Source organism: Natator depressus, chromosome 3, assembly GCF_965152275.1.
Source record: "Natator depressus isolate rNatDep1 chromosome 3, rNatDep2.hap1, whole genome shotgun sequence".
Taxonomy (NCBI): Eukaryota; Metazoa; Chordata; order Testudines; family Cheloniidae; genus Natator; species Natator depressus.
In genome coordinates this window covers 35,206,173-35,494,530 of record NC_134236.1, presented here as the reverse complement: position 1 = coordinate 35,494,530, position 288,358 = coordinate 35,206,173, and the positions used below count along the sequence as shown (strand labels likewise).

The following is a 288,358-nucleotide window of genomic DNA, read 5'->3' as shown; positions in this document are numbered from 1 at the left end:
CGCAACCTGGTTGTTAAATTTAGAAGCCGGTTTAGAACTGGTTGTTAAAGGGTGGGCAGACTCCAGCCCGCGGTCCACATCTGGCCCGCAGGACCATCCTGTCCTGCCCGCCTGGGCTCCCGGCTGTGGAGGCTCCCCTTGAGAATCCCTTTTTACTCACCCGGCGGCGCTCCAGATCTTCGGCGGCACTTGGGCTGCGGGTCCTTCACTCGCTCCTGGTCTTCAGCGGCACTTCGGCCGCAGGTCCCTCAGTGCCGCCGAAGACCCGGAGTGAATGAGGGACATGCCGCCAAAGACCCACAGCAACTGAAGGAACCGGTTCTTCAGATTTTGGCAGCTCATCACTGGGTAGACCAAAGAAGAGAACAGACCTTCAATCCTCAGCTCCTGAGAAAAGGGCTGAGGGAAGGTAGGATCTTTCCAACAACCACTGCCGAAGACCCTGCTCTGAGGAAGAGAGGGTCTGATTCCCATATGCCCTGAGAAGGAGGTTTTCTCCCCCCACCCCCCATTTAAGGACAATCCCAGAAAGGGAGAGATTTTGCAGTTACTTGGCTGGAGGGCCAAGTTACAGGAAGAGGCAGGTTATTGCAGAGGCAGAGCTGCCAGGGCTGCAGACCCCAGGTGGGAAGAGAGCTGTCATGCCATCCCTGGCCTGAGGAGTTGCCAAGTGATGAGTTGACCCTTTGCAGTCCTACAGATACATGCTCTTTCCTCAAGTCTCAATCTCTCCTCATGAGCTCTTGTCACAAATTAATCCCTGCTGTTTCTTTTCAGTCTGTCACAAAAGAGTTGTTGTGCATGGTGCAAATGGAGTATGTTTTAGAAGGATAGGTACAACTGGAACTGTAAACTCATTCAGGGTAAAAAACCCAAGAGGAGAATTTAATTAAATGTTATGTTTTAAAACATCAAAATTAAAAAAAACCTAACCCATTATTGTAGGTAAAAAAAAGTGAGAGTGAGGATAAACAAATATTATTTACAGATTAAAGGCAGTCTTTACAAAAAATGGGGAAAACAGGAAAAAATGAGCTGAAGGATTTTATGGCAAAATCCATTCTGGCCCCATTGAACAGCCACTGATTTCAGTTGAGCTGAGATTCCATGCTTTGAACTGTATTAGGCCTCATTTACAATGGGATTTCAGTCAGCAGCACAGTTGCTCCACTGCATAAAATTTACCTTTCTTATTTGGGAGCATTTTACTTCAAACTAGCGTACCCGAGGGCAGCGCAACAGAAAAATTAGGCCCTGGTACAGATAGAGTGCACAATGCAACACGTTTTCCACCACTGGAGTGTACACTGGTTCATTTGCAGTGGTGCATCTTACTCCACAGTTTCAAACCAGAGTAAATTGTACTCTTCCAAACCTCACTGCACCAGTACAATCTATTTCCGCTGGGGGTTTGCACTGGAGCAGGTACACTGGCACAGTTATACTGAAATCCTACTGTAGACAAGGCCCCAGTATAATGGATCACTGTCAGAAAGTTTCAGAACTATTTTCTGTTTGATTTGATGTGCCTGGTGATACTAAAAATACTAAGTGCTTGTCAGTATAATTATTTCAGTTTACACAGTGAAGAACCTTGGTACCAGCTTCTGCAATTTTAACTCCAGGATATCAGTTTATATAGTGTAGGGCTTAAATCCAGGATTCCACTTTGTGCAGCATATATTTTAACTCCAGGATATCAGTTTATACAGTGGGGAGGTTAGCTACAGGGTAGAGGTAAATTTTAGAGTTGAAATTGACTGTTTTGATATTGTTCAATTTGATAGTGGTTTTATTTACCTTTTAAAAATTATTATTTTAGCCTGTTTTGGTTCTTGTTTCTTCTTTAGGCAACTTGCAAAATGTATTCTACTTTTGTTCTCTAAAGGTGACATGAAGGGATAAAAGTTTCACGTTTATGATCTTTTTGGCTTTCTTATAAAGGAGACTTCCACCTGCCCCAGCCCTCCGAAGTATTTTTTCTGCTTGCTTTATCTATTTGAAACTGGAGAAGTTCTATCAATAATAGCACTGCTGAAATTGTGAAATAGCAAACTACTTCTGTTGAAAAGTGACTATGAAGGAGGCCTTCACATCAGAAATATTGGTTCATTGGGGTTTCACCTGACTTATCCCAGTTTTACAGACGCAAGAGGTTTTGATGTTTGGGATAAGAACAGGACCGGCTCTAGGTGCCAGCAAAGCAAGCACATGCTTGGGGCGGCACAATTCCAGGGGCGGCATTCCGGTCACCCTTTTTCTTTTTTCTTTTTTTGGCTTGGGTAGTTGCGCTCTTGGAGCTTGGGGCGGCAAATTTTTTGCTTGGGGCAGCAAAAAACCTATAGCCAGCCCTGGATAAGAAATGTGCATTATGCCTCCTCGTACCCAGCCCCTGAATGATCCAGTCCTATTGGAACCACTTTTTATTTCAGAATTTTTTCATTTCTTTGTCCCTGTTTAAATATTGCCCAAGACCGCCAATGTCACAGCTGTGCTGTGAGCAGTCGGACCTAGTAGACAGCACCAGAGTCCATAGTCATGAGACAGGAGTCAAGATTTGGCTGGGTAAAGATACCAGGAGATCAGAACCATGAGTCAGGCTGGGTCATGATACCAGGGGTCAGAGGCAGGAGAGAAACTGGAGATCTGAACCACAAGTCAGATGCCAGGAGTCACACCAAGTCAGGATGCCAGGAAATCAAGCCAGAACAAACAGGAGCCCAGTTGTTCAGACAGCTTCCTGTTCCTGCTGCTGGCTTAACTAGGACCATAAGGCAAATCAGGGGCTCTGGGATTCTGCCAGTTGGACCTTGGGGCAGAGCATCACATTGGGGCTGGGCTTCAGGGGTCCCACGTAAGCAGCTGTCAGCAGGCTGCCAGCTGGAGAGGTGGTGCATGGCCACTCCCATGAACCCGGCAGAGCTGGGTTTGAGACCTGTATGTCATGACATCAAATCTGGTAGCTGTTCTGTACCATACCATGAGAAATAAGTTTCAGCCCAGCAAGTAGCTTTCTGTATCACAGAAACTCAACCATCAATGATATCCGTTAGCACCTTGGTTGGAAATCTCAGCAGAGAGGCCAAGGACTGAGCATGACAACTGAACTGCCCTCTCCACCCTGAAGGTGCTCCCTAGTGGAGCAGGCAACAAAGTCATTTGCAACACAATAACACTAACCACATAATTTGAAACTCGATGGAGAATTTCAGCCATTGATGCTTCCAGTTTGATATTTTTATGAGCACTAAATACTCTTAGAAACTACAGAACAGGAGAAGTAAAAGCATGATTATTCCACCAGGATTTCAAAAAAATTCAGAGTTAAACTAAAATCTCATCACTACTCTGACAGTAGGTCACTGGCAGAGAGTAGTGGAATAGCGGGGAAAGCAAGACTAGTAGACAACACATCCGCGAGCTGTGAACTGATTTAGGCAGTAACTGTAGTTACATCAGTGATGGCTTTGGCCTTCTACAATGGCTCTTGTTCATACTAAAGTAATGATGTGTTAAGATTCTACAGGATACTGGGGGTGTTTTTTACATTCACTATTCCTCCTGTAAACCTCTTTATATATAGGGAGATCAGTCGAGTTTTCAGGACTCATCCTTGCTAGCTGTCTGTGACTCATACAATTTGCTACCAGGTAAAACTCCTGTCTGATGGGATTATAAATTAGCTCCTTCCTTTGCAGGAAGATGGCTAGAAAGCAGTACTGGAAAATACAACTGCATTTCTAGACTAGTGTCTTGTATAGAGGTTTCAGACATGTTAAACATCCATTGTTTGGTAAATGTGCTAGTCCTAATCCCTCAGATGTTCCTAAACCCCCAGATGCTATTTTGACTGACAGATCACATGACTCACATTCAGACAGACATGGAAAGAATAAACTGAGTGTTTGTCAGATGTTATCCACTCCTACTGGATCAATGGTAGCAAATTTATAAATTCAAATCTGTACAAAGTTCTTTTAAAAAAAAGAAAATATTTTTAATCTAAATGAAAATTCTGGGTTTTTTCTTTAAATATCAATTCTGTATTCTGCTTGGAGAAAGGTATAGGGGCAACTCAAAAAGGCTGGCCTAAGACTTTCAAAAATACCTATTAATTATGCAGGCCTTCATTTTAGAGTGACACTTAGGGCCTGGTTTTCAGAGGCTGAGCACCTCCAATTCCCATTGTTTCACCTAGGAAAATCAGAGCCAATGTATCTCTTAAGGACGACTGCTGAGAAAGGCATCTTTAGCAAATCTAGAGTCCTTAGATAATTTTGTTCCCTGGCAATCTGGTTTTAGGGCAGGGTGTGGCACAGAGCTGCAGTAGTCTTGTTGGATGACAGTGTTCTCCAGCAATGGATGAAAATCAAGTGGCCACGCTGATTTTTCCCGCCCAACCATCTATCAGTAATCTCTTACTGGGGCTCAGTGCAGATCCTAAAGGGGAGAGCTGGAACTGCTCTTTGGCGACTCCTTTTGTTTAAGGGAGGAAGCACACAGCAGCTTTAGGCAACTTTTTATCAGCCCTGAGGGCTCCCTTGTGTGCCGTAAAGTCCTATTTGGTCATCCCTACTCATTCAGCATGTATGCGAGGGTGACTACAGCAATATGGCTGAAGCTCAGTCGGGATAAGACTGAGTTTATGCTATCAGGATGGGGGAAACAAATGGAGGAAAACACATCTACTCCTTCAACTGATGGAAGAATTCTGCCTCTTGTTAGTCAGGTGTGTAACCCGGGGGCTGATTAGATCTTCGCTTGCTCTGGAATGCCCCAGTAACAAAGCGCCTTGTACCATCTATCTGTGCTTTGCAAGAAGGTTGTATGCTTTTTCCTTTAGTTATGGACTTCCCCACAGTGATCTGTGCCTCTGGTGCCTCCAGATCTGATTACTGCAGTGTACGCTACACAAAGCTACATTTGAAGGCCATGTGGAAACTGTAGAACTTCAGAATGTAGATGTTTGCTTGCCTAATGGTGTTGCTTGAAGGCAGGGTGACCAGATGTCTCAATTTTATAGGGACAGTCCTGATATTTGGGGCTTTGTCTTATATAGGCTCCTATTACCCACCACCCCCGTCCCGATTTTTCACACTCACTATCTGGTCACCCTATTTGAAGGGACAAAATGGCACCTATGCTCCATGGTCTGCCCTGATTTCTAATATCAGGGGTCGGCAACCTTCAGCACGCGGCCCATCAGGTAATCTGCTGGCGGGCCGTGAGACATTTTGTTTACTTTGACCATCCACAGGCACACTCCCCAGCAGCTTCAGTGGCCACAGTTTGCCGTTCCTGGCCAATGGGAGCTGCAGGAAGCAGTGCGGGCTGCAAGGACGTACTGGCCGCAGCTTCCCGCAGCTCCTATTGGCTGGGAATGGCAAACTGCGGCCATTGGGAGCTGCAAGGTGCCGTGCTTGCAGACTGTCAACATAAACAAAATGTCTCACAGCCTGCCAACGGATTACCCTGATGGGCTGCATGTCAAAGGTTGCTGACCCCTGTCTAATATGTTTACCTGCTTTATTTAAGATTTTGATTTTACTCATAAAGGTAGAGGCTGCCTCTCTGTTTATGCCATTCTGAGCAGCTGAGGTCAGCACAGGATTTTGACCTAGCAGCCCCCTGCTTTACATGGAAGGGGTCTGGGAACAGCGTATTTTCAATGAGGAGCATTTGACTTGGATATTCAGTACTCTGACGGAGCTCGAAGCTGCTGTCTTTCTGGGCCAGTTGCAAGGATTGCCCCTCTAGCCCAGGCTTTTGAAGGGTGGATGGAGTAAAAGGGGTAATAGCCGGGGGTAGGGGTGGGGATATATTAGCCTGGATGAATTCAGAGGCTGTAGGGGTTTTTGATCTGGCTGGTGCAGTGTGTAATATCGGGTATATGTTTTTCCTGTAACTGTTTTTACATGTGCCAAGAGGTTGTTAAGCATGTTTTTATAAATATAAATAAATGCCTGATTCCTGCACATCCTACTGCTGCCACTGTCTGACTCTCACCCCTCTGGCTGCTGGTGCCACTGTGAGAATCTTAGGCCCAAACTGGAGCCTCGCATTCTCTGCCGATGGGCAAAGGCGTTTTCTAGTTAATAAACTCAACGTAGCGCTGATTCTCAAAACACTTCAATTCCAACTAAGTCCATCCACCTCCACTGCTAAACTGAATCTCTGCTTCCCAGTTGCTGAAGTTCCTGCCATGGCTTGACTGTTGTATGGCTTTAAACAGTCCCTTGCCCTATTTTCTAATGTTGCTCTTAGGGTGCAGTCCTGTGTGTATACAAGGTTAACTCCTCTGCATGGGAGGTACTGGACTTTGGTCTAACCTCAAATCATAGTGGTTAGTTTGCTCAATTGGAGCCAGACAATAGTTGAATACAAATATTTACTGACCAGCAGATGGCCTCAATGTGTTTTTCTTGCCATGTCCACTTTTCCAGCAGAGTACGGCTATAACTGATATAATGTTAGATCTTTAGCCCAGCTGTAAATTGGTCGTGTGGTGATTTTTCCTTTTAGTTTCTGAATGACCTTTCAAATTCTAATCTGCCCCACTTTGAGACTCATCAAATTAAAAAATAATGTCTCTATTGCTGGGCTCCTGTCCCATGGCAAAGAGCTGGCTGCTGCTGTTGCTTCCTGAGCTTTTTCCCGCTGAAAGTCTCCAACCATGTCTTTGCTATGGGGAGTATAGAGGCATAGCTTCGGCACTGTAGCTATGCCATCAGCATAACCCTGTTGTGTGTAGACAGCCCACATCAATGGAAGAGTTTTTTCCATTGTTGTAGGAACACTGCCTCCCTTAGCAACGGTAGCTAGGTTGATGGTAGCATTCTTCCATTGACCTAGCTGTGTGTACACCAGGGTTAGGTCAATATCGCTACAGGGCTCAGGGGTCTGGATTTTTCACAACCCTGAGTTCCATAGCTTCACTGATGTAAATTTTAAGTGTAGACCGGGGCCCTGTTTTGTGTCTCAGGGCTTCCTATTTCCAGGGAAGGAGTAGATTTTTCAAACAGATTGCTCTTTCTCTCAGTTCGCTAAGCTTCAGTTTGTCCACCCATTTGGCCTTCTAAATTGACCCAGTACCTAAATGCTTCTACTAAAATGGTCACCAGTGAAATAGTTAGCACTGGAGATTATATATCATCATCAACATTGTGCTTCAGAGTCAACAGTGCGTTGAAATGAATGGGGACACTTCGCATCTCCTTTAGGTGCTAATCCCCCTGAACAGATCCTGATTTAAAGACCCAGGGACAGGCGGCACAAAGCTAGCATGGAAGTTTTAAGAATGCTTTTTACAGCTCAGACATACAAGTTCTAGGATGCTCAGGGTATATAAGCTTAATAGACTAATGTGAGAGAGTGGCTGATGGGCAGTTTACATTAAAATTGGCAGAAGAAATATGCACAACAATGGCATGTCAAAAGTGCAAGAAATTAGTCTGTTTTCCAACATGATTGAGACACAAATTCCGTCTAAAATTCTTTCTCTTTCAAGGATGATCTGGTAGCAACTACTATCTGTTTCTTTATATGACTGCATTCTTTTGAAGTGACGATTTTATATTAAAATAAACTACTATAGGCCAGATCCCCACTGGATGTAAATCAGTATAGTGTCATTGTTTTCAGTGGAACTACACTAACTTACACCAGATCTGGCCAAAATACAAATTTAAATAACCTTTGAGAAAACATTCCTCCTTTTCTTCTCACTAGCAGCTTTCTTTACAAGCTTAAGTCTTTATTTCTGGATCTATATTTGTAAAGGACTAAGATTTATAAGTCATTCAAAAGTAGAATCAACCTATTTTTAAATCCACAAAATTATCACAGCAAAATGCCTCATGAAAATAAATTGAGAAATGTGGGCACAGTAGCAGTCAGAAGTTTGTCAAATGGCGGAAAAGGAAGATGAGTGGGAGGCTTGAAGGGGACTGTGTTATTCTTATTGCTTCAGTCCTCTTTCTGTAGAGCGATGGAAACATATTCAGTTTTTATTCAGTCTTAGAGTCTGATCCTGCAACAGTCAGAAACATGAGCAAAACTTATGTATGTGAACAGTCCCACTGACTTCACTGGAACTACTCATACGAAGCCTGCAGAAATGAGTCCTAATAACTTAGTTCTGGGTGAATTCAGTACAAATTTTATATTTTATTAATTTATGGGATTCCATTATCACAGCATTGAAGTGCCATTCATAATTGTGAAGTAAGGAGGTATTATTATCCTCTTTTAACACATCATGAAACTAGTGTACTGAGAAATTAGGGGTCAGGTTTTTGATAGAACTTAGCACCCAATGCACTAAGCTCCATTAAAAATATGGCTATAAGTGCCACAATGGGAACTGCTAGGTGCTGGCACTTCTCAAAAACTGGCCCTTATTTAGGTACTTAAGTGGGAGCTGAGCTCTTTAGACACGCTCCCTTCAACTGTGGGTGCTGAACACTAGAGAATCAGGCCCCATGTGACTTCCCCCAGGTTAGACAAGAATTCAGTGTCACAGACAGGGATAGAATTCAGCTCTCCTGAGCCCAAGTCCAGTGCCATAATCACAAGACCGACCAGTGGTGGAGCCAGGTTTTGCAACTGAGCCTTTCATTGGAGATGGGATGGGAAGTGAGCCTGCCTGACACTCACCTGGCAGCACGGCTCCTGTCCCAGGGGGCTGGGCCTGGCTTCCCCCTCCAGGTGTTGCAATCTGATGCACAGGGTGGCAGCGCCATTCAGGTTTGGCCCGGGCATCCCTCTGTCATGACAGAGTATCAGCTGGGCCAAATTTGAGTGTGTGGCACTGCAAAATAGTGCACAAGATGACAACCCCACATGCCAGGTGAGTGCAGGACAGGCTTGCTCTTTAGCCCTGTGTGAAAATTCATGTCATACCCTTCCTTTTGTCAATTGCATAGTATGCTAGAAAAAGGTGCCATACATACACCTAAATGGCTGCTGGGGTGGGGACAGTTGCCTCTGCCACCTTTCTATTAGCTTTGTTGCTGAGAACACTCTTCCTCTCTATTAGTATATAAACTTGTTAGATTATTAATTAATCTTTATCCCATTAGCACATTAACAGTGGCATTCCGAGTTGTTTTTCTCTAGCGCACTGAGTGCAGATCAGTTAACAAGATCAGGGCTGTGCAATCCACACCAGCCTTCGGTGGTGTGCTTTGGTCATTTCCATTTGTATCACGGTGTAAATACATTAAAGAGGAGAAATACATTTTATTCATTGTTATTTCAACTGCTGTCTTTATCTTTCCCTGCATGCTCAGCTTTTCTCTCTCTCTCTCTCTCTCTCCATCACATACACGCTTTTGGATGTCTTATCCTTTTCGCTACGTCCCATCTATAATATGTATTCCTAAGTTTTGTATATTTGTTAGGGGGAGGTGGTCTTTTAATGCAACATTTTTGTGTGTGATGACTTGTTGCATGATATTATTATGAAATAAAAATTATAACGCTCCCTACCTCCAGTCTTTGATCGCATATAGGTAATGTATTCTATCCAAACAGGGATTGCTGAATGGTAGTTTTGAACACTGGATAGCCAAAGGGATACATCTTCCTTTGAAAGATTCCCATATTAAAAAATGAAGAGTTCTCAGAGATCTGCTCTGACAAAATCTGCCATATTTTTAATATCAGTTGGATGAGATATCTGTTGTAACTGGGTCTGGTGCCATGTAATTTGCAACATAATTTCACTATCTGTTTATCTAGCCATCCATCCGTCCATCCATTCATATGTATATAAAGCAGTCAGAAAATCTGGTGACTGTTGATAGATCATAAATCAGCATCTGCTCTCAACAACATGTGAATACAAATGTGATTAAATTTGACACTCTGCCCATTTTTCAGTTATCAGATTTCAGAATACTGTTTCTTTCCACCCAGCTTTCATAAATAGTACCTTAACTCCCTGTGTACCTAAAAACCCAGTGTCACTTATCAAAAATAAATAAAGTTGTGAAATTACTTTAGAAATGATTCCACAAACAGGTTATCAACCAACCAATAATTCTATAGAAAAATCTTTGAAAGAGTTCATGATACTTGGGAAATTTCATTCAGAATTCATTCATTCAGAATAATGTCTCCCACACACACCACAGAATGTAGCTAAAGCCAGAATCCACATACATTACTGTCCTGGTATCGTGGAATTGCCTGTGGAACTTCTGACTGAGGGTTAGGGAAATCGGATATTTATACTCAGCTTTGATCCCATTGAGAGTGTACAGATACTATAGTATATAGATTCTATCCATAATATTACATAAAAGAATATTAACGTTGCACAGTGAAGCACATAGTCAGGAAATACTAATGTGAAGTTTATCTCTGCAGCTGTAACTCTGCCCCATTGTGTGTCATGATTTAAATACATATTAACTGTTTTCCCCTGCAGAACCCTTGCCTCCCTTGGGAAGCAAGTTGGATAGTGCATAATGAATGAGTCATTTGATCAAGATTTATCTTAATCCCAGCTATTCAATCTGTGGCTCCTCCAGCTCATTCACTATTCACCATCTAACAATGGGGCGTTGTTAAGGTTGCGCAGGCAACCCTGACTTTACCTTTCCTGACTTTTGAATACTTGTTTCTTTGTGTAACCATAACATATTTGTCAAGTATGTTTTTTAATGGAATTTCCAAAGGTTTGTAAATGAAAAATATAAAACAAAGTTATTCCATCACATGGACTGTTTGCTAGACAACAGGAGAAAGAGCTCCTCATTAAGTACATGATTTTGAACACTGATTGACACCTGGGCTACATTTTCAAAGGGTGTAGCCTCCCGGTTTGTGGCTGCTATTTGCACCTGGAAATATGAACTGTAGAAACAATCAGAGTATTTGCAATTCTGACTTACTGATTTATATCTGCGGTTAGGTTTCTGCCTGTGTAGATGCCTATAAGGTCTTCATTACTGTTGTACCTGAGTGCCTCACAATCATGTAATGGATTTTATCTTCACAGCACCTCCCTATGAAGTAAGGAGGCATTCTCTCCATTTTACAGTTGGGAAACTGACACACAGGAAAGTTGTGGCTCAGGTAGGAATTCAGTCCACATTTCCTGAGACCCAATCAGTGGTGCCAAAACTGGGGGGGACCAGAGGGCCATGCCCGCCACTTTTTAAAATGGATGTAGTTTGGGGGGCCAGAGCTACACATTTGTGTAGAGCTAATAGAACTCTGAGAGGTCATATACTGAATGTGAATTTCCCTCAACTTATATATGCACAATGGTAACAGAATATTGGAAGACTGTGAGTAAAAAGCAATTGTTGCATGAGAGAAACCAATGCACATGTGCAAACCAGATATTTTTTAAACTCTTAAAACCTGGCCAAATCAGCAAAATTTTTCATTAGATGACTGGAAAGCACACTTATAACTAGAGACTATGGCCTCAGTTCAGCAGTAAACCTTTCTTCAGCAAAGCACATGCTTAACTCTAAACATATGCTTAAGACCAGTTGATTTGGTGCTTAAATGCTTTACTGAATTGGAGCCTGTGTCCCTTCCAGATTTTAAGTTTCTACCTAAATCTAAGGCAGTAGAGTTGTTAAACAATAAAGTAAAAAAGTATAATGGTAAAAGTGAATGTTTAGTTCTCTTCCTACTTGAAAAAGGCTGAACCATTTTGCTCAAACTTTCCACAATCTTTTACTATCAATCTAAGATCAGACACTCAAAAATTCCACTGGAAAGGTGAATGATTGAGCAAGTTATAAGCCACTGACCGTGACTCTGTAGAATGCAATCTTAACCATCACTCTCTCTATGCACTCCGACTGTAATACAAGCACAGGGTTGTATGCATTCCTTTGGCTGGCAGTCTGGAGAATACCACTCTTCTAATGTTTAACTGCGTCTGAAAAGGATTTTTTTTTTTACATTGCACATCCCAAGACATTCAGGGAGTTAACAGCATGACTCAGTTACTATCACCTAAAGAAAAACCATGATTATCTAAACAGAAATGTCCATTCTCAGCCAATCCCTACACACTAAAGACCTTTGAAAATGTGGAAGAAGGAGACATCGCCCTGCATTTAAATATTAAATTTAGAGTAAAAGCATCTTTTTAAAATGTAAGGCCTTTTTCTCAAGAAGACAGCACTTGCGGGTAAGGATTTGGCTTTGCTCTGGCATCTCAAGTGTGAGAACATTTATGTGCTAAGGAAAACAGACAAAGCCACAAATTAGTTGCCTGGTCACTCACATAGACTTTAAAATGTACGCTTACATGCATTAACAACCTATACTTTTCTGCTCACTGAACATTGGCTCAAAGAAGCCTGCATCCATATGTCACAGTTATCGGTTTACTTTTAAGCTCCAGATGATCTGTTAAATTGCAGAAGAAGTGTGGGAGGACAGATGGTGGGCTAACACTTCTTGTTGTTCTATATCTTTTATTCTGTATAAATCTATGCTTTCATTTGTAATGGTTAACTCAGAAAACCACTACCAGCTCCCCAAAACTATTGTAAAATTCCATATAGCCATATTTCCGATGAATTGTAAATTGCTTATTAATAGAATATGCTAGCCACAATAAGGAGGATCAGGCTTTGTATGTTGCCCTTTGCCCTGTTTTCAGGAGGGGAGATTCGCATACACACCTTTCTAAACAGCTGTAGTTACTATTTGGTCTTGAAAATCTTATTCCAAAGGCAATGGGGGGAGGATTGCCAATCTTTGCAATAGCTTCATTTATTTAGTGAAAAGTGAGATTTTGCAGGTGATAAGGCATTGAGGTAGTATAGTGAGAAACCCAAGTTCTAGTACTGGTTCTGACATAGATTTCATATTAACCCTACGTATATTACTTATAGAACTGTTAGCTGAACTTCAGTCTGCTCCACTATTTTTTATGAACCAGACCTTTTACATTTATTGATTTTGTGTGTGTGTGTGTGTGTGTGTGTGTGTGTGTGCGCGCGCGCGTGTGTGTTTGAGGCTCCCTTTAATGAACTGCCTGGACACAAGGCCTGGGCATCAGAGGAAAAATACAGAGGAGAGATGATTGTACATATTGTGCCTCCGAATAACTTTTGTTTTAAACCTGTACAGTTACTAACATCTACAATGAACTGCATTAAGTTTTCCCTTTGCTTAATGAGCCTTGTTTATTTCATATGAAGTGTGTTTGCTCGCTACACAGGATTTCCCAAGTGTTCACCGCTGTATATTTTTTTAAATTGTGCACTGTACTGTAATGTATAGGAAACATAGCACCGTATAGTGTAACAGTAGAGTTCTAAATTTCAAGCCAGGTACATAAATCTGGTATGATTCCTTACATACGGGGTTTGAAGACAGGTGAGAGAATCACCTTTGAAAGGATCTGTTCATCCCTTGATCTGTTTTATGCTTAAACTGCAGATGGGCATTGTGAGAAGACTAGGCTGATAGCTGAGAAGGGATCTCTGCTTAACTTAGTAGTTTTTGCAACTAATACAAGACTTCAGTTTTAATACCTGTACAATATGAGAACACTCATAATGGCTATTAATGTGTTGCATGTACCACAAGATTAAGGGCAAAGGAAAATGGACCCAACTAGAAGAAAGAACAAAAATGTATTTAGTTTATAGTCTCTAAGGTGCCACAAGCACTCCTTTTCTTTTTGCGGATACAGACTAACACGGCTGCTACTCTGAAACCTCTTAGTTTATATGGTGAATCTTGGTATTACATATTAAACTACCAAAAGTAGCAAAGTGTGGAAGCTCAGTGCAGTAATCTATATGTTCATCTGGGGCAGGTCTGGACCCTCCTCGAGCAGCATAAGCAATACTTGGCATTGCGAGCTAGGGAGTAGCTCCATTCTCAGCTGGCGCACAGTTCCAGCTCCCAGCACAGTCAAACGCCATCCCCTCATAATCCCCAGTCATAACACCTGCAGCTTTCCTCCTGTGTAGGGTGACCAGATGTCCCGATTTTATAGGGACAGTCCCAATATTTCGGGCTCTTTCTTATATAGGTTCCTATTATCCCCCACCCCCGTCCCAGTTTTTCACACTTGCTGTCTGGTCACCCTACTCCTGTGTCAGCCCACCAATCACCTGAATGAACAAGTTTGCTTCCCTCTCATACCACAGTGTGCCACAATGAGACAAGCTGACCCCTTTTTATTTCTTCAGTACTTCTGCTAACTCTGTGAGGAAGCCACAGCCACCATCTCCTGTGACTGCCACAGCCTTGTGGGAAGGTTCTTGCTGCCCACTGCTCTCACCTCCATCTTCATTGCACTTACTGGGAAGCCAAAGATGTTGTTTCTCTCTCCGCACTGCCACCTAATGGGATGGCTATGATTTCCTGTTCCTCTTTTCTGCAGGCAGTGTGGGTTCTGGCGAAGGCCACCTGTCTCCAGCTCCACGCCAGCAGATTGCTCCCCTTTCTGTCAGTGGGAATAATTCTCACTTACACTTATGGTCTTTTTTACCCCTAATGGTACCAGGAGCTCAGCTAGTAGTGAGCAGCTGTAGTTTATTGCTGATGATCCATAGCAGCCCTATTGGCTGGTTGTAGAGGCCACGCCCCTTTCCCCACCAGATCCCACCCATTTTCTGGAATGTGCTTTCCAGATCATGCCCTGTGACAGAGTTGATGCTGCAGGTAGCTTGTTCCACTGCCCAGTTCATCATTGGGTGGGTTTTCTGTTACAGCAGCCCTGGGAACAGTGACTCAAGCCCTGCAAAATGTACTGCAGGTGGACGAGGGGGAAATTCTGCATTTTAGCCACAGTGTTCCAGTCATAATTATATTATTATGTCTTCCTGTTGTGCAAAAAAAGCTTACAAATTTAAATAATTGGGAAAGGAGAGAAGGCACGGGAGACCAAAACGAAGGCCACAGAGTAGGCCTGGGGTCACGAGGATTCAATTAAAATGGAACTAATCTAATTAAAGAGATCTGTAAACCTCTGATTCCCTCTCTGCCTCCTCCTTTAATGTAAAAGCTGAGAGACACAATAGGAGCTAAGTATAAGGCACTTGGTCTCACAGACCAGGATTCTCAGTTCATTCATTTTATTTGGAGTCAGTCCAATACGAAGGATCACCTGTACCTTCTTGTTCTCTTGCTTGTTTCCTTGTATTGGCTGAGAGAGGATACAAAAGTTCTTTCCTTCCATCTCTCTCTCTTTCCTTCCTCCCGTCTTTCCTCCCACAAATTTCTGGGGCTCTGAATTAAAGCAGATACCTTGTGAGTATCTCAGGCCAGGTTTGAATAAAGTGGTAAAAAGTAACTGTCATAATAAAGAATTTTTTTTGAATGGCATTTCCGTTACAAACCTATTCTCATGGTCACTGATTAAACAGAGCTGCTGTCTGGCCCCCATGCAACGTCATGCCAACAGTAGGCAGCTGACCACCAGAATTCCTGTGCCAGGGCTCAGACTGGCTATGCTCATCAAAGCTATGAGCACCATGTAAAAGCTGTGCTGAATGAATGGTATATAATACATAACATTGTAATTAAGCAACTCATAACAGTGTAACTTTCCCTGGGTTTTATAGCATGATTTTTTAAAATCACAGCTAATAGGAAAACCAGCCACATCAGTAATACACTGATGCACATTATGCCACTACTGTACAACGATCAAAGTGGGGAGGCATAGGTAGACAATGTGTGCCACATGTCCTGACCACAATTCTCACCACTGCCAGTGAAAAATATAGGGGAGAAAAGATAGAAAAAGGGAGGGAAAGATGAGAAATAGTTAGAGCACACTATGATTTCCCACCCTCTCCTCTTCAGCTTCAGCGATATCAACAGAACATGTACGTAGCCATGCTTCAGGGAAGGATGTAGTAAGAAAGATACCGCCCTACTAGAACAGTGGAAGGAATTCAGAGAAGTGCAACAAAAAATGAGTAAGGCATAAATCCTCATCTTACTACCGAGCTATTTGCATAACACTGGAGACCTCTGGAGAAGAAAGAAAAGCTTCACTTCACCAGACCATGTCAGGGATTTCCCACCACTCTTCCCTTAGCTCAGCTCTGTTCCACCTAGGGTGACCAAATGTCCCAATTTTATAGGGACAGTCCCAATTTTGAGGGCTTTTTTGGTTCCAGGCACCTATTACCCCCCACCCACATCCCGATTTTTTACACTTGCTATTTGGTCACTGTAGTTCCACCCCCAGACCTTCTCTACACTCCCACACACAGGGAGCCCCCACACACTGGGCTCCATGAAGGGCTGTGCACCCCCGCCCACCCCAATCTCTTCTGCTGTTGCACAGCAGAATGGTCACATTGCTGCCGTCAGAAAGTCTTCTTCCCATCCTTGCTAAATAGGGGCTAGGACTAGTTCCTAAAGGGCTGCAGAGATAGAATGAGGAAAGATTAAATTTAAGATTAAAATAGTTAAATACATATCACTTGGCTAAGCAATGACTAGAGAACACCAAGGAGGGCGAGGAATCTAGCATGGTAGAACAGAGTCTGAGTAGGAGTAACAGGATGACTTTTTTGTTTGTTTGTTCAAACTAGAAAAATATGGATATGTACCACATGCATGCCCTGAATGGGCTAATGTGGTCTGAAAGGCCAATTAACATATCAGGCTGCACCTGGAGGGGAGAGCCAGGCTTAACTCATCCTGCAGCTAGTTAATATAAAGTAAGGACATTTGTAATAGGCTCTGTGCCACAAAAAAGAAAGAAAGGAAGGGATGGATGGATGGAGGGAGGGAGTGCCTGCAGGCAGGGAGAGAGTCTGCAGTTACTCTCTGGAGATGGAGATATAGTGAGGAGAAAAGCCCTGGGATCCTAACCAGACTAGGAAAAGGTTATGAAGAAAAACTGGACTTCTGGGGAAAGGAGAACCCCTGGGCAGGAGTCCATAAGAGAAGAATAGGACTAGGGTAGGGCTTTGAAAAGGGAATTAAGCCCAGAAAGAGGGGCAAGACTAGGAAAGCTGGGCTATGGAAGAAGGCTTGGACTAAAGGGGAATGGAATAAAAGAGTGGCTTGTAGGAAGGAGCTTGTACCCTGAGACTGTCCCTGACGGGAAAGGGCAGCTGGGAAGAAGTAGGCTCCTAATGGAGCCTCCAGGAAGAAGCCCTGAATGTCAGTGGCTCAGGAGCCAGTCCCAGGGAGAAGTCCTGTGACATGGTGAGGAGGTACTCTGCAGAGCCCAGGAGTGGGGCAGATAGCACTGAGGATTCAGTCTGGGAAGGATGGGAGAGTTTTTGTTCCTTTCAGTTGGAACATTATCCTCCAGGAAAGGGTGGACAAAATCGTGACCTGGCCAGTGGACTAAGTTGTGGGAAGAGAGACCATGGGAGCAACCATCAGCAGAGGGCGCCAGGTGGGGTTAGAGTCACCATGGCTGGCTAGGAGGAGGTGCTCCTGTGGTAAGTGAACTCTTTCACAGTAGGATAAATATTAAGAAGAATGTTTTGTAACTGGGGCAATGGGGGAACGGGAGGAAGAAGTTCCTTCCCTAGAGACAGTGAAAGTGAGTCTGGACACACAGTACTATGCACTGTTTTTTTAAAAAATCCTTGTATGTTATGGAATAGAGGACACATCTATATTCATATTGTGAGCTCTCTGCTGGCATTAGCTCTATGTGTCTGCATAGCACCTACCATATGCTGGTCTTGATCTCAGGTACTACGGTTTACAAAGAATAATGATTTCTATGATCCACTGAAGTGATCCCATGAAGTTGAATCTACATTGTGTTTTAGATACTCCACCTCACGGTCTCAGAAATCTTTAAACACCAAAGCCACATCCTGATACCCTTAGTCCTATTGAGCAGCACCTTACTCTACAAAGTGTCCCATTGACTTAAGTGGGAATACTTGTTCCTCCACTTTGAGCATCACCATTCCCTTTGTTTGATCTTGTCCAATCGTTAAATTCCAGGCACTCTAGAATTACTCATTTGCTAAAGATCCATTTCCCCATTTGGAAACCTGGCCTAATAAACTAATTCCTGCAGATGCCAGACTTCTGGCCAGCCATCTGATACTTGTATCTTGCAATACGGTTAGCCCATATGTAACCACGATAATAGCAATAAAAATAAAGATGAATGCAAAAAGTAGAACAGATAGCTGAGCTGTTTGGCACTAAGGTAGTTCTGCTTTCTCTTCAAAGGCAAGTGAAATAGAGAGTTATATACTTCCCATGCAAATCACACAGAAAAACATAAACAAATGTTCAGTTAAAAAATTGAACATGTCATCGAGTCTTTAATGACTCCTTCTATGAAACTCTGGTAAAGTTTTGTCCACTCAAATGGACATTTACAAGAAATAAAGCCAAAGGGTGAAATTCTCTCCATTGAAGTCTTCAGGAATCTGGCCCAAAGTGTTAAAGCTTTCAGAGCAGCTGTAAAAACTTTCAGTGACTGATGCTTACATAGTTCTCTAATCCTCTCTCCCTCCTAACCATTCCAAAAAATGGACTGTGGGTTGTTTATAATCACTCTGCCTCCCACTTCCTCTAAGGAACAGGGTTGCAATGAGACTTGAGTCCGCCTTGGAAGTGGCACAGGCTTGCCCAGCGCCTGACAGCATTCACTGCCCTTCTAGCAGCAGACAGTTAGCAGAGTGCAACATGAGCTATAACATGCAGCCTCTGCTGTCCAGTCAGAGAAGGGTGTAATAAGGATCTGACCCGTAAGAAACTGGACTTGATTTCCTAGCCCCAGCCAGGTTGACATAGGTCAATACCCTGGCCACTTTAGTGGCTACTGTTACAGGAAGGCTGATGTTATCTGCCCGAGGGGCACTAGCAGGAAGTATCCAATACACTAAGGAGACACAGTGCAGGAGAGGGAAGGCTTTTTCTACTCTCCTTGCACAAAGATCAGGCACTAGCTTTCCCCTAATTTGCTGACACAGAGACTGTGTTATAGTAAAGTTCCATATCGTTTCTATCAATTGCAATGTGCAAATTGCAATTGCAGTTATAATAAACTTTTTATAGGGCCGTGGTTTGCAGCTTGTATTTGTAGTTCATCTATCTATCTATCTATCTATCTATCTGTCTATGTAAACACTATAGACAAGCCCATGTTTTAAGGGTTCTCTCAGCATGGAGTTTGTTAGGTTTTGAATTCAGGTATGGGAATGTAAATGTTGATTGGATTTCTTGAGTTTTCCGTTTATAATGTAGCAAAATAGTTTGGAAAGGAAAAACAATATAACACATGCTGATCACTCTGGAATTAGCTATACACTTTCCATTTACATATAAAATGCTTTATGCAAATATATTACTAACAGTAAATTGCCTCAAATAAATAATTTTGCTAACACTAAATGACTAACAGTGAATTAGTTTTGTATTCCCCATATAGCTGCATTTTCATGTTGACTAGAGAGAGATTATGAGCTAAATGCCAACTATTTATGGTTAGGGCTGCTTCTATATTTAAGTGATGCACACTATAAAATTCATGGGATTTAAAATGCTATCAGTGTTCTGTCTCATGTAGGGGTGACGGACACCCTTAATTTGTAAGCATTAGCAAAATGAGATGCAGTTGCAGAACATGTAATTGGATCATCTTTGTATTTTATGTCAGCATGTCTAAGTACTGTTAAAGTATGCACAGTGCACACAACACAACCTGACAGCAATATAGTAGCTGGTTGTAGGCATGACAAATAATAGCAGACTTCACTTCTCATTGTATTTTTTTTTCTTTCCTAGGCACTATTCATTAAATAAGAAAGCTCTAAGGCTGCCTAGAAGTTTAATGGCTTAAAAATCTTTGTTACATTAATATGTTTCATAATCACAATTCCATTAGAAAAACACAGAAGACTGCCTTTGCTGTAAACCAGGGGAACCATACATCAACGGTCCCATCTTTTCTTATTGTCTTGTACTTTTTGTAACTTACAGTATGACAAAATGGAAAAGACTGAGCTAGGCAGTTCATATTATTGAGGCAATAAATAAGCTACCAATGGCAAAAACATGTTATGTATTATTATTATTATTATTATTATGCATTTCTAAGGAACCCATCAGCATAGTGTCTAGGCACCATTGCATACTTTAAAAACTAAATCATCCATTCTTCAGGGGACAGAACATTCTCCTCCCCTTCCACATACATGTAAGCTGCTTATCTATATGAAGTTGCATCTAGGCAACCTATTTCAGGAGCATCTTGAAGGGCCATTCTGCCAGCTTCCCTGTTAGGGAATTGTGAATGAAGAGATGAGTATGATTGGTAACGGCTCGAACTGTAGTAGTGAATTCCACAGACAAAAGTGCTCCACAGAAGAACACTGTGCTGCTTGTAAGTTTGGGTTCCATCAGCCATGTTGTTTCCATGGAATGTGGCTGCCTGGAAAAAGGGTGGAAGAAAACTTTGAGATTGTTTGAGCCTAGATTATTCAGGATTTGTTATGTAGAGGTGGTAGCCTCTCCATAACTCCAGTGGCCATCAGGTTCCATGGTAACTCCATCTTTTTAGCACCTCCACAAAAAAATCAAGCTATTTCTCTTACTTTCTGGGCCAGAAGAAAGAGACTGATTGTTATTGTTGTCCCCTCAAGTATGTAACAAGAAACACACATAGTATCCTGATGGGGATCCTAGCAGTGGCTGCATGCTAGATATTCCTAGCAGCAATAATAGGTGTTTTGGAGGCAGTTTCAAGAAGAGCTTATCTCATGTTAAGGCTACCAGTCTCAGGGAGCTATTCCAATCCATCATCTGGAGTACAGCTATATAAAAATGGTATTTTCCGTGATCTATAATTTTAAATTAACTATTTTTGTTTTGTTGAAAATCATCCATAGGATTTTAACTGGGTTTTATTTTTGGGACTCCCTACCCCTCCATTCTTTCCACTGGAGAAAGAGGGGGTGGGAGAAGTAGAAAAGGAAGAAAATAGGGTACTAGAAAGCCGAAACCTGACAATTTTGTGCCACAATGGGCAAAAGAGAACTCTTTAGCATAAAGCTGGCAAATGCAGCTCCTGCACCAGCCATTTCTGATCCCCCAGAGATGGAGGCATGGCAGAACTCTGCTCTGACTTGCCTATTTTCCACTAGCTGAGGATTCATTAAGGACCCTACACCAGTGGCATAAATTAAGAGTACCTCAGCTGTTTTAACTCTTGCTGCCCCTCAGCTATTGCACCAAATGGAGCTAAAGCACAGGTAAGAATCTGGCCCTCCAAGTGTTTCCCTTTCTTTGTCCTTTTTTTAAAAATCTTGGCTTCTCTTGTGTTCTTTTCTCCCTTTCTCTATCTTTGGACTCATCTTTTCTTGTCTCCTCTGAGTTTTTCCCCTGTTGCTCTTATGCATACTCATTAGAGATGGAAATGATCCATTCAGTCATCCAGACCACTGCCCTGCCAATGCAGGATTGTTCCCCTACAATATGTTCTCTGTTCAAGTTTTAAGATCCACTATGTGAATTATTTAAGGGAAGTAGTAGACTTTCAAGAGAAGGACAAGATAATGTAGCAGGTCCTATGGGACTCCTTTAATGAAATATTAAAGGAGGCTAATTAATGGCAATTAGGATGGGGTTATGCAAAATAGATCCTGTCAAACTAACTTGATATTCTTTTTTGAGGAGATTATAAATTTGGTTGATAAAGGTAATAGTGTTGATGTAGTGTATTTACTTTTCTGTAAATAGTTTTGTTTGATGTGGTACCTCATGATGCTTTGATTAAAAATAACTAGAATGATATACAATGAATATGGCACACATTAACTGGATTAAAAGATGGCTAACTGATAGGTTTCAAAATGCAGTGGTAAATGGGGAATCATTATCAAGCAGGTGTGTTTCTAGTGGAGTCATGCAGGGATTGGTTCTTAGCCCTACATTGTTTAAGATTTTTATCAATGACCTGGAAGAAAACATAAAATCATCACTGATAAAGTCTGCAGATGAGACAAAAATTGGGAGAGTGGTAAATAATGAGGATGGGTCACTGATACAGCGTGGTCTGGATGGCTTGCTGTTGATATGGCTAAATGTATACATCTAGGAACAAAGAATGTAGGCTATGGTTACAGCAGTGGTTTTCAACCCACGGCCCAGTCAGCACATAGCTATGGCCCATATGACATCCTCAGGTCCATACTGGGCCATATTATGTAGATGCAGTTCACATAACACATAGAGAGCTACATATGTGGCCCACAGTGGTAAATAGGTTGAGAACAGCTGGCTGATAGGATAGGGGACTCAATCTTGGGAAGCAGTGACTGAAAAAGATTTGGGGCTTGTGGCTGATAATCGGCTGAACACGAGCTCCCAGTGTGACACCGTGACCGAAAGGGCAAATGTAATCTTTGCATGCATAAACGGGGAAATCTTGAGCTGGAATAGAGAAGTTTTTACGTCTGTATTTGGCACTGGTGTGACCGCTGCTGAAATACTGTGTGTCCATTTGTGGAACTCGTAATTCAAGAAGAATGTTGATAAATTGGAGAGGGTTCAGAGAAAAGCCACAAGAATGATTAAAGAATTAGAAGACATGCCTTATAGACTCAATGAATTCAATCTATTAAGGTTAAGAAGTGACTTGGTTGCAGTCTATAGGTATCTACATGGGGAACAAATATATAATAATGGGATCTTCAATCTAGCAGAAAAAAGTATAACAGGATTCAATGGCTGGAAGTTGAATCTAGGCAAATTCAGACTGGATATAACAGTGAGGGTAATTAACCATTCGAACAATTTGCCAAGGGTCACGGTAGATTCTCCATTACAGGTAAGTTTTAAATCAAGATTGTATCTTTAAAATAAGATCTGCTCTAGGAATTATTTTGGGGAAGTTCAATGGCCTGTGTTACAGAGGAGGTCAGACTAGATGATCACAATGGTCCTTTTCTGGCCTTGGCATCTATGAATCATTTCATAGTCTAATAATATTGAGCACTGGCGACATGGTCTAGAATATAGGGTACTGGATTGGCACTCAGACCAGTGGGTCTGTCACTAACCTGCTTTTTGTCCTTAGGCAAATCACTTTGCCTATTCCCCTCCCAACTTGCATCTGTTTAGTTACTTTAGATTGTAAACTCTCTGGAGCAGGGATTGTCTCTCACTATGAAGTGCATATGCAAAGTCTGTCGCAACGAATCCCTGATCGAGGCTGAGGGCCCCTTGGAGAGATGCTTCATGGGAAATACCAGAAGAACCACTCTTTCTCCTGGCTTATTAATAGGTAGCATACAAATTCTGTTCACCCCTACCATTCAATAAAATAAATGCACGTATCAAAGCAGTGTGATGCATTTTAGATGTCCAAAGGACAGGATACATGTCCAGAGGGCACAGTTGTGGTGCAATGGACAAGATATAGAAAATAATCCAAGAAATTGGATGCTCAAATCGGATCTTATTTATGAGCATCATAGGTTATGAGAGGGCCCATAGCAGTTTGTCAGCAGAATCTCTTTTAAGAAGCTACAGGAAATTACACTAACTGAAATATACATTTTGTTATAACTCAAAATAGATTTTCTAAGGGAAAGCGGGAGAGGTATAGTAGAACATAGCCAGTATTTTATGGCATATTTTAAGAGCACACAATGCCTGTAGTTAACACATTTAAGTGCTTTTAAGTGCTTAAGTTAACACATTTGGGTGCTTGTCAGATAATTTCAAGACTTCCACAGGTCAGTCAGTGGTTATAAGCCTTGTCATAGAAGGAAGCTCCAGAAACACTGGGCATCTGGGGTTTTATTTATTTATTTATTTTTATTTCAGATGCCCCCAAAACACATTACATTCTGCTGATATATAATTAAATATTTATAAATATATAAAATATTTATAAAGCACAGCAGAAAGTTGTCAGCCAGACTATTATATTCTATACAGCTACAGTATACGACCCCCCCAAACCAGGCTACTTAACACTATTAGAGAATTCATTAGAATCCTTTACGTTGATCTCTTTCTGCCTGTTGAGTCTCTCCTATGGTTGCTGTCTATGGTGGCTATCTTTTTTTGTATCCATCACCACAGAATCTAAGAGTTATTTTCTCCCAGCTACAGTACATACACATTGCAAGAAATACTTTTACTACTCACAAAAAGATCGAAACTCAGCAGAGACACTTTTTTAAAACAAATTATGTAATAATAACAAATACATTGATGAAAAATCACAGAAGCTGAGAAGCTCTCCCCATAGAGCAGTGGTTCTCAACCTGCATCCCATGGGCCGCTTCCAGTCAGCACAGAGCTGTGGCCCATGTGAGATTCTCAGGACCACACTGGTAGTATTGGATACAACCCACATAACACATTGTGGGCTGCATATGCAGCCCACAATGGTAAATAGTTTGAGAACCACTGCCATAGAGTAGCTGATATTGTCCCCATAGTAAATAGCAGTCTTGGGTTAAAATAAACTTAAAACACTTTTAACAAAATGGCTTTTTGACCAGTAAGCCAGGATTTTTGCCAATATACCTCCTAAAAGCTCAAAGGCCCTATAAAATAGCAATCTATACAATGTCTACATCAATGGTAGACAAACACTAAAAACTAGAGCTAGCTGGTAATTGGAATTACCATTCTATGGGAACTCTGAAATTTCCAAAAGTCTAAATGAGATTTTTGTCTTGACCTTTTCAAAATGTTTCTGAGGTTCCCTGAGCTGCCTGCAACCCAGTGGGGAGCTGCACAGCACGGGGAACCAGCAAGCTTGGGGTGCTGGGTCTCTCAGGGCTTCTGGAGGCAGGAGAATGGGAGCCATAGGATTTCCCAACTCTGGCACAGTATCAGGGATCCTGTGAGCCCCAGCTGTGGGGCAGTCCACCTAGCAAGCAGTCCTGGAGCAGAGAAGCCTCGGAGCCCCAACTCCAAGGTGAGCCCCCATGGTGAGCTGCCAAGGAGCCTGGAAGTGTAGGATGAACTGCAATCCTTGCAGGTGGGACTGCCAAGGAGCTGCATGGCTGGAAGCTTGAGAGCCAGAGCTTCCAGGCTCCTGGCTCGCCATCAGCCAGATGGGCAAACTGGCAAGGAACCTTGCCTGGTTTCCATCAGGATTTTGATTCAATCAACATGGGCCTGTGGAACATTTTGACTTTTAACAAATTAGCATTTTCTGAAGGGAAAACATTCCGTCAGAAAGATTCTGCCAGAGTTATTAAAAATACTTTTAAAGAAATACCTAGAACATGGAGAGTGGCCAATTCATAAACATTCACAATTCAGCTTTCTTTATTATTTGTATTGCGGCAATGCCTACTGGCTACAATCAGTGTCAGGTCCCTGATGTGCTAGGCACTGAAAACACACATAATTAAAAAAGACAATCCCTACCCGAAAGGAATTACAGTTTGTAGACCTGAGAGACAACCAGTAGAGCTGTATACAAACAAATGGAGTGGGGAAAGGGAGTAGGACAAGGGAACAGTGAAACCACTATATTTGGCATAGCAAACAGCTGTATAGTGTCTTGTAAGCATCACAGCAGAGTTGAGGTTTAAGAATGTATTTGAGGAGGACAATATCTTATCTCTGCAGACTTTTAGTGGGAGCTTTTCTCATGCATAGAGAAGAAAATGTAGAGACATTAGTAACTCAGTGAAATGTCCAAATTCCAGTTACGGATGCACTTACTGGCATTTAGGCATGTGGAAGCCCATTTTACACTCCTAAATCCTGATATGAATGTCCAAATATGGGATTTGAAGACTTTAATATAGAATCTGCATTTGGATCCCCAGATCTGTATCTGGGAGGCCGAGAGGGAAGGCTGAGGAGAAGGTGGGGACAGATACAGGCATCATGGATCATTTCCTCCAGCAGCTAACAGCAAATCCATCCATATGTTAATGCAGTTTGAATTTTATGCAGATTAAGTCTGTATTAACCCTTCATAGAATCTCCTCTCTGCTAAAGACCCTTCCCCTCTGCCAGCCTGAAGGCATTCAAGAAGCAGCAGTGAATGGGGGGAAAACCTAGGAACATAATTCCATAGAAATCACAGAGCTGGGAGTGAGTTAGAGCAGCATAGGACTTTCAAACAGACAACAGTATTCCTCCAGGAGTTCGGGGTCAAACCTCCTGCTGGTTCCATATATGGACATACCCTACCCCTCCTCTGATAGAACAATCTGGAGAAAAGTCTGCAAGGTTTTACAAAGACTTCCTCCACTGGCATTTTTTTTCCTGCAGTAAAGATGCCTCTGTGAAGGAGGGAAAAAAGATCCCCGCTTCCCCATCTTTTGGTGTGTATTTTAATACTACTGTCCATCAACAACAAAATTAAGTCATTTAATGCCTCATTCTAATCTCTTAGCTACAATCCTCTCTCTCTCTCTCTCTCACTCCCCCCTCTCCTCCCCCCTCCCCCCGCCCCCCAGGGTACAGCACTGGTAGAGTGGGGTCACTTTCTTTAGTTCACCTGGGTACTGAGATGACAAAGAAATGAGGAGAGGTGCCCTAGGCATGTGTTACCGTATGGGAAAGGAAAGGTACGTGTTTGGAGGGTGTGAGGAGAAAAAGGAGAGTTTGGGTATTTTTTCTGTTTGCAGCTGCTAACAGTTTATAGCACTAAGGGTACATCTACACTAGCGACCGTACATGTCTGTGTGTGGTTGTGCCATAATCCCCTCATTGTCCACACCTAAACCCCAGGAGCATGTGTCTGAAGGCAAGTAGAGGGCGAGCAAGCTAGCTAACCTGAGGGGTGCGGGTACATGCTTCGGGCTGTGGCCTGGCCCTGTACCCATGCCAGTGTGCAGTGTGGATGGGGGTAAGGGGCATGCACCAGGTCTTAAGTTACAATAGTCCTCCAGCCCCATTCCCACAATACCTCTTCTGCCTGACCCTTACCCAATCTATAAAGGTCCCACTATGTGCCATCCCAAAATGGTCCCCAAACACCACACAGCTAGAAAGCAATAATTTTATTGATGAGCCACTATTATGCATTTGGCTAAAGTGGTGTCTTAAAAACAGATTAACAAAAAAATCACTGCACCCTGTGACTGTGAATTTCTTGGCCAGCAGTCAAGCAGTAATGGTTCTGGGGACATGTGGACTGGGGATGGGACAGTTGTGTGTAGTTTATATATATATACACACACACACACACACACACATATGTATGCACATGCACACACATATATATATATATAGAGAGAGAGAGTTTCTTTTGTCCCTTGGAAGACTACACCGTTTCAGTGATTTTCCTGACCCCCTGATCTTACCGTCCACTTACAAACAAAAGCTGTGTAGGACTTGGGGAAAGGAAAGCGGTTTGAGGCAGGAGGTAGGATTCGTTTCAGGAAGGGAAAGGGAACACTTTAGTTGTCTGTGGAGAAGTTAGTCCCAGCAGATCTCTCTCCCTTAGAACCAGGGCCGGCTCCAGGCACCAGCGTCCCAAGCAGGTACTTGGGGCAGCACTGTGAAAGGGGCGGCAGTCCGCGTGCCGTCAGGGTGGCACTTGTCTGTCCACGGTGACGGCAATTCGGCGGCAGCTTTACTCTGTAGGCTGTGCCACGGTGGAAAATCAATGGCAGCCCTACTCTGCAGGCTGCCACGGCGGCAATTCGGCGGCAGCTTCTGTCTTCAGACGTCCTCCTTGGGGCGACAAAAACGGTAGAGCCAGCCCTGCTTAGAAAGTTACAAAATTTGTACCATCCCTGTTCCCGATGTCCAGCCTCTCCCTGCACTGAGCCATGTGGTAACAAACTGGGGGAAATGAGAGTGGGAGAAGGATCAGGTCTTATGGTTGGATAGAAAAGGTGCAGTGTCCCTTTGCTGCAGAGAGAATTGAAAACTTCAGGGAACCAAATAAAGTTCTGCTATGTCATTCTTTCTCTGTCCATTTCACTGTTGTTAGGCAGGCATGGGCAGGATTTTCTGGTTGTGGTATGTCATTCTTTCTCTGTCCATTTCACTGTTGTTAGGCAGGCATGGGCAGGATCTGGGGGGCGAGGGGAGGTAGAGGTAGTATTTGTGGTTTGCCTCTCCCTTTGCACATGCTAGCTGTGAATACAGTAAATTTCCAGTTGAATTCCTCCCCCCTCCCCCCAGCCCTGGGAGCATATTTAAGCAAACTTCTGGGGTAAGAGAAACTTCAGCTGGATCTTGGAAAAGCAAATCTGCTTGGTCCATTCATAACTGACCAAACCCCTCCATTCATCAATATGTAGAGGGGTGACCATTAACAGACACACATCTCTGGCACAGATTGCCAGCTCTCCTCCACGGGACTGGAAAGCCTCTTTACTATTCTGGTACTTTGAAAACCACTATGTTCGCCTTTAAAGAAGAAATTGCAAATTGGTAACAGCTCCTGGAAGAAACTGCCAGGACTCTGTCCCTTGAAATACGATGAAATATCCATGCTCAGAAATATCTAAAGTCCCAAAGACACATGGGAGGGATGGAGAAAGTGCAGCTAGTGTTATGTGCTTACAGAAAGCACTACGAGTTTTCAGTACAGCAGAATTCCACAGCACAGAGAAGGGGTAGATGAACATTTTTCGGCCTTTGTTCATGTGCAGAAAATCAAAACACAATTCCAGTAACCATAAAGGCAATGATAGAGTCTGCCATTACCTTTCCGAGTGGTAGCCGTGTAAGTCCGTATCAGCAAAAAAAAAAAAACGAGGAGTACTTGTGGCACCTTAGAGACTAACAAATTTATTTGGGCATAAGCTTTCATGGGCTAAAACCCACTTCATCAGATGCATCCAGTGGAAAATACAGTAGGAAGATTTATATACACAGAGAACATGAAAAAATGGGTGTTGCCATACCAACTGTAACGAGACCAATCAATTAAAGTGGGCTATTATCATCAGAAGGAAAAAAAACCCTTTTGTAGTGATAATCAGGATGGCCCATTTCAAACAGTTGACGAGAAGGTGTGAGTAAGAGTAGGGGGAAAATTAGCATGGGGAAATAGTTTTACTTTGTGTAATGACCCATCCACTCCCAGTCTTTGTTCAAGCCTAATTTAATGGTGTCCAGTTTGCAAATTAATTCCTTAATTTGCAAACTGGACACCATTAAATTAGGCTTGAATCACTACAAAAGGTTTTTTTTTCTCCTGCTGATAATAGCCCACCTTAATTAATTGGTCTCATTACAGTTGGTATGGCAACACCCATTTTTTCATGTTCTCTGTGTATATAGATCTTCCTATTGTATCTTCCACTGCATGCATCCGATGATGTGGGTTTTAGCCAACGAAAGCTTATGCCCAAATAAATTTGTTAGTCTCTAAGGTGCCACAAGTACTCCTTTTTTTTGCCATTACCTTGTGATTAAATGGTCCCGTTCCTCCCCCGCTCCTGCAGAAACTTTAACCAGTTTCACCCTAGTAGGGATTAATGTTCCATAACAGCCACTCATTGCACTTAGGACTGCTACCAATTAATCATTTAAGAAAAAGAATGGCTGCATATCCTTCTTCACCCTGCCTTCCAAAAAAGCAAATGTTGATAAGGTAGTTAAGAGAGACTGAGTGCTCCTGATAACAGAGGTTAGTAAACAAGGAGGAATAGTGAAGACAAAAGCATTGCACAATGACCACATTACAGCTTGGCCACCAACCTCTGCAGCACAAACCCAACCCTAAGGTGATAACCCAGTGCAGGTGGCCTGTTATAAATATTTGTGTGTGCAATGTCACAGGAACAAATGCCTAATGACCTTTGGCTATTGGAGAACAAAACCCTCACAAAGCTATGAAGCCCTACCCGTCCGTGTCAGTGTTTTGTCATGTGCTTTTCCAGCAGGTGCATAGGATGTGAAGGTGTCCCTTGGCCCAGACAGATGTCATCCTCTGCCTCCCTGCTGTTCCAAGATGTGCATACATTTGGCATCCCTGACTTCTGTTGCTCACTGGGAACTAGGATCAGTGTGCCCATGGGTGCAATCCAGTTGCCAATACAAAGATTGTAAACCGCACTTGTCCTGCTCCCATCCCGAAACAGAAGCAGTCCCCTTTTCCCTCACAACCATTATGGAATGTGCACCAGGTGTGATTATACCACATTTGCCACATTGGTATCCAGTTATGTGCATAGGCAGTGCCAATGAGATTTCAGTCTACCAAACGTTCAGTCCATGACTATTTTGCAGCGACTGAGCTTGTAACTTAATTCTCTTTTTTGTGGTAATTGATATTGGGGTACATTTAATGAGCCAAGTTCAAAGTGGGGTGTGCAGGGTCCTCAAAAACAACAGTTGGCCCAGACACACTGTACAGAACAATTTTGTTTCTGCCGAATAAAGTCATTTCTTCCAGGTTCAAGTAAAATCCTGCTCTCCTCATTACCCATTACCATACACCCATTGTTTCATGTTCTCTATGTATATAAATCTCCCCACTGTATTTTCCACTGAATGCATCCGATGAAGTGAGCTGTAGCTCACGAAAGCTTATGCTCAAATAAATTGGTTAGTCCCTAAGGTGCCACAAGTACTCCTTTTCTTTTTGCGAAGACAGACTAACATGGCTGCTACTCTGAAATCTTTCCCCTTATAGTGGCCGAAGTATTATGATATGGGTGTCATTGAGTGCCTCCCTCCCGCCCCCCACACACTGTTCAGAAACCTCATCCTCTGAAAACCAGCTATTATTTCCAGGACTTTTCTTATGGCAACCATCTATGGGAAGACCAGTGTTAATGGCCTCATAAACCTGCACAACTATGATCCTGACAGTGGCCTGTCTAACCCCAAAGTGGTTGCAATGGACCTATAGCTGTCTGGTGTTGCCAGCTTCCACAGGACAACAATTACCCACTCCTGCACCAGTATGGCTTCCCTGAATCAAGAGGTCAGGTGCTGGATGATTGGTGCAAGAACCTCATATAGCTCCATGAAGGTCTGTTTCCTCACTGAGACATTTGGAAGCCACTACTGATCAGCCACTCCTGATCATCTTGATCATGTGATACCACCAAACTATGCTTGTCCTCTTGCATCAGAAGTGACGTTCCACCCAAGGACATACAATGGCAATAGTAGCATTCACCATACCTGTATCATGTGAACTGAATGAATTGTTATTGACCCTCAAGGTCAGCCATCTTCAATGGGTTACAAAGTTATGTCCAGATTCAATCCAGCATCTCTCTGACCACCTACTCCACTGCATACCCATTGGTCCTGCAACAGGGAGCAGAAGCAGAACAAGATAATCTTCCCATTGCTCCATGTGTTCCACCCAGTTTGGCAGGGAATAACAGCAAGGGGCAACATGATCAGGAATTTCCATCGGCAGATGTTGTGAAGGCAGGAAACAGTACCAACAACACACAGCAAAGTGGTTCTTAAAATGTCTTCATGACACAGACGACCTAGGGATCCTGCCCCTGAAATGATAGCACTAACCTCATGTACCAGCAGTGTCAGTGTGGATGCAGGTATACATGTGTACACAGTGTTATACCTGTGTTCTGCACAGCATAATGTGAACACTCAGTGTGGGGAGCATGCACAAACATGTACATGGTGCAGTGCCCAGGCATGCAAGCCTGTATAGACATAGCCTTAGAAGTGGGGGAGAAGTTATTTTTAATTTAATTTGGAAATAGTGAGGAGTGAGACTTCCAACTCTATTATAAGTAATGATTTCTTTGGCTGTTTTCTATGAGCAGTTTGAGCCTTGAAAGTCCAGTGAACCTTGAGATTTGGAGCCTTTTGCTTCTGGATCACCCGAGACTGACACAAGGTTTCTTATACTGCAAATACAGCTTGAGCTATTCTACTGAGGAAGCCTTACTGCCAGCTAAGGGATTTTGGTCTCAGTGATCAGAATTGGATTGGATCACAAATGAAAAAGATACTGTAGGAACAGAGAGAGCCATGAAACTGCCTAAACATATACACTGGGGATTATATGAAAAGCTAACATCTCTTTTGGCTAGTAATATGACAGTTTTAACTCTGATGCTTAAACCTGATGTTTTTATGGGTTGCATATGAAAAATACTCATTGAAGCGGTTGGCTATGGGGGTTTTCTGTTCTGGAAATTTACTTCCATTGCAGTGTTTTTGGCTGTATCTCAAAGACATCATAAAAATGCCTGATCCACTGAGGTGCTAAATAACTCCTGATTTCTGTGGGAGTGAAGAGAACTCAGCACTGCACAGAACTGAGTCCTCCAAACCCCCAATACTGACTATTCCCAAATGTGGAGATTTTCAAAATATGGATCTGGATCCAAATGTAAGTGGTTTGAACCCATTTGTGATTAAGCATGGGCATGCTAATAATACAGAAGTCAGGGAAATCAAAGGTACAGCATTTGCAGACCCATTTCCTTCTGCATACGCAGTATAGTATTCCCTAGCCTTCTATAGTATATGGAGTGAGGTTTAATAGTGCATGTGATATGGCCAATTTACAGTTGCAGTTACAGTCAGAACTGGTTTAGCATTTGGGGTGGTTAAAATGTCATGTTTCATGGGAGGTAGCAAATGGGGGAATTTTGTGAGGGAGCTCTCCAGGTGAAGGTGGAGTGAGTATGTGACCCTTAGAGTGAGTTTGTTTGTTGTGTGCCTGCTTGACTGAAGTTTATAGTGTGGTCTCTTCTGAGGATTGTGTGCATGGGGCCAAGCAGCCTGCTAGGCAAGGCTGAAAGTTCCTGAAAAGCCTCTAGCCATGGGCGGCAAGTGAATCTTCCCCTTGGGGAGGCTAGCCCCTGCCCCACCTCTTCCAGCCGAGGCCCTGCTCCCAACCGAGCTATCACCCCCCCCTGCCCCGCCAAAACCCTGTGGCATCAGCTGATTATTAGAAATATAGATAGTTGGGTTTGTGATGATCAGGAGAACTGCATGGTAAGTTGCCTGATGGGTGAGATGATTGCGGACCTCTCGAGACATTTAGATAGGCTTATGCACAGTGCTGGGGAGAAGTAAGTAATCATGGTACATGTAGGTACCAGTGACATAGGGAAAGGTAGAAGAGAGGGCCTGGAGGCCAAATTTAGGGGCTAGGTAAGAGATTAAATTCCAGGACCACCATGTTAGCATTCCCTGAAATGCTTCCATTTCCACCTGCAGGGCCAGACAAGCAGAACTCAAGGTCTCAATATGTGGATGAGATGATAGTGTTAGGAGGATACATTCAGGTTTATTAGGAACTGGGCAACCTTTTGGGAAAGGAGGAGCCTACACAGAAAGGATAGGCTCTACCTAAACCAAAATGGAACCGGATTGCTGGCATGTAAAATTAAAAAGCTCATAGAGAAGTTTTTAAACTAGGGGTTGTGGGAAAGCTGACAGGTGCAAAGGAGCACATGGTTTGGAAAGAGAGAATCCTGTGTGAAAGATTTATTAAATGAATACTCTATATCCTAGTAAGGAGGACAGGATAGAAGCTGATAAAGTACAGGTCAGAACTGAAAAGAAACAAATGAAAAAGAATCCAATTCAGTGACATCACATGAAGGCAGACAACTAAATATTGACACATTTTATAAGTGCATGTATACAAATGCAACAAGTCTAAATACTTAGATGGGTTAACTTGAGTGCCTGAAAAAGAGGATATTGATACAATAGGCATCACAGAAACTTGGTGGAACAATGATAATTGATTGGATACAATAATACCAGGATACAAAATATATAGAAATGACAGAATAGGTCATGCTGGTGGGGGAGTGGCATTATGTGTGAAAGAAAATCTGGTCAAATATAGTAAAAACCTTAAAGGAATCAAGTTATATCATAGAATCTCTATGGATAGAAATTCCATGCTTGAATAATAAGAGTAAAGCACTAGCAATAAACTACCTGACTGGGATGGTGATGGTGACTGTGAAGAGCTCTGGGAGAATAGGCTACAAAACCAGAAAACCCAATAATAATGGAGGATTTCAGTTATCCCCATATTGACTGGGAATATGTCACCTCAGGGTGGGATGCAAAGATAAAATTTTTTAGACCCCTCTAATGACTGCTTCTTAAAGCAGCTAGTCCTGGAACCCAGCGGGGAGAGGCGATTCTTGAGTTAGTCCTAGGTGGAGCACAGGGTCTGGTCCCAGAAATGAATGTAGCTGAACCGCTCGGGAACAGCAACCATAATATGTAAAATTTACTAGCTTTGTAGGGGGAGAGGGGAAATACCAAAGTAGCTCAGCACATTAGCATTTAACTTCTAAAAGGAGAACTGCTCAAAAATGAGGAAGCTAGTTAAATGGAAATTAAAAGGAAAAGTCACAAGTGTGAAATGCCTGCAAGGAAACTATTTAAAAACACCATTTTAGAGACTCAAACTAAATGTATACTCCAAATACAAAAGAAAAAAAAACAGTATGAGGACCATAAAGTATGAATTTTAAAAGGGGTGGGGTTAGTGGCCCAAGATGGCTGACATGTTGCAAGCTTGCTCTCGCCTCTCCAAACTCCATTGACACTGTTAATTGGATTTTCAGACCAGTGAACATGTATGACACATACTGTGGTTCTATTGGAAAAAGACCTTTATGCCCCTGTCCTCCTAATAAAAATGGGGAGATTTTCCAAAGTATCTAAGGGATTTAGGAGTACAAGTCCCATTTGGTTTCCCCTAGACCTCAGTGGGTGTTCGCTTAGGCCCTTGTTGACCTTTAGAACACCAGGACATATTGCAAGACATGCCTGTTTTCCCTGTTTTTTCCTGGATGAGAGAACAGGTGACAGATGGAGGAGATGAATGGTGGTGTTTGGGAGTGAAGATGGAGACTGGGTTAAGCACTTTTAGGAAAAGGTAACAGGATGTCTTTTCTTCTTTTTAAAGCTATGAGTTACCATGTGTGGGTGCCCTGTTTTATTTTTATTAAAAAGTATATTTTATTTTAAAAGTTGACTGAAATGCACTTTGAGTTCTGAGCATACATTTAAATTAAAAGTAATAACTTTCTTAACTCACCTTCCGTTGAAAATCATTTTTCTAGAACTGAGAAAGGACTGTAAACTAAATATTGTTATTTGGATATTATGCAATATTCAGTGAATGTAAATAGTTAAAAGTTCAACATAATGTCAATTAAATAAACTCCAATTTGTAGAGATGTGAGTACCCAAAGTTTCCATTGACTTCCCTAGGAATTGCAGGTTCTTAGTGCCTCTATAAAAAAAGGCCAAACTATTTAATTACCATAGTGTGGACTAAAATCCTGGCTAGACAGGCAGACTTGTTTAGGCAGCTAAATATACCTAACTTTAGGCAGGCACACTTGCAAAGTTTGGCCCAATTATTTTACACTTAACAGACAGTGAACAGTTAGCCATAGGCCATATGCTTAGATGAAAGTCATATTAAATAAAGTCAGAATAATCATATTAAATAAAGCCAGAATAGAGCAAGATAAAGAAAGAAAAGGAGTACTTGTGGCACCTTAGAGACTAACCAATTTATTTGAACATAAGCTTTCGTGAGCTACAGCTCACTTCATCGGATGCATACTGTGGAATACTTTCCACAGTATGCATCCGATGAAGTGAGCTGTAGCTCACGAAAGCTTATGCTCAAATAAATTGGTTAGTCTCTAAGGTGCCACAAGTACTCCTTTTCTTTTTGCGAATACAGACTAACACGGCTGTTACTCTGAAACCTGTCAAGATAAAGAAGTAAAGAAACAATTGAAAAAAAAGATGAAGGCACCATCAGTTTCTTTCATTTTATTGTTCAACAACCTCACACCAATAATACATTTTCCCCATCTGTTTCCAGCTACTGTTTGTGCAAAAAATCATATTTAAAGAAGGTATAAAGAACTAAAAATTAAGTTTTAAAAGTGAAATAGCACCTTAACATAACAATAGTAACAATAATGAGACTTTCTGATATTTGCATATATCTCAGAATCTCAAGGAGAGTAAAATTGATAGCTTGCTAGTTTATAATATAAGATTAGGGAATGAGTATATGAGAGAGCTGTATACCCACCAGTTAATTCTGTTAGATACTGATTCCTTCTCAAAGCCTGCTGGGGCTTTCCTAAGATATAACCTTACTAGTCAAGTATGCTATAACGTGATTTGGCCTTCCTCCAGCCTGAAACAAAGACACCATAGTTTTACTTTGACCCGTAGGTTAATCTGACTTCACTTTGCCCCATGAAATTTATTCTAAAAACATAAGAAATGAATTTTCTGATCAGTTGTGCAAATATGATTAATAAAAGACATCTTTTTCTGTTTAAACATCACAGGGCCTTAAGTATCTTTTAGTAGCTTGGAGTCACACTTTTGGCAATGGAGTGTATTGTACATCTGAGTGGTTCTGAATCATTGCAGAGACCAACCCATATGTGCACAATTCTGAGTTCACAGGGAAAACTGTTTAACGTTATCTGTTGGTCTCCTGATCTTCACAATCAGTGCATCAGGAAGGGAAACCGGCATCACAGCCCTGACACTCTAAGAAAGGAGTCTGAGGAAGACACAGCTATTCAGTGGCAAAAGGGTGCTATAGAAAATGGGAATTGGATTTCATTGAATGCCTGGATCTTATTAGAACTGCCTATAGCATGATTTTTTCCTTCCATGTAATGTCTGTGCACACACACAAAAAATGTGTAGCACTGCAGGAGGTCATTGCAACAAGTTATATTATGTGATGCCAGCCAGTAAAATGTCTAGTCCTGGAGAATAGACTTCAGATACTTAGACGTATACCAGGTATTACATGTCATGCCATAAGAGCTCTCATAAAAGCTTTTTGTCCAGGCCCATTAATTAAAGGGCCAGCTCAACTTGTGTCTGTCTGTGTGTGTGTAAGTAAAAATGAATTTGGTCACATTTTGTGCAATCTTTGGGGTAAGATTTTCTGAAGCATTCAGTGTTGGTCTAACTCCGCTCCCATTGCAGTAAAAGGCAAAACTCCCATTTGTTACAGTGGAAGTAGTGGTAAACCAATGCTGAGCGCTCTTAACAAACCCACCCCTGGTATGTGTTGTAAAATAAAGGCATACAGCAGTAGCATGGCTGCGAGGAAGGAAAATAATAGAGACCAGAAACAGGGCGTCTCCTAGAGTGGACACTCAATAATCATTAAGAGGGTGGAGGGGAATCAACTCCCAGCCTACTCAGGTTTCAAGGTTAAATAAATGTGATGTCATCTTTGTGGCAAGAGAGAGAGAGGGAGAGAGAGAGGCAGGCATCTTCACAGCAAAGAAGATGAATGAGTGGGGGAAGCTGTGTGTAACAGAGCGGGTCAGAAATGTCCTGGAGGGGGCATCCTTTCAAGGTTTCGGCAGAGAGCAGCTCTGAAGGCATATCCTGTATGTAAGGAATTATTGTTACTTTCCTTTGGTGTAAAATCTCAGTGTTGGCAGTTTTTCACCCTGGATGATCTAATCTCTTTCCAGGCCAGGTTTTTCTGCCCTTAGCTCATTTGTCATACACTTTTAAATATGACACATACTGATACAGTTGAAGCACAGAGAGCCCCTGAAAGGCCTCACGTCATTCCTCATAATGGGCTCATCATACTTCTCAGGAGGAAATTGTTTAAGACCTTGTTAACTTATGTACTGCAGTATGTGTGTAGCTGATATTTTGGTTTGCATGTCCTTTTTACCTGCGAGGAGTTACTAAAGCACTTTACAAAGTATTCAGGAATCACCTCCTCCTGCACTGAAATGCAGCCACCCCTAAGGTGAAATATGTCAACTGGTTAAGGCCCAACTTGCAATGGCAACTGTGTGAGCAGCTCCCTGCTCTCTCCTCCTCCCCCTCCTTCTTCCCCCTCCCAGCCTTGAGGTGAATATGTGCAGGGTTCTCCCTCTGAAGTTTGGTTTGCACATTTCATGCCACAGCAACATTACACAATAATTTATGTAGCTACTGGGCTCTTAGGTAGTTATAAGGACCCTTACTCCTTGTGATCTAAGCAATGAACTGAATGCTGAGAGGCATGTGGATGTATATGTACATAGATGTAGTTATTTATTTATGGGTGTTGTTGCTGGGGGTAAGCTTTACAGGAAAGGCATGTTTTACAGCTTTATCCGAACCCCTTGGTCTCAGTCTGATCTCATCTGTCAAGGAATCCTAAAGCTGGAGTCCTACCACTGAGAATGCAGTGTCCCCAAAGCTTGATAGTCTAAACCGGAGTCTACAGAATGAAATCTACTCAAATTTTAATGGTGGCTGCCAGGAAATGTACCGTGTCTCTGGAAAGAGAGTCCTGCAATTAAGATGTGTCTAGACAAAAGACAAGAAATGGGAGAGGAAGTAAGGTGATCTCTGAGCTAGCTAGCTCCATATCCACTAAGAATGGGATTTACTTAATGCACCCAGCATTGCCTTGGCTCTGCTCCTGTTAAAGGCATTGGGAGTTTTACTACTGACTGCAGTGGGAGCAGAGGGAGGCCAATACTGAGCCCTTTAGTGTAGAATTTCAATAGCTTGGCAGATTAGGACCAAGACGTTGGATTCTGCCCCGAAATGAACGGGAAGCCAGTGTATTTTACATAGTACCAGAGGGATGAATTGGCTCCTGCTTATGATATCTGTAGTTCACCAGCTAACAATTGCATGTAGGTCTCTGTGGAGACTGAGTTGCAGTAGTCTCACAGGAGAAGAAGAAAATGTGGCTAGGATCTTGTCTAAGAGCAAAAGGTCTGGTTTCCTGGACAGTCAACTATTGAAGTAGGATATTCCTCACTACACTGGTAATCTAAGTGTCCTGTCCTGTATAAGTCCAGCTTGAGCCAGAACTTTGCACCACTTTGACAGTCTATGCCCTTGAGGTCAGATGTCCCCAGTTCTTCTGCTGGCATAGCCACGCCACCTCCCTGAAGGACACTGTCTACACCAACAGAATCACCTCTCTGCCAACTTGTGTACTTGTATATATACTGCGGGTTTGGTCCCCATAGTTGTGTTAGCTAGGAGGTGTGATTTTTACTCTCCTACCGGACATAGCTATGCCAGCATAATTTAGTGTAGATCAGGCCTCAGAGTCAGAGGAAGAGGGCTATAAGTGGTACAACCTGGCTTTCCTAAATCAGAGGTGAGGAATAAACCAGACCTGTCTGAGCTGTGGATGGAGATGTTAAGCATAGGTAAGGCATGTGTGTGCAGGTCTCTTTGTTGTTTTAAACCCATTTGTCTAGCCCTGCATACCATTTTGGCAAAGCAAATCATGCTTTGTTTGAAGCTGTTTCTGTCTCACTGCAAATGTATACTGTTACAGGCTCCTGAAGAGAAACCATTGCAGGGTCCAACCCCAGTTCAACCTGCTGAATTAGCCTCGCTTTGTCCCCAGGGGGTTGTAACCCAGGTCCTGATGTGAGAGTGGGCCATCCCAGGAGAATTAAAGGCCTGAGGCCTGACACGTGTGCAGGGGGATGGGGAGTGCACTTGGAAAGACCCCGAGAAGGGACAGCGGTGCAACTTGTTGGGTAAACATGGTGACTGCTTAAAGACTTTAATGCAGTGTAACAACTTAAATCACTTTAAAAACCAAAAACTGGTTTATATCCTTAAAGCAGCTTAACACTGCATCTTAAAGTGGTTAAAACTCTTCAGCCACTAGGGCTGTTCCAGCACCATGGTTCAGATCCACAGAACATTTGCTGACCTGCGCAGATGTGCAAGGTTACAAAAGAACCCCAAGCTCAGCCTGATTTGGGGTGGTTTTAAGGTTCCATTCAGGCATGTTGTTGAAGACTGAAGGCAACCACCATCTCCTTGCAGCAACACCGGGCAACACAAGCCTGCCTTCTCTGCTAGGCCCCTTGCCATCTAGCCCACCCTGTTACTGAGAATCCCTGCTGTCGGGGACACTCAGTGGGCTATATTCCAAACCGTCCCTATGGTTTTCCTCCTTCAGGCAAGAGTTCCCCCAGCTCACTTCTAGGAGCTGGGGTTGTGGTTCAGGCAGTTAGTAACTCCCTCTTTCCAACCTGAGTTCCCCTAGCACTCCGCCCAGAGCTGGGGGTTGTGGTTTATGCCAGCTGCAAGGCGTTAGCCAGGTGCATCTTCTGCTTGGCCCTTTTTCCCAATTACTCCTCCAGCTTAGAGCGTTCAGTAGGCAGTGTCTCGCTGGTGTCTTGTTTCTATGAGGGAGGAGGCTGCATATATGCTGATCCCTTTCCCAAAGCTCATCCCAGTTGGCTAATAGAGAGGGGAACCTTGCCCCACCCACTCCTAGTCCCAGACCCCTTAAGAAACAGTAATGGGCTTTCCTCTCAAATGCTACTTTATACCCGGGACTGTTTCCTCTCTCCTAGTTTTGCCTAGGTCCTTGTTTGTCGCACCTGCCAAAATCTTAAAGGATCATGCTCTATAACAGTGGCGGGCTGACCCCTACTCACTGCTAGCTTTAAGGGGCAAATCACCCCATCACAAGCCCTTTTTCAAATTCCCTGTTTGTTTCATCCAGCAAACCCATTCAATAGTGAATGTCTTCTGAAGCGTTAGCATTTGTAATCTTTGACTCCTGCATTTTGAACTTGAATTTGATATAAGGATTGTACAACATTTTCGTAAATTAGAGCTGTGAATGCATCTTATGTTTGGGTAATTCTATCACTGGTCAAGCTTTTCATCCCAATGATTTTTCCCTGCAATGTGGCTTTTTGGCTAAATGGAAATATTGACCAAAATTTTTCCTTTTGTCGAGTTTTCAGGTTTTGTTGAAAACAGCAAAACTGAAACTTTTTCAGTCTTTGGCAACCAATAACCAAACTTTTAGGTTAGTTGTTTTTTCAGTGAAAACTTGAAATATTTTGAAGGAATTTTTAATTGAATTGTAATTGAAAATTTGTCAATTACTCCAGTTAATACTTTGTGTTTGGTGACTAAAGTGGCATTATAAGAGAACCCATGTTCAAGGTTTAGAGCTTCTCATTTTCATTCATTTGGGCCAGATCCAACTCCCAGTGAAATCAGTGTGAGTCTTTTCATTGACTTGAATGAGAATTAGACAACCCCCTTTATGCCCTATTACATTGGAAGAGTTTTCTAATGTTTTAAAATGTTTGTACTCATATTGATCTCTTTGTATGTAGGGTTGGTTTTGTTTTTTTTTTTTTGAAGAGGGGTGCCTAATGGATTGCATAGGCCTCTTTTGATGAGGTCCTTTGGAGAAGAGGGTAAGAGGGCTACAAAAGCAAAGAGGTTAGAAGGTGAATTTGAAGGATGGGGAAACACAAATTTCCTCTCACAGTTCTTCCAGTACATCTAACTGGTGACTTGCAACACCTGCAAATCGCAGTCCTACATCTCATCCGAACAGATAATCCAGAATTATGTCAAATGTTATAATAAACTGTGTTTGGTTTTTTGCAGTTGATTGATAGCCTCTATGAATTAAGATACTGACACAGTTCACATCACCCTTAACAATAAGTGGATGAGAATCTAGCACCCATAAACTGAAAGGTTTATGCATAGAAGCTGAGATTTCAACAAAGTTTAAGAGAGTAAGGCACCTAGAGATTATGGAAATTCAATGGGAGCTGGGTGCCTCATTCCCTTAGTCTCTTTTTAAAATCCTAGACTAAACCACTATGACTTTCAGGCCTCAACAGCATTATTAAATACATGTGAACTAAAAAGGGAAAATAACTCATCTGCAACCAATGAACCAGACCCCTCCTCTTTCTTATTGTTGCCTACCTTTCCGTGCTTAGCAGAAGCCTTCTCTCCTACCAAGATATCAAGTTCCTCTTCCCTTCTTATAGAATTGCCTCCAACTCTAGTTTACTCCAAGTTCTTGCCTCCTATTTGTGACCTCCTGAGCCTATTTATTTTCTTGGCCTGCCTGCAATGGCTCCGATACAGCCCTGAAATCTTTTGAGTGCTTCCCCTGCTATAGTTGACAGGAGCGAAGTCTTCTGGAGTGCAATAGCTATGCAGCAGGCAGGCAGTAGATAAAAAAAATAATGCGTTCAGGAGCTCTGGGAACATTAGTGGTGCTGCACATAAGGAGACAATGGAAAATAAATACAGCTCAATGAAGGAAAAGATATTTACTTCAGATCTTCTAAGCTTTGCATTCAGGCAGAAACTCAAGTGGAGCTGGGGCAAGGGTGGAACCCCGGTCAGCAAATGGTGCCCCTAGAGCCGCGTATGCTACAGAGCTGAGTCTGAGTATGATTTGGCTCCTACATTTAAGTACCTTAGTCCAATAAAACATTTTTATTACAATATGCAAAGCCGAGTTGCCAACCATCTCTAAATTTACTGAAGGCTATTAATTTCTTTCTTAAATACAATGCATCCCTCCCCAAAAAACTTCACTCAACATAAATTTTAAGTTTAGAGAGAGTGTAGTTACAGAAGAACATTTAAAAATAATGCCCACTATTATTCCCTATTTTGGCACCATTTCATACAGCATTTCAACGTATGTATTTTAAAAATGTTTAAATAAAGCTACAGTATTGGTTTAGAAATCCTTTTGTTTTAGCCAGATGACTTTTCCTAAAGATTATTAAAAGTCAGTGTTAGGAAAAAATTGGACCACATCAGTAAAATTTTTGCCTGGTTTTAGTAAATTAATTAAAGGAGGGTTGTTTATTCTGCTATAAAGTGCCAGGTTATGAAAGTCAGTAGATTTCTTACATTCAAGGATGTCAAAATACTACTCCAAAGGGGACTGGACTCAATGAACCAGGAGTTCACTTCCAGTTCCATATCTTATGGTCCTAATGGTGACCATAGAATGGTAGAAGCTTTAGAAAAGTTCAATCAAAATCCCAAGTCCCAAGAAGTTGAAACCAAACAGCCATGTTTAAAAAGAAACAACCAAGCTAGCTTTTGCATGGCTTTCTTGAAATTCAGTTACTATCAATATAATTGAAACCAGAGATTCTACATAATAAGTTATCAATTGCCTCGCAAATAACTCCTAATAGAGCTGTTGATATTCTGCAAAGTAGGTACCATCATAATAAACAGTCACAGATTTCAAGGCCAGAAGGGACTACCAGATCATCTAGTCTTCCCTCCTGTATATCATGGGTCACCAACACTGCACAGTGCCTGCACACTAAACGCAGCAACCAAAATTAGAACAAAGTGTTATAGGCCACAAGAGACTAGACTATTATGTGCCACAGACAGAGAATAGGAGGCTCCAAGGTGTACCAGTGCTTGAGGGCTCTTCCATGGCAGGGAAATGATTAAGTGAGATATACCCAGATAATCCTAGCAAGTGACTTCCACCCACATGTTGGAGAGAAAGGTGAAAAAAACCCCAATCTGACCTCTGGGAAAATCCCTTCGCAACCACACATACGATGATCAATTAAACCCTGAACATGTAAGCAACAACCAGCCAGTCATGCACCTGAGAGAGACAGAATTCTTCATGCAACCTCAGAGCCCTTGACCTCCTCCTATTTCCCATCTCCAGCCGTGGACATCCCTGATGCTTCAGAGAAAGAAGATAAATAACATACTAATAACAAAGAGAACTCTGCATTGCTATTGAGCCATGTCAGAATTTCAGCTCTGACTATTATCTGAAACTATTCTATATATTTCTGCTTGTCCCTATGTTTATTTCCATTATGTGGCTGCTAATTGCTCCAGAACATGAGAACAGCCATATTGGGTCAGACCACTGGTCCATCTAGCCCAGTATCCTGTCTTCCGACAGTGGACAATGCCAGGTGCTTCAGAGGGAATGAACAGAAAAGGCAATCATCAAGTGATCCAGCCCTTGTTGTCCAGTCCCAGCTTCTGCAATCCAGGAAAATCCAGGACCCAGGAAAGAAAAGTGTCTCCCCTCCATCAGTCATTTATACCAACCACTGCAAGAATTGCTTGGTGTATTAATGGTGTTTTCCACAGAGCCAGTCAAAAATTGTTTGACTGAAAAAAATCAGGCAAAAATGTGTTTTCAATGACAACAGAATTTTTTGTGAAAAAATTTCACTTCTGTGGAATTTTTGATTTTTTTGCTGAAATTTCAAAACAAAAACATTTCAGATGTTTTTAAATCTTGTGTTTTGAAATTGTGAAAAAAAATCCCCCTCTCTCACGCCTTTTAAAACCATTTTCCAGATGGAAAGCTAGGGAAAAGTTGACAAAAAGAGAGAGAGAGAGAGCGAGCAAGGAAGTGGAAATGGTGGGGGGATTAAAATAAAAAAAGAGTAGTAATTTTCCCACCAACACAAAATGAAATTGAACAAAACAAATAATCTTTAGTTTACAATAAATGAAAATTAGCAAAACCTAGTTATCTTTTAAAGACCCACTCTGGTTTTCAGTTTGCTTGCAAACATCAAGTATGAGCCATCACCCGATATAATAGTATAATGGTCCTATTTGATGTGGCAAATCCTACGTCCCCAGATAAGCAGGCACAGACTGTCTCTTACCCACCACCAGAGCCACAAACATTGACTCAGAGGACCACTGAGCTAGTCTTACTGGCTTTGCAAATCTTTAATCTACTTATGTGGATTGCCACATTCCTTTTTTACAATCCTAATCCAATGCATGGTAACAGCTGCATGTGTAGCTAGAGCTGGTTCTTTCATGGAGGCAAAACAAGTGATCGCCTATGACATTACAATATTAGGAGCAATTAAGGTGTTTAGTAACTGTTAGTAGTCTAAGGGCCCTACCATCAACAAAACCCTAATCCCGCCCCTTGACCCCTTAAACCCTGCCCCTTGATGCCTTAAACCCTGCCCTCCTGTCACTGGAAGTCCCGCCCCATGGGGGTATTACTTCCGGGGTCAAGGCGGCCACACGGTGTGTGTGGAAGCAAGGTATGTCATGTGACCCCTCTAACAACTCCTCCCGCTCCCCTCTACCAATCAGGATGGGCTCCCTCCCAACAGGACCGCCCCGAGAGGAGATTTGACTAATCAGGGCGAATTCCAGGGCGGAGTGACCTGTCCGGAAGTGGGTTGTATGACCCCTCTAAGAACTCTTCCCACCACCCTCTACCAATCAGGAGGGGTTTCAGCCACTGGGGACCATCCTGAGAGGAGATTTGACCAATCAGGGTGAGTTCTGGGGTGGGGTGACATGACCGGATTCAAGGTGTGTCCTGTGACCCCTCTAAGAACTCCTCCCACTGCTCTCTACCAATCAGGAAGGGTTTTGCCCCCGTAGGACCACCCCGAGAGGAGATTTGACCAATCGGGGAGTTCCACTGCAGGGTGACCTGTCCGGAAGTGATTCGTGTGACCCCTCTAAGAACTCCTCCCACTTCCCTCTACCAATTAGGAGGGGTTTCAGCCTCATAGGACCACTCAGAGAGCAGATTTTACCAAAATAGGGCAGGTTCTGGGACGGGGTGAACCACCCAGAAGAGGGTCGTGTGACCCCTTTGCCAATCAGAGCACAGCACCATCACTCCATAAGTCCCAGCACTGGGCAGAAGAGGCCATCTTTTACCATGAATGCGTATTTTAGAAATCATGGAAACATGGACTCCTTCACCACCCCCGTGAGAACTTCGGACTTTGTTTTAGCACCGAGGGTCTTTGACAATCCACAGAGAAAGTGGTACGCCAGTGACAGTTCTGAGGAGGAGGAGGGAGCGACTGAGGGGAGCCATTTGGCCCAGCCGTTGATGGATACGCCGGAACCCGAACCTGAAACCCAGCTGCTTGTGAGACACCCCAATGAGCATGGTGGCCTCTTGTTGTACACCCCCCTGGAGGAGAAAGGTGAACGCAGCTCGGGGGAGTCACCAGTTGACAAGGTGAACGGAAAAGACATCCCTCAGGTAAATGAATGATTAAGAAGCGACGGTCGAGGGTGGAGGGTGTAATGGGGCTAGGAACCAGGGATTGTGTAAATTAAAAACAAGCAGTGGGAACTTACACTTGTTTCTTGTCTGAAAATCTCTCGACAGCGCGACGATGCCTTTCTAGAGGACCCGGAGGCCCTGGACAGCGTTGCATCAAGCAGCAAAGATGAACCGGGCCCACATTGTTTTTGCTCAACACTGATACAAATTGTTGAAGAGGACTCCGGGGATGATGACTATGAGGAGTTTACGAGAAGGCTTGGCATGGAACTAACTGAGTCAGTGCCACGTCGTGAGCGTAAAAAAGTTATGCGGACTATTGTACCTGTTGCTGTTTATGCTGTCCTTAACCACTGTTTTAGGGAAAAGCTTTTTGAAGATTGTGAGGGCTGTGTCATAGATGCGCCAGCCTGCCCCATGACTGTGTGACCTGGACTTCAGTGAATATAAACTGCAAGCTCTGGGGCCTGTGTGCTGAGCTGTGTTTGGAAAGCTTATTAAACACTATTATTGCCATAGGTTATGCTATGCAATGTCTGTGCCTAACCCAAGAACATTTAGCGCAAGGGGTGACCTTGATAAATGCTGTGCAATTCAATGGAGACCCTGACCGTGTTTTAAAGAAAATGACCAAACCGGAAGGAGCCTGCTTAGAGCGATATATTGACCGTCTGGTCCGCACAAAAAGTTACAGAACCCTGTTTAAGAAAAAGGCTATTTGTAAGAAATCTAAAAGGATTAAGTTAGAAAATGGTGAGGGGGCCAAACATGCGATATAATACTTGGTAGCTGTAAATTTAAAAAGAAATCTATTGAAAAGGGCTTTGTGACTATCTGTATTTCTGTTAGAAGGTCTCTGGCCCTTAAGTGAGCTAAAAGTTTTTTAATGGAGCATCTTGGTTTGTTTTCAAGGAGCTGTATGTCTTTTAAATAAAAAATAAATTGTTTGTGAGAGCCTAGCTCTTGTGTCTTTTGTGTAAGAGAGACCCATTGACAGCAAAAAGCTGAATTGTATGTTGTGGGAGGGAAAAAATATCCTAAAAATGTGTTTACAATAAAACAAACAGGGATGGTTCAGACATGTGGTTGAGTACAATAGAGCTGACTTATTCTGTTGAACTGAATGGGTTTAACCACACCCGCCCCTCACTGAATAGCCAGGGTGACTGTGATTACTCACCCTTGTTGCCATAGGGTTAAATTTGATGGGGGTGCACCCATAGTAAGGGAGCTGGGTGGGTGAGTATGGTGAGTTCTGATTAATATGAAATGAAATAAAAACTCAGGAGTTTACAGATGCTATTGGACAGTTTAAATATAACCACTGGAGTTGGCAGAACTCTATTGGACAGTTTAAATATGACGCCAGGAGTTGGTTGAAGGCTATGAGTCACTTTTTCTAGAAATCACCCCCACCCCAAACTTTAAGCATGAAAGAAACATGTTTAAAAAAAAACACAAAAAGCAAGCCCCAAGCTATTCACTGATATCTGCAAAGGACCCCCACTTTCAATGGGTACTGTAAGAAGGCCCTACAGAAGAATGTATTTGAAATAAAAGTGAAAAAAAAGAAGCCCAGCTGTGCAGACCCCAGATCACAAAAGGGAATGCTAGGGAGGGGTGATCCAATCAACCTGCTAACTATTTTGAAACAAAGAGTTAGGATGGTATAAAAACCTCAGGTAGCTTGGAGACTCTCTCTTTCAAGAGAAACTCTCTTGGATGGCTGCTGGACTGCAGGAGGAGGTATGCTCCCTGTTTTTAACTCTGAAAATATATATTATATAATGCCATTCTTTGGCCATGCTGTCCGAGTGAATAATGATGCCTATCTTTATTGCAGTGTGATCTGTTTAGCATGGAACCAGTAACTTTTAAGCTGCATTTCACTGCCAGGAAGAGGTAAAAAAACATTTTAACTGTAGTTGTGCTTAATACTGTTAAATTTAAAAAAAACAAACCTTCAGGTATTACACAGGTTGTATAGGGATTTGGGGGTAATACTAGCTAACATTTTTGCTTGTTCTTTAACCCAAAGGCCCAAACATACAACCTCTCTGGCCACTCAGTAAAAGATTTAAGGGTGGCAATTTTGCAACAGAAAAGCTTCAAAAACAGACTCCAACGAGAAACTTCTGAGCTTGAATTAATATGCAAACTAGATACCATTAACTTGGGTTTGAATAGAGACTGGGAGTGGCTGGGTCATGACATATTGAATCTATTTCCTTAAATTAAGTATCCTCACACCTTCTTGTGAACTGTCTAAATGGGCCATCTTCATTATCACTACAAAAGTTTTTTTCTCCTGCTGATAATAGCGCATCTTAACTAATTAGCCTCTCATAGTTTGTATGGTAACTTCCAACTTATCTGTATGTATAAATATATCTTACTATATGTTCCATTCTATGCATCCGATGAAGTGGGCTGTAGCCCACGAAAGCTTATGCTCTAATAAATTTGTTAGTCTCTGAGGTGCCACAAGTACTCCTGTTCTTTTTGTAAAAAAAAGGGTTTCACTTAAAAGAAAGAAGCATCTGGTGAAGCGGTCTGGAGGGTTTATCGGACCTCTGTTAAGTTTTGCTATCCCTCTGACAACTGGGCTTTTAGCTAATCGATAATGGAGTATGCAGAAAAAATGTACCTGGTGCCCAGCGGCTAGTTGGAGCAATTAAGGGCTCCCCCTCCGTCAGAGGAAAATATCAGAACGACCAGAACTCGCTTATGGGATGCTGAAGTGAAGTCTGCTCTTCAAAGAACTGACTTAGCTGAATACGAAAAGGCTAAACTTTACAGCACCGTGCTTCAAAGGTACCTAACGTACGTGAAGCAGAGCGAGGTGGATAAAGGAAAAATAAGTCTGTTTCTACCAGAATAGGAACAGAATGTGATTGCCAAACCCTCAGAAACACCAAAGACCTCAGACTCTGTTGCTCAGGAGGGGTTGGATAACGTGAATAAGCGTTATAAGAAAAATGCATTAGTATTGCTAAATAAGCTGGGCCAGGATAAAAATATCTCTTCACGGAATGATAAAGGGGCTTTTGCGTACAAAGGCTCTGTGGTTAATGGTTCTAACATGCTCGACTTAGTCAGGACCATCACCCAGACGCGCTCTGTTCCTAGCAGATGTGTACCTAAAGGATGGGATGTGTTTATGAATGCCATGGCGGAACTGAACATACCATCTTCCGTCATGGGCAATGCGGCCAACAGAGATCTTTTGGAACACCTCAAGGCCTCGACCGCCGACACCGGGGTGGATCGAGAAACCGTGACCCCTCTTTTGCCATCTAAAAAATGAAAATTGGCTAAAAGAGCCGAATGGCTCAGTGTGTGATCTTTTTCACGTTCTAAATTGTTTTTTAAAAAACTGGTAATGTTTTGCTTTAAATAAAACATTTCTATATTTTTTTCTGAATTGGTCATTGTGTTTTTAAAAACCCACCAAACATCAATTGCCTTTAAACCCCTCCCCTGGGGTGCTTTATTGGGTAACATGACTGTGAAAATTGTTGCAAGATACACATGTCTGGGCTTGTTGAAACATGTTTTGAGCAAGGCTAGGCATGCCCAAGAATTTTAATTTATTTTTTACAAAATTCATCACCATCCGGTCATTTTGCACTAAGTCATTAGAATACAATTTTAAAATCTGGTCAAAAGATAAACCCTTGCTATGATGATGTAAGAAGAACACACAGTGATAGCCGCAGGAGACGCAGCTGGCGTCTTGTAATTGTCTGTTGTGAAACACAATGTCTGTGGCATTTTTTTTTTAATTTCATAATGCTTTTAGGAAACAACACACTGTTTGGGGGGTGCCCATACGAGTCAAAAAACTCTCCACGGTTACGCTCCACCAGATACAAGGTGAGCCAGTGTTCACCTGGTTGGTTGTGTGGATGCGTGTTGACCACCAAACCTAGGGGTCTCTGAGACAACTTGCCACCAGGGAAACACGTCTAAGAAATTCTTTTTCGTGTAAGGGTCCGTTGATAAGACACGTGAGAGCTGCATGGTGTCCATCTTCACATGTAGTCAAACAGAACATTTCTCCTCGGATTTATCTCTATGACGTTGTCAAAAACTCCATACATGATCATATTGACGGTAACGGTTAAAGCCTTCCCAAAACATATTTCTGCTCTCAGGTTCCTGTTTTTAATCAGGGAATAGTGATCGGCGCATTCCTGGTCGGGAGACAAGTCAAAGGCAAACAAGGTGTAACCCTGTTTAAACTCCTCACGGTCGATTAACAGAGAACGATCTTTCATGTGTTTACCAGCTGTCTGTACCAGATTCATGTATTCTCTCATGCAGCGTCCTGCCTTGAAGTGTGGTTGCAGAGGCTTGGTTGGTATCTGTTCACCATCCAAATACAAGGCCACAAAATTAATATTGTAATGCTTAAAATGAAAGGGATTTTTAGCGTAACTTCCACTAAAGGCATCATTATCCACAAAGCCTAGGACAAGCATTTTGGGTAACTGTCCCAAAAACAGCTTCTCCTGGTTACTGACCTTGCTACCCGCAGAGATGCTAAACGCTTTCATTCCCACACGGTCCACGGGGTATTTAGCATTAGCAGTAAGCGGTGCCTCAGCGTGCCCCAGTCGAACGCTCGGAGCCACCCGTACTTTCTTCACAAAAAGGGATGCTGATAGAATGGGCAGTTTAAAGCCTTCGGCTGCGCTGCCCATTAAACAGAAAGCATCTTTACTGCGTGTCAGTTTAATTTTCACATCCACTTTGTTCAACAATAGTTTTTCTTGAAAAAACAGCTCGCTGTGTAGATGACCCAGCAGCTGTACCATCATGCTTTGGGCCGTCAGCTTTGCACACCTCACAAACCCTAAATTCCCGCCATCCAACTCCGTTTCTTCGTGTTGTCTGGCAGTGTCTTTGTAAAACAGGCCCGTGGAAAATTGCATGGCGAGGGTGTCGTTGCTGTAATTGAGCACCGATTCTATAAAGGCCCTGTAAGGGTAACAGTTGTTGTTTTGGCTTACAAGGCAGTCTCCCAGCGTGACATCCAACTGACTAAAAATAGAGGCCACGGGGTAATTCACCAGGCCCACCTCGGCATCCGTGACGAGTTCAGTTCCGTCTCCTTTTACAATCTTGCAACACAGGTACAGCAGCGTGTTGTTTAAATCCATATAATCTATGCCATTCCCTGCTATGAAAAAGTCAATGGGGGCAGACTCCGTAACAGCCGATAGAGGCGGCACGTCGATGCAGATGCTTTTCTCAATCCTGGTCTGCGTAGGGGCTATTTGGAACAAGTCTAGTTCAGATTTGGTGCACTCCTCAGACCCGCAGTGAACAAAAGCCATGTTAATTAAAATATATCTCTTTTACCAGGTGGAGAGCGTCCCCTCTTTCGCCCACGCTTCCTCGTGGACTTTTGCTTATGTCTGGCACTGCGCGTCAAAGCCCTTCTTTTAAAGGGTTTTGGGGGACTTGTGCGTCTTGGGTATGACACATGTCTCTTTCTCCTTCCTTTTAATGTACATCAGCCCCGATCCTTCCTGTGAAGCTGTATTCTCCACCTTCTCCAGAACAGCGCGGGAGACATGGCCTACCACGTCTTTAGCTATGTTCTGAGCGGCAATTTTTACATGGGGTTTAATAATCTCTAGCCCCCTCCTCAAAAGTGGTACGGCTTTTTGAAAGAGGCTACGGAATATTCCACCCACGCCCACTTCGTACATCATGGGGGCCCCATGATATCCAGGAAGGGCGTATCCTGCCTGGGCTTTGTAATAGTTCCTGTAGATGGTGGGGTCGCCGTAATTTTTTAGGATCGCCATAATAGTGTTTTGCTTTTTAGAAACCTCGCTCTATCCGGGGACGCAGGCATAGCTTGATGATCACCTTGCCAAAGCGAAATGAGACGCTTCTGTTCTGATCTGTCTTTATTTCAATGGTAATGGTGTCGATGTGGTGTTTACCGACAGGGACGTAATGATGCTTATCGTAGGTGCTGGTGACAAACTTGTTGTTCCTTCCTCGGATGGGGACACAGCGTAACAGGAGAACAGAAAAGTCCCCCACAAACTGGTGTTCTACGATATCCGTGTACAGATACAAGGAATTAAAACCCCCTGTAATGTCTGCCAAGAAGGGGAATTTTTGGACGCTGCGTTTGGGGCCCAAGTCCAGAATGTTAACTAGCTCCCCGCTGGTAGAAAACATATAAGTAAAATCGACGGATTTAAGTCTAATTTTTCTACCCACAGGGTCCTAGTTCATGACCACCTCAGGCGGTCTGGGATGATGAGCCACGGTACTGTTCATATGATCCAGTAATTCGGGTATCAAAGAGTAATAACCTCGTTGTAGGATGAAACTCCACGCCGTATCTCCAAAGGTGACTTCAAAAGGGGTGTCTTCGTTGATAGTGTTCCAGCTGTGCGGGTATTGTATTTCCACTAACCCCACCTCCCAGGCACCCGGGAGATCCAAGGGCTTAATTAGACGTATTGTAAAGTTCGAGCTGGTGTTTTGGGGAAAAACTGCAGAGCTGGCATTGCTGGGCAAAGTAATGTAAAACCCGCCATCACTCATTTCTTTCTCTCTCTCGCTCTCTCTGTCTTTGCAGGAGGAATATCTTTTTTTTTCTTTTTTTTTTTAATATCTGAATGTCACAGAGTTGAGAAACTTCCACCCAGCTGTTAAACTTATCAGGCCACCCCAACCATTTCACCAGTAGTTGTTTTTTTCTCCCTTTTCCTTTCTCCGCTAGAACTTTTTCAATCCTGTAAATCCTGTCTCGTTTGGGGTTTACTTTTTGTAATTCTTCAGGGTAAAAAGATCCAGTAACTGTCTCACCCTCATAATCTTTTAATCGGTATACAGGTCTCTGGCCCTGGTTAAGGCTTCATCCACTATGAATATCTCATCAGGAAATGTCTGTTCATAACCTTTTTCAAAAGCTCCTTTGGTTTTAGATAGTCTCACGTGGTCGCCTTTTCTAAAAGGGGCAACAACCGGTTTTATTTTAAAACCATCTCCATAAACCGTTTTCCATACCTTCAGAGAATCTGAAGGGTTAAAATGAGCGGGTCTGGTATGTATAGTTCTGTGAAAGCTCTTTATAAAGTCAGGTAACACGTCGATTAGCAAAAGGTGTTATGGGCTGTAAAATATCTCCACATCCTAGTTTTTAAAGTTCTGTTAAGTCACTCCACTGCCCCTGCTTTGACTTCATTATTAGTAACAAAATGGTGAATGCCGTGCTGCTTTAGCAATCTGCTTAAAGGTTTGTTTAAAAATTCTTTCCCCCGTTGGGTTTGTAATTTTTGAGGCACGCGCCCTTCGCTAAAAATAGCTTTAAGGGCTTTGGATACCTCACCACTTGTCTTGTCTCTTAGGCCTAAGGCCCAGGTATATTTGGATAGAATGTCTATCACTGTTAAGATGTACTTAAAACCGCTGTTGTGTTTGGAGAACCGGTGCATATCCATCAAATCTGCCTGCCATTGCACATCCACATAAGAAACAATGGTCTTGTTTCTTTTAAAACGTATTCAAGCTGGTTTGTGTAAAGTGTAAGCATCCTGGTCTGAAAGCCAAGCTGTTATCTGTCTTCTATTTAAAGTTTTACTACGCTTTTTGTCCACTTGAAAAAGAGGGTTCACCCCGCCGAAGCTCCCAACTTCCCTGGGGGTGTAATATATTTTTTTAACAGAGCAGTCTGTGGAGACATGACTGTTACTGGTACCGTCTTTTACTAACACAAGTATGGAGGGGGACACATTCATATTAACACATTTAAATAAGTTTTATTAATCACCTGGTTTAACACAACCTTTTACAGCCACCTGTAAAAATGGACACCATGACTCCTAACATGAGGTAGCCTGAGATGGTTCATTCTTCCATTTTGTCCTTTTCTGGATTTTCCTCTTGAGATCTGTGTCTCAGACATGAGCAAAAACAGCTGATGCACAATACATTTACTCCCACAGGGCTACCGATGTGTAAGTTCTCAAAGGCCTCCAGAAAGGCATCTTCGAGCTGTTGAGACACTTTCAGAAAAGAAACAGTGTAAGCATTCCACTGCTTGTTTTTTGATTGACACAATCCCAGGTCAGTTCCTAACCCCATTACACCCCCATCCCTGACCGTCACTTCTTAATCATTTATTTACCTGAGCAATGTCTTTTCCATTCCCCTTGTCGGCTGGTGACTCCCCCGAGCCATGATCGCCTTCCTCCTCCAGGGGGGTGGACAAGAAGAGGCCATCACTGTCAGAGGGGTGCCTCATGAGGGTTTGGGATCCGGGGTCGGTTTCCGACGTGTCCATCAACAGTTGAGTCAAAGGGTCCTCCTCTGAACTGTCGCTGATGTAGTGCTTTCTCCACACAAGTCCAAGGGTGCTCAGAGCTAAAACAAAGTCCGAAGTTGTCATGGGGGTGGTGAAGGAGTCCATGTTTCCACGATTTCTAAAACACATGTTCTTGGTAAAAGATGGCCTCTTCTACCTGGCACTGGGACTTATGGGGTGATGGTACTGTGCTCTGATTGGCAGAGGGGTCACATGACCCTCTTCTGGGCGGTTCATCCTGTCCCAGAACCTGCCCAATATTGGTCAAATCTGCTCTCAGGGCGGTCCTATGTGGCTGAAACCCCTCCTGATTGGTAGAGGGATATGGGAGGAGTTTTTAGAGGGGTCACACGAATCATGTCCAGACATGGGACGCCGCCCCAGAACTCCTCCCAGTTGGTCAAATCTCCTCTCAGGGCAGTCCTACGGGGGCAAAACCCTTCCTGATTGGTAGAGGGCAGTGGGAGGAGTTCTTAGAGGGGTCACATGACACACCTAGCTTCCGGTCATGTCACCCCACCCCGGAACTCACCCTTATTGGTCAAATCTCCTCTTGGGGTGGTCCCCAGTGGCTGAAACCCCTCCTTATAGGTAGAGGGTGGTGAGAGGAGTTCTTAGAGGGCTCACACAACCCACGTCCGGACAGGTCACCCTGTCCCAGAACTCGCCCTGATTAGTCAAATCTCCTCCCGGGACGGTCCTGTTGGGAGGAAACCCATCCTCATTGGTAGAGGGAAGCAGGAGGAGTTGTTAGAGGGGTCACATGACACACCTTGCTTCCACACACACTGTGTGGCCGCCTTGACCCAGAAGTAATACCCCTGTGGGGCGGGGCTTCCGGTGACAGGTGCGCGGGTCTTAAGGGGTCAAGGGGAGGGATTAGAGTTTGATTGACAGTAGATCCCTTATACTACTACTGTTTATGGTGTGGATGTGAAAACATGGTAGAGTTTGACTTTTTGCAAATGGCTCGAACTATTGTGGGGGCAGAACTCATAAAAGTATGTGGACCTTTTTTTTCTGTAGTTTAGCTCCATGTTTCTCCCCCACCTTTTTCCCCTTCTCCCTGTGCCCCCCGAGTATAGTTCAATTAAAAATAAAGGCATGTTTTCCTACTTGCTAAAGGGAAGCAGGTGTTATGTATTAGAAGGTTGGCTAGCACAAATGGGTGCCCTGTATACAGCATATTAGTTCATCCTGCATTTCGATTTTCCATTAGAATCTCTCTGTCTCCCACTCTGATCTCTTTTCCTCCCTATTTATGGGACTATTTTCTCTAGTCCTCTTCCCATGGTTACCTCTATATGTAACATGAACTCAACAACAATAAACTCAAACCCTCAGTGTTCGAGTGAGTTCAAAATTAAACAAAATGAGGCCATTCACCTCAAGTTTATTCACTGAGAAGTGAATGTAGGCTGTCAGAGCTATCCATGCATTTCCCATTTGGCCCAAGGCACCTCCGGAATAACTGCAGAAACAAACACCACTGCTTCTATCTGATAACAGCCAGCCTATCTCCTGATTTCCTCAGCAGCTGCCACTGGGGCTACTTAGACCAGGTCTACGCTCAAAAGCAGGGGTTCTCAAACTGGGGGTCGGGATCCCTCAGGGGGTCATGAGGTTATTACATGGGGGGTCGCGAGCTGTCAGCCTCCACCCCAAACCCTGGTTTGCATCTAGCATTTATAATGGTGTTAAATATATTAAAAAGTATTTTTAATTTATAAGGGGGGTCACACTCAGAGGCTTACTATGTGAAAGGGGTCACTAGTACAAAAGTTTGAGAACTCCTGCTCAAAAGGGAAGTCTACACAGCTATATCACTCAGAGGTGTGAAAAATCCCCCCCTCAGCCCCCCCCCCCCCCCCCGGACATAGTTAAGTCAACCTAACCCCCGTGCTAAGTTGCCAGAAGAATTTTTCTGTACACCTAGCTACTGCCTTTTGGGGGTGTGGCTTAACTACGCTGATGGGAGAATCTCTCTTTTCGCTGCAGCGAGTGTCTATCCTGTACTGAAGCAATCCAGTGGCACAGTTATAACACTTCAAGTGTAGACAAGCCTTTAGTTCAGCAGTCCCTAAACTTTACCTTGTGCCCCTCCCCCCCGTACCCCTGTCTGCATCCCCTCCTCCCCCCGAGCCATGGCTCCAGGAGTTGGGGGTGCAGACACGGCTAAGGGGGCTGAGGCTGGGGCCATATCTGGGGGTGCAGGGTGGGGCTGGGAGTGGAGCTGGGGCCAGGAGCAGAGCCGGCAACCAGGGCCCCAGGTGCAGGGCCAGGAGCCCAGGGTGTAGGGCCGGCAGTCAGGGCCGGGGCCAGGAGTGGAGCTGGGTGTCACTCCCTCCCCATCCTCTGTGGGGCTGGCCCAGGCCCCAGCCACGCCCCTCCGAATATTCCTCCACACAGTTGGGGGACCTTTCCTTTAGTTAGTGTAGTGTTGAGATTCAGGCTACATGCTTTGCCCTGCATTCGGTGATTCTCAAATCTGGTGTTCTCCCCTCTGCTGTTGGAAGTGCATAGCCATTGGGAAGCCTATGTTTTTATTGGAAATAAAAACCCACATCTCTTAATTCAGTTTATTTAACTTAGAACCCCGTCTCACAGGTAGAGCTGGCAGGAAAGAGGGTTTCATTGGAAAATGCCAATTTGTTGAACCCAAAATGTTTTGCTGATACATATCAGGTTTGATGAACTTTTGATGATCCATAGGCAGGGTTCTGACAGAATATCTGCCTAGTTTCCTCCCAGCTCACCTGGCAAGCTGCTGAAGACCTCAGGGCTTCCAGGGTTCCTGCTGTAGAGCCAGGAGCCTGGAAGCCTGAGAGCCTCAGCTCTAACCAGGGCTTGGATCCCAGCTCTTCAGCAGGGAGCCTGAAAGCCCTGAGAAGCTCAGATTGAGTCAGGGCTTCCAGGCTCCCTGCCATGGAGCTGGTTGCCTGGAAGCCCTGGCTCTGCTGGGAGCCTGGAAGTTCTAGAGCAGAGGTTCCAGAACTTTTCTTGTTGCATACCCCCTTCCAGATCTACCAGCTGCCCACAAATCCCCTTCCAGATCTACCAGCTGCCCGCATACCCCTCCCCTTCTTATCACTGATACTTTGTGTGTTCTTTCTTAACGCTACCTGTCTTTAACCGTCTGTCCATATTTCACTGTTATGTGCAGATATAGTTACAGTGCGACATATACAACCAAAAATAAACCCCCTAAGTTCTGAGCTCAGTTAGACTGGAGAGTTGCTGGGCAACTGAACCCATGCTGTACAGTGATTGGAGGTGAGGGCTCTGTATGTCAGCATCTCTGTGTTCTCACTGGTACATCTTGAAGTAAATTAAATGCTGTATTTCATATAACAAACTCTCACAGAGTTTTTAAGCTTTGTCTGAGTAGCCTATTATGAAAATGCAATAAATAAAATAATTAAGAAATAAAATCCACCATTGCACAATTTCTCTTCTCTTGCATACCCCCAGAGGTACACACACCACAGTTTGGGAACCCCTTCCCTAGAGTTTGAGAGTCCTGGTTTGACATGGAGCTTCTGGTGCTGGCAGGCTCCCAGCTCTATGGCAGAAAACCTAGAAGCTCTGAGAGCCCCAGCTCAAGCTCCAGGGTTTCCAGATTTCCTGCCACAGACCTGGGGGCCTGAAATCCTGGAATGGTCTTCCAGGGTCTGTGGCTTCAGGGGTAACCCTGTCTTGAGGACTGCCCTGGGCCAGACACCCCAAGGCTTCCAGATTCTTGAGCCAGCTAACTCTCTGGGCTGCCCAACTCCTGCAGCCTGCTTTGCCAGTTGCCGCAAGCAGCCTGCTGGCCCAGGAGTCTGGAAGCTCTGGAATCACAGCTGACATTCAGTGGTGGTCAACAGTGAACCTGACAGTCATGTCAATTTCACTCAGCAGCTGATGGTTCCAGGGAGCAGTTCTCATTTCTGAGTCATCATGTATCAGTTTTGCCAAAACAATGCCTTTTTAATTTCTAGTTTCCAAGAAACTGAAAAATTGAAATTTCCCACAAACCAGAAATTCCAAGTTTCAGCCAGCTCGACTCACAGGTAGTCTTTGTACACATACACACAACTGGCTAGACTCTAAAATTCGCAGGCTGATGATGAACATAAGAAACGCAAGAACTGCCATTATCCTGATCAGATCATATCCTCCAATTGACGGAGATATAAAGTTTCTCCATTATAGGGCAAGCAGAAGTCATCACCAAAGCATTGCCTTGGAAAAATATTAAAAATTTTAGCAATCTGAAACTTGCTAAGGCTTGGTCTACACTGAAAAGTCACATCAACATAGCTACATTGGCCAGGGTGAAAAAACTACACCCCTGACCAACATAACTGCCGCCATAACCTTCAGTATAGATGCAACTATGCTGATGGAAGCAAGTTTCCGTCAACATAGCTACCATAGTTCAGGGAAGTGATGTTCCTTCGCTGATAGAAAAAAACCTTCTGTCTGTGTAGGCTGCATCTATACTACGGGCTGCACTGGGATAACTATGTCTGTTTAGTCTCTGTAGTGTAGATATACCCTAATACAAAACTCTACCTATCTTAGATGTAAAGGAATCAATAAAACACTAACCGCTCCCTGAAGACAGCTTATAGAAAGTCCAACACCTGCAGGTTCCCTCCCACCTTACTGCCCACACAGATCATCGTGATTTTCAGATAACCTGTATAGGAACAACAGGGGAGAAGTAAATTTGTGCATTGGTGGTGGTAACCCAAGACAGACTCACTCACAAATAGAGCTGGTTGAAACTTTCTGAAGTTCAAATAATTGAACATTCAATTTTTGACTAAACCTCCTAAAAATATTCAACAAAAACTTCTGGTATTTTTGACCTGCTCTAGAGATAGTCACATTTTTCAAATCTCCCTATGATATTGACCCTAATTACCTGAGAAATCTCTTCTCCCTCCATGACCATGACCTCCGATGGTGGCTATGTTCCACCAGAGCAATGAAATTGTCAGCCAACAGGTGGAAGCTTGTGAGTGGAGGAGAAAGAAATTTCACAGCAGGTGGACCTAAACTGTGCAGCTCACTTTCAGAAGAGAAAAGAATGGTAACAAACATCAGTGTTCTGAACTAAAAACTCATTTCTGCCTTCTAGCTTTCTCACAATATGTTACACACACACACACACACACACACACACAAAATAAACTAATCAAGCTATTTTTCTTTCAAGTCAAGAATGAATAAAGAGAGTGTGTGTGTTGTTTTGATTTCTATTTTTAAGACATTGAGAGGCACTCAGATGCTACTTTGTGAAGGATCAGATAAGTAGGTAGGTCGATCTCAAACTCTGAGGATGTCCCAAAGTTGTGGATCTGAGGTGCAGCCCCATCTCTACAGGAAACTGTTGACCAGAATAGGCGACTAGAAAATCTTTAAATTGTGTTCTTCCTGTGTCATGTTTATATCAAAATAACAGTAATTTGTTTCTCATCTCATAAAGATAGCAGAATGGTCTCCTGGTTAGGGCATTTGACTGAGAATCAAGAGGCATTGAGTCAATCCCCAGCTCTGTTACAAAATGCATGAGTGACCTTGGGCAAGTCACTTAATTTCTCTGAGCCTCAGGTCCTCATCTATGAAACAGGGATAACAGTACTTCCCTCCTGCACAGAGGGGTTTTGCAGGTAGATCCATACCTACTTGGGAGGCATTCAGCTGCTGAAGTGATGGAGACCATAGAACTAGAAAGAAATTTGTATTTAGCTCTTAATCTGCATGTGTTATTTCCACTGTTCCCTTAACAAACACATGCAGTTGAAGAGTACTGTTTTCTCTACACTATTTCTCTAAAATAAAAATGTAATTCCTTCACATTTTCCTGTCTTGAAGGCATAGTATTTTAGTAGAAACAATACAAAATAAATTAAAGGCTGGGATGATTTAGTTGGGGCTGGTCCTGCTTTGAGCAGGGGGTTGGACTAGATGACCTCCTGAGGTCTCTTCCTACCCTAATCTTCTATGATTCTATGAAAGCACAACTGAATTACAATACTATAATTTTAGTCTGAACCAAATTAGTTTTTCTGGTCAATGCACAAAGATGTTTCAGGCATACAGTAGGTATCCTTTCCAAAGATGACTTTGAGTCTCAGAACAGGGGGTGACCGGTGATAAACTGAGAATCTTACAAAGAATGGATAAACAAAGGTATTTCAGGAAGTTTAGGAAAAATTGGGAGGAAATAGACACACAAGATATCAGCTGCTCTAAATAATTGAAAATATCAGGTACAGTATTGTAAGTTAACAATGAAACAGCACAGAAACTGATATACATATGAGAAGTACTGATATTCCCTAGTCAGGTACATTATTTCATGCAATGAGTGAAGACATTGACTCTGTGTTAGTCACTTCATATTCAAATGTTTGAACTGAAAAGGGAATAGCAAATATAATTCAACTGCATAGATATTATGAATCCTAACCCAGCAGGTTACTGGAATTTCTATAAGTCATGATTGACTGATTAAGCTTTTTGCTGCATATCAAAGACAACAATGCAGTTCTCATCCACTGCCTGGCATGTCTGTTCCACTGGGAGATTTCACATGCATCCATTGTTGTGCATTGGCCTCTGACTTTTTGCTTTCATAGAATTTCAAACCATGACAATAAAGCGCAAGAGCTGAAATGTGTCTGTTTTATAGCATTTCTAAAATGGACATCCTAGTTCAATGAGTTCTACTTCATTTTAAAACAGTGAGATTTCATTAATGATAGGAGCTAAAGAGATTGTTGCAGTGATTAAGATCTCATGAGGTAGAACTGATGCTCTGAACAATCCTTTGACAGTGATTATAAGAACCTATTTAGAGCAGTAGCATTACATCACATGTATATAGATCAGAAGAACAAGGTAAGGAATTATCTGAGAAGGATCTAAACAGGCTTGCAATATCCTGTGAAGTGATTCTTGTTGCCTTGAATTCTTTCTATAATATTTTCTTATAGCACACTAAAGGGAGATTGAAAGTGGAATGTGATACAATACATTGTTTTCTAAAGCTTTTGCTGCTGCAAATCTCTACCAAGAGTTATTATTTGATCAGCACAAAGTAGATGCATATTTACTGTAACGTAAGCTGCTCTGATACAAGAAAATCTATTTTGTTTTTTCATTTCAACCAAATCCTACAACGGTAAAAACAAGGTAGCTGAAATTAATTGTAAATAATGTGTGTGATATTAAAAGCCTACGTAAGGCTGTCTCTTGCAACTTCCCCACCTCCCTGAAAACCCTCCCCCTTCAACTTAATATATTTACACTATCTTGTAATTTATAAAGAAATGCAATTCATATGTTGCCCCTATGGCTCGAGAGATTAGCCAAAATTCAAGGCCCCTGTTAGGATGAGAAATTGGTGATATGATACAGATATATTCTTGGTGTAAACTTGTTTAGTTACACAAAAAATACACAAAGTCCTGTTTCCCTGAACACAGAAGAAACAAACAACAGGCAGTTTCCTTGTTCAGAAATCCCCAGCGTATCACTATAGCAAGCACCATGCCCAAGGAACCCTTTCTCTCTGCTTTCATTCAAAGTCACACTCACATGCCATCCCCTGGCTTTCTGCCGCCAACACACATATAGCTTGTACTAGTACCCTAGCCCTTGCATTTGCAACCAGGGCAACCCCTGTTAATCTACCTGGGTTAGCTCTTGCCTGTCTGTTGCCTTGGGCAGTTACCGCCATTGTCTACAGCTGTTTTTGCTACATACGGCACTTGATTTCTCCTTCTGTAGAGCCTGAAAGAGTGCTTGGCACACCCATTGGCATCAGCAAGGTTTGTAATTGTCTTTGGATCTAAGACCCACCTGCTGGCAGCCACTAGCACCTTTCAGAATAACAATATTTTCACCTCCTATTTTTATAGCTATCATGATGCTTATATTTTGTAATGAATGTTTTAGTAGCATGGAGACCTGAGACTGAGAGATGCAAAACACAAGAGAAAATCCCAAAAGTGTATTTGAGTTGTGCAGCAAAATCAGATCACAATTACATTAATTCAGCTACATGTGAAGATCCCAAAGCTGACCCAAACCACCATATTCATGCCTTCCTTTATAGTGGACCAATTACTTTATCCCCAATATATTCAATGAGGTTCTGGGCCAGATTTTCAGCTGGTGTAAATCAGCATAGCTCAGTTGATTTGAATCGAACTATGCTGATTTGAACCAGCAAAGGAGCTGCTCCGGAGTCTCTGGCTATGGCTACACTGGAGAGCTTACAACAGCGCAGCTGCACCGCTGTAATCTTTCTGTAGCCATGCTAAATTGACAGGCAAGAGCTCTCCCGTTGGCTTAATTACTCCAGCCCCCGCAAGCAGCAATAGCTATGTCTCCTGACGACCTAGTGCTGTCCACGCCGGTGCTTACGTCAGCATAAATTATGTCATGGGGGGGGCGTATTTACACCCCTGAGTGACATAATTTATGTTGATTTAAGCTGTAGTTTAGCCATTCCCTATCTCCAGCCAGTATGTTCACTGATGGCTGCCACCATCCTCCCACTTTCTCCATTCCTACTTCTCTTATGCACTGAAACAGAGGCTATGGCTACACTACTGAGCTCACAACAGCCCACTGTATCACTGCTAGTGCAGACATGCTAAGCTGACAGGAAAGAGCTCTCTTCCCTTGATTTAATTACTCCAGCCCCCCTGAGTGGTGGTAGCCATGTCAGTGGGAGAAGCTCTCCTGCCAACAAAGCACTGTCCACACCGGTGCTTAGGTTGGTGTAACTGACGTCGCTCGAGGGGTGGCTAATTCTCACCCCGTAAGTGATATAACTTATGTCGACTTAAGCCGTAGTGTGTACATAGCCTACAGCTTTTCTCAGTCACTATGGAAGCATTGCTTTTGGATGTGCTAAGTTAATTCAATGGGACAGACAGATCTATGGCACCTGGCAGCAGATAAAGGAGAGGCTGAAGGTAACAATGTTATTCATGATGAGGATAATTACAGAGTTTTAAAATTCAACTACTAAGTTTACAGTGTGGCAGTGCAACTTGCTGCACCAGTCCAAGCCAGCAGTAAAGAAGCAGTATAGTCCAGAAGAGGCGTATTGAAGATTCTTACTCAATAGGCTCCAAAGACTGACTTACGTGGAGCATATATTCACTGTGCTGGTTGGCAAGTACAAGCTGCCAGATACACATTGCACTCCTCTCCTGGGGCCAATTAATGACAGAGGCATAAATCGTAGCAAAGACAAATTACCTGTGCTCTGGTTGGGGGTAAGTTCCCATTGAAACACTAGCCATCTACATGTAGATATCACAGAGCTGAAGGGAAATAAGGTGTAAAGAAGGAGGAAAAAAGACTGTGACATAAGCAAGACCCTTTATTCCGTGGTGATCTATCTCAGGCACTGCTTAATTTGTGCCAAGCCTTGCTGGAGCTGAGCGCCAGCACCTCTAGGCTTGGCCGTTGATAGCCCCAGCACCTCAGGGCTTGCAGCATCAGTTATGAAAGTAAAAAAAATTGTTTGAGCCCAGCACCTAATTGCTTGAGCCCTGGCACCTCTTTCAGTACAAATTAAGCACTGAGCTCAGGGGACTAATGGGTAAAGACATGCTACTTGTTGAATAGTTTCAGTAGACATTTGGTTGTTGGCAATACTGCACTGCTAGTCGACCTATATAAATTACTATTATTTTCACTCTTGCTGTTTGAACTAATTCCCAAAAGTTTCAGGTAAATTTGTTTGGTAGGAAAGTGTTTGTGACCAGTGGAAACGTCACATCTTTTTTTAAAGTGTTGGCATGAGATGTTAAGTAGAGCTGACTGAACATTGGAGTTTCCATCCCAGGAGAATTGGATATCTCAACATGTGTTTTCATCCCAAATTGGGACAAAGTTGAAATATCAAATTTTTTCATGGAATGAAAATAAAAAGATTCCATAATGCTCAAAGATTTTGTTTCAGGTTGGTTTGACATTAAACTGTAGCCACCTGAGCCACCATGGTGTCTCCATTGGTTTCCTTTTATGTTTTCTCAAAGGTATGCTGCATTGTGATGTTTAGCTTTGGACCAGTCATTTCGTAACTTAAACTTATGCAACTTAATTAATATTTGGGATGATTAGGAATTGTTCTTAGACATTTCTTTTTGGATGAAAATTGTGGTCTCTATACAATGGATGTTTTCTGCAGGCACATCTCCCAAGAAACCCTTCATTCTCAAAGCCCAGGAATGGCTTCAGGAAACATCCACATCTCCAGACTTTATCTATCCAGGGTAGAGTGTAAGAAGATTGTGGGTGATCAAAGATTGGTTTGGAGGGCTGCAATTGTGTCTGTCTTCTTCCATCTTCTTCTCCCTGCCTCCCATGCGCCATCAGAGTAGTCATATACAATCTGGCCCCATGTGAGGAGAGAAATCATAGCCCCATTTCCATGTGGAGAAGGAGCAGTTGCAAAGTACATTGGAATGGCTGGGTCATTTGCACTAACCTTTTCAGGGGCATCATTTGCTGTTTGGCTAATCCAGTAGCAATTTAACCCTTTCTGAAACAACATTGCTGTTTGTTTTTCAATAGTAGCTCTGTTGGAGGGCTGGCAACTACAAACACAGATTTGTTATAAATTTACCATTATATTTTAACAGAGCAAAAGCTGATTTCAACTGTGACACATTTATTGGCCCAGGGTTCTCTACTATTGCATCTAACTTGTCTACAGGAGAATGATTACCGTCTGCACCTACACAGTAATACAAATACATTACCTGACTGCAAAAAAAGTTACATTTAGAGCTCCATAACCTCAGGCCATTTTTTTGGCAGGCATTCTAATAATGCAGGTGCTCTTGGTCAGTTTTCCCACTGATTAAAATGTCATCTAAGGTGACAAATGACATTTCTAGACCTCACATGATTTGATCCATTATTCTCCGATTTAATGCAATGGAAGAAACCATACCATAAAGGGGCCAGATGGAATGCAGCTTATTGTGTATTAATTAATGGTCACATATGATTTTGAATGATGAACTAACATAATCTGTTGGTGAATTTGTGTTTTTAAATAAAAATTGCAAATAGACCTAAAATAAATCTGAGAATTTAGTATTAAGCCACATCTAAACATGGATCATTGGTTGCGTTATAATAGCTACACATCATTGGAAGGATCCACACAAAATAAGATGGATCCACTTGCTGTAATCTTTGGAGAGACAGAGTGGAATTGTGACTTGTAAATCCATACCGGGAAAATATCCCCTGTCTTGGTGGTAATGGGTTGACAGCCACTTCTTAAGCCGTGTCATTCCCTATATCATATTCCATGGCAGGTGCACAGAATCAGAGTCCAAGGTTGTGCATGTTGTACGCACTTAACCAGCCCCCTGGGTAGTCTGCTCATGTGGATCCTGCTGATGGTGAGTCAGCCAGGGATCTGGGAGAGTCAGGAGGAAGGCAGCCTGGCAGCACAAAATCTCAATGTTGGATGAGCCTGGCCCTCCAGGAGACCCCTATGGACTGTGGGAGATCCCCGGGGCTTGTGGCCTGAACATATTGCCCACTCACTGGAGTAGCAAATGCTCCCCCTGACCCAGACAGAATGATCTGGAGAAAACTCAGTGATGGAAATTTGAAGTGTGCTGCTCCTCCTTAGCCTGCCCAGTAGAACTTTCTGTAGGTTGAGTTGGCCTGGTTCATAATTCCCACAGACTCTAGGCCTGTGTTCTCAAAGGTGCCTGTGGGAGTTAGGTGCCTAACACCTCTAGGCTCCTTTGAAAATCTCAGTCCTAGTTTCTACACTTGCTAGTCTGCACCTTATTTTTATCATTTAGTACATGAAATACCAGCTTGGTTACAATTTCAACAACTTTTAATTTAAATTATGTCTTTAATTAACCTGAGTTTATTCATTTCTGAACATTCCCTTCAGGATCAAGCACATTGCAAATGAGAGACCAATTCAACCTCATTTTCTCAACTCATTTTCTGCTTACGTAGCAGAGACAGTCAATTGTCCTTTATAGCCAACTGTTGTAGGCTTGAGGGTTTACTTTTAAAAGCCACTTTCACGACAGCTTTATCCAACAATTCCAAAGTGATTGTGAACTGGCTTTATGCACCAATCTTTAACCCAAGTTAATGGATTTTTAACAGTGGGACCATTTCCCTAAACAGCCAGGCACATACATACTTCTTTGTTCTGCTATAAGACATTGGCTGAGCTTCCTACTCCTTTCAATAACAAGGTCAAGTACAGTTTTACAGCGTTTGCCAAGTGTGCAACTACCTCAGGCGCTGTGCATTGTCAGCACCACCCAAACCTCATAGCTCACTATGACCTACCCCACTTGAAGAACCCTCTCCTCAAAATCCTCCAGGTCCCTTTTCTGAAGTCACCAGTACTGACAAGTGACCCACCCTTCTCTCAACTGCTAATTCTTCTCTGAAACGATCTAGCTGGTCTTCGTGTCTGAGTGCAGAGTACCTAGCAGACTGCTGGTGCTATGCGTGTAACGAAACTCCATTATATCCGTTAGTGATGAGCATCCTTGACATCCCTGGTTTCCAGACATTCCCATCCCAGAAATATTTTGTGGATTATGAAAACTTGTTGGATTTTGCACAGAACCCCACAAAAGCGAGGACAGGTTCTCATTTCAGGGGAATGTTTGTGTATTTAAAAAAAAATAAACTATTTCTACTGGAGTTAAATTTAAACAAGAAACTCCTGGAAACATTTTTGTTGTTCTTAGGTTTAATACAAGTGGATCTTTACTGGGCTTACATTTGGAACCAGATTGGACCTGATTATAAAGTTCTTATTCATTTCTCAGTAACACAAGCCCTCTTTCAGTCTGAGATATGTTGCACAGCATTGTATTGATTCCCTATGGGCTATTACTAAGACGAAACCATCTTAGAGTCCTTTTATCTTGCAACTTATCATACTACATTATAGGGAGCCTTCTGCTCCAATGTATGTCTTTCCTCAAGAAACCGGTTCTCTGTTGAAACAGGAGGATCATTAGCTTTCAAGTAGTTATCATGGGGTTTCAAGAGGGAGCTAAAAATAGTCTATTCTGATAACAGCTTCATTTGACAAATGTCAGGCTTTTCTAATGCGCCCCTTTGTAAGTCACAGGGCAAGCCAACCAACATTTTCACAGTTGTCAAGGAACACTCTAAGCTGAAACACACTCGAACAAAACCTGACAGTGAACCACTGCTGCATCTGTGTGCTGGTTATATAAGGTAACATCAGAAAATGAGTGTTTTTCAGATTAACTTTAATGTCAAGCCTGGTAGTATGAATATAATTATGGCTGATATTTTTATGCTGCAGATTGACAGACAGTTAGCAATAAATACGTCGTCTCCTGCAGAAAATGAGCAGTCTTTCAGTAACCGAAAGAAGAAGAGCTTTTCCTGTGTCAAGTATTTGTGCAACTTTCACTCTTTCAGTTTTCATTATTGCTGCCTTGGAAACCCTCCAGATCACTTTGTAGACTCTCGGTCTCTTCACCTCGCGTTTATGGAGAGACTGTTGACTGTAGAGCTGCTTTCCATTATCTGGCAATGCTTATGGCATCCATCCTCCAGCTTAGAAAGCAAGGCTTATGGTCTCCAGGGCAAATGGAGTCAATGAATCATTAAACAGGAAGGGTGATTAAAGTGTTGCAGCTACTCCCCATTCAGTGGAACAGTGTAGTCAGGGGGGTTACACTGAAGATTTGGCCCCATCTAATTAACTCCACAATACACTTAATGCAGAGTGTGGTTCTTCATCCACTTTCTGTGCAGGCCAGAGGAGTGCACCATGCCAGTAGGAGTTCATGGAAGCAGACACAGTGGCCCAGATCCTCAGGAATTAGCCACTCAGTACCATTGAGGTTTCGAGCCAGTGTCTCTGAGAGTGCAGGGAAAGCATTGCCACTGGTGCTGTCTCTGAAAGAGCATAGTATGGTCTCTCTGCCCATCCAGACAAGTGGGCAGAGGCCTTAGAGCCTGCATGTATGGGCAGATGGGGCCTTGATGACCTTGCCCCTTCCCTGCCTACTCTAGGGACTGTAGCACCATCTTGTGTGGTCTTTGCATTCTTTCAGAGTGCAGGAGAAATCTCCTTCCTCACACTCTAGTCTTCTCCCCTTTGCCTACCAATCCAGCAAAGGATATAATGGAGGCCCTAGTCGTCTCCATTGTAATATGAGAGTTTGAGTGGTATTCACACTGGCATCAGTCTTTAACAGTGAAAATAATTAACCATTGGAACAACTCACCAAAGGTGATGGTGGAGTCTCCATCACTGACTATTTTTAAATCAAGATTGGATGTTTTTCTAAAAGCTATGGAAGTATTTTGGTAACATTCTATGGTTTATGCTATTCAGGAGGTCATATTAGGTGACTGCAGTGATCCCTTCTGGCCTTGGAACCTACAAATCTATGAATCAAACTGAAAGAAACCACTAAGAGGCAATAAAACAGGTGAGTCCTACCCTGCTTCTCCTTCTCCTGTCCCTCTCCTCACCCTTCCCTCTCTTTTAATTTAGTTTATTACAGATTTGTTACATTGACTGACATATTCATTCCTTGAAGAAACTGAATCTGTGTTTCGGAGGCACTACCTCCTGGTGGTCAGACCTAAGACATTAGATTCAGGTTGCTGTTTTAGGGCTGCAAACCTACTACAGAGGTAGGATAGAAGTCTTCCGTCCCAAATTTCCTGATCTTCACCTGGTCTTTTTAATAAGTCCTTCTCACGGGAAAGCAGCACCTTCATTAGCAGAGGTATTGCCTCCCCACGTTTTGCCTTGGTGATCATGGAACCCTTCATTCCTCCAGGGCTTTTCTGGGGAAGAGACCTTTGATGCCATAATACTAGTGCCACTAAAAAGAATTCTCTGGCTGTTCCTTCCTTCAGGTTGGCTAGTAATATTGTATTTTAATATTTAACAATGAGATTGCTGTGCATTCAGGGGTGCTGGAACAATTTATATAGTAGGGGTGCTGAGAGCCATTGAACCAAACTGTAAACCCTGTGTATGATGGAAACCACTGCAAGCCAGGGGGTGCGGCAGCACCCGTAGCACCCTTAGTTCCAACAGCTGTGGGTGGGCAAGTACACTGTAACTCCCAAAGAATTCATTGGCCATACTTTCACAGAGACATTCCTCTAGCTAACATAAATTGCAGTGCTTTTCAGGTCGACCTGGACAACTAATTAAAAAATAATTAGTGTAGTTCATAAGCACATTTGTATGTAATTAATCTAAGTAAATGCATGCTAGCTCCTAAGGATTATTAAATATTTTTGTTACAACATGCGATAAAACAGTCATGCCACGTGCTCATTAAAGCTTCAAAATTGCTGACACTACCTTGCAGGCACTCGATGTTTAAAATGCAGCGAGCAGTGATAGTCACTTCTATATGAATAGAGGCTTAGAAATGAGGAATAAGAGGATATCCCTGTGGGTTTGTAGCACCAGCGATTACTGCAAGTTGGGAGAACTACTAAAGCATGTTAAGAGCCTAGTTTATACTGCCCTCTTCTGTGCTTTATTGCAGCACAGATATGGATTTCTTTTTCTGCCTTTATACATACTGTTTACGGGGGAGTTCAGATTCCATGAATAATGAAACTGAATTTGGTTCTTCACAGACTACACATTTAAATCCCTATGCTGTAAGTAGGAATGAGTACTTTACACCTTTCAAATTTAATTGACAAATTTCTGCTAGGAAAGTCATGGTGAATACTTTTCCTTCTCCTCTAACTTACATAAGAATGGCCATATTGGGTAAGAACAAAGGTCCATCTAGCCCAGTATCCCGTCTTCTGACAGTGGCCAATGCCAGATGCCCCTGAGGGAATGAACAGAACAGGTAATCATCAAATGATCCATCCTCTGTCACCCATTCCCAGCTTCTGCCAAACAGAGGGTAGGGACACCTTGGGAAGATGCTCTGGCTCAGTATACTCTCATTAAAGTCCATAGTTATTTTGCCCCTGGCTTCACTGGGAGCAGACACACTAGTTAGGAAGGTGCTTATGTCCCACCTTTTGCACTCAACCCACTAATTGGCCCCATCATGCACAGTGCTGAGTATCCTCAACTTAGACTATAGGCAGTGGGAGTTGTGGATGCTCAATATTCTGTAGGAGGCACTTAGCACCTAGCAGGATCAGGCCCTATATATATGACTTGTCTGTTAGATACTGTTGGCTAACATGGTAATACTGCATCTCAAATATCCTTCCAAAAGTATGGCCAAGGCACTTTTCTCAAATTTCTACCAATAAAAATATGAATGTATGTAAGCCCTATGGCCTGAAGCCTCTGAAAGAAGGGAGGTGATTGAATGAGTTCTCTGATGGCATCTGCTGGAGAGCAAGGGGAGTCGACTGGGCAAGGCAGCACCTCATCTGCATATTAACTGCAGGTAGTTTGGGGATGTTATGGCATAATTTGACTAAGTTTTGTACTTGGGGCCAATATTTTTTGAGATTACCCTGTTGGGAACCCAGCCGGGCAAAGCCTGGATAATGACTGGGTATGAGGTCACCCTGATGAAAACTGAGGTTTGCTGAGGTGGGCTAAGAGGCCCTGGAGCATGCTAAAGGGTATAGGGAAAGGAACTGTACTTTTTTGTCTTTTGGTTAGGAATCACTTTCTAGGTGGGGGGACTTGGGTTTCTAAAGCTGCTGATCTCCTTGTATCAGAAGGAGTTGAGCTAAGAGCTGTAATTGCCTTATGTGGGCAGAGCTGATAAGAAATTCTAGTTGTCTACTCAGTAGTAAGTAAGAAGTCAGAACCCAGCAGCTGTTCTATTCACCAGAGCAGCAGGCAGAGCAAGGCACAGTTGGGGACCCAGTCACAGCTCCTAGCAGGCAGAGCAAAGTGGCAATTGAATTCACCTGCAGGACACAGCTTCTAGCAGGATTGCTGCAGAATGAGCAGCAGAGTGAGACCAGCTGCATGCCCTATAGTGGGAGTAGAGGAATTCACAGTAACCATCTATGTCAGCCTAGCAATGCTGGTGAGGCCTCCCTGTCCTAACTACTGAAATCACTATAGCAGGACAGTTGGCAGAGCCCCAGAGCTTCCTACAAACCAGGCACCCTGATTTTCCTGGACTCCTGGAACCACAAACTGTAAGTGAGGAAGTTGGGGATCCATGAACAGAGATGGGAGGCTGGGAGGCAGAAAAAAACTGCATCAGCCATTCAGTGTCCAGTTGCTTGGAACTGTGATTTATGCACACTGAGGTAAAATGGTGGTGGAAGGTGTTAAATTGTAAATATTTGCCCCATTTCAGCCTGGTCTTTCCCTTTTCTCCCCCTCACTCCCTGACCCCAGTAAAGTTCATTTGTTTAAACCTCTGTGTTTGCAAGTGGGTGCAGATTTGGCTGGCGAAGGCACTCCGAGTGATAATAGTTTCCCAGATTACCAGGTGGGGGCTCAAGACGAAATGGAAGATAATCCCCTAAATAATGACCCATCCCTTGTTGCTGCTGGCGTGTTGGCAGAAGGGTTCCATGTATTTTTACCTGAAATATGCTGTGTAAAGTACTGAGGTGTTACAAAGACCACAGTCAAGTACATGGCAGACTTCTTACACGAATAAGAACAGCTTTATATTGGGACAGAGCTAAGTGTTCAGAAATCAAACAGTAGATTTCAGGATGGCATAGCTGGAAGTCAACCTGTGGAATTCTTTGTCAGAGGACGTTGTGAAGGTCAAGACTATAACAGGGTTCAAAAAAGAACTAGGTAAGTTCATGGAGTAGAAGTCCATCAATGGCTATTAGCCAGGATGGGCAGGAATGGTGTCTCTAGTCTCTGTTTGCCAGAAGCTGGGAATAGGCAACAGGGGTTGGATCACTTGATGATTACCTGTTCTGTTCATTCCCTGTTGGGCACCTGGCATTGTCCACTGTCAGAAGACAGGAAACTGGGCTAGATGGACCTTTGGTCTGACCCAGTATGGCGGTTCTTATGTACTTATGTCCTGTGTTTTGAGGCCGAGGGACTTGGTGAGTGGTGCATCTGGTCCATCTGTTTGTTCTCTGTAAGGAATGTGTGGCTGGGCTGTGGGCCTCTGAACAGACCAGATGAGACAGGTTTCTGGGCTGTATGGCTGGGACCCTTGCATCTTTGAGCAGACAGTGTTCAACATCTGTGTTGCTAATCCCTCCCTGAGAGTAAGGAAGTAGAGCTGAGCAGCAAGGTTTAATGTCAGTTACCAGGCAAACCTCTGAGCAAGTGAACAGGAGTGACAAATGGATGTTTCGGAGGGTGTTTAGAGAGGGAGTGTAGTTCCTTCTGTTTTAGGTATGGCTCTACATCGGGTAGCAGTTAAGGATCAATATCTGCTGTATCCTTCCTTGGATGTGCTATGTTTTCATTTCTGCTGGAAGACAAAAGAGATTTCTGATACATGAAATGCAATCTGGTTGCCATTCCGGAGGTCATCTGGAAGCACAAGTTTCAGCTCTGCACAGCATCCAAGAAAACAGAGACTTCTTGGATAACCACATTAAGAAATCATCACCACAGACACCACAAGGGGAAGGACCAGAAACAAAGGAACTGAAGAAGCAGACTGGCAATTTGTGACCAGGAGAAGAAAGAGACCTAGGTAGGAAGCAGTCAACCCCATTAGAAATACTGAATCATTTTCAAGTACTTAGTGAGTCAGTTACAAAGGAACCTGTCTCTGGAGGAACACAACAGAAGGCTACAGGGTGCATACCTGATGGGCATGCCTTGGGTATGAAGCAAACAGCGACCAATAGAGGTTCTTCAACCATCTTAGGAAGGGAAGCAACAGTCATTGATAACTCCATATTAAGAACAGCGAACACTGCAAGGAACACAAGGCTGTCTTCCCAGAGTGAAAAATATGAGATGTAACCATAAGATTGGATGGGATTACGAAGTCATTTGTCAAATCTCCCCTGGTGATGATACACATTGGAACCAATAACTCTGTAACACTTTGAACTATACCAATTATAGAAAATGTGTGGGATCCTGGAAGGGAGCTGAATAAGATGAAATTCTAAGTGATGGTCTCAGAGATACTTCTGTCCCACAAACCAGAGAAGGGAGAGAATACCAGAGGTGAACCACTGGCTGCATCATTAGTGTGAATCTGAACCTATTGGTTTTGTGGACCATTGGGCCACATTCCAGAGGGAGAGGAAGTATGAATAAGATGGCCAGCATCTCAGGGAGGCTTATCTTGGTTGGAAACAAGCTAGAGAAGCAAAGAGGGGATTAAACTGAAACCAGTGGGAGAGTACTAAGAAGGCAAATGCAGTACAAACTAAATTTCAGCATATTGTGAACAACTTGAACGATGTGACAAAGAACATGAAGAGAGGAAATGTTTCATTTACTTTATATACCAATGCTTGGAGTGTGGGTAACAAGCAAGAAGAATTTGAAATTATCATTGATGAGAAGAAAATGGCATTGCTAAAAACTGGTGGGACACTTTGGATGACTGGAATGTTAAAATCACTGGCCACAACCTCTTTAGAGTGGGTAAAAGAGGTGTGTGTGGTGGGGGGGATGGCATTCTACATTAAAGACACCATTATTGGTTTCACTGATAACTCAGATCCACACTATCTTGAATGCATTTGGGCCAATGTGTTAGTTAACAAAGTCCAGGAGGAGCGGCTACTGGTGTGGTTCTGTTACAGACCACTAAATCAAATCAGAGAACAGGATGAGTTTTTCCTTAAGTACCTGTCTATAATGTGCGGAAAGAAACATTGTGTTGTTCAGCATATGTCTCCCAAACTGTAGTCCCCCAGAAGGTCTCATGCAGCCAGTAGCCAATGTTTAGAGTTTCTAAAATGTATAGATAGTAATATTCTAATACAAAAGGTATTGCACCCAACACAAGGTAACTGTATTTTTGACCTCACTGTGACAGATAAAGATGAATCAATCACTGGACTGGAAGTTGGTGGTTGCCTAGGGTCCTTATCTTCAAGGTGCTCCCTGGCCTGGGCTTAGGAGAGCTAAAACACTGCCTACAGCTCCAGGATGAAGACTGTGTTCAACAACTTCACTCCTCTAGCACAGTGGAGCTTCCTACAGTAAGAGTAAAGCTCCTCTGCGCTGGAGACAAAACTTTCTTGGGGGCCAGTTCAAGACTATGGAATGAACTCACACAGAAACTAAGGACCATTGCACTCTTCACCATCTTCAACTCCAAGGTCAAGATGCATTTCTTTGACCTTGTCTTCTCTAATATGAATGAGTAGCATATATATTTTAATAGCAAACACAAAACAAAAAACGTGCCACAACAACACCACAAAAAACAACACACACACACACCCCTGGAAAGGAAACACGTGACTACACAAAACACTCTAATTCATGCACTTTTTCTCTCCCTGGGGAGAGAATGAGAGAGCAACCAATGTGTGACTGATGTTGGTCATGTTGTTCAATGCACTGCTGAAAAGTGCTCAGATATTATGGTGATGAGTACTGTATAAGAACCTATATAGAATGGGAGGACTTGTGGCACCTTAGGGACTAACAAATTTATTTGAGCATAAGCTTTCGTGAGCTACAGCTCACTTCATCAGATGCATTCAGTGGAAAATACAGACTAACATGGCTGCTACTCTGAAACCTATATAGAATAGAATTCTTGCTATCTACCATTTCTATTCAGCAGCTGAATGAGCTACCATAACTCTATCCCATAAACATAGGTGCTAAACTCTGCCTCTGGGCTTCTTGACAGGTAGAAAGAGTTCCTTGAACTTCTGCTTCAATCCATCTATATGGCTGTCTCATTTCAGCCACCACTGCATTTGCAATTAATGATTTTTGTTTCAAGGAATGTGATCCCAATTACAATACAAATCTCACCAACAAAGAACTAGATTTTGGGGTCTGTTTTACACCGTTCCTAAATAAAGATTGACTACTAGTAACCTGTATTTCTTTCTTTTCTAATGCAGCACTGAAGCACTATTGCATTTCCTTTCATTTCCAAATCATAACAAAACATAATGTTGTGGTCCATGTTGGCCTAAGCTTGATCTGGGACCAGTGTCATAGAGTATTCAATTTTAAGGTTGGAAGGCACCATTAAAATCATCTTGTCTGACCTCCTGCATAATGCAGGTCGTAGAACCTCATCCAGTAATTTCTACATCAGGCTCAGTAATATAGCTGGGGAATCACTTTTTTTTTAATTTACTGGCAATGTCAAAAAGTGGGGGAAAATCATTTTGGGTCAGACTGAAAACAAAAATGTTTGGAGAACCAAAAAGGCAAAAAAAAATCATATCAGATTTAATGAAACCTATTTGACTCAAAAAACCATGCTTCTTTATTATTTCAAGTATTATTTAAACATTTTTAATTAAAAAAAATAAAATTAAAGGATATTTTAAAACAAAAAGTTGTTCCAAATCAAAACATTTCATTTTGAAAATGTCAAAACAAACCATTCTGATTTTGTTCAGATTTACTTTCTAAATGAACACTTCAGTAAAGGCAACATTAATTCTTGCCATGTTTCAATGTCACTGAATCTGCATTTTTTTTTTTTTTTGGACAAAAAATTGTTATTTGAAAGATATCAAACCTTCATTTCAAAACCTTAAAAGATGGAAAATCTGCACATCCCTTGGGAATCAGTTCTAATGGTTAATTACAATCTCTCTTGTAAATATAGACCTTATTTTCAGTCTAAAAGTGTCCAGCTTTAACTTTCAGCCATTGGAACTTAGTTGTGATATTGTTATCAGATTGTTTAAGGAGCTCTCTGGTAACAGATGTCCTCTCCTCATGTAAGAACTTGTCGTTTGTGATGAAATTGCCACTTAACCTTCTCTTCAGTAAGCTAAATGCTTGAGATCTTTAAGTCTCTCACTGTGAGGCAGGCGTTCCAGTACTCAAACAACTGTTGTGTCTCTTTTCCGAAACCTCTCCAATTTTTCTAACCCTTTTTAAAAATATGAACCCCCAAACAGGATATATTATGGCAGTGCTTGTCTTTCCAATGCCTATACAGAGTTAATATCACCTCCCAACCCCTTCTCAGTCCTCCTCAGTTTATACATCCAAGGAGCATGTTTGCGCTTGGATATAAGCCAAACACTGTCAAGTCTCAGTGTTCTCGGCAAGCTCCAGAGCTCTCCCAGCACACAGCAGAATGAGAGTGCTTCCTCATCCCTTTGAATGGGGCAGCATACTTTCCCTTGTGCGCTCCGGCAGCTCTTCTGGTGAGTGTGGGAGTGACCATGGCCTGATGTCCTCCCTGTATGGTGTTTTTCACCCCTTGGGGCAATAGGAAAAGAGAACTCGAGAACTGACTGTGATTGTCTCTAGCACTTGGGCAGGGGTCATGTAAGTGATGGATAGGAGAGGAAAGCTATTTTTGTGTTCCTCACCACTGCACACCTAGGCAAGAACCAAGGGCAGTCTAGCCCTATAGATTTTTGTAACAGTGCATATCAGTCATCATCTGTTAAGGCAGTCATGGAGTTAAATAGTTACTGAATCATACATGAAAGGAATTACTGATATATGAGTCTAATCCAATGCCTATTGACAGAGAAAGTCTTTCCATTGACTTCAATGAGCATAGGACTGTGCCCTAAAACAGTAGATTTTTTATTGTATTTTAACAAATTGAATTTTAATTCATTCAGAAGGAGATCAATAATGAACAGTTCCAGTAATGATTACCAGGACTCTCTAGAAAATTTCATCAATTGTGTTGTGAGCTATATACAGCATGTGCTAGTTTTCTATAAACAAAGAAATTCACGCACTGTTCTCTAACAATAAGCATGTGTGGTGATTATCACTAGAACTACAAATTATTCATTACAATTTGAAAATCTACCCATTTATGCCTCTGCTAAAATTGTCCCTATCTTGCGATATCATAAACAGGCTGCAAGCTACTTATTCAATGGAGATACTCTCTCTGGCAAAGAAACCTCTCTAACCTCACGAGTTCCCTTGCTATTCCAAGGTGAAAACGTTGCCATTCCCTGCTGCCAATAAAAGCAAGACTAAAACCCAGCTATAATTTTCACTACCTACCACCAGTAAATTCAGACTACTCCAAGACAGCACTGTTGCCAGTTCTTGCAACGTAGGTTTTCGGAGAGCCCCAAGTCCTGGAGTCAAGTGATTACCTAGGATTCTCAGCTTTCATTACAAAAGTACGTTTCTAGTCTCCATAGTTGTGGAAAAGAACTTGAAAATGTGACCTGAGCACATGCCGAAGGCTCGAAACCAGAAGGTAAATTGAAAGAACCCAAATTGTATTTTTGTTCCAAAAAAAAAAAGCCCTCATTATTCGTAAGCTTATCTCATGATTTTATGAGGCCTGATGTAGGATTTTTGAATGCTTGGGGCTTGCAATACTGACACTGGACCACTGAAAGTGAAACCATAAGATAAAGAGCTATGTGAGATCTGACAGAGTTGTAATGCTGTTCTGAATGTGATTTACGTTCCCCTGTGTGAATGTGCACCAGAGCCTGGGTATATTAGAGATACTGGTGACAGATCACAGGACAGAAGTGAAGGAAAGGGATTTTCAGAAAGATGTTTCTATGCTGTTCATGTAAACCATCAATTTTGTGCCTACTGGGACATGCAATTTCACTTGGACACAGTGTAAAATTTTCAGCAGGTAATATGAAGGAGCGAGACACTTTTCCTAAAGAAGAGCACTTCAGCTACAAGTATATGGGGCGGGGGGGAGGGGTATACACCTGCATTTTTAAAAATGGATACACCGAAATTTTGTTTTCAGTGTGTTCTAATATAAAACATATAATTGACATTTCTGAGTCTACAGCTGGTGGCAGTTGACTTGATTCATTGCATTAAAAATAAGGCTTAAATAATGTATATTATGACCAACATGTGTGTCCCTTAAAGTCAAACCACTTTTATTTTGGTGTCTAAATTTGACTTCCACCATCTTGGCCAACACACCAAGGATTCAACTGTGGAAGCACCAGAGCTGAAAAGCATGAGTCTTTACAGCTTGAGCTAGAGAGCCAGTGTTTTAAGCTGAGAGCCATAACTGAGATCACTTGGAGATCAGGCACAGAGGGAAAACCGTAACACACACTGACCAGAGTGGGTCATATAAAACATGGATTTAAATGCTTAACTTTGGGCACCAAAGTTTGGAAAATTTAGCCTCGGGATATCAACTCATGATTTACTCTACTAAACTATTAGTAATATGGTTGAAGAACAAGATTTCAAAGCTGGATGCCGACAGTTAGGCTCCTAAATCCATTTTTAGGTACCTTAATTGGAGTGGCTTGATTTTTCAGAGGTATTAAGCGATTCCACTTTCAGCTGAAACTGCCTACACCCTTAAGGGGGGAAAACTATAAGTATACACTGTGCTCTCTTCCTCCTTCACCTCCCCCCACAACCTGTTTTGGGTAGCTAGTAAAGGATAGCCATCCCCTGTGTTAGTGGATGTGTCAGAAATGCCTTACCCCGTCTTCTCCCTTGTGCACCGGTGCAGGGGCTGACCACAATCTGTCTTTTTCTGAGTAACTCTAAGATTACCTCATTTTAATTCCTCCCTTGCAACTGTTTTAACCAGAACCCTGAGAGATATCACAGTGTGTATGCGTTCGGTGAACTAGTTTTAAAATCTTGGTTAATGCACTTACCCAGCTTTTCTTCCGAGACCACATGTGAATGAATCCAAAGCATGAGTTTATGCTGTATCCTCAAAGGACATTATAAAAAGCTCCTTATCACTATTTCTTCATATCCTTCTACTGGAGGATTTGAACCTGTTACCTTCTATACCCATGTCAACTCTGGTCCTCCATCCACTTGAAGCTTTGATAAAAATACAAAAGAGTTTGGCCAAATTCCAGTGGGGTACAAGTGGATAGAAGGCTGATTTAGATCCCATATTACTTACCTACCAGAAGAACCTTACTGAGGGCTGTGAATAAGAAATAAACCCATTGATACTGGAGACAAAGCTAATGAATTATTTCAGATGAGGCTTTTCATACCTGACGTGTTCAAACACACTGCCTTTCTTAGATCAATCGAAATCTTACCCATATGCAAATTTCATGGAAATTAGATTTATTGCACTCCATCTGGCTCATTAAAAAAGAGGAGGCATATACACAGACTTTTCTCCCCACAAGCTATAACACCTCCAGTGAAAGGTGCGATAGCTACTATTTGTGATCCTTCCTTAATCCTTTTCCAGCTTGTCTCTATAGAAATGCTATTAAAGGGATATTACCACATTTTAGGATACCTATGTAGTTTCCCACTCCCCCCAAAAAAACCCAGCCCTACTTGTTGTTGTCTTTTTGCTTTGAATACTGCTTCACATAGTTTTCTTTCCTCCCAGGCATTTTTAACATTCTTCATTATTGTTTGATTTTAAATGGGGAGCATCCCTGTGGTTCAGGAACTGTGTGTGTAAAAGTGTATAAATATCATTGCACTGCATGAACTCTTTAGGCAATAAGCCACAGGTAATGATCCCCACCCTGTGAGGAAAGGGGCTGGGAAGAAATGGGTTTTCCTCCCTCATGTGGAAGTGGTGGAAAATGGTGATTTATAACAATCAAATCAAATGTGCAGAGCCTACTGAGGGCTGTTGCACCATCCAGAGTGACCCTGGTTGATGACATTGCACCAGGCATCACAGAGTGAAGTTCCCAGATCTGGCTCAATCCAGTGAATCCATAAATCTCTAAGCCTTGAATTATTTTGTATGCTTTTATCATCTCCTCTCTTGTTCATTTCCTAACTAGTGTAAACTATCCCTTTTTTTCCGTCTCTCGTCATATGAGATTTTTTCTATGGCCCTGATCATTCCCTTTGTCCACCTTTGAACCCACTCTATTTCTGCCACTAACTTTCTGAGATGTGTGACCAGCACTTCACACAGTATTCCAGATGAGCCTGTATGACTGACGTTTATAATGGTATAATAATATTTCCTGTATTATTCTCCCTCCCACTCCTTAAGCATCCTAACATTTTGTTCACTGATTGACTGAAGTCGTACTCTCTTCACTGAACTGTACACAGTGATACCCAGGTGTGTTTTTTTCCTGAGCTGATCAAATTAATTTAGAACCCCATAAGGTGCATGTGTAGTTCAAATTATTCCCTCTAATTAACATTACTGTGCATTTGGCAACATTAAATTTAATCTGCCATCACATTGCCCATTCACTTCCACTGACTTCATTGGGGATTCAATCAGGAGGACTTAAGTGAGTATATATTAGGCACTAGTACATTGACTGGGGATTCATCCCCAGTAAAGAGGAGTCAGTGTTTTAATCTTAGATCTCCTTCATGTTTTCCAGTAGGTACGGACAGCTTTAAAACCCATCATGAGCTCTTTAAGCATCCACCAGTGGAGGCTGCAAGGGCATGCTTAGAAATTTTAGACAGCAAATGTAAAGTGGTGTGCGTGAGCGTTTGCGCACACAATGGCAGACTGTACATGGGATAGGACTTTGCTCACTATATCAGGAGCAAAGCGTTCCCCAAAACCATGACCAGTGTCTGGGCATACTGGCAGGTAAATGAGCCATATGAGGATCTGACCACATGCTTTGCAGCTAGGACCAACCATGCACATGAAATTACTTTGTGTCAGTGACTGTAGTGGTGACGGTAAATCACATAAGAGTAAATACAATGGACATATATATTTTACATGAGATGTAACACTGCTGAATACAGCATAAGGCAGGCTCCCCAGAACCTCTTGCCAGAGCCCTATCCTCTTGTTGAAAATCTTATTTAGCCTTTATGATTCACATAAGAGCCCAAAGCTTTAAAATTTGATGTATATAAATTTGGGTAGCTTTGGCGATTGACAGATTTCCACGTTCCTTTTGAAGCATACAAGCAACAACATGTAACACTATATATCTGTAGGTGGCTTGTCAGAAGCAGGGATGGACCCTGGAACCACTGGTTCAAGAAGCCTGAGCTGCTACTACCACAGCTTGACGCCACACCTCTTGGCTGGTCATGGCTATAGCAGGCTCATCAGCGTCTCTCTGTGTCTCAGCCAGGCTGATCATACAGAGAATGGGGACATTTCAAACGTGATGATTACTGTATATTTGTGGTGTTATGTATGTTATGTCCTCAGGTTGCTACCATGAAGAGTATTGTAAAAATATTAGTTGTTCCTACTGCTAACAACTAATGCCGGAGTTTTCAGCTGCACAAATGGCTAGTACGCTGATGAATGGTACTGCATGAAATGGTAACCATGAAAAGCAAATTCACAATGAATCACACATAAGAGCATTGCAAAGCTGATTTGTGGGCTGATGTTCTATTTGATGTGGTTTCCATCAAACTGTTCATAAAATTCATGGCTGCAGCTATCGTCCATTACTGTGCCCGTTGTATCTTCTTCTTGAAAATAACTTGTTCATTAAATTGCAGGAGTGCAAAAAAATACTATCCGATCTAAAGGAAACCGAGGGGTATTGTGTATAGATGACAGCAAATTCTCAACCAGTGGCCAAATGGTGCATTACACGTCTGGATTACAACTCCTTATTTGCCTAGGTACCCATTACAATTAAGGGTGACACACACGTTCAGGATTCTGTATGGCATATGTCTCTGAGACCTGGCTGGATGATGCTGAGGGCTAGAGTACATATGGCTCTTTTCAGCTGGAACAGGACAGCTGTGAAAATTCCATGTGGTGTTCAGTGCACAAAGTGATTGGTGGCTGGAGTGAGATTTATCTAAGCATCTGGAAATTTCCAATACCTTTAACAAAGGACCAAATTTATGTCCCTGCTGCTGAAAAGGCCAACAGGTTCTATAGGAGAGGGTAGCATTCATGGCTAAATTCTCTGAACAAGTGTCAACGCTGCTGCTGAAATCCTTATAGAATATTCTTCTCAGGAATGTCAGCTTCACACAGACATTGGCACAAGCTGGTTGGCATGTGTCTACCTGTTAGTAATGAACTTACTGAGGTCTTGCCCTAAAAGTGAAGAACTTTCCTCTGCAGGACTGGCCATATGCCTGACCTTCTCTTTATTGTTTTGATTTGGATATTCTGTCACCCTTTTGAGTAGTCTGACCATCATCATTAGACTGATATTTTCAGTGCGGGCTACAGGTGTTGTGTTCTCAGTTTCCTTTTCAAGTTGGACGTCTCACATCCTTTGGCCCCTTTGCAAATCCCAGCCATAAAATCAGGGAACAGTCCACATCTGTACCAGCACCAGAACCAATCCATTATATTTGGGCAGATGGGTTATGTTTTGTCAGCTCTCTTGGTCAGCTTGGTGATGAATGTTTATTGTCTCCAGTACCTTTATGTGCCTTACATTCAAAAGATGAGAAAACCTTAATGTCTTGTCTGTATAAAATATGACACTATAATATCATAGAAGATTAGGGTTGGAAGAGACCTCGGGAGGTCATCTAGTCCAACCCCCTGCTCAAAGCAGGACCAACCCCAAATAAATCATGCCAGCCAGGGCTTTGTCCAGCTGGGCCTTAAAAACCTCTAAGGAGGGAGATTCCACCACCTCCGTAGGTAACCCATTCGAGTGCTTCACCACCCTCCCAGTGAAATAGTTTTTCCTAATATCCAACCTAGACCTCCCCGACTGCAACCTGAGACCATTGCTCCTTGTTCTGTCATCTGCCACCAGTGAGAACAGCCTAGCTCCAACTACCTGAAGGGGAGTTCCAAAGATGATGAAGGCTGATATCAAATTCCCCCTCACTCTTCTCTTCTGCAGACTAAATAAGCCCAGTTCCCTCAGCATCTCCTCATAAGTCATGTGCCCCAACCCCCGAATCATTTTTGCTGCACTCCACTGGACTTTCTCCAATTTGTCCACACCCTTTCTGTAGTGGGGGGCCCAAAACTGGACACAATACTCCACAATACTCCAGATGTGGCCTCACCAGTGCTGAATCTTCTGAATAATCACTTCCCTTGATCTGCTGCCAACGCTTCTACTAATGCAGCCCAATATGCCGTTAGCCTTCTTGGCAACAAGGGCACACAATTGACTCATACCCAGCTTCTCGTCCACTGTAATCCCCAGGTCCTTTTCTGCAGAACTTCCACTTAGCCAGTCGGTCCCCAGCCTGTAGCGGTGCATGGGATCCTCCCATCCTAAGTGCAGGGCTCTGCACTTGTCCTTCCTGAACCTCATCAGATTTCTTTTAGCCCAATCCTCCAATTTGTCTAGGTCACTCTGGACCCTATCCCTACCATCCAGCATATCTACCTCCCCCTCCAGCTTAGTGTCATCTGCAAACTTGCTGAGGGTGCAATCCATCCCATCATCCAGATCATTAATAAAGATGTTGAACAAAACTGGCCCCAGGACTGATCCATGGGGCACTCTGCTTGATACCGGCTGCCAACTAGACATTGAGCTGTTGATCATTACACGCTGAGCCCAACGATCTAGCCAGCTTTCTATCCACCTTATAGTCCATTCATCCAATCCATACTTCTTTAACTTGCTGGCAAGAACACTGTGGGAGACCGTATCAAAAGCTTTGCTAAAGTCAAGGAATAACACGTCCACTGCTTTCCCCTCATCCACAGAACAAGTTATCTAATCATAGAAGGCAATCAGGTTGGTCAGGCATGACTTGCCCTTGGTGAATCCACATTGACTGTTCCTGATCACCTTCCTCTCCTCCAAGTGCTTCAAAATGTATTCCTTGAGGACTTGCTCCATGATTTTTCCAGTGACTAAGGTGAGGCTGACCTGTCTGTAGTTCCCTGGATTCTCCTTCTTCCCTTTTTTAAAGATGGGCACTATATTTGCCTTTTTCCAATCATCCAGGACCTCCCCCAATTGCCACGAGTTTTCAAAGATAATGGCCAATGGCTCTGCAATCACATCAGCCAACTCCCTCAGCACCCTTGGATGCATTAGATCTGGCCCCATGAACTCGTGCATGTCCAGCTTTTCTAAATAGTCCTTAACCTGTTCTTTCACCACTGAGGGCTGCTCACCTTCTCCCAGTACTGTGCTGCACAGTGCAGCAGTCTGGGAGCTGACCTTGTCTGTGAAGACCGTGGCAAAAAAAGCATTGAGTACTTCGGCTTTTCTACATCATCTGTCGCTAGGTTGCCTCCCCCATTCAGTAAGAGTCCCACACTTTCCCTGACCACCTTCTTGTTGCTAACATAACTGTAGAAACCCTTCTTGTTACCCTTCATATCCTTTGCTAGCTGCAACTCCAGATGTGCTTTGGCCTTCCTGATTACACCCCTGCATGCTCAAGCAATATTTTTATACTCCTCCCTAGTCATCTGTCCAAGTTTCCACTTTTTGTAAGCTTCCTTTTTGTGTTTAAGCTCACCGAAGATTTCTCTGTTAAGCCAAGCTGGTTGCCTGCCATATTTGCTATTTTTTTCTGCACATCAGGATGGTTTGTTCCTGAGCCCTTAATAAGGCTTCTTTAAAATACAGCCAACTCTCGTGGACTGCTTTTGTCCTCATATTAGCCTCCCATGGGATCCTGCCCATCAGTTCCCTGAGGGAGTCAAAGTCTGCTTTTCTGACGTCCAGGGTCCGTATACTGGAGTCCTCAGAGGAAACCTTGGTATTGCTGTTTACAGTAATTCCTTTCTTCGTGCTAAAGTTATTTACTTTGGAGCATGTATAATTTATATATAAAATATTGCTTTTTATTCTGGGGAAAAAAGAAATATAAAATATATTTTTAAAACTCACTGATAGCAAAGCTAGAGCACAATTGTTTTCAAGTGCCAGAATCAGAGGCATGTTCAGAAACCATACTGGTGTTTTGAATGTTTTGTGCTGTTCCTTACCCACGTTTCAAGAGCAGAATTGACCTCATAAACTTACTCTATGAAGAAGAAGAACATTTAACAGCCCAGGGACAATTTAACTCTTCCTCTATGATTTTCAGAGAAGGATCTTAAATCCCCATTCCCACAGTCTGATCAGGTACCAAGAATCATATGAAGGAGAATCAGACCTTAAAGGGGAATATAATTTCAGTGGAGCGGAAAAACCCTGGAAAGAAAGATTCAGTGTCTTCTCTGACATCTTCACCTATAGACTTTAAGGGTAATGGAGTTTTGCCAGAGACTCGACAGATTCTGCAGCTCTAAAGTATGAAGAAGGAATCTGTGGGAGTATCCAATAGGCAATCAGGCTGCTGAAAACTGATCTCCATGCCATTGACCCACATCTGGTTAAAAAAAAAAAAAAAAATGAAGGATTGAACTAGATTCTTTGGAAACTGATATAGAAATGGTAAGTGTTGATAATGGCTCTGAAATTACCCATGATGGGCATACATACCCCACACAAAGTCAGGCAGAAAAGTGGTTAATGGTCTGCAAAGAAAACCAAGCAGAGGGCTTGCCCTGCCCCAGCTAAGCTGCTCAGCCTGTCAGCTGGAAAAAGAGGAGGCAAAGGTCAGGATTTTCCCAATAAAGCAGAGAATTTGGGTGTCCCAATTTTTGGTGCCCAATTTCAGATACCTTAAAGGGGCCTGAATTTCAAAAAGTACTGAGGAGCTATCTTCTGAAAATCAGGCCTCTTGAAGGTGCCTCAAGCTGAATACCCAAAATCGCTCGTCATTTTTTAAATCATAGTGGTGTATTTTATTTCAATTGCATTAAAAACATTAAGAGGAACTGTGATGGGGTGTCCGCTCCACATAAGACTTGAAGGGGTTAAGGTGGCCAGATGGGCCAATTAACTCCCCAGGTTGCACCAGTCAGGGAGCAGGGATCGATTAAATGAGGCTCAGTTGGGCAGGAACAGGAGTGGCCTGTACAAAGCCCAGGAGCTGAGAGCGAAAGGGGGCTGCAGGGAAGTAGTCTGCAGTGACTTTCTGGGAGAAGGGAGTTTGGGTTGGTAAACCCAGATAAGTGGGAGAGCCAGAAAGGTAGGAAAGGCTCAGGGGAAAAGCAGCAAGGGATAAGATAGGACAGTCTTTGGCTGCTGATGAGAGGGTCTCTGAGTTGGAACCTGGAATACAGAGGAAGCCTGGGTTGCCCTATCAGCCACTGGGAAAGTCACAGAGGCCACAGGCTGGAGAGTGGACTGGCTTGGACAGTTTTGCCCTGAAAGGCTTTGATACCCCGGGAGGGGAGGGGCATAGTGACCAGGCTGAAGGGGCCAAGTCATAAGGAGGAAGCTGCACCTACTGGAGGGAGAGGGCCCCAGTACAAGACAACCCCCTGCCCCAGCCTTGAGTCTCCTCCCACACGCTGGACCCCTTGGCCCCAGCCAAGAGCTCCCTCCTGCACCCCAAACTCCTCATACCCAACCCAAGAGCCTGTACCCCCAGCTGGAGCCTTCACCCCCCACCCCAAACCCATTGTTTTTTCTCCATTCATCCCTCAGTGAATAAATATTTCCCTTTCCTATATTTATTGTACTATTCTGGTGGGTGTGTGTTCACTCTGGGGGATTTGGAACAGATGCCCCTGGGGTGGAAGGGACTTTCCCTGTTGCGTTCCTGCATGCACCTTTTCTTGGCCGGAGCTGCTTGCAGAACACACTCCATCTTGGCCACAAGGGTGCTAAAGTTACACCTATTGTAGATGAGACTGTAAACAATAGCTGCTACTATACAAAATCCTCACTCAGAGCCAGAACTACAATAGCTAATTGGATTAAGAAATGGATTATGACTCCCAAAATAATTTTAATTGATTAATTGGATTAAAATAGATTGAATTGGCCATTTGGATTAAGGGATAATCAAACTTCTCCTCTGACAAAGCATTTGAGTAACAAGTTAAAGGAAAAAAGATAAGGGACAAGAAATGCTTGTCAAAAGGGGCCTGGACTAGAACCCCTTTTCCCAGTCCTATTTAATGAAGCACACATTATCTCTTTCCTACTAGCTGAAATAACATTGTATAGTGGAAATGAACTCAGCAACAGCTCCGTAGTCATTATAAAAGATAAAAATCCCTAGAAATCTGTTTAAATGTTAATAAATTGGAGAGAAAAAAGCCACAATAAAAGAAGTAGCTAAACATTAAACACCTTACCAGCTATGCAAAACTACCTTGTCTGTACTCCCTCCCATACGCGTTATTGATTTTTAAATTACATTGTCTTTTTATTACTTTTCTCTAAATCTGTCACTGTAAGGACTGACACAAAATCTAATCAAACTGTAAGGAAACCATCCATTTTATCTAGTTATTCAGATGGTTGGTGAATCACATCACAGCCCCTGGTTCTATTATAAGTAATGAAATCAAGCAGCGGCTTGTTCTTTCTGATTTTAAAGGTTTTGCTATGGAAGCATTACATATCTAAAGATAACACCTGTTTAGGGATCTGTTAAACAACTGTGTGGGAGAGAAACAAAACAGTACATCAAAAGCAGAGTAATTTTTCATTGAAGCACATCTGTAAATCCAAGGCAAAGAACAGCATTAACTGTCTGATTTTTAAAACCAGCTTCCTGTTTTTGCAATTGCAATTGCATATGCATTCGATGAAGTGAGCTGTAGCTCACGAAAGCTCATGCTCAAATAAATTGGTTAGTCTCTAAGGTGCCACAAGTACTCCTTTTCTTTTTGCGAATACAGACTAACATGACTGTTACTCTGAAACCTGTCATTTCACAAAACCAGTTGGGCTTTAGTCAGGATGGGGCATCATTTGACCGCTCAAAAGACAAAAATGCAAGTGTCACTAAAAGTGGTGATAGGGTCACTTGAAGGAGCCTCTCTCCACACCCAGATAGATGATACTTGTACCTTCATAGTTGTGGAAGACTTGAAAGCCCAGAGCTGGATTAACTGGCATACAAGCTGAAGACTACTTGGGTAATTTTTCTATATAATTTGCCCAAGAAAATGCTTCATTCAGCAGAAATGTGGTGCAAGTTAATTTTGTGTGAAAACCTAAAAAAAACCCCATTGTATACTTTTATGGAACACATCAACAAAATTAACAGATAAAGGGGAAGAAAAAGCTACCATAAATCACATACACTAGTCATAAATCAATGAATATTGTGTTCATCAACTATTGTCTTTAAATTAGGTTGTTACTCTTTTCTGGGAGTTTTTTCCCCTCTTTTTTCTTTACCGAAAATGAAATTTATAGGACCATTAAAATTAGAATGGGAAAATAATCAGATATTCATTAATATAGGAGCAAAAACAGCAACAGAATGAGCAAATTCTGGTATATAAACATTTCTTACACATTTCAGAATAATACTAATATTTTATGACAGATTGTGTTTATTAACACTTGAGATTATTACAAGAAAGAGATATTTCAGTTTCAGTTTAAAAAATAACAGTAATTTGTAGTAAAGTTTTCTGAATCAAGGTTGAAAGTTTTGGTTCTCTTTACCAGACTGTATGGGTAGAGCACTATATATCTGGAGCAATCTTGCATTTTTGAAAATTAGAAGAATTCAAAACATTTCTTTGAATCACATTTTCTACACACTTTCCCCTTCTTGACATTATTTTTAGCAGCCAGCCCATCTCTGCCATAATAATGCTATACCTTGCATTTGAAATCATATAAGAGAATAATTCCTATTTTTAGAGAATTTTTCAAGGTTCTGAACTCCCAGCATCCAGGGGAGTTGAAGGGTTCCCTGTATCTCGCAGGATCAGATCCTTAGTCCCCAATCTAGCAAAACACTTTAGCACATGCTTAATTTAAGCATGGGAGTAGTCTTACTGAAGTTAATGGTGTTACTTACATACTGGCATGTATTAAAGTGCTTTCCTGTTTCAGGGGCTACATAAATTGGCCAGAGAGAAACGTACTCCAACATTCTGGGCCTATTTTTCCTTGCTGCATAAGTCTCTCTGGGTACATCGCCAAATATAGCTTACCCTTACCTTAGCCAGACAAGGAGAGGGAAAGAATCATCCAGCATCAGCATAATTATCAGGCCAGAACCATTCATAAAGTGATATTGACTTTGACCTACCCTCTCTCCTACCAGCCCCCCTCTTCCCACATACAGTGAATCTGCCCATCAATCTGCTGCCTCAAGGTGTCAGAAATAAGCTTCTTCATGCTGAAGTAACCAATTAAGTTTTATTGCTTTATTGATGCTGAAGATATAAAGTGTCTATGTACAGCATCTGTCATAAAATACTTGCTTAAAGCTCCCCTTGTTGGAGACATCAGTGCTCCAATAGAAAGATAAAAGAGAGATTTAAAACTTATGATGTTGATATGTTTTAGAAGCTAATTACATGCAGTGGGAACAAATACAAGCATCGTTTGCCATCAGCTGTGCATTGGATCTAAGATGTAGTTATTATCAGTGCTAAAATGTTTTTATAAAACAATCTTATGTGCTGTAGAATTAGTCATTTTTGCATCACGAATTGTTCCTTTTCATTTATTCCTTTTCAAATGAAGTTCCATATTAGGTTGAATTCTTATATCCCATGCAGTTGAATTATTATATAGATAATTCATCAGAGCCCACAAAATATTAAATGCTGCCGCTGACTGGGAAAGTCTATTGTCGGAAGCCATCTCTGATTATAATAATGGTATTAATTTATAGAAATATAAACAATAAACTAGACATGAGGAATCTATGACTGTTATAAACCTGCCACAGATCAGTACAAGTAAACACCATTAAATAGAACTGGACTGTAAATATATTCACGGAACAGCTTGTGACAGAAAAAGTTTACAAAGAAAAAGGGATTGCAATAAAAATAGAAGGGTATCTTTAGCTGATATCTTGAGATATAGCCCACTTCTGCATTTTTCACATAAGAGCTTAAGATGTATTGAATTCTTCAAAGAAAAGAAAGGAAAAGAAAAGAAAAGGAATACGTGTTGCATATCTGATACCTGGTATCTGTGCAGGCTGCTTGACTATATCTAGATTATGAAATCTTTTATATTTAGGCAGCATTGCCACTTGTATTGGCCTTTGTGCACCATACTGGCATATCGCCTTCATTTTGGATTTATAAATAACCTTTAGCATTGAAACAAAACAGTACATCTATTGTTGCTCCAGAATAATAAACTCAGATTCATGGAAGGTTCCGTTCAAATGGGAGGTGTGCATGGATCATGTTAACAGGGACTTTATCAATTCTGAATGATTTTCAAGATGCAGGCTTGCTTTGCTGCTAACATTGTAGAGTGCTGCAAATCGAGTGTGCCCTTAAGAAAGGTCAGAGTAAAGATATTTTAAATATCATGGGATTTTTTTTTCTCTTAATACAAAAGCCAAGCATTATTGAAAAGATTAGGAAAACTGCAATTGTAAATTCCACAAAACATAACTGGTTTTAATGGTACTGAAATGGATGGTATGTTATTTCCTTCATCTGTAAATACGAAAGTGCTGAAAATGTGTTATATAAGTGAACATTAAAACACATTCTTTTTCAGAGAGCCAAGCATTTGCATCATAAATTCATCCTCCTACTTTTGAAAAGCAGGGAGCTGGAACTAAATATTAAACCGACCAAATCTATCCAGCCATATATTCATCGATATAATCTATTCCCCATCCTTTTTGCCTCTCCTCTCCCCATTTTCTGGATCTATCTGTCTTTCCAATGTCAGAAAGTATCATTTGGGCTAGAGTGGGGGAAAGCCTTCTGTATTCTTTTGTGCTGTTTTCTTCATTTATATAGAGACGGTGAGAGATGGGTGAGTAAAGCTTCAGAACTACTTTATTCAGTAAGAATTGCAAAATTCTTATATATTTGCCATCTTTCATGGCCTGATCCAAATCCCATTGCAACCCTTACAAGCACTTCAAGGGATTGAGCCCTAAGATAGGCAAATGATGGGGAGTGGGGAGAGGATTGTTTTATTTTTTTTTAAATCCTGAAAATCATTGAATATATTATTTTACTATTTTATTTGACCATCTCTCATTATGGCCCCAAATTTCAGATATGTGTGTACAATTTGAATCTAATGTACACGTGGCATTACAGTAATTGCTTGTACACATCATATAATTTGCCATTTCAGGCCCCAATCTTGGAATTTGGTCCATGCAGGCTCATGCACCCATGTAGAGTCCCTGTGATTCCAGGACCTACCATTAAGGTCCACCCACATGAAACAGATTGCTTGCAAGATGCATAACTTGCCACTTGTGTGTGCAAATACCTAACTATACATGCAGTCACTTCAGCAGTATACCACAAATTAAGGACACAATTTGAAAAGCAGGCCTTCTATTCATTTTATACTGGAAGGTAATGACTGAACTATCTAAGGGTAGGACACTGTTATGAGGAGCAGGACACGCATCATATCTTGATGCATGGATGAAGTTAAACCATGTCCTCTACCCTTTTATAGGGCCTGATCCAAAGGCTATTGAAATCAATTGAAAGACTTCTATTGACACAGTGGGCTTTGAATCAGGTCCGTAGTGTGTACGAGTACACAGAATTGAAACTCTGAATTCAGAAAGAATTTTTCTTTAGACTGCAAGAGAAGCGAATGTGCATACTAAATATCTGCAGCTGGTGTGATACCTTCTTTCTGTCAAATAAGACCTTGTCTGGCCTTAGATTTAAGGGGCTAGCCAGTAGGATCCATGCAACACAGAGCATTTATAAGTGTAAATGTCTTGATCTGCCCATGCTATTGGAGATGGATAATGTGAAATAACAGTTCTTATGTTTATATGAATGGTGCACTTCATAGTGTCCAGCAGGAAAATCTAAGATGAAAGCATCTCTCTCACACTCTCTGTTCCTCTCTCTTTCCCTCCAGGCATAAATTAACATATCAGATACCTATCTATTTAAACTGTCTCAGTGATTACTTACACTTGGAGTATAGAACCTATAATTTAAACACCTGCTTGAATACCGTTTTGTGTGGAATAACTTCCAGGACAATCTGGTGCTTAAGCAAGTGGCAGTTATTTTTGTATTTGTAGTTGCAATAATATAACCATTTTATATTTGCAATATTATTTTAAAATTATTATAAATGGAAGATATATAGATCTTATTGCACTGCTGCTTTGCACTCTGAAGATCACTAGTGCCTTGCATGCTAGAGATTATAACATTAAAGTCACTGGATAGCTTCCAAATCCAATGCACTGTTGCTATTTAGATATTGTTTTTAAAAAGTTCCAAAGAATACACAGGAATCATTGGGTCAGTAATTCAAATGTATTGAAATGACAGAAACTGGTACACAATTGTAGTTCATCAGACTACTAGACTGAAGCAAGTTTGAAGTGATCTGCTTTTCCATCAGGTTATCAACACATAGGAAAGGTAGGGCTAGTTACACAGCATAGTCTTGTGCTTCGAGCACTGAAGTATGATCCAGATATAACATTTAAATCCCACCCCAGCCACAGATTCCTGGGTGACTTAGTCACTTAATCTACCCTCTGCCTTAGTTCTCCATCTGTAAAAAAGTAATAATTCTGTACCAGAAAGGTGTTATGAGAATGAAACCATAAATAACTATGAGGTGCTCAGGTACTATAATGATGAGGGCCTCAGAAGTATTGCAGCGTGTTTTAATATTTTCCTTATTCCATCCCAGCTTCCTTTCCTCTAGTCCTCAGCTCCAACTTCCTCTTGGAACTCTTGTAGCTGCTAACTAGGGTTGCCAGGCATCCGGTTTTTGACCAGAACGCCTGATCAAAAAGGGACCCTGGCGGCTTCGGTCAGCACTGCTGACCAGGTTGTTAAAAATCCGGTTGGGGCTGGGGCACAGGATGGGGGTTGGGTGTAGGCTCTGGATGGCGCTTACCTCAGGTGGCTCCCGGAAGCGGCAACATGTCCCTCTGGCTCCTAGGCACCGGGGTGGCCCCTAAGCGCCGGCTCCACAGCTCCCATTGTCAGGGAACGCCAATGAAGAAGAAGGGACAGACACGAAGGACTGTCTGAGGCACACCATAAATGACCCAGCAGTGCCCCCGCAAGAATGAGCAGTCTGAAAAGAACTGTGGAATTCACCTCAGGACCACTAGGCCAGCTAGCTGTTGGACTGCCCCACTACACAGTGTAATATTGTTTAGTTAGAGTCAAGCTGTGTAGATTATTTCTTGTAAAATTAAAGAGTAGCAAATATTTCTACTGATGAAAGGGTTGGTTTTAGTGTAAAGAAAGGGTTGAATTTTTAACTTTCCAATATCCAGTTCTGCTGTATCTGAGGTCTCGAGCACTAAGAATTGTGTAATGTATTGGTAGCTACTAGTCTGATATTACAAAAACACCATTATGTTCCTTGAGTGACTGGGAGTCTCTGCACAGGAGATGCCCATGGATGAGTTGAATTAAATTTCCCCTTAACCCTTCTGAGGGCTTTCAAGATCAGAATTGAGGTCATTAAGAGGACAGTGTGGGAAAACTCACATGGCAGATATCTACAGTGTTTGCAGCTTGTGGATATACAGTAAACTTCACTCTAAAATGTCTCAGTCCATTGATCGTCACAAATACAAATAGTTATAACCCACTAAGAGTGTATTAACCCTATACATAGTGGCTGCTATTGTCTGCCCAAGTGACATTCTCTGTTCAGTTTATTAGCTAGCTTAATAAAGGCCCTGAATGTGAGGTATGTGAAGTCTGCTTTGCATCCTCCCCCTCACACACACACACACACACAACGAATCACACATGGTGCCTCTTGCCCATTGAGTATTCCCATTGTGTTAAGGGTGGCATAGAGGGGTCGTAGACTCCAATGCTATTCCTGCTCATAAATGCCAACTCTTGGCATAGCCAGGGGAAAAGGAATAGCTAGGGTGTGTTTACAACCCATGAACTCCAGTTTCTGGAATGGCTTCTGTGGAGGTGTGGCATTTAAAGCTACCTTGCCACCCCTCTTCTGAGCTACACCAAGCACTTGTCAGACCCAGCATAGGAGCTGGAGAAGAATATTTACAGTATAGACTTGCACCTTTTGGTATTTTGAAATATTTTCATTTGGCCAAGATATGCTTAATTCTACTCTCTTACTGTGGATGTGCATCAGTATAGCTACAAGGAGTTCAGTGGCACCTTAAAGACTAACAAATTTATAAGCTTATGCCCAAATAAATCTGTTAGTCTTTAAGGTGCCACCGAACTCCTTGTTGTTTTTGTGGATACAGACTAACACGGCTACACCCTGATACTTGACATCAGTATAGCTCTGCATTTATACCAGTGTAACTGACATCAGAATTTAGTCCACTATGTTTACGTTTCAAAAATGGCTACTGCACATGTACAGGGCCTACTTTTCATAAATTGGAGCAGTAATGATACTGATAAGCTGTCGCGGTTGCAGAGCTGATGCATTATGATGTCAGGTGGATTGAATGGAGCCACTGTCAATAATGAACTGTCCAAAAAAAATACACGTGGCACTGTCACTTTCTAGGCAATTAGTTTCACCATTGAAAATTACCACATCTGCGGTAACATTATGGCAGTGACACAAGCACATCAAGAAAAGACAATACTCTGACAACTACACATCATGGTAATTGCTTGCATGGCAACAGCAGAAGCAACAGAAGGCAGGAGGGAAATGAAAAACCTGGCTAGTGATGGGTCCTTAAGGGAAATGACTTAGCTATATTCTGTGTATGGTATATGTAGCTTTTATAGATGCTTGCTTGTTATTTTGCATACTAGCTCCCACATTATGAACTAATACCTAGCTCTTGTATAGCACTTTTCATAAGTAGATTTCAAAGCACTTTATAAAGGAGGTATCATTATCCCCATTTTACAGATGGGGAAACTACTAATGATAGATCATAGAATCATAGAATATCAGGGTTGGAAGGGACCTCAGGAGGTCATCTAGTCCAACCCCCTGCTCAAAGCAGGACCAATCCCCAACTAAATCATCCCAGCCAGGGCTTTGTCAAGCCTGACCTTAAAAACTATCAAGGAAGGAGATTCCACCACCTGCCTAGGTAACACATTCCAGTGTTTCACCACCCGCCTAGTGAAAAAGTTTTTCCTAATATCCAACCTAAACCTCCCCCACTGTAACTTGAGACCATTACTCCTCATTCTGTCATCTGCTACCACTGAGAACAGTCTAGATCCATCCTCTCTGGAACCCCCTTTCAGGTTGTTGAAAGCAGCTATCAAATCCCCCCTCAGTCTTCTCTTCCGCAGACTAAACAATCCCGGTTCCCTCAGCCTCTCCTCATAACTCATGTGTTCCAGTCCCCTAATCATTTTTGTTGCCCTTCGCTGGACGCTTTCCAATTTTTCCACATCCTTCTTGTAGTCTGGGGCCCAAAACTGGACACAGTACTCCAGATGAGGCCTCACCAATGTCAAATAGAGGGGAATGCTCACGTCCCTCGATCTGCTGGCAATGCCCCTACTTATACATCCCAAAATGCCATTGGCCTTCTTGGCAACAAAGGCACACTGTTGACTCATATCCAGCTTCTCGTCCACTGTAACCCCTAGGTCCTTTTCTGCAGAACTGCTGCCGAGCCATTCGGTCCCTAGTCTGTAGCGGTGCATGGGATTCTTCCGTCTTAAGTGCAGGACTCTGCACTTGTCCTTGTTGAACCTCATCAGATTTCTTTTGGCCCAATCCTCCAATTTGTCTAGGTCCCTCTGTATCGTATCCCTACCTTCCAGTGTATCTACCTCTCCTCCCAGTTTAGTGTCATCTGCAAACTTGCTGAGGGTGCAATCCACACCATCCTCCAGATCATTTAAGAAGATATTGAACAAAACCGCCCCCTTGGGGCACTCACTTGATACCGGCAGCCAACTAGACATGGAGCCATGGATCACTACCCGTTGAGCCCGACAATCTAGCCAACTTTCTATCCACCTTATAGTCCATTCATCCAGCCCATACTTCTTTAACTTACTGGCAAGAATACTGTGGGAGATCATGTCAAAAGCTTTGCTAAAGTCAAGGAACAACACGTCCACTGCTTTCCCCTCATCCACAGAGCCAGTTATCTCATCATAGAAGGCAAGTAGATTAGTCAGGCATGACTTGCCCTTGGTGAGTCCATGCTGACTGTTCCTGATCACTTTCCTCTCCTCTAAGTGCTTCAGAATTGATTCCTTGAGGACCTGCTCCATGATTTTTCCAGGGACTGAGGTGAGGCTGACTGGCCTGTAGTTCCCAGGATCCTCCTTCTTCCCTTTTTTAAATGAACTGTAAATTTTTCTTCTTACACTAGAACCCAAACACAAGAACAGTAAAGGCTGAAAGTGGGAAACACCTTCTACTTACTTGCTAAAGAAAACAGTATATCTGCAAGACCTACCTCAACTTTTGTTACATACTGTCATTAGCACAGTGCAACAGCACTATACAGCTTATGTCTGCATTATTGCAGGACCTGCTGATCAACAAGAATTGTCCTCCAAACAGTCACATTAACTAAAGAGAATATGTGTACTCTAGCACCATCTAGAAAAATCACAAGATAACTCACATCCCTATGTTTCCAGAGATCAGACTCTCTCACTGATATGAAATACCTGAGCTGGAAGAGAGTTCTGTCTATTCATAAACAACTGAGCACACCAAGTATCCTATTTTGCTTGGAAGGCAAGGGTGTGCTCAGGCTCTGTTTGTAATATCCACATGATCCTTACACTTGTACTCTGACTGTAGGAGCAGGAGCTAGCTCATCTTTTATTGTATCCTGTGGCTTTGTTCCATGTTTGGCTCAAATGAGATGGAAAATATTATCTCATAAAAAGGATTTGTGTCCAAGGGTTTCAAACGTAAACTATTGTTAAATGTACATTTGTCTTACCTTTATCTGAAATGATTGATATAAGGAAGGAACTACTCCTACTTCTCTGAACATAATGGTGGGAGCCAGAAACAACTGAGTCCTAATTCTGGGTCTGACTTTCTCTGTGGCTTTAGTCAAGTCACTTAAATTCTCACTTTTGATTTTCCCCATGTGTAAAATGGGAAAATAATACCTACCTTACAGGGATGTTGTGAGAATTAATTCTCTCATGCTGAAGACTGGTTTCTATGCCCAGCTCTGCCACTGGCCTGCTGGATGACCTTGAGCAAGTCACTTTGCCTCTCTGTGCTTAGTTTCCCCACGTATAAAAAGGGATAATGATACTGACCTCTTTTTATAGAGTGCTTTGAGAGCTCCTGATGTAAAATACTATATAGGAGCTAGGTATGCTTATTATTATCTATTATTATTTTTTTTATTTAAAATAATATTTGAGCTCAGAACATGTAAATTGTACTATCTCTGGTTTATGATATGGATCTAGTATTTTATTTGCAATTAATGTCTATCTACAAACGTGATGACTAGCTCTTTTTTATGTTTCTCTTTGCACTTTATATTTAAATAAATATATGTCAGAGTGTTAAGGTTTCATAGTTAAGCACTCAAATATACCAGGAAATACCCAAGTTAAGGTTACATGTGCAACCTTAACTCTTCCCTCTCCATTGCAGAGTGACTGAGAATGTTTATTACATTTTTACATATTGTCACAGGGTGAGCTGAGCTTTTAAGGGGAGCTCAAGTCCTCCCCTCCTCCCCAACCTATGCTGGGTTTTCTCCCACATCATGGGAATTTTAGCCATGTGAATGTCACGTGACTGTAAGCTGGAAGCAGGGCATGCTAGGGGACGGGAGGCTATAGAAGAGCTGCCTGAGAATACCATTGAGTAGAGACCAAGCCTGGATAATTTCAGCAAGAAAACTAAAACTTTTAGAAGTTATGAGCAGTCAAAATCAGGGGATCAGAACAGAAATCATTGTACAGTACTAAACACAAAGGTCACTGCTACTTGATTTCAAAACCATAGTCGGTCAGATCCTTAGCTGGCGTGGATCAACATAGCTCCACTAACTTCATTCGAGACTATGCTGATTTACACAAGCTTAGGACCTGGGTCATATTTTCTGGAGAACACAGGCTTTGGAAATCCTTTGGTTTGAAGAAATCTTACTTTCTACAGTCTTTAATTTTGAGATACACAATTATATTGACAAGTTTAGTTCACTAAATAGCAGATGCCCATCAACATCATGAATATGTCACAAAGCATTGCAAACCAACACTTCAGAAAAAGTTAAGCACATTTAGCCTGAGGACAGGTCTACACTTAAAAAGCTGCAGGTCTTCTCCTATTGGCATAGTTAATCCATCTCCCTGATAGGCTATGTCGATGGGAGAATTCGCCCATCAATTTAACGCTGTGTACACCAGGAGTTAGGTCAGTTTAACTGTGTTGCTCAGGGGTGTGGACTTTTCACACCCCTGAGTGATGTCGTTATACCAACCTAATTTCCCAGAGTAGACCTGACCTGAGCTTGTCACTTCTACTGCCTTGGGCCCATGTTTTAAATTTGTCCAGGCCCAAATAACTTGCTCCAGGAATATTTCCTTTTCTTTCATTTTTCTAGTATCATGTTTAGTTGTAAAAGACAATATTTGTTTTAGATGATCTTCAAAGTGCTAGTATTTCATAGCTACTCATTATGTACCATATTTCAAAATGCTGTTAAACTGGGCAAATTTGGGGAGAAGCGTCTTCATAAGAGAACTTATTTTTCACACAATATGTTGCTACAACTCTTACAGTGCAGATAACGTAAGGCTGGAAATTTTAAAGCACTTTAATTTTTGTGTGCAGGAAGGAGAGGGTCTCAGAAACTCAGAAAACTTGAATAAGTCACTAACCAAAATGCCTAATTATTTGTGACTGTGAAGCTTCTTTTGTAAGCCTCTTATTGTTCCAGCCATACACTTTTTTGTGTCTCTACTGCTTTAGTCTCAAAGACTTTTGGTGCAGGGACAGGAGAAATTCTGTTTGGGGCTCAATCTGTCCTCTCATATATCTTCTATTCCTGTTTCATTGCATCAGTTGTTCTTTGAAAATCCATAACACTTAAAAGTGCTGTTTTGGGACTTCAATGTATTTACACAGATGCATTTACATTGATAAATGCAACAGTAGTAAGTCACCAGGACTAGTGGTATTCACTCAGGAGTTCTGAAGGAACTCAAATATGAAACTTCAGAATGACTAACTGTGAAATGTATACTATTGTTTAAATCAGCCTCTGTACCAGAAGACTGGAGAATGGGTTAATGTAAAACTGGTTTTTTTTTTAAGTCTCCAGAGGCAAGCCTGGCAATTACAGGGCAGTAAGACTGACTTCAGTACCAGGCAAATTGGTTGAAACTATAGTAAAGAACAGAATTATCAGACACATAGCTGAACATGATTTGTTGGGGGAAAGAGTCAACATGGCTTTTTTAAAAAGAAATCATGCCTCTCCACTCTATTAGAATTATTTGAGGGTGTCCACAAATATGTGGATAAGGGTGATCCAGTGAATATAGTGTACTTGGACTTTCAAAAAGCTTTTGACAAGGTCCCTCACCAAAAGCTCATAAGCAAAGTAAGGAGTCATGGAATAAAAGGAAAGATCCTCTGATGGATCAGTAACTGATGAAAAGGTAGAAACAAAAGGTAGGAATAAACAATTTCCATGGTTCAGAGAGGTAAATAGCAGGGTCCCCAAGGATCTGTACTGGGATAGTACTGTTCAACATATTCATAAATGATCTGGAAAAGGGGGTGAACAGTGAGTTGGCAAAGTCTGCAGACAATACAAAATTACTCAAGATAGTTAAGTTCAAAGCTAACTGTGAAGAGATATAAAGGACCCTCACAAAACTGGGCAACTGGACAAGCAAATTGTCAGATGAAATTAATTGTTGATAAATGTAAAGAAATGCACATTGGAAAACATAATCCCAACTATACATACAAAATGATGGGGTCTAAATTAGCGGTTAGCACTCAAGAAAGAGACCTTGGAGTCATTGTAGATAGTTCTCTGAAAACATCTGTTCAATGGGCAGCAGCAGTAAAAAAAGCAAACAATGTTAGGAACCATTAGGAAAGGAATAGATAATAAGTCAGAAAATATCATAATGCTACTATACAAATCCATAGTAAACCCACACCATAAATACTGCGTGCAATTCTGATCACCCTATCTCAAAAAGACATGTTAGAATTGGAAAAAGTACAGAGAAGGGCATCAAAAATTATTAGGGGTCTGGAACGACTTCCTTATATGGAGAGATTAAAAAAGAATGGGACTGTTCAGCCTGGAAAAGAGATGACTGAGGGGGGATATAATGGAGGTCAATTAAATTATGACTGGTGTGGAGAAAGTGAGTAAACCCCTTCACATAACACAAGAAGCAGAGGTCACCCAATGAAATTATAGGCAGCGGGCTTAAAACAAACAAAAAGGAAATACTTTTTACCCAGTGCACAGTCAACCTGTAAAACTTATTGCCAGGAGATGTTGCGAACGCCAAAAGTATAACTGGGTTGAAAAAAGACTTAGATAACTTCATGGAGGGTAAGTCCATCCATGGCTATTAGCCAAGATGGTCAAGGATGTAACCCTGTGCTCTGGGTGTCCCTAAGCCTCTGACTGCCAGAAGATGGACTGGACAACAGGGGATGGCAATTTCCCTGTTCTGTTCCTTCCCTCTGAAGCATCTGGCACCAGCCACTGTCAGAAGTCCGGATGCTGGGTAGATGGACCATTGATCTGATCTAATACGGCCATTCATATGTTCTACACTAATTCTTCCCTGGTAATGGAACTGATGCAGCTCTCCTACACAAGTCGAGCGGGAAGAAGAAACTGGATGTTGGGCCATACAGAGAGTGCTGCAGAGGACTGATTGTGAGATGCATCCCCTAATTTTCACCTTGCCCCCTGGGATACATTGGAGCTACAGGGGGCTTCTTCTTCCATTTGGTGGAAGTAACCTTCGTGGTGTGGTTCTGCAATCACTCGGTAGATTAGTGGGAGGATTACTTTCCAAGCCTAGGAACCACACTCAGGTTGGGCGTGGATCCATGGTTTTGGCCCAAAATACATTAAAAATTGCTTTAAATTAAAAAATGCAAGTATTGTGTTCTAAGTGGCATTTGAGGACCTCCATTGGCACTTACAATAAGCTGAATTTGTGCTGGTTGTGTGGGCACAAGTTGTAAAAACATTTGTGAATTGAAGTATGAGGGGAGTTACTTGAAGTTGGTTATTCTCTTATACCATATTATACATAACCGAAGCAAAGGTTGTAGCTTCAGGGTAAACCAATGGAAGCATGTCTCAACTCCTCACTTTATTGACACATCATGCCAATGGTATAGAGGTGTTGCCAAACATAGACTCAAAAAATCATAGAAAATTAAGGTTGGAAGAGACCTCAGGAGGTCATCTAGTCCAACCCCCTGCTCAAAGCAGGACCAACACCAACTAAATCATCCCAGCCAGGGCTTTCTCAAGCGAGGCCTTAAAACTTCTAAGGATGGAGATTCCACCACCTCCCTAAGTAACCCATTCCAGTGCTTCACCACCCTCCTGTGAAATAGTTTTTCCTAATATCCAACCTAGACCTCCTCCACTGCAACTTGAGACCATTGCTCCTTGTTCGGTCATCTGCCACCACTGAGAACAGCCTAGCCCAGCCTCTTTGGAACCCCCCTTCAGGTAGTTGAAGGCTGCTATCAAATTCCCCCTCACTCTTCTCTTCTGCTGACTAAATAAGCCCAGTTCCCTCAGTCTCTCCTCATAAGTCATGTGTCCCAACCCCCAGATCATTTTCGTTGCCCTCCGCTGGACTCTCTCCAATTTGTCCACATCCTTTCTGTAGTGGGGGGCCCAAAACTGGACACAATACACATCCAATATCTATATAGCACATGTTTCATAGTGGTAATAATAAGGTAGATTTTTTTTGTACAACTGGCAAAATTCAGCTGTGAAAAAGGACCCTAGAAAATCACCTCTGAAAATCAGGCAACTTCTCTTTAGGTGTATAAATAGGGATTTCGGTATTTAACTCGAAAGCATCAAATTAGAAAATATTGGTCTTCATGCTTTTAGGGATTGTTGGGGGAGTGAAGGTTGTCTCCTGTCCTAAGACCAGTGAAACTCATTGCAGCTGTGTCTTCTCCAAGCTGTCAGACTCACATTAACTGATACTTCATCAATTTGGCCTGAGCTGCATTTGCAACTGAGCCCCACGGGGAAAAGCAAATGCATTAAATACAGTACATTAGTCTACTAGAAGTCATATTTCCTTCAGTACTAAAGGAGCCTTCCCCAGTCCAGCTACATAAACCACAGGCACCAAGACGGCATACAGTAACTCTTATTATTCCTCTTGAATTTTTCATGAATGTGTCTGCCTATGCATCTCAAAGTCCAGCCTTTACTCCCCTTTACTTATCCTTATTCCTATGACAAGGGGTGAAAAACAAGAATGATCTGGTTCTGCTGCCCATTTGACTACAGGTGTCTGACATTAGGATGTAAGTGCGTCCGATTTTAGTTTAAAAGGAAGGTGTCATTAGGGAATAGTCTTTGGGGGTGGAGGTGAGAATCAGTCAAAATGGACAGATGTTAGTTTGCGACTCCATAGCCCAATGTCTGCAGAATCATGCAGTGCCAGAGGTAGACAGTTTGTAGTTGCACAGATGGTCATGGATGATAAGATTTGCCTCAGGCTGGAGAGCTGTTCTTGCTTACTCTACCGAAATGCAGCCTTAGATATCTGTAGCTAAATTGCTTTGATTTTTTTCTTTAAATGTAAACTCTTCAAGTTAAAAGGGTAAAGCTCAATTTACCAACAATATGTCAAAAGTCAAAGTATAAAAAGCAAGCTTTCCCCAGCCCACTTAAATGCTAATTTCAGAAACAATTTAATTTGAAATACATTTAACTCGAAGCTTACCAATCTCATCTTTTCCCATACAGTTCAAATCAAGGCTCAGCAGAACTTTTTCATTAATGCATCAAAAAATGCAGATGTCCTTTTTTTGCCCCCTTTGATGTGACATATGCTTCAATTTATTTTTAATCTTCTAAGTGATGCTGTAAGTAAAGCCGCCCTGTGTGACATATGAAGTTACTATTTCTTCATTGCTCTGGATCTGGAGAACCCTGCCAGCAGTGGCTAAACCCAGATTGAATCAGGCTGCTTAACCTAAACACTATAGAAAGAAAACAGGCATTTAATTGTGAAGACATTTACAAAGGTAAACACAATGTATTTGTCCCTTGCATTAAGACATAGAGTATACTAAACCCTTGAAAATCCCACATTTGCACTTTTCTCTACAAGTCACATTTCCACTGCAAGATAGTCTTTCAGCTGTAGCTGTGTGGCGCAATAGTGTCATCCAGTGGTTAGTTGGTTAACCACATACTTTTATTATCTCTAGGTTTCCCTGGGCATACATCCCATGCTTGCTGTGCTTCTTGAGAGATGACAGCCTGAAAATGAGTTGGCATGAATGACTTGCCCTGTTTGTCACATCGTTAAGTAATATTTCACACCAGAGAACTTTCTTCTACGGATGCAAAGCAACCCAAACATTTTGTCTGGCCGGGGACTGGAAAAGAAAGGAAAGGATTCCACTGAAAGCTTCTTGGTGGTTTGCTTTCGGGGGCGTGGGAGGGTGGGCGATAATTATTGGTCTTGCATTGTACAAATATAGCAAACTTTCAGCACTTGTAAACTTGTTTCCTTGGGTGTTTGGAAGTTCTGTGCTTTGTGAATAGATTTTTTTTAGGATTTGAGCCCAAAAACACTGTAGGCCAGTTTGTAAGAGGCCCTTGTGTGAGCAGACATGGACAGAGGCATGCTAGAAGCCTCTCCCACATAATACGGCTGCACAAAAGCCTCTCACAATAGTAGTCTCTGCACTCTGGGGAGCACAGAGAACTGTACCTCCTCCTGCTTCCCACAGGGGATGGAGATGAGTCAGTAGGGTTGGGGACATTGAGGTTATATCTACACTGCAGCAGGGATCAAACTCCCCACCCAGGTCAACAGAATCATGCTAGTAGGGCTCAGGTTAGGGCCCTAAAAATAGCAGGAGGTCTGTGCCGGTTCAGGCTGGAGCTCGGGCGGCTGGGTGGGATTCAGCCTGAGCTGCAACACAGTGCTCTCTGCATATTGTATTAAATGGGTGTCTACGATCTCTTTGGAGAACGGGTATTCATTCCAAGACTTCCAGTGAGTCTGCAAGAAGATGCTGCCAGGGGAAGAGAAGGCCTGAAGAACAGGGCTTTGGGAAAGCCCAGGCCATAAGACTAAAGCTTATCTTCCTATGAATTCCCAGGTTCACGCTATATCCTCTGTCCCATCCTAGTGCTTCAAATCCCTTTCCCTGGAGTGAAACTTTCAAAGGAAACTCAAGATTGTGATTCTCAGGGAGTCCTCTTTCACCCTATCCTTGATACAGGTGAATTTTGTGGACAGAGAGGGAGATTTTTCAAAAGCACCTAAGGGTGTTAGGAGCACATGGCCTAAATATCTTAGGCCACAGCTACACTGCATGCTTCTTTTGGCAGCCTGCAGGGTTTGCACGCAGGTAGCCCTCCTACCATGGATTTAAGCTTAGGTGTAGATGGTGAGGCGTGGCTTAAGCGAGTACAGTACAGACATACCTGATGGGCGTACATGCCCTATTTGCTCAAGATGTGTCTTCCATTGACACTGCTATTTTTAGCCTCCTCGGGTTGCCAGGCGTCCAGAACAACCAGTCAAAAAGGGACCCTGGTGACTCCGGTCAGCACAGCTGACGGGGCCACCAGAAGCCTGGTTGGCCACAGCGGCCGGCTCCATGGGGCTCCCAGAAGTGGACGGCATGTCTCTCCGGCTCCTAGGTGCAGGGGTGGGCAGGGGAGCTCTGTGCACTGCCCCTGCCCGTGGCACAGGCGTCACCCTGAGCTCCCGCTCTGCAGCTTCCATTGACCAGGCGCTTGCAAATGGGGTCAGTGCACGGAGCCCCTGGGCTGCCCCTGCACCTAGGAGCCAGAGGGACATGGCGCCACTTCCCAGGAGCCACCAGAGGTCAGGGCCACCCAGAGCCCGCACCCTGAAACCCCCCCCCACACCCTAGCCCCCTGCCCCAGCCCTGAGCCCCTTCCTGCACCCCAAACCCCTTCATCCCTGGCCCATGTCCCAGCCTGGAGCCCCTCCCACACTCTGAGCCCTTCAGCCCAAACCTGGAGCCCCCTCCTGCACTCCAAACCCCTCATCCCCAGCCCCATCCCAGAATCCACACCCCCAGCCAGAGCCCTCACCCCTACCCCAGCCCTGAGCCCCCTCCTGCACCCCAAACCCCTCATCCCTGGCCCCACCCCAGAGCCCATGTCCCCAGCCGGAGCCCCCACCCCAACCCCCTCCATCAGCCTGGTGAAAATGAACAAGTGAGTGAGGGTGGGGGGAAACCAAGCAACGGAGGGAGGGGGAAATGGAGTGAGCAGTGGCAGGGCCTTGGAGAAGGGGTGGGGGCGGGGAAAGGGTGTTTGGTTTTCTGCAATCAAAAAGTTGGCAACCCTACTCCCCACTACTGGTGCCCTTCACCGACAGAGGGCAAGGCTCCACCAGCTGCTGTGGAGCCCTTCGCTTCCACAGGGAGAGGCTGTCAGCTCTCCATTGCTGGAGCTCTCCTCCACAGTAGGGAAAGGCTCTGGCAGGGGGGAGACAGTGCGGACAAGGCTCGCTCTGAGCCCACTGCCTCCCCTCTGCCACAGCCTTTCACTGACACACCTGTAGCTCCAGGCCACAGTGTGGACACAGAGTGCTTTTCACTGCAGCCTGTAGCCACCCATACCCTACGCGCTCCTGAAAGTGGTGTGTAGTGTAGAATTAGGCTTAAATGCTTTTAAAATCTCCCCCCGAAAGTTCTGACCATGTATATGCATGGAAAACAGTGGCCTGCTGGATTTAGCAGGACGGCTAGTGTGAATTAGCCTGAAGCATGTGTTTGATAAACTCAGAAGAAATTGAGATGTTTTATTTTAGCATATAGGCAGTTTTTGCTGCTGCTTGCAAGGCTGGAAACAAACAAAACAAGAGAGGAGATAAGGAGGACAAAGACTAAACAATCTTTTTCTTAAGAACTCTCCATAAGTGCAGCAAAATGTCAAGACGAGCAGGATGGTGTAACCCCAGTAGGAACAATACATCTTTGAGAAAGCCTGAATGTTCCTTGACTAGATTGCTTCTTCCACAACAAAGCTCATGAAATCATCATACTAAGCAATCACAGATAAAACGATGGGGGTAATTGTGAAGGTTTTAGCCATAATACTTGAGATTGGCAAAAAAGCAAGATAAAAGCCATCTGTTCATTACTGATATTAGGTTTCAGTTTGTGCTGAAAATCTATGATATTTTAAGGGGCCTTGAAGCATAACTCAGCTGGAAGGATAATTTCTGTAAGAGCATACAATGAAACAAAAGAGGGCATGTGTGATAGAATCTCTACCAGTCCATCTGGAACTGAGCGCTGGGGTTTGAGGAGCGGGACGAGGAGGTAATATAATGCTCCTCAAAAGGTAACCTTAGCAGGAAAGTTCCCGTGAGTGTTTTGTGGTATGTATATTGAGACTCTAGCTGAAGAAAAGATGGAAGGTTTTATATTTAGCAATATGTAAACAGAGCTTTATCGCTGACTTACATATTCAGGAGCAATAGTTGGCTGTCCTGCTCAAGGGCTGTTGCCCACATGTCTTGCAACTGAAACTAGCCTGGCCCTACTGTTGCTTTTCAAACACATTTAAAAACAAAGGGCCAGCACAGGTGCTGCGTTGCTGCAACCAGCACAGAGCAAAGGATTTCTTTTTTATTAAGATATAGTCTGATTTTAACCTGAAAGCCCTCTCCCACCTTGCATGGAACATGACAGATTGGGAGGAGTTATGGTGGCACACTGCAGCGGTGTTAATAGTCAGCTGGTTGCTGGTGCACCAATGACATAGTGCTGGTGTAGGGAGAGAGCTGATCCGCAGGGGAGAGAGTCTGAGACAGGCAGAATGTAGCAGCTGAAGCTGTAACACCTTGTCGGAGGGTGAGGGGGGGCTGCTTGTTTCAGGAGGTGGTGTGTGGATGCATGTAAATATATCCCTAATAGTAATGTGCCTGCCTAGAAAGGGTTAAACATCCATGGCAACCCAACAGCAAGGCAATAAATTTCTCACACCTAAATAAAGGGCCTCTGTGTGTTATTCCTTTTGCAGCTCTGGGATGCCTGTCCCATACAGACATTTCCCTAAGGCAGCAAAATACTAAGGCAGTAAAACTGCAGGCTGATGGGGTGAATACTGGCTGGTTTGCCTAGGCCTGTAAAACCCTTAGATCCAGCTCTGTTGAAGCTTATGGGTAGCAAGAATATCCTCCCCCCACTCTCTGCCTGTAGCACTGTAGAGCAATTTAATCGAGTGACATCTAGCTCCAGTGAGCAGCAGAGAACAGGCAGAATGGTAATTTTCTTATGATATAGTCTAACAAATGAAATACTCCAGACCACCACAGTGGAGGCTGTAATTCCATTGAGGGTTTCTGGTGATGTTAGCCAACCTCTTACGCTTTTCTCTTGGTAGAATTACAGCCCTGATATGTTCAATTGGATAGACATTACTGTTTATGTTATTATCATCAGCTCCTGGCTCTGCCTGAAAAGACTGAAGCTTTGTGAGGCAGCTTCTAAAGCTGAGAGATATTTAGAATAATATTTTAACTGGAAATACAAAGAATAGAAGTAACATGGTTAACCCATAGTTCTCAGGATCACCTAGAGGTGATAAGTAGCTATAAAAAACCATACTGTGGAATGTACTTTATTGTTTATTTCATCTGTAACCATGAAGCTAAATTGTAGACTCTCTTAGCATCTGTGTGCCTGATTCTGATCTTGCTTACATCAGGGTAAATCAAAATAATGTCACTGAAGTCAGTGGAGTTATATTTGTATAAATCCATCTGAAGTGCCAGCAGAATCAGTGCCCTAAATGTGAAATGTAATAGTAATTCAAGGACAACTACTGACTGGTGATGAAAACCACCACTGAATTAGGTTATTTCTAGTTTAAAAGTTCTGTTTAGACACCACTGAGTGGTGCAGAAGGCTGCAGAACTGGTTTCTGCACTTGTCAATTTTAGTAGCCTAAAAATTTGCTGACAATAAAAGCTTGTTTTTGACAGTTGTGTAGAGGCCTCCAGTGGAGAGATAAATGGCAGGTGGAGGCTCTTGATCCTCCTTCCCTCCCCCACTCAACATCTCCCTTCACCCAATTCAGCTGAGCCAAAAATACGTTCAAAGGCAGAAGTTTTCTTTTGTTTTTGAAAGTTAATCTCCTCCAGAACTGGATTGCCCCTGGCTAATCCCTTTAACCACGGGCGCATACATTTGTAATGGATAACTTGCTTGGCATCCTGCCCTCAGCATACACGCTTGAGGTACATACGTGGTCTTTTGGCTGCCCACACTGATGCCCATCTATTAGAAAAAAATTGTGCCTGCTACATCATTTCCTGCCTCCCATTTTATAACAAAGGTTTTTCACTCCATCCTTTCTGGTGTATGGGGCCTTTTACTGCACTGTCATATACTGCAGTCAACATTATAATAGCACCTTTCTATTCCACTGCTTCTGTTCTTCGTTCCGCTTTACACTAGCAACCTTTTGCTTCACTGTTTATGACCCTACAGATTGCCAGAAGGACCTTTTACTGCATCATTTATATACAGAGTTCCACATTATAACAGGAGCATTCAACTCAACCCTTTAAATGCTAGGTTGCTGTTTGTTATACCAGCCTGCTGCCCCACGATCTATATACTGCATTTCATATTGTGTTGGAGGTTTTTCTACATAATATTTCTACAATACACCATACTATTTTGTTTATTCACATTTACAAAGCACCTGTCCACTTCTGTAGGTGTTGTGCAAAAATCGCTCACAACTCAGCACCTGATGTGCTGAATACTTTCAACTCCTATTGGTCACCTCCTGTGACACTTTCTCAGTGTGTCCAGGGCTGTGAGTCACCATGTTAGACTTCCTCTTGCTGGATAGAAGGAGGGTCTCTTATGGCAGCTGGATGCCAACTCCCTGACACTGCCAGCCCTTCAGCCACTCAAGCATTATCCTCCGGGCTCTGCCACCCATACTTTGCCTTCCAGGTTAATACTTGGGCTTTGCCTACACTGGAATATCATCAGCAAAACTTTTGGAGTTCAAGGGTGTTAAAAAAAAAAACCAAAACACACAGCACAAATGCCAAAAGTTTTACTGGTGAAAAGCATTGGTGTGAACAGCGCTTTTCGTTGGGGGTGGAAGTTTTTTGTCAGCAGGTGATTTCTCTCTCCTGATGACAAACAGTGGGTACACTGAGCTCCTTATAGTGGCATGGCTGTAGCAGCACAGCTATGTCACTAAAAGGTGTGTAGTGTGGACAAAACCATGGTGTACCCCAGTCCCTAAACTCCTCAGAAGCATCCCCCTGTAGTACTGAGCCCCTGTCACTGGATATGAACAGAAATAACCAGGTAAGGTGTTTCTGAAGAGATGGAATTCACACAGACTTGTTTGATTCAGCTGAGATCAGCTCCAACATAACACAATCTTGGAATCTACTTATAGCAAAAGCAAATATGTTCATTTGCAAAGATTAAGATTTAAGAGATAGTGGCAAAGATAATAATAGGTTACATGTAAAACAAAAGGTACAACACTTCTTGGAGTCTACACTTAACTCTAACGGGCTAAAATCTTTGTCTAAAGCAATTTCTCACCTAAAGCACCCTCTGAGCATCACTAGCCCACCCATGTGACCAGGATCAAGCTTTCACTTGGTCACTGAATAAACGACTGAGAAATCGAGAGAAACATATCAATATGATGTCGTTATAGGGGACAAACCTTGTAATTACAGAGAAGTTACGATACAGAGATTTTTATTAGGAAATGACTGTTGTATACAGAATCCCTGCAGTACCAGTTACTAGTCAATTGATGTGATTTTGGGATACCTTTGGTACAAAAGGCATCACTGTATATAAAATCAAATTCTATTCTATCTAAAATCATTGAAAGTTTAGATCAAAGGCATATTTTTCTGACACTTATACTGACCAACTTGGACTTAATCAATTAGGAATATTTGCTAGATTCCTGACTTCATGCTAAACGGAAAATGCAGAAGTGACGATCCTGCCAGTATGTCATATTATATCAATTCTGTCTCCTAGGCTATAACAGAGAAACAATTTATCACTGCAGTGTACCCAACATGTCCCCATCTATCAGCCATATCCTTTATCATATGCTTGTGCCTCAATTTCAACAGCAGGTACCAAACATCATGCTTTTATTTACTAGTGTTTGGCTTTGCTGAGACAGAATCCTAGGGCCCAACAGAGGCCCAGAGATGTTGGTACATGTGGTGATTCCCTTGAAATGCTGTAAGGACCATGAGGCTATCTGAGCCATGGAGGTGCAGATACATGAATGGTGAATCCCTTAAATCCTGTCAAACTGAGGAGAAATATTTTCCATAGGTTGAAGTTTCATTCATGATGCTGTAATAGCTTATGGTAATGGTGCAGTTTGGACCAGCGGGTGGAACCTAACTGGAGTAAAGAGAAAAAAATATATTAAATTTATTAAGGGTGCAGACTTATAACATTCTTAACTTCTTTTCAGGTAACCCTTATAGGAAGTCCTATAGATTAATAGGAATGAAACCAATAAGATTCTATAGAAAGAATAATAAACAGGATTCTAAATAACTCAATAGAAAATGAGATCATTGCAATAGGTTTTTTGAACAAAGCATGGTAGGTAGGAAGGATAGTCTAATGAACATGAAACTTTACTGAGGTGCAAGAGAACTAGGATTGACTACTACCTCTACCACAGGTCTCTTGTAGGTCCTTCAGCAAGTTATGTAGTCTGTCTTATGCATCAATTTCCCATCTGTAAAATGGGGCTGACACTTCCCTACTTCACAGGTAAACATCCATTAATGACTCTGAGGTGCTGTGATGGGGTGCAACTCACCACACTAGCACCTTCTGCTAGTCATCTTGCGGATCAGCTCCACAGGTCGGTACACCAACTCTCAGTGGTGTCTCACCCAGCGTCACTTCTGCTCCTGGACCCATGTCGCACCAAGGACCGCGGCATCCTCTTCAGGACACAGCCCTCTGGCTGTGCCACATTCTGTGTTCCCCCCTTCTGGGGGAACAGTACTGCAGTCCAACAGTCCAGCCACTTCCTCAGTGGTGAGTGGGGATGGGAGAGATCTGGGCCCGCCCACTACTCTGGGTCCCAGACCAGGGAACTTGTAGATGGCATCCACGTGTTGCGTCCTCTCCAACCTCTCAGTCTATTTCTCTGGGACCCTCAGTCTATTTCCACCTCCCCGCAGCCCCAGCAGCTTCTTCACCCTTGCCTCAGGGCCTCAGTCTGCAAGTCCCAGCCACAAGCTCTTTCCTAGCTACCCTGGTCCCTGCTAGCAGCACGCTCTGTCCCGGGTGCTGACTTTCTTCTGCCTACAAGGCAGCTAGTCCTCTCTCCTTGAGCTCTAAGGAGCAACTGAACCTGCTCTGCCTGCAGCTCTTCTTATGTGGGCCTGCCTGGCCCTGATTGGCTGCTCCTCACAGCCCCTCTCCTATTGGCTGCTTTCTGCGCAGCCTCTCTAGTGCTCCATTAACCCCTTACAGGCCTGTGTGGGGCAGATGCCCCATCACAGGTTCTCAGATACTATGATGATGAGAGCTACATAAGTAGCTAGCTAGAATCTATAGAATTCTATAGCAGGGATAGAATTATCCATTACATTCTGTATAATAACTTTTCTACAGGTTTTTGAGCTTTTTTATTTTTTGTTAAACTCTATAGGACCCTTCCATAAGGGAAGGTCCCTGAAAAAGAATTTAGATTTACAAATTTGAGTCTTAAGATTCATTTGGAATATTAAACATCTTGGGATAAATGAAAGTACTTTATTTAGGGTGGCAACAATTGGAGAATTGGTATTTTAAGCACTTAGGAATTTCTGTGTTTATTAGCACTTTAGTGGTAAATCAGATTGACTAAAAAACATTTTGGTGGCCCAAATTAGAAGATTTTGACTGTTGAAGATAAGATAAATTCTGCAGGACCACTCCTTAAGTAACAAAACTTGGCTCAAAGCAGTAGTACTAGAAAATTAGCCTTGTTCAGTTACACTCATGTCCATATGTTGTTTTCATGATGGGAAACGGGAAAGAATGTAATTGGGAAGGGTTAATTCCTTTTTTAAACCTCGTATTCTGAGACTCCAAACATTCATCCTGGGAATACATTCAGAGGTGCAGGTTTCAGAGGTACAAACATGGCCAACTATGTTAGAATGAAACAGTTACAAATTATGTTCTCTTAGCTATAAAGTCGTAAAGTAACACAATTGCTTTGTGATGTGCTTGTACATTTTTCTACCCCAAGACTGCCAACACACATACACACTGGAGAGCCGTAGAACAATTCATGACAAATAATTTGTTTGGCAAATCTAACTTTGTTTTTCTGTTTGAATTGTTTACAAAGTTTTAAAATTCTCAAATGTATTCATCATTCAAAATGTGCAAATTTCTTTAGGGCCAAATAGTGTTCTGACTTACTCAGCCATATAGGAAAATAAGGGGGCTCAGGTACCTCAAAAAGAGATCATACCGTGGGTAGAGAAAGTAGCCTCTGTGAGGTTGTCGAATCTGCATCTGACTCCCTCGGCAGTGCAACAACATGCTTTACTTGGGGCTCATAATAAATCCGTAATTTAGCTTTTAATGAATAATTCTTGGTCTATAGATCACACCTGAACTGTGAATAGTCACACAGTGATACAGAAGGTACATAAGTCGCATTGTATTGGTGACTTATATAACTGTCAAACACACCCAAGTAAGAATTCTGAATATCACAAACATATCACTTAAAATTCCATCGGCCAAATCTCAGCTAGTGTAAACTGGTGTTACTCCATGGACTTCACATTGCCCACATTATCTGTTAGTTATGTCATTCTATGAAGCAACAGAAACAAAACCATAAGACTTACATAACTAACCAACACAGTGAATTTTGAATGGCCAGTTGTGAATTTTAAAAGCAAATACACATTTCAAAATTCACTTTTTTATAAACACTGATCCCTTGAGCATAGCATTTGCTTTTCCTGAGCATTTGTGTCAGTAAAGCTTCAATACAAACGTGCATAGAAAGTGAATGCAAAAAAAAGGTCATTAACATGTTCAGATTGAAATTCGGTTTTCAATTCAAATAAATATTTGTAGACATAGTCCACTATTTGTTCACTGCTTTCTCTCTAAACCAGTGTCCTGGCACACACACATTCCTCCAAAGAGATTACAATAACCCTCAGTTATAATTTTACTTAAGCCTTTATGATGTTTTTAATTAAAAAGGTTTTAGTGCTTTTGCAGTATGACATTTGATTGCACTCTAGATAATGCACCCTTGTGAACTCTGGCAAGCAATAAGCATATAGAAAATATATGAAATATTTCTATAAGGAATTTTCTCTTCAGAGGAAGCAACACATTCAGATCAAATTTATTCTTTTGAATAAATAACATATGCCAAAGCAAGATAGCTGAAGAATGATTTGCTGTCCAAATCATTGTACATACTCAACTGATTACATTTTCATTCCTTCTTCTCTAGATTCAGTCTTAACTGCTCACTTTACCAAGCTACTGAAATTTACCTGCACTAGTTTAAAACATTGATTGAAATGAAATCAGCAGCAAGTTGCTCATTGCCTATTTGAAAAACCTTTGGCCTGATGCTTCCTTCATTTACACTGTTTTAATTCCTTTGACTCACCAGTGGGAGAAAAGAATCAAACTTATTTGTGTTTTCTCTTGAAGAAATTGTTGGATATGACTTTTTAAAACAATTTCCTATGTCTTATTCTCATGCACTCTTTCTTTATCCAGTTTGGTTGGCAATACTTGCAGTTTACTCAGAGATGCTACCTTGCTCACTTTTTACACTGAGCTCTCCTGTTGTGTTCTTTCCTGGAATTATGTAAATCAGAAAGCACCAATTCCTTTTATTACAGATTACAAACCCTCTACCATCATGGTTACGTTTAGAAGTTCAGTTAGTAAAATCTTGGCCCCTTTGAAGACAATTGGAGTTTTGTCATTTACTTCAATGGAGCCATGTTTTCACCCAAAATCTTGTAACTTGAACTATGCAGGAACTAAAGTTTCCATTTATTAGGAAATTCCGACATTTTGAAATTTCCCAAAAAGCAAAATTTGGGGGGAAAAAATCATTTTGGGTCACTGGAAATGTTCCATTTTCATAAAATCAAAATGCTTCATTTCTATTCCAATTTTTTTAATTTATATTAGATTCTAACTTACAATACTAAATCTAAATGAAAACTCATTTTGAAACAAAAAATCCAAATGTTCTGTTCAGAAAATGTCAAAATGCTTCACTTTGAGTTTCTGTTTCAAAATGGAATTTCCTCAAAATTGAAACGTTCCCACAGAAAGTTTCCATTTCAATAAAATGGCATTTTCTGATGGAAAAACATTCCATCAAATGTTTTGATGAGCTCTACTTTTTAAAACAGGCAATTAGGGCCAGATCCCTCAGTCTTTATTCTGGAAAAAATTCCAATAGATTCTCTGATATTTTTCCCCAATAAAGATTAATAGATCATGTCCATGGTATGTCAGATGCAAGGTCCAAGATGGAGAACTTAGGTGATATTTGGTAGGCATGTTCTGGCTGGGGGAAGGGGGGATGGGGAAGTGATAATGGAAGGAGAGGGAGGGCCTGAGTTGAGATTTCACATGTGGAGTTTAGTCAGAAAAAGCAGCAGCAGTAAGTTACCCAGCTGAGAGACCAAAGGGGAGATTTTATTTATTTGAGGGGGCCGGGGAGGGGGGGGAGAATTCAGTTGCATCTCAGACAACAATACCAACATGTCAAAAAGGCATCAGAGAACAAACCTCCTAGAACACTTTTCTAACCCCACTCCACTCCTTCATATCCTCCACACCCTCAATCAACCATCCTCCCAGAAAAAAAGCACGTCCTGAAGGCCATCAGCTCCAGGATCTGGAAAACCAAGGCAGGAAGTGAATTTCAAAGCCAAGAACCCCTCCCTGCGAATGCCTGTTGTATTAATTTAGATGGAATATGGGCCAAAGATGCTAACATAATTCAGTTACTGTCTAATATCAAACAGTGTTAAATGAAGTCTGGAGTTTGGTATACAGAGATCTTGGCCTGCTTAGGACTATGGCAAACACATCATTAAAAATCCTTTTTCACCTTGTATTAAAAATACAGAAAGGATGGAAAAACAGTTAAAGCGTTTGAAATGTAAACTATTAAGTAAGGCTTCCATTTTAACAACATCCTGTGTTTCCTTTCCCTTTCCCTGGAGAGAGTTTTAGAAGGAACCCCACCTTGTTTGACAGTCTCTTCGAAGCTGTCCTTTTGAATAAAAGAGAACAAGTTGGTGTGAGCTGGAGCTGTTGCTGCTGCTGTTAGTCCAATCCTATTTCATTTCAGGTGGTGTTAGGGATTCAGCTGGAGCTGGTGAGGGTGGCAATGTCATTGGGGTACTTCTCTCTGGCCCCAGATGGTCAGGACAGCCCTCAGGATTAAGACAATAAAGCTCTAGGGTCCCAGGAGATGGTGGGGGTGGCAGCCATGATGGTGAAGCATGCTACACTAACCTCTGTCTGTTCTTTTCTGTTTTCCTCCTGAAGTCTATTTCTTTAAGAACCCACAAAGGGCATGGTGGGTGGGAGAGCCCAGTGCTTAATTTGTGCCAGGGCAGTGCCCTAGAACCTTTAGGCTTGAGGTTCACAGCCCTGGCACCTCTTGGCTTGCCATGTCAGTTATGAAAGTAAAAAAATTGCTTGAGCCCCAGCACCTCGTTGCAGAGGCCCTGGCCCCTCTTTCATTACAGATTAAGCACTGGTATAGGCCATCTCCTGATTATTTTGTCCAGTTCTCCAGGATGGCATTTAACTCTCTTAACAATAAGACCATTCTTCCTTTTCCTGCAACCCTCTGGCCCTCAACCCCTTGTTGGTACTTTCCAACTTTTACATCAAACGAGGCAGGGGTCCTTCATTACAGACCCCTGACTCATTCCCGAAGTACCATATATCCTGTGCACTGCAAAAGGCAGGGGTCCAGTGGGAAAACACAGTATGTGATCTTGTAAGTTGAGACTGTATCAATACATAAGCATAAAGGGGCTGAACTAAGGTTGCTCAGGAAATTTTAATACTGGCATTTTCTAACTTTTGAGTTTTTGACTTCACATTCTTTAATATTCTTTTGATATATTTCTTTTTGTTTGTTTTATTGCAACTTCCTAGGTTTTTAAAAAAGCAAACTGAAAAATTAGAAATTCCATCATTTGGAACGTTATTGATTCCCACACGGTTCATCATTAGATTTAAAACCTTTAATCTGCTGCACAGATCTCTGCCACTTGAGCTAACAGAGTAACTGATAGCAGTAGTAGGCTATAATCTTCTATGTAGGCCAGTCACTAGAGGGAGATGAGGCACAAAATTTGCCAGTGGGTTTCACAGATTTGCTGTTAGAAAATGAATGTTGAGTCTCAAATCCTGGGTTATATTCCATGTTCTGAGGAGAGTGTTGTCTAATGGTTACAGACCTTTCTGACTCTGGCTTCTCTGCCCAGTCCCAATCTCCCCTTTTTGGCTCTTGGTTCCTCTTTACCTCTCTGCATTTGAGTCAGGAGCTTCCTACTCCTCCTTGCTGCCTGAGTAGCAGTCAGGGAATCATTATGAGCATAGGACAGAGTCTCCCTGCTCTCAGTATCAGAGCCCCACACCACAATGGTCCCTCAGCAACTGGAAAAATCAATTGCAGGGAAAGTGCAGCTCAGACCTGGGCTGGAGCATGTTCAAGCATTGTGTGGGATGGCCCCTGTGCAGTCCAAGTTGAATGTAGGTTGGAGCAATGAGAGCGTGGAGCATGCTCAGTGAAGACAGAATCTTTAGAGAATTTTAACAACTCTCTGCTGAGCATGTGCAAACTGAGATTTTTTCCAGAGAATTATAACTTGGCCAGATTTGGGCAATTTTTCTGTGGTGAAAGCCAAAAGCACATTTGTGACACTATGACAACCCCTCATTGCCCTGACAATTTTCAAATCTCTGCTCCAAATCATGGAGGTGCTAGAGCTTCCCAATGAAACAGTTGTTAGAATTTTTTAACATGGACAAAACAGCTCATATTTTTCCTAATCTCATTTTGAGAAACAGCTGAACTATTTTTGCTGTTTCCAAAAACAGTCTGCCGGGGACAGACACCCACTATGGAAAACTTCAACCACAAGAGTTATGTGTGGCAAAGTCAGAAGCAACTGAAAACAGGGTCTTATAATGAGACATGTCTGGCAACCTCGACTATGGGTGTCAAGAGAGTGTATGTAAAACCCAACTCAATATTAATAGTGGAGCCCTGACCAACACCTCCATAATGAGCTTTTACTACTGCTAAAAGGGCAAATCTCAATGCAGTCTTAACTATGGAGCCACAAGGTTGCTTCCATAACAAAATTTTGTAATATCTTTAACAGAATTAATTCATGTGACTCCTGCGATTATTTGCACCCTGAAAGAAATGCGGGAGGGATGAATTCCTACAGACTTGAAAGATTTTTACGGCTAACATAGTATCAAATGCCATCCCCTTCTTTTCCTTAATGATCCCATTCGGTTGAAAGACTGCTTTAAAGCATTCAGAAATGCTTTAAAAGCAGCAGGTTTTCAAGTACATATGCCCAGTTGCAGCCAAGAGTGAAATTTTATATCCCATTGAAAAAATAAGATCTGATTATGGAAAATCTGACATGCCCTTAATTATAGCAGCCGGAATGAACCCATTAAAATAAAGCACACTGATAAAACTTTGGTGGCACAAAAAGCATTTCTGTAATATGATGTCAGAGCAATGCCGTTTGTACACTGTTTCAGAATTCCAGCAATCCTCGATTTTTAAGTCCCAATAATGGGATTATAACATTGGTAGCATTGGTTCAGAATGATGACAGGACACTGCGCATCAGCTCAGGCTGCATTTGAATAACGAGAATATAAGTGCCATTAAAAATCAGAGAGACTAGGTGGGTGAGGTAATATGTTTTAGTGGGCCAACTTCTGTTGGTGAGAGAGACAAAATTTGGACCTTCAAAGCTTGTCTCTCACCCACAGAAGTTGGTCCACTCAAATATATTACCTCACCTCCGCACCGTGTGTCTCTAATATCCTGGGACTAGCACGTCTACAGCAATACTGCTTTTTTTTTTTTAATCGAACTGTCCTAAACTCTGGCCTTACTATCTAAGATAGTTATCCCCCATTACCATACCACGCAGTGCTTATCCTCACAACACCCCTGTGAGATTGGAAAGCACTAATACCTGCATTTACAGATGGGGAATGGAGGCACAGAGGTTAAGTGACTTGCCCAAGGTAGCACACGAAGGCTGCAGCAGAGCTGGGAATTGAACCCAGGTTCGACAGGAGTGTTGTGAGGATCCATACATTAAAGATTGTGCTCAGGTGCTATGATAATTAAGGCCATGTAGGTATCTAAAATAGATAAAACATGCCCTTCTCCAACAGTGGCAGCAGTGAGGGTGGCGTTGGAGCTAACATCCATAAAGCCGTCTCATTATCCACCTTCAAAACTCTCCTCAACAAAAATCTTAACAATGGCTAGCCTGCGGGTGTTTTCAGACCACTGCCCATCATGCTGACCTGTCTCATTGTTTCCTCGCATTCCCCTGTCTGTTTGTCTGTCTCCACTTGTTGCCTCTTGTCTTATACTTAGATGGTAAGTTCTTAGGAGCAGGGACGGGAACGGGAATTTGTTCCTTTTTTGTACAGCACCTAGCACATTGGGGGTTCTGGTCCATGACTAGGGCTCCTAGACACTATGCTAATACAAATAATAATAATAAATAATAAAAATTATAGCTCTACAGCTCCTGAAGACTCCTCCAACAGGGATCTTGCAGGAGGTTTCCACTTCCTTTATGCTACCCAGGGGCTGAGAGAAGGATCCAGCATTTTTATCAAAAGAAATCAACTGTTTTTAAAAATATCTGTCCCTTCAATCGAAATGGCTTGTAACCTGTCCTTTTGATTTCCATGTTCTAACATAAGCATCTAACTTCTCATTTTAAACCCACTGCTACTCCAACACTTTTTACTTTTATGGTGTATCACTCTAAAGCTGAATGTGATTATCTTAACAGAAAAACCACCCTTCTTAAATTTGAAATTGTCATAGCGGTCTTACTCCCCCTAGTGGTTTAATTTATTTCCAGAGAATCTATAGAAACGTAAAAGAAAAAAAATCATAATCAAATATTGTTGAAAGCTTTGGCCCTAATATAACCTGCTGCAGATTTGCTTTTACACATGAGTGTGTTTATAATTTGATTAATAAAAATATTTAAGACGTAAAAGGTTCTGACATTGAAGCAGATTTAAGCCCATACACAGAATGAAACATGTGGATCTGAAACCACCATCAAATGGGCAACATTTCTGTGTGTTTGATGGAATTTATGGCAACAAGCAGCTTGAATTCTGATTACTCATGTAAATTGTGTCCAATCATTTCCCTATGTGGAAAAAATTGTGTAAGAGACAGGAAATTCTATAAGCTTCCCCGAACAGTCTCCACCAGATTGTTTAGTCAAACGGAGATGGTGCTGGCCATCCTGCAGATAGGACCCCATAGCACACAAAGTTCTTCAGATCCACATCAAGCTTGTGGGATCCGTCAGAGACCCCTGTGCTGCATCCCCACCCTCTGCAGTTCTCAGCATGGCTTCAGTGGGTTCAGTATTCTGACTTTCTCTTTTGGCCCAGAACTCCCCTAAAGAGGAGGCTCCACAGCACAGCGGGTCAGAATTAGCATCACAGCAGGAAAATACTCTCACTACCAAGAGGCAGCCCTCCCCTCCTTCGCCAGTCTCCACAGACATCACTGGGGATAATCAAGTTATGTTTGCCTACAGATGCCACCACTAGGCTAAGGCAGTGCAATTCAAGACCCTTGCTGCTTATGTAGAGAAGGCAAATAGCCTCCAAAAAGGGAAGAGTCTGATTTAAAAATAGGAGGAATGTGTCAGAGGGAAGTGCTGCTGCTACCCTATGCTAGTATCCAATAATGTCATTTACCCTGGCAGTGTTCTCTTTAAAATGTTTCAAATATTTCACACAGATTTAAGTTGCCCTAAGAATGTTATTCCTCCTATTGAAATACAGGAGGAGAATTATACTTTAAATTTTTTTCCCACTTAGGGTAAAATTTCCTTCTCAGATCTGAGCAGTGAATAGGTTCAGAAAGTCTGTTGACTCAACATCTGCACAATTCCTATTAACGCCGAAGAGAGTAGTGGCGATACACAGACACCAGAATAATAGATTCCACATCCACTTTGGGGATCCCCTGAACTCTGCAGTGGAATTAAATATCAAAGCCCAAAGTGACCATCAGTAATTAGCACAAACCAAAATCCCAGATCCAAACACCCACAAACTTTGAAGACATTCAGATCCAGATTCAAACTTTGACTCATACCATCTCTAGAGATTATGCATGTAGCATTAATATCATTTGGATGCCAGGAGACAGCAGAAAACCACAAACATTGTTGATGCCCCAGCTCTGTGGGATCTAATCAAATTGGATTTTGATCTTTCCCTCTCACATTCAGCCATAACACGAACCTGATGAGGGAGCTTAAGTTGGGAAGCAATTTGCATTTTTTCCACAATGTAGAGAGAGTCTTAATAACTGTGAACTCCCCCTTTCTGTAGCAAGGGGGAAAAAGCCAAATCCAAGCAAATTTCTCCCTTCCCCCAAACAACTGTTTCTTTCTAGGATAGGCCTAGAGATAGGCACATAGGATTTTACTGTCGACTCCCTGTGGCTAATCTGCTACATTTATGCCTGGAGGAATTCTGTGCCAAAAAACTTTAAAATTCTGCAAATTTCTGCTTATTTATTTGTCAAAATAATGCAATATAATCACACCAGTTTCACTTATTTTTGTAATTTATTTAAACTACTACACAGAAAAAAATAAAAATAGCTGTTCAGCATTTCCTAAACATATGAAAGTTAAGTTACAAATACTTGGTAACCAATTCCCTGCATTCCAGTTATAATCCTGGGTTATCATTTAAATTACCTTACAGAACACCAAACACCAAAATAAAATTACATTCTACTTTACTTTTCAATTGCTCAGACTTTCATATATGAAAGTCATACAGTTTCACTAATCATTGTCCTGCATTTTTTAAAATGGGTAAGTAAAATACATCCTGAGCTGAGATCCCCATTGTGCCACTCTGACACAGGAAAAAAAAAACAAGAAAGCACATAGATCTTCCTCGCTTTCTTGTTTTTTTCCTGCTTTCCTTTACGTTGCCAGCAAGAGAATGACTTCATAGCCTGGTTGTTAGGTCACGTACCTGGGAGGTGGACTACTCAGCATCCAGTCCCCCTCCTCCCATGACTCTTTGATTGAACCCAGCTCTCCTACATACCAGGTGAGTATTCTCACCACTAAGCTAAAAGGTATAAGGTGGGCATCAGTAGCACCACCTCTTCTATTTTGTATAGAATGAAGCAGGTGCTTAACTCATTAGGTGCCTAAGCCTCCTGACCAGGGGAGGGTTCCTGGCTGTGGATTGCGAGCAGAGAAAGGCACCTACCTGCAGCCCTATCTCTGAGGGAGGGGCAGGGCTGAGGACACAATCCTCTTGTCAGTAGCTCTGATGGGCTGGCTTAAATGGCCTCCTGCCTAGCCTGCTGGCTTTTGTGGATCACAGTCTAAGGTGCCTATCTCTCCCCATTCAACCTGGGTTTTGTCAATCACAGTGTCGTTCCTGTGATTTTCTAGGTGTCTCAGGGTTAGGTGTTACAATGCTCAGCATCACAGCACCTCAGTCCCTTTGTGGATCTGGGCCATAGTTCCTTGCTCCTGGTATGACATTCCTATTAAGATTTCACTCTGTGTTTGTAGCGCCTAATGTGCATCTTATTACAGAGAGCATGGTGATGAATGGGTGATGTGGTTTTAATTATGTAACCCTTCTGCCAGTCAGAGTTGGCAGCAACAAGGGCTGGTTCAGTATCGAGGGGTTCCTTTTTAACAATAAAATACAAAACTGGCTCGAGCCCCCACCCAGTGACCTGAGGCAATAGTTCCCCTCTCACAAGCACAGAGTCTGAGTGTATCATAAAAACTTTTATTAAAAGGATGGAAGTAACTCAGCGTTAATTTGGGAAAACATCACAAATAGGGTTCATAAACATAGACCATAAGCAAAAGACTCACCCCCAAGTAAGTTGGGCAGTGTCTTTTCCCCCTCAGGTTCTTAAGTCCAGCAACCCAAAAGTCCCTTTAATGTGCCCATCCCACCTCTGCATCCCACTCACAGTTGCTGTCTTTTATCAGTGCAGACCCAGAGTTCAGAGGTGCATCTGAAGGGTTCACCTCCCACCCTGGGTGGAGAGGTAAGGAGGCACCTTACACACTCTGCTGCTCAGGCATTCACTCACCACTCCTCTCTGCCAGCTGCCCTGCCAACCAATCACCTTGCCTCTCTGCAGGGCTGTGCTCTGGCCTTCTCCACCAGACACCTTGACGATCACCACGCCTCTCCACCCGCCAGCCACTCGTCACTCCTCTCCACCAGCTACCCTGTGCCTCTCCGCTAGCCACCCTGCCAGCCGCTTGCTCACCATTTAACACAGCTCTCAGTGATTTCAGGGAGCCTTACTGCTGCTGCACACTAAAGCAGGCCTAATACTTAGACCTAGGTATCAGTGATTTCAGTTCTACACTGTGTAATAAGATTCTCAGTTGAGTCTAAATTAGCTTTTTTATTATAAACTAAAAAGAGAACAGCTCAAAAAGTGTTTGCTACCCTTAAGCAATGCCCACACTACCTAGATACAAATACCCTCTGTCTAATCACTGGGCTTTGGAACTCATGTCCCCTCCTCAGCGAGTGCCATTTAGTTGAGGGTGAGTCCCTCCATAGGGCTAGGCCAAGTACTATTCTGCTGCCCTCAATTCACACAACAAGGATAACAATCCTTTATTATTCCTGTCCCAGAAACAAGGAGACTGGGAATCCAACACCAGCCAAAAGTGACCATTCGGGCAAGCAATCCCATCATGCTGAGCACCTACACAGGGTGGGTGTGCCCATGCAAACGAGATCAGCTCCTGAAGTCCTCTTCCACAGCTCATCACTAGATGTCAGCGGAGAGCTCATTCAAACTCTGCTTACAATTAAAATAGCCATGCAGAGCTGGTTCAATTCAACTTTTCATTTCAAACAAAAGGATATTTGCCTGAAATTTTTGATTTTTTCATCAGAAAAGCAGGCACTTTCTGCATTTTTATTTCATCAAAAACACAATTCTCCATCACAAAAAAGATTTGATGGAATTGTTTTTCAACCAGCCCTCTAGCTATATTTTGTATCTGTTTCTCTTACATGGCATTGAGCTTTTTTTTCTGTTTCTAAGCTAAGCCCTATGCCAATCGAAGTAGGGCTCTCTGCAGGAGCCAAAGAGATGGTCTCTGACTCCCTAACAGCTGCAGGGGGCCAGAAGCAGCAGAGCGAACAATGGCAGTGGCAGAGTGAATATCGGTCAATGTGAGCCAGTTGCAGCAGTGGCTGCAGCCACAGAGGTAGTGCTCCATGGGGTGGGAAGTGAATTCATGTGAATGCACCTCTGAACTCGAGGTCGTCGCTGACCAAGGACAGCAACTGTGAGTCGGGTGCAGTGGAGGGAGAGGGGAGTGGTGTGTCAAAGGAACATTTGTTTACTGGACTTTCACACCACAAGGTGAGAAATTAGGCAAAGGACACTGCCTGATGTACTCCGGGATGGGTATTTATTTTGCTCATTGGCACATGCTTTAGAATCGTGGTTGTGGTGTTTTCCCAAAGTAATGCAGGGTTCCTGGTCTCTTTTTATTAAAAGTGTTCTTTGCTATGCACAGACTCAGCGCTTGTGAGCTGGGAAGTATCGCCTCTTAGAAGCATCCTGGGGTGCTACTTAATTTTCCCAGATTCTGGGTGGGGGTTTGAGATGATTCTGTTTTGTATTAAGAGGAACCCTTAGATATTGAACCTGGCACTTGTTGCTGCCAACTCCACCAGGCAGAAGGGTTACACAGTTGCTAGCTAAAGGCAGAAATATAAGTGACCTTCCTCCCCTTAAATAGCCAGTTTTCCACTTACTTACTGTTACATGGACAATAAAACAAACCTCTTAAAACATAGCATTACATACATGACACATACATTATATTATTGGGGAATACTCATCTATGGGACAGTTATGTGCTTGAGTCCAGTAAAAAAAAAAATCAAAAACAATCAAGAGTGAGAAAGCTCAAATGGTCACAGAGACATTTTTCTAGCTTGATTCATAGTCAGAGGACCTCAATTATGCAATTCTGGTCTCCCATGTTTAAGAGAAATTAATTCAAATTAATTTGCTACTAAGATGAACGGAGGAATGGAAAACCTACCTTACGAAGGAGACTCAAAGAGTTTGGCTTGTTTAGCCTAACCAAAAGATGGCTGAGGGAAGATATGATTGCTCTCTATAAATACATCGGCGGGATAAATACCAGGAAGGGAGAGGAGTTATTTAAGTTAAACACCAATGTGGACACAAGAACAATTGGCTATAAACTGGCCATCAACAAGTTTAGGCTCAAAATTAGGTGAAGGTTTCTAACCATCAGAGGAGTGAAGTTCTGGAACAGCCTTCCAAGGGGAGCAATGGAGACAAAAAACATATCTGGCTTCAAGACTGAGCATAATAAGTTTATGGAGGAGACAGTATGATGAGACTGCCTACAATGGCATGTGGCCCATCAGTGACTGCCAGAAGCAAAAATCCCCAACTGTTGGAGACGGGACACTACATGGGGAGCCCTCTGAGTTACTACAGAGAATTCTTTCCCAGGTGTCAGTCTGCGGGGTCATGCCCAAATGCTCAGGGTCTAACTGATCATATTTGGGTCCGGAAAGAATTTTCCCCTGGTCAGATTGGCAGAGACCCTGGGGATTTTTTACCTTCCTCTGCAGCATGGGGCATGGTTCACTTGCAGCTTTATACTAGTGTAAATGGTGGATTCTCTGTAACTTGAAGCCTTTAAACCATGATTTGAAGACTCAAGTAACTCAGCCAGAGGTTAGGGGTCTGTTTCAGGAGTGGGTGAGATTTTGTGTCCTGCTATGTCCAGGAGCATATAGGCGATACATAGAGCCTGTGGGGTAAAGTGCCCCTGCAAGATTTCTGCTTGGCCTGGTGGGGTTTGGGGGGAAGGAGACCTCTCTCATTCTCCCACTGTGCCTGCTCCCTGGCACACTTGGCCCCTGTCCTTGGCAGTCGGGCCCAGGAAGGGAGCAGGACCAGCCACTTCTCACACCTGCCACTCCAAGTCGCTGTGCAGCGCAGCAGCTGCCTGAGATTGTCCAGCTGGGGAAGGGCCCAGGCCCAGCTGCTGGGGACAGGGGCAGAGCGAGATGAAGTTCCCTCTCCTCCCCCGGGTATGTTTCTGGCTCGCTTGGCCTCTATCCCCGCCAGCTGGGCCAGGAGAGTGCATCAGCCACTTTGTTAGAGGCTCCTGAAATGTGTTGTATTTCAAAATCAAAGTCTTGAAGAGCTAAACTCCACCGAAGGTTTTTGTTAGTCTCTTTGACTAAGGACAGTGTCTTCTCAGGATGGGTGGCTGTTCACCTGCCAATGTGGCAGTGATGAGACCAAAGAAACATATTTTCTGATTTGTCTCGTAGCAGCAGAAGGCAAAAATACCTCATGGTACACTGGGCTAAGGGAGAATCCTTCCCAGGCTCAGAAAACCTGCCATGGGGCCACCTAGGCTCAAAGGAAACCCTTCCATTCTGTTTGGCCTGTCCAGAAGCTGTTTTTCTTGAGAGTGGGAAAAGCTTGGACACAATAAAATAAACTTGTAACCCCTCTTTTGCTTGCTGCAGCGCTGTGGTGGCATTCCTTCTCGTAAATAACTGGCACAGCAGGGTTCAGTAAGGATCAATAGTTGAATAGCTCCTACTGCAAGACACACTGATAATTGGTCAGTCGGAGCTGGATTCATTGACTTAATGGGACTACTCACATGCTTAAAGTTAAGCATGTACTTAAGCACTTTACTGGCTCAGCACCTGGCAAGATCAAGCCATAACTGGCGCTCTTGCTGTATCTGTATGGGACTATTGCCTGAGCCTAGGGTTACATAAGTGATTAAATCAAATCCTGGCCTCTTGCGGTATGTCTATAGTGCAGTAAAACACCTGCAGCTGATCCCTGTCAACTGACTTGGGCTGCAGGACTACAATTGCTGTGTAGATGTCAGAGCTTGGGCTCTGAGGCCCCCACAGGTCATTAACTTCCCCTGTAAGATGGGGTGGCTGAGCCCTGCGACCTGGTCAAATTCCAAGGTAAACATGTACTACCTACCTAACCCGCAGCCACACCTGGATATTATATTCTTCACTTCCTGTTCTAAATTGTTGTGTAGTCCTACTGCTTCCATACCTGAAGTAGCTGCATTTCAGTGGCTGCTAAAGAGACATCCTTATACTTGTCTCGCCCACCTTATAGGGAGGTTTGTAAAATATAATTAATATTTGTAAAGTGCTTTGGGATCTTTGTAAGAAGAAATTACAGAAATCATCAATAGTCATCAACAATTATCAAGTATCTGTATCATTATCTTTAGCATTCTGGATGGGCCATGTGCAATACTGCATACAGAACTTTAATTCTATCAAAGTGAAGAGAAAAGAAAGGAACACATTAGCTTGAACAGTCTTGTTTTATTGTACTGCCTGCTATATATCATAAGTATATTAGCTCCAAGGAATGTGAATAGTCCATAAGGGCAAATAAGCTTGTGTGTGTAACTCAGATCTCATTAGCTCCATTACCCTCCTCATCAATACATTCAGGAAAGGCAGAAAGACAGACAGCCTGGCTTTACTGGAGCTCTGCCTGACCAAGGAGTACTTGCATTCCATGGGCAGACCATTCACTAGGGTTGGAAGAGGTAAGACTCTGAAAGCTACAGGACAAGTAAACCCCAGTTATCCAACCTGTGATTATCCACATTTGGTTATGCTCTCCACATCTGAAATTCCTTTATCCAAAACTGATTATCTGAACACTTCAGATGTCTCCTAAGACAAATGTACAGTATAATCATAATTGTGAGTTCCTATTCTAGGCGTGTGTAGAGGGCCACCAGGCACTAGTGCGATACAAGTAATTAATAATAAGTAAACCAAATAAAATGTAAATTAACTAAATAAAAATGTGTTTGGATGGTTTTCTTCCTATTACACTTTTCTCCCTTGCATACACACGCTTTGCTGTGATGGAGGGTAATGCCATGTTCAGTCATGCTCATGTACACGTTTTTAGAACATTTATTTACAAGAGATATTTATAGAGCAATTATGCTTATTTAATAAAGGAAATTAAATATAAACAAGATTAGAAATAAAATGCCATATAATGTAGGTTTCCATCTTGAATTTCAGTTAAGCCCTGACCCTGCAAAGACTTACACACATGTTCAGCTTTATGCCTGGTGAGTAGCCCCAATCTGGGTACCCATGTGTATAAAGTTGAGCCTATGCATAAGTCTTTGCAGGGTAGAGATCGTGTCCAGCTGCCTCTGCATAAAACATATGAATAGAAACCTCAGTACAGATGAAGTGCTGAAAAAACTGACTAAAATGAACGTTGCAAGTAGATTCTCCTTGTCTTTCTGCTTTACATTAATTCCATCAGAAGGCCAGCAAATAACATTGAGAGAGAACATTAATGCATTAAAAATAGGTTGGGGGAAAAATCTATGTAGAAAAATATTCTGTTTATTATTTACAAAATGTTTTATATGTTGATTTCCTCTCAGGTCCCCATTTCTAATGTGCCAGTATGCAGACTCTGCTCTCCTTCCACCTGCCTCTCTTTCAAATGGTTTGACCTGCAGTTCAGATCTTTCCTTTTTTTGTATTGACTTGTTTGTATTTATTTACTCAGGGCCTGATTTTTCAGAGCCTATTACTGATGCATGAGCACTCATAGCTTCCACTGACTTCAACAGGAGTTATTGGTACCCAGCACTTGGGAAAATCAGGCCCTCATTTATTTCACACTTCTGCAAGATGCCCGTCACGCTGATATCCAAATGCCAATGTTAGTAACAACACTGGGGCTGTGGTTTCCAGGTTTCTGAATGTTGGATCATTTAATAGCTTTACTGCTGGACTATGTTTCAGATTCTCCTCCTGATTCTGCGTTCCTTGCACACCCAAAACTCACACTGAAGTCAGTTGGAGTTTGGGTATGCAAGGAATGCAGGTTCAGGTTTTCTGTGCAGTGATAGAATAAAATAACGTTGTTAGAAATGCCAGCACATTCCTATCACTGTCTCATATACCTGGTACGTCCCTAATGATTTGTTGGTGGCTGCACCAGGGATGGTGGACAGCATGTGAGTTGTATTTTGCCCTATATACAAAGTACATTAGGCAGCAATGAAAGAGTTAGTATAAAAACACTGTTTAGATTGGGTAGAGGAAAGGGGAGACTCTTCTGCCTGAGAATTCTGGAGCAGCTTATTTGGATGGAAAAGAGCTGAGTGCAGTGCATTTCCAGGGAGGAAAAACAGAGGAAACAAGCAACTCACTGTAAATGCTGCCACACAAAAGCAGCTATAATGAACCACAGTGTTTTTTAATTAGGTGCAAAACAGTCCTCAGAACCTCTTCTCTGGAGGGGCTGGCATCAACTTCTTGGCATCCAGGGTTCTCCATCCTTTTGTATGACTCTTCAACTCTATTTTAAAAAACAATATATAAAAATAAAACAAGTGATACATTCTATAACTACAAACGGCCATGAAATGAAAAGGTATATCTGACTGAAAATGCCCTGGCTGCAGAAAAATTCTAGAATGAAGCCAAAAATTAAATATACTGCAGTGTGCCACAAGGCACAACAACAAAATATGAACAGTTATTTATGAAGATGGGATTGACAATATGCACACTCACCGCCAAACCAAGTTCCTGAGACAAAACAGGGTGCTCATTGCAGGGAATGCTCCTCTCCCCAGGTCTGTTTGTTTTGCAACGGAGGGATCCCATAACCCCAGCACAGGTTCCTTTTATTCTGATCTGATTTCAGCTAGGAGCTGCTTGTTCCCACGAGACAACTTTCTCTCGCCCTCCATTTATCTTTCTCCCTGCTGCATATGCAAACAGTACTAGGAAAACCTTGCTGCTTGGATGGCAAGCAAGCAATTCTTATAAAACATGGCTCTTCCACAACTAGCCTCTGAGGCGTGTATGAGCAATGAAGGTTGTTTTCTCTACTCCTACAAAACGGATCATTTCAAACCCACTCAGGCTTCTACCTGAATGACCAACAGAGCAAGATTCTGAAGTCACTCCCAAATCCAGGTGGACTGTATCTAATGAACAGCAATAGCTAAGGGCCATATCTAAAGCAATATTTTGTACAGCTAAGGGCATAATAGAGGGAAAGCCAAACGGCATCATACCACCCTCTCCCCTCCCCCACTCTTTCCCAGATCCTACTGCATGAATTGTGTGGGGCTGGGGCTCTGCATGTGCAGAGGAATGTGGCTGGGTGTGGTTTAGGTCAAAATTGGGAGGATGGTTATTCTACCTGGCATTATACACCTCCAGATATGTGGAAGCTCTTGAGGATGTTCCCATGGAAGCTACTGTGGAGTACTGCAGTATTAAGCTCCTCCTCATTTCCCAGCTCTGCAACTTCTATGCCACCAAACCTCCAGGGAAGATGAGTGCTCCAAAAAGCTCCTGGCAGACCAGCTGAAAAGGAAGCTGTGCTGCCAGTGTAAAGAGGGTCCTGGGGAGTAACACAGCTCCATGTAGATACCCAGAGATTTGAACAGATTTCTGGATATCTAATATCTAAGTAATATTTAAGGTGATGCCCCCTTTCCACTCCACTATCGTGAAAACCTCTGGAATAATGCCTACAGAACTCTGTTTTGTGAGTAACTTATTTCTTCTCCCAGGAGAAAAAATTAGCTCAACCCAAACCAATAGGCTAGTCTTTGGCACAGATAATTAAGGTATGCAAGATAGTTAACCAGAAAGGAAGTCTAATTAGCTCTCTCATGCTAGGATGAAAAAATGCTTCTGCCACTGCTATACTTTTCCCTGTAGTGTTTGGATTCTCCTTCCAGAGTTTTTTTTAGTTCATGATCATATGTAATTAATGGAGCATAAAACATCATTTTTACAATTTGGCAAAAACAGTGAGACTTGTGCAGTCTCTTAATACATCCTTGTCAAGGTCAATTTTAGGTTTATAAAATCTAGCTTAGCCCCCAAAATCAGATAATTAAATTCTGAGAAGTTCTGTAACTTTTTTATGAAAATGGTCAACATTGCACACTCATAGAATTTTCCAAAAAAAGAGCTTAAGCTAAATTCTGTAATGAATAATGAGTTTTCAACCTTATGAAATACTTCTGCACATTCACACTTATTCTAATACAACAGAGCATGGTGATGTTGAAAATGCAGTCTTTCACGTGAGATCTAAAACCAAGGTTCTGGCTTCTTGTAGCCATCAAAAATGGGAGTAATTACTAGAGATGGGCCACAACTCTACCTTCACTATGAATTTCTTTGAACTTGGGAGAATAAGGAAGTTATTCACTTCAGGCCCATCAGCACATCCAGTCATTCAAACTGGCAGGATATACCCTTGTCGGTCAGTATTACTTGAGTAACAGGACAGTCTAGGCATATGGAAATCCTGGCCCCATTGGAGTAAATGGGAGTTTTGCTATTGATTTTAATTGGGTGAGGATTCCATCTCTGGTCTTATTCATTATTAAGACATACTTTTGGCGAAACAAACTGTTAGCTTCTAGCTCGGTTTCCTCCTCTGTTTTCTCCAGACCTCGTCCCTGCAGTCTCCGGATCCGCTCCTCAGGACTAACTGTCAACAGCAAGACAAGATCAGGCTTGAGCAGGTCCTCAGGCCACTGGTACACCTCATGTTGAGTTGGAGGAAGATTTTGCACTTTTCCACTTATTTCAGTGGCAATTGCATAGGCAGCTGTGCTGTGCCAATATCTGTCAGGAAAAGATACAGGAATGGGATGCATACATGACCATTTGAATAAATACATTAACATGATAAAACCTCCTAATAGAAGGAACCACTTACGTAAAAGAAATCAGTACCCTTTAATAATGCTAGCCTAATACACAGTCACAATGCATGGGGGACCATTAAGATTTTGTACCCATAAATAATTGATCAAAGTAATAAAACAAAAGTCTAATTATTATTTGTTACTGTTAAGGAAAACATTAGAAAGAGGCTATGTATCATCCTGCTTAATGCTTAGGTGATGCAACAAATTTGGTAGGGAATGTGCAGTCCAGTCCTTAACCACATGTAAAAGCATGTGAACAGAAAGGGAGCTTTATTAAAGGTTATTAATTTATTTTATATAAGTGTTTCTCTCCATCAGGGAAACACTTATATAAGTGTTGGGTAGAAAGGTGGATAGAAAGCTGGCTAGATCGTTGGGCTCAGCGGGTAGTGATCAACGGCTCAATGTCTAGTTGGCAGCCGGTATCAAGAGGAGTACCCCAGGGGTCAGTCCTGGGGCCAGTTTTGTTCAACATCTTTATCAATGATCTGGATGATGGGATGGATTGCACCCTCAGCAAGTTCGCAGATAACGCTAAGCTGGGGGAAGAGGTAGATTCGCTGGAGGGTAGGGATAGGATCCAGAGTGACCTAGACAAATTGGAGGATTGGGCCAAAAGAAATCTGATGAGGTTCAACAAGGACAAGTGCAGAGTCCTGCACTTAGGACGGAAGAATCCCATGCACCGCTACGGACTGGGGACTGACTGGCTAGGCAGCAGTTCTGCAGAAAAGGACCTGGGGATTACAGTGGATGAGAAGCTGGATATGAGTCAGCAGTGTGCCCTTGTTGCCAAGAAGGTTAATGGCATATTTGGCTGCATTAGTAAGAGCATTGCGAGCAGATCTAGGGAAGTGATTATTCCCTTCTATTCGGCACTGGTGAGGACACAGCTGGAGTACTGCATCCAGTTTTGGGCTCCCCGCTACAGAAAGGATGTGGACAAATTGGAGAGAGTGCAGCGGAGAGCAACGAAAATGATTAGGGGGCTGGAGCACATGACTTATGACGAGAGGCTGAGGGAACTGGGCTTGTTTAGTCTGCAGTTTTAGAGCATTAGCCTGGTGACTCTATGACAGACTATTGATTATCCACTTCTTAGGGACTAAGATTACAGAAATCTTAAATTTAGATTTGTTGTGTATATATACACTATGATTACAATCATTTTATACATTTAGGAACATTGTGATGTTCTTGTGTTGGCTTGGTTACATTAACCCATGTTTATCCTTCCATATATTACATATTGTCCCCATATGAGGTATGGCATTTTAACGCACATTTATGTTAGGGTACTTTTCTTTGGACACTTTAAATACAGATTTATTACCATACCCCAGTAAACATGTGTTCTGTGTGCACCAATTACATCTTCATTGACACATTTCCATATTTTCAGTGATATTACACAATTTTACAGTTGATCCTATATTTATGACTGGAATTTTAGTTTCATTTTTAAACCAAGCCCCTTGAATGATATATTCTTGGGGTACTTTTTCCCGATGGTGTTGGTGCGTCTGAGAAGTTTCTTTCTGTCGTGTATGTGGGTCCCACAATTCCCCAGTTTTGGTATTAGTTGCTTGCGATATGTTGGCCCCTACTGTGTATGCACCATTTGTTACACTTGAGCTCCCTACACACTTTTGTTAGATTATATTCCCTCTTAACTACAAAAGCGTGTTTTCCTGAAGTTTCTTGCCACTCTTTTGTTAATATCTTGGATGTTAATCCCAGTACCCACACAGAAATACATGCCTTATTTGGTACATGGAATGTCCACATTCCCTGAGTGTTTTTTATAGTCTCAAATGGAATGACAGATTCTGTTACCATAGGGTGCCTTATTTCCCCATCTTCCACATTCTTTCTTCCTATCATCCTCTTTACCGAGTTTAGCAACTTGATATTCCTTTAATGAGTTGTGGAGAGTTTTTGTACTGGAAAATCAGTTACCTGGATAGAAATTTGTTTTATTCCCTTTCACTTTGCTTTCTTTTAGCCTTTTTTCTCCCTTTGATCCTAGTGAAATAAATGCTGCTAGAGTAAACATGATCAGGGAAACAACTCTAACATGACTTTGTACAGGACTTTTTTTTTTTTTTTTTGCAGAGGTTGGCTTCAAGTTGTTGCCCACAGTAAGTTTACTCTGGCTAGGACTTTGATTAAATCTATACTGTTATCTATCACAATACGGGAATGTAGACTTTCCAAAAGCTTTTTTAAAACGTTCCCCCCCTCAGAGAATTAAGCCTGGAGGCTGCTTTCAGATTTTGAGATTTTCCTATACTGGTAGTATATCAAAAGCAGGAAACCTACTACACAACCAGTGAGGCCACTGGGTGATTAAGGTCTCCGTATCACCTTGGAACACCCAAGAAGAATAAAGCCAATATAAACAACAAGGAGTCCGGTGGCACCTTAAAGACTAACAGATTTATTTGGGCATAAGCTTTATTTTGCCCAAATAAATCTGTTAGTCTTTAAGGTGCCACCAGACTCGTTGTTGTTTTTGTGGATACAGATTAACACGGCTACCCTGTGATACTTAAAGCCAATATAGAAGAACTAAAGAAATTTGCATTCATGTTTATAGTAATTCATTAATTATAGTAAAGATTAGTTTACTAGAATTCTTTGAGAGGATTAACAAGGATATAGCCATGGTGATTTAGTGAATATAGTGTACTCAGATCTTCAGAAAGTCTTTGAATCCTTACTGAAGGTTTTTAGGCAAGGTGAACTGTTATGGAACCAGAGAGAAAGTCTTTTATGGATCAATAACTGGTTAAAAGATAAGAAACAAAAGGCAAGAATAACTAGTTAGTTTTTAGAATGGAGAGAGGTAAACAGTAGCATTTCCAGGGATCTGTACTGGGAAAAGGCAGAACTGTTAAATGATCTGTATATTAAAAAGGCAAACGATGAAGTGACAAAAATTTGCAGATGATACAGAACTTCAAGATAGTCAAGTCCAAAACAGACTTTAAAGAGTTGCAAAGGGATTTTACAAAACTGGGTGACTAAGCAGATGAAATTCAATGCTGACAAATGCAAAGTAATGCACGTTGGAAAAACATAATTCCAACTATAAATATAAAAGAATGGGGTCTAAATTAGCTGCTACCACCCCCCAAAAAAAGAGGTTCTGGAATCACTGTGTATAGATCCCTAAAAACATATGTGCAACAACCATAGCTGAAAAAAACCAGCACAGAAAAAAAAGCAACAAAAATAATCAGGGGTCTGGAACAACTTTATATAAGAAAAGATTAAGACTGGGACTTTCCAACTTGGAAAAAAGATAACTAAAGGGAGAATACAACAGAGGTCTATGAAATCCTGACTGTTGTTGAGAAAGTAAATAAGAAAGTGTTATTTACTACTACTTTTATATATATATATATATATATACATATATATAAACACAAGAACTAGGGGTTACCAATTAAGATTGCTAAGCAGCAGGTTTAAAATAAACAAAAGGAAATAAATTCATAGAGGTTAATAACATAACAAAGAAATAACTAACAAATAACAAATTCAGTACAGAGAACCATTTAGCCCTGGCCACTGCTCTGGTCATTATAGTTGGGAGGTTGGCTACAACAGAGGTAGATTTACAATTATATTTTTATAATATAATCATGAATGTCATCTGCCATCCAGTTTCTGTACAAGCCAGATTGGGGAGCGGCAGGGGCTTTGACACTTTACTACTACCGTTTGTGCTTTTAGATCCTGCAACAGGTTTTTTGTTGTTTTTTTTTAATGTGGGGAACAGCTTCTGCTGGATAGGAATACTAAGGAGCTGGCTTTACAATTTTTTCCCCCCACTATCTTTACCACTGCCTTTTCTTTCTAGCCCAAACCATGAGAAATTCTCTTATCCACTTTTTGTCTGGCAGTGCCACAGCTGCCATAGCTTTACAGTTTACTTTCTTAATCCTTCTGAAATAACCTGGTTATTTACAGTCTCTTTCTTCACAACCAGCCTTTCTGCCAAATTACCGGTAATCATTCACTTTTCCTATTGTACCATACCTACTTTTAATATAGTGTTTTCAGTTAGGCTGTTACAAACCACTGGATTTATTTAAAATTTAGCTTGATCTACTACCCAGGGCAGGTGTTTTAATACTTAAAGTTGCCTTTGCTCCTGTATTAATTAATGCCACCAATCATTATATGTTTCCTTCTGCCCCTCTTCCATGTAAGATTTACCAATTACGCAAGGCTGTAATTTGGCTACTAACATTTACCTTTAGGGACAGGGGTTGCTAAGGGTAAGGCATTTTTACTGAAATGTGGAGCCACCCTGACACAGAGCTGCCAATTTCATCTGAGCCAATTCCGGGGATAACAAGCCATAAGAACTCGCTGGCAGATCTTCTGTACCTGTTCCCACGGTCTCAACAGCCTTAACTCCTGGTTGCAGCATTGACTGTGATCTAGTCCTTGCCATCAAATCACTTAAAGCAGCTAGCAAAGTCTTCAGAGGTTGCCCATCCAAACGGGTCATATCTGCCCCTCTTTCCTGAGGTTGAGCCCATACCTGAGCTCGCAATGATCCCCCACTAGACACTCCACATCTCCTACCATGCCTTGTCCTATTTCATTGCAACTACCACATCTCATATCCGTGTGCGTGGAGCCATTATAGCCTGCTTGACTGCTGTAGGAAACATCACTAACCACTTTCCAAGAAGAACTACCTGCTCCACTTACTACCCTTTCTGCCTCCCGAGCTGATTTAATCAATTCAACCGATCTCAATCCATCCAGGATCCTATGAACACCTTAATAGGTTTCCTTAAACCATCAAAGATCAAATCTGTCAGCTGTTTTTCCTCGATTTCAACCAGAGAGCATACCAACAACAACCTAGTACAATAAGCCAGAACAGATTCTCCTTCCTTCTGATGTATCAACAAAGCTGTCTTTCTCAATTCAGAGGGGGTCAGAAAGTATCGGGCTACCTTCTGGATAACACTGTCTCTGTCACCTTTGTTTAACTTTGCCTCAATTTCTGCCAACAAAGCCGTTCCTTCCATAGGGCCAGCACAAGTTATTATCAGTTCTTTTTAATCTTCAATATGTAAATGTTTTCTAACCATGTATTCCAACAGCCAAGGCAAACATGTTTTCTTAGTCAAAGAGTCCATTTGTTCAGCCAGCGCCGATTTTTTAGTTTCAGTCAGAGGACGATTTACTTCCTCTTGTATTTGCCATGAAGGCTGACACATTTTTGCTATCACTAATGGCTGGGCTGCTGGAGACCCTGGAAGGGGCTCCTCTTCCACCTGTATATTTATTCTTTCTGGCATGTATGGGTTAAAGCTGTTATCTGCTGAGCCTTGGTTACATTTTTTGCTACAGCAGTTTGCAAGTCACGTGTCAGGCTTTCATTCTGCAATTTTAGTTTTTCCAATTCTTGTTCCAAACTTTCTTGCACAACATCTCGCTGATGTTCCAAAACATCTCGCTCCTTTACAAGCTAATCTACAACACAGTACATAGCACCGATGACATGTGCTGCTGTTTGGGCTTTCTCGGGAGTGTAACCCTTTGGATACACCAACATCAAGTTGTCTAAAACTTTCTCATGCAGTGCGGGGACTGCATCAGCCAGACATGGATCAGACCCCAGGCTTTTAAACACCTGTCTTAACAAACACTCATCAACCACACCTGGAGGCTTCGGGGCGTCCCCCTTGTCCTCCGGTTCGATGACCCTTCCCTGTCTGCATTTGCGAAACATCATTGACTCTGAGAATGGCCAGTATAACCCCGCTCACCGGTATACTTCCCTCTCTTTGTACTGTAACTAAATCTGGCCCCTGAGCTAGAATTAATATAAGTCAGAACTGATTCAGAACAATATTTAAATTAGTCGGTTAACACCAATGATTCAGTATACCAAGCTCTTAACAGGCAACCACTTCAGAAACAGTTTGATTCAGTTTAAAGACCCATTCACTTACACATAACAGCAAACCGTCCTCTGCTACCAAATGTTGATAACAGGGGGTGCTACTACCCCTGAAATGGATCTTTACTGGCTCCTGGCAGAGCAGATTACCGTCATACCAGTGAAAAAAGTACACAGTAATAATTTTCAATGCACAGCAGTTTATTGAGAGGAATTACACAAGTAGTAAAGGGTTATATCAAGCACATAACTCCTATGTTAGACATTAAGAGCTACATATTCCCCTTAATGAGTCTCTTTTTCACAAACAGGCCCTGCGCTAGCCTCACGCAGTTCCTGCTTGGCAAACAGAGGTGATTACCAATTTTATCGATGGCTTCTTCTCTCCGGGTCTGTTCTTCTTAGCTGATCTGTCTCGGTTTCCCTCAAGGCAAGGCCTCAGTTGCCTTGAGACCCCTCTGGTTCACAGTCCTACTCGAACCCACGGAGCAGAGTTTTGGCTACTCTGTCTAGCAGCGTTGCTTATTTAAGCATTAATTAAGGAATTCCAACAGTAATTTAATTTGCTTGTTTTTTTTTACTCTTTTTCCTCAAAGGAGTCACATGTCTTAAAAACATGCCCAAGGGGGTGTGTGATTACTAAATTTTACCTAATTAATACTCTAGGAGGAGACTGCAGAGTGGTGCCAACTGAAAATTACTCCACAGTCACTCCCTTATCAATCATTCACTTCAGCCCCCTGCATGATGTCCTTCAACAGGGACGAGATGCCCTGGTCAGCCAATGCTCCATTCCAGATGTTCTACATGTGTTGTTTGCTTTCAAGTGGACATATTTGCTGACTCAAAGTCAGTATTGATCATACACGCAGCATGGAGCCAGTCAGTTTCACCTCTGGCATCTGCCTGATGGTATGAGAAGGATTCTGCTCCCAGAACCGTCTTTCGCAGTTCAGTCATGTCAAGCCATGTTCTCACCATTCATTCAGTATGGCCACACTAATTTGGCACCATCCCAACAAAAAGAGTACTCATATTTTTAACAGAATTGAGGAAATAAGATTTCTTGACTATGCTAATGAACTAGTAAATCGGACAGATTAGAGGACTCCTCTCCACCTGCATTGCTATCTTTTCATCTTTGTAGGGCTAAATGTGTTTTAAATGCAGTCACTTCATAAGAACATAAGAATGGCCATACTGCATCAGAGCAATGGTCCATCTCGTCCAGTATCCTGTCTTCCGACGGTGGCTGTTGCCAGATGCTTCAGAGGGACTGAACAGAACTTTCAAACTTTCAAGAAGTTTTCAAGTGATCCATCTCCTGTCATCTAGCTTCTAGCAGTCAGAGGTCTAGGGACACCCAGAGCATGAGATTGCATCCCTGACCATCTTGTCTAATACCCACGGATGGACCTATCCTCCATGAACTTCTCTAATTCTTGTTTGAACCCAGTTATGCTTTTTGCCTTCACAACAATCCCTGCCAATGAGTTCCACAGGTTGACTGTGCATTGTGTGAAGAAGTGCTTCCTTGTTTGTTTTAAACCTGCTGCCTATTAATTTCATTGAGTAACTCCTGATTCTTGTGTTATGTGAGGAGGTGAATAACACGACCCCATTCACTTTCTCCACATCATTCATGATTTGATAGACCTCTCTCATATCCCCCCTCACTCGTCTCTTTCCCAAGCTGAGCACCCCAGTCTTTTTACTCTCTTGTCAGGTGGAAGCTGTTCCGTACCCTTAATGACTTTTGTTGCCCTACTCTGTACTTTTTCTAATTTTAATATATTTTTGAGATGGGGCAACTAGAACTGCAAGATATATTCAAGGTGTGGGTGTACCATGGATTTATATAGTGGCATTATCATATTTTCTGCCTTATTATCTATCCCTTTCCTAATGGTTCCTAAAGTTTGCTTTTTTGACTGCCGCTGCACACTGAGCAGATGTTTTCAGAGAACTACCCATAATGACTCCGAAATCTCTTTATTGAGGGGTAACAGCTAATTTATACCCACATCATTTTGTATGTATCATTGGGATTATATTTTCATGTGTGCATTACTTTGCATTTATCAACATTGAATTTCATTTGCCATTTTCTTCCCCTGTTTCGTGAGATCCCTTTGTAACTCTTCGCAGTCAGCTTTGGATTTAACTCTCTTGAGTAATTTTGTAACATTTGCAAATTTTACCTGTTTACCCCTTTTTCCAGATCATTTATGAATATGCTGAACAGCATGGATACTACTACCGACCCTTGGGAGACCCCACTATTTACCTCTCTCCACTGTGAAAACTGACTGTTTATTCTTAATCTTTGTTTTCTATCTTTTAACTAATTACTGATCCATGAGAGATCTTCCCTTATCCCTAACTCCTTTCTTTGCTTAAGAGCCTTTGGCGATGAACCTTGTCAAAGGCTTTTTGAAAGTCCACACACACTGTATCAGCTGGATCTCCCTTGTCCATATGTTTGCTGAAACCCCCAAAGAATTCTAGTAGATTGATGTGGCATGAATTCCCTTTATAAAAGATGTGTTGACTCTTCCCCATCATATTGTGTTCATCTGTGTGTCTGATAGTTCTGTGCTTTACTGTAGTTTAAACCAATTTGCCTGGCACTGAAGTTAGGCTTACTGACCTGTAATTGCCAGGATTACCTCTGGAGCCTTTTTTAAAAATCCATGTTAAATCAGCTATCCTCAAGTCATCTGGTTATAGAGACAGATTTAAGTTATAGGGTACATATCACATTTGGTAGTTCTACAATTGCATATTTGAGTTCCTTCAGAACTCTTGAGTGAATACCATCTGGTCCCAGTGACTTATTACTGTTTAATTTAGCACTTTGTTCCAAAACCTCTGCTACTGAGAACTCCATCTGGGACAGTTCCTCAGATATGTCACCTAAAAAGAATGGCTCAGGTGTGGGAATCTCCCCACATCCTCTGCAATGAAAACCAATGCAAAGAATTAATTTAGCTTCTCTGCAGTGGCCTTGTCTTCCTTGAGTTCTCCTTCAGCACCTTGATTGTCCAGTCGTCCCTCGGATGGTTTGGCAGGCTTCTGACTTCTGATGTACTTAAAGAAAAACATTGCTGCTAGTTTGTGTGTCTTTTGCTTGTTGCTTTTCAAATTCTTTTTTCATATGCCTAATTATACTTTTACACTTGACTTGCCAGAGTTTGTTCCTTCTACTTTCCCAGTAGGATTTGATTTCAAATTTTCAAGGATGTCTTTTTGTCTCTACCTGCCTTTTTTACTTTGTTATATAGCCATGGTGTTGTTTTTGGTCCTCTCACTGTTGTTGTTGGTTTTGGTTTTTTTCGTTGTTTTTTTTTGTGGGGGGAGTATACATAGAGGCTTAAACTATATCATAGTATTCTTAAGAAGTTTCCAGGCAGCTTGCAGGCTTTTCACTCATGACTGTTCCTTTTAATTTCCATTTAACTAACTTTCTCATTTTTGTTTAGTTCCCCTTTTTGAAAGTGAAATGTTACTGTGGTGGGTTTCTTTGGCATTTTCCCTCTACAAGGATGTTAAATTCAATGACATTATGGTCACTATCACCAAGTGATTCAGCTACATTCACCTCTTGGACCAGATTTTGTGCACCACTAAGGACTAAATTACGAATTCCCTCTCCCCTTGTGGATTCCAGGACTAGCTGTACCAAGCAGCAGTCATCAATGGTGTCTAGAAATTTAACCTCTGCATCCTCTTCTGAGGTGACATATTCCCAGTCAATATGGGGATAGTAGAAATCCCCCATTAGTATTTGGTTTTCTAGTTTTGTAGCCTCTCATCTCCCTGAGCATTTCTCTATCACCATGACCATCCTGGTCAGGTGATCGGTATTATATTCCTACTGCTTTACTCTTATTATTGAAGCACAGAATTTCTATTCATAGAGATTCCATGGTACTGTTTGAGTCTTACTATATTTGACTCTATGCTTTCTTTCACATATAGTGCCTCTCCCGCACCAGCACAACCTACTCTGTCATTCCTATATATATTGTATCCTATTATTACTGTGTCCCATTGATTACGATTGTTTCTGTGATGCCTATTAATATCCTCATTTAATAAGTACTTATAAAAATGTTCAATATTTAGTTCTCTGACTTCATGTAATGTAATTGAATGGGACTCTTTTTTTGTTTCATTGTTTCTCTTCCATTCCTACCTGTACTTATCCTCCTCTATCCTCTCCTTTTTACTAAGATATGAAGTATCCCCTGTAATAAATTCTCCCCTAAGGTATGTGTGGTCCTCCGCACCAGTCAGTTTTATCCCAGGCCTCAGTTTAAAAACTCACCTGCAACCTTTTTAATTTTACATCCCAGCAATGTGGTTCTGTTTTAGTTCAGGTGGAGCCCATCCTTCCAGTATATGGTCCTCCTTTCCCCCAAGGGATCACCAGGTACTAATAAATCTAAATCCCTCCTCCAAACACCGTCAAATAGTCCATGAATTGTGACCCTGCAGTTCTGTCAGTCTAACTGACCATGTGTGTGGAACTGGAAGCATTTCAGAGAATGCTACCATGATGGTCCTGGAATGTCATCTCTTACCTGGAAGCCTAAATTTGGCCTCCACAACCTCTCCTCTACCTTTTCCTATGTCACTGGTACCTACATGTACCATAACCACTGGCTCCTCCCAAGACCCGCACATAAATCTATCTAGACGTTTCAAGAGATCCGCAACCTTTGTATCTTCAATTTACATTCATCTAAAACAGCCTTACAGCCAGCTGCAATTGGCAGTCTGCGCTCTCTTTAGGTTTGTTGCAGCTAGGCAGTAGTGTATTAAGGAATCTTGCATAGTACCTGCCTGCGCTATGCCTGGCTATTTGAGAACTGGACTTTTAGCCATTCGCAACATAGCAGCATCACACACAGCAACGGAACTGCTTTGGTGTTACAGCATTGTCTTTTGAGACATACAGCTGCCATAATAATCTGGTTGTTGTGCTTCGTGACCCAAGTTGATGCTGATGACGGTATTACTGTGGCTAAAATGGCCGATGTGCGAGCGGCAGTCCTTGCCACATGAAGTGCGTCGGTAGCTCGATGCTGAGGAAGAGATCACAATCTGTGCCTGCTGAGTCCACCACCGTTTAGAACTCAGCCTCTGTGCCTCAAGATCCATATGGCAGTTAATCTTGAACTGGGAACCTCATTGTTTACTATTGCTCACCAGCGTGATCCATCTGTTGCTGATGATTCACAGCTGTCAATGTCAGTGCTGCACTGTTTCAAGTTATGCTTCCTCCACTGGCTTATACAAGCTGGTGAGAAGTGCATTCACAGCGTGTCCTTGAAGTGTTTCTTCTGGCTGCCTTGTATGCAGTTGCCGACTTTCAGTTCACCAAACTGCAACTGCCTTGGCATTCTAGTATCATCCACCCTCAATAGGTGACCATCCCAGCATAGCTGTGTTGAGATAAGCATGGCTTCAATCCCTGTGGAGTGACTACGTTACAGAACTTCATTAATGGTAACTTTATCTTGCCATTTGATGCAGAATATGTCATGCAGAGGTCATAAATGGAACTCTTCTAGAAGCTTAATATGATGTAGCAGGTCCAGGTCTCACACTGATACAAGTTAGACAGCACAATTGCTTTTTAAACTTAACTTGGTTTGAAGCTTAATATGTTGCTGCTAGACTCTGCCTGAAATCTGTCAAATGATTAACCAGCTTTGTTGATACGACTTGTCAGCTCCTTGTCTGTAGTAACATCATTTGACAATGTATTACCAAGATAGTAGAAGTCTGTAACAACATTCCGTTCATTGAGTGTTGCTGATGGTGACTGTTCATTTCATGTAGGGTTTCCCCGGCACAGGTTGATACATGACCTCTATCTTTTTCAGATTGTCAGCCTGTACCTTTCTGCAGACTCTGCGAATCTGTCCCTAATCAATTGTATCTCTTCTGAAGTATGTGCCTCTAGAACACAGTCATTGGCACACAGCAGCTCATGAACAATTGCCTCAAAGACTTTCACAGCGCAAACCTGCTCAGATTCAATTATTTTCCAGAGGATCGGAAATGTATCCCGATACCAGCATTCAGGTCTCCTATAGCATCACTGAGCATTGCTGCACACAAGAAATTAAACAAGAGCAGACCATTTACATAGCACTGTTTAATATCTTTAGTGATAGGAAATGGGTCAGCCAGAATACCATCTACTCATACTTTTTCGAGCACGCTGTCATGAACTAGCCTCAGAATGTCGGTGAATTTTTCTGGACAACCAAGCTTATGTAATAGCCCATAGCCCACGTCTCTGTTGATGTCAAATGCTTTAGTCAGGTCAATAAAGACAGCATAAAGGTCCTATTTCTGTTCTCTGCATTTCTCCTGCATCTGATGGCCTACAAATATCATAATATGCCTGGTTAAAGACAATACTATCAAGCTGCCTTTTTTCATATGCACTTAAACCACCAATCAGAATTAAGTAGAAATACATAAATATTTTCCAGGCTACCACCAAAGTAATGCTAAAGACAAGAAAGATAACTCAGGTAGCTTTGCTTGTCACACTGAAAGAATGGATGGTCACATTCAAACAACAGGAAAATATTTTTTACAAACCTGTCTACAACCACAGGTGACTCGGTGGATGCTTTTGCTATTTCTGAAGCAACAATGTAGTTGCCCAGAGCATAAAATGCCCTCCTGATGAGTGTTGGTTCATCATCAAAAGTCTTCCTCCACTGGCTGATACAAGCTGGTGGTGACCTTAAGAGAAGTGCATTCAGTGAGTCCTTGACCGACTGGGTTACAGTTGTTTTGCCTACAGTTAACATACAAATACAAAATCTTTAGACATATAGCATGGCACAACATAACAATTAGCTTTAATTTTTAAAAATGCAAAAGAAAAGTTCTTTTCCTTTAATCTGCAAAAAACACATTTTGATATATTTATCTAATATCTTACTACGTATCTTGACTGTTGTTATAGGACAGGGTTTTGGCTATGCCACAGTATGCTTCTATCTGACTATTTGAGTTCTTATCACAGTTTCTGTGTAGTACCTATAAGAGTATATCAGAGCTATATTTGCTTGCGGGGTTATCTTTACCTGCACCCTGTCTCTTTAAGGATTTGGAGCTCTGCTGAAGAGATCAAAGGGAATACAGCAGTGACACAAGAAGTGATCCCAGGAGGGTTGTTGTATGTTGTGCTCCAGTGAGACTGAGCTGGTGTGGGACTTGTCCAAGGTGTGGTTTGTTTATTTATATTATAAACCCCCCATTTAAAACACCCATGCTTTGGAAATGTAATACCTAGTCAGAGTCATTTCCCCCTTTTGCCAGTAGCCTGACTCTATTGCCCTTTAGGCCATCTGCTCATATGGTAACTTTTCTACATTTCAGTTTCAATAACTTTATTGACATGGCAGGGTACACAGATGTTGCTGAATTAATTCCTGGTATCATTCTGTTCACTTCAGTGGAGTGACACCATGATGAATTTTGCTCCCTGTTTAGGGGAGGTTCCCTACAACTGAAAATGCAGAATGTGCAGATATTCAGAGGCATTTACAATGCTGTTCTGTGAAAAGCAATTACTGGTTGCTCAAAAGTACCTTGATTCTCCCCTTCTCCAAGAGACTAAGGGCTGAACTGTGCACAACGGCTCTTGTTTCCAATATTCTACTTTGCCTACCTGAGTGCTCTTCCAATGACATTAGTAGGAAATTTGCACATGAAGTGAAAAATTGCTTTGGAGTTGAGATCTGCCATGCAAATCTGGGAGGAGAATTTTGATCTTTGTGACTTGCTCTTCTGGGCTCTGCCAACAACTTCTGAAGTCTTATTTTTGAACATCTCATGAGCCTTAAACATGCACAGAAGTCACATCAGACAATATTTTAACAATTATTCAGTTGTGATTCTATATTCACATTATGCACCTACCTGTTGCATCTAATCCTTCAATAACTATGACAGGAAAATCTCCCTTTTTTGAATGCTTGGGGCATTTATCCACTAGATCAAGGACAGCTCTGGCTTCAGGGATTAACGATGTGCACTGTAATAAATGTAACATTGATTACTCAACGAGCACCTGGTACACAGGTATTTTTCAAAAGACCATATTTAACTGGAAAGGGTAAAGTTTAATACAGAAGGACAATACAATTTTAAGACAGACATAAGAATCAAAGTCTTTGATTTGAACAATCCCAATCTTTGGTCCAGATGTGGTGATTCTGCTCCATCTCTTCTTAAAAACAGGGATATGTTTTCTAAAAAAGAAGATAGTAAGGAAAGGTGGAGTAAACGCCTCAGGTGTAAGGGCTGCTAAAGTTACTCTGAAAAATTATCTGAAAGCAATGGAGCTAGCACTTTAGATAGGACTTCATTAATCATTTACTAAAAGTAACCTGTTTACGTACATGTAACTTCTTATTACACTCAAGTACTTACAAGAAGAAGTATGGCTTATTGGATAGGGCACTGTGCTGGGACGCAGGAGACCTGGCTTTGTCATTGGCCTGCTGGGCGACCTTGGGCAAGTCACTTCACTGTTCTGTGCCTCAGTTTCCCCTTATGTATAATGAGGATACTCACACACACCTCATTTGTAAAGCACTTTGAGATCGATTGATGAAAAGTGCTATGCATTATGATTCCACAGCCTGCCGGCCGGTGCCTAATTTCATGTAAGCTGGTGTCATTCAGAAGTAACATCCACTTAAGTCAGTAGAACGACCCTGGGGTGTGAGTTCAGTTTCAGGGTAAGCATGCGCCTCTACACAAAAATTAAGACCGTGGGAAAGTAGGATGCAGCATCCTAGGTGAAGACGCGAATTGCTAAGCAGGCCCAGGGCGCCAGGGGTTAAGAAGGGAAAATAGGTCATGGACCCGATCCCCCGCACTTGGGCCAATGTCAATACAGAGTTGCTACCAAAGGATTGCACTATGGGAAAGGACCAGGCGCAGAGCCCCTGGGGACCTGCCGCCAGGCTGAGCTCCCCAGTGCAGCTTCCTCCATTTCCCTCTGAACGGGCCCCTGCCCGGGATCTCACCTGCTCCACCACGCTGCGGGCGGCCTCCAGGGAGAGGAACACGGCGGCGTGGCGAAGGCCGGGCACTGCGGGGTGCAGCGGCGGCTCCTCGGCGGCCACCACTCGGGCTCTGCGGAGCAGCTCTCTGCCGCCCGCCCCTCGCAGGGCCCACAGGCACTGCCACAGCTCGCCCCGCTCGCCCGCCTCGTACACGCCCAGCGGCGGCGGCTGCTCGCCCTGGCCCCGCAGCAGTTCCTCCAGGGCGCGCTCGGTCTCCGCGCCTCCCTGCGGGTCCTGGATGAGGAAGCCCTTCTCCAGCGCAGCCTGCGCCCCGGGGGCGCTGTAGCAGAGGAGCCCCAGGACCCGGCATCTCCCGAACGGCCCCTGCCTCAGCCTCTGCTGCAAACGCCGGTGCAGCCTGGCCGCCGGGACGCTAGGGGCGGCGGGGACGCAGAGGGAATAGCACCGCGCCGGAGCCGGCAGAAAGCAGCGGGGCTCGGGGCGGCCGCTGCCGCCTGCGCCCTCGCTGCCGCTGAGGGTGAAGCAGACCAGGTCCGAGCCGGGCCCCTCCACAGCGAAGCACGGTCGCGCCTGTGCGGAGCAGCCCGCGGGAGGCGCCGCCATGGCGGAGAGCGAGCGGGGCAGCAGCAGCGTGAGGCTGGCCAGGCGGCTGCGGCAGAGCATCCCGCACCGAGCACCCCGCGACAGGTACTCGGAGAAACGAAACCGAGCGGCGCCAAGGCCTCTCCGCCCCCTCCATGGCACCTGCGGGGGCAGGGAAACCCGATAAGGCGGCGCGGGGGGGAAACGAAAGCGAGCGGGTAGTTTGTTACCCGCCCAGCCCTCCAGCTATCAGCAGGGCTTGTACTGGAGCTGAAAACCAAAGGTACGGCTATCGTTTGGGCTGTGGGGCCAGCTTTTCTAGCCAGCAGCGGCAGCAGCAGGCTCTTCGCTCTTCTGCAACCACTTCAGAGAAACCCAGCCCGCTTGCTGCTGCTGGGAAACCACACAAAACAAGGGGGGAAAAAAGGTGGTGGGGGGGAACGACTGGGAGGCTATACGGATCTGTTTGCACATTAGGCGATGACAACATCTTTGAAAACAAGCAGTTGTGATGAAAGAAACGAAACTCGTCCAGGTTGCAAGGGATTGGGAGTCCCGTGTTTGCAGCGGGAGTGTTTATGTCCCCAGCTCAGAGGTCTGACTGCATTGGTTGCCAAAGTGCCCCGCCACACGCCCTTAACCATAGAATCATAGAAGATTAGGCTTGGAAGAGACCTCCGGAGGTCATCTCGCCCAACCCCCTGCTCAAAGCAGCACCAACACCCACTAAATCATGCCAGCCAGGGCTCTGTCAAGACAGGCTTTAAAAACCTCTAAGGATGGAGATTCCACCACTGCCCTAGGTAACCCATTGCAGTGTTTCACCACCCTCCCAGTGAAATACTGTTTCCTAATATCCAACCTAGACCTCCCTCACTGCAACTTGAGACCATTGCTCCTTGTTGTGTCATCTGCCACCACTGAGAACAGCCTAGCTCCATCCTCTGTGGAACCCCCCTTCAGGTAGTTGAAGGCTGCTGTCAAATCCCCCCTCACTCTTCTCTTCTGTAGACTAAATAAGCCCAGTTCCCTCAGCCTCTCCTTGTAAGTCATCTGCCCCAGCCCTCTAATCATTTTCTTTGACTTCCGCTGGACTGTCTCCAATTTGTGCACATCCTTTCTGTAGTGGGGAGACCAAAACTGGACGCAGTACTCCAGATGTGACCTCACCAGCCGAATACAGGGGAATAATCACTCCCTCGATGTGCTGGCAATGCGCCTACTAATACAGCCCAATATGCCATTGGCCTTCTTGGCAACAAGGGTACACTGCTGACTCACATCCAGCTTCTCGTCCTCTGTAATCCCCAGGTTCTTTTCTGCAGAACTGCTGCTGAGCCAGTCAGTCCCCAGCCTGTAGCGGTGCATGGGATCTTCCTTCCTAAGTGCAGTATAAAAATATTGCTAGAGCATGCAGAGGTGTAATCAGGAAGGCCAAGGCACAAATTGGAGTTGCAGCTAGCAGGTAGGGTGACCAGACAGCAAGTGTGAAAAATCGGGATGGGGTGGGGGGTAATAGGAGCCTATATAAGAAAAAGACCCAAAAATCAGGACTGTCCCTATAAAAATGGGACATCTGGTCACCCTACTAGCAAGGGATGTGAAGGGTAACAAGAAGGGTTTCTACAAGTATGTTAGCAACAAGAAGAAGGTCAGGGAAAGTGTGGGACCCTTACTGAATGCGGGAGGCAACATAGTGACAGATGCTGTGGAAAAAGCTGAAGTACTCTGCTTTTTTTTGCCTCGGTCTTCACAGACAAGGGCAGGTCCCAGACTGCTGCACTGGGCAACACAGCGTGGGGAGTAGGTGAGCAGCCCTCAGTGGTGAGAGAACAGGTTAAGAACTATTTAGAAAAGCTGGACATGCACAAGTCCATGGGTCCAGATCTCATGCATCCAAGGGTGCTGAGGGAGTTGGCTGATGCAATTGTAGATCCATTGGCCATTATCTTTGAAAATTTGTGGCGATCAGGGGAGGTCCTGGATGACTGGAAAAAGGCACTACTGCACTAATGCCAATATTTAAGAAGGGCTCTAGAGGCGATCCTGGCAATTACAGACTGGTAAGTCTAATGTCAGTACCGGGCAAATTAGTTGAAACAATAGTAAATAATAAAATTGTCAGACACATAGAAGAACATAAATTGTTGCGCAAAAGTCAACATGGTTTCTGTAAAGGGAGATCATGTCTTACTAATCTATTAGAGTTCTTTGAGGGGGTCAACAAACATGTGGACAAGGGGAATCCAGTGGACATAGTGTACTTAGATTTCCAGAAAGCCTTTGACAAGGTCTCTCACCAAAAGCTCTTACGTAAATTAAGTTGTCATGTGATAAGAGGGAAGATCCTTTCATGGATTGAGAACTGGTTAAAAGACAGGGAACAGAGGGTAGGAATAAATGGTACATTTTCAGAATGGAGAGGGCTAACTAGTGGTGTTCCCCAAGGGTCAGTCCTAGGACCAATCCTATTCAACCTATTCATAAATGATCTGGGGGAAAGGGGTAAACAGCGAGGTGGCAAAGTTTGCAGATGATACTAAACTGTTTTTCTCATAGGGATGTTATCTGGAACTGGTGGTAAGCCCACGTAGTCAGGAATGGAATGAGACATGGTCCATGAAATCCCTATCTTACACTGGTGTTTTTCTCTTTTGGAGCACTTAGGGAGTAAACAGCATTCACATATGTGGGTGCGCTGTTCATCAGGAGATGCCTCCCAAGCCACCTTTGCTGAGGCTGTAAGGCAGATCACTGGGTACACAATGCATGCATTATTCAAGTACCTTTTCTGGAACATATATTTACTTTCCAATTTTTTTTGTACACTCACCCACCTGCTTGAACATAGCCAGACTTGATCTGAGACACTTTGTGCGCAAGGAACTGATTCTTCCCCTGCAGGATATAAGTAACTTGCACTGAAGTCAATAGGGAGAGAATCAGGCCCCTGGTGTTTAACATTGTCAAAAGTCCAGGTAGTTTTATGCTTTTTTTTTTTTTGAGCCTACACTAGAACATTGTATGCAGAAAAAAGACTATTACAGTCGTTGCTTGCAAAAAACATTTTAGAGAAGTACATTATACACAAAAGTACACTTGTGTTTTTCCTGCATTGCTCATGCATTGGTGAATGTTTGAGCTGGAAGAATGTTTTGGTAACCAACATGCACATAGGTACACCAAATACCTTGTTTTGTTTACCAGATCCAATATCCAATACTGTTACTGCTGCTATATATAACATTTGAAGTAGGATTTGCTGAGGTCAGGTATGCAAACTTGGATGTGGGTTTTGCTATGCTAGAGCTGTGAAGTATAGCCCTAGTAGGTAATTCTGGGTATGTGGTCCAAACCCATATTCAGAAAATGTATTGATGCTAAAAATGAAGAAAGCATTTGTAATTTTCATTTCACAAGCAGGGTGTAGAGAAGATTTTAGAAAATGAGAACATTTTGGCTAACTCTGACAGTCTTCTTATGGGACATTTGCATTTTTAAACTCCCTCCCTCCCCCACATCAGTGAGCCTTTGTTTCAAATAAACATTAAGTGCTAGTAGGTAATACAGCCCTGGAATTATTCATTGTCTGAACAAAATTAATCCACCATACTCCTAACCTTCTTATGTATCCCTCTGAAAATTGTTTGCAGTGTTGTTGTAGCTATCTCAGTCCCAGGACATTAGCCAGACAAGGTGGGTAAGGTAAGTTATTGGACCAACTTCTGTGTGAAAATGTTAGCTGAGAGAAAATATTAATGGCCTGGGAGCCATAAAGTGGTGTGGGAAATTAAACACTCTGGCCCCAAGCAGGGTGACTAGATAGCAAGTGTGAAAAATAGGGACACTTTTTTTTTCTGGGGCCGGGGGGAGAGAATATTTGCATATATAAAACAAAGCCCCTAATATCTGGACATCCGGTCACCCTAACCCCAAGCCTCAGCTTGAGATTGTCACACAGGTTGGGAGGTGGGGTGACTGGAAATTTTGCGCCACTTCTCCAGGCTTGAGGCTGCTCTGCCTTGGACTGGTCCTCTGAGGCTGTATTAATTTGTGCCAGCTGTGAGCACCCCTAGAGAGGGCCTTTATAACAGACAGAAAATCCTCAGGCGGGGGGAGAGCAGGAGAGAGAGGAGTCCAGGCTAGAATGATTCTCCTTATTGGCCAGCAGCACAGCGCCCAGCTGCTTTAGAGGCCGAGGGCATCCCGCCCCTTATGGTCAGTTGTGAAGACGCACACGCCTCAATCACACCTGCTGGCTGGACTGCGGTTTGCAGACACCCCATGTGTCGCCTAGGGGATGCCCAGGGGGAGGGAGCATGTCCGATGCAATCAGGGGTGTAGGGTAGCTCTGCGGGAACCGCTCCGTTGCTGTGGATGGGAAGCAGGGCACTAACCAGCTGAAACCAGAAGTCGGGCATATTTCCCAAGCGCCTGTTTGGGAGCCAGGCACGGGCCTGAGCAGGGCCCCAAAGTGGGGAGGAGGGTGCACAGCAGCTGGAACCAGGCAGGGAGTGGGGGTGGCCCATTGTAAACGGGCTCGCCGCGGGCTCCACACACCTCGCCTGCTGCCTCAATCGGGAGCCAAGTTTCGCTTCTCCGTAAAGGAAACCGAAACTGCCCCTTCCTTTCCCCCAGCCAGCAGCGCCTGTCACATGCTCCCCGCTATTAAATGGAGCCCGCGCCCCTGCCCTGCGCCCCAGAGCGCTGCAGCCCCGCACCGCCATGCACCTCGCCGAGATGCGCACCTTGCCCCAGGCGCTGGCGATGCTGCTCCGAGTCCTCCATGCGCAGCTGAGCGCCCTGTGGCTCTGCCTGGCGCCGTTCTCCTGCTGGCTCCGGGGGGCGCTGCTGCCCGGGAGGAGCCCCCCGCTGCTGGAGGAGGGCGCTGGGGAGCCGGATGGCGCCGAGGTGCCCACGGTTCCGACCAGCGTCAACTATCACTTCACCCGCCAGTGCAACTACCGCTGCGGCTTCTGCTTCCACACGGCCAAGACCTCCTTCGTGCTGCCCCTCGAGGAAGCCAGGAGGGGGCTGACCATGCTCAAGGAGGCGGGTGAGTCTGCCCCACTGATGGCCCTGGGATCTCCGGGGTGAACTCCGCTGCTGGGACTGGGGCTGTAGACTGAGGGCATCCGCCCCCCGCCTGGCTGGGTCATCCAATTAGTGCAGCAAATACTCTGACATGGTCCAAATTCTGATTGATTGTTATTATTAATTATTATTAATTATTATTATTATTTATTTTAAATTTATTGTCCAAATGCTGAATTTCATGGGGAGGGGAATTGACAAAATTCCCCCTTTTTGATCAAGAATTTCCCCAATTCTCCCTCCCTCAGCACCTTTCTCCACTACCCCTGAATTAAAGCTGTGATCCAGACCTAAAGAAGCCCAGCAGAGTAGATTCAGGCTCCAGTTCTCTCCTTATTCAGTCATGTGCTGAAAAAGTACTGGAAGTACAGTATATGGGACACATTTGGAGTAGTGCTGCTATGTGGCATCTTCATAAAATGTAGCCAAAAGTTCTCCCCGGTAAAAAACAATAAATCTCCTTTGCCATTTCAGACGAATATGTTTAGTTTTGGTTCAACTAGGAGAGAGTTCAAACAGCGCCTGAAAGTTAAAATTTAGTCGCTGCCTTAAATGTGAAAAGATACAAAAAACTGCAGTAGAGGCTGATATCATCTAAACGTGGGGACACAAATCTGACTGGTAAAGGTCTGGCTTACAAGCAAAGAGCATTGATTATTATATTAGCCCACATTTTCAAAGCTTAAGTGCCTGAAGATAGCCTGCTAAATTCATAAATAAAGTATCTAAATGTGGATTTAGGAGTGTCTTTTCAGATACCCAGGTTTGAAAATATTTGCCTTATAATTTTAATGATTTGTAAATAATCTTCTGTACAATAATGTGCATGGTACTTTACATAGTGAATAGAGACAAGGGGTGAAATCTTGGCTCCATTGAAGTCAATGGGAATTTCATACATTTATGAAAATCGTAGCAAAACTTTAGCAGAAAAAGGGGTTTCTCCTCTTCATACATTTTTGGAACAGTTTATTGAACTCAAGGGGAGTCTATGGACTGTGGCTCACCATTAGTATATCTGTGCAAATCATCTGTATTCTTCAGTGTATATGTTGTGAGAAAAAGTTCCCAAAACTTAAATTTATCCAATCTAAATAGTATTTCTCTTTTTTGTCAAATACTAGGTATGGAAAAAATAAACTTTTCAGGAGGAGAGCCATTTCTGCAAGACAGAGGAGAATTTGTGGGCAAATTGGTCCAGTTTTGCAAGCAGGAACTAAAACTGTCAAGTGTCAGCATTGTGAGCAATGGCAGCATGATTAGAGAACGATGGTTCAAGCGTTACGGTAAGAAAGAACGATGTGTATGTTTAAAAAGATGCACGGGTTTCAGGAGTCTTCTCAATTCAACTTTATAGTAAGGTGTCTGTCTGTAGATATTTTTGTTAATAATACATTTACAGTAAATGCAAACAAAACCAAATACTCTTATGTGTACTTTTAAATCAGAGGTATTTAGACTGACTTTAAAAACATTAGCTCAAGGCGTCCCCATGTCTGTGTAGAAAAGGGGTATGTCACTTTTGAGATGCTCTCCAGTCCTCCCGTGACCACGTGGAATCCTTTTTGGTAGGGTTCCTCATGATGGGTTTTGAGGGTGTACTTGGAGGTGGAAGATGGCAGAGCTGGGCAGTTAATAACTCTTTACTACAGACATTGAATATTACTTAATGTTTTGTCTGTTTCAGGTGACTACCTAGACATTCTTGCAGTTTCCTGTGATAGTTTTGATGAGGAAGTCAATGTTTTAATTGGCCGTGGACAAGGAAACAAGAACCACATTGAGAATCTCCAAAGACTGAGAAAGTGGTGCCGAGATTATGCTGTGGCTTTTAAATTAAATTCAGTAATTAATAGATTTAATGTTCACGAAGATATGAATGAACAGATTAAGGCACTAAATCCTGTCCGATGGAAGGTAAGCAAGAAATACAGGGCTACATGTTCTCTTCTCAGGGAAAGGGGAGAAGAAGGAAGGTAGGATTGCCAGGCATCTGGTTTTCGACCGGAACGCCTGGTTGAAAAGGGACCATGGCAGCTCCGGGTGCTGACTGCGCCTATAAAAGTCTGGTCAGTGGCGCAGCAGGGCTGAGGCAAGCTCCCTGCCTTTCCTGGCTCCGCATGGCTCCTAAAAGTGGCCGCATGTCTGGCTCCTAGGCACAGGGATGTCCATGGGGGCTCCATGCGCTGCCCCAGCCTGGAGCGCCGGCGTCAGTTCCACAACTCCCATTGCCCGGAAACGGTGGACAATGGGACCTGTGGGGGCAGTGCCTGCGGGCATGGGCAGGGAGCAGAGCCCCCGGCCCCTCCACCTAGGAGTCAGAGATGCTGGCTGCTTACGGGAACCGCCTGAGGTAAGCGCCGGCCAGCCACAGCCTGCACCCTGAACCTCCTCCTACACCCCAGCTCCAGGTTGAAACCCCCTCCCACACCCCAAACCCTCTCCCACACCCCAAACCCTCTGCCCTAGCCCTGAGCCCCCTCCTGTACCCCAATCCTCTCATCCCCGAGCCCACACTCCCAGCCGGAGCCTTGAACCCCTCCCATACCCCAATCCCTTGCCCCAGCCCAGGGTCCCCTCCCATACTACAAACCTCTCGGCCCCAGCCCAGAGCCCCCTCCTGCACTCCAACCCCCTCATCCCTGGCCCCACCCCAGAGCCCACACTCCCTCACCCAAAACCCCTCCCCCAGCCCTGAGCCTCCTCTGATACTATGAACCCCTTGGCCCCAGCTTGGAGTCCCCTCCTGCACCCCCAGCTGGAGCCCTCACCCCCTCCCATTTCCCAATCCCCTGCCCAAGCCCGGAGTCTCTTCCCACACCCTGAACCCCACATTTCTGGCCTCACCCCAGAACCTGCACCCCCAGCTGGAGCCCTCACCCCTCCTGCACCCCAAACCTCTGCTCCAGCCCAGTGAAAATGAGTGAGGGTGGGGAAGAGCAAGTGATGCGGGGGGGGGGGTAGAGTGAGCAGGGTCGGGACCTCAGAGAAGAGCGGGACAAGGGTTTTGTGCAATTAGAAAGTTGGCAACCCTCCAGGAAGGGGGCCTGGTGGAGCAGAGCTCTGCTATGACTGATCTTCCAACTGGGTGAGATAGAGCTGTGGCTCTAATTTATGATGGCACTTAGTATCGGGGATCCATAACCAATTCCCAGACAGGCCACCTCCCTCACTGCATTTGAGTGATACTCAGATACAGTCGAGAATTTGCCCTTTCGTGTTATTTACAACGAAATATTTTTTCACCATACAGAAGTCTGGTAATTTTGGGACATATAGAGAACATCGTGTTTTTTTTATAGGGGAAAAAAATTGAAAAATGTCATATTACTTTGAAAAAAGGAAGAAGTCTGAATACACAATATTAATTATTATTAAGTATATTTTTCATTAGAAAAGTGTTAAATAGCTGTCCTAAGTAGTTTAAAATCTTGTAAGGCTAGCATGCTTTTAAATGTTCAAAGATGCATGGAAGAGTCTTTCTCAATAGTTAGAGCCTGATCCTCCACTCTGTTACACTAGTTTGCAGCATTTTAATTCCATTGAAATAAATGTAATTGAACCAGCATAACACTGGTGTAACAGAGTGGGAGATCAAGCAGTTTGATCTCTAGGAAAAAAACTATGAGAGAAATTTTGGTCCCACTGAAGTCAATGGCAAAACTCCCATTTACTTTAGTGGGGCCAGGATTTCACCCTATTGGCATCTATCATTTATGCTGGTTTTACACTCCATGGTATGCTGGTGTGACTCCGTTGACTTCACTGAAGATTCAGCCAGTTGAAACCACTGTGAAAAGAGAGACCCAGGCCCTCTCAGTCATGGTGGGGTTTATGTTTTGTTTTTTCCCATGGTAATTATGACAGATATACAACCTTCATCATGTAAAAGCAGCAAAGCGTCCTGTGGCACCTTATAGACTAACAGTCGTATTGGCGCATAAGCTTTCTTGGGTGAATACCCACTTCGTCGGTATTCACCCACGAAAGCTTATGCTCCAATACCTCTGTTAGTCTATAAAGTGCCACAGGACTCTTAGTCTGGATCTTTAAAGGTGGCAAACACGGCTACCCCTCTGATACCTGACAACCTTCATCATATACGTTCTGTCTTTCAGGTATTCCAATGCCTGCTCATTGAAGGAGAGAATACAGGTGAAGGTGCACTGAGAGAAGCAGAGAAATTTATTATCAGCGATGAAGATTTTGAACGATTCCTAGATGGCCATAGAGAGGTCTCATGTTTAGTACCAGAATCTAATCAGAAGGTAAAATTAAGCTATTCTTTGATAATTCTTTATTATCAGAAACTAGAAAATAGCATGATTGCTAATGCTTTGCTTACTAATACTTACTTAGAGTTAGACAATATAATTCCTTTAGCAGCTGTTTTTTTTATATTTGGAGAATTTTAAAAAAAATCTATTCCATATGGAGTGAAAAGCACATAAAACTGGGATACTTACAGTTGTGGAGCCCAATTCTGCCCCCATTGAAATCGGTGGGAATTTTGCAATTGATTTCTATGGTAGCTGGACCAGGCAATGTTGGCGGTACTAAGGTAGATGGGGGCATTCAAAATACCAGTAGAGTAACAGTAATAGGTTAGGTTTTCTAAGCAAAAACCTACGTAGTGAATTTAAATCAAAACAAAACAAAAAAGACAGAATCTGGAGGAATTTAGTGCCAGATCACAACATTTAAGGACGGTCACATTTTAATAGATAAGTTTTTTTTAAATTCGGAGCCCAGTTTTCAAATGTGGGTGCCTTAATGGGCCACATCCTTCCTTTTGAATTTCATAAAATCATTTAAACATGTAAAATGGGTATTCACTGTACATATCTAAGTGCTGATGTGAACATTTAAGTAAGTGATTGGATATATTTTAAAAGCACCTGTATCCATTTGAGCATCCATGTTTCAATCTGATCCTTAAACCAAACAAAAAATGGTTGTCTAGCAACAATTTGTTCTTTCATAAAAAGCCACCTTCATGGTTCTCTGTCTGCTACTCACTAAGGGCATGATCCAAAGTTCATCAAAGTGAATGGAAAGACTCCAGCTGATTCCCAAGGACTTTGGATCAAGCCCTAAGAGAATGGATACTTATTATGCTTATACCTTATTTCTCCCTAACTTTCAGTAAAAACATAGATTTTAGTTTGTCTAGTAATTTATAGTTTTTTCTATGCTTTTACAGATGAGAGACTCATACCTCATTCTGGATGAATATGTAAGTTTTTATTTGCTACTTAATGAGTTAATATTTGTCTATCAGTTAATATGGGCTATGCTATTATTCATGGTTTAGCAGGCTAAACTACAATTACTTCAGTTTAATGTTTACCCCATACAGCACTTTCCACACGTTTCTGAAAGAGTGGCCTGCTACATGTGCATGCAAGGAAATTGCATTCATCATCATAAACATTTAGACAAGTCAAACACAGGACCTGATCCTGCAAATGGACCTCAGTGAGCAGCTTCACAATTGCATAGGGGTCCACCTGCATGCAACCAATTGCAGGATCAGGATCATAGTTTACACATCTGTTATATTTGATCTTCACTGTGAAGTCCAATTTGCAGAACTAATTTGTATGGGAATGTGTATTCTTTACCAATATGTAAACTAAGCAGGATATTTTCTAACTCTCTTTGTACCATCTTTTAGGAGAAAAAAAAAGACCCTGGTCCTGCAAAGATTTACTCACGTGCTTAACTTTACACTTGCGAGTAGTTTCATTGGCTTCAGTGGAATTACTCACATGCGCAGAGCTAACCATGTGCATGAGACTTCACAGGATTGGGGCTTAAGTTATTTAATTTTGTAGAAATACTCCACTTTTAGCCACTTTCTAATTTTCTTAATCTATGAATTTTCTAGATGCGTTTTCTGAACTGTAGAAATGGACGGAAAGAGCCTTCCAAATCTATCCTAGATGTAGGCGTAGAACATGCTATAAAATTCAGTGGATTTGATGAGAAGATGTTTCTGAGTCGAGGAGGAAAATATGTGTGGAGTAAAGCAGATATGAAGCTAGAATGGTGACTCAAAAGTACTTTTTTTATTACACATGCGCTTTGTAGTACTATAATAATAATAATAATTGTTTTTGACATAAGTATTGTATGTTTGTTTGTTATTTTTATGCTTTATATATATGCCAAAGACCATTTTTAATTAAAAGTAGAGTAATGTTAATTGCAGAGAAAATAGTGTATGTAACTTTAAATTTTAGCTTGCATAAAACTAACTTTTTTGAAATTTAGATTGTTTTTATCTACTCTGTACTCAGAGATTACTAAATAATGATTGAATTTAGATATAAGATGATCTCCCAAATCTAGTACTTACCTAATCTCTTAAAATTCTTAGACTACACCTTCCACTATGGTAAAATATATTGTAAAAATATAGGTAGTTCTAGGCATAAAGAGTATTGCATTAAATAAGAAAAAGGCATATGGGAAATAGTTTTAAAATAATAAATCAATGACCAAGAAAAACAAAAACAACAAATGGAACATTATAATATGCTTCTTTAATTACCAGTTAGGTAGATTTCTTACCATGAAGCTTGTTCTGCCTAGTTCTTAAGAAATAACAAGTTACAATTCCAGGCTACGTCACTGGGGGCAAATCAGTAGCGCTTTGAAGACAATGCTGACTTTTTCTTGAGTAAGAACTGTTGAATTGGGCTAGTTACCATAATATATGACTGAGGCATAGGCTAAATTAAGTTAAATGGAAACCAGCACCTAGTGAAACCTCCAATTTTCACTTTGCAAACATTTATTTGTGAAAGCGCATATTTCCTCCAGTATTTGTAAATGTCATGCAGAGTGCAGTTTTTGTGTGTTTACTAGAGAACACTACTTTTGTCAGGGGAGAATATGAAATTTTTCCCAAAACATAATCATGTTTTTACCCTTGATGGAAACTATTATTTCACTAGAAACTGACAGTGTTTCCCATGGGAAATAGCCTTTTGTTTCAACAAAAAGTATTCAAGGTGAAAACCAAATATTTTGCTTTTTACATGAAGCCACTAAAATCTTACTTTTTAAATGATTTCCCCCCCACCCCATCCAGCTCTTCTGGGGGAGCTCTATTAGAGAGAGTGGACAGAATTCTGTAATGGCTGCCTTGTGTTAAAGACATGCTAGCATTATTAGCTGTATATTTTGATAAGCCAGGAAGTCAGAAACCACAAAGTTCACATACCATATGTCTTCATTTAGAAGCCAGCTTGGCTTAGTAATCACCCTTATTTAGTAGCTGCACCAATAACATACAAACTGTAAGTGAAACCAATTAAATTTAATAACAGCCTCCTTTAATTTAAAGGAGTAGCATCAACTTGAAATACAGTAAACTCAAAAACACGAGTTAGAAGTAATTTCAGTTATTACACTTGTGCCTGAGCCCCGCTGCAAACTGTTATGGTTTTACAGTTGTTTTTCTATTTTTTTTTTAATTCCCTTCTTCATTTTTGTGTGAAAAACTCTACAAATGGGGAACTCACTGAGGACCCTATCCTGCAGACACTTATGTGCGAGTAACTTTACTCATTCAAATAGTCCCGTTGAACTTAGGCCTGGCCTTGGAATCTATGAAAGGGAGAAGTAATTAAATGTAATAGAAGCCACAGCTTCTAGATAGAGTTTTATGCTATTATGCCCTGCTGAAAAAATGGGAAAATACTTTTAAATAGTAATTCCTTAGGTCTGTATTTTATTGTCCTAACCATAATGACATAGAGCCCTTAAAGAACAAAAGAGTGCCGAGAGAATTCTGCAATCATTATGGTGTCTATACATAGATTTTTATTTTTAATTTTTTTTTCTCAAGGCATTTTAACTGCTCCAGATAGAATTAAAAAGCTTGATCCCACAATCTTTAGGCAAAATTCCTCATGACCTCAGTTGGAGTTTTCCCTGCGTAAAGACTGTGGGACAACACCCAAAGTATATACTTGTGTCCTTGAATATGATTTTTTCTTATGGCTAAAATCTTGGATCCAACATATATCCTCTGCAGCCAGGCTGTGAGCTGAGGAGTTGGAATTTTCTGTGATTGCTGGTCCAGCCCCAGCTTGAGGAATGGCTAGTGTATCCTTCAGAGTAGCAGCCGTGTTAGTCTGTATCCACAAAAAGAAAAGCAGTACTTGTGGCACCTTAGAGACTAGCAAATTTATCTGAGCGTAAGCTTTCGTGAGCTGCAGTATCCTTGTATCATTAAATCCATCAGCCTACTGCTAACCCAAAATGCCTGCTGCATAGCAGCATGCAGGGAGCCTCCTCAGCTATGAGCCACACACACTGAAGTATTCAGTCCCTATGCAGGCTCTTTTAATCTTGCCACCCTTCCTGCTGCTCTGTCATTTGCACAAGAGAAATGCAACAGTTTTGCTACAGGAATAAAAGAGTTAGAGAGAAGATGCTAAAAGTGAATAGAAAAGCAACTACAAAAATTCATACATTTAGAAATATTTAAAAGAATGATAAAGAACCAAAATTTTCAGAGAATGCTGTGAAGAGAGTTCTGATTTGTGTTCTTACTTTTCACATGGAATTCAGTCCTGTGGGATTTTCATTGTCTTTACTACAGTGTGCAATAAAAAACCCCAAACCTACTGTATGTGATATTGCTTCAAAGGAGATGAAAATTGTCTGCACCAATGAGAACTTGCTTTAATTTTTAACATACTTTGAAGGCCAAACCTTAGCAGTGAATAGACACTTTTAACAAAATGAAGGGTTTTTATCTATAGCTATAAGTTTCAGTATTAATCTAGAATGATGTGCTAGATACAGTATATGGATGTGGTTCCTATTAGAACAAGTTGTATATTTTAGGCCGTGATCCTACAAAGATTTATACACACACTTGACTTTAAATATGTGACTTTAGGTCTCAATCCTGCAAACACATATGTGCTTAACTTTACTAGCATGAGTAGTCTCATGGTAGTCAAGAACATGCATATGTGTTTGCAGGATCAGGCATTAGTTTGCACAGTAACTTGTTAGCACTTTTATTGCTTTTCGTATTAGGAAAAGTGATAGGTAATAAGAGCTCAATGCACTTGAACTCAGTGAGAATTTTTCCTGAGTAAGTAATGTAGGATATGCCCTATTTGATGTGCTTTGCTTTCATTATAAAGTGTAACTGTAATATTTTAGTATGTTGCACAAATATGATGATGAATTTATTTATTATTACTACTGAAAATTTTTAAAAATGTTTTGTAAAAAATTAATATATTCTGCATTGTAATAAAGTCTTTTAACTTTCTTAAATGTACCTATAGTTTATTTTTGTAACATGTAACACAGAACCATATAATTTATCATATTCACAAGGGGTGTTCAACTTTGGAATCTAAGGTCCTAGTCCAGCAACAAATTCTGTAAGAATGCCTTGCCCATGCAGAGCTAATTGCAGGGTCTGGGGCTAAATGTAGATTCTTTTCTTACTGCAGTGCATTTGTTATGTGGGACTGGGACACAAAAGATTTGGGTTCTATTCCCGGTTTTGCCACCTTGAGCAAGTCACATCCTGTCTCTGTGTCTGTTTCCCCATCTATGAAATGGGGATAATGATACCAACCACCTTTGTAAGTCCTTTGAGATTTCCTGACCAAAAGTACAATGTAAGAGCTAGATATCAGTATTATATGGTGAGTTGATCACTCCATGTCATATGAGCACAATTAGGTTACATTGTATTATCAACCTGACAGGCTATGTGGGGAACACAACTGGCTACACATATTTGAAAGGCATAAAAGGGGTAGATCGTCTTTTTGCCTATGCAGATAGAAGTGACAAAACCTGGTGGCTCCAAGGTGGGAGTAAATGAAAGTGATACCTATACAGTGAGTACCTATACACTAAGTGAGGCAGTGACCATGAGATGGTCGAGTTCAGGATCCTGACACAGGGAAGAAAGGTAAACAGCAGGATACGGACCCTGGACTTCAGGAAAGCAGACTTTGACTCCCTCAGGGAGCAGATGGGTAAGATCCCCTGGGGGACTAACATGAAGGGGAAAGGAGTCCAGGAGAGCTGGCTGTATTTCAAGGAATCCCTGTTGAGGTTACAGGGACAAACCATCCCGATGAGTCGAAAGAATAGTAAATATGGCAGGCGACCAGCTTGGCTTAATGGTGAAATCCTAGCGGATCTTAAACATAAAAAAGAAGCTTACAGGAAGTGGAAGGTTGGACATATGACCAGGGAAGAGTATAAAAATATTGCTCGGGCATGTAGGAATGAAATCAGGAGGGCCAAATCGCACCTGGAGCTGCAGCTAGCAAGAGATGTCAAGAGTAACAAGAAGGGTTTCTTCAGGTATGTTGGCAACAAGAAGAAAGCCAAGGAAAGTGTGGGCCCCTTACTGAATGAGGGAGGCAACCTAGTGACAGAGGATGTGGAAAAAGCTAATGTGCTCAATGCTTTTTTTGCCTCTGTCTTCACTAACGAGGACAGCTCCCAGACTGCTGCGCTGGGCATCGCAACATGGGGAGTAGATGGCCAGCCCTCTGTGGAGAAAGAGGTGGTTAGGGACTATTTAGAAAAGCTGGACGTGCACAAGTCCATGGGGCCGGATGAGTTGCATCCGAGAGTGCTAAAGGAATTGGCGGATGTGATTGCGGAGCCATTGGCCATTATCTTTGAAAACTCGTGGCGAACGGGGGAAGTCCCGGATGACTGGAAAAAGGCTAATGTAGTGCCAATCTTTAAAAAAGGGAAGAAGGAGGATCCTGGGAACTACAGGCCGGTCAGCCTCACCTCAGTCCCCGGAAAAATCATGGAGCAGGTCCTCAAGGAATCAATCCTGAAGCACTTACACGAGAGTAAAGTGATCAGGAACAGTCAGCATGGATTCACCAAGGGAAGGTCATGCCTGACTAATCTAATCGCCTTCTATGATGAGATTACTGATTCTGTGGATGAAGGGAAAGCAGTGGATGTATTGTTTCTTGACTTTAGCAAAGCTTTTGACACTGTCTCCCACAGTATTCTTGTCAGCAAGTTAAAGAAGTATGGGCTGGATGAATGTACTATAAGGTGGGTAGAAAGTTGGCTAGATTGTCGGGCTCAACGGGTAGTGATCAATGGCTCCATGTCTCGTTGGCAGCCGGTGTCAAGTGGAGTGCCCCAGGGGTCGGTCCTGGGGCCGGTTTTGTTCAATATCTTCATAAATGATCTGGAGGATGGTGTGGATTGCACTCTTAGCAAATTTGCGGATGATACTAAACTGGGAGGAGTGGTAGATACGTTGGAGGGCAGAGATAGGATACAGAGGGACCTAGACAAATTGGAGGATTGGGCCAAAAGAAACCTGATGAGGTTCAATAAGGATAAGTGCAGGGTCCTGCACTTAGGACGGAAGAACCCAATGCACAGCTACAGACTAGGGACCGAATAGCTAGGCAGCAGTTCTGCGGAAAAGGACCTAGGGGTTACAGTGGACGAGAAGCTGGATATGAGTCAGCAGTGTGCCCTTGTTGCCAAGAAGGCCAATGGCATTTTGGGATGTATAAGTAGGGGCATAGCGAGCAGATCGAGGGACGTGATCGTTCCCCTTTATTCGACATTGGTGAGGCCTCATCTGGAGTACTGTGTCCAGTTTTGGGCCCCACACTACAAGAAGGATGTGGATAAATTGGAGAGAGTCCAGCGAAGGGCAACAAAAATGATTAGGGGTCTGGAACACATGACTTATGAGGAGAGGCTGAGGGAACTGGGATTGTTTAGTCTGCAGAAGAGAAGAATGAGAGGGGATTTGATAGCTGCTTTCAACTACCTGAGAGGTGGTTCCAAAGAGGATGGTTCTAGACTATTCTCAGTGGTAGAAGATGACAGGACAAGGAGTAATGGTCTCAAGTTGCAGTGGGGGAGGTTTAGGTTGGATATTAGGAAAAACTTTTTCACTAGGAGGGTGGTGAAACACTGGAATGCGTTACCTAGGGAGGTGGTAGAATCTCCTTCCTTAGAAGTTTTTAAGGTCAGGCTTGACAAAGCCCTGGCTGGGATGATTTAATTGGGGATTGGTCCTGCTTTGAGCAGGGGGTTGGACTAGATGACCTCCTGAGGTCCCTTCCAACCCTGATATTCTATGATTCTATGATTCTGTACTCCAAGCCAGCAGCACCCGTAGTTCCAGCACCACCGTTCAGATACACAGGGAATGGCAACTTCGGCCACTTTGAATCAGGGCAGTTTTAAAAGTGGGAGACAGGGTATGCCTCACACAGTGCCAGCCTTGCTGGCAAAAGGGAAACACTTTCCAAACTACAAGGAGTCCGGTGGTACCTTAAAGACTAACAGATGTATTTGGGTATAAGCTTTCCTGGGTAAAAAACCCACTTCTTCAGGTGCATGGAGTGAAAATTACAGATCCAGGCATTATTATACTGACGCATGAAGAGAAGGGAGTTACCTCACAAGTGGAGAACCAGTGTTGACAGGGCCAATTCGATCAGGGTGGATGTAGTCCACTCCCAATAACTGATGAGGAGGTACTTACCAAACAGTCAAGGGACAGGGAGCGGTTGGATGGGGCGGAGGTTCGGCGGGGTCTGTCAGGGAGGGGGAACGGGGGGTTGGATAGGCATGGGAGTCCCAGGGGGCCTGGCAGGGAGTGGAGGTGTCGATAGGGGTGGGGACAATCAGGGGACAGTGGGTTGGATAGGGGGTAAGGTCCTGGGGGGGCAGTTAGGGGCAGGGGGGTTGGATGGGTCGGGGGTTCTGAGGGGGGCAGTCAGGGGGCGGGAAGTGGGAGGGGGCGGAGGAGAGGCTGTTTGGGGGGGCACAGCCTTCCCTATCTGGCCCGCTATCCAGTCTTGCAACCCCGATGTGGCCCTCGGGCCAAAAAGTTTGCCCACCCCTGCTCTAAACGACCCCCGCGGCTGCCTCCACAGGAGGGAGCCTTGCGGGGGCTGCAGGGGAGGGTGCAACCCGCTAGTTGTAGTGGGAGCGTGGGGTCGGCAGAGGGCGCCCGCGTGCGCGCGCTGGAAACCCAGCGGCCGCTTCCAGGCAGCCAGTCCGCGGCGGCAAAACCGCTGAAGCTTAATGGCGCCTTTGTGCTTAGATTAGCGGCTCCCTCCCGCCTCCGTCTCCACCCCCTCCCACCCCCACCTGGAAAGCCCCGAGCGGTGCACACTTGGCTGCGCGGCTCGCGGGCCAGGGGACTGGGCGCGGAGCCATGCCCGGAGCGCGGCCGCCGCCCTGCCCAGGCCGCTAAGCGTGCGGTGCATGGTCCATGCCAGCGGCCGCAGGAGCCGCGCAGGGCGCAGGCGGCGCCCGCTTTGGGGAGGCAGCCGGCTCAGGCACGGAGGCGACAGCAGCATCTCTCCTTCCCCGCCGAGGCTGCAGCGGCAGACGGGTAAGGGGGGCGGGCGGGCAGCAGCATCCTGCGCATCCCTCGATCGCTCCGAAGGCGGGGAGGGGGCATGAACTTAGCGCTGGTACTTCGGCCGGTTGCCCCTCGGACCCAGCCGCGCGGGGTGCGTTACGGGGGTGTCAGCGCTCTAGGGCCGCTCCAGGTGGGGGTGTAGGTTAGGCCACTGTGTGGGTGTCGGGGCCCAGCACCCAGAGGGTACGTGGGGGATCTGGGTCTCTCCTGCCCTCTTTTCCTCCACGCCCGCGGTGAATGCCTTGCAGTGAGCCGCGGCGTCCTCGGGCTGTTTCGCGCCCCAGCCGCAATCGCGCCGGAGAGAGGCGAGAGTACATTGTGTGTGTGTGTGTGTGTGTGTGTGAGACTTCACCATTGCCGCCGCCGCCTGTCCCAGCGGCACTGGCGCCCACTCTTCTTGTGACTCCACTGAATTGCTGCGACTGCCCGGGGTCCTTTTTGTCCAGCCCCCTCTCCCCCCCCCCCGCCCCACACTCTGCATCTCTGGCCCCAGAAGCAGGCAGGTGTGGGGCGGGGGCTGGGGTTTGCACAAGTCCCGCCGCAGGAGGAAGATGCAGCCTGGCTGGCGCTGCCGCCTCTGGTACTTTGCTGTCCCGGTTCCACCCGGCTTGTTAGCGAGGAAGAAGCAGCGAGACTCTCTCTCGGGTTAATCCTTTCAATCGACAGGTCTTCTGCAGGAAAAAAAGGCAAGAGCCGCCAACCCTTGGCCCTGCCTGGAGTTGTGAAGTGTGTGTGTGGGGGGGGCTAGGGTCATTTTTTTTGTGTGGGTAGGGGGCTGGGTGGTGACCCCTCCACCCTTCTGATCCCTTTGTGCTGTGTCCAGCTTTCTGTTATCCAGGGAGGTTTTATTTTGCTGCCCCCAGCCTTTTCCACCTGTGTCTAGTGCAGGTGGGTTGTGATCGTATGAACAACGTAATGTGCCTTTGTGCTGCTGGTAGTGGGGGGTGCAGATTTCTTGTAGGGAGCCGGTTCCCAGGCTTAACAACCCCAGAATGGGCAGAGAGTCTCAAATTATGGTGGAAAGAAGAGAGTTCCTGTGTGTCTGTGTGGCTACGTCCTCAAGGGAACAAAAAACTGGCAGGCTCCATGTACACTCCAGTCCTGGCTCTCTAATCCAAGCCATGACAGTTCCACTCACTGTGAACTCTGCTGCTGCTTAGGATCATCTGCTATTCTTGGTGTCCATGTTTTAAACAAAGCCTTATGAAAGGGCTTGCAGGAAACCCATCCTGTGTCACCAAGGGCAGTTAGTGATTGCATTAGGGAGAGCTGGTTGTAGGTTGGGTGGGGGAAGGAAGAAATGAGGCTGCCTCGTGCAGTGCTACTCTGGGCCCCTTTTGTCCATGGCTGTTCAACTATGTGTTCTTTCTGTGCTGGCTGGCACCTAGGACACAGTTATTTAATGTTGTAGGTCACCATAGGGTGTTTCAAATCCACTTACATAAAGGGCTCTATTTAAGTCTACACACCCGCAGTACAAGTATGAGCTCCTGTCACTGGTTTGGGGTCTTTTTTACGAGTAATTAAAAATAAATGTTTCTGTTAATGAGATCTTTCTGTTGTAATATTCTCCTTTTGTACAACAAGTCTTAAAGAACTATGAAGGTGTGTTGACTTTTTCTTTGCCAGAAATGGTATTATTTCAGTTTAAAGAACCTCTGGCAAAGGCTGTTCTATTCTAGAGGCATTACCAAACTATAACAGCTATTATGAAAGATATAATAAATGAAGAAACATTGCTACAGATGGTATAGCTCACAGAGGCTATTTACAGAAACTGTAACTAAAAAAACCCTGATCATACTCCGTACTTATTAACACTTATTTATCTTCTGTGATATGATGCTTAGAGATAATTAAACCATTTCAGAACAGTTCTGTATCCTGAAGTAAGGAGAGCCACCTATTACTGAATAGTGATTGGAACAAGTCTCTCATGGGGGCTTAAAAAGCATGAATCCTCCTGAGATACGGACAGCAGTTTCTTTTTAGCCAACATTTTGGGGGCGGCGGGGGGGGGTTGGCTGGTTTTGGGTTATAAAAGTGAAAAAAAGCAATTTCTGAATTTTTCCCCCCACTGGTACAAAAGTGATACTGTCCTTAATCTTATCAACACAGGAATAAGAAGTAACCAGATCGTAACTAGCCTGCTTTTTCTGAAAGGCTTAGCACCCTCAAATTCCTTTGAAAAAGGCAGGCACTATATCACTGTATGTAGAACTTGCCTATGGACCATTGAACTGAGGAGGGATATTGATGAGGGATGAAAACAGACATTAGCCATTTGAATTTCCACCATATTCCTCGATGATCAGTCTCTTCCTTTTGTGAAACAAATTGTTTGAGCTTTACAATGATAATTTATGAATGGTGGACTGATTTTTGGTTTGTGTACATGGTGAAATGATTTTGGCTTCATTTGTTGTTTACTTGTGGTGTCTAATCTGGAAGTGTTTCCCGCTGAATTTACAGGTTTTCTTGAAATCTCTCTCTAATCTTTTTTGTCAAGTACTTTGTGATCCTGTGTGTGAAGAATGCTATTAAAAATATCAAAAGTGTCATTTAGAGGAATATTGTCATTGAATATTTTTTAAATTGACCGACCTGTAAAAGTTCCGGTTCATAGACCTCCCTTTAAATAGTATATTTTGGATTTTTAGAAATGCCTTTGAAAGAAAATGTTGTAAGGGTTTTTCTGCTCCGATATTTTTACAGCAAGGGAGAATTTGATCAACTAACTGACAGTGCATTTAGTGGATCTATGAAATTGACTATATTTGAAGTGTTATTATTTACCTAAAGTAAACAAACCAAAAATAAGGGGTGGGGAAAGCTTTTTTTTCTTGTAGTAAATGTAGGTGTTACTTGAAATACATTTTCAGACAGAAATATGTTTTGTCCAAAATTATGTCTCATTATATTCTTGTGCAATCTGTGTACCATTCCAGATGATCAAAACTCCTCCTTCCAGACTGGCTAGCAGTAGTGCTTTGGAGATGAGATAAAGAAAGGGACAAATCTTTCTTTCTTTGAGGACAATGAGTTTTGCTGCTGATTTCAATGGGAAAAAAATTAGGCCAGAAGTATATGTCTGGTGCATGCTTTATTTCACCGTTAGTTTTACCACTGTCCTGGAAGTAATCTTTCTTACGTCTGTATCTTTGTATTCTATTATGCCAACATTAATGTGTAATTTGACATATTTACTGATCCAAAGTACAGGTCACAATGAATATATTTACAATAACAAAACATACCACGTGTACACGTCTCTCTTTATTTGTATATACATAAAATGCACACACACGACTGCCAGATTGTAGATTAGTTGTAGATACTGCCACAATGAATGTGAGGCCGATAAACTTTGATTTTAAGCTAATAAAAGGTGTTTTCTTTGTGTTTGGACAGTTTGGTAGTAGATTATTTTTTTCCCACACCAACACTGGTAGTTATTGGGCTAGATGGTCTCTGTGTTTTATATTATGCTAGGTACCCATAGACTTTTGGGTATGAGGCACCCTATTAATACTGTTAATTATGTCCACTTTTAAGCTTAAAATATACAAATCATATATTGTAAGGGAACCATTTTGAAAATGACAGATATCTAGTTGGCTGTTACTACTACTTGTTCTAAAATCTTTTCCTGTATCGGATTCTGTGGTTGTATTACATTATGAACACTTCTTACAAGATTTGACATCTATCCCCCAACTAAACTCTCAGCCTTGTACTGTTGACTTAAGCATCAGTTTTGGCTGCACAAAACATATGGTGGTAAGAACGGTGCTAGTGTATCTAGTGTTATCTAGAAAAGGCCCACAGACCTTTCTTGGACTGGGAGAGGCCTTCTCCTGTTGGACTTCTCAGTGCTGATCCATTGCAAAAACTAACCCTGATGCTACAAATGGAGCCCCCCAGGCAGATCCTTTCATCCTCATGGATCTGATTGCAGATTTAGGGCCTAAATGTGTTCCATCAGCTGTTACATTTCTTACCATCATGAAAATTAGGCTGCAGTATTAATAGTGTGTGTATGTGTGTGGTTTCTTGACCACATTGTTTTCAGTTTCCTTTTATAACTCTCAAATTGCACAAACCAATTATAACCTAGCACAACACTTACTCAGTGTCAGTGGTTTAATAATTCTACTGTATAGTACTTGGCCTATTGTCAATTGCTGTTTTTATAAACAGGCTGTGTCTCTAACTGGCTGTGCAGAAGTGAGTCAGTGGTGTGGTGTTCATCTCCCTTTGAGCTGGTGAGATCCTTTCTGAAGGAGGACAGTCTAGATGATCATAACGGTCCCTTACACTAGCCTTAAAAGCTATGACCTTGGTACAGCTGTTGGATACATAGTAGCCATACTGCATTCACATTGCACCAGTAATGGGAGTGGTTTCCTGCTTCTGGAAGCCATTTACATGAATTCATGTTAGCTATGCCACAACCCTTCAACGTACACTGTCTATGAATGCTGGAGCAGTCAGAGAATGTTTTCAGAATGCAGACTTTCAGCTAGCCCCTTTAAGTGTTTGCAGGTAGTGAACTTTCTAATCACACCAGAGTTCATAGATATTAAGGTCAGAAGGGACCATTATGATCATCTAGTCTGACCTCCTGCACAATGTAGGCCACAGAATCTCACCCACCCACTCCTGCGATAAGCCTCTCACCTATGTCTGAGCTACTGAAGTCCTCAAATCATGGTTTAAAGACTTCAAGGAGCAGAGAATCCTCCAGCAAGTGACCTGTGCCTCATGCTACAGAGGAAGGCATAAAACCTCCAGGGCCTCTTCCAATCTGCTCTGGAGGAAAATTCCTTCCTGACTCCAAATATTGCGATCCGCTGGGAAATCAGGAAGGAAAAGAGAGAGGTAGTGAGATAAATAAAATAATGAGTAGCCATAAAGAGAGGAAGGCATCCGAGGACCAGCATGGTCCTGGGCTCTAGAGAGGTAGCAGTAATTGCCGCATCCCTTCTGTGACATCACTTCCATCTTGTTACTGGAAAATGAGATCCATGATATGTGCGGGATAGTCACTTGCTGGGAGTCTTTTTCATTGAGGTCTTTAATTATGCTGTCCTGTGGGCACCACCGCAGCAGTTAAATGTGACCATCTCCTATGGTATCCAATAGAAACATGTACTAAATACACCATCATAAGTTACTAAATAGCTATTTCCTCCCTTCCAGTTTTCTACATACCGCATAAAGGAACTTCCCTCCAGGAGTCCCCTCCCTAAGTGCCAGGAAGAAAAGATGGGGCCTTGCAGTGTGTCTGGAAGATGATCAGATCTGGACTCTGGTAGACCAAGGGGGAAGTAAGTGCAGGTCTCTCTCTTCTGTACTGAGGGGAGCTCCAGTTTGAGTGCCTCCCCTGACCACAGTGCTCTGGCTGTACTGCACATGGTGGGAAACAGACTCTTAGGCTACTAGATCCCAAACCACTTCAGTCTTTAAAGGTTAAATAAACACGTTGAGTTCCTATGGAAACTTGCTGGCAGCCTAGTCACACCTGAAGCACTGGGGTTATGTGCTGCCAGCACAAAACTCCACTCAGAAAATTAGCCAGCTCATTCAGTAACAGCTTCAGTTCCTGTGGTCTCAAAAAATAACCCCTGGTAGAGTACATCACAGTCCTCTGATCTTGAAGTGATAAGGGCATGGATAACGTATAGCAAGGTCCGTATCCTGTACTCTGTGAAGACTGTCACCATCTGATCTAGGTGGAGCTCAGCTCTCAGACTTCATCCACACCTCAGTCTCTAACAGACACTAAGTCATTTGCATGAACAGAATTGGTTGAGTTAGAGACAAAAACCAGAGTGTTGTCTGTATGCTGAAGACTGCCTACTCTCTCTTCCCTAAGCCCCTGATGGCCTTATATACTCACTGAGCAGGAGAGGTATGTGACGATGAATTAAGCAGGGGAGCATGTAGCCTGGCACAAATCCACTGTGGGTCCCAGTAGCTGTCACAACATTAGGATGCTCCCACACTCATGATTTCTGCCTTTGCTGTTTACCAGACACTGTCCTCCATGCTGGGGCTGCCAGTTGGTAGTGAGGAGCAGTAGAGAGAATACCATGGGAATCTCCATCATCCTGTTACTAGTCTTGTAGCCCACTTTTACTGGCCCTCTGTTGGCTCCCTTCCCACTAGATGCGCTGTGGACATTGGTGGAGTGAGCAGCACACCTCTGTAAGCAATTCCATCCTGCCCCATAGTGCCTTCCCTAATGTTACTCCATATCGTCCTGAGTAAGGAGTTCTATGGCATTATCCTTTTCAACAGCTTACCCTGGAAATATGTTGTCTCCAGATGAAGCGATGCAGATGAAATCAGTATTATTGGACAACCTGCACCACATCCTCTGGGTGCCCCCTGATTCCAGACTGTCAATACAACCCAATCAAACAGTGCAAACAGATGTTATTTCTCTATGGCAGTCTGCTGTCCTTTGAGACTAGCACAAGTGCCAAGATGTGTTGATGAAGTTATGCTAGTGCTGATGTTAGGGACATCGTCTTGAGTCTTGCCTGGTATCTAAATGTAGCTTTTGTCAGACCAAATTCTCCATCCTCCCCAAATTCTCCATCCTCCCATACGTATGACTGGTGAAGACAGTTAATGCATTTTTTATGTGCGGCTGCTGCTTCATGCAGTGGAGAGGCCTGTTGCCAGAGCCTTGCCACAGAGGCAGTTACAGGAGCTGAACCAGAATCAGCTCACACCCTCTGCAGCTACAACCAGGTGTATAAATTACTTTGCATATTCTGAGAGAGAATTAAACTCTGCACCTAGCAAATAAATCCTAGGGCTTGTCTACAGATGTTATAGCACTGTAACTATGACAGTTTAGAAACTGATGCTGTTAACACAGTGCAGTCCCTTAGTGTGAATTCAGTTTTGCAGGTATAAGGATGCTTATGTCAGTATAGCTTATTCCCATGAAGTACTAAAGTCTAGTTTTTCAAGACATGATGCCTTCAGATAAGGCTTTTATGGCCCCAAAAGGAAAAGGGTTGTTTTCTAAAATTCTTTTAATCCTATGTTTCCTGCTACCTTTTCCTGAGAGAGTCAATGCCCTGGCAATTTTTGTTTTGTTTTTCTCTAAGTCTTCCACCTGATATTAAGAGTTACACTCATCTAGTCAGAAGTCTGAATCAATGCCATATGACTTGAGGCAATCCAACTATCTAACGAGCTTGAACTTTTAATTGTCATTACCAGCATCAGAGTGTTTACAGTCAGTCCATACAGTTTAAGAAACAATGGAAAAAAAACTTTTCTCAAATAAATTAGAATTATATGGTAATTTCCTTTTATTTTTCACCTTTTTGTGACTATTCCGTGTTGAAAAAGAAGCTAATTATTTAACTGTTAACTAAGCTCTAATCTGAGCACTGTATCATTCCGAGTCAGAGCAATGATCCAAAAATACTTTATAAAATAACAGAGGAGAAGAAAGTGGCTGTTTTCCCACCTAGGTATATTACAATAGAGGGTACAGTATTTACCTTCCACCCCCTCCTTGCCTTTGCTGATGTGGGCATTTGTAATAGTGTTTTTTCTGAGACCCACACAGAATTCTCCTTGTAGCTGTCTCCCTTGAAGGCTAGTCCCTGAATCTGGGACATGGCTCTGCTTAGTGTTCTTTCTCTACTCATGAATTCAGTTTGTTGTATTTCCCTCTTTTAAACTCTATGTGCTCATTTGCACAAACAAGATGATCGGTCTATGGCCCTGTCATTTCGACTGCTCAATCTCACACACTGGCATCTGTTGAATACTAATTTTTTTTCTTTCATTATTTTTTAACATTAATTTGGTAACAACGAAGGAAGAAGATGCTAAAGCATTCATGCATTTCCAGTCACGTATCCAGAGCATTCTGGGTAAACTTCCCTGCCCATTTTATTTGCACTTGTTTGGATTGCTAATGTAGGGCCAAATCTTGTCTGGACTTAACCTGCATAACCCCACTGACTTAATAGGTGTAGATGAGGGAAGGTATAGCACAAACTTGAGTAATGTCCTACTGGGTACCTTGTTTAATTAGATGGAGGGCAAGTGATCCATATTTAACTGTTCTTAATCTTTCCTTGTAAATCAGTCTCTCCAACTTGCTTACCAGTTCTGTTCCTCTTCTCTGATCTCCTTAACATTTGTTAATATCTCATCCTAAGATGCCCAGGAATTCCAAAAGCATCATCATTCTTCCATATTCTAACTCAAAGTATTAGGTTATGGTTAAGGATACGATTCTGTCATGGAGGTCATGGATTCCATGACTTTCTGGGACCTTTGTGACTTCTGGGGCAGGGCTGGAGCAGCTGTTAGCCCCAGGGCTGCTGGAGCAGTGGCCCCAGGGCTGAAGCAGCAGCTGGGGTTGGGTCAGCCCCTCTGGGGCGGGGGCAGCAGTGATTAGCCCCTGCTGCAGGAGCAGTGGCAGGGCTGGAACAGCTGCAAGCCTCTGGCTGTGTTCTGTTTGTCTTCCTCTCCCCCACCTCGATATTTTTAGTAAAAATCAGGGACCAGTTGCAGGCTTCCATGAATTTTTGTTTATTGCTCATGACCTGTCCCTGATTTTTACTAAAAATACCTGTGACAGAATCTCAACCTTATTTATGGTTGTACTAGCCATGGTTAGGCAGTGACTGGAAAACATTCTGCCTTTGGGGTGCTTAGAGAATGAGAATACCTCTGTGGGTACTGAGGCATGGTGGACAAACACAGGAGAGGAAAGGTGGTCAATTGGGTAGGACATTAGCCTGGCCCTTGAGGCACCTGGGTTTGATTCCATACTTTGCCACAGGCTGCCTGTGTGACTTTGAGCATATCACTTAGGCTCTCTCTGCCTCATTTTCCCCAGCTGTAATTTGGGGATAATAATACTTCCCTAGACCATCGGGCTGTTGTGAGGATAAATGCATTAAAAGTTGTAAGGCACTGAGATATTACACTAATGAAGGCATGTAACAACTTCTTCTCCCTTAAGAGAGTGGCATGTGTTGCCCTGTACAATCAGTGGTGTGGAAGGGTCATGACTAGTGTTCCACCCATCCGTGCTCCTTTTGCTGTCTAGTACTAGTGGAAGTGCTGTGGATCCATCTTTTTCCAATTGGGAAGAGCAAGTTTCTGGGTGCTCGCACTGTGGTGCTCAAGGGAGATGAGCATTCCTTTTGACCTGGGCAAGAGCTGCCAAAATCTGGCCCAAATAATTTTGCTATCCCACTCCTCGTTATCTTGTTACCATTAAAAGTGTTAGGTATAGGCACCGATATCATCTCTTCTTCCCTTTTTATGGACTTGATTCTCCACTACCATGCATCTTGTGAAATCATTTAAACCTGTGCAAAGTGAGAGTAAGACTCTACCAAGCCAGAGCACGCATGTGACACCCACTTGCACAGGTTTAAATGGCTGAGAATCCTCCCTCCAGGTTTCAGTAAAATTCTCTAAGCAATTAATCGTCTTTTAGGAGAAAAATTCTAGTTCCTCTTGCTTGTTACGCGCTCTCCTTGCATCTCTGAAAAGACACTTTTAGCACAATAATAACCCACTTCTGAGTCATTCTATTTAAAACTTGTTGGAAGACTAGTTTTATAGGGAGCAATGCAGTGTAACTGGAGTGCACATTAAATGTTTAACTTAAAATCAAGCTATGACAAATCCTTAGAAGACATGCAAGTCTAAAGAGTGCGATCTTCTTAGCAAATTGTCAGTTAGTGCTAAATATTTTCCCCAGTCATTTAACATTTCCATTAACTCCTCAAATAGTTGAAGCTCAAAGATTTGAATGAAGCTTAACACGTCTGGTTGGTGTTCCCTGTCTTTTGATTTAGGCTAGCTACTATTAAACATTTTATTTCCTGATATTTCTTCTTACTGTTGTTAATAGCAAATGGATTCTCCAGGGTGGCTCTTGTTACCCAGAAAGTATTGTTTTTGCTTAATCTCTTTGCAGGCTGCCACAGTGCTGGCCTCCAAGCCAAGACAGAGCTGCTTTCTTTGCTTTGTCCTGGCTGGTCAGCATTGTGTCGAATTGCCCCAGCCAAAGACAACAGTTCTTGTCAGCCAGTAAGAGGCAAACCGTTGTATCAGGGACAGTGCAACCAGCAGATGTTAATAATAGCAGTGCCCCATTTCCCTGATAGGCAAAGCTGGCACTGGTAGCTGTTTGGAAGGGTGAAGGAGTAGGAGGGTCATACAGGATCTCTGCTTTTCTCTCTTCGTCTGAATTTCTTTTTATTTCGTCCTTTGAGTTCCCATGTTGGGCTGACCCATTCTTCCGGCTGAAGAGGGCTGGGTGTGTCTGTCAGGATTCAGATGATTCCACTCTTGACCTGTTAAAGAGGAGTGAGAGGGTTTTGTCTTGTACTGCCATTCTGTCAGTGGCAGGACAAACATTTAAAAATTCATTAATGAGATGGTTGATGAGATTAATGAGATGGACTTGTGGAAGGAAAGGAGTAATAAGAGAATATGCATCTGTACTTATCGCTGATGGAGCCAGGTATAGTTAACATTTAAATCCAGATGCTCTCCTGAATGTTAGGGAATTGCTTCATTTGTTCATGTATGAGACACCTGTCAGGTAGCAGTAACATGGGAAGCATCCAGTCATCCTAGCCTTAATAATATTTATGACACATGTTAGGGTGTGTTTTAGCTGAGTTCCGTATGAACAGGTCTCTTGGTGACTGAGTAAATTCTTGTTCTTTGTCCAACAAACACTCTTTATGGTCAGAACTGGTACATTTAGAGGAAACACCTGTTCAGTAGACCTCTGTCAAGTTACTTGCAGTCCCAAGCTTTAAATGAAAGATGGTCCAGTGGTTAAGACACTATCCCAGGGCTTGGGGGAGACAGATTCAGTTCCCTTCTCTGACACAGACTTGCTGTGGGACCTTGGGCTTCTCATTTAGTCTCTCTTTGCCTCAATTTCCATCTGTAAAAATGGGGATAATAGCACTTTCCTATCTGATAAGGGGTTGTGAGTATAAATCCATTAAAGTTTGAGGTGCTCAGATACTAGGGTGGTGGAGGCCATATATGTACGTACCTTAGATACATCTCATTTAAAGATTTCTGATAGGGAGTGTCCTTTGAGCTTTAATTTTTGTGGCTTTGTAGCATAACTAGCAAACACTAATCTCAGTTCTTTACTGACACATACAAGTCAAGGACATCGGTAAAAACTATATAGTCCCGAACTGCTCCAGGAACAATGGGCCTGTAGTTTCCACTGCCTTACGTTTTGTGTATTGTGTAGTCATCTTCACCAATGCAAAGTGTGTGTGTAGACCACTAGCAAATGGGAATAGTCCACTCACTCACACCAGCAGTAGCTTTACACCTGCTTTGCACAAATGTGGATGACCACATGTGGTGTAAAGAAGTGGAAAATTGGGGCCCAAAGTTTATCTAATGCAAAAGGGCCACATAAAGAAAGGCATCTTGTACCCTTTCAAAAGCTAGAAAACAATAACAAAAGTGTGTGTGTGGAGGGGAGCGGGGGGAAGGAGGTGCCAGAGGTGATGTCTGCCTCCAAGCTCTGCTGTAGCTGTGTTTTTGGAGTGGTGATTGAAATGGGAGAGAGCTACTTCTCCCCTCATATGCTTGGAGACAACAGAATCGTGGGAGGAGAGGGGTGTGTGTGGAAGCCACTGTCCTCCATGAAGGACAGCTCTCTCCTAATTGAAAACACTAAGGAGAAGATCCTCCTCCAGGTTGCTTCGTTGACTTCAGTGGAGCTGCCCTGATTCACAACAGTGAAGACCTGGCCCTATGGGCCCATTTGAATTATCCACTCTTTTCTCTCTCACTTTCACCTTCATTCTCAAACTATCCCAGTGTTTGTATGGTAGAAAATTGCAGATTGCCTTTCAGTTTCCCCTGCTAAAATATATCCCAGCTCTTATTTCCCATTAGTGGGTGAGCCCCCCTTTTGAACTTAATGTTTTATTTACAAAAGGTATATCTGTGATGTTAAGAACTAGGCTTTGCTTGTTTCCTGCTAAAAACAGTAAAGGGTATAAATGAGTTAAGAAAATACAGTGGCTTCTATTTGATTTATTTATATTTAAGATGGAACTTTCCTTGAATACCAAGATCAGGATGCTCAATGTATATATGTATAAGTAGTTGTGGAAGAGATGATCACAGTAACTGTATCTGCTGTTGTAGCACCAATGAATACTTAAGGATGCTAAGCAAAAATGGAGAATTAACTATCCTTTTAATCATTCATATGCTTCCAGTCATTTCATTTTAATATGGCTGCAGTGTTGGGAACTCTGTGTAGAGATCAGAAAATGTTTCCTAAGTTGCCTGAGAACTCTTCCAAATGTAGTGTTCCCATATGTTCTCTAAAGTAGCTGCATCTCCAACAAAAACAAACAAGCCAGCCCTCTCCCTCCCCCCACCCCTTTACTGTATTTTCATTCATCAGTCCTGGACATTGAAACAAGGAGAGTTGGACAGTTTAAAGATGAAGGGTATCGTATAGTATTTAATTAGGTTATTTCAATAAGATACTTTATCTGCTATTCTTGAGGCTTGGGAATGTTAACTAAGCTATGCTATTTTCTTAGCTTCATTACAAATTCCTCAGCAATCAAAGAATGATGGGCATGTAGTGTTTTTTTTCCCTAACACAATGTGTTTTGGCAATGTCTTCTATTCTGGGTATATACCACATAAGCAAAGCACATACTGTAAATACAAAAGGAATGGCTGCAAGGCAATCTGTCTGAATAGAACAAGAACACTGGACATCTGATGCAAGTTAAAAATTCAGATACTGTATTATCTAAGATGCAAGGACTTTATACACATGTGTAAAAGGCATAGCCTCCCAGGGGCATATGATAGAGAGAAAGAAAGGGACCTTTTCTTCATCTGGGACTGTCCAATGCTCCGCACGATGGTTGACCAAGGTTAATTGGGGCCTTTGGTTGCTATCATGGTATAGATGTATAACAGCAGACTATGCAGAGCAGGGTAAAAAATGATTTAAAATGACCTCATTTGTAACGATCTGATACAATGATTATGGGGTGGAGGGGCAGGATGCCTCACAACTCTGATTACTTCCCTCCACTTTTCTGTCTCCTCCTTTTGCTGTTCCCTGTCCCAGTCCTTTCTTTGGCTATATAGGACTGGACTCCACTGTTTTCAGAGCTCACTAATGTCACTTCTTAATTGGCTAATAAAGAGTTAATTGCTTTGGTAATTGGAAGTATTCTCCTTTTCTGCTTCCCACAGTCTGCTTCAGGCTAGGCATTCTGCCATCCAGTAGTTCCTTGTCCAAATAGCCTAGAGAATGATGTACCAGGATCAGCACCAGTACTTAGTACCTATGCTGTGTCTTCATTCTTAATTGGCCACCATGCTAATTTAAGCTCTGACTATATCTTCCACCCTCCAAAAATACCCAAACTATCATTAATTTAGAGTTAAGATTGTTAAACTGCATATTCTGCCAAATCCAACAACAAAAATGAAGGAAATGAGCAACTAAGCCTTTCAATATTCCCTCACCACTTACCCATCCCCTCCATTTCTCAACCTCAACTACCTCCTGCCACCATCCACAGCTCTCACACCCCCATCCTTAACTTGAGGAACCCATCGCATGGGCCATGTTCAAGTGTTTTGATGGCTAACTTAGGGCATGTCTAAACTTACCAGTAGATCAGCACTGCTGCAATAGATGCAGCAAGTGTCGATTTAGTGGGTCTGGTAAAGACACGCTAAATCGATGGGAGCGCACTTTCCCATCAATTTCTGTATTCCACCTCCCCGAGAAGCATAAGGGAAGTAGACGGGAGATGCTCTCCCGTTGACACAGGGCAGTGTAGCCACCACGCTAAGTGGATCTAACTATGTCAACTTCAGTTATGTTATTCACGTAACTGAAGTTGTGTAACTTAGATCGATTTACCACGGTCATGTAGACCAGCCCTTACTGTTGAAGTGGCTCGTATAAATGAGTTATGCATGTGGTTAGTAGAGGTGTGTGTACATTGTGTCAGATTGCAAAGGGGGCTGAGAGGGACTTTTGTTTCCTCTAACATTCATGAAAATGTATGTGAGGTGGAGGTCACTCTGAATCTGAAATCAGCCGACCAAGCAACAATGATATTTTGCTCTTGTATAGAACCTTCCGCTTGAGGGTCTCGGAGCATTTTGTAAATATCATTGATTTAATCCTTCTGATGCCCACTGGAGATGGGTAGTTATCCACTCTTACAGATGAGGAAACCAAGGCATAGAGGTGAAGGCCGGAATGTAAATGTTGGTATTCCACTTGCGACATCTAAGGCCTGATCAGAAGTGCTGAGCACCCACAACTCCAAATACAATAAGCAGACGCTTCATGTGCTCAACACCTTTTGAAAATCAGGCCTTAGGCGTGTCTGTTTGGGCACCCAAAATTCACTGAGACTTAAAACCATAGACCTAAGTGTATTGCTGAATGGCACACAGGAAGTCTGTAGCAGAATAAGGAATAAAACCTGTATTATTCAACTCCCACTCCTATCATAAGTCCATTGTCCTCTGCTGATGATTGCAACATCTTTGCTGAAGACAGTTATTTAGTATAAAAACTGAGGGAAAAGTGGAGCACCAAGTGTTCAGAATGCCTTAGTTCTGCAGTTGCATTGAGGGGCCGACCAATCCAAATACTGAAGCTGCAAGAGGTGAGTATATTTCAAAGGGAGACCATGTTCCACCATGTGCAGCCTCTTGCTTGACCACATGATGCAAAGGCACCCTGCAAGTAACTGAGCCAAGTTTCTTGTCTTAAGTTCCCTGTAAGCTGTGCGGCCATGCAGCAGGCTGTCAAGGGCTGCACAGACAGGGAGAGGCGCCTCTGCCCTGGCATGGCCCAGCCCCCCTGGAACTACTGTGGCCAGGGAAAGGTGCCTCTCTCACCTGGCCCCAAGCTGCTGCGGTGAGAGAGGGCTGGGGGGAGTCCTTTCTCCCTGGGGCAGCCTGCACCTCAAACGCCTCATTCCCGGCCCCACCCTGAGCCCCCTCCCACACTCCAGAGCCTTCACCCCTAGGCAGAGCCCTCACTGCCTGCACCCAATCCTCTGCCCCAGCCCTGAGTTCCCTTCCGCACCCTGAGCCACTCATCCCTAGACCCACCCCAGAGCCTGCACCCCCAACCAGAGCCGTCATCACCCCCACACTCCAATCCTCTGTCCTAGCCCTAATCCCCCTCCTGGACCCCAATCCACTCATCCCCAGACCCACCCCAGAGCCCGCACCCCAGCCCTGAGCCCCCTCCCACACTCTGAACCCCTTGGCTCCATCCCCACTACACATCACCTCCATATTGGTGCACATAACAAAATTCATTCCACATATGGACATAAAAAATTAGAGGGAACACTGTTCTTGTGTGCTTTTTATTTTGGCTTTTTCTCAACAGGCACAATTGGGATCTTGAAACACCTTATAAGGTGACAGCATGTGGGAAGCTTCTTTTTGCCTCAGAGAATATCTTTGGTCGCCTATCCAAAACTCACCATAAATCAGTGACACTCAACCTTTCCAGACACTGTACCCCTTTCAAGAGTCTGATTTGTCTTGTGTATCCGCAAGTTTCTCCTCACTTAAAAACTACTTGCTTACAAAATCAGACAAAGATACAGAAGTGTCGGAGCATACTATTACTGAAAAATTGCTCACATTCTCATTTTTACCATATAATTATAAAATAAATCAATTGGAATATAAATATTGTACTTACATTTCAGTGTACAGTATATAAAGCCGTATATACTAATCATTGTCTATGAAATTTTAGTTTGTACTGACTTCTTTAATGCTTTTTATGTAGACTGTTGTAAAACTAGGCAAATAGCTAGATGAGTTGATGTACCCCCTGGAAAACCTCTGCATACCCCCGCAGTACACGTACCACTGCCTGAGAACCACTGCCATAAACAAATGGTGCAAAAAGGCCAATTTAGGAGATGAAGGCAGTGCAGATGTGGAAAAAGAAATGTTCACTACTTAGTTTCAAGATAGTTTGGGACTAACTCTCACAATCCCTAAACGGGCAAAAGTCCCACCGACATCAACAAAATTATGAATGCTCTTCTTCCATACCAGCACTGCCTCACCATTCCCACCGTCTGGCTTATGCACTGCCTGCTTCTGGTTTGGATATAGTCACGGATTTGCTCCTCTAACAATGCCACTGCTAAAAACTTTTCCATAAAGATGGTCTCTGGTTGAACAGGAGTTGCCCTTGTACGTCCCAGCAACCCAACCAACAATCTGTGTGTGTTTTAAGTTCCCAATGTGTTGAATCCCTTACAGTTTTTTCTGTTTAAGGACTGCAGGAGTGTGGGCCCGAGTATTTAAAGGGAGAATATGAAGATTCTTCTTTTCAGTTTTTCCCCCTTCATACATTTAACAGTAACTGTGCTGAATGTAAATTTCCAAGTCTTCAACCTTTGATTTTCCCTTATTAATGACTATTAGAAAGAGGCTATATTAATAACAATGTAGAATTATAGATTAGGCTGATAGCCTCTTAAATACATGTTTAGTGTTTTAAATGGAGAGCTGCTTTTAGCTGCATTTCTAAATGGTTGGAGAGACTTGCTGTAAAACAGCTCATACAATTTCTATTATGTTGGCCATGCTGTACCACTTGACATTTCCCTTCAAATATTAGTTAAATTCTTCTAATGTTTTGCCTTGAAGCACTTAGTTATCAAACCCTCTGAGAAAATCAGTTTTCTATTTAGTGTTGGGCTCTTAACAAACCTGAGATGGGCATTCTGCATGTTCCATCAGCAAAGCAGCTGATATTTGCTCAACTCTGTGGCAGTCAGGGAGAGGCATGTCAGAATCAGAAGCATATTCAGAACCTTCTCGAGCAGGAAAATGTCAAGGACTGATTTCGTTATTTTAAGGATGGTGCTCAAATATTTATTCTTTGCAAGGGAAAAACAAAGACAGGAAAGCCATTGTTCATTCCCACTTCTTAGCGCTAGGTGTGTCACAAACTAAGGGGAAAAATCATTTGCCAGTAAGTGCTTAATTGTCTGTGCTTTGCTACTGTGCATAGTAGAGTAAAACCAGGTCTAAATGCAACCAGCCCTTTTCAGGAATCTAAAAGAAAAGCGTTTTTCTTCTGTCTGCACCCATGAGAATGTAGGGAGTTCTAACAATTGTTACATTCAAGAAAAAGCTATTCATTATACCTTCTGACATATCACGTTGTGGCAGTAGTGTATTTCTCTACTCCTAATATGCACAAGCTCAGGTACACTTATTTTGAGATGTTAATATGAATGGATCCATTAAACTCTCTTGATTTTTTTAAATATAAAGTACCCCCCCTTCTCATCTGACAAAAAGCATCTTATTGTCATGAATCAGCCAGATGAGTAACCATGCCGCTGTTGTACTTGCTGTCAGAGTAAATATTATTCAGTTAATGCTGGGAGATATTGAGCAAGGATTTAGAGAGGCAGAGTGTGGGTGGAATTTTCAAAAACGCTCCTTGTCATAGAATCGTAGAATTTCAGGGTTGGAAGGGACCTGAAATTGAAGTTGTGCAGGGGGTCATCTAGTCCAACCCCCTGCTCAAAGCAGGACCAGTCCCCAACTGAATCATCCCAGCCAGGGCTTTGTCAAGCCTGACCTTAAAATCCTCTAAGGAAGGAGATTCTACCACCTCGCTAGATAAACACATTCCAGTGCTTCACCACCCTCCTAATGAAAAAGTTTTTCCTACTATCCAACCTAAACTTCCCCCACTCAACTTGAGACCATTACTCCTCGTTCTGTCATCTGCTACCACTGAGAACAGTCTAGATCCATCCTCTTTGGAACCCCCTTTCAGGTAGTTGAAAGCAGCTATCAAACCCTCCCTTATTCTTCTCTTCTGTAGACTAAATAATCCCAGTTCCCTCAGCCTCTCCTCATAAATCATGTGCTCCAGCCCCCTAATAATTTTTGTTGCCCTCTGCTGGACTCTCCAATTTTTCCACATCCTTCTTGTAGTGTGGGGCCCAAAACTGGACACAGTACTCCAGATGAGGTCTCACCAATGCCGAATAGAGGGGAACGCTCACGTCCCTTGATCTGCTGGCAATGTTCCTACTTATTCAGCCCAGAATGCCATTGGCCTTCTTGGCAACAAGGTCACACTGTTGACTCATATCCAGCTTCTCGTCCACTCTAACCCCTAGGTCCTTTTCTGCAGAACTGCTGCCAAGCCACTTGGTCCCTAGTCTGTAGCAGTGCATGGGATTCTTCTGTCTTAAGTGCAGGACTCTGCACTTGTCCTTGTTGAACCTCATCAGATTTCTTTTGGCCCAATCCTCCAATTTGTCTAGGGCCCTCTGTATCTACCACTCCTCCCAGTTTAGTGTCATCCGCAAACTTGCTGAGGGTGTAATCCGCGCCATCCTCCAGATCGTTAATGAAGATATTGAACAAAACCAGCCCCAGGACCGACCCTTGGGGCACTCCACTTGATACTGGCTCCCAACTAGACATGGAGCTGTTGATCACTACCCTTTGAGCCCGACAATCTAGCCAACTTTCTGTCCACCTTATAGTCCATTCATCCAGCCCATACTTCTTTAACTTGCTGGCAAGAATACTGTGGGAGACCATGTCAAAAGCTTTGCTAAAGTCAAGGAATAACACGTCCACTGCTTTCCCCTCATCCACAGAGCCAGTTATCTCACCATAGAAGGCAATTAGGTTAGTCAGGCATGACTTGCCCTTGGTGAATCCATGCTGACTGTTCCTGATCACTTTCCTCTCCTCTAGTTGATTCAGAATTGATTCCTTGAGGACCTGCTCCATGATTTTTCCAGGGACTGAGGTGAGGCTGACTGGCCTGTAGTTCCCTGGATCCTCCTCTTTCCTTTTGTTAAAGATGGGCACTACATTAGCCTTTTTCCAGTCGTCCGGGACCTCCCCCGATCGCCATGAGTTTTCAAAGAGAATGGCCAATGATTCTGCAATCATATCAGCCAACTCCTTTAGCACCCTCAGATGCAGTGCATCCGGCCCCATGGACTTGTGCTCATCCAGCTTTTCTAAATAGTTCTTAACCTGTTCTTTCACCAGTGAGGGCTGGTCACCTCCTCTCCATGCTGTGCTGCCCAGTGCAGTAGTCTGGGAACCAACCTTGTTCGTGAAGACAGGGGCAAAAAAAGCATTGAGTACATTAGCTTTTTCCACATCCTCTGTCACTAGGTCGCCTCCCTCATTCAGTAAGGGGCCCACACTTTTGTTGACCTTCTTCTGGTTGCTAACATACCTGAAGAAACCCTTCTTGTTACTCTTAACATCCCTTGCTAGCTGCAACTCCAAGTGTGATTTGGCCTTCCTGATTTCACTCCTGCATGCCTGAGCAATATTTTTATACTCCTCCCTGTTCATTTGTCCAATCTTCCACTTCTTGTAAGCTTCTTTTTCATGTTTAACATCAGCAAGGATTTCACTGTTAAGCCAAGCTGGTAGCCTGCCATATTTAATATTCTTTCTACATATCGGGATGGTTTGTTCCTGCAACCTCAATAAGGATTCTTTAAAATACAGCCAGCTCTCCTGGACTCCTTTCCCCCTCATGTTAATCTCCCAGGGTATCCTGCCCATCAGTTCCCTGAGGGAGTCAAAGTCTGCTTTTCTGAAGTCCAGAGTCCATATTCTGCTGCTCTCCTTTCTTCCTTGTGTCAGGATCCTGAACTCGACCATCTCATGGTCACTGCCTCCCAAGTTCCCATGCACTTTTGCTTCCCCTACTAATTCTTCCCTGTTTGTGAGCAGCAGGTCAAGAAGAGCTCTGCCCCTAGTTGGTTCCTCCAGCACTTGCACCAGGAAATTGTCCCCTATACTTTCCAAAAACTTCCTGGATTGTCTGTGCACTGCTGTATTGCTCTCCCAGGAGATGTCGGGGTGATTGAAGTCCCCCATGAGAACCAGGGCCTGCGATCTAGTAACTTCTGTTAGTTGCCAGAAGAAAGCCTCGTCCACTTCATCCCCCTGGTCCGGTGGTCTATAGCAGACTCCCACCACGACATCACCCTTGTTGCTCACACTTCTAAACTTAATCCAGAGGCTCTCAGGTTTTTCTGCAGTTTCATACCGGAGCTCTGAGCAGTCATACTGCTCTCTTACATACAATGCAACTCCCCCACCTTTTCTGCCCTGCCTGTCCTTCCTAAACAGTTTATATCCATCCATGACAGTACTCCAGTCATGTGAGTTATCCCACCAAGTCTGTTATTCCAATCACATAATAATTCCTTAAAGAAAAGGAGTACTTGTGGCACCTTAGAGAATTGGTTAGTCTCTAAGGTGCCACAAGTACTCCTTTTCTTTTTGCGAATACAGACTAACACGGCTGTAACTCTGAAACCTATCATAATTCCTTGACTGTGCCAGCACTTCCAGTTCTCCCTGCTTGTTTCCCAGGCTTCTTGCGTTTGTGTATAGGCACTTAAAAAACTCACTGATCATCCTGCTATCTCAGTATGAGACAGGAGTCCTCCCCTCTTGTGCTCTTCTGCTCGTGCTTCCTCCTGGTATCCCACTTCCCCACTTACCTCAGGGTTTTGGTCTCCTTCCCCCGGTGAACCTAGTTTAAAGCCGCCATCACTAGGTTAGCCAGCCTGCTTGCAAAGATGCTCTTTCCTCTCTTCGTTAGGTGGAGCCCGTCTATGCCTACAATCCTTCTTCTTGGAACACCATCCCATGGTCAAGGAATGCAAAGCCTTCTCTCCAACACCACCTGCATAGCCATTTGTTGACTTCCACAATTTGACGGTCTCTACCCAGGCCTTTTCCTTCCACAGGGAGGATGGACGAGAACGCCACTTGCGCCTCAAACTCCTTTATCCTTCTTCCCAGAGCCATGTAGTCTGCAGTGATCTGCTCAAGGTCATTCTTGGCAGTATCATTGGTGCTCACATAGAGAAGCAGGAAGCAGTAGCGATCCGAGGGCTTGATGAGTCTCGGCAGTCTCTCCGTCACATCGTGAATCCTAGCTCCTGGCAAGCAGCACATTTCTCGGTTTTCCCGGTCAGGGCGGCAGATAGATGACTCATTCCCACTTAGGAGGGAGTTCCCGACCACCACCACCCGCCTCCTTCTCTTGGGAGTGGCGGTCATGGAACCCCCATCCCTAGGACAGTGCATCTCAGCTTAAATCATCTACCATTCAAGTCAACTGGTGTCTTACTTTTGATTTGAATGGGAGCAGAGGTTTGAATGTCCCACCCTAATATTGTATACGATACCTCATCAATGTCACACTTTCCCTTGTGTCCGTGCATATATGTGAGCTTGTAAAACATGCTTCTGAGCACAACTTAGGTATCAAGAGGACAGTCAAGCCATATACAGTCCCTACACCTAGTGGGTTTTTTGGTTTGTTTTTTGTTTTTTTTTTTAAATTGTTTTTAAGAGTCGCGATGGAAAAGTAGTTAACTATTCTGTATCTCCGTACTGAGGACTAGGGAGGAGGAAGCTTCCAGGTATATGAGCATGTTGTGGATGCAAAGCAGTCATATTTAGAATGAGTTCCAAAATTTTAATCCGTGGCTTTATAATTTAAGTACTTTTAAATGGTCCTCTTGTTTCATAAACGATGTAATTACATTAAGGAAACTCAACATTTTCTTGTGTCTGGATATAAATTTACTTCAAAGATAGATTTTCGAGAGTCACCACCAAGAGATGATTTTTATGGTTGCAGTTTGCGTATGAAACCTGTCTTCTCAAACTGAATGCAAGAGCTCACTGTAAAGCAATCAATCCAATGATGTCTTTTAAAAATAATGCTGTTGGATGACTCTGTAAATGGTAAGTAGCTTGTATTTGAAGTGAAACTAGAGCTGCTGGCAACTGCTCTGCCCTGAATTCACTTTCTTACCTCTACCCTGCCCTTCCACTTTAATCAGTAAAATGCTCAGGAAATACTGAGCAAAGTTATTCGGTATTGGCTACTGCAATCACGTTGATAAATGAATGGACAGTTTGTTTCAGTTCATTGTAGCTTTTGTGCACAGTGTCTCTGTATGGAGATGCTATTTTGGATCCTGTAGAATATCCTATAAATCACAGTCACCAGTACTAGAGCTACAGTATGCCAGTAAGAGGTATTTCCCCCCCCCCCCCTTGGAATTATAAGCACATTTGCAGCCCAAAAAGTATGTTCTGTGTGAGGACTCTTGCCCTTTCCACGCAGATACTAATACAGCCTGCACTAAAAAGTGAAGACATGGAAAAAGGGCTAATGGTGTGAATTTTAGATTATTTTGCTGAGAGCAGCAGTGCCACAACATCATAATTTGAAAGCTCTTTGACCACAGGGAACAGCTAGTTCTAGTTTTATACTGGCAATCTCAATAAAGTTTGACCCTTATTTTCCAGCCTTTTATACTCTGTTGATCCAAATTCCTAGACTGGTTGGCTCTCTCTCATAGGATCCCCGTGACTGACAAAGGCGAGATTGTTGTGCTAGGAGATTGCATTTTCTGTCTTGAAAACATTTGGCTTGTGCACAGACAGACTCGGTTTCTAATGCAACCGTTCTTTTATAAGAATTTCATGCCAGTAAGAGCTAGAAGAAGGTTTTTAGTGATGGGTTTTACTGGCCGTTTGGAAATGCTGGTGTGTTAGACTCCTTTATAAAAATCAAAAACATATAGGCCGAGGTACATTAGAGAAGAAAATCTGATGGAGTCTGTTTTTTAATTAGGTGCTTTAAAATTAAAGGCTCTGTCTCCTTTACCAAAATGAGCAGAAGATGACACCAAAATTAGGGAAGTTACAAAAGTTAATTTTGTTTTAACGGCAGACACACTTCTGTACATACTGTGAAGCTGCTGCTGTTGATATACAAAACAGTTGTGTACACAATTGACTAAAAGCTACAGGTTGCACGTGGTCATCTCAGTGTACCCTGAGACTTTTACTGTCTTCCAGTATAAGTAATGAAATGTACTGTTTATCAACGATAGTAGTTTGTAAAAGACCACCTTATAATTGAGATTAGAATTAAAAAATGCTACATTATAGTCAGCCTTATACACACCTATATGCAGAAAATAGATGACATTTCTGGGTTCTTTCCCAGCCTTGCAATTGATGTTTTTGGCTCCTTCCCACTCTGCAGTCTGTGCCATCTCTGTGTTCACACATCTTCTAGCAATAATATTTGAAAAGGCTTTATGTTTATATGTGTTGTTTTTTGCTATAATAGTTGTAGGGTGGCAGCTTTTTGGTAATTCTAGTGGCTCAAAATATACACTTCCCCTTCCAACTCCTGTTATCAACTTAGCCCCAGAGAGTGAAATCATGTTCTATTTTGCTGTATCTAAGCAAGATAAACAACCTTGTGCAACCAAAATGTTGTAACAGTTTCTTCATTTTGTGGAATTTATGGGTTTTAGTTTAGTTTGGTGTTTAGTGAGGAAACTCTTCTTTCGGGTGAATTTTAAAAATATTGTTTGGTTGCAGAGCTCTTTGAAATGTTTTCTTTTTGATCACGACATTGTTTTTCAGCAATGACAATTTTCATTTTGAAAAGTTTCTTGGTTTTTTTTAATGTTTTTTTACTTTTCTAATGGGGGAAAAAGGGGAGGAGAATAAAAAAGGGAGGGGAGAAAAATAAAACAATGACATGAAAGTTTTGAATTAAAAAAATGAAAGTTTTTTCATTTTTGTTTTCAATGTTTTTCTTAATTAAAGGACAAATTTAATGCAAAACAAAAAAATCATTAGTTTGTGAAATTTCCCATGAAAGTTCCAATGTCAGCTAGCTAATTTAAACTTAATTCTCCTCACTGATCATCTTATACATCACAGTTACTGATCTGATTTGCAGCAAAGGTATGTGTTAACTAACGCTGCACTACAGCTGTAGTGCTGCAGTGCAGACATTCGTTACAGCAACAGAGTGATTTTTCTGTTACTGTTATAAATCCACCTCTTGGAGAGATGGTAGCTAGGTTGACACAAGAATTCTTCCATCAAGTGTTTTTTCTCTTAGGGTAACTAAAGTGCATGAGCTATCCTGAGGTAAAAGCTTAGTGAAGACAAAACACTTTAGTTTAACCATGTGGTAAAGTCACTGAGGTCAACCCCAACTGAAGGTATAGGGTTGACGCTGGAAGTTTATATCGTGGTATAACTGAAGTGCCTCATCTTCACTGTGTTCTTACCTTGGGATAGCCCGGAGGTGTGTGTGTTTTCTTTTAAAAAAAAAAAAAACCAAACAAAACCTTTTTAGCAGTGAATAAAAGACATCAGATATTGGTCTGTGTGGATATGCAATACACTGCAATTAAAACCTCATGACTGGCCCGTGCCAGCTGATTCAGGCTTGTGGGGCTTGACGTAAGGGGCTATTTAATTGTGGTGTAGATAGATGCTTGGCACAGGCTCTAGAATCCCGCAAGTAGGAGGGTCCCAGAGCTTGGGCTACAGCCCAAGCCTGAATGTCTACACTGCAATTAAACAGCCCCTTAGCCTGAGTCAGCTGGTACGGGCCAGCCGTGGGTGTCTTAATTGCAGTGTAGACATACTCTGTGTACAGCTGTCAGGATGAGTTTGCAAGTCGTGGCTTGACACTAAATCTTTTCCTACTACCTACCTACTTCATTCATTGTCACTATAACTGTTTGTTCCACTGGGATTCTCCTGAAGGGCTACTGAGATCTAGAATACGTTGGCAAGGGTCTGTATTGAAAATATCCATGGTACGTGGATGATCAAAGGGTTCTCTTGAGAGATATGCACAGCAGATTGAAATGTAGCACGTACAGTTTAGCCTTTAATATGCAAAGCACTAAATAATCATTGGATGGAAAGAAGATACATGTTGGCATCTAGTTTCCCTAGCTGGCTGCCAGCAGCAAACAAGAACCCTCCACTCTATCAATATGACATTTAGATGTTGACAGACCTTCCTGATGTCTCATAGAGCATCTGTATGCTCCTGACGTCTCCTCATCATGAACAGTTCTTTGGAGCTGCTGCTTCAGAGATACCATCAGAGAGGTAAGAAAAACCCCGCACAACAGTTAACTAAAAGGAAGGAATCCATCTTATGATGGTCTGATGATGGCCTTGTACAGCAAATTATGACACTTTACTGCACTTGTTTTATTTGCAGTTTATAGTCACTTATTCTAATAACTGTACTGTGATGATACCATATTCTTCATGGAGATTGTTTTGCTCTGCATCTTGATTGTACTTTTCATAGTACAGAAAAGCTTTTGGAGAAAAAACTGACACACACATACTGCCAGATGATATTTTTGAATTTGACAAGATGCTTCCATGCTATTGCAGCAGCTTGGGCATACAAGTGGGCTGACTACAGAGCCTGTAGGATGTTGAAAGACTGGTTCACTCGTTGTTTATGGGCTGATCCTGTCCTATAGAAACTGCCTGTGATGGCATGTGGCCCATTGATGACTGCCAGTAGCTAAAATCCCCAACTGCTGGAGACGGGACACTAGATGGGGAGGGCTCTGAGTTATTACAGAGAATTCTTTCCCATGTATCTGCCTGGTGGGTCTTGCCCACATGCTCAGGGTCTAACTGATCTCCATATTTGGGGTTGGGAAGGAATTTTCCCCAGGTCAGATTCGGGTTTATTTTTGCCTTCTTCTGCAGCATGGGGCGTGGGTCACTTGCAGATTTAAACTAGTATAAATGGTGAATTTTCTGTATCTTGAAATCTTTAAACCACAATTTGAGGACTTCAGTGACTCAGCCAGAGGTTAGGGGTCTATTACAGGATGGGATAGGTGAGGTTCTGTTGGCTGTAACGTGCAGGAGGTGAGATTATCACTATGGTCCCTTCTGACCTTATGAGTCTATAAACACTGGTCGAAGATGCTCATGTGAAATATTTTTCTCATTCAGATGGTATTGATTTTTGAACAAGCTCACGGATTAACAGGGGGTCGGTGACAGGTAGGGTTGGTGGGAGAGGGTTAAGAATGCACATAGTGTTTTTGGAGAAGTATGCCTGAACAATGTGGGTATTCCAAACATAGCTCTCTCTACATGTCCTCCTACCTTAGGGGACAAATGGAGACATACAGCTCAGAGCTAGTTAATATCTCTCTTCTTGTCCACAAAAATTGAGTCTATAATGGAAGATAAAGCCATCAACTACGAATGAAAGCTTGGAAGTCATTTGAATTACTATATGTACAGGAGAACCTCAAAGATACGGACTGACCAGTAAACTGGGCACCATGTGGAACCAGAAGTAATCAGGCAGCAGCAGCGACAAACAAAATCCAGCAAATACTGTACTGCAAGGGTTCTCAACATTTTTCTTTCTGAGGCCCGCTCCTCCAACATACTATAAAAACTCCAGGGCCAGCAGGGGAGGGCTTGGGGCTTCAGCCACAACGGGGGAGGCTCCGGACTTCGGCCACGGGAGTGTTGGGGCTGCAGCCACAAGGTGGGAGGGGTCAGGGTACTGGGCAGAGGGGGCTCGGGGCTTCTGACCCTCAGAAGCACTGGGGCTCAGGGCTTTAAACCTGGGGGGAGTGCTGGGGCTTGGGGCTGAAGGCCTATAGCTCCATTCCTGACATCGGGGGTGGGGGGAGGAGGCCTCAGGGCTTTAGCTATGGGGAGAGCGCCAAGGCTCCTTGTGGTTCTGCTCCCAGTTTCAGCGCTGAGCCCTGGCGCACCCCCACGCCTGGCTGAAACCAAGAGCGGAGCTGTGAGGAGCCCTGGAGCCCCCTGTGGAGCTGGAGCTGGGAACAGAGCTGCAGAGCTGAATCCCTGAGCCACAGCGCTCCCCCCGGGTCTAAAAGCCCTGGGCCTCGGTGCTCCCGAGGGTCAGAAGCCCGAAACCCCCCAACCTGGAGCCCTGAGAGTCAGAAGTCCTGACCAGCCCCCCACCCCTTCACGGCTGCAGCCCCAACCTGACCATCCCATGGCTGAAGTCCATAACGTTTTATTCACAGTTCTGAACATTTCAGAGTTACAAACAGCCTCCATTCCCAAGGTGTCCGTAACTCTAACGTTCTACTGTACTGCAGTTGACATTAGAGTGTAGACAACAGATGTAACCATTAAAGCTTTTTAAATAGCTGCACTGATGCACTTTGCTGTAGCAGAGGGAATCAAAACCTGCACTACTGTGCTTTGGCTTTGCTTCAGAAGCGAAGGTCACTTCTTTTAAGAAAGCTGGGGCAGTGTAGCACAATAGCCATTATTGATAAATTGTACAATATTAATAGTTTAGTTCCAGTAACAAACACATACACATTTGGTGTTTGATTTTTCCTTTTTTTTTTACTAAAAACAACTACTTAAACCTTGGATAATGTAGTCAAGCTGTTACGAAGAGTATAGAAAAGTTCCTTTGTTTTAGTTTCCTGTATTCTGATTTGGAAACTTAGATAATTGATGGGTAAATTGGGATTCTGAAGATGTGTAAGTATAACCTGCCTGCACAGGTCAAATGGCTTATTTATGGTCTCTAAAAGGAAGGAAGAACCATCTTGCAGGGGTGTTAGAACTTGTTCTGTGGTGAGGGCCAAAGTACTTTTATAAATTTATAGTCTGTGGGCCAGAACTACAAAATTAGAGCTATGTGCTACCCATAGTCCGCAGCAGCTCTCCCTCAGATAATAAAGGGAGGTTTGTACAAAGATTGAGGGTAGGATATGGCCTTTATATAGTAGCTAAACTTTTCATTGTTAAAATTATACGAGGACCCTTTAGAAACCACGACTCCGTCTTTTTTTTTTAACTTGGCTGTTTGCACATTTGTGCAAATGATTGTGGCTTTGCACTACTTAGGACATGTCTACACTACAATCTTAAGTCATCCTATGTTCGGTCGACTTACAGCCACATAGTAATTACTGCAGTGGCTGATGTCCACACTATCCTCCTCCTGTCAGTAATGTGCGTCCTCACCAGTAGTGCGTCCACCAACTGAAGAGGGGCAGCATGGGGGACTGAGAGCCAAGGCTCTCAGCTTCATGCAGCTCCCTGGGCTTCTTGCCTCCCCGCTATCAGCTGGGATTGGGGGCAGGGCAGCCACCTGGGGCTTCTCACTTCCAGTGGGGAGATGCGAGCGCAGAATCCAGTTGGCTGCCTTGCTCCTGGCAGAGAACGGGGAGCCAGGACCGCAGGGGGTAGTGAGGAGCCTGGGTGGCAGCCAAGTCAGAAGCCTGGTTGGCAGCCCCACTTGGAGCAGAGACAAGCAGCAGCCCAGCTGGGGAGAAGGCAGCCAACAGCCAATGTAAGGGATGCAGTATTTACACAGACACTGAGTCACCCTAACTACATAAGCCCTACACCTCTCGTGGAGGTGGAGTTTGAGTTATTATGTCGGTGTAGTAGGGCACTTACATCGGCAGGAGCAAGGCTGTAGTGTAGACACTGACATAGTTAGGTCAACATAAGCTGCCTTATGTTGACCTAACTCTGTAGTGTAGACCAAGCATTAGGTGCACAGTAGTGCACCTAAATTATTTAAAATTCTTGCTCTGAAAGTATCAGAGGGGTAGTCGTGTTAGTCTGTATCCACAAAAACAATGAGGAGTCTGGTGGCACCCTCAAGACTAACAGATTTATTTGGGCATAAGCTTTCGTGGGTAAAAACCCACTTCTTCAGATGCATGGAGTGAAAATTACAGAAACAGGCACAAAAATATATATATATATATGCCCAAATAAATCTGTTAGTCTTTAAGGTGCCACCGGACTCCTCGTTAGCTCTGAAAGTATCATTTAGCTAAAAGAGTTAACATCCCATTGAGAAGAATGGAGCAGATTGCATCTCTGGGGTTTTGTTTCAGCCTGTTTGTCTGCAGACAAATGAGGGAAAAACAGCATCGGTTTACTGTTAATTCAGATTGTTTTTCTCAGAATAGTGGGGGTATCAATTTACTTGTTTGTTTTTCTTTTAATGAAAGTTTATATTTTGCAGAATCAAAACGTCTCATTCAGGCCAAGTAAATGTCTAATTTGTGAGAGGGTGTCATGTATGAAACTAGGTGTCTGAATAGTGTGGTCCAGGGTGTGTGTGAGCAGGGCATTTTTATTCTATTATTAGGGGACTCTGAAGAGTTAAAGGGAGAGGTGTTGTATAATCCAGTTTTTTCACCTGTTTCTCTGCATGTGAGGTGGGAGCATAGGGAAGTGACTTTTGTTGGTACAAGCCTCTCCATTGGGGGAGCAGAAACAGCAGCAGCAGCCTGCTGCTGGAATGGGGGCAGTGTAAGAAATGATGAGAAGAGATTCATAGAATATCAGGGACCTCAGGAGGTCATTTAGTCCAACCCCCTGCTCAAAGCAGGACCAGTCCCTGATTTTTGCCCCAAATGGCCCCCTCAAGGATTGAACTCACAACCCTGGGTTTAGCAGGCCAATGCTCAAACCACTGAGCTATCCCTCCCCTGGAAGGGAAGCTATTGTATATCTGAGGTGTGCCTTTTGATGTGCATAGAGAAGGGTTAGATGCTCCCACATGCTTATCAATCCTTCCATTGGTTGGACTCCTTATATGCTGCTGCATCAGGATGCATTTATATAGCCAATCTGTTCTTGACCTCATGTGGGTGGAGAATCTGTACACATTTTGCTCTGAAATATAGAAAGAACCATATTCATGGTGACACAAACTAGCTTATTTCAGCAGATCTTATGAAACTTCCTCTTCACCTTCTAGCCTGAGGATTATGTTTACAAGCTACGCTCATTTAATTTACTTTATCACATCTGAACTCCTCCATCAGTAAATCAACTCTGCCCTCCCGCAAGCAAAAGCAATTCTGATGCCCTCTTCACATGTGCACACCCCAGTTACTACATCCTGGATTCTCCTCCCATCTCCAGGTGATCCCTATATATATTGGGCTCCTCCCACCTTCCCCACTCATGAATTCTGGCTTTTCATCTTGCATGTCTCATTCCAGCCTCACTGGAAGCAGTGGAGAGTCTGGCTTTCCCTCCAGCACAGGAATCACCCCAGAAACTGGCTGCACAAGTGCTCTGCATATGATTTAGTTGGGGATTAGGTCCTGTCTGAGCAGGGGGTTGGACTAGATGACCTCCTGAGATCGCTTTCAACCCTGATATTCTGCGATTCTAAGGAGCCCTGAGCCTCAGCCCTGCTCCTCCAGCCTTTGTCACCATCTTCTGGTCAGGAGGCTACTTTATAGCTGTTACTCAAGTTCAAGGTCTGAGTCCTTATCGTCAAGGCACTCCTTGGCTTGGGCCCATGATATCTAAAATGTTGTTGAAAGTTCTGGGAGGAAGACAGTGGTCTATAAACTCTGCTCCTTTGGGCACAGTGGAACTTTCTACCACAAGAGTAAAGTTCATCTCTGCGGGGGACTGAGCTTACAAGAGTGCCAGTCACAGTGTGGAATGAACTGCCCAGGAACTATGAAACATCACAGACCTAATCACCTTCTGCAACAAATGCAAGGCACGTATCTTGACCTTGTCGTCTTTGATGTAAACACAGAGCATCATGCGTATTAAAAAAACCCAAAACACTCCAAACATTAACCCTACTACAACAAAACATTCCACTGTGCACACAGCTCTCCTGAGGAGAGGATGAGACAACAAACCACATGTGATAGATGTGCAGTCATGTTTAATGCACTGCTGGAAGGTGCTCAGATACTGCTGGAATTATTATTATTTACACAGGATATTACTATGATGCTAACTTGACCATGAATTCCTTTATTAAATCCAAAGGTCGAATGGTATTTATAGTTGCTCTAAACATGCCTAAAAAGCCTAAACAATAAGCAATTTACCACATCTAAACAACAAAATATTTATAAGCTTTTGATCAAGATACTGACAGACCCAAGGGTGCTTAGACCCGTATTGGTTGGCTCCAATTTTGTCAAGCAGGTATTAGCAATGAAGACTTTAAGAGTTTACTTTTATATGCTTTAACAAAGAAGTGATGTCATTGCCAATTATTGGACTTTAGCTACAGCCAGATGAAGAAGTTTCTTATATAGCTAATTTACTGCACCTGGTACCCAATTAACCATGTTTTATTTCTATCACTTCAGCCCAAACCTTAAATAAGAGAACACTGATTTCAAAGGGTCACTACAAATTTAAAACAACAACTCTTCTTTCTCATTATCTCATCCTTTTTGGTCACATACTTTGGGCCAGTTGCATGTGCAACTATCTCAGCTCAATTTAAAACCACAGTTTACCAAAATGTTATATGGGTCTATATGCCTACAGATACCATGGTGATGAGTTTGGTATAGCAGCCTATATAGACTAGAATAGACCCTCTTTAACTAATGAACCCTGTGTTCTCCGCACCCTTAATAAATTCTGGGCCCTTCCCAGAAACACATGAATTCTGGGCTCCACATCCAAGAAGTCAATCCCCGTAGCACATCATTTCAGAGCTTTAATGCTCTTGCCACTGCTGCTTCCACCACCACTGTCCCAAGTACTAGGAGGTCTTTCTCCTCCTGATGCCTCCTCCCTAATGGGGAGCTCTGCGGTTTGCTCCACTTCTAGAAAATCAGCAGCCACTCTGCCCCTCCCTCCCCTTCTGGTAAAGTAGCAGAGGCATTTGCACCTCTCTGCCTTTGAATTTCCCCATCCCCTCCAGGGAAGAAGCCAGTGACTACTCAGTCCGTTCACTCAGGCACAGGGTTTTGTCACTGTGTGAGTTGATCACTGGGTTGTATCAATTATTTCTGGTTTCCCTTTGTGGGGAGAACAAAGAAGAAGTCGGGGAACCTTCAGCGGTGAGATGTTTCCTCTCCAGCACTTTTGTTTAACTAATAAAACAGCAGTCCAGGAAAATCTCAAGGGTTCTCTCTTTGTGATTATTTTCTACATACTGTATGTAAATACTAAAATCAGACTTGATTTCTACCAAGTACTTGAAAGGCTCCTATCTTCCTTCTGTCTGAACACCTATTTCCTCCACCTCTGGTTGGGAGAGACAAGTTGAGTTCTGGGATCAATTCAGAAATATACTGTATGGTATTCATGGTATAGATCCCCTTTATAGAGGTAGCAGTATTTGAAATGCAGTTCCTATTAATAGTCTCCTAGATTGCTAGGTGGAATAAAATCAACAAAGAGACAGCAGTCAGATTGAGTTTGTTGCTAGAAATGACCAAAAAAACCCACAAATGCTAATTTAAGTAACAGAATGTAATTCAGGTTGTTTAATGTACGAGCTTTAGAGTGAGTGCTCTTGAAAACTAGGTCCTAAGTTTAACTTTCAGATGGTAAGTCAGACCAATATGACTACTGTTTCACTGCCATGTTTATATTAAGAAAACGGTGGTCATTAAAGTAAATAGTAGAGAGCAATAATTAGAGTTTACCAAAAAAAGTTTCATTTCTCAGTACAGTGGATATTCTTTAAATAGGAGTCCCTGTCCCAAGAGCTGATTTTGTTTTACCACATGATTCAGATCAGGCTCCAGAGGACGACCTCATCTGTGATCTTTCTGAAAATTGAAGAGAGGGCAGGGCTCTGTGGTTTAGGTTTTGGTTTGATTTGGGAAATCATGAGTTGAACTTGGAAAGAATCCTGTTATCTAAAATATTCAGGAAACAGTCTCTTGAACATGTACAATATCTTAAACAGCAGTTTTTGAAGAGAGACTTGAACAATAACTTTCTCCAGTGAAGTTTTTGTTGAACTACTTTTTATTATTATTAATTATTATTTATTATTTATTTTCGTATTGAACTAATGCTGAGTGGGCACGATCACTCCTATTTATGTCCTACAAAATCCAGGACTCAAAATTGTTCAAACAAGTACTATTTCAGAGATCTTCCCTTCCAACTAACCCTAGAGGAAAAGACTGTCTGCTAGAATTAACCAAATAAAGATCAAGATTGGTGCACTCTCTATGGTAGAGAATTCATTTTGCAGTGATGTTGTTAAATTAGTTTTACTGTTTCATAATTTTATTTGTATTGCAGTAGTGCCAAGTGGAGACCCATTGTGCTAGGTGCTGTAGAAACATAACAGAAAGACAGTCCCTGTCCAGAAGAACTTACAATCTAAGTCTAAGACCAGAGGCAATAGGTGGATATGAGAAAAAGATTGGGGGGTGGAGGTGCATAGGAGAGAACACGGGAATAGTGACAGTCATGAACAGTGGAATAAGAATCAGCCACAATAAATTAGCTTCCTAATTGTCAAGTGTTCATTGGGCATTGTAGCACAGTGAGCTCTAAGAAGAGGTTTAAAGGAGGATAATGTAGGGGCCTTATGGACCTTTATGCGGAGCGTTTTCCGTGCATGTGAGGTGGTATGGGAGGATGCACAATGGTACTTCGGTACTTCTCAGTGCTTTAAATTTGGGTATTAATTTTTTTGTAACAAATCAAATGGCTAAATCTGGCAATGACAGTTTCCTGATCTCAAATCAAAACTCCTTTTAAAATCTGATGTTGATGACCCAACAAGCATGGTGGATCCTTACCATTTTGAACTTTGTAAAATTACTTTATTTAATGAAATCCTGTCAAAGATGATGGGCATGAGACTTAAACTCTCCTCAAAATATTTTTCCTCCTAATCCTGGAATAAGTCTCCACAGACCTGCAATTAACTGCAGCACAGCTGAACTTTTAGCCTCCTTGTAGGGAAACTGCCAACCATGAGTCCTGAGTAAGCACATGCACACCTTCTCTCTTCTCTGCATACTCCATATCAGTAAGTAGGTAGAGCATTGAAATCTGAGGAGGATTCGGTTTCTATACCCTGTCTACTTAGACTTACAGAGCAGGCAGGTAGAGTGTATAGACTTAGCAAAGTGCACTTGTTGTGTGTATGACCACAGACCAACACAAGGCTAGTCTAACTACCTGCACTAATACCCCTCGTATAGCATGATTATCCTGCCAGGACTTTGAAAGTCTGCTTTTTAAACTGCATGTTCTCAGTGCTTAGATTCAACAATTATCAGCTGCGGTTGATTCCCATCCTTTAAACAGCCTGCCCCTTTAGAATGAATTATGTGTGTATATGGAGGCTATGTCTACATTGCACACACTGGTGGTGGTGGGGAGGGTACATGTAGCTACACGCCTCAGTGAAAAGCAGGCTGCATCCACATGCTGTATGTAGCTGCAAGCTGCAGTGAAAGGCTCTGACAGGGCAAGGAGGACGCAGTGGGGAAAGGCCCCAGTAGGGGGAGGCAGCAGGAGCTGCCAGAACCTTTCTACATTGCATCTTCCCTGTCAGAGTCTTTCCCTGCAGAGGAGAAATACCCTGGCAATGGGACACTACGCTGCTAAAAATAGCAGTGTAGATGTGGGAGGCACAGCTTGGGCATGTAGCGAGCCATGTAGGGTACATACCCTCGGGGTTCAGGGTGCTGTTACTTGTCTAAGCAGTGTCTCACCATCTACGCTGCTGTTTATACTCGTTCTAGGCTTGCGTGCAACATATGTACTCTACATGTCGCTGTAAAGGGTTTGCAGTGTAAATGTACCGTGTGTGCGTGTAAGTAATTGATTGTCTTCTGTTGACCTCCAGTCTCTTTCTGATAACCTATCACGTGTTGTAGGAGAATATGCAATGCAAGATAATACTCTTTCACATTGCTGAAAGTTTGTCAATTTAAGAATCTTTGTATAACTTATTCTGTAGTGTTTAGATATTTTCATTAATAGATGAGTCCATATTTTTATTTTGTTTGTATAACTCAAAAGTCAAATATTCCAAAATAATAATAGCAAAACAAAAAAAAACACATCTCCCATCTCCAAAAAGGAACATACATATCTGCCTCTCCTTACCAAAAAGAGACATGGCCAATACAAACCACATATAAATGCACAACAGCCAATTGTAGATGCAGTTGTGATTTTGTCAGTGAGGGAAAACAAGCTGTACTTTAACCACAAGAACATCTGCTTTTATTATGCTTAATAATTGGGTAGGTGTGACGGGTGTCAGTCCTCTGAGCCCCTAGGGGCGATGGAGAGCAGTGGTCTTTGTAGCAGGCCTCGGCCCCACCTCCCAGGCATTGGGGAATTAGCGGGGAGGTGGGCCGGCCGGAGTCAGTAGCACACCCCTCAGGCAGGGGAGCACCGGGGTAGGGGAACGCAGGCCCACCCAACTCCACTGCGTTCCAGCCCAGGGCCCTGACAGTGGCAGGAGGCGAAGGTCCCACCGCTGGGTCAGCGGGCAATCCGCACCCGCTGACAAAACACACTCACCCCACGGTGTAGTTGGGCCCCTGGGCTGCTTCCTACCCGGTCTCTCTCAGGCGGGTTGCTCCGGTCCCTCCATCTCCTCCGGGTATTGCGCTGCAGGCAGCTCTTGAATCTCCATCTCCTCTGGATAATCCGCTGCAGGCAGCTCCGGTTCTTCCGGATAATCCACTGTGGGCAGCTCTGGTTCCTCCGGATAATCTGCTGCAGGCAGCCCCGGGTCCTCCGGATATTCAGCGGCCGGCAGCCCTGGTTGCCACAGGCCTTCCCCCCGGTAAGGCTCCTCCTTGCCCAGGGGTTCGCCTGGGTCAGCAGCAGGCTTGCGAGGGAGCAGCCTGTGTCTGTCTCCCTCCCTGGTGTTCTCTTGACTGGGCAGAGGGCCCCGCCCTTTGTACTTCCTGTCCCACCCTTCCCCTTCCGGGGATTGGCGGAAGCTTGGCCTGGCCCCGCCCACTCAGGCCCAGAGGGTGGCTCCTTACCCTCTGGTTCAGAGGGGAGCCACACTGGCTCCCTACAGTAGGGAAAACCAAATGAAACTGAAAGTAGCAATGCTAAGGGCCAGACCCAACTCCCACTGATTTTAATAGAATTGGGATCCTAATTGCAAAGCAGTGTAGTGAAGGCTTCAATTCGGTGAATGTGTGCCAAGTAATCTTTTTATAAAGTGTCTTTCTTCTCCCTTGCTGATGTTTATAAGGATCTTTTGAGCAGGGGAGACTAGAAAGACAAAAGAGCAATACCACCAAATGTGCTTGGGCTCATTCTTTTCCCTCCCTTTGCTTTCCTCTCAGTGCACATGCCCATGTTTGATTGTTGCCTCTTCAGGTTCAGTCTTGCTACCACTGCTCTACATAGATACCTCTTGCATGGTGTCACAGTTCAGGGCAACTGCTCCTGTATTTCCGCTTAGTGATCCAGCAGGGGCACCCACTCTCAGCCTTCCGACCTCCTAGCTGTTGCCTTTCTTGGGCGGAGATCTGCATCTCTCTCCCTTGTGACCAGCGTATTTCCAGGCTGAACAGTTCATAGAATATCAGGGTTGGAAGGGACCTCAGGAGGTTCTAGTCCAACCCCCTGATCAAAGCAGGACAAATCCCCAATTTTTGCCCCAGATCCCTAAATAGCCCCCTCAAGGACTGAACTCACAAGCCTGGGTTTAAGCAGGCCAATGCTCAAACCACTGAGCTATCCCGCCCCCTGCCCCCCAATGTGCTTTGACTGTGTTATTCCCAGCCTAAGCAGGTTTACTTCACTTCTCCCCTCACAGATGGTACACAATGTAATTGCCCCAGATATCGTCCCACACAGTTCCTTCTGAGCAAGCATATTTTACTCCTAAGGTAAAAGCACTACAGAGAAGACATGTTAAAAATAATTCAAGAACCTACATGCATCCTGATAAGCTTACCAGAGATCACTCTCCTTGCACCCTCCATCTCCACAAGGACTCTGATCCGTGTCAGTCCTTCCAACCCTTCCCTAAGGATTGGGGCCCTCTGTATACTGGGGATCCTGTCCATTTGCTTGATCAGGAGGAAGGCTCTGAACCTGTTTAAAACCAGGCTGTTTTATTCAAAAATGCTTTATTTGGCCACATGTACACTACAGCCCTTACAACGGCTGCTGATGCAGCTGCGCTGCTGTAGCGTTTGTGGTGGAGCTCTAAGGCTCTCCCGTCAGCTTAATTACTTCACCCCCCATGAGAGGCGGTAGCAGCTCTCCCACCGACAGCACTGTCTACACTGGTGCTTAGGTTGGTATAATTTACGTTGCTCAGGGGTGTGGAATATTCACACCTTTGACTGATATAAATTGTAATGAAGTAAGTTGTAGCATAGACAAGGTCTTGGTCTGTTGGTCCCTGGAGAATCCAAACTGGGGCTATGTTTACACTAGCACTTTTGTCAGTAAAACTTTTTTCGGTCAGGGGTGTGAAAAATACACCCCCCTGACCGACATGAGTTTCCCTGACAGAAGCACTAGTGTGGACAGTGCTGTGTGGGCGGGAGACACTGACAGTGCTTATTGGGGGTGGCTTAATTATGCCAATGGGAGAGCTCTCTCCCGCTGGCATACAGCGGCTACATGGGGGACCTTATAGCAGCGCAGTTGTGCTATTGTAAGGTCTGTAGTGTAGACACAGCCTAAGTCTTTGAACTGCCCTCCTGTAACAGGTGATCGGACAAAAGGTATCCGCCCTCAGGAAAAGCTTCAAAGGCTGAGTCCCTAAGTGAAGGTTTGCAGTGCCCTCCTCCCCAGTACTTCCTAGGAATTGCACTTCATGCGTACTGTCCCAAAAGATCAGTCATGTCTGTTATGTTGTTCAGTATAGTTTTTTGAAAGTCACATTATCTCCCACAGATTGAATAACACTTTGTCCTCCTAAAGAAGTTCCACACAATCCAAACCCACCATACATGGTGAAAATAGTACACAAAATTTGCATTTTCAGTAAAATGGACCCCCAAAATATTGAATGTAATTCAGTAAGGTTTAATGTAAATACACAAGGTTTGCCCAGGATATTGCAGGATACTGTCATGCATTGCTTCTGACGGTGCTTCCTGTCTCAGCAATGAAATAGTGAAGCTGATTATACTTGAAGTGTTGTTAGATGCACAAATGGAAGAAGTAGAGAAAAGTATTTTATCTATTATAGTAAGATTAGTTACAATACCTTATCTACTTATATGGCCCCCATCACAGTAGTACATGGAAAAACCTCACAACCTTTGATATATTTATCCTCACAACTCCCTGTGAAGTAGGGGAAGAGGTGTTCTCTGTTTTACAGAGGGTAACTGAGGCACTGAAAGATTAGGCCACTGGCCCTGAGATCACACACTGTGTCTGGTGGATCAGAATTGAACTCTGTCTCCCACAGCTCAGGTTATAGGTCCAGTGATTAGAGTGCTTTCTCTCTAATGTTAGTGATTACTTGTACCAGGATAGGTACAAAACTTTCAGCTGATAGTGTTTCCTGAAGGTCAGATATCTCTTTCAAGGCTTATTGCTGAGGGCTGAAAGGCTTGTCCAAGACCAGCCAGCTAAAGATGAGGGAGGATGCCAGATCAACCAAACCTCTAACTATCAAAGGGCAAAAGAATGTAATGCCCAGTTAAGGTTTTTTCCCAGAGCCAACTGTGTCCTGGAGCTGGCAATGGCTACTGCAAATTGTCTCCCTGCACTGCAGCTGCATTCAGTGTAGGAGATGTAGCTATACTGAATGATTTAATTGGTGGGCACAGTAGATGTGGCAGGTTGGTTAGAGGTGTGTTTGTGAGTTGAAGAGATAGGGATTACTTTGAGGAGCATCACAATTGGATTTTGAGATGAGGAGATCAGGGTTTGTGCCCACCCTGTGTGTAAGGAAAGGAAAGAAGACCATGTGTTCCGTGAGGAGCTAGTTTACATAATTTTATCGCAAAGTTGTGTAGGTTGTCCCAAGGCACTTGGGGCAGAGCAGAGGGAGGGTCTTGTCTCAGGAATTGTCGGTAGCATGGTGGCATATGAGAGTAGTCTGTGGGTTTGCTGATGGATAAGGGAACGTATCGGTTTAGATGGTATCCTGGGGGTAGAGAGTAAAGTGACTGTTAGATTTCACAAGGGTGGTATCCTGTCAGGAGAGTCGACTTAGTGTTTGATTGTAGGGTAGGTGCAGGTAGCTCCTTTCTGTACAGTGAAAAGTCAGAGTGCGAGTATATGTGTTATGGGTGTTTTGGGTCGTCGTTCAAAGAGGGCAGAACTGAATTTACATGTATCTTCTCTTGTACAGAGGTATTTCCTGATTTTCTGAAGTTTTGAGTTTTGCTGAACTAGGCATTCTGGAAGGCCGCAACCTGTCCCAGGGAAACCTTAACTGTTTGTTAACTTTTTTGCCATATAATTTCCTAGGTTTTTTTTTTTTCCCTTAACAAAACGAAAACACATTGGTGGGAATTAGTGGTCCTTGTGGAGTTATTGATGGCATAAAGGCCAAGTGAACTACTGATCCTGACCTAAAACCCTTCTCCCTCCCACTGCTCAGCCCCACCAACCAGCCCATGTCCTTCCAGTCCAGCCAGCACCCACCACACTATTTTGTCCAGGCTTTCCCCCATCCCGGTTGGGGTTGGTGGGGAGAGGAGGGCAAATCCCTGATGTATCTTTGTTGCTGTGTACCCAGGTTTCCAACTGGACCTGATCTTGGAATCCAACTTTTCCCCTGTGCGTAATGAGAGAACCCAAATGCTCTTTCAAGAGCTACCACAATTTTCTGAAAAGAAGCTGTATTCTGTGCTTGGGCAGTTTGCATCACCCCACCCCCTGCATATTCTCAGTAGATGCAACATACAGCTCTACACATCCATTTGCAGCATAAGAGGCTCAGGAAGGTGTTTTGATCAAAGGGATGGAATGATCTGTGGGACGGAATGCAAGCCACATGAGCAAAGGCTGAAGGAACTGGGTATGCTTAGTTTGGAAAAGAGAAGATTAAGAGGGCATGACAGTGGTTTTCAGATACTTGAAATGCTGTCATAAAAAAGATGGAGAAAAGTTGTTCTCTTTGCCACAGAGGGCAGGATAAGAGGCAATGGGTTCAAACTACAGCATAGCAGATTTAGATTAAATCTCAGAAAAAACTTCCTAACTGTAAGAACAGCAGGACAATGGAACAGACTGCCTTGGGAAGTTGTGGTAGCTCCTTCACTGGAGGTTTTCAAAAGGAGGCTGGGTAGCCATCTGTCTTGGATGGTTTAGACCAGGGATTCTCATAACAAATTTTTGCGTGGCCTCAAAGTGTGCCACCAACTCTTGCTGGTGGCCGCACTGACACTTTTTCCTAAAATACTCAATTAACTTCAGGAAAAACAAACAAATATGCGTGGAAACGCACCCAGATCATTGTAATTTATTTATGTAGGGTTTTTTGGGGGGGGTACTCAATAATAAAAATAATGCTGTGAAAAAAGAGATTTGTATGTTTAATATCACTTTTCACAGCAAGTTCTGGCAAGTTAAGATCTGGATGGGGTGGGGGGTGAGGCAGCAGAGGCCAGGGATGATGGATAGGAGCCCCCACCCCTGTGTGGTCGGGGCTGTGGGTCAGTGCCTGGAGCTGGGGGTCAGCGCCTTGAGCCAGCACCCACTGGAGCCCAGGGTCAGCGCCCGCAGCTGCATGGCCAGGGCCAGGGATTGACACCCAGGGCCAGGGATCAGCACCAGCTGCCATGCAGCCGGGGGGTCGGCACCGGAGCTGGCACCTGCTGCTGTGTGACGGGGGCCAGGGATTGCACCCAGGGTCGGTGCTTGGGGTCCGCGCTCACTGCTGCACAGCCGGGGCTAGGAGTCTGCGTCCTGGGCCAGCACCCGCCGGAGCCTGCTGTTGCGCGACCGGGTCTGGAGGTCAGTGTCCAGGGTCAGCACTGTCTACACTGGTGCTTTACAGCGCTGAAACTTGCTGCGCTCAGGGGGGGTGTTTTTTCAGACCCCTGAATGAGAAAGTTGCAGCGCTGTAAAGTGCCAGTGTAGACAAGCCCTGGGGCTCAGACCTCCCCAGAAAGACAAGCTGAGAATGGGCTCTTTTGAAGGGGAACATGGGGGACAGGGCCCCCCAGATCATGGCACACACATGGGGGCAGAGAGTGGAGGTCAGATTCCAGAGAGGCAAGGCATGCCCTCTCCAGAACCTGGCTCACATGAGCAGGGACATAGAGCGGGAGTCAGATCTCCATTGATGGGCAGGGGTCCCCCAGATCCTAAAACACAGATGAGGGGGTGGGGAATGGGGCTCAGATATCCCCAGAGAGGCAAATCCCCTCCTTATCTCAGGTGGGACAGGGAACAAGGCTCATACCCCCCCTTGAGCATTAAGGGCCCCAGATCCTGACATACACAGGGGCAGGGCGTGGGGCTCAGACACCCCTGGAGGCAGCACCCCTAGCTCACAAGCAGGGTGGGGACACGGGCTCATAACCCCGAGATCCTGGCACACACATTGAAGGGGAGAATGTGGATCTGACAGGTGCCCGTGCCCCTATTCTCCCCCAGTTCCCCTGCCACTCACCCCCATGTGTCCCCACCTGAGATCCCGAACCCTTCTCACCACCCCTACCACCCATTCCCATTTATCCTTTAATAAGTCTTTAATAAGGCTAAAGAGGATCTTAGGGATAATGGTAGCATGACAAATGGGAATGAGGATATGGAGGTAGATATTATCATATCGGAGGTAGAAGCGAAACTCGAACAGCTTAGTGGGACTAAATCGGGGGGGCCCAGATAATCTTCATCCAAGAATATTAAAGGAATTGGCTCACAAATTGCAAGTACATTAGCAAGAATTTTTAATAAATCTGTAAACTCAGGGGTTGTACCGTATGACTGAGAATTGCTAGCATAGTTCCTATTTTTAAGAAAGGAAAAAAAATGTGATCCGGGTAACTACAGGCCTGTTAGTTTGACATCTGTAGTATGCAAGGTCTTTGAAAAAAATTTGAAGGAGAAGGTAGTTAAGGACATTGAAGTCAATGGTAAATGGGACAAAATACAACATGGTTTTACAAAAGGTAGATCGTGCCAAACCAACCTGATCTCCTTCTTTGAGAAAGTAACAGATTTTTTAGACAAAGGAAACGCAGTGGATCTAATTTACCTAGATTTCAGTAAGGCGTTTGATACCGTGCCACCTGGGGAATTATTAATTAAATTGGAAAAGATGGGGGTCAATATGAAAATTGAAAGGTGGATAAGGAATTGGTTAACAGGGAGACTGCAGCGGGTCCTACTGAAAGGTGAACTGTCAGGCTGGAGGGCGGTTACCAGTGGAATTCCTCAGGGATCAGTTTTGGGGCCAATCTTATTTAATCTTTTTATTACTGACCTCGGCACAAAAAGTGGGAGTGTGCTAATAAAGTTTGCGGATGATACAAAGCTGGGAGGTATTGACGATTTAGAGAAGGACCGGGAAATCATACAGGAAAATTTGGATGACCTTGTAAACTGGAGTAATAGTAATAGGATGAAATTTAATAGTGAGAAGAGTAAGGTTACGCATTTAGGGATTAATAACAAGAATTTTAGTTATAAGCTGGGGACGCATCAATTAGAAGTAATGGAGGAGGAGAAGGACCTTGGAGTATTGGTTGACCACAGGATGACTATGAGCCGCCAATGTGATATGGCCGTGAAAAAAGCTAATGTGGTCTTGGGATGCATCAGGCGAGGTATTTCCAGTAGAGATAAGGAGGTTTTAGTACCGTTATACAAGGCACTGGTGAGACCTCACCTGGAATACTGTGTGCAGTTCTGGTGTCTCATGTTTAAGAAGGATGAATTCAAACTGGAACAGGTACAGAGAAGGGCTACTAGGATGATCTGAGGAATGGAAAATCTGTCTTATGAAAGGAGACTCAAGGAGCTTGGCTTGTTTAGCCTAACCAAAAGAAGGTTGAGGGGAGAGATGATTGCTCTCTATAAATATATCAGAGGGATAAATACCAGAGAGGGAGAGGAATTATTTAAGCTCAGTACCAATGTGGACACAAGAACAAATGGATATAAACTGGTCATTGGGAAGTTTAAATTTGAAATTAGACGAAGGTTTCTAACTATCAGAGTGAAGTTCTGGAACAGCCTTCCAAGGGAAGCAGTGGGGGCAAAAGACCTATCTGGCTTTAAGATTAAACTCAGTAAGTCTATGGAGGAGATGGTATGATGGGATAACATGATTTTGGTAATTAATTGATCTTTAAATTTTAATGGTAAATAGGCCCAATGGCCTGTGATGGGATGTTAGATGGGGTGGGATCTAAGTTACTACAGAAAATTCTTTCCTGGGTATCTGGCTGGTGAATCTTGCCCATATGCTCAGGGTTTAGCTGATCGCCATATTTGGGGTCGGGAAGGAATTTTCCTCCAGGGCAGACTGGAAGAGACCCTGGAGGTTTTTCACCTTCCTCTGTAGCATGGGGCACGGGTCACTTGCTGGAGGATTCTCTGCTCCTTGAAGTCTTTAAATCACGATTTGAGGACTTCAGTAGCTCAGACATAGGTGAGAGGTTTATTGCAGTAGTGGGTGGGTGAGATTCTGTGGCCTGCATTGTGCAGGAGGTCGGACTAGATGATCATAATGGTCCCTTCTGACCTTAGTATCTATGAATCCTCCTACCTTCCATGCAGCCTCAAACTCCTCACCCTTATTTCCCCACTTCTCCACCCCTAAAATGCCCCTCCCCTGCCAGCAAGCATTCAAATATCTTTTACAAATACATTCCCCCAAAATAAAGAATCCCTCTTACAGAGACAGGTTTTGGCAATATGCCATCCTACCTTTTCCAAATTTCTGGGACTCTCTTTAACTAAGGCTATGGCTACACTATGAGGCTTTTAGCGGCACGGCTTCTGCCGCTACAGCTATGCCGCTAAAAGGCACGCAATGTAGGTGCTGTTTGTCGGCTGGACAGTGCTCTCCTGCCAACAAAAAGCTTCCACCCCCCATCCGTGGCAGCAGCTTTGTCAGAAGGAGAGCACTCCTGCCGACAAAGCACTGTCCTCACCGATGCTTTTCGTCAGTAAAACTTTTATTGTTCGGGGGGAGTTTTTTTAATTCCCCTGAACAACAAAAGTTTTGCCAACAAACTGCCAGTGTAGACAAAGCCTGACACTGTCAAGTTCAAGGGACTACTGCTTATCCCCTTGAACTATCCAGCTGGTGTGGAACTTTGAAGGCTAATAGTCCTGTTAACTCCTCTGTGTGGACATGCTAAATATAATCAGTTAGGTACCCGGTAGGCTCATGAGTCTTAGCATGCCTAACTGGAGAAGCAAAGTCTTTTTCAAAAAAGGTTTTAATTTGATTTTTCCCAAAGGTCTGGTGGGTGCCATGCGCTCTATTAGGGTAACCCTGAGACCTTGGTGCAGTGATCTGAGGCCTGGCTTGATCTCTATCTGTGAGCAAAAATAGGTTGCCAGAATCTATCAACTTTTAAAAAGCTGTTTTTTGGGAGAGACTGTGTCTGGAGAACGCATTGGTCAAATAGCCCTAAATGTGGATCCCTAACCATGCTCTGTGCCCCTCTGAGACTCACCAAATTTTGAAGCAGTCCAGATAACCGTGTGGATTTTAAAGCACTTAGAAGAGCCAAGCTTTAAACAGAAAGCTGGTTTTAACCTCAACTATAGGAGAGCGACCGATAATAGAGGTTTGACTACAATATATCTGTAATCTGTCTGGCTGTTTTGTCATATGGTCTCAGCATTTTAGCAAGACAACTATTTAAGGCCTCTCTGCCAGTAATAATGTGTAATTTTAGTTGTCCAAGTATAGACTGGTTGAATGTCTCATGGTTTAAAGAGAAAGTTTCTTGATACTCGACCAAAAGCAATTTCTCCTTGGAACATGTAATTCTGAGACATGCAAAAGGAGATTTGGGACCAAACGCCAGTCTGTTCTGGAGACCAGTGTGGCTGAGCCATTAACAGTGCCATAATAGAATTCAGATCCCCACTAGTGGACTAACAAAAGGAAAACAAAATTCTCAGGACTATTCCCTGAGGGGAAGATTCCTTCCAGAGCATTCTTCTGGTGGGACAACCTGACTTTCCCCATGTGGCCAAGGCAGGATGACATGACCTGCGACACGTAATTGACTCATACACCCAGCCATTTTGAATGCCATTGTTGTGCAAGTCTTTGAATGTGAGGCTGAGAAACTGGAACCAGACACAGAAAGGGAGAAAGATGACTAATGAAGCAAGAGGAGTTGGAGGATGACATGATCAGAGTGGGAAGGAATTTTAGCAGGGTATATAGAAAAATAAGTCACAGAATATGGATGTTGTGTGTGGGGGGGAGGAGAACATGAGTTCTGTGTTTGGTTTCTCTCTGAGTCTGGAAGCTTTTGTGGCTGGAAGCACAGTGGAGTTACTGTAGGTGATGGAAATGAGAGGCAGAAGCAATGATTTGGCCATGTTATACATGCGATAATCCCTGGTATCATCTAGCACGGGGTGGCCAACCTGAGCCTGAGAAGGAGCCAGAGTTTACCAATGTACATTGCCAAAGAGCCACATTAGTACATCAGCAGCCCCCCAGCATCTCCCACCACCCGCTCCCAGAGTCTCCCACCCACCGGCAGCCCCGCCAATCAGCGCCTCCCCCGCCCTCCCCACACCTCCCGATCAGCTGTTTTGTGATGTGCAGGAGGCTCTGGGGGAGAGGGGAAGGAGCGAGGGCATGGCAGGCTCAGGGGCGGGAAGGGGTGGAGTGGGGGCAGGGCCTGTGGCAGAGCCAGGGGTTGAGCAATGAGCACCCCCCAGCACATTGGAAAGTTGGCACCTGTAGCTCCAGCCCCTGAGTCGGTGCCTATACAAGGAGCCGCATTTTAACTTCTGAAGAACCGCATGTGGCTCTGGAGCCACAGGTTGGCCACCCCTGATCTAGCAAGAGATGTGAAAGAGACATTTGGAGAGAGGGAAATGAGCAATGGGTGACGGGATGAGGTGGTAAATTTGAGAATCCTCAGCCTAAAGAGAGTACTGAAACTGAAGGAGCAGCTGATGTCACTGACAATGCTAGCTGCCCCACAGGGAGCATGTCTGGGCAGGACCTGGGTGAGGTTTCCTCAGTGCCTCAGATCAGAGGCTATGTTCTTGTTGATCTCTGACGTGATGACTTGTACAGTACATTCAAGCCTAAACTTGATTGGCTTTATTTGCCGCCATACTGCATGAAAAAATAGCTGGAGTCCCCAAGTAGCAGCAGTCTCATGCTAAAGCCAAATGATTGTGGCACAAAGATTTGAGAAACTCTTACGCTGTGGCTGTGCAGGAGGAAAGGAAGAGGTTCTTTGCTTCTACCCTTGCAAGCTGGTCTGAAGAGTGTCATTTGCTGAGCTTCTGGGATGTGATGGGAGAATTTGTGCACCGCAACTTGTGGTTTGGATCTATGCCATCTCCGCCTGCTGAAGTCTAACAGGGCATTTCTGGGCTTTTGCTGCTGTGCAGAATGCTGATTGGTCTGATGGAGCCATGTGCATAGCCTTCACTTCTGAAGCCAGCTATTAATGCTGACAGTCTGTCCAGCGTCTGACATGCATCTAGTCTTCCATTTTTGGTCAAGATTTTCAAAGAGTTTGGGGAGAGACAAGATGGTTCTTACAGTGCTGCAATGGCCAGAAGAAGTGTAATGGCTCCGTGATTGTTACTGCAGAGAGACTGCACTGGTGGGGTTGATCAATGTTACCTAGTCATAGACTCACAGATAGATAGATAATAAGGTCAGAAGGGACCATTATGATAATCTAGTCTGACCTCCTGCACAATGCAGGCCACCGAATCTCACCCACCCACTACTGCAATAAACCTCTCACCTATGTCTGAGCTATTGAAGTCCTCAAATCATGGTTTAAAGACTTCAAGGTGCAGAGAATCCTCCAGCAAGTGACCTCATGCTGCAGAGGAAGGCAAAACCCCCCCAGGGCCTCTTCCAATCTGCCCTGGAGGAAAATTCCTTCCCGACCCCAAATATGGCGATCAGCTGAACCCTGAGCATGTGGGCAAGACTCACCAGCCAGATACCCAGGAAAGAATTTTCTGTAGTAACTCAGATCCCACCCCATCTAACATTCCATCACACGCCATTGGGCCCGTTTACCATGAATAGTTAACGATCAATTAATTGCCAAAATCATGTTATCCCATCATACCATCTCCTCCATAAACTTATCGAGTTTAATCTTAAAGCCAGATAGGTCTTTTGCCCCCACTGTTTCCTTTGGAAGGCTGTTCCAGAACTTCACTCCTCTGGATTAGTTATGATTTTATAATGCTTACTAAAGCTGGCTGGAGAACAATGCACACAATATTTTTCATGAATGTCCCTCCCACTTCCCCTGTGTTTTGATGACATTTTCTGACAAGCCTTATGGCATACAGTCATTTTGCTTTTTACTCACCTTCGTCTAATAAATATTGCTTTCCTTAACATACCCTCAGCCTGTTAATGGGGCAAACCTAGTGGGACCATTCTCCAAAACAAGGAAAATTTAAATCTCTGGTGATAGAACTGGGGCAAAAAACTTGGAGCACTTAGTCAAAGATAGTGGTTCATAAAGATGCTCCTTCCCATAAAGTGCTGCAAGGATTTTGGCTGCAGTTAACAAGGGAATTGAGAAAGGCTGGGTACTCAAAGGAGTGGCAGGAATAGGAGACCACAGGGTAGAGCCAAATTAACAGGGGTTTCTGCTTGCTGTGATTAAGGTTATTTTCTGCTGCAGAAGTATCCACTTTAAGAGAATATGAAGCATCTGAAGTTGTTTAGGTTGTCACCCACATGATTAATATCTCCAGGCAACTGCGATGTGGGCTTTGTTGCTAGCACTGAAGTAGCAGAAAATGAGGATTTAAAAAAAATGTACTTTGAATCTTTCATCTGAGGTTTTTAAAGTCCTTTACACACATTGAGTAAGTTTCACCATACCTCTGGTAATTAAGTATTTTGATTCCGTTTTACACATCGGGAAACTGAGCAAAAAGAGTTAAACGACTTTCCCAATGAAACAGGAAATCTGAGCCAAGACTACATGTCAGGACTCCAAACCCTTTCCTTTGCACACTTTTGTGTTTCTTGAATAAGGGTTTGTCACATGTCTTTAAATATATTGCCTAGCTTCAAGCTTCCCAGATTTTCCTCTTCGTGCCAACTGAGAAAAACACAGAGCTCAGATTTAGAGCTATTTGGGCATTGTGTATGCACAGCAGTTACTTTCTGAAGAGCCTGAAATTAACAAGAAAGTCCTTGTCATATGTTACAGTTTGAAACTGTTGCTTGGTAGGTTATTATACAGGAACACTGCTCCTTTTAAATCCAGGGGCCAGGAGGAAATAGGAGGAAGCAGAAAAGAGGGGAGAAAAATATAAGCTAGGAAAGATGGGAGAGGGAATAAAGAGACAGATTTTCAACAGGACATGCTTAATAGAAAATTCCTGAATCCAAAATGACAAATAAAACTGGAGCCCTTGTATCTCAAAGAGCATGGGAGACTTGTCCATGTCCCCATCCCTGTGACTGCCACCACCACAAGCACACACAAAACTCAGGATATGTAATGTCCTCTGTGTCAGTACGTTGTCTCACAGAGTTTTGGTTTTGGTGCAATTTTGAGTCCTTTACTACGTCTGTTTTATTAAACTTAGATTGTAAATGCCTCAGGCCAGGACCTGGCTTTTTTATTATGTATTGGAACAGTGTCTAGTTCAGTGGGGTTCTGGTCTATGATTTGAGAGCGGTAAGGTGCTACCTCAGTACAGATAATAAATAATATCTGCTGGCTATTTCTACTCAATTGGAACTTGTTTTTTTAAGACCAACTTGAGCTTTCTTTGTAAACCAATGACCTATAGCTGTGTACTTTTTCGTCACGACTTTGAATGTGAATCATGTTTTCAAGGCTGGTGGCTATAAACAGTAGAAAACCTTTATAAATATGAACGCTTGGTAATTGCCTCCTTTCGTGTGATAGAAGCATAATCCTACCACATTCAGCTGGGAAAAGAGTTCAGAAACAACAATCAGAACTCGTTTTTTGAATCCAAAAAAGTGAACGCAGCAGGATGTTTCTCTTTTACTTGAAAGAATGTCTCCAGATTGTTGCCGATGTTTTCTTGAGCATCTGTTGAGATGTTTATTCATATCTTAACTCCCTTCAGGAAAGATTACATCATTCTGCTTTGATTTATATACGGCTCTCAGCAGAGATCAGTCTCCTGCTGCTAATAGTTAAGCCAAGCCTCCTTGTTTCTGTGGTCATTACACTGGCTCCATTAATTTTGAATTTCTGCTCCTGATCTGAAAGGTTTATTACTGCAGGTTGCTGTCTCTATGGTGGAGCCATTTGTTTATAGATTATTGGTTAGCTAATTACAGCATTATTAAACATAAAATCTAATAGGCCATGGCTGCTGTTTGATATGCATCGCAGAGCTTGGAAAGCTTCTGAGGCACTGTGACGGTTCTTGGGGTACTCGGGACTGTGAGTCAACTTGTTACTCTCTTCCGTTAGCCAGGAGGAGTCTTGCTTGTGGTAGCTGAGTGTCAACTCCCTGACGTTGCCAGTCCTTCAGCCAGTCAAGCACTCTCGCCTGCTTATGCCGGCTCTTCTTTCCCCTTGCAGGTTAACAATAGGTGCACCTCAGTCCTCTTGAATTGCTCCCTTGTGATATTCAGCCCCTGACACTGGCTACTCACAGAAATTCCAGATCCTCTGCCCTCAAGGGGCAGTGTACCCACATTTACCAGTTTTGCCTTAAACAATTGCCCCTGTAAACCACACAGCACTTGTGAGCACTTATAATAAGACAAAAGCCGGTTTATTTAAGAAAATAAAGATTTACCTAGAAGTGAGAGTAAGTGGTGGAAACAACTGGTGGTTACAGCCCAAAACAAAATAATAAAACATGAACTTGGGTCTACGCTTATTACCTATTGTTAATCTGCAAGGCAGAGATAGGGCTGGCTTAGCCCAGAGGAGAGTGCTTGAATGGCTGAAGGCTGGTGAGGTTAGGGAACTGACACCCAGTTACCACAAGCAAGATTCCTTCATGCTGGTGACAGAGGGTAACAAGGTGACTCCTGGTCCTGGATGTCCTGAGAACCATCCCAGCAAGTCTTTTACAAAGGTGCTTAGATGCTGCTGATGCAGATAGGTATCAAGTTTGGAAACGACACTAACCTGAACAGGTTAAGCACCTAAGTCCCATTGAAATCAAATCTGGCCATCTGCCTCAGTACCCCAATGATAGAATGGGGATAATAGTACTTCCTGCCTTGCTGGGGTCTTGGGATGATAAAGATTCTGAGGAGGCCTGATACTGCTGTGATGGGGGTGAGGAAGGCATGTAAAGTTTCTAGGATAGCTACCATTCCTGAGTTACATGTCTGCTTTTATAGACCTACAGTCCACAGCAGATGGATGCAAAGATGGTATAATTCTGTATTTTATTTAGAGTTTTTAAATAACCCAGTCAGAAGTCTCCTGGCACATTTATATAATTGAAATCAATAATTTTAAACAAAAACATTTACAGCTTACCTCTGTGCTTTGAAGAGTTCTCTCAGGTGTCAGCAGTACAAGTTTACTTAAAATCCCTGGAAAAGCCTGGAGAAACAGATGAGGGGAGCATTAAATCCAGGCTATGGTGGACCAAAGAGGGAAGTAAACTTCAGAGTCCAGGGGCCCTCACTGATGACAATGTTACAACCACCCTCCCTCTTGTAAACCAGTATCCTGCTAATTTAAACACCTTGGCTGGCAGTTACTGGCATAGAATCATCTGAGGAATGAAGCAGTTTCAAATATAGGGAGGTTCAAAACCATTTGTAAGTCAAAGCCATTAACTAAAACTTCACCAAGAAGTCAGCTGTCAGTGAGTGCAGATCACACAGCACAGGCCGTAATGTCCTCCATACAGAAGATCCTGCTTTATAAATGGCATCTTTTTTTCTGCACCTAGAAGTGATATTTGGAACAGTTCAAGGTGCATTACAGCAATCTGACAGAGAGAGAATAATAGCAAGGGCCACTTTAATGTAAAAGGACATCAGCGATAAGAACCACACTTTAAGGGCCTGATTCAAATCCTATTTAAATCAATAGGGTTATTTCCATTGACTTCAATGGTATTTGGATGAGATCCTGTGTTAATATGTAGTGTCAAGAACAGCCACGCGTGGGAGGATGACCCATTAAAGGCAGAGGGCTTAGCCCTACCTGTGACTGACTAGCTGACTCCCAGGTAATGGGTCTGAGGCCCGTGTTCAGAGGTCACCTGGTCCTTAGACAAAGGGCCATCAAGCTGCTCAGCTGTGAGAGAGATCCTGTAGGAGACCCTGGGTCAAGGTAAAGGAGCTGGAAAAAGGCCAGGCAGCAGAGCCCAATTTATCTGTTTGATTTGTGTTGGACTGTTTAGAGAAATAAATCCAACCCTATAAAAAGAGCCTGAAATTCTGCTGCTGTGGGAGCTTTATTTGTAGCACTGGCTGGTGAGTTGGCACACCAATATAAATCCACCTGTAGTTCAATATAATCCATTACACTACCTTGCAATCATATTTTTTTTCCAGTTAGTCATATGGAAAATTAGCACTGCATTGACAGCAATTGTATGCAGATTTAATAATTTTATTAAGATGATGTTGAAGTAAAAAGAAAACGGTACAGAGTTTAAGCATAGAAGTTTCTGGTTATCAGGGAATAAGGTACAGATTATCAAGGGGTGCAAAATTCAGTTTAGGAACGGGTGGCGTAAGGAATACATAATCTGCAATCTCCCCGATTGGGGGTAAAAGTTTAACAGGTCAAAGTACAGACATTGAGATATGGGGTATGTTGTCCATATAATGGCTATGTTCAGGTGTGGAGTATAATGAGTGGATACAATGATGAGGATGGATTTACCCTCATTTGGTGGGATTTAATGTTCAGTGAGTTTATGGTTCCAGTTCATACGGTCCAGTGGAAAAAGCCTCTCAGTCCCTTTCCCATAGTTGATGCACGATGTCGTACCAGCTCACACCTCCTGGTACTGTCAGTGGCCGGTGATGCGTTTGATGTAGATGTCCCTGGACCATGGGATGGTGTCCGAGACCATGAGGTGCCGCATGAGCCGTGCGTAGCGTCGACCGATCCCACAGGTCGGCAGCACACGCTCGTTGCAGGGGTCCCAAGCGCCCAGGGCTCCAACGATCAGGGAATCCATCTGCACCTTGTAGCCCTTTGCTCTCAGGGTGTCGGCCAGGGGGGCGTATTTTTCCAGCTTACGAGCTCGGGCTTCGCGGAAGGCCAGGGTCCTGATCTCAAAGGAGACCAGGACGTCGGCGAGGATGATCTTTTTCTGGGCCTCGTCGGTGACTATCACGTCAGGTCGCAACTGGCTGTCAGTACCGGGGATGGCGCAGTTCACGGCGACCTCCGCCAGGCGCAGTGCGATGGCTTTCACCAGGCGGTTCTGGATGGCATTGTGGCGCAGCTGCCAGGCTCTGGAGTGGGGCTTGTAGCTGCACAGGACATGGGGCAGGGTCTCGTTGGAGTAGCTGCAATTCCCGCAACGCTTGTCTCGGTTCCCGTGGCGGACGTCTCCGTTGAGCGGGATGCAGTTGAGTCGGGCACGGTGGACGAACCGCCAGTCGGCGAAACGGGTGAAGCCGCCCCCGGCGAGGAAGTAGTTGCTGGCGTCCCACTTGCTGCTCAGTTCGAAAGCTTTACCCTGGTCCGGTTTACGCTTCAGGGTTTCCATATACAGTGGGTGGATGGCTGCCTTCAGGGTCCTCTCCAGCATGCCCCTGGTGCTCGGGGTGACGATGGTGTTGTCGTTGGACCTGATCTGTGGCACCAGGACTCCTAGCTCCTGGTGCTCCTCGCACCACTCCCAGCGGCAGCCGATGCGCTTCCCCAGGCGACACGTGGCATTGCGAGCGCGGGACCACAGTGAAGCAATGTAATTGACAGCAATTGTATGCAGATACTACAGTGACGATGTACCTTAGAAATTCTTATTGCATTAATTATTTGAGATTTATTCAGGTGAGCATCTGCTTCATTCCTCCCTCATCCCATAAACAATCCCCTCTGCCTTTTACAGATCTTGAAACATTATGGCTTATTTTATCAGTAAATTAATATTGCCATTTATCTTCACATAACAAGTAGCAACAGTTGCCCAAAGGCAAGGAGTGCTACAGAAATCCATTTTATCTTCATTATGATGTTTTGGGTCATTGGGTATTGCATAGAAATAATGAAAGTAAATATTAGGTTGGATGAGAGGGTGTTTTTCTCCCGGCTTAATGTAAATACATTGGTGTTTAAATAGTCATGCTACATTAGCAGAACTCTAAAGAGTCATTGAGTCACTCTTGGGACTGATTTCATTTCCAGGTAGTGATGTGCAGAGCATGGTTGGTAATTTACAGAATCAGATAGCTCTGATTATATATGAGAGGATAGCTCTGAATAGCTTTTGGATCACTCAGTAAAGTGAATACATCACTACTCATGATGATCTCTTTCCCCAGCATTCAATGCAAGGCTATTCCAGAAGAGGAAATGTCATGCTGGCATGTCTTACAAATTCACTGTCCAATGGTGTGGACCAAATTTTGTTCAGATATGTGCATGAAACTGCCATCAACTGCAGTAGAAATCTGGAGGTGAATTTTAAGATCAATTTGCACTCTTGTTTTCAACCCTCCTTATGAGGGTTTAATTATGCAAACTACCATTAATACCTGAGGCGCTCTCATGCCCCACATACTGAGCTGACAATTTGCAGTACATGTATAATGGTCTGAATTCACAATGAGCTAAAATCTGTTCAATGAGTGAAGCATATTACACTGGATAAAATGCTTTACTCCTGTGTATTTGAAGTGTATATATACAGGGTCATTTTCTAGGTATCCCAACTCAACCAGCAGTTATTTAGGCACCCAGCAACAGATGACCAACTGCTTAGACTTTTCTTGTCCTTACTGTAAGCAATATTCGCTGTCATTAAAAGACATAGGAACACACTCTGAAATCTTAAATAGTCTGTAGCTAGGATCCCCTGGGAGAATCACTCTGGTGAATGGATCTTGACAGAACACGCTTTTGTCTCTGCTTCTGTTGTTTTTGGTAACTGAATTGTCTTATTACGTGTGGGGATACTTTGATGTGGAGATTTGTTATTTATATTGTGGTATTTTCCCAAATGTGCCAAGCAAGCACAAAGAAGGCCACAGCTTGTACCCTGAAGAGCTTAATACCCTATACTTCCCAACAGAGAAAAAAGACAATGCTGGATTTGGAAAACTTTTTTCCACTAACAAGTAGTCAGGTTTCTTTGCTCTTGGTTTTACACCACAGATAAATGTGGATATTTTCTTACCAGTGGGTGCCAGACTTCCTTACTAGGAATATGATAGTAAGAACTTGGCAGAGATTCAAGTTGCAATGGGTAATCATTTTGGAAGCCTTGGATTAAGATTGTGGAAGACCAAGAGAAAGATGGAAAGACAAATACTCTCATATATGCCTGATTGTAAAACGATGAGAAGTTAAGCGTGAAATGCTGTAATATATTGAGAAACTGAAATTAATACTTGGTTAAAAAATGACATTAAGCAGCAGTGATTCTTGAAATGACCATGGGAACAACTATTGGTTTTACATCATTGCATTATAAATGCACTTGATGTTTATCATCCTTTGTTGTGTGTCCTGTTGTCTCAGACTGAAGGCTGGTATGTCAAAGGTGCTCTAAGCAAGCCTATAGCAGCACCCTCTGCCTGCTCTCTGAACCCTGTGTCAAATTCTGCTTACTTATATCTTTAGAGTCCCACTGAGTTCAAGAGGCCATCAGTTAAATAACAGTTGTATTAGGTAACCAATTTCTGCTGGACCCTAGGGTGCTTGCTTGAGACAGGTGTCATAGTGTCACAGAAGAATAGCTGAGGGAGAAGAGATGTCCCCACATTGGATGGCAATACAAAGGAAGGCTATTCAATCTAGTTATAGCTGCAGGAGAAACAACGAGGAATCCTTGTGGCACCTTAGAGACTAACAGATTTATTTGGGCATAAGCTTTCGTGGGCTAAAACCCACTTCATCAGATGTATGCAGTGAAAAATACAGTAAGCAGAATATATATTGTAGCATATGAAAAGATCGGAGTTGCCTTACCAAGTGGGGGGTCAGTGCTAACGAGCCAATTCAATTAAGGTGGAAGTGGCCTATTTTCAACAGTTGACAAGAAGGGGTGAATACCAAGGGAGGGACAATTACTTTTGTAGTGCTAACAAGGCCAATGCCAACAGTTGACAAGAAGGTGTGAGTATCAGCAGAGGGAAAATTACTTTTTGTAGTGACCCATCCACTCCCAGTCCTTTATTCAGGCCTAATTTGATGGTGTCCAGTTAGCAAATTAATGCCAGTTCTGCAGTTTTTCTTCGGAGTCTGGTTTTGAAGTTTTTTTGTTGAAGAATTGACACTTTTAAGTCTGTTATTGAGTGTCCCGGGGGATTGAAGTGTTCTCCGACTGGTTTTTGAATGTTACAATTCTTGATGTCTGATTTGTGTCCATTTATTCTTTTGTGTAGAGACTGTCCGGTTTGGCCAATGTACATAGCAGAGGGGTATTGCTGGCACATGATAGCATATATCACATTGGTAGATGTGCAGGTGAACGAACCCCTGATGATGTGGCTGATGTGGTTAGGTCACCATCATAGGACACGGTGGACAGACAAGTGTGGGGCGGTGGAATTGTCCCCAGGCCCATGCACCCTAGTGACTAACCTCAAATTTGCGTAACATAAATTTTGAATAAATTGGTGTATTTGTTTAAGGTTTTAGTTTGAATTGCATAAGCACCCACCCCTTCAGTGTGGGCTGGAAATGCACAACAACCTGTGCATTTTGGTCTTCCTGAGCCATGCAAGTCCATCCCTAACTCACGTACATCTCTTTCCCCACTGCCTGCTGTCTCATACTTCCTTCTCTCTGTTACCATAAGCAACACATGCCAGTGCACAAGAGCCTAAATTTGCCCAGTGAAGTGTATTCATAAGCGGTGCCAGTACAAGCACAGAAATATGTGTGTGATCATTCAAGGTCAAATGCTTCATGGAACGGTGTGTAAATGTAAACAATGCCAGGTAAATTAGGGTTTGGTATGGAGAAATCGCTTTTGTTTATTTTATTCCTCTAATGCTCACAGTGGGGGTTAACAATAAAGAAACTGTCTAAAATTCTTCAAAACTTGGATTTGAGGCACCTGGAAATGTCCGAACTCAAAAAGAAAGTGTGTCAAGTCAGATTGCACAGCACACCTCATGCATTGAGCCATTATGCCGTGCAGTCTTCCAGTACTTTTACATCTTCTTTGAAACAGCATGTCAGTGCTCAGAGGTAGCAATCCAGAGCATCCCTGAACCTGAGATTGTTTTTTCTCCCTCATGGCTACATCAGTTTTCACTAAAAATAAATATGATGGGATACTGCTTTTTGTGCCCTTCTCTCCACTTTAAAAGGGCATTTTCTAGCAGGTTAGAGACCGTAAGGCTATGTTTGTGTGGCTGCTGGGAGCAAGCCTCCCAGCCCGGGTAGACAGACTTGTTCTAGTTCCACTTGAGCTAGCACACTAGAAATAGCAGCGTGGACATTGCAGCTCAGGTGACAGATCAGGCTGACCAGGGTCTCGCTCAGGTGACTAGCCGTAGCATCCACACTGCTATTTTTAGTGGTCTACCTGGGCTAGGAGAGTCATTCCCAACTACAGTGTAGACTAGGGGTGGCCAACCTGAGTCTGAGAAGGAGCCAGAATTTACCAACGTACATTGCCAAAGAGCCACAGTAATACATCAGCAGTGCCCCATCAGCTCCCCCCCGGCTCCCAGCACCTCCCGCCAACCGGCAGCCCCGCCAATCAGCGCCTCCCCCGCCCTCCCCGCACCTCCCGATCAGCTCTTTCGTGGCATGCAGGAAGCTCTGGGGGGAAGGGGAGGAGCAAAGGCATAGCAGGCTCAGGGGAGGGGGCGGGAAGGGGTGGAGTGGGGCAGGGCCTGTGGCAGAGCCAGGGGTTGAGCAGTGAGCACCCCCGGGTACTTTGGAAAGTTGGCACCTGTAGCTCCAGCCCCGGAGTCGGTGCCTATACAAGGAGCCGCATATTAACTTCTGAAGAGCCGCATGTGGCTCCGGAGCCACAGGTTGGCCACCCCTGGTGTAGACAGAGTCTAAGCTTTCCTAACAGCTGGGGGGCTAACATCAAAAGTTCCACTCTCTTCAGTGAGTTTGTAAACTTTGGGGGAATCATATCTGCAGTGTAGCAAATATCAGCAGACTTGGGCTTTAACTGTAAACATCTCTTTTAACGCTGTATGAAGGTTGTTTGGGGCAAAAAGAAACTCAGTCAGGAGGTGGCTATCTAAGCCTTTACGCCAAGTTTTGCAGAGTGCTAAAATCCGAGCTTCAGCTTCTGACACTTATTGCGGCTCTGGAGGTGTTGGGAAGTCCAGAGATACAGAGTAAGATAGATCCATGTGCCTCCTGGCTGGTTAAAGCCAGTGTAGAAGAGTTGTGGCCAGTTTTGGAGCAGTCAGTGCTTCCCTGAGGGAAGACAAAGTACTGGCATGTCTTGGAAAAAATAATGTAGATGCTTGCTCAAGCAACCATTTTCTAATGTAGATAATCTCTCCAGTTCCATCAACCTTTTATGGAGCTCTCATTTTTTGGAAGGTTAACTAACTTCCTTGATATGGTGAAGAACTCCCAGAAGTATCTGGAGTCCTCAGGTCTTTGAGCTGAGGCACTTTTGTTGAGTGCATACTCTGAGCAGGTATGTTTTCTTTCTGGATAGTAATAGGCAACTGTTCGTCTGACCTAATCTCTGTGTCATGTGTGCTTCCACAAGGTCCTATTTTGTCCAACCTGAATTCAGGGGAAATTAGTGAGGCAGTGTGGTCAGTATCCTGATGACACCTAGCTTTACTTTCCAGTCTCATCTAAGTGAGTGCAAAGTGACCGCACCCTGTATCTAATGAAGACTGGGGCATGGGTGAGGCCTAGCCCATTCTGATTCTCTCTCTAAAATCACTCTAAAATTAAACCAGTGAAGTGGTCAGCCTGCCGCTGGTACTAGGAACAAAAATATCAGCAAATATTGGTTCTTGCAATGCAGTGCAACTTTAGGAGTGGGTATAGTGAATACTGAGGAATTCACAAAGGTGATTCCTACAAAGAGAGAGGTTCTCTGCCTGTCTGTTCTTCAGGCATCCCTGTGCCTCAGCCTCTGCTCTACTGTAACAATGACCAGATGCTCTTAATTGAAGCAACACCCAACTGCAAATGGTTTATCTTCCTGTCTCTTTGGATAGATCATGATTTGCATCATATTCGGTTCTAATAATGCAATGTAGAGGCAGCGCACATATCCTGAGAGGGGAGAACCTTGCTTTTCTTTTTAAATAAGCAACCCCTTCAGAGAGGGGTCGGAGTAAGACAGATGGTTTATCTCAGCCAGGAGAACAGGTGACCGGAACTTGGTGCCTTTTGAAGCATGAATTAGAGAGGAAAAATGAGTGTGTCCGGAGCAGTACTATTGTGAAAAAATAATACTCATGTGCGTTGGATAGCCCTCGCTTCGTTAATTTTTCAACCATTCAAGTTTCGCTTTATAGATCCGGGCCTGCAACTGAACAGCATAAGCAGCACATCACAGCTACACACAAAAGTTTTGTGGAGTTTGCAGTTAATTACTGCTTTACAGTTATTACTTTAAAATCTTGTGACTTAACAATGGCTGAACTGAAATATTGTTTGTTTGCCTCTGATCGTTTCTGCCATGAGCAAAGCCTTTTCCAAAGTAAGAATATTAACACTTTATGGAATTTTCAGTGCTGGAGAGTGACAGTGCTTTAACCAGAAAATAGATCAAGCCATGGAAACTTATCCTGTGCTGCCTCACCACTGTGCCTGATCACTGGCCTGGAAGATCTCCTCCAAGGACATGAAGAGGTTTATTTAGTTCTTGGTCTTTCAAGGTAGTTGGTAGAGGTGCCAGTGAGAAGCAGTTATTTGTGGGGGGGGTTTTGATTAACTGCCCACTGAGAATTGGATAGAGCCCACACATTCGTTTCATACTTGCCACCAGAGCTAACTGCTCCAGATTTTTGGTCACTACCCAAATGGATCAGAATTAAATGAATGACCTACAAGTGAACTTTTATGATTGCGCTATAAACTCATGCAATTAATTGAAATTCTGGCACTGTTGCACTGTGGTGCTATGCTTGTTCGCTCACGTAAGGCCAGAGCTGAATCCCCTTGAAGCTTGTGGAAAGATTCCCAGGGCCAGGTTTAAAATTTAAGTATGTAGGCACCTAAAGATATAGTTAGGCACCTAACTCCCACTGACTTCAGTGGGGCTTAGGCACTAACTTTCTTAGGTGCCCTTGTAAATCCCATTAGGCACTTAAATGCCTTTGTAAATCTGGTCCCCAGTGACTTCAATGAGCTTTGTATTAGGCCCTTATATGGGATGGAGGATCAAATGAGGATATACCATGTGGAAGAAAGATGAGGGCAGGATTGTGGGCCGGAAGGGGGGTGGTTGGAGTTTAGTGCGTAACTTCCAGCAAAGAGAAATCTGCAACTAATGGGATGTTTCTTTGCCTACTGTCCCCACGATCACTTTGCTTGTATGTTACATCCCTTTTCCGCACTTGTCACCTATCCTTTGTCTATCTAGATCCTGTGTTCTCTCAGGTGTGGGGCTGTATCTTTGAGATGCACATAATACAATACATTGTACACTACCGCAGTACACACAATAATAATAATTTACTGTGTTTAATTTCCTAACAGTTAGTAGACAGCAGTGGATATGGAAAATAAGGCTTTGCGGTGCCCAGGAATGTAGTAAGGTTTGTGATGGAAATGTTTTATTTTTTCACTTTTGTTGTTGTTTTTTTCAGACTGCTCTGCGATGACTACAGCCAGATACAGGCCTACCTGGGACTTGGTACTTGACCCTTTGGTGTCCTGTAAACTCTGTCTTGGGGAATATCCTGTGGAACAGATGACAACAATAGCGCAATGCCAATGCATCTTCTGTACTCTGGTTGGTTTGCTTTTTTATTACATGTGTGTATAAAAATATAGCCTTATTATATCTCAGGGTCAGGATGAGGCATTGTTTTTTATGTTGACTTCAGTAGAGTACAATTCACTCAAAAGTGTTGGAACTGCAGAAGGTCCCCAAAGCATTGGAAGTGCAACAGAGCCATAGCACCCCTACACTCTGGGTATGCACACAGGGGTCCTGTGCAACTTGCACTCCGTGAAAATCTCCCAGAGCCAGGCTCATGTATCCCATTGTGGAGGATGAATGTGGCTTACAGGGTGGTCAGTGGCAGGAGAAGAATTATCTGGTACGTCTGCAGTCGCACACAGGTTCAGTGGTCACAAATCCTTGTGGTAATAGATGTGTCAGGATTATACACCCTATTTTAGCCAAGGAGCTGGAATTCTGTCTGTGGAAAGGCTACAGAGCTGCTCCATGCCCTGTTTGTGATTGGGAGGGAGGGCATTCTGATTTCTCTCATCCGTTTTTTTCAGGCTTTGTGTGACTTTTAAGATGAAAAATCAAGGAGTTACAGGTTATCTGTCAAACATGTTTGTTTTATTTTTCTTAATTTGTGTGAGCAGCAGTTAGAGCCTTTGAACTGAGAATTAAGATCTGTGCTGCACTTTTTAAACTAGAGCTAGCAACTAATTTTACGCCCCACCTAAAAAGGGGCAGGGGGGGAGCAATTGGGATAATTGCTTCATTATGCCTTTGTGTAGGGAGTGATTGGTCAAGTATGCAGAAGAGTATGAAATTATTTCATGCAAAGCCAGTCTCTGTCGCCCATAGGATAGTTTTTTATATTCACAGCTAAGTTTTGCACACCTTTATTCCCTAAATCAGCTGCTGGATATTTTAGTTTCATTTCACTGTAACTTCCAAATGGTAGCCCAGAGGAGAACTGGTGCACCAGGTATGGTTCCCTGACATTTTCCCTACTGTTGCTCACTTCTTCCATTCTTCCTGGTAGAATATCATTGTTGCTTTCTATTTCTAGATAAATCATTAGGAAGTGCTGATAAACTGTGCCCTAGTAACAGGTTAAGTAAACTTAACACAGAGACATTAACTTAGTGTCTCCAATTCAATCAGGTACATTAATCAGTTTTTAGAATTAGTATTTGTTTATCCTCAATAGTCTGTTCAACATGGTGAATTACACAAAAACCTAAACAGTCCTTCTCTTTTGGTACTTACAAGGCCCTCAGCGCAGTAGTGTTTGAGGAACTCAGAAAAATGAATGCATTTATTCTTGCAATCTCCCTGTGATACCAGGGAAATAATATTATCCCCCTTGTACTTTTGGGGTATTGAGACAGCCTGACTTCCCCAGGAAGTCAGTGGCAGAGCTGGGAATTCTACCGAGAATTCATGAATGCCTTAAACACAAGGCCTCAGTCCCTGCCCCAAAGCATTTACAGTTTAACAAATTACACTGAAGACTGCAATTGATTTTACTAAGGGCCAAATCCTAAACCTATTGAAATCAGTGGAAAGGCTTCCAGTGACTGCATCAGTCTTTGGATTAGGCCCTAAATACAGTGGATCAGCTAATCCATTGTACAACCTCTCCAGTGTCAGTGAAAATACACCAGCAAAATGTTTAACTCAGTATGTGTTTAAGCTCTTGATAGACCAGTGCATGCAAAGTTTTTGTCCAAGTGGTATGATGGAAATACAGAATAAAAATGAAAAAAAATATCATAGCACATTGGTTAAAAAATGTGAATGGTACTTTTGTGATGATTTTCTCTGTGTTAGTTCTAGAGTCACTTTCTAAACTAGTGTATATATAGAGAGAGAGAGCAGGAATATTTTACTCTCAAAGCAATCTTTCAGTGCGGTACCATCAGAATGGATGCAGAACTTAGATCAATGTGCAGATTTGCACAGACAGAAATATTATAGCATTGAGGAATCTTTGCCCCTTGTATGACCCCGAAGTGCTGGTGTCAAAATCTCATGAAGGATTATCTCCTCCCAACATTAACACAATAGCACAACATTGCTATTTGGAAAGATAGAATGCGGGTATTGTTTCCTTTTGCATACTGGCTGACTTGCCAATGAATTGAATGGAACAGATTATGCCTTATCAGCAGAGGAGTGGCAAAGACACTACAATTTCCCATCTATTATATTTAGCCAATTGTGATTGTTTTTACAGTACTCCATTATGGGTTTTATCAGTGTGATTGTTAATGCACATACAATGACTGTGAGCTCTCTCTAAATTTTGTGTACACAGTGAAATCCATTGGGAATATTTCAACTGCTGTGTAGTGTGCTACAGTTACAAAAATCTAAGGAACAGGGGAGGAAAATAAACTACCTGCTGTTAATATCCTTTTGAACATTGGTCACAGGAAAAGCTATTATCTTTGTCCTCCTGGAAGCCAAACTGTGTCTAAGCTATTATCATTTTTAAAGATAAATTGCATTTATGTTGGTATTCATATTCAAACTGCAGATTTTTAAAGTCATTGTACTGTCTTTTTTTATTAATCACCTTCACCAGTGAAAGTTAGTGAACAGCAGACTGCTCATACAGTACTAAGTCTTCAATGCAATGTACAGTCCTATTTTGGGGTATGTGGTGGTTCAGTTAATAGTCACCTATAGATGGAAAAATAAATCCATACATTTTCCTTTTAAAACTAGCACCTAAACACTGTTCTTATGAGTACCATAATCCTACTTTGTTTGGGATCATAGTGGATCAAGGGCCTCAAATTTTTGCTCTAAGAATATTCACATGCAAAACTTTTGTTTGGTTGGATTTGTAGGCCAAAACCTTTCAGTCATTACTTAGTCCTTTGTCAAGCTTTGGCTTGACTGGATAACAGAATGGGTTGGCTAGCACGTTCTAAACTTCTGGACTGAAATATTGGCCCCATTGAAGTAAAAGGCAGAACTCCCATAGACTTCAGTAGGGCCAGGATTCACCCATAATGTAGCCAAGGCCAGTTGTAATTTTAGAATTTTAGATGTGGATAAATTGGAGAGAGTCCAGCGAAGGGCAACAAAAATGATTAGGGGTCTAGAGCACATGACTTATGAGGAGAGGCTGAGGGAGCTGGGATTGTTTAGTCTGCAGAAGAGAAGAATGAGGGGGGATTTGACAGCTGCTTTCAACTACCTGAAAGGGGGTTCCAAAGAGGATGGCTCTAGACTGTTCTCAATGGTAGCAGATGACAGAACGAGGAGTAATGGTCTCAAGTTGCAATGGGGGAGGTTTAGATTGGATATTAGGAAAAACTTTTTCACTAAGAGGGTGGTGAAACACTGGAATGCGTTACCTAGGGAGGTGGTAGAATCTCCTTCCTTAGAGGTTTTTAAGGTCAGGCTTGACAAAGCCCTGGCTGGGATGATTTAACTGGGAATTGGTCCTGCTTCGAGCAGGGGGTTGGACTAGATGACCTTCTGGGGTCCCTTCCAACCCTGATATTCTATGATTCTATGAACCTACCAACTGGTAAAGCTAACATCCCTGGTGGGGCCTAGGCTTCAACTCAACCAGCTTAGCACATGCTAAAATACAATTGCCTCCTCTACGCTCGAGGTTTAGAATGTGCTAGCTAATGTGTTCTAAATAACACCTTTCATACTCCTCAAGACAAACCCTTGGGCAAAGCTCCCATTGGTTTTCCCATTGTTTAAAACTTTTCTGTTCTTCGACTGTGCCCATCACCACGAAATCTGAGTGTTTTCCAGAGGAGCCAGAGGTGAAAGTAAGCCGGTACCGGCAAGAGCCAGTACGCCAGGCCGAACCGGACCGGCTTCCCTGGCCGTGATTTAAAGGGCCCAGTGCTCCTGCCACTGGAGTGGCAGGACCCCCGGGCCCTTTAAGCACCGCTGGAGTCCGGCTGCCAGAGCCGGGCTCAGGTGGAGATTTAAAGGGCCCGGTGCTCCTGCTACTGCAGGGAGCCCCGGGCCCTTTAAAGCGCCGCCAGAGTCCTGCCGCTGTTACGGGTAGTGGCGGCAGGGCTCCGGCAGGGATTTAAAGGGCCCGGTGCTCCGGCCACTGTGGGGAGCCCCGGACCCTTTAAAGCGCCACCGGGGCTCTGCTGCGGGGCTCAGGCAGGGGCTCCCTGCAGTGGCCGGAGCACCGGTCCCTTTAAATCCCCGCCTGAGCCCGGCTGCCAGAGCCCCGGGGCTCTGGCAGCCGGACTCCAGCAGGGATTTAAAGGGCCCGGAGCTCTGCAGCGGCCAGAGCCCTGGGCCCTTTAATTCACCCTTGAGTCTCGGGGCTGCCAGCTCCCTGGGGCCTTTAAATCGCCTCTTCCGGTTGAGGCCATGCCCCCACTCAGGACTCTGGCGTACTGGTAAGTCCTTTAAGTTACTTTCACCCCTGAGAGGAGCCTTTTGTGACATAGAACCACAAGTCACAGATGTTAGTTTTCTTCCTTTATCTCCCCATGGGGCAGATGTGTGGGAAACTTTTTTTTAAACGAAATCCATCTTTTATACTTGACCTCGTCCATTTGACCTCGTCCATCTTGTGCTATCTTTTTATAGCAGCAAGGACGAGGTCAAAGAAGCATGTGTGGCATTTGCAACAGAAAATGGTGAAGTTTGAGGTAGTGCTTAGACCCTGCAAGAGTTTGTTCCACAGGCTTGGACAACATCCCAGAAAGTTCTGCCTTCTGCACTGAGCTTCACCCTTGTGGACAGCTCCTTTGGCCCTGAGGAATGCAGATGTTGACCACAGCCCTCATCCTGCAGATCTCACTAATCTTTTAGAAATCTTAGACTCTCTCTTTCTTTGTTGATTTCTCAGTCGACTAGACAGAACCATATGAAACAGTCTTTCACTCTGCCCTACACGTGGATAGTCTTCACCAGCTATTACTGGGCCCCTTTCACCAAGAGTACAATCTGCCTCCCTTTTGGCTTTCCTGGTTCCACCAGCTGCCTGAGTAATTCAGGTCATTGCTTTATTTAGACCCTTTTTTGTTGTTGCAGTTTAAAGATACTTACCTTGTTAATGGTAGGGTCTCCCCTTCCTTCCTATACCTAGCTTTCTTAATCTTCTGATAGCTGGCAGTGGTCACTTTCCTCTGCTGTCATGATTGGCTCAGAGCACTCAGAACTGCTTAGGTCTTGAGTTGGGAGACAGGCAAAAGAGAGAGACTTGAGTATCTTGTTCTCCCTCATTCCAAAGATACAGCTCTTCTCTTCTTCTCCTCCACCCCCCCACCCCCGCCCCCGGTGGGGATGCAGACTGAACAAAAACAGTGTGGAAGTGAACAGGTAAGGTTGGCTTCCTTCCCAGTTAGGCACTGGTTTATCTCTGGTTGCCAGGGGAAACCTGCCTTCGGGAGACATCTCCCTGCTGTGAGTCAGCACTGTTCCAAAGCAGGACTCTTCGCCCACTGAAAGGAGTTATCCTGATCATTTTAAAGTGTGGGGTTTTAAAAAAGATTTTTCCTTGTGAATATTCACAAGAATTAGTAACTTTTTAACAGGCATGTTGTTCCCCCATCCCCACCAGCTCTTGGCAAAATACCAGAACTTGCTTCTCACAGTCATTGGACCTTTTTTCAACAAACCTTTTGTTTGTATTAACTCAGAATTGCTCTTCACTATTCCATTGTGATGCATCGAGCCCTTTAACTAAACAAATAGAAATACTCTTTAGGCAAGATGAATAAAGCAGACTTGTAGCAGTGGAGTTGTGTTTGTACAGTGTCTAGCACAACCAGTTCCTGATCCACGACAGGGGCTCTGAGGTGCTACCACAATAATAATAATAATAATTATTAATAATGAAGTAGCCTAGTCCTAGAGGAATGAACTTGCAGCTGGGAATCGTGGACTCCTGACTTGCTGTCAGGCCTTCGTCCAGTCAGTTCACCTCACTCTTTGCTTTCATATTGCAAAATGAGGTTAATACTTATCTTCATCATTTGGATGTCATGAAAACTAGTGGGTTGCTATCTGTGGGTTGGAATATGTAAAGTGAAGGCCAGTCATTTCCTGCAGCTATACACTTCTCCAACACCTAGAGCATTCATCCTATTCTGTCACAAGAAATCTTCCTCAAACTGCATCATAAGGGAATATGCCTGCGTTGTGCAGGAGGTCAGGCTAGATGATCATAATGGTCCCTTCTGACCTTAATATCTATGAATCTATGAATATGTATTCTGTTTGCATAACGAGGGTTTTAGAATTCCTTCCTACATATGGGGTTCTTGAAAACAGACTAAAACATTTAGTTTAAAGATTAAATGTAGTTTATATGAATCAAAATAAAATTGTTAGCCTTCCTCTTGAACTGTTATATATATTTTCTTCAACAAAAGCCTCAAACCCTTTTATTGACTATTGCTTTGGAAAGGTTGCAGTTTTCTTCCCTTTTTTATAATAGAAGTGCTGAAAAAGTAAATATAAGAGCCGCTAATGAATTGCTACAGTGGCTGTCATAAATGTAAAGGGAAGGGTAAACACCTTTAAAATCCCTCCTGGCCAGAGGAAAAACCCTTTCACCTGTAAACGGTTAAGAAGCTAGGATAACCTCGCTGGCACCTGACCAAAATGACCAATGAGGAGACAAGATACTTTCAAAGCTGGAGGGGGGGGGAGAAACAAAGGTTCTCTTGGTCTGTGTGAGGCTTTTGCTGGGAACAGAAAGGAATGCAGTCTTAGAACTTAGTAAGTAACCTAGCTAGATATGCGTTAAATTCTGTTTGTTTAAATGGCTGAGAAAATAAGCTGTGCTGAATGGAATGGATATTCCTGTTTTTGTGTCTTCTTGTAACTTAAGGTTTTGCCTAGGGGATTCTCTCTGTTTTGAATCTAATTACCCTGTAAGGTATTTACCATCCTGATTTTACAGAGGTGATTCTTTTACTTCTATTAAAATTCTTCTTTTAAGAACCTGATTGCTTTTTCATTGTTCTTAAGATCCAAGGGTTTGGGTCTGTGTTCACCTATGCAAACTATTGAGGATTTTTATCAAGCCTTCCCCAGGAAAGGGGGTGTAGGGTTTGGAGAGGATTTTGGGGGGAAAGACGTTTCCAAGCGGGCTCTTTCCCGGTTATATATCTGTTAGACGCTTGGTGGTGGCAGCAATAAAGTCCAAGGGAAAAAGGAAAATAGTTTGTACCTTGGGGAAGTTTTAACCTAAGCTGGTAAAAATAAGTTTAGGGGGTTTTCATGCAGGTCCCCACATCTGTACCCTAGAGTTCAGAGTGGGGAAGGAACCTTGACAGTGGCCTTGGATTCTGGCTTGAAAATACTGTTGGTGGTGATTCACAGTACTGGGCAGTGTTGTTAATGAGTTTGTGGCAGTCTCATGTCATAATTCTGACTGACAACAGTTTTCAGAAGAGGGCTAAAGCATGATTCACGGGGACCTAGAACCAGCCTGACCAAGTCTCCCAATATGTCAGGGAGACTTCAGTTTCCTGACTCCTGATTTAATAATGTTATCTCCCACAGAAAAACTATACTACCCAGAACCATACATGTCATCCACACATGCAAGTCAGTGAGAGAGACTGACGCATGTTTGTGCAACACACAAGTTTGTGGGTAATGTAATTGATTTCTGCTCAGCTTTTACTTTTGCCAGTGGGAGTGTGGGGCTTGCCAGCCAATGGCAGGGTGGGGGGGATAGATCTGAAGTGTGGGAATGTAGTGGTGTGTGAGAGCCTAGGCAGCACGAGGTGAGTGAACTGGGACTGGTCAGTAAGTCAGGGATGGGGTCATTCTCCCCAAGGCCTTGGCTGTAGCAGGGAGAGAAGGGGAGTTCAGGGAGGGGGAACAGTCTGACTCACCCTGGGACTCAGTGCAGCAGGGGTGGGGTTGAGTATTAGTTGCATGTGGCGGGGGGGGGGGGTCATGCCCTGTTCTCCCCAGGCTTTTGGATGCAGCAGGAGAGGGACTGGGGAGGGAATGGGCCCATGCTCTTCTATTCTACTTCAAATACCCTGCTGAGAGCGACACCTTTTTCCCCTTCCCTGGGTATAATTGCGGCCCTACCTCCCCAAATGCCGCCTATGGCTGAGCTTATTATAGCCTTGAGTGGGGGAGAGGAGGTGAGTGGCAACTCTGCTCGCCTCGCTGTGTGTTCTTTGGAGTACAAGGCACTGGGTGGGGGGAGACTGAGTGGAGTATCAGTGTGGAGGACAAGGGGCTGTCAGTGGCGATATTAGTGGGACTTGCAATGGAGTTGTTGGTGGGATGGAGGGAGCAGTGGGGTTAGCAATGGGGGGGGAGGGCTGGGGGCTAATTGGGGTTGGGAGCAGGGAGGCTTCCTGAAGTTAATTTGAAAATGTAGGTGAATATGTCTGGAACTTGCATTTGGAAATGGGACACAGCAGTGAGAGTGTGACAGCAGAGAGCCCAGTTCACAGCTATTTGTTGCCAGAGCATGACCATAAAGGATAGGCACCCTGGTTCATAGTATTTTCTCTCCAATCATAACACAGTGTGACCAGAAAGAAACACATCACACAGCTGTTGGATGTTGTCTTTGTACAGATGGACAAGGTGCCTACATACCAAGGCCCAAAATGTTGGTGGAATCTGGCAAGGTAGGTTGTAATGCACCACTGACTCTGTGTGGACAGACTATCTGTAGTGACCCAATAATACATTATGGGGAATGCTGAAAAGCACTTTATTTAGAACTGATTTGGAGTATGTTCCAGAGTATTATCTGTTTTCCATTATTACGGTCAGGACCTTGGCCTCACGGTACTGTGCACAGTGCAGACACCCAAGGAAATATGGTCTGTGTGCTCATCTTCTGAGAAAACAAGTGAGTTACAAGGGTGGAGGTGAGGGGTGAAAATCAAATATGTAGAATTTTTGTATGCATAGATTCACTTACAACTTCTGTCCTGATAATTATAAGTACATACAATGACAAATATCCCCATCTACTCCTCCAGCCATTATAAACTGACTGATTTCTTACAAGCATTACAATCAAGGTGAATCCTGAGGGTGTTAGTCTTACATATAGAGCAGTTAGACGTTCCAAGCGCAGTGTTTCCCTTCCTCTTCTGGAGATATTTGACTGGAAACAGGCTTTTGTTTTTGAGCTCATTTAGTTCCTGCCTGTTGGTCCTAAACTGGCATGCTAGTGATTTCCACAGCAATCAGTTATAATGTCTCAAAGGATTTTTAGCTTCAGCTCTACTACATGTCTAATGCTGTAGAAGCAAACAGGGCTTCTCTTTGGAGAAATCTCTCTCTGCACAAGCCCATCCTTGACAATGGAGCAAGAAGGATTGTACGTGACTTTGACAGCCATGATTTTAGGGCCACCTCCCTCTGCTCAAACTAGGGCAGAAATCCCTTAATGTGGTAGAATGGCAGTTGTGCTGCCCAGGGTAATAGGTTGTAGCAAGGCACAGCACAGAGGAACACTGTTGTTCTCTGGATAGCGCGCCCAGATATTCCCTGGGGGTGTTTGCTGCATCAGTGGGGAAAAGGAGCAGGCACATGACTAGGGTCCCACCCAATTCATGGTCCATTTTGGTCAATTTCACAGTCATGGGACTTTAAAAATAGTAAATTTCATGATTTCGGCTATTAAATCTGAAATGTCATGGTGTTGTAATTGTAGGGGTCCTGACCCAAAAAGGAGTTGGGGGTGGGGGGGTTCAAGGTTATTGTGGGGGGGGTTGCGATGCTACTACCCTTACTTCTGCACTGCTGCTGGCGGCAGCGCTGCCTTCAGAGCTGGGCAGCTGGAGAGTGGCAGCTACTGGCCAGAAGCCCAGCTCTGAAGACAGAGCCACTAGCAGCAGCAGTGCAGAAGTAAGGATGGCATGGCATGGTATTGCCACCTTTACTTCTGCATGGCTGCCTGCAGAACTGGGCGCCCGGCCAGCAGCTGCCACTCTCCAGCCACCCAGCTCTGAAGGCAGCACAGAAGGGTGGCAATACCGTGACCCCACTGCAACTCCCTTTTGGGTCAGGACCCCCAATCTGAGAAACGCTGGTCTCCTCCGTGAAATCTGTATGGTATATAGTAAAAGCACACAAAAAAACAGATTTCACAGTAGGAGACCAGATTTCTTGGTCCGTGATGCTTTTTTCTTGGCTGTGAATTTGGTAGGGCCCTACACATGACTAGTGGGGTCTATGACTATTTGGATCTGCTGGCTAAAAACCCCTGGATAATGGAAGAGCTTGGGAAGTACTTACTAGTACAGTCCATGGACTATATTGATAGCTCTGCCCCTATACTGGGTTTTTTTTTAATTGGTGAATTTGAACAACTGGAGACCTGGTGGCCACTTCACTTCCCTTGGTTCCACTAGTTGAGGGGCAGTGTTAAGTTATGGCCAAGGTTTCATACAAGTCCTGCTGGCTAAAGCTGCTCAGCGGATGCACTGAATCAATGTGTCCCAAAGAGCTGTGACCACATCTGCTCCCTGGTTGGTGCCACCCACTTTTTGTACCATTTTGTGTCTTTGAAGCTGGAATTGTGGGTACCTACCTCCACTGGAGGTCCTCCTCCAAGCAGACCACTCAGTACTGAGGGACCTGTAGTGCTGGTTTATGGCAGCCAGCATAATTTGTCCACTCGTTTGAGTATCGTGGCTCCATTGTCACCCAGGAGGAAGGTTGCCTTGCTGACATGAAACATGGAATCAGCAAGACTATGGGTTTATGCATGCTCTTTGATGGTGTCCTCTGTGGTTTCAGTGCCACATATTAACTCAGACTAAGATGCGTACCTATCAAACAGCAGTGGCTTCTGTCCTTTTGTATTGCTCTGAAATCGGGGCCTCCACAGAGACACAGTGCTGGATGCTTTCAACAGCAATGATGTATTGAAGGCAAATGGTGGTGTCATCACGTCACAAATGAGGATGTCAGGCACTGGATCATCTAGCCTCCAGTGTCTTCCCAAGTGACTCTGTGTCGGCTCAGGTGGCTTTGCCATCTGCACCATATGCTGGAGTCCATACCATCCCACCAGCTTTGTGCTGGATCCAACAAAAGATGGATGGAGAAGACCACGCAGACAGCCACATGCACACTGGAGGGGTGTCATGGCTTCCAACCTCATCCCCTTTAGCCTTAGTATAGAGTTTTGTTTCAAAGAACAGGTCTATAAAAATGACCATTTTCAAAAAGGATAACTGGAATAAAGATCTGTCTAGTGCATATCTGTCACCATGGTATCTAGGTGATCTATGGGAATGGATGCAGTAATATATTACTTGACTTGTTAGTAGACATGGTCAATCACTGCTGTTTTAAGGAGGAATCCCTCCCACAGTCACTTCAGTTGCCTTGTACAAATCTCTCCATGATTAAATGTGCATAGATGTTGTGTAGTAAATTGCTTGTCAGCCAAGTAGGATTAGTGTGGTGCTAAGAAGAAATGTAACAAGATTTGTAGATGCCACAGAGCATCTTGCACTCTGGAGAAGCAGTGATGGGGGAAGGGTGTGTACTGGAGCTTCTCACGGTTATTAAGCACCTTCTCTTCCAGTGATTACAGAGCAGTGATCATGCTGGTAGCTTTGCTGCCAGCCCTTTTACACAGTAAAGCCACACAGACTATTAGATGGGAAAGAAGCTTAAAAACAGCAAAGTTACCTTTTTGTATTTTGCTTTTGGAATACATTGCATACCATGTCCCAGCTCTGCTGTATAGTCAAAAGCCAGACACTGGGAGGTTACCTGGCTTGCTAGGGCTATAGGTAAAACTATCTACCAGTTTAACCATTTCATCTGCTAAACTGGCTGCGAAATTGAAATTGTCAGTCTGATATGATGATTAATGTTACCTAGGATATCTAACTATGTGCAGCAGCAAGGGCATAAATACAGCATTGCTGAGTCTTCCTTAGAAAGGAATGTCTTCTCCCCAAATTATTTTTCTCTTATTTTACATGTGAGGATATGCAACAAAAATACACAGAATGGTAGTGTTGTAAAGCAGAAAGTGATCTTTCATAGCAAAACCACACAACTTTGTAAAATGTAACTACAGCAAAAAATAAGATAACATTGTGCATCTATTACTTCCATCTCTATCAGTCTAACCCCGTCACTGTAGCACTTGAGCAGCTGTCTAGTATCCTTTCACCAGAAGAGCTACACATGGCTCAGAATGTAGATTGGGAGCTATAACATACCAAATGTAAACTGCTCTGAGATGCAGGACATCACAAATTTCATTCTTTTACAGAATTTAAGGCCAAAAGGGACTATTATGGTTATCTAGTTTGACCTCCTTCATAACATAGAACTTTAAATGTCAACTAGTAATTCCTGCATCTAGCCCAACAAGCTCTGGTTGAATTAGATATAAGTATATATATTTAGAAAGATATCCAGTCTTGCTTTAAAGACTCCAGATAATAGAGAATTTGCAATTAGTTTGAGTGATTAATCACCCTTACTTAAAACATTTCTCGGTGTCTTGTCTGAACTTTCCTTCCTGTTTCGGCTTTGGTTCTTCTTCTTTTGCCCATGTTAGTATAGGCTCACTAATTTCCATAGGCCCTGATTCAGGAAAGCAGTTAAGCATCTCTGTAACTTTAGGTATATGTGTGATGGCATTCACTCACAGCAGGTGGTTCCTCCTTGAGGCTGCTGTGGGGATCAGCTCTTGCCTTATCTGGTGCTCTCTTCCATCAGTTACTTGAGCTGTGACCCATCTCTTTCTTCACAACTGAGGCCTTCCTCTTTGTGACTCAGCCCTCCAGCCAGGTCACCATATATAGTTATCCCTTTCTGGGGTAACCAATTTGGTTACTGTCTCCAGTGAGCCTGTGCCACTTCCCAGTGGCTGGTAGGGGAACCCAGACCCATCCTCTACACCGGGTTCCAGCCCAGCAGGGACCCTATAAAAAGCAGCCCAGGTCTGCACAGTCCTGTTCCTTACTGGTGTTTTCCTGGGCTTCTTCAGCTCCCTCAGACTTCCTTTCTTCAACAACTCCTCTGCGGTTGACCATTCTTTCAGAATTAGAATCCCAGGGCTTATTCTCCCTCTTGGACTTTCTCCTCCCCTCTTCTCTGCTCCCAGATTCTCTCCCTGCAGCCTCTTTCTGCTGCAATCTTCCTGGCTTTATAATCCAGCCTACTCCTGCCCATCTGGGCTTCTTGTTCAGTTAGGCCTGGCTTTTCACCCGGGTGCAGCCAGGTTCCCTAACTGGCCTCTCAAGCCCACACTGACCCCTTCAGGGGCTGTGTGGGTATATACACACCATCACATATATATTTAAAATTGTGGAAATTAAATTAAATTATTTACTTGATATCAATATTAAGGGCTGTTGTGCCTGTATTTCTCCCTTGTGGTCCAGCCATGGCACCCATTCTAGGCTCTGGGCTATTCAGCCATCACCTCTCTTGGGCAGAGACATGTGACTGATGTTTTTCCAGGCTGCATAGTTCTCTGGTCAGATTGTGAGTTCCCCAGCAAGTCAGACTGCTTAAACAGGTCTGCTTTGCTTTCTCCTCAGAGGTTATAAACAGCGTAATTACCCACAGTTATAAGGTTACAGTTTTTCTTAAGCAAACACATTTATTTGTATGCTGAATGCATTACCGAGAAAACATATTAAAACAATAAAAGAACCTATACACATGGTCATACATTTACCCCAGAGATCACCCCACTTCAATAAGGCTCTGGTAGGAGTCAGTCTTTCAAAACTCACACAGGGGCTATTTCTATGTTAATTTCTTTGTGTACATTGCACTGTATCATGCTAATCTAAATCTGAAGGTACATGGTATAACCCTCCAAACTGAGCTAAGAATGCAGTGATCCTTTTGTTTCAACTATTTGGGAGTTACCAGGCCATGTCTGACAGTTGACGTTGCACTTCACTGGAGCTGGAGGCCAATGTGAAGCACCTTTGAAGGGCATTCATTCTATTAATATGATGAAATCTGCTTTTAAGTAACGTTAGGACAAGTTGGTTTTCACGTTGTTTTGCAAATGTGCAGCCCTTGAGGATAAAACTGCCCCTCCCCCCGCCATTCTGAAAAGCCCCTCAGTTTATCCCCAGAATCGGGGTGGGCCAGCAGACACCGGGCAGTGATGAGAGCAGTTCCCCCAGCAGCTGTGAAAACAGAGGAGACAGCTCCCTCCCCATCCTGCAACCATGTGTATGGCTGAACTAAGGGAGCTTCTTCAAGAAACAATGCTCCTAACAGCAGACAAGAAATCAAAGGATAACAGCATTCCTACAAAATCCATTATATTCAAATTCCTGGACCATTGCATGAAACAAGAATTCTTCCAGACAGCAGCCTGGAGGAAAGGGAAAGGGTGGTGTGTAAGGAGATTTGTTAGACCAGGGAAGGGGAAAACAGATGTGTGGGGATGATGATGGTCACCTCGGGCTTTTTTGAGGATTCGACAACTATCATAGTTTGTACTGATAGGTCTTTGCATGACTCCACAGCCCAGTTTGGGAAGAACTGGCCACAGAGCCATTTGCCTAGTTGTATTGATCGCTTAGTTGTTTCCATGCCTGGCACTGTGCTCCCAGCTGCTCCATGTAATCCTTCTCAAAGTCACGGATACCCAGCCTTATGGTGTGGTGCCATGCAGTACCATCAATCGCCAGTTGCTCAAAGAAATGTTTGTTTTGCACAGATTTTGTTTGAGTGCCTTTGAAGTGTTTCATCTGCCTTCTGCACTTACAATTGCTGGAGTTTAATTCAGAATGTAAGACTTGTGTTAGAACCATAACATCATAGGGCTAAAAGTAATCACTGTAGGTATCACAAATGGAAACTATCAAGCTTTTTAATGTGTTGTTGATAACAGGTCCATGTTTCGCACCCGTAGAGCAATGTCATGAGGACAACGGCATTATAGACTTCGGAGTTTTGTCTACACAGATGCCATGTTGCTTCCAGATTCAGTGAGAAAGGCGACCATATATGCATTGGCTTCCTTAATTCACACATCCACTTTGTGGTCAATTATCACTTAATTGTTCAACATGCTGCTAAGATAAATAAACTGTTTGACAGCTTGGGGCATGATACATTCCAGTCTTATTGAGAGATCTTGGTAAGGTTGTTGAAGAACTGGCTGATACAGAACCTTGGTTTTCGTTTGACTGATGGTGAGGCCAAAGTTAGTTGGTAAGCACAGCTGTTTGTGAGATCTTTTAGTGCTGCTTCAGAGTGCACCATCAGGGCACAATTATCCAGCATGTGCCTGGATAAGCATTTCTATCACCTTGGTGTTTGCCTGTAGATGAGCAAGATCGAAGAGTTTACAAGTGTAGAGGTGTGTAAAGATGCCATTTGAAGCATCACAAAGGGCTTCTTTCACCATCACAGCAAAGAATAGACCAAAAAGACTAGGAGCAAGGACACATCCCTGCTTTACCCCTTTTATGATTGGAAATGGATCGGTTAAAATTGCCAAATGATGTTAATACAGTTGTCTGGACATCCAAATTTAGCCAGCAATTTCCAAAGGGCAGTGCAGTGGGCTACATGCAATGCCTTGGTTAGACTGAGAACCACAATGTACAAAGGTTGGTGGTGATTGCTACATTTTTCCTGTAATTATTGAATGATGAAAATCATGTCAGCAGTGCTCCACTGAGCACAACAGCAGCACTGTGACTCAGATAGAACTTTTTGATGATTTGGGTCAGGAGTTGCAGGGCTGTCCTTCCCCATATGCAAAGTACGCAGCTGCTCTGCCTCTTCCCCATGACCCCCACCCTGCTCCACCCCAGCCCCACACCTTCCTGCCGCTGAGGCGTGCAGCAGGGCAGGGCCTGCACTCACCAGTGGCAGGAAGTGCAGCGACCCGGCCCCAGCCACGCCACCAGTGAGTGCTGGGGAGCGGTTCCCCCCTGTCCCCCAAGCCAGCCCCCTCCCCCCCCCATGGATGCCTGGGGCCAGCCCCTGTCCCCCCCCCCCCCCGGTGCAGGGGCTGCGTAGGGCCCCAGAATAGCTGGGGGCAGCCCTAAGGAGTTGGTTCAAGAGGATCCGTACAAGAATCTTGCGGGCCACAGAAAGCAAAGAGATACTGCAGTAGTTATCATAGTCGCTCTTCAAGATTTTTATAAATGGTGCCAATGTTGGAATCTTTCATCTTGAAGCCAGATATGTGAGAAAAATTCAAAGAACTCGTGAATGAGATTTCCTCCACTTTGGAAAACCTAGGTTGGAATGGGATTGGGACCGGAGGATTTATTATTTGTCATTACTTGAACAGTCTTCAGTGCCTCGGCTCGTATGGGTGAATCGGCCAGTTGTGTGGGGAGGAGGAAGGGGAGGACAGAAGGGAATGGAAAAGGCAGGGAAAATGGTAGTGTGTGCACAAGTGCCGGGGAATGTGGAAGTCAGGATCTGGGGGAGACTGGCCAGTACACTCTGGCTGCTTTACTGTCCCTTGCTGAGAAACAAAGGTATCTTGAGTTATGAAGAACTTCTCTGAGCAGGACTTCCATCCCCTCAGATACTGCTCAAGTGAGACTAAAGAATTAATGTTTGTATAATCAGTTCACAGTTGCCAGGTTTAATGCAGCTGCAATGATACTTTGTTTAAATTTTGTTTGTTTATTGACAAGTTTTAAGTATTGTTAGTAAGGGCACATGACCAAGTTAATTCAGTGGAAGTTGTTTTTTTTAGATACAGATGATTCTTCTTAGTGTCTCGTTACAAGGAAAATAAAAATGCTGCTTAACATGTTGGTATTCACAAGAGCCTGCATATAGCAGGCAGATACCTTTGCCACTTTCTCTCACCCATTCCAGCTACTAGGCAGCTAATCTCAATTCCCCTTCCCTCCTGGAGATTTGTTACACAGCACTGATCGTTTTACAGGTCATTTTCAGTGATTGCACTCAAATAGCAATTCATGGATGGGGTTGGTTTTTTTAATCACTTTGCCCCTTTGTTCTTCTAGGAATAATCTTACAAAAGGTTTAACAGGAGGAAAATCCTACAGTAATTTTACTGGGATGGTTTAAAAGGGATAGCATCAAGGTTAGTTACTGAGCTCTGGATTGTGAACTGGGCACATAATCTGTTTTGTATTTCATTCCCTGGGTGGACATGGTGATCTGCTGATGCAATGTGGAATTTCTAACAGTGCTACCAGTTTTGGTTTTCTAATGCTGGCGCCACCTCATGCATTCACTTCCAGGCAGTGGGGGGAGGAGAGATCCACCCAAGAGGAGGGAGCTTACACTGCTGCTGCTTCAGCCCCAGCCCTCTGTTATATGGGAAAGGGAATTTTGAAAAGCCAGAAAGAGCCTCGCCTGAAATAAAACCCTTACTGGACAGGACCTGGGACAGATTCTGCCTGACACTTACTGGCTTCAAGGCAGAAGCTGGGTTCCTAAGCAGATGTAGCAGGAGAAGCACATTTTGGCTTGGTTGGTATTAAGAGTATGTGAAGCTCAATGATAAGTTAGTGGATAGAGAAGGCCCTGAGTATTGGACAAGGCAGGGATGAGCTTCTCCCTTCCCTAGAAGATGTTAGAAAAGGGGAACATATGTTTGACTGGCTTTGGCAAAGGTCCCAAACAGGGTGGTGAAGAGAATTGCCAAATTAATCATTAATGATGGTAAAGCGCACTGAGCTCAAAAACTGTTCTTTTAAGTGTTAAGCGTTGTCATTAAATATATATGCTGTTTCATCTGAATCCACACTCACCATTTACAGGTGGGGGCGGGGGTGAGAAGAGCCGACAATGGCACCCTCGTAGGACTGATACCCCTGCCACTGGTGGTGCTGAGATCCACAGTCCAGGGCCCTGGTCTCACAGATTTCAGCTATCTGTGGTAGTTGCCAGCCATACTCCCAGCAGCCCCAGCCGAGCAGGAGACCATAGATCAGAAATATTCCAGGAGCCAAGCATTTCCTGCAGTGAATCCCTGTCTTCATTGCTTTTTGTTCTGACAAAGGCAAGGAGATGGGCCTTAATATACTGTCTGCAAAGATGCAGAGTTACTGTTTCCACAGCAACGGTAACTTTTAAAAATATCAGCTATTCAGTTTCTTTCTATTTTTCTCCAAGAAGCTGAGATATTGTTTCTCCTGAAAAAAAACAAACGCACCTCATAATGGGGAATCTGACAAAATAATTTGTTGGGATATAAAGAGCTATATTGCCACCAGTGGAGTAACTCACTGCAGTAGTTGAAAGTATGATGTTGGGAGAAAGCGAGGATTTTGCCATAGTCAAAATGCAAGAGGGGAAAACCAAAATATCAGTGTGGGATGAAGAACAAATCCTCACAAAGGAGCCATGCAGACAGGCTTAAAGAATGCACAGTGTGCATAGGGAAGACTGAAGGAGCAGAATATAAATGTGGATCTCTGCCGTTACTGGGTGCATTATATGTGATGGTATAATTAAGATGGGAGAAATTGTTCACCACTTGTTATTTCAGTAGAAAGCCAATTGAGAGTTCTTTAAAGTTTTATTTATTTATTTACTTTTGATTCTCCCCTGTAGAGCAGAGAGGGAGGTTTCAGTTGGTATTGTATTTCTAAGCATAACACAAGTCCACATGATTCACGTTATTTCTGGTGGGTTAGCTGATTTCCTCCGGCTTCTCAGATACTTACCATTTCACTGAAAATACTCAGTGATTTGAGGTGAAGTAAATAAGTAAAAGTGAGATGTCATTATGTGTTGATGCTTAGGATGCTTCTGTCAGTTGAGGGGTGGCGGGACTAAAGTGCTATTTGTAGTTCTGGTATTTTGTTTCCATTGCCTAGAACTGGAGGGGGATGGATTATGGTGCTGGCATTTGGCATATGGTGCTGGCCTATGGTGCTGACATTATAAATCAAGATGGTGGCAGCTGGTAGGAGGGGAGCTGAGGAGAGAGCCAGGGCAAGATGGCAGCTGAGGGGAAGTAAGACTGGCTAAGGGCAAAGAGAAAAGCCACTATATCACATGGTATTGGCTTAATCTGATCCCTGTGTGGCTCTTTTCATAAGCGAAGAGGTTTGCCCTTAGCCAAAACACCCTTTTCTCCCTCCAGCTGTTGTGTGTTTTGTCGTATGCCACACTTTTAGAGACCATATTTTCAATTGTGCTTTCTCTAAAGCTCAGTGGGATCCTTTGGGATGAAGAATACTATATATATATATGCATAATTATTATTATTTATTAATTTATAATTGTTTTATTATGCAGGACATTCTTTTTTGTGTCCTCATTTGTGCATTCTTCCTTCACACTGAGAATGAAATATATCCTCACCAAGAAGTTCAGTTAGTTATTTTCTGTGGAATGGGAAATAAGCCACATAACCTTTCCCATTCTGTTATACTTGACAGATGACTTTTAATGGGTAGCTACTGCTTACTAAACTGTTATGGTTTCTGGTGATATAAATCTGAGGGATTTATGAAGACTGGTTAATCTAATTTTATCTTTTATTTTCCTAACATTCCATTTTACTTGCCTCTTATTTACTGTGTAATTTTAAATTGAGGCAAAGCTGTCTAATGACTAGGGCATGGAAATGGATTTCAGGAGATGTAGTTCCTGCCACTTATTTAGTTTACTGTATAACCTTGGAAAGTCTCTGAATATGTTTGTCTATTTCCCCAGTTGTAAAAGGGAAATAATATTTACCCACCTCTGCAAAGTGATTTTAAACCTTCAGATGAGCAAGGCAAAGCATGAATGATATGCAGAATAATTTATACTTGGAAGAATAGTTACACCCTCCTCTTTTACAGTGCCTGAAACAGTACGTGGAACTTTTGATCAAAGAAGGTCTAGAAACAGCAATTAGTTGCCCTGATGCTTCCTGCCCAAAGCGAGGTCATCTACAAGAAAATGAGGTATGTTTTTACTGCACATGGGTTCTTTCAGTATATTCAGACGTGTCTTGCTCAGGGTATATTACAGCTGTTGTTTATTGCCAGCATATGTTTTAATCATTTATAAAGGTAGAATGCTGGGTCTCCATTTATTTGAAATGCCTTGGATTATTGCTGTTTCTAATTTGTAATTTCTCTTTTTTTTATTTTAACAGATTGAGTGTATGGTTGCATCAGAAATCATGCAAAGGTACAAGAAGCTACAGTTTGAAAGAGGTACAGTATGAAACATCAGCCTTTACTCCAGACCAATGGCTGTCTTCCAAATATATGGGAATAGTGTTACCCCCAGATTGATCCATGTCACAGAGATCAGACTGTGGTCCTGTGTGTGTTTATACAGTAGTGTTGGAGCCTTATATGATTTGTGAGCGGAAGAAAGCTTGAATTGTTTCTTCCTTTATCAGGTCCTGCTATTACGTGCATGCTGCCATGTACCATGTGATGGAAACTGAGTTGCAGACAGAAAACTGCTGCATATTATATTAATATGTTACTGAAAGGGGAAATTCTCTGGGCAGCATGCACTTGTATACTTTATATAGCACTAATGGTAGGATGGCAGTACCTAGGACCCTGCATAGAAATGCATGGGTCTTCTATGGAGCCAATCCAAGTTCGGATGCTGGAATCCTGCAAGATAATTATTGTTTGCAGTATTATAGCTGTGTTGAGTCCCAGGGGAGTAGAGAGACAGAGTGGATGAGGTAATATCTCTTTTTGGACCAAATTCTGTTGGTGGAAGAGAGAAGCTTTCAAGCTACACAGAGCTTTTCTTCAGGTCTAGGGTAATTATTGGTGAGGCATAGTGACACGTGCTTCTTGTTGATTCTAATCTGAATATGAGGGGTTTGTGTGGCACTCTAGGAGGCAAGGGAACTTGAGTCTGGGTGGAATATCTTGAGACCTGCTAACACTAGGGGAGAGAACTTAGAATGAGGTTTATGTTTGGTTATGGTTCTTTTAGCGACTGATCCAAAACCCACTGAATTCAGTGGGACTGTTTCCACTGACTTCAGTGGGCTTTGGATCAGGCCCTGAGTTACCAGTAAACCAGCCTCCAGGAAAGGGGTAAAATGAGATAATGTTCTTTTCTATTATTTTTATTTATTTATTAATTTGTCATCTTTATTATGGCAGTGCCTACTAATCAACTTTAAATGGGGCCCCCTTGGGCTAGGCGCTGTACAAAAACTTCTGTTGAGTTGGGTGAGAACTTCACATGCCTACAAAATATGAAATAAGCTCTATTAACTGTATAAGTATAATTTTGTTCAATAAAATTTAAAATATCCCCTCCCCTTCTCAGGGACAGTTTTAATCCATAAGTTAAAAGTGAACACTAACTTTGACTAACAAAATTATCATAGACAATAAAGGGGAAGGGATGCAGATCAGGGTAAGTAAAGAACAGGTCAGAGATCATCTGACCAATCTGAATGAATTCAAATCAGCAGAGCCTGATGCTGTTCACCTCAGGGTGCTGACAGAATTAGCTGAAGGAATCTCAGAGCCACTGGCAATAATATTTGCAAACTCATGGATGACAGGAGAGGTCCCAGAAGCCAGGAGAAGGGCTAATGTAGTGCCCATCTTTAAAAAGGGGGAAAAGGAGGCGCCGGGGACCTATAGACCAGTCAGCCTGACCTTGATACCTGGGAAGCTACTAGAACAATGTATAGAACAGTCAATTTGTAAATACCTGGAGGCTGAAGGGGTGATCACTAGCAGCCAGCATGGATTTATAACAACAGATCATGCCAAACCAACTTGATTTCCTCCTTTGACAAGGTATCTGGTTTTGTGGATAGGGGGAATGCGATGGACATAATATACCTTGACTTTAGTAAGGGTTTTGACATGGTCCCACCTGACATTCTGATAAGTAAGCTGGAGAAATGTGGGCTCGGTAGAACTGCCATTAAGTGGATACATAATTGGTTAAGCAACTGCAAACAAATAGTAGCTATGGATGGAATGATGTCAGATTGGAAAGAGGTCTCAAGTGGGGTTCCACAAGGATCGGTTGTGGGGCCATTCTTATTTCACATCCTTATTAATAGGTTGATATAGAGAGCATACTGATCAAATTTGCAGATGACACAAAGGGGTTGCAAACACTTTGAAAGGTAAAGCTAAAATTCAAAGGGATCTTGAGAAACTGGAGAACTGGGCTATGTATGAAATTCAACAAAGACAAAGGTAAGGTGCTGCACTTAGAGAAGAAAAAGCAAATGCACAAATACAGAATGAAAAATAACTAGCTTGGCAGCAGCACTGCTAACAAGGATCTGGGAGTTGTGGTGGTTCACAACCTCAACATGAGTCAATAATGTGTGATGGATGCTGTGGCAAAAAAAGCAAATGCAATTTTTGGTTGCATTAACAGAGGCATAGCATGGAAGTCATGGGAGGTGATAGCACAATTCTACACAGCACTGGTTAGACCTCAGCTGAAGTACTGTGTCCAGTTTTGGTCACCACTGTATAGAAAGGGTGTAGAGAAACGGGAAAGGATTCAGAGGCAGGCAACAAAGATGATCAAAGGGATGGAATGCACGCTATATAAGCAAAGTCTGAATGAACTGGGGGTATGTTTAGTTCAGAAAAGAGGAGATTAAGTGGAGACATGAAAGCAGTCTTCAAATGCTTGAAAGGCTGCCATAAAAAGATTGGAGAAAAATTGATTTCTTTTGCCACAGAGGGCAGGACAAGAGGCAATGGATTTAAACTACAGCATAGCAGATTTAGATTAAATCTCAGGAAAAACTTCCTAACTGTAAGAACAGTAGGACAATGGAACAGACTGCCTTGGGAGGTTGTGGAAGCTCCTTCTCTGGAGGTTTTCAGAAGGAGGCTGGGTAGCCATCTGTCTTGGATGGTTTAGACCAGGGGTGGCCAACCTGAGCCTGAGAAGAAGCCAGAATTTACCAACGTACATTGCCAAAGAGCCACAGTAATAAGTCAGCAACCCACCATCAGTCCGTGCCCACCCTGCTCCCAGCACCTCCCACCCACTGGCAGCCCCGCCAATCAGCGCCTTCCCCTTCCTTCCCGCACCTCCCGATCAGCTCTTTCGTGGCATGCAGGAGGCTCTGTGGGGGAGGAGCAAAGGCACGGCAAACTCAGGGGAGGGGATGCGAAGGGGTGGAGTGGGGGCAGGGCCTGTAGCAGAGCCAGAGGTTGAGCAGTGAGCACCCCCCGGCACATTGGAAAGTTGGCGCCTGTAGCTCCAGCCCCGGAGTTGGTGCTTATACAAGGAGCCGCATATTAACTTCTCAGGAGCCGCAGGTTGGCCACCGCAGATTGGCCACCCCTGGTTTAGACACAACAAATCCTGCATCTTGGCAGGGGGTTAGGCTACATGACCCTTGCGCTCCCTATGGTTCTATAATTCTGTGAACAATGTAAAATCAATTAGTTCAGGCCATTTCCAGAAGTGCAGTGTTAGGGAGGTAGGCCCACATTTGGAAAAGTGTTCTATAATTTTAGATATCTCTGATGCTGAATAAATCTGCAAATCAGGCCACAAGTGTGCCAGATGGGGCAAACAAAACCGGAAGCCTCTTTTGAAAACAGCTGGTCTGATGAGCAATCTGAGCATTTGAGCATTCTTAAGCAGTATATAATTAAAGGACAATCCTGTAGCTGTCATTGATTCTGGTTATTTTATACCCTTTTGCAGAAGTGCTTTTGGATCCATGTCGGACTTGGTGTCCATCTTCTGCCTGTCAGGCAGTTTGCCAACTACAAGAATCAGGGCCACAAAATCCCCAGCTGGTTCAATGCAAAGCTTGTGACATAGAGTTCTGCTCATCTTGTAAATCCAATTGGCATCCAGGACAAGGCTGTCAAGAGAATATACCAATCACCTTCCTCCCAGGAGAAACAAGGTACAGTACTGTAACTTGCCCAGTGGCAGCAGCAAAGATCTACTTGATGCGTAACAAGAGGAATGTAACCTCATCGCCAATCAAGGGGCCATTTTCTCCTGTTGTTTTTTTAAGCGAATGTCCGCAGCAGCCATTCCAGTTCTTTTCTTTTAAGACGCTGTGCTTGACACAGAGATGGATGGTGATGGCTCCTTTGGTGGCCTGGCTGCCCCACCACCACCATCAGGGAGCAGGTGGAACCAGTTAAAGCAGCACAGAGGGACAACCCAGGCTCCTGGCACCATCTGCAGCTCTGCTTGCCCAGCCCTCTGTTCCATCTGTTGCTCCATTGATGCCAACGACACATTCAGCCACCTCAGGTCCCCCTCCACACTCACTGCTGCTGCTATTCCAGGGGCTTAAGGGTTAGTTGATTCTGGTTGGCTATTTTAGGAGGCCTCTGTCAGTGGCACCATGACTGCTGCTCTTCCAGGAGCGAGGGAGTGATTGTTGAGCCTTGTTTAAGGCAGCATTAGAAGACCAGTTAGCAATTTCCATTGGTAGAGAATGCAGCTGCCCACCTGAATAGGGCAGGTCACTGTGTGCACATAACACCTGTGCTCAGGCTTCATCCCTGGCTCCCTGTTCACTTCCTGCAGCAGGTCAAGGTGTTGGTCACGATCGTTAAAGCCATGAATGGTCTGGGACTTGGCTATTCTCAAGACTGCCTGTCCCCCTCTATCTTGTAATGACAGCTGACTGGCTAGGTTGCTCTTGTTCTCGGTTCCTGGGTAAAACGCTACAGGGCCTGCAGTGGGACTCTCAGCACCCCTAGATTTGGTACGCGCTCTCACTCAGCTCAAGTGTGGTGAGCTTCATGGCATGATACAGGACTTGTATGTTTTGCTTAGCATTTTGGTTGATTTATGTTTCTTTTCTGTAGGTTTAGAACATTTGGCGGTTGTCCTTGCAACTTGCTGGCAACCATTGTCCCAGCACCAGTTTGTGCCAGCACATGCTGGGAATGACAAATGTAATTCGTGCGTTCAAAAGATTTTCCCATGGTGTGGTTGTCACGGGTGTGTGTCTTCTCTGATCTGTCAGTCAGGAAGTAGTAACCAATCTGGAGTCAGAACTTTGTCCAGTCCCCACCCCGCCTCTCGTCACTAGAATCATAGAATATCAGGGTTGGAAGGGACCTCAGGGGATCATCTAGTCCAACCCCTGCTCAAAGCAGGACCAATCCCCAAATAAATCATCCCAGCCAGGACTTTGTCAAGCCTGACCTTAAAATCTTCTAAGGAAGGAGATTCCACCACCTCCCTAGGTAACGCATTCCAGTGTTTCACCATCCTCCTAGTGAAAAAGTTTTTCCTAATATCCAACTTAAACCTCCCCCGCTGCAACTTGAGACCATTACTCCTCGTTCTGTCATCTGCTACCACTGAGAACAGTCTAGATCCAACCTCTTTGGAACCCCCTTTCAGGTAGTTGAAAGCAGCTATCAAATCCCCCCTTATTCTTCTCTTCCGCAGACTAAAAAATCCCAGTTCCCTCAGCCTCTCCTCATAAGTCATGTGTTCCAGTCCCCTGATCATTTTTTGTTGTCCTCCGCTGGACGTTTTCCAATTTTTCCACATCCTTCTTGTAGTGTGGGGCCCCAAACTGGACACAGTACTCCAGATGAGGCCTCACCAATGTCGAATAGAGGGGAACGATCACGTCCCTCGATCTGCTGGCAATGCCCCTACTTATACATCCCAAAATGCCATTGGCCTTCTTGGCAACAAGGTCACACTGTTGACTCATATCCAGCTTCTCGTCCACTGTAACCCCTAGGTCCTTTTCTGCAGAACTGCTGCCGAGCCATTCGGTCCCTAGTCTGTAGCGATACATGGGATTCTTCTGTCCTAAGTGCAGGACTCTGCACTTGTCCCTGTTGAACCTCATCAGATTTCTTTTGGCCCAATCCTCTAATTTGTCTAGGTCCCTTTGTATCCTATCCCGAGCCTCCAGCGTTTCTACAGGTTGGGAGTCCTCCCCTGTTGTTCTCCTTCCTCCCATTGGAGTAGTTGCTGTCAACAACTTTGTCTGAGGCACCATCCTTTTGTCCAGACCTTACAGAGTCCTAAAGCCTTCACTGAGCAGGAGGAGCTTTAAGACTCTTCTAGAAAACCAGGGAAAAAAATGCTCCTTGAATGCCCTCTCACTCCTGCTCCTTGACATAGACCCATTCCATGTGGAGTGAACTACTGCAGGCAGGAATGAGATCGAGAAGCAGCACTGTGAACCTTGTGCTTGCAATGATTCAGCAGCTCCTTGCCAGCACTGGAGAGAGACAATATCACGGATAAAGCAATTTCCTGCAATATCTCTGGAAGATCTTACTGTATGAAGTTGATGTATCGTTGTGGGCCAGGGATTGCATGTAATTCCCTGCAGGAGAGTGACCACAGCTCCTCCAGGAACAAAGAACAGTAGGGGGTATGAGGCAAGTTCACTTAGGTTGTAACACCTCCAGAGGGGGGCCAGCAGTTGCAGAGGCTCATATCTGATGGTTCAGACTGGATTCTCCAGAGATCAAGAGAGAAAGAAAGGGATAAATAGCCTGAGTTTAAACTGGCTCAGGGCCTTCTTTCTGATCCAGCAAATGGACAAGACCTACTGTTGAAGGGCCGGGGGGGGTGGGGGAGGTCAGTCCTTCTTGGAAGGGTTTGGAAGGACTTTGGCCTACTGAGGGTGACCCCTGATAAGCTTTTCGCATGCATAGAGGAACTTTTGTTGTTTTTATGTTTTCTCTATAATGCTTTCGCCTTAAGAATAAATGTGCTAGTTTATAAAGAGCTGGGTGGTAACTTGGGGCAATTCCTCTCTTCCTGTCCTTCGGAGAGAAAGCAGATGCTGGCCTGTTTAGGCAGTCTGGCTTTCTGGGGACATCACAGTGTAGGCAGGGAACTGTGCAGCCTGGCGAAACCCTGGTTAGGATGGAGTCTACCCAAGAGAGTGACAGCTGAGGAACTGGGAGCTTTTGGGTAGGTGCTCTCAGTGGATCACAGAGGGGAATTGCAGATGCAGTTGCCCTGAACTGTGATGGAGGAGGCAAGCCTTGGAGGAACAGGGTATCCAGGAAAACCCAGTGGAATTTGGCTTGGAGAGAAAGTCCTAGGAGATCAGCCTCATGGACGCTCTGTCTCTCCCTTTGCCTTCTCATCCAGGGAATCCCTAAGCCCGTGGGCCATAGCCTGGGTCAGCTGGGCATTGTCAGCCTCCCTGTTTTCCATATGCAGATCCTTTCTCCTTCTCCCATAAGAAATAAAAGAGGAGGAGAAAGGCAGACAGACTAGGCATGTAAAAAACTGATTTCAGATTGGTTCCCACGTGCTCAGCTGACAGCTGAGAGCATTGTACACACTGATGTCACCAGGTCACAGAAAACAATTGGTAGATGAGAGAAATGTGTTTTGTCTGGTAAGTGCATAGCTGTTTGATAGGCACTATAAAAATTAATTGTTGTACTAGATCTGCTTTCTGGATACTTAACAACAAAACAAAAAAACGGATCACAAAACTAAAATGCAAACCCAGATTTTTTTCAATTAGGATGTTATTTTTGCTTCAAACATGCACAGGTACACACCTTATAAACTTCTTCAAATGTCTCCCACAGTTCTATGTATAAAATGGAAGATGATGCTCCCATCAAACGCTGTCCAAAGTGCAAAGTTTATATTGAGCGAGATGAGGGTTGTGCCCAAATGATGTGTAAAAACTGCAAGCATGCCTTTTGCTGGTACTGTCTGGAATCTCTTGATGTGAGTATACACTCCACGCTTCGGTGGATATTGTAAGCTTACAAGGTTGTTATGCTGACTTAAGACTGTCCTATGGATATCCTTACTAGCTGCTCTTTCACATGCTGTGTTTCTTCTGAACCTTTTTGTAACACTACTGTTAGCACCTATTTCTCTGCTAAAATGCATGGGCAAGGGCAGAGCTGGACCTTAGCTGGTTACTTGATGGTCCTTGTGCACTTGATCTTACTTGCCCCACCTCAAGAGCTGTTGAGCTGTTCACCCTTTGCATAAATGAGATGGAAAGAAGTTGGTGTAATTTGAAATTTGATGAAAACTATTCTTCCTTTGCCATCTCCATGTGGCATCTAAATAGTTTGTGTTTAATACTGTACCGTGTACACACAAATCAGACAGCTCCTTCCTGAAGAATTTATATTCTAAAAAGTGTTTGCAGGATGCATATATTTGTATTACTTTCAGTTCTGCATGATAGTGCAAGGTAGCCCTAAATACAGAATCCCATGTAGAGTGTCAGTATTCATTTTAGTGCTGAACTTCAGTAGTGAGAGTTGTTTCTTGACGTTGATTTGTTTTGGTTATTACATCTCTTCTGCAGGACAAAGTAAGAGAAAAAGCCAGTGAACTGATGTATGAAGAACAAATGTGTTCTGAGAGCAGTAGGAGTTCGATTTAACTCTTATGCTGCTTCCTGTCCTGGGCTTAAACATTTTAAACAAGCCAATATCTTATTGTGCCTAAGCACTGGAATATATACAATATGCTACATCTGTTTCCAGATATTAGCCAAGGAAACGTTTTATTGCAAAGTGTAGTTAACAATGGCAGAGGAAATGTTTCATGTCCCAAAAATGTACTCTAACTATTTCAAATCCTGCAATTGTTATGTCTAAATGCCTTACGGATAAGTTTTAACTCATGGGTACTCCCATACTTAAGTAAAAAGCAGAGGTCCCCTGTGCCTGCGTTGGTTGCTGCACTGAAGAGAGACCGGTCCAGATCTGGAAGCAGATGCGTCTTTCTCTGCAGAACTGGGTAGATATCTGCCTTGGTTTGCTTTCCCAGCTGCAAAATAAATGCCACATTTGAGAGGCTTGGGATCCAAGAAGTAGCTTTCCTCTTCCCATGTTCTATACCTAACATGGCCAGTATTTTCAAATTATGTTGCCTAAACCCCTGTTTAGGCATTTAAATAAGCAGGTTGGTTTTCAGAAATGATGAGCACCAGCTACTCTATTGACTCCAATTGTGGGTGCACCGCACCTATGAAAACCAGTCTGTTTATTAAGGTGCCTGACTGTAAGCAATCAGGTTTGAAAATGTTTTTATCCATGTGATTTCACTTTTCCTTTCAGTTCATTCCCTGGTTAGAAGATAGGACATTTTAATTCCTGAGAAAAAGGATTCTTAGCTGCACTTGAGACCCAGTAGCTTTGCTAGACAGGGAAATCCACATGATCTGATATAAAATAGGGAAAAGGAAGGGGGAGTACAATATTGAGTGGATGCGCATGGAAATCTAAAATACATGAAAATAGAGCTATTAGTTCTTCATTTGTTGTTTATTGCTATTATCTTCTTGCTGAAGGTTCCTACAGTGCTTTACTCTGATCTGCATTGGCCTTTCCTCCAGGCACAGCACAACTCATTCTCTTTATCACCAGCATGTGCTGTATTTGTATTATGTTCCGCCTTATGAAATCACTTCCATAGTAACCCTGTGGGGAGCAACTCTGGGAAGGGCTGTTCAGCGCTGACTCATGCAAGAATACAAATCCAATTTCAGTTGGTTTCCCACTCTGAAACTTTTCTCTTCATATTCAGTGCTTTTCAGGGATCTTGAAACTTGCTCCCCTCTGTAATATTTTGTTCTTATTTTGCTGCCACTATCTGCTCCATCTTGAAGGAAAAGAGACTCTCTATTAACTGCTAATGTTTCTATTTAATGTTTCAAAGGATGATTTCCTCCTTATACATTATGACAAAGGACCTTGTCGAAACAAGTTAGGTCACTCCAGGGCATCTGTTATCTGGCACAGAACACAGGTAGGTTTAGAGCTTTTTAAAACTTCATAAAAGTTCACAATAAAATGGTTTCTCTCTCTCTCTCTCAGTTGTATCTAAAAAGAGATCAAATCAAGCATGTGAGTCTAAGTGTCTTCACCGTTCAATAGCTGAGGAAAGGGCATTGTGGTACAAAGATAGACATTAACAAGGAATAACACAGTCAGACTCCATCCTGGATTTTGACTCCTAACTGACATACATGTCTGGTTGAGAACTGGTTGAGTTTATTAGTATAAAGTTGTCCCTGGCTTGGTGAGTCTGCATGGACACTAGGGTGATTCCCTCCTTTGATGTCAGTCAAGCAGTAAAGAACCAATCATGAGCAAAGGATTTTTGTACCCTGCCCCCCTTCTTCACTGGCTTCAGATTTCAGTCTCTCTCTTTTTCACGGTGAAGCAGGCCACAGGCATATCTCACTGAGGAGCCCTCTTTTTCTGCATCAGCTTCAAGAAATGTGGGGGATGCAGCATGTGACTTTGGGGGGCCCGGCAAGCCTTTAGGGGAAAAGTGGAGACAGTTCCTTGACTGTAAGAAGCCATTTCATGGTTGTCATGCTGGTGCTGGGTGTGAGCAGTGGGACTAGAACTTGGAACCTCTGTGTTTCTAGCCCCGGGGAAATCCACTAGGCAGCTCAGCTGTTGTCCGTGCACTCTCCTCTCTCTTCTTAGGGTGAATGCATCAGTGAAAGTCGCTTTTTTATTTTTTATAAATAGAGTAGAAAACATTGGATTCAAAATTGCATTAAAAGGATTTGTAAAATTGCCCCAAAGTTGCAGAAGTTTAGTGACCTGTAAAACAGGCGGATTTTGAATGAAAAGAACTCCTGTAACAAATATTTGCCCATGTCTATTTCTTCCATCGTTGTAACGATTGCTACACTGCACTGTGGTGTAGTTGGTTACATGACTGATGTTGCTGGCATTGCTAATTAGAAAAATGGAGATGTCAAGAAATGTAGCACGAGCACCCGTTAATTGGATGACATACAAGAGCTGTTACGCTCAATCCCAAATTTTTGAGACTTCTGATATTTTTGATACTTTGATATTCTGAGAATTCCCATTGAAGCCAGGTTGGTGAGCGCTATGATTGCTAGTGTTTGCAGGATGGGGGCCATTATGTTAAGCGTTCTTGGAGTATTAACCAAGAGGAGCATAACATTACATCAAGGTGAAAGGCATGATGCTGTAATGCAAAGTGGTGTACTTCTAGTGCAAAAAATCACTTCTAGACATTACACATGCTAGGAAATAGCCTATTGTTCAACAGCAGCCGAGTCCACCAGGTGGAAGATGTATCACTGATGCTCACCAGACAGCCTGTTGACTTGATCTTAAAAATCCTGGATAAATTCACTGATTGGCATGTCTGAGCTGAAAGGAAAATGTAAGCTGGCCTCCTGTTTGATAGTAAAGAGCACTGTTTGCCAGTCTTCTATATTGTTCAATTTCACCTTGGCTCTGCTCAGCTAATGGTGCCCCATAGTGGCGCACTCAGAAGATTGCATGTGGCTAATTGTGTATGTGCCATTGCCAAAGATCAGTATGGGCCGCAGCTGCAGCTCAGTAGGAAATTTAAAGGAAGCTCAGGGAAGAATCTCGGCTTCGCTTTCACCCTTCGGTGTCAGCAGGTTCCCCAAAGACGTTAAACGCAGATGCATCAGATTAGCTGCCTGTCTGACACAGGGATATGTGGTGAAAGGAACCTTATAAAACGATATTTTAAAGTAATTGTCTTTGGCAAAAAATAAAAATATTAGGTCAGAGAAATTTGAGATTCGTGTCTCTGGAGAGCCGCAGCTAAGCCTGTTCTTTTAAAATAAAAGGCCTCGTCTAATATTACATAATAAAGCAGTGTGCACTTCACTCCTCAAACTTAATTTTGTTCAGCAGCGCCACCTGCTGAACTCCATATTGATTTTCAGCCCTGGAATAAAAAATAGCTGGATAAAGTAAATTGCAGAAAGAAATCCACAGTGTTCAGGAAGAAAAATAGTCCCTGGTAGAGAAGGTATCAATAAGCCTGTTAATTTAGGTTTAGAGTATATTTTCTACACTATGCCAAATGAAATATTTGCCAGTTAATCAGAATGTTTAGTATCTGACGAGAGCTGGGAGAAGAATTCCTAATGAATAATGCGATACTAGTGTTATAGTTTGTATTACTGTAGTGCCCAGGGAGCCCTAGCATTCAAATTGCCATTGTTCATGAGCAGGTGATTTTTCCCAGGTATTCATTATTTACAATTATTCTGTGAATAATTCTTGGTGGGTTTGTTGAATGACTTGCAGGCAGGTTGTTGCAGGCAGGCCTTCCAAAATCTACTCTCTCATTTGCTTAGGGCAAGTAGGAAGCTTTCTCAGGCAATTAGCATCACTTTAAAAAAAAAAAAAACTATAAGTGTGCAGTGTTTCTGCTGCTCAGAGTAGAGCCCAGCAACCCATCCCAAAACTGATGGGACCTCACTACAAGTGTTGGGCTGGGGTTAGGTGGGTCAAAAAACAACCCAACCCTCTCAGGCTCAGGTTGGGTTGGGTAACCTCTGATTACCTTCTGCCTGTGGGGTCAGTGCGGCAGCAGCATGCCTTACTTCTGCTGGCCACTGCCAACTTGTTGCAGTGTGTGCGCTGTGGGGTGAGTGCACCAGTGAGATGCAGTGCCTCTCGCTCCACAGAGCACCCAGTGGAGCAGGGAGCAGCGGCTGGCAGAAGTGGGGCTCACAGCGGCCGCACTGACCCCACGGACCGGAGGCAGCAGCAGTGGTGATAGGTTTTGGGGGAAGTGTTGGGGTTGGATTGTAAAACAACTCAACTCTCTCAGGCTCGGGTCGGGCAGATTGCTTTCGGGTCGGGCTTAAAAATTAGGCCCGAGCAGCCCTCTAGCTCCTAAGCTGTCAATTTCCACTACTGCTATTGGGAAGGTTGTGGGCAGCGGTGAAACTGATGAGAAATAGGTCAGTTTCACCCTGTTGCTGCTTGAGAATGCTCTGTGCAGCAGCAGGCACTAGAGCTGTTCATTGAGAAGGGCTCAAAAAAAGGAGGCTGTGGGAGGAATAGAACCAGCAGCCAGGAAGCTGAGGGAGAAGTAGACTATGGTGAGATCACCCTACAATTCTAGTAGCTGTCAGGAAGCTCAGGGGTTGAAGGAAAGCATAGAAAGAAGGAGAGAAAATACTCCTCCCTTTCAGCAATCAGAGGGGAGAGATGGGGGATCAAATGTATTATGTACCTGCTAGCCAGAAGCTGAGGCAAAGTTTGGCGCCTCAAAGCAAAGTCCCAGAGCCTGCTCCTTGGTAGGAAAACCAACACCTTCCCCTTTTTCTATCAGCTGTGTGGGTGATTGTATTTGGGTTATTTCAGTGACAGAGGAAAGATAAAGGAACTCAAACTCTATATGTGTTGGCACAGGTAGTGCTTAGCAACCTCAGCTGTATAAAGATTTTAATCTTCTTTCAAGGGAACTTTAAATGCTTGCAAACATGTGACTACATTAAAATGTCAGTCAACATTTCAAATAACTACTTGTGTAGTGATAGGTACTATAGAAATATCTAAGACGGCTTCACGCTGAATTTTAAATTGTTTGAGACCAAATAGTTGCTCTCTGAAAGGAAAACTGTGTCCCTTCTTGAATACTTGTAAGAATCTGTCAGTGGAACTTCCCTAATATAAACATGTTTGCCCTTGGCAGCAGAATTCCTCAAACACCAGAGATGCTAGAGGCTTAAAATTCGCATTTTATCGAGCAAGAAAGAAAGAAAGGTAAAACTATCCACTTGCACTGAATAAGAGTGGGTAAGTGCAGGAGACATAGCAACCCCATCCTTGTCTTTTGTTCAGTGCAAATTAACATCTGCTTAATCTAGGGTGTGTGAATGAATGCATGCATGCACTACTGAAATTTGTAGGTGTCATGTTGTGAATTCTGACCGATACAGGGGAAATGGACCATTGCAGTCTAGTAATTATTTTCTCAAGATTAGAGCCTGCTACCATTCTCCCATTCTGAAAATTAGAAATCACCTTGCTAACTCTAGTTATATACATTTTATTAAACACAAAAATCTTTTGTGATGTACAACTATGTTGAAATCCTGGCTCTATTGAAATCAGTGGGAGTCTTGCCATTGACTTCAGTGGGGCCAAGATTTCTCCCCTAGTGCATTGACTTTGTGTTGGAGCAGAATTTGAACCCTGCTGTGCCAATTGCAGTACTGACGCATGTCATTTTTCCATTGTTTTTTCAGGTGGTGGGAATCTTTGCGGGATTTGGTCTACTGCTGTTAGTGGCCTCGCCTTTCCTTTTACTTGCTACTCCATTTGTCCTTTGTTGCAAGTGCAAATGTAATAAAGGAGATGATGACCCTCTACCTACCTAGATCATGAGAAGATGGGACTCATCGCACACACATTTTTTCCCCTCTTGCACTTACATTGTTGTAGCCTTACTTCCCCCATCCTGCTTTTCTGTGACAGTGCCATGATTCCAGGAACTGTTGTTAGTACATAGTTACATATTAGTACACAAGTACTAATAGTCAGGTAAGGTAGTGGAAGGCAAGTCAGGTGTTTAGAGGATGTTGTGGAACAAGATAAGTGTCTGAAATTAAGAGATGAAGATACTCTAGATAAAACTAACGGTTTCATGTTGCCCACAGAGGCCATATTGGTGGACTAGGAACTGTGCTATGTTACATCAGCAAAACAACCTAACAATGAATCAAATCAAATGTTTTCACATATACACTTGCATCAAAATGAGGTGTCTTATTCATATTCCTAGTTGAGTCACCTATCATTTAAATGTGGCTTTAATATATCTGTTTATTACAACTGTGTTTTTATTAATATTGCAATGGCAAAAACCTTTTTAGTACTTATTTTTCCAAGGATAATGGAAATCATTAAGGTGCATATTGGCCATCATATGCCTTTCTTGAATTTTGGGGAGGGTACAGCTGGAATTGCTGCCTTCCAGGAATTTTAGGAAGTCTTACATGCTATTTGTTCAATCGAAAACTACATTTTTAAAAATAAATATATGAAAGCTGTAAGGTTGAGTGGTGTCACAAACCTGCTACCTAATCAAGATTCTTTTAAAAACGTATAGTTGTTATTGATTACCACTGGATCGCCAGTCTTTTTCTGAATGGTTAATTTTTGCTGTTATTAAGGGGTCTGGTACACTTACAGGGAGGGCTACATAACTTCTAATCCAGGTATCTCAATCTTTTATTTATATATTAAAAAAATCCTGATTAAACCAAATGTGTAAATATCTGTGCTATTGAATATTTGGAAGTTCAAGGTAGCTTGCTGCTGTCTTAAAGGCAGGTATTGGGGGGGAAAAATTACAGGACTTATTCTGCTTATCAGCAGATTCTCGGCTCAGCAATGATTCCTGTCTTTACCATTTATGAAAAGTACTCGACATCCTTATAGTTAGTAATGAAAATGCCTGAGGTGTTTGTGAAAGTTCTGTCCACCATTTACAATATATACTCCATTTTCCAGGGTTCATATCATATCGTACATGCTGTTAATAATCATACTGTGAGAAAACAGAACAAAGTTCTCTTTAAGGGTTAGTTTGTTTTGTTCCAACATTCCTTTATGTGGCATCATTTTTCTTTTCTTGTTCTTTTCTCTTTTTTAATTTACAGTGTTGTAAGTTTTCCAGGGTAGTAAAATGTCCAAATCAACATATTGTTAATACACAGAAATTACTCTTCTGCAGTATTTTGTGGAAAACTGTAAGAGACCCCTTTGTAAATGCGGGCTTCAAAAACAGCAAAATAATTTGACAAAAATTTAATGTAATGGCCTTGATCATGGAATGTGGTACACAGGGGCAGATCTGTGTCCAAGCGGAGCCCACTGTTCTGCAGAGCATGCTAGTGGAAGTTAAACTCTGTTTGAGAACCTAAAGATATAATGGAGTAGGAAATGATGCAATGATGTGTATATGTGGAAGTCAGTGGGGCTCCCACCTAAGACATAGCAGGATCAAATCCACACAACATAACAGCAGTCTGACATAGCAAAAAAACTGTTTGTTTTGTTTGTTTTATGTTTAGTTTTAGTTTGCATATCTATTATTTGAACAGAAATGTTGCAGGGTAAAATTTTTAAAAGCTAATTGACTTTCAGTGAGACTTAGACTCCTAAGGGCATAAGTCACTTTTGAAAATGGGAAATAGATTCCTAAATCACCTAGGTACTTTTGAAGATTTTCTCCTCTGTCCAACCTCAATAGTCTTCATTTTAAAAAGTATTCGTATTTCAAACTGGCTAAATGAGAAATGCTTGCAGGAGATCCAGAAATAGTTTTTGTCTTAAGATGTTCAACCTTTTTAAGATCGCAATCTGATGACAAGCCAATGTTAGTTGTATGTTGTGTCATTAGCTTTGCATTACAGTGTATAATTCAGAACTTTAATGGTGAAATCCTGATACTGACTTTTTTTTTTCTTAGCTATTCAGAAATAACATGGGGGTTGGATGGCTCACAAGAGCTTATCAATGGGATAGGCATACTTTAACTAGTCACCACTGGTCAGCCCTGGTTTCAGTGGCTAATGAGGTTTCAGTCTCAGTCTAGCTCCTCCTAGAGGATGTATGTCCTTATCTCAAAAGACTGACCAAATTAGAAAAGCACCCTGATTCAGGATAGTGCTTAACTCACATTGTCCTGAATCATCATTTTGATGTATAAGATTAATAGGTATGTACCACTGGACGAATAACTAGTTTCTGCAGATCTGAGGCATGTTGTCAAGGTAGTGTGGGAAGACTTGAGTTCTTGCCCTTATTCTCCAATCCTGAGCTGCACAGGACAGATCCAGTTGCAGCATCAGAGAACTAATTGTTCAGTGGGCAAAACAGACCCCAGGTTTCCTGGGCTATCAGTTCAGCAGTCCACTTATGTGAGCACGAAGCAACACAAATGGTTCTAGTTGGCAGTTCCAGCCGAGAAACTGGTTTATAGGGGCCTATCAATATAGTATTGGAGGCATAAAGAGTACCCTCTACTTTTTCTTTCTTAGAAGTAGTCTTTTCAGATCAGGGATGAAACAGGGCAGTGTTGGGAATCTATGATGCCCTTGACAGAGAACTTGACTCCCCACAGTTGTCACTGACACCTTTGCAAAGCACTAAATTTACTTCAAAATCAAAGGGAAAAGTCCCACACTGCGTTATAGATGTAAACATTTTTAAAAGGTTAGATTTCAATTGATGATCGCCATTAACACAGACACAAATGCCTGGGTTTATCTGATCATATAGGACTGTGTGTGATCTCAGCAAGCTGGGGTTCACTATAGTGGATTTCCAAGCTGTCAGCTGATACATCTTCTTGATGTTCGGGTAATAATGTGTGTATATTCACAAAGAATATGCTGTAATCACTTTCAGTTATGCTGAATATCATAACCTTACATCTTATTTTTAAATTTTACCACTACAGTTTTGTTTCCTAAGAGTGGGTGTCTTCAATAATCACTGATTTACAAGCTCTGTTGATGCTATGGCATTTACTACCCTGAATGTATTGTTTTAAACTCTGACATTACTGCCCCATAATAGTGGGTTTAAATATGCTCATACCTTTTTTGCATTTCTAAGGAAAATATTTATAACAGATTTCAGACAATCTGTTATAAACCTTCGTCTGAAAATTGAGATTAACTGTATGGTTTCGATTGTGTTTCATATCTATCCTACTGTTTACTTCATTTGCATTGCCTTAAATGCTGTTTTTAATGAAATTTAACAGAGCACATGTTTGCATTTTCTATTGGGAAGGATGAGTTTCTAGTGGTTAGATCCAAACACAGAGTGGAGTCAGAACTCCAGGGTGGTTGTTTTTTTTCCCTCCAGTTCTACCACTGACTTGGGGATCAGGTCTGTTCCTACTGAAAAGAGTAGCAAAGCGCTCCCATTGACTTCAGTGGGTGCAGGATTGGGCCCTCACAGTGTTCTTGTACAAGTCACTGATCCTTCCTTTGTCTCAGTTTATCCATCTGTAAAATAGGTGGAACAATGCTCACCTACCTCACAGGGTTGTTGTGGGGCTTAATTATTTTTAAAAATTTTTGAGATCCTCTGACGGAGGACATTATATAAGTACTTAGCAGTGTTATTTTATGTTAATATTTCAGTTGTTTTTAACTGCCTTCAGCGTGGATCCTCATATTGTATCATGCACAGTTCTATTTTTTTTCAGGCATCATAATCTTTCCTGGAATATTTATCTTAAAATTGTGATGGATCACAAAGAAGAACTGAATGGCCCAGTTCGTAGCATGGAATTGATGACCTGACATGCAGAAAATATTTAAAATTAAGATTCCTAAAATATTCTGTCTGATGAGGAAGGGCGAGGGGAACAATACTCCTAGATCAGAAGAGGATATTACACTTTGTGATTTTAAAATTTTGTGGGTAGGAAAGAAAAAGTGGGGTTTTATGTATTTTCTAGGTTCTCCCTTTCCTATTAAGGATATACATGTACTTAATAAAAAGCATTCTTCATCCTGATAATGTACAGTATGCATAAAGCTTCGTGCTAGTTTGCTTTTTGAAACCAAACTCCATATGTTCTCTCGCTATGTATATACAGTGTGTATACATATATTCTAAAATATAAAGTATATATATATTCTAAAATCTTACAAAGATGGACAGAACATGGAAGTTGTCACACAGAGTGACATATCAAGAAAAGCCTGCATCAGTGCTTCTTTGCTAAGTAAAGCATGCTGTTTTGTTTAAAGCCCTGTGATCTTCATAATTGCTTTGATTTGTGTATCTCTCTTACAGAATTCCAGGAACATTAGGTACAGGAATGTGCTACGTAACTGAACCTTTCTTGCTCATTTTACCGTGGATGTATTTTAATCTTGTATAGAGATACGCATGAAGGAGTCATGCATATGTATAAATGATGATGTATTTGACCAGTGTAAAAATAAGTTCTGTTTATGTATTTGAAATGTAAGTACTTTTTTGTGCCACTAACACTGTGATGTATAAAAGAGCTGTTGAATGCCTTTTAATGTTGTGTTTTGTACTTTGAATCATACTGAAAGTTTAATTTGTAATTTCAATAGATATTTTAAAAGAATGCATCTCCTGTGATTCTTCAGAATAGTGTCTTGTAATTATTAATACACTTTAAAGAAAATTGAAATATTCTTACAATAGTTATTTATATCATCTGTTCCTTCCATCAGAACAAAGAAGAGAAAAAGCACTCGCTATGGGTCTGATCCAGTGATCATTTCAGTCAGTTGGAGTAGGCCTTAAATGGGTTAATTTGGTGCTCCAAGCATCAGTTTGGAATACCTATAATCCAAAGCAGCACAAGTTCAGGTCATAACAAGGTCAGCTCTGCCCATCACCTTCCCACGGTGGGTAGTTTGAGTTCCTGTCTATTCAGTGTCTGTGGTGTTTCATGTAATAACAAAGAATTGCCATACCGGGTCAGACTGATGGTCCGTCTAGCCCAATATCTTATCTTCAGACAGAGGCTGATGCTAATGCTTCAGAGAGAGTGAACAAAACAGGGCAATTTATCAAGTGCTGCATCTCCTGTCATTCAGTGCCAGCTTCTAACAGTCAGAGGTTTAGGTATACCAAAGCATGGGGTTGTGTCCCTGAGCATCTTGGCTAATAGCCATTGATGTCCTCCATGAACTTATCTAATTCTTTTATGAGCCCAGTTACACTTTTGGCCTTCAAAACATCCCCAGGCATTGAGTTCCATAGGTTGACTGCACATTGTGTGAAGTACTTCCTTGTGTTTGTTTTAAACCTGCTGCCTATTCATAGCATTCCGTGACCCCTGCATCATGGGTTATGTGAAGGGGTACATAACACATCCCTGTTCACGCCACGCATGATGTCATAGACCTCTATCATATCCCCCTTTAGTCACCTCTCCTCCAAGCTGAACAGTGGCAGTCTTTTTAATTTCTCCTAATATGGAAACTGTTCCAGACCCCTTACTTTGTTGCGCTTCTCTGTACTTTTTACAATTCTAATATATCTGTCTTGAGATGGGGTGACGAGAACTGGTGGCAGTATTCAAGGTGTGGGCATACCATGGATTTACAGAGTGGTGTTATGATATTTTCTGTCTTTTTATCTCTCTCTTTCCTAATGGTTCCTTACATTCTGTTTGTTTTTTTGACTGTTGCTGCACATTGGGCAGATGTTTTCAGAGAACTATCCACAATGACTCCAGGATCTCTTTCTTGAGTGGTGGACCCCATCATTTGTATGTATAGTTGGGATTATGTCTTCCAGTGTGCATTTATTAACATTAAATTTCATTTGCCATTTTCTTACCCAGTCACCCAGCTTTGTGAGATTCCTTTGTAACTTTGCAGTTAGTTTTGGACTTAACAATATCTTGAGTAATTTTGTATCATCTGCAAACTTTGCCACTTCACTGTTTACCCCTTTTTCAGATCATATTATAAATATGTTGAACAGTACTGGTCTCAGTAAAGATCCTTGGGAAACTCTGCTGTTTATCTCTCTCCCCTGTGAAAACTGACTGTTTATTCCTAGCCTTTGTTTCCTATCTTTTAACCTGCTGCTGAGCCATGAGAGGACCTTCCCTCTTATCCCATGACTCCTTTCTTTGGTGAGGGACCTTGTGAAAGGCTTTCTGAAAGTCCAAGTACACTATATCCACTGGATCATCCTTGATCCTTGTTGGCACTTTCAAAGAATTCTAACCTAGTAGATTGGTGAGGCATGATTTCCCTTTACAAAAGCTGGGTTGGCTCTTCCCCAACATATCATGTTCATCGATGTGTCTGATAGTTCTGTTCTTCACTGTAGTTTCAACCAATTTGCCTGGTACTGAAGTTAGGCTTACTGGCCTGTAATTGCCAAAATTGTCTATGGAGCCTTTTTTAAAAAAAGTCTGCATCACATTAGCTATCCTCCAGTCGCCTGATATAAAGGCTGATTTAAGAGAGCGGTTATATACCACAGTTAATAGTTCTGCAGTTTCAATTACTGTTTAGTTTAACAATTTGTTCCAAAACCACCTCTGCTGAGACCTCAGTCTGGGACAGTTCCTCAGATACCTCACCTAAAAAGAATGGCTCAGGTATGGGAATCTCCCTCACATCCTCTGCAGTGAAGACCAATGCAAAGAATTCATGTCACTTCTCCACAATGGGCTTGTCTTCCTTGAAACGTCCTTTGGCACCTCAATCATCCAGTGGCCCCACTGACTGTCCGGCAGGCTTCCTGCTTCTGGTGTGTGTGGAAAAAAAATTGCTGTTTTTCAGTCTGTTGCTAGTTGCTTTTCAAATTCTTTTTTGGTCGGCTTAATTATACTTTTACACTTGACTTGCCTCAGTAGGATTTGACTTCCAATTTTTAAAGTATGTCCTTTTCTTTCTAACCACCTCTTTTACTCTTTGCTTAGCTGTGGTGGTGCCTTTTTGGCAGTCTGGGTTTTTTTTTGTTGTTGTTTTGTTTTGTTTTGTTTTTGCTGTATTTTATAATTTGTGGTATACGTATAGTTTAAGCCTCTACTGTGGTGTTTTTAAAAAGTTTCCATGCAGCTTGCAGGAATCTCACTCTTGTGACGGTTCCTTTTAATTTCCATTTAACTAGCTTCCTCATTTTTGTGTAGTTCCTTTTTGAATGCTGCTACAGTGGGTTTCTTTAGTATTTTCACCCCTACAAAGATGTTACGTTTAATTATGGTCACTATTACTGAGCTATATTCACCTCTTGGACAGATCCAGTGTGCCACTTAGGACTAAATCAAGAACTGCCTCTCCCCTGGTGGGTTCCAGGACCAGCTGCTCCAAGAAACAGTTATTAATGGCGTCTAGAAACTTTATCTCAGTATCCCTTCCTGAGGTGACATGTGGGTCCCAGTCAATATGGGGATAGTTGAAATCTCCCATTATTATTGGGTTTTCCGTTTTTGTAGCTTCTCATCTCCCTGTGCATTTCTCAGCCACCACCACACCACCCTGGTTAGATGGTCGGTACTATATTCCTACTGCTTTACTCTTATTAGTCAAAAGCATGGAATTTCTATCCACAGAGACTCTGTGGTATTGTTTGATTCATTTAAGGTGTTTACTATATTTTACTCTATGGTTTCTTTCACTTATAGTGCCACCCCCCACCAGCACAACCCACTCTGTCATTCATATATATATTGTATCCTAGTATTACTGGGTCCCACTGATTGTGATTGTTCCACTAAGTTTCTGTGATGCCTATTATATCAATATCCTCATTTAATACCAGGCATTCTAGTTCACCCATCTTAGTATTTAGACTTCTAGCATTTGTATGCAAACACTTATAACTTTATCAGGCCCCAAAAGAGACCTATAAGCTTCAATAAAGAAGGCACATGGCAAGCAAGTACCAGACCACAAATTCACCCCAAGGGTCACATAGTTGCTTCTCCTTCATCTGAAGAACTCCCTTGCTGATCCTGTTCGCTAGCTTGACAGCTAGTTAGATGAGACCTTTTAAAACCCAAGTCCTGTCTCCTGCTGTGTCTGAATACCAGAGGTTATATATACTGTACCTCTTTATAAGAGCAGATATTTACTCCACTGTCTCTGACCAAAATTTCCCTGCATTAATACATTAAATTTTGCCTGTGTTGCTCGTCAGAATCTGGGGGAAATACAATTTTCCTCTCTTGCACCTTGTAGTCTTTCTCACTGCTATCAGGACAAACTTTGCCTTTCATATCCATGAAAGGTACAGTGCCTGCATTTGTTAAAGAATTATATGTGCAATTACAGCAAAGTGCAGGGGAACTGGATGATTGTGTGGGCAAGTGGCCGTTTATGCATCTAATGGGCCACGTGCACAGGCCGTTACCTGATTGGATTGTATGCAAAGTAGGGACACAACTTCTGTACATTTTAAAAGTCCAGTCTGCAGGATGATTGCCCACTTAATTATTCCTTTCATCCTTCTTTTGTAGTTGAATGTGGCAACTGTTCTCCACATACAATCGGTTTAGATATTTCAGTCAAGCATTTGTGTAAATTGTTCTGTAAATACCACAGGGCTTCCTGAAATTATTATTCAGACTGTATTTCTAACACTTGCATAGTGTGGGAACAATCCTTATTCTCTTGTAATTCCACCTTCTGTTTCAGCAGAATATGGTTCATAATCAGGATTTGTTTTGCTAAGTAATTCCCCTTAGAGAAGAGGTTAAGTTTTCAGAGATGTATGCAGCTTGCAATCAGATGTGCAGTCCAATTGTTCAGTCTCATAGGCGTTTCCACAATCACTACACAGATTTCAATTTAGTCTGTTTTTAGAAGGATTTCCTGAGTTGTGCCTTTAATTGTGTGATCATCCTCCTGTATGGTATCTCAGCAGCCAACGAATTCACTGCATCAAGAGAGAGCATGTGAAGTATTTTAACACAAACCTCAGGCAAAATGTCCAGTCTGTCACATTTGAGGTTCATCTTAAAATGGCAACCAGAGACTATTTATACACACAATAGACACACAGGTAGTGCAGGCTTCCCCAACGCTAACTCAGAACCTTTAGGAACAAGAGAGCGGTTCCATTCTCCAAGCCCATTCTGTCCTTTACCTTTCTTCTGAGACTGAAGGATGCCAATTATGCTAGCAGTTTTTATGAAAATTTTACGGCAATTTGGGTGAGACCAACAGACTCATTTTACTTAGGCAATAAAACAGCTGGTAGAAACTTTTGGTCCCTTCTGACCTAGGCTTGATTTAAAATAGTAACTTTGAAAAGTGAGGATGTATTTTGATACCAGTTCCTTTAGCCATCCAGAGGCCACTTTGGGGGGACCTTAAAATCATGATTCTCATTTGGCTCTAGAACAAAGCGTGCTTCCTGAAAGATGCCACTTTTGTAGCACTTAGATGCTTTTGAAGAATTTGCTAAAACGAACTACAGCCAGGTTATTCTGCTACTGTATGTTGTTTCCGGATTAGTTCCATCACTCTGTCTCTGTGCGATTTTTATATAATAAGTACATATGCCATATAGAGTTTTTAGATAAAGCAAATCAAACAAACTCACTTCATTGTTAGCTGCTATTTGTTTCGTATTTGAATAGAAACACTTTTCAATAGTCTATTCTAGAAAATAGCTGAGAGAGAGTATTCCAGGCTTTTATTTGCTGCTCACACAAGAGGAACAATGTAAAACTACTTCTGCTAATTAGTTTCTTTTCTGGTGTCCTCAAATGTGATCTGTTTTTCAAAGCCAAAATAAAATTCACACTTAAATCAATACAGAAGTACTAACATGGGAAAATATTTCAGGAGAGAGGAGAGCCCAAGCATATACCATCTGGCTGCTCAGGCTTTGTGCTGGTTTCCAGGATCTGAGTGAATATATCTAGGTATAACCAATATTTTTAGGGTATGCCTACACTACAATGGCACAGCAACAGTGCTGCAGCTGTGCCACTGTAGCGTAGACAGTTCCTACACTGATGGGATTTTTCCGTTGATGTAGGTAATCCACCTTTCCAAGAGGCAGTTGCTAGGTCAATGGAATAATTCTTCTCTCAGTCTAGCTGGATCTACTTTGGGGGTTAAGTTGACCTTTTACAATGCAGTGTGAACATTTTTTCACAGCCCTGAGTGATGTAGCTGCGTCAACCTAAGTATAGGTGTAGACCAGATCACAGTTCTGCACAACACATTTTCTTTCTCTCTCACACACACACACACACACACACACCCCCATCTCTGTCATATATACACAATGTCTCTCTCTCACACACACTTTCACCATTTGCGTATCTTCTAGCCGGCATAGCACACTTAGGTTAGCTGGAAGGGATAGCACTCTTTCCCAACTAGGGTGACCAGGTGTCCTGATTTTATAGGGACAGTCCCGATTTTTGGATCTTTTTCTCACATAGGCACCTATTACCCCACACCTCCTGTCCCGATTTTTGACACTTGCTATCTGGTCAGACTATTCCCAACTATAATTCTTTAGCACAACTAATTCAGTTTTTCCTAGTGCAATGTTAATTGTGTGCAACAAAGGTACTGAGACAGGTGTTATGACATTTTTTGGAAATATTCTATATTATTTGAAAGAGTTACTGATTTAATCCAATTGGAACAGACCTTTTGTTACCCTTTTAGTGTTAGTAATTTCATCCTTGTTTACACTCCTTGCAACCAAAAGTTTGAGGAAGTGCAACTCGGTCTGAGTAAGGATCTTGTAGAATTGGGTGCTCAGGGATGTCCAAAGCCCACTGAAATCAATTAGTCTTTCTATTGACTTCAGTTAGCTTTGAACTGGGCCTTAGGTGAGCAATAAATGACCTCATGTTCCTCCTTATACTCCCACAGGTCTCCTGTAAAAGAGAAATATTTACTTGACAGGATTTTATCAAAAGTAAATTGCTTCAACTACCAGGGCCTATTCTAATGTGGTAGAGGAGAACAGACTGACTTCAAAAATGACCTATATAAAGAAGAGAGCATAGTCCATTCTGCCTAGAAGACTGTAGGCCTAAATTTCTCAAAGTAGTCTAAACTAAACTGTGTGGAGACCCAGAAACCAACGCTGCTACATTTTATTCTTGAAACTGATAAAAAATAATCTCAGGTTTCAGAGTAACAGCTGTGTTAGTCTGTATTTGCAAAAAGAAAAGAAGTATTTGTGGCACCTTAGACACTAACCAATTTATTTGAGCATAAGTTTCGTGAGCTACAGCTCAGTATGCATCCGATGAAGTGAGCTGTAGCTCACGAAAGCTTATGCTCAAATAAATTGGTTAGTCCCTAAGGTGCCACAAGTCCTCCTTTTCTTTTTAAAAAATAATCTGTTTGTTTTTATCTTCAGCCCCTTGAGCTGATGTTTTTGGGTTTTCGTGGGTGGGAGAAACGCTTGTGCTGCCTAAAAAGCCCAAGGTCCCTTTCTACTTCACGAGTGACCCTATCATTTTGTGGGATCACCCACAAGAGAAACACAAAGTGCTTTGCAAAATCCCAGCTTAAAATTGTCAGGTCAGAAAGCCATAGTTCAGCCATTTTTTAAAATACTTCTCTAATTGTTAGTGTGTTCATGTTTAAGTGCAGTAGAACTGTGCATAGCTATAGGGCCAAGGGAATGATACTTGAATAAGAAAAGAACGAGGTTAGGATTTTCTAATACACATTTAAAAGCCCAAATCTATAACTTGACTTTTGGTTGAAGTTTTCATTTTTGTTGGTTCTGTTATGAGCCAGCAGGGTGCACTCTGTGAACACAATATTAAACCAAGTAAAAATCAAAAGTAAAAACCAAGTATTCCTTTGTCAAATGTTTAATATAAATACAGATGAATAAATCACTGAAAGCTCATACTCTTAAAGCAGAGGTTCTAGCCTTAATTTGAATGAGTGGCACAGAGTTAATTGCAATGATGTAATAGCTAAAAATAGCAAAGTAATGATGGACATTGCCAGCTTGTACTGTAGCCACTCTCTCTCCCTGTATATTATAGTGTTCTTTGGTTGTGAAGAATATGCCATCCTTTTCAGAAAGGCACCAACTGAAACAACAAATCACTACATTATTTCGGGAAACTGAAGTAGGTATAGAGAAGTTTGGTGTCCACAGACAGCAGAAGAAAGATGCAGATAAAAAAAGAAGTCTTTTCTACCTGATGGCCTGTTCAAAGGGCATTGAACTAGTGCCAGAACTGAAAAAGCAGTTTGTCCAAAACAGTTTATGCATTGGCAAGTGCCTATATTGCAGAACTGATAGATCTCATAACTCACAACAGAGAAATTATTCTCTTCTGCCTTCTCACCCACCCACCATCCCCAGCTTCAGTAGCTATGCTCCTAAATACAGATATTCAACAAAGACAATGCAACTGTTAAAATAATAATTTTCTCTCCATTTAGCAGTCACTACATGAAATTTGGCTGAGAAGTCAAGCTACTCTGGGTACCTGCAGTGAGTCCTTCTGCTTCGCTTTTACTAGATCTATTTATACAAGCTTCCAGTGCTGGTGTCTCTTCTCCCAAAAATAGTCTATCTGAACAAGACAGACAAAGGAATAAACAAAAGAAAATGTTAGTTTCTTACTTTTTCAAAATCTTGTCAATACCAACATCTAGTTGTAACTTTTCTTTAATGTGCATTAACCATCTTTGCTGCTGCAATGTCCATGTACATGTCACCTGGGGACTGGCAAATGTCCACCATCCCAATAGTGGTGGGGAAGTTTCTGGATCTTAGGTGTAATCTATTTGGGATCCCTGTGAAGAGCAAGTTGTGCTTCTCTTTGGCTAAGGACCCCCCTTTGCATGATCTTCTTTGACAGATCTCTCAAGTATTCCATGTTTTATGGGACACTGCTTTTAGGAATTTTCAGTGGTGCAGTGTGTCTCACCATCCTACCATTGCACTGCTTTCATATATACCATCACCTGCTGCCCAGCTGATGACTTTTCTTCCCATTGCCTGCACAGCCAGCTATACCCAAGTGGTAGAGGATGGCATACAGAGAGCCTGTACCTACTCAAACTCGATTCACGTCTGCAGCCTGTTGGTGTCAGTTGTGACTCTTCCTCTTTCTTCCCCATCTGAGAGATGTGCTTCAGGACAGATGGACAGCTGCTGCCTCAGGACCAGTAACTTGTAGAAGATGCAGGACTTCTGGGGCTATGCTGACGTTTTCTACTGCTTGAAGCAATTAAAAGCAGACAGGTAAGTGGAGACTGGACAGAATAGAATGAGAGATAGGGAAAGAGCAATGGAGAGATAAAATTGGGGGAAAAATGATACCCCCTACTGTATCATCCATTTCAAATTTCAGTGATTAGAGCTATCACACTTCTTTGGGGGTCTTTGCTACGCCATGCCGCCAGTTTCCAATGTCTCCCTGAGGCTGGGAGTCTGCAAGGCAGAGTAGGGAGGCCTTGTCAGGAAGTAAGCTGTGAGTGTGTTACAACAGACCGAGACCCAGATAGGCAGGGCCACTGGCTATGCAAAGCTGGCCTAGATCAGTGGCTCTCAACCAAGTTTTTGCTGTGGCCACAGAAATTTCAAGTAGCTGCAGTTTTGACAGTTAAAATATTATGCTAGTGACAGTCTAGTCACTTGGTTATTTGGAAGTGCCCTGTAAATAAAATAATAAATCTTTTCAATGTAAAGAGTAGTATGTACTATTAATAATACTACAAAAGTTACACCGTTATTGCTAAGTACATCAATTTAAAAAAAGTTTGTTGTCACAAAATTTCTCATGCCAAGCTCTTGAATTCGTCATTGCACTCTATCATTACTAAGGGCTATATCATGAAACAATTGATCGTCTGGTTGAACAGACAGCACTAAAGGTTTGACAAATTCACCATCTGAAAATGGTTTGCAGTGCTGCCAATGCAATATTTTGCCTTAAGTGTTGCTAGATGTAATTCATCCTTTCAGGAAACAAAGTCCTTCAGTTTCTTTAGCTGTTGAACTATTTCACTTCTGGTTTTATGCAAGAGCTTTCTTGTGGAGCAAATTGTCACCATAGTTTTTCCTCTACTTCTGATTCATGAGTTTTATAATGACCCTCCGTGGAGTACAATTTCATCTCACGCAGTTCTGTTTTACATATAGCACAAATCACAATGGTTTTGGATGAATGGGTTCCAACAAAACTCAATACTTTTCTTCCCTCTCACTATTAAATGCCCTCTTTTCATTGCACAAGTCATGGCTCCCCTAGCAGAAAGTGGTACCAACAAACCTGAGTTATCGTTATTACTCATAGTGGGTTCAATATAAGCTGGTTGCTTCTGTGCTTCCTTTTTAGCAAACAAGTTCTATATATACATAGTAGCACATGGAAAAATCTGAAGTTGCTTTGTGGTGGGGGCTGCCCTCGCCAGTGGCTCCTACCAACTGGAACCTTTGGGCTCGCTTCTGCTTCTCACACACACAGGCTTCTCCTTGGGCCTGTCCCTGCCCTTGTGTTCCAGCTCTGGCTGGCTGTAGCCTGTGCTCTTTCCTTGCTGGGCCCTTACAGTCACTGCAACACCTGCATTCCCTGGCCAATGCTGCCAGCCCGAGAGATGTGTTTGGGACTCAGCCCCCCAGCAGCAGCACCATTTAGCCTCTCCAGGTCAGCACCTCTCTGCTTCTGCCTGGCTCCTCTCCCTGCAAGCTGATTAGCCCAGAGCCAGCCAGGTGGCCCTTGATTCGGGCCGGTTTTGTTCAATATCTTCATTAATGATCTGGAGGATGGTGTGGATTGCACCCTCAGCAAGTTTGCAGATGACACTAAACTGGGAGGAGAGGTAGATACGCTGGAGGATAGAGATAGGATATAGAGGGACCTAGACAAATTAGAGGATTGGGCCAAAAGAAATCTGATGAGGTTCAACAAGGACAAGTGCAGAGTCCTGCACTTAGGATGGAAGAATCCCATGCACCGCTACAGACTAGGGACCGAATGGCTCGGCAGCAGTTCTGCAGAAAAGGACCTAGGGGTTACAGTGGACGAGAAGCTGGATATGAGTCAACAGTGTGCCTTTGTTGCCAAGAAGGCCAATGGAATTTTGGGATGTATAAGTAGGGGCATTGCCAGAAGATCGAGGGACGTGAGCATTCCCCTCTATCTGACATTGGTGAGGCCTCATCTGGAGTACTGTGTCCAGTTTTGGGCCCCACACTACAAGAAGGATGTGGAAAAATTGGAAAATGTCCAGCAGAGGGCAACAAAAATGATTAGGGGACTGGAACACATACATGACTTATGAGGAGAGGCTGAGGGAACTGGGATTGTTTAGTCTGCAGAAGAGAAGAATGAGGGGGGATTTGATAGCTGCTTTCAACTACCTGAAAGGGGGTTCCAAAGAGGATGGATCTAGACTGTTCTCGGTGGTAGCAGAAGACAGAATGAGGAGTAATGGTCTCAAGTTGCAGTGGGGGAGGTTTAGGTTGGATATTAGGAAAAACTTTTTCACTAGGAGGGTGGTGAAGCCCTGGAATGCGTTACCTAAGGAGGTGGTGGAATCTCCTTCCTTAGAAGTTTTTAAGGTCAGGCTTGACAAAGCCCTGGCTGGGATGATTTAATTGGGGATTGGTCCTGCTTTAAGCAGGGGGTTGGACTAGATGACCTCCTGAGGTCCCTTCCAACCCTGATATTCTATGATTCTAGTGACACTGCCCTCCTCTAATGGGAGGCAAGCTGGGAAACAGGGAACTCTGGCCAATCAGGGCCCTGCCAGTGCCCCCTTGTCAATCAAGGCAAAAGGGGTTGGGAGAGAGGGCTGGTTCCCTCTCACGGCCAAAGGCAGCAGCCCAGCGACACTGTAATGAAATACAGCCAGGCCCAGCTTGGGCTTAAGCTGCTGCTGTTGCTGCAGGGAACTTGGACAAGGGCCTCTGGGACCCCAAAAGTCATGGTGGCTGCACCTGAAGTCCTTCAGGGCTGCGCTTGAGAATCGCTGGCCTAGAGACGGAGTCTTCCAGCCTATTAATGGCCAAAGTGCATCCTAAGAAAGACAACCGAGAAAGTGGGTGTGTACCAATGCCAATGACACCATCACCTGTGCAAACATCCTGGACCCTTCCCAGTCTGGCTCAAGGCCAATGCATGGAACTAAAGCACCTCTGGTTGCACTGTAGGTAACCGTTTCATGGTAACAGATAAAGATGGAACAATGATTCTGATACTGTGCTATCTGGTGGTCACATTGGTTGCTCACCCACATGGGGCTGCTAACCAGCCTACTTGTCCTGGCAGGAGTCAATGAAGTTTGGGAAGATTCCTTCATTTAGTGCTTTCTAATTGCTCCCAAAATGTCTGGAAGGTGGTGCTGCGCCTCCTCGCCAATGGCTATAACTGCAGAGTCCATTAGGGGTCAGTCACAACATTAGTCTATCGGTACATCTATATATAACCGCTGGGGGAGATCCTGAGTTGACAGTGGCAGGTATGCAATGATACGATGAAGACATGCAGCTGTATCCTTTTTATCCAATGCAGACACTTCTCTCTCAGGAATAAACCTGGGGGGCAGGGAGCGCATGCACCAAAAACCACTGGTTTAAATTAAAGCCAGGAATGACTGAAGAACTGGGAATAATAATACCCCGTTCTTTTCCTCAGTAGATCTCAAAGTGCTTTATAAACGGAGGTAAGTATCATTCTTCCACCTGTGGCTAGGACGAAGCTTGTTTATCCCATTTGGATGAAGATCTGGTCATACTAATTTACGAATTTGTCCCCTTTGATCGGACATACTGCAACTTTCTCTACCTCACCTCACACAAGAAACTTACAAAAAAGCTGTAACTAGTCCCCAAGGCATTGGCCTATCTTATAAATGTAGTGAGCTGAGAACTGTCTGCACTTCTCCCTGCATTCATTGTATTTTTAAACCCCATGAATCACTTTATATCCTGCAGTGAGAATCACTTTGTAAGAAAAGAATGGCATCCCTAGTCAATGGAATTGATGTCTCTATAGTCCCAGTTTGACCAGCAGTCATCTCCCATAATCATTCGGCTGAATCAGGTGAGTTGTCACTGATGCCCCAGTTTAACTTTACATCGTTATAGGGCCTTTCATTCCAAGGCACTTTACAAATTGGGTGCAGAGAATACTATGGAACTGAAGGAGGTTTGAGGATAGAAGATGCAGTCAACCGATGTGCAGCATATTGCACAGCAGTGTTTGTGGAGAGGAAACAGCACCATGGGAGCAAACCCCTCTTCTATACAGAAAGTATCATGGTCAGGGCTGTCCCTAGGGAGGTGCGGGGCCCAGGACATAGGTGCTGAGTTTCTAATGTGCTGGAGGGTGCTCCCCCTGGGCTCTGCCCAGGCCCCACCCCCACTCCACCCCTTCTCCCAAGGCCCCACCCCTGCCCTGCTTCTTCCCACCCCACTCTGCCCTGCCTCACCTCTTCCCCACCCAGTTCCTGCCCCTGAGCATGCTGTGCCCTCGCTCCTCCCCACCTTCCCCCAGCGCCTCCTGGCACTGCAAAATATCTGATCCGCAGCAGGCAGTAGGTGCTGAGAGGGAGTGGGAGGTGCTGATCAGCGGGGCCTGCTGGGAGAGTGGGAGGTACTGGTAGGGGGCTGTTGGTGGCCACCACTCACCTCCTCACCCCCTGCCCGGCTGCTGCTTGCCTCCCTGTTCGCCTCCTCACCCAAATCGCCCTCCCCACTCACCTACCCGCCCGGCTCCTCATGATTTTGTCAAAGCGTCAGGCCCCGCAAAGTGCAGGCCCCAGGACATTCGCCCTGATTCGCCATACTAAGGGACGGCTCTGATCACGGTTTCTTTAAAGTCCATAAACAGCAGCCAGAACTTGAGGGCCTGAATCTCAATTGCTCCTTTGGCCCCATTATGCTTCTTATAAAAGGGCTGTAAAGCAGGCTGCTCTCCTCACTGAGTAACACTCCCTTCTTGGTACTCTCCCATTGATGTAGAGCCACTGCAGCCCCCAGCAAAGGGGGTGTACAAGGGTGTGTCTGGAGGCCACTGTGTTCTGGCTAGTCTCAGCGACTGCAATGGCCCATGGGGCAGATTTCAGCAGAGTAGAGATCAGAGCAGTTTCTAAAGGTAGAAGTGTTTACCAAACCTCACTCTATGGCAGCAGAAACAGCCACAGGAAGATTATATAAGCAATGTTTCCCAATTAATTTGTTTAACCAGCAAGATTTTTGAACATATGCCCACTCTCAGGCTAGCTGCTAAATTGATCATCTCTTGGGCAAATGTAAAAGGTGGGTGGTTTTGTGGTTTATTTTACTAAAATTGAGTTTTATTGTCATTTTAAACACAACAAAACAAGCTCTTGAGTGAGACACAATCCCTTTCTGATTTCCTTTCATGCATGGTGTCATGGCAACAGGAAAAATTCAAAACTAATCATAATCCAGACAAGATGGCCTCCATTTATATTAGATGTTGGTTTTATCCTTGCCTTGTGATTTTATTTGTGCCAAAAAAGGATCAATGGAATTCCTTGCTGCTAAGGATTTTGTTTTCCAGTGGATAAGTCTTGTGGTCACTAATTTGAGCATGCAGCAAGCTGTTGATGGAAATTATGATTTAGAATAAGTAAGATTTAAAAAAAAGACACAAGACAAAACAAGATTAAAAAGGAAAAGCAAGAAAAAGCAGGAAATGATTAAGATTAACTAATCTTGTTAAACTTTAGTAAACTCTGTAGGTGAAACCAAAATATATGATCTTCAGCAGGAAAAGCACAAATGACAGCTATTGACAGTTTACCTAAGAGATTATTTTTTATCTGCATACATAGTATGCATACATGGCATTAGAACATGTTTCAGTTTAGAAATATTTGGTACTTTCTTTTGATTAGGTGATGCTTTAGCCTCAAAAACAAATTCATATTGTGCAATGAAACCTTAAATCAAAACTCAATTTTCTGGACCATAACAGTTGTTTCACTCATTCATTCAACAAGAGGTTGCTATGCTGCTCTTCTTTGATATCGCTCCACAAAATACCAATTTGCTTTCAGAATTTATTTATGTTCTCTTCATCAGTGGCATTGCTTATGATTCACATATTACATAGATTGTTTGTTAGATGTGGGTTCCATGCAAAATCTAAGGGTTTTTCATTTTTAAAAGTAATTTAAAACCATTTTTATGGTAAAGATAGCATTCTGTTACATTCGAAAGCTAGCTCTGAACATCTGTCACACTGATTTGCCCTAACAATGAGGGATTATTTATGCTTCCCCTTGCCTGGGATCCTGTGAGCTTGCCATGATTACCAGATCCTGCAGCTCACTCCCAATTTCTTAAGGTCTGTTCTGAATAACACAGCATTATTGCTAATTGCAACTCTTCAGAACTCATGACCTGCAAAAATCATGAATATGATATAAAATCATAGTATTTTTAAAAATAATAAATTTTGGATTCTTTGCCTAGTTTTGCATCACTAGGAATCATATTTTTAGGCTTTTCTCTATAACGAGAGCTGGGAACGTATTATTTTATTAAATGAAAGCTGAAACTCTCATATAATCACCTGACTCCCAGAGCTGGGGCTTTTAAGAAAATCACCAAATATCTGTCAAATATCACAAGCCTTGTATTGCACATGTGCAATCCACAGAACAAGAGTTATTTACTGAAATGTTATGGTGAAAAGTTTCTAAATCAAAATAAATCTGAGAATATCATTAGCTGCTCAAAGATAATTCATGAGCTGAAAAACCACAAATTATTAAATATATTATTCACTATAATTTATTTGCTCAGCTCATATATTGGGCCAATGCTATCCCTAAAGTTACTCCATTAAAAGCAATAGTTTTGAATTTCTGCAAACCAAAAGCAAGCAACAGCATTACTGAGGACAGCCCTAGGGACTATATATATAAATATATAATTTTAAAAAACCTTCCAAAATAAAGAAAAAACTGCTAGGCTACAATTAGCGGTTCTTCTGTCTTCAGGAGGCTAAAACAGGGAAATAACTATTTTAATGAGATCTCACAGGTGACATATATTTTGCGCATGTCATACAAGGTATTGCTAAAGAAGATGGAATAATTTAGAACTAGATTTTGACTTAAGAACCAGCCCTAAGTAGGAGGTGGTAAGTCAGCTGTACTAACCCCAGGAGTAGCTCCAGGATGCACTATGACTCAGAGACATCTCGCTGAAAATCACTGATTTCCCTACTTCCCACTCATTCCCAGGGGGAGTAATTTACTCTGGCCTACACTGTACTACTCACTCATTTCAGAGAGAGAAAAAGCAAGCAAGTAGCCCCACTTACTCCTACCACAGGTGCTGACTCCGTGGGTGCTCCGGGGCTGGCGCACCCATGGAAAAAAAGCACCCATTGGCAGCCCCCCCAATCAGGTCATCCCCTTTGTCCCCCAGCACCTACACCTCACTGTGATCTGCTGTTTAGCAGCATGCAGGAGGTGCTGTGGGGGAGGAGCAAGGGCGGGGCATGCTCGGGGGAGGGGGCAGAACGGGGTAAGAAGAGGCGGGATGGGGGTAAGAAGAGGCAGGGGTGGGAAGAGGTGGGGCAGGGGTGAGAGCTTTGGGGTGGGAGTGGAGTAGGGGCGGGGCCTGGGGCAGAACAGGGGTTGAGTACCCCCCAGCAACTCAGAAAGATGGCACCTGTGACTCCTGTGCACCTGAACGCAAAGTCTGGGTACTCCTCCTCGGGGCCTAAGGTGAATTATTACTTCCTCTTGTTTGCTAGCATGGATATGTAGGCGGAGTCCAAATCCAGCCCTAATGAAGTAAAAATAAAGAAAAGTGTAATATAATTTAATTACTGTTTTTCCCTGTGAGCCCTTCTTAGACCCTCATTGACCTAAGGGTTCTCTATTTCTCCTATGCTTCCCTCCCCACTTGTTGCCCCTATGTCTGCTAGAGATGTTGCAATTGGGTGACATAAAATACTCTATCCCAATAGAAATTGAGCCAAGACTTTGTTGCTGCATTTCCAACCTCTCTCTGTCTTCCTCTCATCCTTTGAAGGACACAACCACAACTCTCATCCTCTGTGGGATGGTGCCAAATTTAGTTGCTCTTTTGTTTACTATAATGAGAGAGGGTTTTTTATTATTCTCACATCACACTTCAGATGTTTGGTGGGTGTAAACTTGTGAATATAGACAACAAAGGATGATCGTGGGTGTTGAAAACCATAAAATATGTGGAAAACTTTTTCCTGCAGGTACACTAGTTTAAAATAAAAGCAATATATCTGTTTTAATTACAGTAGAACCTCAGAGTTGTGTACACCAGATTACAAACTGACCAGTCAACCACACACCTCATTTGGAACCGGAAGTACACAATGAGGCAGCAGGTGTTTGTAACTCTGAGGTTCTACTGTATAGCTCTTTTAGATTATTTTAATCATAGAATCATAGAATATCAGGGTTGGAAGGGACCTCAGGAGGTCATCTAGTCCAACCCCCTGCTCAAAGCAGGACCAATCCCCAATTAAATCATCCCAGCCAGGGCTTTGTCAAGCCTGACCTTAAAAACTTCTAAGGAAGGAGATTCTACCACCTCCCTAGGTAACGCATTCCAGTGTTTCACCACCCTCCTAGTGAAAAAGTTTTTCCTAATATCCAACCTAAACCTCCCCCACTGCAACTTGAGACCATTACTCCTTGTCCTGTCATCTTCTACCACTGAGAATAGTCTAGAACCATCCTCTTTGGAACCACCTCTCAGGTAGTTGAAAGCAGCTATCAAATCCCCCCTCATTCTTCTCTTCTGCAGACTAAACAATCCCAGTTCCCTCAGCCTCTCCTCATAAGTCATGTGTTCCAGACCCCTAATCATTTTTGTTGCCCTTCGCTGGACTCTCTCCAATTTATCCACATCCTTCTTGTAGTGTGGGGCCCAAAACTGGACACAGTACTCCAGATGAGGCCTCACCAATGTCGAAAAGAGGGGAACGATCACGTCCCTCGATCTGCTCGCTATGCCCCTACTTATACATCCCTAAAATGCCATTGGCCTTCTTGGCAACAAGGGCACACTGCTGACTCATATCCAGCTTCTCGTCCACTGTAACCCCTAGGTCCTTTTCCGCAGAACTGCTGCCTAGCTATTCGGTCCCTAGTCTGTAGCTGTGCATTGGGTTCTTCCGTCCTAAGTGCAGGACCCTGCACTTATCCTTATTGAACCTCATCAGGTTTCTTTTGGCCCAATCCTCCAATTTGTCTAGGTCCCTCTGTATCCTATCTCTGCCCTTCAACGTATCTACCACTCCTCCCAGTTTAGTATCATCCGCAAATTTGCTAAGAGTGCAATCCACACCATCCTCCAGATCATTTATGAAGATATTGAACAAAACCGGCCCCAGGACCGACCCCTGGGGCACTCCACTTGACACCGGCTGCCAACTAGACATGGAGCCATTGATCACTACCCGTTGAGCCCGACAATCTAGCCAACTTTCTACCCACCTTATAGTACATTCATCCAGCCCATACTTCTTTAACTTGCTGACAAGAATACTGTGGGAGACAGTGTCAAAAGCTTTGCTAAAGTCAAGAAACAATACATCCACTGCTTTCCCTTCATCCACAGAATCAGTAATCTCATCATAGAAGGCGATTAGATTAGTCAGGCATGACCTTCCCTTGGTGAATCCATGCTGACTGTTCCTGATCACTTTACTCTCGTCTAAGTGCTTCAGGATTGATTCCTTGAGGACCTGCTCCATGATTTTTCCGGGGACTGAGGTGAGGCTGACCGGCCTGTAGTTCCCAGGATCCTCCTTCTTCCCTTTTTTAAAGATTGGCACTACATTAGCCTTTTTCCAGTCATCCGGGACTTCCCCCGTTCGCCACGAGTTTTCAAAGATAATGGCCAATGGCTCTGCAATCACATCCGCCAATTCCTTTAGCACTCTCGGATGCAACTCGTCCGGCCCCATGGACTTGTGCACGTCCAGCTTTTCTAAATAGTCCCTAACCACCTCTTTCTCCACAGAGGGCTGGCCATCTACTCCCCATGTTGCGATGCCCAGCGCAGCAGTCTGGGAGCTGTCCTCGTTAGTGAAGACAGAGGCAAAAAAAGCATTGAGCACATTAGCTTTTTCCACATCCTCTGTCACTAGGTTGCCTCCCTCATTCAGTAAGGGGCCCACACTTTCCTTGGCTTTCTTCTTGTTGCCAACATACCTGAAGAAACCCTTCTTGTTACTCTTGACATCTCTTGCTAGCTGCAGCTCCAGGTGCGATTTGGCCCTCCTGATTTCATTCCTACATGCCCGAGCAATATTTTTATACTCTTCCCTGGTCATATGTCCAGCCTTCCACTTCTTGTAAGCTTCTTTTTTATGTTTAAGATCCGCTAGGATTTCACCATTAAGCCAAGCTGGTCGCCTGCCATATTTACTATTCTTTCGACTCATCGGGATGGTTTGTCCCTGTAACCTCAACAGGGATTCCTTGAAATACAGCCAGCTCTCCTGGACTCCTTTCCCCTTCATGTTAGTCCCCCAGGGGATCTTACCCATCTGCTCCCTGAGGGAGTCAAAATCTGCTTTCCTGAAGTCCAGGGTCCGTATCCTGCTGCTTACCTTTCTTCCCTGTGTCAGGATCCTGAACTCGACCATCTCATGGTCACTGCCTCCCAGATTCCCATCCACTTTTGCTTCCCCCACTAATTCTTCCCTGTTTGTGAGCAGGAGGTCAAGAAAAGCTCCCCCCCCCAGTTGGTTCCTCCAGCACTTGCACCAGGAAATTGTCCCCTACGCTTTCCAAAAACTTCCTGGATTGTCTATGCACCGCTGTATTGCTCTCCCAGCAAATATCAGGAAAATTAAAGTCACCCATGAAAACCAGGGCGTGCGATCTAGTAGCTTCTGCGTGTTGCCGGAAGAAAGCCTCATCCACCTCATCCCCCTGATCCGGTGGTCTATAGCAGACTCCCACCACTACATCACTCTTGTTGCTCACACTTCTAAACTTAATCCAGAGACACTCAGGTTTTTCTGCAGTTTCGTACCGGAGCTCTGAGCAGTCATACTGCTCCCTTACATACAGTGCTACTCCCCCACCTTTTCTGCCCTGCCTGTCCTTCCTGAACAGTTTATAACCATCCATGACAGTACTCCAGTCATGTGAGTTATCCCACCAAGTCTCTGTTATTCCAATCACGTCATAATTCCCTGACATCACCAGGACCTCCAGTTCTCCCTGCTTGTTTCCAAGGCTTTGTGCATTCGTATATAAGCACTTGAGAGAACCTGCTGATCGCCCCTCGTTCTCAGTATGAGGCAGGAGCCCTCCCCTCACAGACGTTCCTGCCTGTGCTTCCTCCCGGGATCCCGTTTTCCCACTTACCTCAGGGCTTTGGTCTCCTTCCCCCGGTGAACCTAGTTTAAAGCCCTCCTTACTAGGTTAGCCAGCCTGCTCGCAAAGATGCTCTTCCCTCTCTTCGTAAGATGGAGCCCGTCTCTGCCCAGCACTCCTCCTTCATGGAACACCATCCCATGGTCAAAGAATCCAAAGCCTTCTCTCCGACACCACCTGCGTAGCCATTCGTTGACTTCCACGATTCGACGGTCCCTACACCGGCCTTTTCCTTCCACGGGGAGGATGGACGAGAACACCACTTGCGCCTCAAACTCCTTTATCCTTCTTCCCAGAGCCACGTAGTCCGCAGTGATCCGCTCAAGGTCATTCTTGGCAGTATCATTGGTGCCCACGTGGAGAAGCAGGAAGGGGTAGCGATCCGAGGGCTTGATGAGTCTCGGCAGTCTCTCCGTCACATCGCGAATCTTAGCCCCTGGCAAGCAGCAGACTTCTCGGTTTTCCCGGTCAGGGCGGCAGATAGATAAATGTGGTGCTTCAGGTTGCCACAGTCCTGCTAGTTTTCTCCTTGCTCATCTGTTTAAAACCAGGATGCTATAAATCTACTTGGGGTTGTGGAGGAGGTTTTTTGTTTTTGCTTTGTCCATTTCTTAAAATTATGGAGACCCGTTTCAGGGATTGCATTTGCCAGTACTGTAGCAATCTGTCAGAGGTAGTGTAGGTGTGTTTCTGGTACAGACAAACAATGAACACGTGGTAGCTGTGTCAATTCTACTTATTATTAAGGCTACGATTTACTCATGGGTATTTTTAGTAAAATCATGCACGGGTCATGGTCAGTAAACAAAAATTCACGGCCGTGACCTGTCCATGACTTATACTAAAAATACCTGTGACTATATCTTGGGGGTGGGGGATGCCGCTGGAGTGGCGGATGTACCGGGGGGCCACTACTGAGGGGGGGATGCCCAGGGCCAGCGTCATCAGCTGCTCCAGCCGGCCGCTCAGAGACCACTACCGGGGGCCACGAACCGCAGCTGCTTCAGCTGGCTTCCCAGGGAATGCTGCTGGGACCAGTGGGCCATGGCTACTCCAGCTAGCCACCCGGGGACCGCTGCCATCGGCAGCCGCCTGGGGCTGCTCCAGCCAGCCACCTGGTGCCTGCTGACTGGGCCTGGGGGGGACTGCTACTGCTCCAGCTGGCTGCCCGTGAATGGCTGCCTGGGGCCGCGGACAGTGGCTGCTCTGGCCAGCCGCCCCGGGGACCGCTGCCTCGGGCCATGGATTGCAGCTGTTCTGGCTGCCCTGGGACCGCTGCTGAGGGGACACCCACACTGACCACTCCAGAAGTCATGGAGGTCACGGAAAGTCACAGAATCCGTGACTTCTGCGACCTCAGTCACAGACATGGAGCCCTACTAAAATGACTTCCCATGGAAATTTCATGGAATCCCTGAGACAACCAATGCAACCTCAGCTTGATTCAACGGCAGTGTAGACCGCATGGTAGGGCAACAGACTGGGAGTCGGAGAACTTGGTTCTGTTCCAGTTCTGCAGCTGACTCAGCAGGCAAGTCACATAAGCTCTCAATGTTTCCATCTGTAAAATGGGATATAGATACTTATCTTTGTAAAAAGCTTTGAGATACATGGATAAAAATGCTATATGAATGCTAAGTCTTATAGTTCTTCTTGTTCATTTCACCTAATAAGCCAATGGGAGTTTTCAATGGGGGCAGGGTTTTATCCATTTGGTACAATAAGCAATCTAAACGAGCTTTCCATGTGTCTCAAATACATTACAGGAAGGACAGTGTTAGAAAACTAACTTAAAAATTATTTCAGCTAACACTATTTTGCTGCCAATCAACTTATTATCTAATCTATAAGATGGTTTTTAAATATCATTTAAACACTAGGAACAGATCCACGTGAGCTGGAAATATTTGTTTCAAATGTATATTTTAAATGGTTTCCTGATGTAGTTAGTCCTGTAGAGAAGACAGAATCTATGAACTCTTGATGTAGTGCCTCTATTGGTGAATTGTTTTTTAGAGATGACTCAAAAGTGGAACCTGAGCTCTAAATCTCTTTAACTTTCAGGCGAGTTCAGATCTGAATGCTTCAGAAGGATCCTCCTTTTTGAAAATCCTGGTGTGGCGCCCCCCAAAATGTTGAGATGTATATACTGCAGTTCAGAACTAAGCCTTTGGAGAGACTCCACTATCCATGGAACAGTTTGGTAACTTACAAACTAAGATTCACAAGGTGACTAAAATTAACAGCCGAGCCTTACTTCAGTGGGGCCAAGAAGCAATAAAGAATGAATTTAACAGTTTTTCAGCCAACTCTGAAGCTGGGGGATAAAAAAAAAAAAAGCACCTTTGAAAAGATTAGTCAAGACAATAGACCTGCGAGAAAATTCCAGAGCTGGGTGCTGTGTGTGGGCCAAGCCGCTGCCCAGCACATTCTGTATTTGGCCATGAGTGCTGGAGCACATGCCAAAAAAAAAAGAAGCAAAGTACATAACAATCAACACAAGATAAGAGGCCTGAGGTGCCAGATTAGATTAGAAGTTAATACATTTTAGCAAAGCGATTTTAGTAGCATCTAGGAGCCACAATTCCCCCCACCATCCTAATGTCACATGCTGACGGCCAACTTGATCCTTTCTCCTTGACTGCTACTACGAACAGCAGTTGCGTTGGGTTAAGATGAACATAAGGATTTTTCACCCGTGGTTTTTTTAAAAAGGTGAAAACATATATATTTAAAAACAATATACTGTGAGTTGCTCTGTTGCAGACTATCATGGGACAAATACTCCCACCCTTTAACACATTCAAAACCCAAATCTCTGCCCTATCTAGCTTCAAGTTCCATGGGTCACTGTATTTTACCTTGTAGAATAATGGGGTAGTGATATCCCACAATGCTTATCGAGCTACTAAGCAGGTAGCTATCTTGTTTTTCACTGAGTGTCACCGAGTCATAGAATTTAAGGTCGGAAGGGACCACCAGATCATCTAGTCTGACCTCCTGTGTATCACAGACCACCAACACTGCCCAGCATCGTACACTAATTCCAGTAACCTAAATTAGACAAAAGTATTACAGCCCACAGGAGACTAGACTATTGTGTGTCACAAGGAGAGAACAAAAGGGACCAAGATGCACCAATGTCCAAGGCCCCTGCAATGGGAGGGAAATGAATAAGTGAGATATACACAGATAATTCAGGCAAGTGACCGCATCCAGATGCTGCAGAGGAAGGTGAAAACCCCCTAAGGTCACTGCCAATCTTATCTAGGGGGAAATTCCTTCCCAACCCCACATGGCAATCAGTTAGACCCTGAGGATATGTGAGCAAGAACCAGCCAGCCAAGCACCTGAGACACAGAATGCACTGTGCCACCTCAGAGCCCTGGCTCACCCCATCCTGTGTCCCATCTCCAGTCATGGCCATCTCTGATGCTTCAGAAGAAGGAGATTTTTAAAAAAGAAAACAAAACAGAATACATTGTGGGGGAAGGGTCAGGAATCCCTTTCTGGTGGCCAGCTGAAACCCTGAAGCATACACTATTAGGAACACAAGACATAAACTGGAAGTGAACCACAGGTCAGTTGAGCCCTGCCTCACCACCATTACAAGCAATCCTGTCAAACCACACACTCATAAATTTGTTCAACTCTTTCTTGAAATTAATCAAGTTGTTTGCCCCACAACTCTGAGTGGGAGGTTGTTCCATAACCTCATCTCTCTGATGGTTAGAAACCTTCTTCTAATTTCCAGTCTGAATTTGTTCATGGTAGTTTATACCCATTTGTTCTTGTGACAACACTGTATTTTGCTTAAACTGCTCTTCACCCTCTCTGTTGTTTACTCCCTGATATATTTACAGAGAGCAATCATATCCCCTCTCAGCCTTCTTTTTGTTAGACTAAACAGGCCAAGCTCTTCCAGTTTCCTCTCATCAGATAGCCCCTCAGTTCCCTTGATCATCCTAGTACCTGTTCTCTGCACCTGTTCCAGTTTAAATTAATCTTTCTTGAACATGGATGACCAGAATTGTATACAGTATTCCAAATGTGATCTCACTGTTGCCTTATACAATGGCATTAAGACTTTTCTAGATCTACTAGAAATGTCTTGCTTGATACATCCTAGAATAGCATTTGCCTTTTTCAAGTAGCATCACACTGGTGGCTCATAGTCATCTTGTGATTGACCCATGCACCCAGGTCTCTCACTTCTTCTGTCACTTCCAGTTGATGAGCCCCCAGCTTGTAACAGAAATTCTTATTATTAGACCCTGTGTACATGACCTTGCACTTTGTACTATCGAATTTTATCCCATTTCTCTCACTCCAGTCTTCAAGGTCATCCACAACATCTTGTATAATGTTCCAATCATCTTCCGTATCAACAGTTGCCTCCCAACTTTGTATCATCAGCAAATTTCATTCACACGGTCCTACTTCTCATGCCAAGGTCATTAATAAAAATATTGAATAACAGTGGTCCCAAAACTGATTCTTGAGGAACTCCACTAGCAATGTCCTTCCAGTTCGATATTTCACGTTTCAACACAAACCATTGCCTTCTCTCCATTAGCCATCTCTTAATTCATAAATT

At 43.2% G+C, this 288,358-nt stretch overlaps 3 protein-coding genes and 1 long non-coding RNA gene across 7 annotated transcripts; 2 read left to right on the top strand and 2 right to left on the bottom strand.

Annotated features, from left to right (window-relative positions):
• Positions 1–126,919: 126,919 nt before the first annotated feature.
• CMPK2 (cytidine/uridine monophosphate kinase 2) lies at positions 126,920–147,011 on the bottom strand. The gene is made up of 5 exons (XM_074947697.1): positions 146,339–147,011; positions 145,224–145,338; positions 143,892–144,093; positions 131,013–131,246; positions 126,920–128,943 (listed from the first exon to the last, which is right to left on the bottom strand). Exons 1-5 carry the CDS (start codon positions 146,999–147,001, stop codon positions 128,820–128,822), a joined length of 1,338 nt encoding a protein of 445 aa, XP_074803798.1. The 5' UTR covers positions 147,002–147,011; the 3' UTR covers positions 126,920–128,819.
• On the top strand, positions 146,463–161,244 carry RSAD2 (radical S-adenosyl methionine domain containing 2). Of its 3 annotated transcripts, none has more exons than XM_074947700.1 (6): positions 146,463–147,025; positions 153,139–153,300; positions 153,702–153,931; positions 156,133–156,282; positions 157,218–157,250; positions 157,905–161,244. In XM_074947700.1, the coding sequence occupies exons 2-6, from the start codon at positions 153,141–153,143 to the stop codon at positions 158,067–158,069; spliced, it is 738 nt and encodes a 245-aa protein (XP_074803801.1). In that variant the 5' UTR covers positions 146,463–147,025; positions 153,139–153,140; the 3' UTR covers positions 158,070–161,244. The 3 variants fall into 3 exon arrangements, with proteins under 3 accessions (XP_074803801.1, XP_074803800.1, XP_074803799.1); XM_074947699.1 differs by having other exon boundaries at positions 146,463–147,203; XM_074947698.1 differs by lacking the exon at positions 146,463–147,025 and adding an exon at positions 151,628–151,976.
• A 3,978-nt stretch (positions 161,245–165,222) lies between these two features.
• On the top strand, positions 165,223–264,049 carry RNF144A (ring finger protein 144A). Of its 2 annotated transcripts, XM_074947695.1 has the most exons (9): positions 165,281–165,416; positions 170,649–170,776; positions 225,187–225,332; positions 245,015–245,119; positions 245,314–245,374; positions 248,844–249,051; positions 252,698–252,842; positions 254,799–254,888; positions 259,156–264,049. In XM_074947695.1, the coding sequence occupies exons 3-9, from the start codon at positions 225,198–225,200 to the stop codon at positions 259,285–259,287; spliced, it is 876 nt and encodes a 291-aa protein (XP_074803796.1). In that variant the 5' UTR covers positions 165,281–165,416; positions 170,649–170,776; positions 225,187–225,197; the 3' UTR covers positions 259,288–264,049. The 2 variants fall into 2 exon arrangements, with proteins under 2 accessions (XP_074803795.1, XP_074803796.1); XM_074947694.1 differs by lacking the exon at positions 170,649–170,776 and having other exon boundaries at positions 165,223–165,416.
• LOC141983814 (uncharacterized) lies at positions 201,647–215,824 on the bottom strand. Its single transcript, XR_012638523.1, has 3 exons — positions 215,768–215,824; positions 202,105–202,244; positions 201,647–201,710 (listed from the first exon to the last, which is right to left on the bottom strand). It is a non-coding gene; the product is annotated as an uncharacterized LOC141983814 (long non-coding RNA).
• Positions 264,050–288,358: the final 24,309 nt, after the last annotated feature.

Bases quoted from the DNA above. Each gene is read 5' to 3' on its own strand.
- CMPK2 (XM_074947697.1), bottom strand. From the start codon at position 147,001: ATGCTCTGCCGCAGCCGCCTGGCCAGCCTCACGCTGCTGCTGCCCCGC. The intron at 144,094-145,223 runs GTAGGTGCATAA...TGTTAACTGTAG, and splicing joins TGAAGGATTAGATGCAACAG to GCAAAACAACTGTAACCCAG. The intron at 131,247-143,891 runs GTTTGTAAAAAA...TTTTCCTGACAG, and splicing joins TCACCTGTGGTTGTAGACAG to ATATTGGCACAGCACAGCTG.
- RSAD2 (XM_074947698.1), top strand. From the start codon at position 151,646: ATGCACCTCGCCGAGATGCGCACCTTGCCCCAGGCGCTGGCGATGCTG. The intron at 153,932-156,132 runs GTAAGCAAGAAA...TCTGTCTTTCAG, and splicing joins TAAATCCTGTCCGATGGAAG to GTATTCCAATGCCTGCTCAT. The intron at 157,251-157,904 runs GTAAGTTTTTAT...TGAATTTTCTAG, and splicing joins ACCTCATTCTGGATGAATAT to ATGCGTTTTCTGAACTGTAG.
- RNF144A (XM_074947694.1), top strand. From the start codon at position 165,287: ATGGTCCATGCCAGCGGCCGCAGGAGCCGCGCAGGGCGCAGGCGGCGC. The intron at 165,417-225,186 runs GTAAGGGGGGCG...TGTTTTTTTCAG, and splicing joins GAGGCTGCAGCGGCAGACGG to ACTGCTCTGCGATGACTACA. The intron at 254,889-259,155 runs GTAGGTTTAGAG...TTGTTTTTTCAG, and splicing joins TTATCTGGCACAGAACACAG to GTGGTGGGAATCTTTGCGGG.